Source organism: Lepus europaeus, chromosome 23 (assembly GCF_033115175.1).
Source record: "Lepus europaeus isolate LE1 chromosome 23, mLepTim1.pri, whole genome shotgun sequence".
In the NCBI taxonomy this organism is placed as follows: Eukaryota; Metazoa; Chordata; class Mammalia; order Lagomorpha; family Leporidae; genus Lepus; species Lepus europaeus.
Window position 1 is genome coordinate 18,472,941 of NC_084849.1, and position 232,461 is coordinate 18,705,401.

A 232,461-nucleotide genomic window follows, 5' to 3' on the forward strand; every position below is an offset into this window, starting at 1 on the left:
GCACTCTCGCTCTGTAACTCTGCCTTTCAAATAAATATATCTTTAAAAAAAAAAAGAAAATACTTGGGGGGGGGGTTGTGTCTGGATGGAGCATGAACACAGTAATTGACAAACACTATTTTTAATAGATTTTAGTAATTACTCAGAGTGGGAATGAGAGAGGGAGGAGGAAAGGGGTGGAAGTGTGGGTGGCAGGGAGGGGAAGAATCACCATGTTCCTAAAGTTGTAATTGTGAGATGTATGAAGTTTGTAACTGTAAAACTGTACAGTTCTGCATACATGCCTACGGACTTTCTTCTAAGGGTACAGTTTAAAAATTTGCAATGGGACCCCAAGTTCCCTTAAGCTGAGTAGTAAAAAATATCATTTTAAGTGTTAAAGTGATCATATATATAGGATTAAGAATTTGATAATAATAATAGAATTAAAAAGGAGTGAATACTCCAACATGAGAAGTAGTCCATGTAGCAGACTCATAGAATGACAATTGCTTTAAGTGGTACTCTGACTTCAGAATCAGCCTTTAAGACATTCTGGTCTGGCTGAGAGCATTTCAGGCATGGAAAGCCGAGATACTGTGGCAAAAATGTCCTACATGAAGGATCTCAGTGAGTGAGGCTCCAGTGGAAAGAAGGGGTCATCAAAGAAGGATGCACTCTTCTCTGAAGGCAATAGAAAACTTCTACTTTGTTTATGGCCTTGTCTGAATACTGACAAGAGTTTATGGACTCAAAAGGCTTCCCTAGCCTAGGCAGCTCATGTCAAGAGCCTCGGGTGGGTCACTGATGTCGTACATAAGAGTGTTAATTGTTAAATGAACAACAGGAGTCACTGTGCACTAACTTCCCATGCAGGACCTCTGTCCTCAAAGGGTTGTGTTATGAGAATTAACTGTAAAACTTGTTCTCAAAGGCCTACTTTGCTTTAGTGTATTAAGTGAAGGATATTCTTATGTCTCATAAGCTGTAGTTATGTCTAAGTGCTCCCAAAAGATGTATCATTCTTGAGTTCTTCTTCAAAGTTAATCAGATTTATCTAACAAAAAGAATGCTTAGAGTAAAAAAGAATAAAAATGAATTAATTAAACCTTAGAAAGGTTTACTTTTATTGAATTAAAAAGTAATTTTCCTTGTTATAAAAATAACCCTTCTGGTGCTCTTTTGCACAGTAGGGCAACAAGAGTTAACACTAACATATTGTATATTTCTAAATAGCTTAAGACTTTTGAATGTCCATAAAACAAAGAAATCTTAAATATATGAAGTGATGGATGCTAATTATCCTAATTTGATCATTATAGTGTATGTATATATTGAAATATCTACAGTTATTGTGTCAGAAAAAACAAATAATCCAAAAAAAGATATTTTTAAATTCCATTTTCCATGGATGTTTACATTTTTTTTAAAAAAAATTTATTACATGGGGTGGGATGTTATGTATGAGAGAGAGAGAGAGAGGATGAGAGAGAGAGGGCATTCCCATCTGCCGGTTCACTCCCCACACACCTTCAATAGCCAGGGCTGGGTTGGGGCTGAAGCTGGGATCTAGGAACTCAAGTCCAGGTCTCTCTTGTCAGCGGCAGAGACCCAGGTACTTGAACCATCACCAGGGTGAGCATCAACAGGAAACGGGAATCAGAAGCAGAGCCCAGAGAGGCTCCACAAAAATTAGAGCTGGAACTACCATGTGGGTGTCATCCCGCAATCCCAGGATTCTCAGGGGGAAATGCAGCCAGCTTGTCAGAGATCCGTGCACCGCCACTTTCAGCCAAGGTGTGGTCTGGCAATGGCTGCATGGACAAGAGAGATTGTATTATATATGTACATACAATGGTAGACTAGAAAGGAAATCCGGCCTTTTGCAGTCAATATTCATGAACCAAGAGGACATTACACTAAGTTAGACAGACAGGTAGGAAGTAGATGATCTTGTTTAGAGGTGGAACAGTTGTTTTAGGGGCTTGGGGTTTAAGGAAACGGGAAATGCTGGTCAGAGCGTGCAAAGCCTCAGTGTAGGCTGGCTGATTTGGTTCGGCTGATCTCACGCAGAGCAAGGTTACTAGAGTTCACAAGGCTGCACTGCATACTTGCAATTTGCTAAGGGACTTGGCCTTCATGTTCTCATCACACACATACAAGACGTAGTAAGCGTATGAGTGGTGTGTTAGTTATCTTGATTGTGGTCATCCGTTCACAGGGTGTGTGTATGTCAGAGCATCACTTGGTACTCCACAGACACATAGATGTGCTGGAAAATGGAATCTTTTAGAGTAACGGTTCCATAAGCGTCAGCAGCAGCAGGTACAATAAAATGCACATTTTGCAATAATTTCATGGAGAGCCGTCCACGGTGGTCGCAGTAAATTCTTAAAATTATTTGTATTCTTGCATTTGTCAAGAATCACGTTGCTTTCAAATACATCCATTAAAAATGACATTCAAAGTAATCTCATAATAAATGAATTTGCATAAACAGGAGCTAGAAAAATCTTGGCACTTATTAACATATGTTGAAGTGTGATTTTTATGCTGTACTAGATTGCTACACTAAAAATGTTTTGGATTATGTAAATGTATGTTGCTACTCATTTATTTTTCACTCCTATGATGATTTATATTTTTAATGTTTTTACAAGCTTAATTTTTTAAAAACATTTATTTGAAAGGCAGAGTGACAGAGAGGAAGAGACAGATCTTCCATCTGCTGGTTCACTCCCCAAATCGCTGCAACAGCAGGGGCTGAGCTAGGTCAAAGCCAGGAACCTGGAGCTCCGTCCAGGTCTACCACGTAGGTAGCAGGAGCCCAGGGACTTGGGCCATCTTCTGCTGCTTTCCCAGGTGCGTGAGCAGGGAGCTGGATCAGAAGCAGAGGAGCTGAGACTCAAACCGGTGCTCCAACATGGGAAGTTGGCATTGCAAGCAGCAGCTTAATTCAACTGCACCACTGCACAGGCCTCTGTAAATAATTTATTTATTTATTTATTTGACTGAGTTACAGACAGTGAGAGAGAGAGAGACAGAGAGAAAGGTTTTCCTTCCCTTGGTTTGCTTTCCAAATGCCCACAACAGCCGGAGCTGCGCCGATCCGAAGCCAGGAGCCAGGAGCTTCTTCTGGGTCTCCCATGCGGGTGCAGGGGCCCAAGCACTTTGGGCCATCCTCCACTGCTATCCCAGGCCACAGCAGAGAGCTGGCCTGGAAGAGGAGCTGCTGGGACTAGAACCGGCGCCCATGTGGGATGGATTAACCTAGTGCGCCACAGCGCTGGCTCCTGTAAATCATATTTCAAGGAAAAAGCTTCATAACTGAGCATCCGTAGCTGAACTTTTCTCTTGGCTTTTTGTATGACGGCTTCTGAGTTCATCCTTTTACACTGGGCCTCTGCCTTAGCCTATGGTGTGCTGCTACAACAGAACATCAGACACTATCAAAAAATTCATTTCTTGGTTCTGGAGGCTGGCAAGTCCAATATTATACCTCAAAAAAAAAAAAAATCTGTGAATGGGGCCATCACTGTGGCACAGTGGGTTAAGAAAAGGCCTGCAGTGCCAGCATCCCAGGTGGGCGCCAGTTCTAGTCCTGGCTGCTCCACTTCTGATCCAGCTCCCTGCTAACACACCTGGGAAAGCAGCAGAACATGGCTCAATTGCTTGGGCCTCTGCACCCACGTGGAAGACCCAGATGGAGTTCCAGGCACCTCTGCCTTCTGCCTGGCCCAGCCCTGGTTTTGCAACCACTTGGGGAGTGAACCAGTGAATGGAAGATTCTGTCTCTTCTCTCTCTGTAACTCTGCCTTTCAAATAAATACATTTTTTAAAAAAAATTGTGGAAAAGTAAAAAAAAGATAATTTCATTTTGGTGTGAAAAACAACTTTTGAAGTCCATGCAGTCTTTTTATAATGTGCACTTTTCATGAACTTTTTGAAGACTCTTTGTAGGCATAGACTTAAAATTTTTTTTTGCACTTCAACAAACATTTTTTAAGTTTATGTTTATTTGAGAGGCAGAGTTAGAGAGAGGGAAAGACACACAGAGAGAGGTTCTTCCATCCGCTGGTTCACTCTCCAAATGGCCACAACGGCAGGAGCTGGGTCAACCTGAAGCCAGAAGCCAGGAACTTCATCCAGGTCTCCCATGTGGGTGCAGGGGCCCAAGAATTTGGGCCATCTTCTGCTGCTTTCCCAGGTGCATTAATAGGGAGCGGGATCAGAAGTGGAGCAGCCAGGACTTGAACTGGCGCCCATATGGGATGCCAGCACTGCAGGCCAGGGCTTTAACCCACTGTGCCACAAGGCCTGCCTCCACGGCTTCCTGAATAAACCTGTTCCCTTGCCTCAGCTCTTGTCACTAAAGGTCTGGCTTTGGAGCGGTGAGCAGCCAGGCCTCATTTGGGCCAAAAACAGGATCTCCATCCAGGTCTGCCATGTGGGTATTGGGAACCCAGCCATCCAAGCCACCACCACGGCCTCCCAGGTCTGCACCGGCAGCAGCTGGGATCAGGAGCGGGAGCCGGGAACCAAACCCGGCACTCCGGTGCAGACAGGCATCTGGGCTAAATGCCTGCTCCTACTTTGATTTGTCAAAGCCTCACAGATTCGTGCAAATCCTCAGATTAGAGGATCAGCCAGGCTGTGTCTGGGGAGAAGACGCCTCCCAGGCCGACGGGGGCTATGCCTGGCCCTCTGGCGTTTCCGTCTTCATCCCTGCCCTAGCTCTCTGTGATCTCCATGGTGCGGGGCAGGGCAGTGGCCTCCACGTGGGAGAAGTGGGGCTTCATGGTAATCCGGGTCCTTGCCTTTTAAGTCCAGGCACATACACGGTGCACAGAGGGATAGAGTTTATATAGAAGGTAAGAAAGCAAACACGCAAACACACACACACGGGCCTAGTGTGGGCCAGAGAGAGAAGGGGTGGGGAAGTGGAGGGAGGGGGCACCCTCTGCACCTGCTCTCCTTCTGTCTCCCATGGAAGAGAGCGAGCACCTCCTTTTTATGGGCAGTGGGGTCTCCTGGGAAGTTGATGACACCTCCGTGAAATTCCACGTGGAGCCCAATTTCCCCCTCCCCAGGCCCCGGGGGGGAAGTCAGGCATCCTGGGAAAGGCCGTGTTCTGGGATGCTCAGGATAGAATGACTACGGGCCTTGTGGTTCGGGGCCACCAGCTCAGCCAGCTGTTGAATCCCACAGCAGCCTATCCAATGTGCTGCATATCAGAGATCCTCCCACCTCCCTCGGACCACCCCGTGGGCCCCAGGGGGATTGGAGCTAGAAGCCACCTGCTGCTGGCCAGGGTCTCCAGCTGTGGGTAGAGCCTCGTCTTCCCTCTCTGCCCCGGCACCTGCTGCCCAGCCCTCTCTCCCTCGAGGCCCTTCTCTTGGGTGCCCCGGGACCTGTATTCCCAGGCATGCTAAAGCCAAGCCCAGGCCCGCCGTCCAGTCCACCACCACTGCCAGCACCGGGCCCAGTGCCTGCTGCCAGCCGTGAGTCCCACCGTCTCGGACTCGATCCGCGGCGGCCCCCAGGTGAAGGTCCTCCCCCGGGACTTGTGCCCAGAGCCAGGCGCTGAGTGGTGGGGGCCCATCAGGAACAGAGCAGATCCATGAACTGGAAGGGCGAGTGTGAGCCCCTGAGCTTCAGAGCAGAGCGAGCGGGGCTGCACTACCAGAGATTCTCAGGAAGCCTGCGGGGCACCTGCTCCTTCCCAGACGTCCGAGCCTCAGGTGCCCTCCGGGAAGAAGGCAAACACGGGCTGACTCAGCAGCCCGCAGACCACAGCACCCACAGGTCAGCGGGCTGCTGCACACCCAAGCCACAGAACCCCGTCCACGACTTCAACCCAGGGCCGCCGCTCTCTGCAGCCTGCCTCTTGCCATGCACTGGCCCTGGGCACGGCAGGCGGATCACCCGATTCTCATTTCCTAAGAAAGGACAGGGTGTGTGGCGTGGGGTAGGGATCAGTGTGAATTTTGGGTAGAAGTTAGGGCACAAGGGAGCTATTTCTCTCCTTGTTGGGGGAACATTCATCAAACAGAACCACACTAAAGGACTGTGGCTGAAAAATCCAAATTACAACTCGTTACCTGCCATCGTTACATATTTATTTTTTTTTTAGCAAAAGTTTTGGCATTAAAAACTGAAAACAAAACCCCGTGTGGAGGAACACAGAGCAGTGACTGCAGACACAGGCCCCTGTCACAGGGACGCCATGGGAGAGCGAGGACTTCTAAAAAGCTGCTCCGGCCCGCTCCCCTTCATCCAGAGCCTCCAGGGCTGGCTGTGCTCCCCAGTTCCACGCCTGCGGCCTGGCTCCCGTCTTCCCCAACCCTGACACGTTTCTCCTCGGGAAGTGGATGCCTTGCGGCCCGCAAGTCTGCTCCAGGCTAACCAGCCAGAACAGCCCAGACCAACAGAGCTGCCTGGGTGACGTCCTAAGACTTCAGACTCCCTTGTGGTCTCATTTCCATGATAAGTGAACCTGCCACCAGCCCATGGTGTGCTCCCTCCACTCGGAAAATGAGTCCCTTCCTGCGATGCAAACTTGGGGCCTGGGAGCTGTGCCCTCAATGGCCAAGGAAGGACCAGGTCCTGGGAGCGCCGAGGTGGGGTACCGAGGAAAACACCCCCAGGGTGAGCAGGCCTAGGACGCCCCCATTCCAAGACCAGGCCCCTGTGCAGGGCTGCCCAGCCCGAGACCCTCCATCCCTTTGCGAGTACGGAGTCCCCAACCTTGAACTCGTGCAGAGGGTGAGAGGGGCCTCTGGCTCCTTCCAGAGCGGGAGTCTCACCCCGGGGCCCCCGAAGAGGAGCCAGGGAGCGGCACAGGGCTGCCATGGGGCTCCCAGAGACCCTGACAGGTGCGGGCCACGCCCACACCACCTGGCGCCCTCCCGCAGACACCAAGTGCATGAGCGAGGCTGCACGAGGCTCAGGAACCCCAGCCCAGCACGGAGCAGCAGGCGCTCCTGACGGTCTCCTGGCCCAGCACAGGAACTTCCCCGAGTTCTCGTGGTTTCCGTGTGAGATCCAAGGCCAGACTCCCGGTCCCTGCTTGGCTGCCATCTTGTGTTCATAGAGTGTGTCCCCCGCGAGCTTCCTGTTGGCATCCTGTGTGCACCGCGCGCCAGCATCCCCCCAGGAAGCCCGTATTTGAGGCAGTGGGTGAACAAGAGAGCAGAAGCCGGAGCTGGGAGCAGAGCGGTGACCGACACCTTGCCGTGGCCTGAGGCTGTCCCATGTCAGGGTGCTGTTTTCAATGTATTTTCCGGGATCACGGCTCAAGGTGTCCAATTATGGGATCCGAGACCTTTCCCAATTAACCCACAAGAGACAGTCACAGATGCAAGAGCAAGAGGACTTGTTGTTTTATTGCCAGCGAGCTGGGGCTCCCACCGACACACACAACACAGTGCAGTGCGGGGGTGAGAAGCCCCGCCTCTCTCCTTCTCAGCGTTTTTCTACACTTGAGTAAACAAGTCTATTCGTCATTATGCACGTGCGCTAGTTCTTTTATTTTTTCTATGTCAATTACCTAAATTTGAGCATTTTATTGGTGCATTCCAGAAGTCCGGGACTACGTGTCTCAGAAGCAAGTGGGCACACAAGGAAGTAGGAGACCATTAATTTCAGGAAGTATCTACTAAGTACTAAGTACTAAGTATCGTTTTCTGAGAATTGGGCCTTCCGGTCTTCCTGGAGTTTGTGAAGCCTGGCATGGCGGTACAGCTATCCCCCCCCCTTTACTACGCTGGACGTCTCACATTAAGTCATTGAGTAAGCTGCGCAGTACAGAAGCAAAAAGCAATTGATACTCAGCATCCGCTAGCTCTCTCTCTCTCTCTCTCTCTCTCTCTCTCTCTCTATATATATATATATATATATTTCATTTCAACAAAGGATGCACAAAAAAACCAAATTCAGGAGATGCGGGGAAAGTGATCTGGCCGAGGAAATCCAGTGCCCAGGACCTCGGCAGATGGACACGGCGTCCGGCTCCACACCAAGGGGGAGCCAAAAACGCCCTCCCTGCCCGCGACCCCTCTGCCGGCCCCTGGGGGCAGTGGAGCCTGGAAGTGGACTCCTGAGGGCAGCTATAGTTTGCACGCCAGGGACCGGGGTCCAGGAAAGGCGTGTGCTTGGGGCTGGTGCGGCCACTGCCCGTGCTCAGCGGGGCCCTCATCCGGCTGCTCAGCTCTTTGGTGAATGAGATGCTGGGGGCTCGGGGCTGGCCTGAGGCACTGAGTACCAGCCTGCAGGCCACACTTCGGCTGTGACTCCTGGCGGCGCACCCCCTCCCCCCGCCCCGGTCCGTTGAAGCCGCTGCCAGCTCTCAGTGCAACTGTCGTGGGGCAGTTGGTTTGGAATGTCCTGGCTTCTGACAGTTGGGAGTTGAGCACTCGGGGTGGTCACCTGACCCGGGGCAGCCTCAGCGCAGGGCTGAGTCGTGTGTTCTGGGGGAGGGGCACCAGTGTGGCCCCATGGGCCTTCGGCTGCCTCAGGGCCGGGGCTTGAAACGCAGAGAGGCAGGGCCCACAGTTGAGTCTGGCTGTGGGGCCGGGTGCCTCCTCCAGGATGTCTACCTCCTGGCTGCAGCCACCTTTGGGAGGGCGCGCCCTGGAAAGGGAGGAGAGCCCTTGGCCGTGGCCAGGGTACAACCCGGGGGTGTCAGGTGTCCAGGGGTCTCCATGCCCAGGGATCCAGCTGTGCTCCCTGGATTCGCCACTCATCGGTGATAGAACGCTAGGGAAGCCACTTCATGGCACTGGTGCCGGTGCCGTGAAACCACAAAGTAGAAGTCAGGGCCCCTGCTTTGCCCGTGCCACCTCTCAAACCGCAGCAGGCTTGGACAGTGCGCGGTAGAGCACCGGCCCCATGCCCGCGGGGAAGGGGAAGCCGCATCTCCCCTGATCCCTCCTTCCACGGACCCTCCCGGAGGCCACCAGTCCCTGAGGTCTCGCTGACTCGGCCAAACACTCCAGAACTGAACAGTCCTATAGATGGCGCTCACGACACGCCAGCCATTTGTCTTCAGGCTTTGTGTTGACTTATTTGATCCTCACAGCCCTCCTAATACGCAGGCCCTGTTGACATTTCCACAGTACAGGGCAGGGCACTGAGCAACAGAGGGACTGAGAACATCCCTGGGGACACGTGGCTTCAATGCCGGCCAGCGGACGGGGCACCCACGCTCACACTCAGTGCATGGCGCTGGCTTCTGCACCGTCTCCTCCACGGAAAGCCGTCACTCCCGCCCCACCAGGCTGTTGGGTGCCCCACGGGCACACCCGATTCGAGACCTCCTGGCTCAGGTGGCTCCTCTGGGTGGCCAGCGGGAGGGAGACCCAAAGTTTCACCTGAGGGTGAATGTCCATACTTTTCCCAGCACTCTTGGGAATGCGTCTCCCAGCATCTTGCTGCAGGAATGTAGCCAATAAAAGAAAGACAGCCTAGAGGTTGCTGGCTCCAGGACTGCCCTCCCCCTGCCCCGTCAGACACCAAAACCCACGCACGCTCAAGTCTCTTGTATAAAAAGGCAGCGTATTTGCCAAGAACCTATGAATCCTCCCACATACCTTAAGTCATGTCTACATTATTTTAATACCTAATTTAATGTTGTTTACCTGAAGCCAGCCATAGAGAAATGCCACACAACGAGAATTTGGAATGAGTTCTTTATTTTAGCCAGGGGTGGAGAGAGGGCTCATGCCCTAAAGAATGCTTGACCCCAAAGCTCAAAGCAACAGGGTTTATAAAGGCAAAAACCACAAGGAATGGAGGGGGAATACATGGTTACTAGGGTCAAGCTGACCTAAAGCATATGCAAAACTCAATCAAAATCTTGATAATATCAATTATAATTTTTAAGATTTATTTCAGAGGTAGAGTTACAGAGAGAAGGAGAGACAGAAAAGTCTTCCACCTGCTGTTTCACTCCCCAAATGACCACAATGGCTGGAGTTGGGCCCATCTGAAGCCAAGAGCCAGGAGCTTCCGCCGAGTCTCCCACACAGGTGCAGGGGCCCAAGCGCTTGGGCCATCTCCTACTGCTTTCCCAGGCCACAGCAGAGAGCCACGTTGGACTAGAACCAGTGTCCATATGTTATTGGTGCCACAGGCAGAGGCTTAGCCCACTATGCCACAGTGCCACCCCCCAATGACAGTCTTGACATTAGTCCAGGTCCCGACTTAAATTGTATGTAGGGCTTATACACATTATAACCTTGACATTAGTCCAGGTGCAGCCTATCTGTTTTAAGCTTGAGCAATCATGCTAGGAGATTTCTATGTTCTGCCAAGCAAGACGTAGTGGATTGTTATTGTCTTAGTTTCAGACCAGAGACTCACGGTGAGGGGTGCTTTCTCAAGATGGAGTCTCAGGTGCTCTAAAATGGAGTCCCCTACTCTTAGGGTGTTACTTCAATGTAAATGCAACAAAAAAAGTGGTTGCTATATCATATTGTTTAGGGAATAAAGACAAGAAACAAGTCTGTGTTCAATACAGATGCAAATTTTCTGAATGTTTTCCACAAACGGTTGTTTGGGTCTGCAGTTGGGGACCACGGATATGGAGTCATTGATTCCAAACAAATAGACACATGGTGTTTGACATTGGGGACAGGGAGGAATGGCCCGGCCCCACGGTCGCTCAGAGGCATCCCAACGGCTCTGCACAGACCAGGGGTAAACCTCCAGTATCGTCTCGTCTGCTGACATCACGGGGGCTGACGCAGTAGCTGACTCAGGAGCTAGGGGTGGGGGCATTCCCTGCGCCACGTGAAGACACAAACGACACCCCTGTTTTATTGAGGTCTAACTCACATTCCCTAAGTTCACCTTTATTCAAGCGTGTGATGCAGTGGTTTTGGTGTAGTCAGGCTTTGCAGTCACGTAAGTTCACTACATTCTCAGCTCATCAGCTCCTTGTCAGCCAGCCTCATTCTCTCCACCTGCCAGGCCCCGGCGACCCCTGACTCACTCGCTGTCTCGGTGGCCGACGCTCCTCTCCTGGGTGCTTTGTGAGAATGGAGTCGCCCCCTGCAGCGCCTCCTGTGGTTGATTCAGGAAGCTCAGTGCCTCCCAGGTGCACCCGTGTTGCAGCTCCCAGCAGTGCTGCTCCCTTCCAGGGCCAGCGTGGCCTAGGGTGCTTTTCTATTCTCAGTTGCTGGGAGACTGGGTCACTTCCACTTTGGGCTGTTAGCGATGGTGCCACTAGGGCTACTCATGCAGAGACTTTCGCATAAACGTAATTTTAGTTCTGCTGGGTATATCCCTAGGAGCAGAATTTCTGGACCATAGGGTACCTCTGTGTTTGACTTCCTAAGGAACTGTCAACTTCTTTTGTATTTGCACAAAGTTTCCAATTTCTTGACACCATTGGCAGATTTTTCTGTTAAAAAAAAATATAGCCCTCCAGGGTCCCTCGTGTGTGATGAGTCACTCTTGGTTGATCTCATGAGTCTCTCTTTGCCTTTGGCCTTCAACTGACTATAATGTGAACTTACACTACTTGGAGTGCACTGGACTTCTTGTACATTTCCCAATTATTGAAGAGAGAGACAGCAATCGTGCTTCATCTGCTGGTTCACTCCTGAAATGCGTGCTAGGGCCAAAGTTGGGAGCTTGAAAGTCAGTGCAGGTCTTCCTCGTGGGTGGCATGAAGCCGGCTACTTAAGCCGTCACTACGGCCTCCTAGGGTGCAAATTATTAGCAGGAAGATGAGACAGATCTAATCCAGGCATTCCCGTGTGGGACATGGACATAACTGGTGGCTTAATGGCCAAACACCCACCCTTCGCACATTTTGACAAAAGAGCTTCAAGAAATGTGAGAAGTTTTGAGCTCTCATTCACGTATCTTTGCTACCTCTTTTTCTCTGTCCTGATTGTGCCTTGGTTACCCGGGTTGATTGAGAGTGTCCCATCGGTCTCCAGGACTCTGTGGCGTTCTCACTATTCATCAGGGTGGGCAATCTCAAGGCCACTGGTTGTTGCTTCTGCCTGCCCAAATCCGCCATCCATCCCTGTTGTGGGAGTTGCTTTTTTTTTTTTTTGCCTCTTGTGCATCAGCCTGTGTTGGGCAATCCCCCCCCGCCCCCATCCCCACCTCTTAGTAGATGTCTCGAGTCCAGTATCTCAAGGATCAAAATGTTTGGCACACGAGCTGCTGTGTTGCTAACAGTCAAGACCCTTGGGAGCCCCTTTTATCTGACAACCATGCACCTGTGCATTTTCTAGACACTCGCGAATGTGTTGGGAGCTCCAATGTGTTGGGAGCCCAGCTCTCCCGCCCTCGCCAAGGCCACGTGGCCCAGCTCCCCTTTGATGCTTTTTGCTTCATCTATTGTTTGACTCTAGAGGAAACTGTCAACCATTTCGAGTGTGCACACCCCGTGGCCCATGGTGGTTACTGACAGTTGTGCCGGAGATCACATTGTACTTTTTTGCCTCGGACAAGTTTGAGGTCAGGTCTCAGACAGGCTAGGAAATGAAGTTTTGTGGAGCACCAGCATACACTTCACAAAGTAGCCATTCTCTGGGAACGAGGCTGGGAGGCTCTGGCCCGGTGCTGCTCCCTACAGTGGCTGCCCTGTGGCCCTCTTCGCCACGGCTGTGAGCTGTGCACCTGTAGAGGAGCAGGCTGGGCGGGGGGGGGGGGGGGGGGACTGCCACGAAGCTCACCGTTCTCCCTGAGATCCAGCTGTGATTCGGCTTTTTCCGGACTCAGGACTCCTTTGGTTACTGCAAGGGTTTGGTTCATTTCCAAGGTTCTGAAAAAATATTCGTGGTGACTTTTGTTTTTGTTGGGAGACAGGGCAAGGTTTCTCGCTTTGTGAGAGGAGAGGATTTTTGAGAGGATTTCTTTCACTGGCCATTTTCTCTAAGGTCATTTGCTAAAATCAGATTCGTGTGATTATCCTGGGAAGTTTGTGATGGTCACGACTCACTGCAAATTGTAATCTCAGACGGAAACGTCTCTCGCCGGGGCAGGGGAGTGTTCATCATGTTAGGTCACATGAGGCTCAAACCTCAAAATAGAAGAGATTTTCATTCTAAGTAGAAATTTCTTCAAATGTTATGCTGAATAATAGTACCTGATACCTCTGGCTTATGTTGACAATATCCTACAATTGAACAAGCTTTGGAAGCAAAATGTGAAAAACCCTTTGAACTAAAAAATTCTTATATGAAAAATTTCATGCATTTTATTGTGATTATACATTCATTTTTTAAAAAAATATATTTGAGAAGCAGAGAGAGAGAGAAGTATCTTCCATCCACTGGTTCACTCCCCAAATGGCTGCAACGGCCAAAGCTGGGCTGATCCAAAGCTAGGAGCCAGGAGCTTCTTCCGTGTGCAGGGGCCCAAGCTCTTGGGCCATATTACACTGCCTTCCCAGGCCATAGGCAGAGAGATGGATCAGAAGAGGAGCAGCTGGGACACGAACCAGTGCCCATATGGGATGCCGGCGCCTGAGGCAGAGGCTTCGCCTACTACACCACAGAGTCGGCTCTGCTTATACATTCATTTAATCCATCCTCTCAATGAAAGAAAAAGCCAATCTAAATCACAAACACTTATTATTAGCCATGTAGACCTCACCAAAGAACACGTTTGATAAAGACTACAGCTCATGGGAAAGTAGGAGGGAAATATTTGTAGATTCCAGTGGTTCCCGTCACGAGTCCAGCCACCGAGAAGCCATACTGGGCGTGTAAAATGCCTGTAAATCTGCCCAGAGCCCTGTGTGGAAGTCCAGAAGATACAGCTGCTGCTTGTCATGCTTTTTCCCCGGAGACAACTCGAAACATACGTCACACAGATGTGTGCCTGTCAGAGTGTCCGTACTGGGGCAGGAAAGAGGGGAGGGTCTCGATATTTGTCCCTTATGTCATGAGTGCAGGGCTGACCCTCAAGACTACTATGTTGTGGCTTTGGGTTAACTCTATTCCATGAGCTGTGTCCAAGGAGCAGGCAAATCCTGCAGCTCAGTTGGCTGATGGCACGTTGTTAGCTGATTGAGAAACACCTCTGTTGCTTTTCGGTCTGTGTACATTGGCCTTTTCCAGGCGTTTCCGTTACAGGAGTTGAGGACGGTGTAGGATCTGGAGTCCTCTCTCACCAAGCACAATGGTCTTGAAATCCACCCCTGGGCAGTTGGGCAGGGCTCCCCCGGGTGATGGCGCCACAGTGGGCCTCACTCACTAGCGGACGGATGCTTGCGTTCATTTTACACGTTAGCTCCTATGAGGAATGCCGCTGAGAACATTCCTGCCAAATTCTTCGGAGACAAATGTTTTCATTTTTCCATGAAAATTCCTGGGCGTGGAATTGCTGGGTCAAATGGCAGGCAAGTTTCTGTTTCGCTTTTTAAGAAATCTACTTCTTTTCTAGATGGGCCGGACCACCACAGTCCAGCAACAATGGACCTCACATTACAGGGAATGTGGAAGAATACAGATAGGAAGACGGGGATGAAAGAAATAAGATGATCATTCATGATCTGGTGATTATCTGAGTCACAAGCACTAGGCAATCTAAGACTGCATAACTGTAGACTTGTACCTGCTTGATAGGTAGCCGACACTACAGTGAGGACGTCATTTCATAGTCCCGTGCTTTTTATCATTGACAATCGGTTTGCAATTGTGTATGGAAAAGTAACATTGTCAGTAACATGATTAAAAAAAAAAAGATTTTATTTATTTGACCGGTAGAGTTACAGAGAGAGAGACAGAGAGGAAGACACAGAAACAAAGGTCTTCCATACACTGGCTCACTCCCCAAATGGCCATCGCAGAGATGATCTGAAGCCAGGAGCCAGGAGCTTCCTCTGGGTCCCCCAGGCAGGTGCAGGGGCCCAAGCACTTGGGCCATCCGCCACTGCTCTTCCAGGCCACAGCAGAGAGCTGGATCAGAAGTGGAGCAGCAGGGACACAAACCAGTGCCCATCTGGGATGCTGGCGCCGCAGGCCGAGGCTTAGCCTAGCACGCCACAGCACCAGCCCCCAGTAACACAATGGTAAGAATCCTAAGGGAGGATCCACAGCAGAAACTGGCAAGTCCCGCGTGGCTGCGAGGATGCCTCCTGCGGGGTTTCCCAGGGGAATGAGAGTGAGCAGAGCACGGTCAGCCGGAAGCAGCAGGACCCAACCTGAGGGGGAGAACGAGCTGTGGGCTGGGGGTGAAACTCCCTGGAGGGCCACAGGGCTCTCGTGAGGAAGGCGTTAGGTGCCTGTGCAGGTGCCGAAGGGGCAGGGCCTCCCTCCGGCGATGACAGTGGGCATGGAGCCCAGGTGAGGAAGTCGCGGTCCCAGCGTGACAAGGAAACGCACAGAGGCTAACGCCACTGCAGGTGAGAGCAGCCCTGGTGCCGTGGGCGAGGCACACGACCTAAGCAGCCCCATCTGTGCGGTGCCTTCAGGAGAGGGGGCAGTGGGAGGGGCGGGGAGGGGTGGGTGGCGGGAGGACGGGGTTCACGGCATCTCCCCACTCTGCCCTTTCTCCATTTCTCTCCCTGACCTCTGCAGTCCTCTTTGACCTTGGTTTTCATTGCCTTCCCCAGGGGTTAAGTCAGCCCTGGACCATGCACAAGGGTAAATGTGGGCAACTGGTAAATCTCCTGTACACTTTTGGCAGCCCCAGCTTTCCAGGACTCTTTCTTTGGGGATGGTTGTAGATCTCACATGGTCTGCAAGAACTAGCAGAGTGGCCCTGTAGAAAGGGACCCCATAAGAGCCTCAGTCTTGTTCAGATTTCCCCAGCTTTACCTGCACACGTGCGTGTCGTCTATGACACGCATGTCGTCTGTGACACACGTCACCAGGCGAACAGTACAATGCTAGTAAAAGGCGACGCCTGCAGGACGTGGCACACGAAGCAGATGAAGGAACAGAGGTTTATTCGTATTAACAATGAGGCACACACCAAGAATGTTCCTTACAAAGACAAATGGACAGCGTTGCGTCTGGTATGCACCATCTACGTAATGAAGTCATCATGGGACCCGCAAGTCCCACAAAAATTCATGGGAAGTGGAATTCAAAGAAAAACATGAACTAGATAAACTTTGTCAACATAAGCTGCGTCAAGTTCAAGATGCTGTTGTAAAAGATGACACCAGCCCTTAGGACCCTGGGAAGTTAACCATGTCCACGCAGTCTCTCCATTGTTAAGAAAAATGGGCTTTAAAGACATTTTAAGGGGCACGTGCTTGGCACAGCAGTAAGGATGCTGCGTGGGTCGTGTGCGTCCTTTCTCAGGTGCGTGGGCTCAGTCCTGGCTCCCCCACCCCCACCCCAGCTTTCTTCCACTGTGCGCTCCTGGAGTCAAGCAGGTGGCGGCTCAAGTACCTGGAATCCTGCCACCCATACTGGAGACCCAGGTAGAGTTCCGGCTCCTGGCCAAGCCCCCGTGGCACCTGTGGGGTGAACCAGCAGATGGAGATCTTCCATCTGCCTTTTCGAATAAAAACTACATGAATTTTATAATTTTAAAGATTTTTTTTAAAATTAGGAAATGCAAAGTCATACGGAGCCAGTGAGGTGGACGCCGGGCGATTTTCCGTTGAAACGCTTGTAGGTTGCCCTGGTCGGAGAGGTGCGAGCAGGCGCATTGCCGCGGCAGGGAAGGGCTCCGCAGTGAGGTTTTCCCGGGTGTCCGGGCTGAAGCTTCGCCCCTCTCTCTCAGGAAGCCCCCGCCCCGCTAAGGGCAGACGCGATGCTGCGCGGCCCTCCAGAAGGTGAGCAGTGGAACGCGCGCACCCAGGCCCCCGCCGCAGGCTTGCGCTCGCGCTGCGCCGGACCCCGACCTCCCGGCCGCCCGCCCGCCCGCGCGTTGGCCTCGTGCTCGGTCTTCAGGACCGCGGGGGAGCCACGCTCCGTCCTGGGAGGAGCGGCCGGGCGTGAGCCTCCTGGCTGAGTTTCCGCGGAGAACTCCCTCCTCGGCCGCGGCCGGGCCGGCGCCAGCAGGAAGCTTGCGCGCTGCAGTTTCTCCGGGGAATGGCGTAGGCGGAGTGGGCGGAGGGGTCCACGGCGCGGGCTCTTGTGTTGCTGCTCGTGGTCCGTCCCCCTCAGCGCGGGCGTGGACACGAGCAGCGCCCCCGTCCCGGGTGACACGGGGCTGTGCCTCCTCTACCCCGAGGCGTCCGTAGCTAAAGCGCCCTGCCCCACTCAGGCTCGGGCAGCACCAGTGACGTCACCGTTCTTCCACCCCAGCTTTGCCAGAAATTGGGTGTTTGTCCTAGGGGCTCTGATTGGGCCTCTCTCCAAACCAATGTCTTACCCTTCTTAGCGTCCCACACTGGATGCTGCTCGGGTGTGGTATCAAAAAGAATACCAGTTTGTTTTGGTGGAAAAAAAAAAAAAACACTAGAAATATATTCATTTTTTGTTTCACAATGACATTTCCCATGAACCTTTTGGAGATCTCTCATAAATCACAGTTATTTTTATTTCCCACGGTAACCTCTTCAGTTTGCTAGATGTCTTCAAACTGTTTTTGCTTTTAGTATGTATCCTGTTGTTTAAACTGAACCCTGGACATGAGGTGCTGGTTAGAAAGGAGCCGGGCGCACAGCCTCAGGTTGAGGTTTTGCGCTTATCCTTGGGGCGGCCAGGCTGGGCTTCCTACCTGTGGCAAAGGACAGGCAGCGGAAGCTGAAATGGAGCAGGCTATGTTGCAGGCTCCTGCCTTGGCCTGAGCCAGCCCCGGCTGTTGCGGACATTTGGGGAGTGGGCCAGAGGAAGGAAGATCTCTTATCTCCCTGTCTCTCAAATAAAATGAATCTAAAAGGTTTAACTGTTAGCTCTTATCTTTGGAAAAGGTTGCCCCTCTGTGGCGTCCTCTCCAGCGTGTCCACACGGAGCCCCAGGAATTCACCCACCACCGTCCGCCTTCTCCTGCCCGCCTTCCGGCCCCAGCAGAAGCCTGGGCTCCACAAGCCGCTGCTCTCTGGGTCTGTCGGCCGCGCCAGTGCTTGGAGGAGGGCTTTGCCCGTGACCTCAAGTCTCGGCTGGATCCAAGAAGAGAAGTCGATTTCCAGTTTGTTCAGCTTCTTCTCCTGCTGTGAGATCACCCCCACTTCACACAACACTGGCCCGCAGCCTGGAGATCCACACGTGCCCCTTTTAATTTTTTAAGATTTATTTATTTATTTATTGAAAAGCAGAGTTACAGAGAGGAAGAGAGGCAGAGGTCGAGAGAGATATCTTCCATCAGCTGGTCCACTCCGCAAATGGCTGCAAGTGTCAGGGTTGGGCCAGATGGAAGCCCAGAACTTCCTCCCAGTATCCCATGTGGGCGCAGGGCCCCAAGCACTGGAGCCATTCTCCTCTGCCCTCCCAGATCATTAGCAGAGAGCTGGATCAGAAGTGGATCAGCTGGAACTTGAACCGGCGCCCATAAGGGATGCCAGCATTGCAGGCGCGCCACAGTGCCAGCCTCTTTTTTTTTTTTTTTTTAATAATGGAACTCCCCCGCCTTGGCTTGTTGGCCTGGCATATAGTCTCTCCCCTGAGCAACCAGGCAAGGGGCACTCAACGAAGCTTCCTCCTCTTCAAAGCAGGACCCCGGAGGTGACGTCCTAGAATTAAAGCTGTCTTCGGTCACAGAGCAGCCGGCAGTTTTCTAACCCTGCTCTCCTTGGCCTGTGAGCCTCGGCGCCAGCTCCATCCTCCCTGGCTGAGCCGCACGCGCACGTGCGGAGGATTTGCTTGAGAAAACTAGCTGGAAAGCGCTGAGCAGAGACATCGGGTGCGCGCCAGGCACGATCCCGCGGCGGCTGCGGGCCCTGGAGGAAGGAGACGAGCCGTGGCGGCCTCCAAGGCCAGGACGAACAAACGCCCCTGTCCGTGCTTCCCCCGAGCGCCCTTGACCCTGGGCCTTGGCCCCTTCAATCAAACCACACCCTTAATGCCCAGGTATCTGCCCTTAGAGCCGCTATGTGTTCTGCCCACCTGCCCCGGCTCTGCACCCCCGCAAGTTTCTCCACCAGAACCCGCCCTCCCCTGAGCAGCACTCACACAGGCCCGGCGCTTGGACACGGGGTCAGCAGAGCGCGGACACTCGCACCTAACCACAAAGTGGAGGCAGCCCGAGGCCACACGCAAGAAGCTGGCAGGGGGAGGCGTGTCTGTGGGCGTGGCCCGGGAGGCCCTGCCTGGGGCATGACGCCCACTGAGGCCGGCAGCACCTGTCAGCGCCCACCTGCACTGGAATCCCGGAGTGGAGGGGGCTGGGAGAGGGGCGGACCGGAGGGTGGCCACACGTGTGGACTGGGGAAGCAGCTCTGGAGGGGATGGGGGAGGCAGGGAAGGCAGGCAGGGTAGGGGCGAGGTGTCCATCATTGCTAGGGGCTCACGGCCCGATGCTGCCCGGGGTAGGGGAGGAGCGGTGAGGGTGCACGCGCGTGGGAACTAGGGCATTGGGTCCAGAGGTGTGGGGCCAGGCGGCGAAGGGCGGCAAGGGGGCCGAGTGTCCGTGACAAGGACCCCACTGTGCGGCTGCCTGAGGAGCGCCGCCTGCTGACGGGTCCCGAGTCCGCCTCTGGCTCTCTGTGCTGGGCACGGGAGCGGGCGGGGCGGCTGCGGGCTGCTGGGCCTCGGCCTCACCGCCCCGGCCTCCCAGCACGCTTGTGCTTCTCCGGAGCCCCGCCACCCCCTCCCGGTCCAAGTCCTCCCAGGTGGCCCCGTGACCCGGCCCGGGGCTGATGGCAGCGCGACGCTCGGGGCCCCTGGCCGAGCTGCAGGATATCTTGGTCAGTTTCGTCTGACGGCGAAGCCTGCGGAGGGAGGTGAGGACCGCAAGGATGGAACCCGGGGTGTCCCCCACGGTACGCCCGCGCGGCAGAAACATCCCGGAGCACTCCCGAGAGGAGCTCTGGGACCAGGCCAGCTGGCTCTGGGTAGCTGAACGCTTCTGGGGTGTCATCACGCGCCCAGGGCGGGGGCCAGGCGTGCAGGGCAAAGTTTGCCCTGGGAACCGCCCCTAGGGGCAGTGAGGTCACGTGGGATGCATTGAGACCCTTCTTGCCCTCCATGTTCAGCCCAAAGTGCCGCAAACAGCTCTGGGACACGACGTGGGGACGGGCGTGCTGGTGGCCATGTGCAGCCCTGAGCGTTCCCAGGGCCCGTGCCAGGAACGGCGGGCACCAGGCGAGGCGCGCTCGAGGGCGACGCGGGAGAGCGGCGGATCCTCGCCCCGCCCCGCCCTTGCGTCTTCCCCATCACCAGCTGCGGGTGGGGGGCGTTTGGCTTCCGCGCCACGAGCTGCGGGCGGGCACGCGGCGGCCCCTTCTCCTCTCGGCCAGGCCCAGAGCCGGGAGGGCGCCGGGCAGGACCGGACCTGGCCCTGGCGCAGCGGCCCGGGACCTGCAGGGGCGGCAGCGCCCGCGCGTCCTCCTGCGCCTTCCCCGGGAGCACTAGAGGGGAAGCCCCCCGGGACAGAAGTAGGGGTGCCTCCAGAGCCTGCTGGGCTGGCAGCTGGCGGGGGGCAGGCTGGGAGGGGCGTCCCCACCGCGTGTCCCCAGGGGGACACCTGTTCGAGAGAGTCCCGGCTGCTCTTCTAGCTGGGGGGGGGGGGTGCGGGGGTCCGGTTCTTCTTGAGGTTGTCTGTTTTCCCGTTGTTCTGGGAGCGATCTCCTGCACCCTAGCGATTTCCCAGCCTCCTCAGCGTTGCTCTTTTGCCTGCTCAATGAACTGGAGAAGCCTCCCCTGGCGGAGGTAGCAGCCTGCTTCTGCACTTACCCGGCCGGACCGGGCCCGGGGCGGCCCAGGCTGAGCCGCGCACGCCCCGAGGCGCCGCGCCCTGGCGGCCCAGCCTCCTTCCTAACTCTGGTTCCGCGCCCTTCTACCGACCCACAGCTCCGAGTCTCTCCTCCTCGTCCTGCACTCCGCCCGCCCGAGTCCATCCCGCGATCTTTCCCTGCGAACACTGCCCGCTCAGTTCTGAAACGTCCACGCGTGTCCTTCCCACGGCTCTCTCTCGGCTGAGCCCTCGTCCCTGCCGGAAATCTCCGGGGCGCGGGGACGAGATGTTTTCTCTGAGCGCGCCGCTCCGTGGGCCATTCGGGGCGCGCTGTGGTCTTTCCCCTTGAGAACCGGTCGGGTTTGCGTAGTCCTCTGTGGCTCGGGTCGCTCGGGCGGTTGTGCTGTGAGGCCCCGCGGCAACCCGGGAGGATGTTCCTTTGCCGCTGGTGTGCTGAACAGTTTTAAATTTAAATCGCTAGGTAGTACAGAGTTCCCACAAACCCCATACCCGGCTTCCCCTATTTTTTTTTTTAAGGTTTTATTTGTTAATTTGAGAAGTAGAGTTACAGACAGAGGGAGGGAGAGACAGAGAGAAATATCTTCCATCCGCTGGTTCACTCCCCAAATGACCGCAATGGACAGGGCTGGGCCAATCTGAAGCCAGGAGCCAGAAGCTTCTTCCTGGTCTCCCATGTGGGTACAGGGGACCAAGCACTTGGGCCATCTTCTACTGCTTTCCCAGGCCATCAGCAGAGAGCTGGACTGGGAGAAGAGCAGCTGGGACACTCACCGGCCCCATGTGGGATGCCGGCACCGCAGGTGGGGCTTAGCCCACTATGCCACAGCGCGGGCCCTTCCCCCATTGCTAACCCTCACATTAGTGTGCGCATCACAGACGATGGAGTACACACAGCTGCGCTTGTTTTTTAATGCAAGCTCCCTCTGTCCTGTCCACTTCCTTCAACCTCTGGTCCTCACTGCTCCACACTGGGATTGAGACTTTAGCTCCCTGTATGAGGGAGGACATGCAGTATTTGTCGAGTCCGGCTTATTTGTACTTAACATGATGTCCTGCAGTTTCATCCATTTTGCTGCAAATGACAGGATTCATTCTTAGGACTGAACAGTATTCCATCGTACATATATACATTTCCTATTTTTCCTGTTAAGATATATTTGAAAAGGCAGAGGGACAGAGACACAGAGAGGGGAGAGAGAGAGAGATCTTCCATCTACTGGTTCATTCCTCAGATGGTTGCAATAGTCAGGGCTTGGCCAGACCAAAGCCAGGAGCCCAGAACCCCACCCTGGTCTCCCACGTGGGTGGCAGGGGCCCAAGCACTTGGACCAGTTTCTGCTGCTTACCCAGGAGAATAGCAGGGAGCTGGATTCAAAGTAGAACAGCTGGGACTCGAACCAGTGCTCTGATATTGGATACCAGCATTGTCAGCAGCAGCTTAACCCTGTGTGCTACAACGCTGGCTCCATAACTCACTTGCTTTACCCACTTGTCTGATGACAGACACCTCGGTGGATTCCGTATTTTGCGATGCGCATGGTGTAGCAGGGATCTCTGACACCCCGTGGTGAGATTGCTGGAGCCTGTGGCCGGTCTAGCTGGAGTGCTAGGGAACCTGCATGCCAGTCTCCACAGCGGCTGCTGTTCCCGCTGACCGAGCTTAGGGGCTTCCCTGTCTCTCCACACACACACCTGCATGTGTTACTTACAGGTTGTTGTTGTTGTTTTTGCTTTCTTAAATATTTATTTATTTGAAAGAGTTAGAGAGGTAGAGGGAGAGAGGGAGAGAGGGAGAGAGGGAGAGAGGGAGAGAGTCTTCCATCCACTGGTTCACGCCGCAGATAGCCACAATTGTCAGAGCTGAGCTGATCCAAAGCCAGGAGCTTCTTCCAGGTCTCCCACATGGGTGCAGGGACCCAAGGACTTGGGCCATCCTTTGCTGCTTTCCCAGGTGCATTAGCAGGGAGCTAGGTTGGAAGTGGAGCACCCAAGACTCAGGCGCTGTAGGCCAGGGCTTTAACCCGCTGTGCCATAGTGCTGGCCCTTAATTACATGATTTTGTGTGTGTGTGTAAGACTTATTTATTTTATTTGAAAGCAAAGTTGCAGAGAGAGAGAGAGAGAGAGAGAGAGAGAGAGAGAGAGAGTCTTTCATCTACTGGTTCCCAACCTAAGTGGCCACAATGTTTTTGACAACAGCCATTCTAATGGGCAAGCGCAGACAGCAAAAGCAGAAGGAGACGGATGGGACTGTGTCATGGTCAGGAGCTCCTGCTTGGCGCAGGAAGCCAGGGAGCGAAGAGGCAGTGCCAGGGGAGGGGCGGACGTTCGTGGAAGCAACTGGTCAGGGCACCTGCAGGCCACACAGCCCCGCTCCCCGCCAGACGAGCCTGGAAGGCGAGCGCTTGTTTCCACCGCAGCCCAGTGCTCACAGCCTCGCCTCGGCCTCCTGGCGTCTGCTCTATGCCTGTGTGGCTGTTGGTGGGGGGAGCAGGACACACGTGGGTCCCTACACAGCCCGAAGCCCCCCTCGCTCGCTCTCCCTCAGGGCTGCCCCCACACACTCAGGCTCGCGTGGGCCCAGAGGAGGCAGTGGCCGTCGCAAGTGTGCCGTGGTTTTCTTTCCTCGCGATGCCCTCGTCGTTGGTGTCGGGGTAACTCAGGTCTGGGACCACGAGTGAGGAAGTGTTTCCTCCTCGGTCCTCTTTCAGCAGAGCATGGACGTCGTCCGGGCCCGCGCTGTGCTTTACTCCCATCCCGGGAGCTCTCAGCGCATCCATGTCCTCCTGGGAGGCAGGCGGGGCGTTGGCCCCTGCCCTGCTGTGGGTGGGTGAAGTATTCTGTAGATGTCCATCACATGCCACAGACTGACAGCACTTGTCTTAGCTCTTGGGCTGCTGGTGCAACTTATGCACAAAAAGAACTGCAAAGCTCTGGTGAAAGATCTGCCTAAAGATCTAAATAAAACTGGCCGGCGCCGTGGCTTAACAGGCTAATCCTCCACCTTGCGGCGCCGGCACACCGGGTTCTAGTCCCGGTCGGGGCACCGGATTCTATCCCAGTTGCCCCTTTTCCAGGCCAGCTCTCTGCTGTGGCCAGGGAGTGCAGTGGAGGATGGCCCAAGTGCTTGGGCCCTGCACCCGCATGGGAGACCGGGAGAAGCGCCTGGCTCCTGGCTTCGGATCAGCACGATGTGCCGGCCGCAGCGGCCATTGGAGGGTGAGCCAATGGCAAAAGGAAGACCTTTCTCTCTCTCTCTCACTATCCACTCTGCCTGTCCAAAAAAAAAAAAAAAATCTAAATAAAGTCGCTAATTCCTATTCAGTACTGAAGGGCTCGATTTTGCGAAATGTCAGATTTTTTCCCGACCTGATCTACAGGGGCAACACAATGGCCGTCAAAACCCCAGTGCACGATCTTGTGCAGAACGAAGAGCAGTTTCTAAAATTTCCATGGGAAAGCAGGAATCTAGGGTCACCAAAGTGACACTGGAGAAGAACAAGGGCTGGGGACTGCCAGGACCTGATTCCCAGACTGGCTGTTGTGACGGAGACATGACCAGTACAGGTGAGAGAACGCACGCACCAGCCGCTGGGGCAGAGAGAGCCGAGTGCTAGCTACAGAGACCTTTGAGAGGAGCAGAGATAACTCAGTGGAGAAAGAATGTTCTTTTCAACCAACGGTGTTGGAGTAGCTGGACAGGCGCATACGGAAAAACGAACCTGGATCCACAGGCCCTGCCACCTTTGCACAAAGACGCGCCTGAAAACAGGTTGGAGACAGAACTACAAAATGCAAAACTGCAAGTCTTCCAGAGGAACCTCGGGAGGAACCCAGGTGAGTTTAGGCTTGATGGTGAAGCTTTGGATGCTTGGCATGTATTTCTAGATGCTTCTAAGGAGCAATCCGTAGGACAAAAGAAATGACGCACTGGAATTCATTGACATGAAAACCTTCTGCTCTGAGAGTGTGTTGGGGGGGGAAACCCCACAAGATGGGAAAAATATTTGCAAATATTATTCAGCCATAAGACAAAATGACACAAAAGTCATGGCTTAGTACTAAATGCATTAGCAAAGTGAAAGAAGCCGGTCTGGAAAGGCGCATGGACTTTTTATTCCAATTATTTGACATCTAGAGAGGCTGGAATCCATGGAGATGGTCAAACCACCCGTGGTTGCCGGGGGAATGAGTGGGGTGAGGTAGAGGGGAGCTGAATGGGAAAACACAGACCAGTGAGACCCTCCCCAGCGGTGGATCGATGATATTGCATGCTTTCCAAAGGCCGTACAACTCTCTGGTGCAAAGAGCAAATCTTCACGGACCCACGCTTAAATGACATAAATGCACATTTTGCAGGTTGGTTGATGCGGCAAAGAATGAAGGCTATGCGGAGAGGACCCAGTCTCTATGACAGACTCTGAAGCAGGTGGGGCGGTGAGGCTGCGGACGGAAGGAGTGCCGGAAAGCCTTGTGCTCTGGCTGGGGAGGTGGCTTCCCACAGGGCGAGGGCTAGCAGTGGGGACAGGGAGCACGTGGTGGGGGACCGAGCAGGTAGGCGAACGGGTGGGGAGTGGGAGAGTCCAGACTGCTCACTAATGTACCAACAAGCAGGGAGAGAACAGAACCATCCACGTGGTTAGAGTTGAGGTTGTCATTACAAGCTCAGATTCTGCTTCATGAAGACACAGGTGATGACATATAATACATATAATAAACATGTATGTATATATTTATTTATAATACATTTATATGTAATACAAATAAAACATATACATATAATAAACATGTATAGTTGTGTGCACACAGTTGTTTTCCTTCATGAAGACACAGGTGGCGACGTGTGAACAAGTATGATCTGTGTGTATACACAGCTGTTTCCTTCATGAAGACACTGGTGGCGACGTGTGAACATGTATGATCTGTGTGTATACACAGCTGTTTCCTTCATGAAGACAGAGACGTGTGAACATGTATGATCTGTGTGCTCACACAGGTACTTCCTCGCTCTGTCGGCTCACGGGACTGAGAAGCAGTAGCACCCTAGTAGCGATATCCATACTGACCGCGCAGACCTCGGTCTACAAAGCCATGTTGCATTCAAAGGAACATGGGCTCCTTGTAGAAAGTCTGCTTTGTATCTTTTTCTCCCATGTGGGTACAGGGGTCCAAGACCTTGGGCTATCTTCCCCCACTTTTCCAAGACATTAGCAGAGAGCTGGATCAGAAGTGGAACAGCCAGGACTCGAACCAGTGCCCAGATGGGATGCCGGTACAACAGGAGAAGGCTTTACCTACTAGGCCACAGTGCCAGCCCCAGAAAATCTGCTTTCTGACAGAGGCAGAGAGCATATGATGCAAGCCTGGAACATTCTCTAGTGCAAATAAGGAAGGAGGTGCTAAAACAGGTGCACACAGGCAGCCTACATTGATGAAGGTATACCAACGGGGCACAGGAAGTCGACAGAGCCCCCAGTGGTCCAGGCTGAAATAATTTGAGCAACAAATTAAAGCAGGACTATATTATAACCCAAAGCATAAAATATGAGTCCGCATCGATATAAATAAATGATTGATGGGGCAGACGTTTGGTGCACTGGTGAAGAAGCTACTTGGGACACCTACATCCCATATTGGAGTGTGTGGGTTTGAGTCCCATCTCCACTGCCGATTCTAGCTTTTTTTTTTTTTTTAAGATTTATTTTTATTTATTTGAAAGAGTTACACAGAGAGGTAGAGACAGAGAGAGAGGTCTTCCTTCCGCAGGTTCACTCCCCAGATGGACGCAACAGCTGGAGCTGAGTGATCCAGAGCCAGGAGCCTGGAGCTTCTTCTAGGTCTCCCACGTAGGTGCAGGGGCCCAAGGACTTGGGCCATCCTCTACTGCTTTCCCAGGCCATAGCAGAGAGCTGGATTGGAAGAGGAACAGCCAGGACTAGAACCGGTGCCCAAATGGGATGCTGGCGCTTCAGGCCAGGGGTTTAACCTGCTGCGCCACAGCGCCGGCCCCTGATTCTAACTTTCTACTAATGTAGACCCTGGGAGGCATCAGGTGATGGCCCATGTAGCTGGGTCTCTGCCACACACGTGAGTGACCTGCATTGGGTTTCCAATTCCTGGGCATTTGGGGACTGGCCTGAACCATCAGATGGGACCTCTATCTCTGTCTAAATAATTTCTAAGCTTTGAAACGTATTTCCATTTTATTTGAAAGGCAGAGAGACAGAGACAGATCTCTGGTTGGCTCCCCAAATGCCTACAACAGCCAGCCTGGACCAGGCTGAAGCCAGGAGCCTGGAACTCCATCTGGGTCTCCACATGGGTGGCAGGGACACAGGTACTTGAGCCATCACCTGCTGCCCCCCAGGATGAACATTAGCAGGAAGATGGGATTGGAAGTGGATCTGGAACTCGAACCCAGTCACTCCAATATGGGATATGCGCATCTCGAGCAGTATCTTTTTTTTTTTTTTTTGACAGGCAGAGTGGACAGTGAGAGAGAGAGACAGAGAGAAAGGTCTTCCTTTGCCGTTGGTTCACCCTCCAATGGCCAGCGCACTGCACTGATCCGATGGCAGGAGCCAGGTGCTTCTCCTGGTCTCCCATGGGGTGCAGGGACCAAGGACTTGGGCCATCCTCCATTACACTCCCAGGCCATAGCAGAGAGCTGGCCTGGAAGAGGGGCAACCGGGACAGAATCGGTGCCCTGACTGGGATTAGAACCCGGTGTGCTGGTGCTGCAAGGCGGAGGATTAGCCTATTGAGCTGCGGCGCCAGCCTCAAGCAGTATCTTAACCACTGTGCCAAACACCTGCCCCTGAAGTATTAAAATAAAAACAAATTTTTGAATAATTAAAAAGTAGGAGAGGGGCTGGTGCTGTGGTGTACTGTGTAAAGCCGCTGCCTGTGATGCATCCCATATGGGTACCGGTTTGAGTCCTGGCTGCTCTACTTCCAATCCAGCTCCCTGCTAATGCACCTAGGAAAATAACAGAGGATGGCCCAAGTGCTTGGGACTCTGCACCTGCGTGGAAGACCTGGAAGAAGCTCCTGGCTTCAGATCAGCCCAGCTCTGGCCATTGTGGCCATTTGGGGAGTGAACTAGCAAATGGAAGATTTCTGTCTCTGCCTCTGTAACTCTGCCTTTCAAATAAATCAATCTTGTTTTTTTTTTTTAAAGAGGAGGGAAGAGTCTTATCCACACAAAAAAATGCCCAAAAATGTCCATAGCGATTCCACACTCAGTTCAGTGCAGCATCACTCTGCACTCAGTGGCTTGCATAGGAGAGAAGGAGAAATTAACAGTGGAGAAATCCCATGTTGTAACCTTGAGACGACATGATAAAACTTGCCTTGGACCTCTGTGTTCTTCCTCCCCCAAAATTGTAACCTCAGACAACTTGTGAAAAACAAAATCAGACATCAACTATCGTGGCACAGCAGGTTACACTGCTGTCTGCGATGCTGGCATTGCATAACGGTTCCAGTCCCGGCTGCTCCACTTTCCATCCTGCTCCCTGCTAATGCACCCGGGAAGGCAGTGGAAGATGGCCCAAGTGCTTGGGCCCCTGCCACCCATGTGGGAGACCAGGATGAAGCTCCTGGCTTTGACCTGGCCTAGCCCTGGCTATTTCAGCCACGTGGGGGAGTGAACTAGCAGATGGAAGATTTCTGTCTCCCCGCTCCTTCCATCACTCTTTTTTTTTTTTTTTTTTAAGATTTGATTTATTTGCGAGGCAGAGTTATAAATAGATAGAGACAGAGACAAAGATCTTCCTTCCATTGGTTCACTCCCCAGATGGCTGCAACGGCTGGAGCTGAGCTGATCCGAAGCCAGGAGCCAGGAGCTTCTTCCTAGTCCCCCATTTGGGTGCAGAGGCCCAAGCCCTTGGGCCATCTTCCACTGCTTTCCCAGGCCATAGCAGAGAGCTGGATTGGAAGAGGAGTGGCCGGGACTAGAATCGGCGCCCATATGGGATGCCGCAGATGATTAACCTACCGTGCCATGGCGCTGGCCCTGTCACTCTCTCAAAATGAATCTTTAAAAATATATATGCCTGCCCAGTATTCCTCAAAAACTCTGTTATCAAAATAAGGAAGGTCTGGGAAAATGTCCTAGCCACGAGGAGCCCAGGCGATGTGACAAGTGTGTATGGTGTGATGTGCTGTCCCAGAAGGGGCCCCAGAGCAGGACACTGACGTTCAGGGCAAGTAAGAGAGCCTGGCTAAGGTGCAGGCTGAGTGTCCAACAGCACACCCGCACTGCTTTGGTGATTGGAGGAAAGCACAGGTCAGGCTCTGAGCTCCCCCTGGGAATTTCCTGAGTGACAGGAGCCCGTCCTGTGGCTCCCCGTGCGCCCTCTCTGACCACACCGAGTTTGTGTTCACGTGGTGACACGTGGCAGGTGCTGAGGTACAAGGCGGCGCTGGCCACTCGGAAAGCCCAGGGTCATGCTGAGGGACACGGGGCTGGGGCCTGAGCTTGATCACGTGACCATGAGCTCATGTGCCCTGATTACGGCGCGCACACCCTGAGGGGCTGAGGGGGATGTGCCTGGCACCTTGGAGAAGTCAGCGTGGGGGTCCCCTTGGGGCTGGGTGGTGTAAGGTCATAGATCAACTGGAACTCAAAGGGGAAACTGGGTGCTACATGTGGACAGCCTCCCTGGGGCAGGCGGTGACACGGGGCCTTGTCAGCAGTGGCCAGGGGTAGTGGTGTCATTGAGTCTGAGCAGGGGCCAGGTGTCCCTCCAGCATGGGCTCGCAAAGAATCAGGCTAGGTGGACCCCCAAATAGTCTAAAAAATCATTTATTTGATAGGGCTGGTGCCATGGTGTAGCAGGTAAAGCCACTGCCTGCAGCACTGGCTCCCATATGGGCACTGGTTTGAGTCCCGGCTGCTCCACTTTCTATCCAGCTCCCTGCTAATGTGCCTGGGAAAGCAGTAGAGGATGGCCCAAGCGTCTGGGCCCCTGCACCAGCATGGGAGACCCCAAATAAGCTCTTGGCTGCTGGCTTTGGTCTGGACCAGCCCTAGCCAGTTTAGGCCATTTGGGGAGGAGACAGCAGATGGAAGATTTCTCTCTCCCCCTCCTTCTCCCTGTAACTGTGCCTTTTCAATAAATAAAAATAAATCTTTAGAAAATAAAAGCACAATGAAATACCACTTCACACTCCTGAGGATGGCAAGAATCAAAGTCCGAGTAACCAGTGTGGGGAGGCAGCAGCTGGTCACAGTGGTTGAAATGCTGCTTGCAAAAACCACACCCTGGGGGGCTGGCGCTGTGGCATAGTGGGCCGAGTCTCCACCTGCAGTGCCAGCATCCTACATGGGTGCTGGTTCGTGTCCCAGCTGCTCCTCTTCTGATCCAGCTCTCTGCAAGATGGCACAAGTCCTTGGGCCCCTGCACCCATGTGGGAGACCTGGAAGAAGCTCCTGGCTTTAGATCGGCCCAGCTCTGGTTGTTGAGACCATTTGGGGAGTGAACCAGCGGATGGACAATCTCTGTCTTCTCCCTCTAACTCTGCCTTTCAAATACATTTTTTTAAGAATCCAAAAGATTATTTGAATTCGAGAGTGCTCCCATCCACTGATTCATTCCCCAAATGTGCACAGCAGCCAGGGCTGAGCCAGGCTGAGGCCAGTAGCTGGGAACTCCACCCAGGCTTCCCACATGGGTGGCAGGGGCCCAGCCACCTGAAGTCATCACCCACCACCTCCCAGGGTCTCCCCAGTGGGAAGCTGGAGTCAGGACGGGAGCTGAGACTCGAACCCAGGCCCTGCCACGTGGGTCACTGGCCTCCCAGGCAGCATTCCACTTGCTGGGTCAGATGCTCACACCCCCTCAACCCTAATGAGCACACTGTCTCCTTTGTGAGCCTGCTCCGCCCTCTTCTGTCCCCATGTTCTGAACGCCATATCCCCCCAGGGAACAGTGTGCAGCACCCAAACATGCAAGGCCCTTGTGGCCCTGGAGCCCTTCCTCACGTCCACGCCCCCTGGTCCCTGATGCTCCTCACAGGTAGGTGCCTGGACAGATTTCCCAGAGCAGTCCATCTGGGCTGGCACACGAGAGCAAACCTTGTAATGGTGCCTCCCGAGGCCATGGTAAGGGTCAGGGGACCAGCCTGAGAGCCACTGAGCACCGTGAAGCCCTGCGCCCACATTTACAAACTGTGAAGTCTGGTGCCTACATGAACAGACCATGGAGTCCTGTGCCGACGCGAGCTGGCATGTGTGGCACATGGTGAGTGACGCATGGAGGCCGAGACGGGGGTGGGGGTGGGGTTGCAAGACAGAAACAACTACGGTGTGCAACTGGTCGCCACAACTTCGCCCACGTAGAAAAGAATGAAAGGAGCAAAATTGCAATGAGGGCAGGAAGGGAAGCTACGCGGGCAGGCGATGTGTGTATGGGGTTAAATCCTCTGCGCTCCAGCCAGGGCAAAGAGCCTGTTTATTGTGCAGCCACCAGCAATTCTGCTAGGCCAGGTGGGACAAGTTCTGCACAACCCAGACAGATTCAGATCTTGCCTCTGCCACTGCGACGTTAAGACTCACTTCCCTCACCTGTGAAGTGGGCATCGTAATAGCACCAACCACAGAGCGGTTGCTGTGATGTTTAAACGCATTGAGCTGCTGTTATTCAGAAAGATCTCGTAACACAAATGTGAAATACATATGCATGAGGGCAGGGGTAGGTATTTGGCACAGTGGTTAAGTCGCTGCTTGGGCACCTGCATCCCATAATAGAGTGTCTAGTTCAAGTCCCAGCCACTCTGCTTCCAATCCAGCTTCCTGCTAATGCACACCCTGGGAGGCAGCTAATGATGGACCCAGTACTTGGGTCCCTGCCACCCATGTAGGAGATAGGGATGGAGTTCCAGGCGCCTGGCTTCCGCTGGGCCCAGTTCTGCCCGTTGTGGACATTTGAGGAAGGAACCGGAGAATGGAAAATCTCTCTCGATCTCTCTTCCTCTGTCTGTATGTCTTTCAAAAAGAAAATCAAAATATTTTGAAAAACATGCATGAGTTCATAGAGATGTCAATAAAAGAATAAACCAATACATAAACGGGAGAGAAAGGACAAATTTTCCTTAAAGAAGAATTCCAAAGAATAGATGCCCCTGACTTGAAGCAGAGCCCCACCAGTCTTTCCCTGAGGGTGGGCAGGTAGAGAACAGTGTGCAGAGGAATGCAGCCCAGCCTCGCGGGGGAGCCGCCCGGCACAGGTGACCCCCAGCCAGCAGTGAAGGCCAGGGTCACCAGTGATGCTGCGTGGACCTCAGGCACCCCCAGAGCGAGGCGAGGAGAGCTTCCCCTCCGAGCTGTTCTCTCCAACAATCTGTGACCCCAGTGTACTCTTGGCAATGACACCAAACACACCCCACTCCAAGGCTCAATCTATGCAACTTTAGCCCAGGACACTTTAACACTGGGCAAGGCCACAAAAAGTCCAAAGTCCATAGATGCCCAAGTCCCCATGTGAAACGGTGTAGTATTTGCTCAGAACCTGTGCATATTCTTCTTTAGATGACTTAGAGCATTTACTACCGTGTAAATGCTATGTAAATTGTTTCACTGTATTGTCTAGGGAATAATGACAAGAAAAAATATCTGAACATGTTAAATGCAGTACACTTCCCCCCAAAAAATACTTTAAAATATTTTTATTTGAAAGACAGTGACAGAGAGGGGGTAGAAGAGAAGGGAGGGAGGGAGGGAAAGAGAGAAGCAGAGAAACATATCTTCTATCCACTGATTCACTTCCCAAATGGCTACAACAGCCAGAAATGGGCCAGACCAAAGCCAGGAGCTCCATCTGGGTCTTCCACATGGGTGACAGGGGCCCAAGTACTTGGGTCGTCCTCCACAGCCTTCCCAGGTACAACAGGAAGCTAGATCAGAAGCAGAGTAGCTGGGACTTGAACCATTGGCTCCAAGTTGGGATGCTGGCATTGCAAGCAGTAGCTGAACTCGGTGTACCACAATGCTGGCCCCTGAACTATTTTCAATCTGTAGCTGACTAACCACAGATAAGAAGGGCCAAGTACATACTATTTATTCTCTTTTGCCAGTGTCAACAAGTTCCTTTTTCTTAAATTATTGTATTGCCATGTGGAGGCCAAATCAATCTCTGACAAACCTTAACTTAGCACCTCCCAGTCCCCACTCAGTCATGCAAAACCTAGAAATTTCTATAGTGATATCACAGCGCCTTCCAGACTTTCTCTCGGAAATACTAAATACCCAGCTTCCTTCATATAACTTATAAAGGACTAATATGCCAATGAAATTAAATGGAAATACTGTTGTAATATTTGAGAAAAGCAAGTTTTCTCTAGTTAGAAGATTGAGAGCTAAAGACATTTAAATTTTTTAAAAAAATTGTTACTTGAGGTACAGAGAGAGAAGAGAGATATCTTCCACCCCCGGTCCACTCCTCAAATGCCCACACAGCATTTGGAGCCAAAGCCAGGGTACCCCAACATGGGACACAGGCACCCACTGTCATGTCAACTTCCAGGTAAAAATCCTACACCAGAAGATCACTGTTTTAAAATAATGACACTCAACTCGATTTTTTTTCACATTAGTATCTTCATTGAATGACATCACTTTCAGTTCAGTAGTACAAGAATAGCTTATGGGAATGCATATCTCATTTATAGGAAAACATGCTGGAAGTTTTAATCAGCACTTTCATTTTATTCCTTCCAAATGATTCTTTTCAAGATCTCTAGAAATATGTTTTCATAAAACAAATTCGAAATTCAGAAAATAAGGTATTGCCTTGGATTTTAATTGTGTACCTATCTTGCATATTCTATTTATCTCTGTTGATAATACGGCTTTCAGTAGGATGTTACCAGGATTCTGTTTTACAAAATGATTTGTTTCACTTTAACTTTACATAGGAGTAGTTCAAATGGTAAACCTAATTTGATTGACATATCATCACAAATTACAGTGTTTTCCAAACTATCCTTCTGGTACGTATTTGAAGCTAATCTCTACCCTTCCCCTAAATACCACTCCATTTAGAAGATGAGAAAAACTTTCCCACGCTGTTTCCTGAGTCTATTTACAAAGTTTTAAGTAGAGGGAGAAGTACGTTTTCTGCAAAAGCATCAGTAGCTTCATTTCAACAACTGAAGACTCTTCCGATAACAGTACAGTTAACCCGACAGCATCCCACGGAAGAAGACACACGTAGAATGAACGAACAGAAATGCTAGGAGACCTCTCCATTTCCCTTCCCTGTGGGCAAAGCGGCAAAATGTATGCACTTTCCTGAACTGTCAGCCTGTAAGTCACAGGCTCTCCTTGGTACTCCCCCCCCCCCAAATTCCCATCCCAGAACAAAGCAGAGATGGTGTATCAGTCATGGTGACTTCTTTCAGGTACAAAAGAACAAGCAACACAAATAAGCCCCTGTCTAATGTTATTATTTTTATGTCCTTTTTTTTTTTAATGTCCTCTCCTGTCCTTTAAAAAAAAAAAAAACGATGTTTTGAAATAAAATAAAAAACAGTTTTCCGAGTAGAGAGGGCTTGTTCACGGCTGTGTTTCCCATGTGATTAAATGCCAAACCGTGTCAGTTAACCCAGTGGCCCTGCTTGGAGAGCAAAGTGTACAGCCACCTCTGGCTGTGAAATCTTTATAACATATTTGAAGGGCAAATTGTGAGACAACATCCACACGGTCAGTTCTCCCCCTGGATACTCGGGGGTCCTATCGACAGCAGAGTACACCTCTCTGAACCTCGCTCATGCCCAATCGGGAATGAACAGAATTTAGCTATGGAACTAGGAAAATCTTTGAGCTGTCTGAAAATATTCAGCTTCAGCAACCAAAAACAAAGCACCAAATACATGTACCGGCTGGGATTGTCACTATCACATCAAGTCTTCATTCAGAGTTCTGAGGGTCAGATGTAGTAGAGGAACTTTGATAACGAGATATGTGGTTTTTGGTGAATACTCTGGCCCACGAGGTAAGCCAGTTTATGGGCATAGTGGCAAGGAGCAGGAACTCGAATGATGCCCTTCATGGTAAGAAGAAAAATAAAGATTATTGTTTTATATCTGTTCCATTAGTTTTCATAGACATCAATTCAAAGGTTCAAAACCGCTCCATTTCTAACAACACATTGTAAAACTCTGAAGGAAAATCCACAACGGCAACAACAAAATACTCACTGGCAAATTGTAGTACATGTGGCAGAGCTGGTAAGTTAAACGCTGCACCTCATCCGGCTTCAAGCGAACCGTGTCATAGATGACGTTATAATGGGTTGGGGTGACAGTGCCATCCGTCACAGACTGACTCACAATAAAAAAGTCATACCTGGAATGACAGAAAACGTGGGCATCAGCTTCCTGCAGAAGAGAGAGAAGGCAGGAAAGCTGGCCTGTGTCGTGAAAGCACGTGGTGTCTTGTGTGTCACCGGTATATCTCACCCCATGCACAGCTCCTTTGAATTCAGAAGGCCAGTTAGGGAACGACAGTTTGGCAAGTCTGCAAAGGGCAGTTCAATCATTGGCTCGAGCAGTAATTCTCATGCGATGTGGACTTAAATCATTGCTCCAACCCCCCCAGTAAGAGAATTCACACTGGATATGGCCGTAGGCACACTCAGAAGTCCAGGGGTGGAAGCCTCCTGCTTCTCTCGCTGGCCATTGCAAACTCCCTATGTGATGCACCCGGTGGGTGAATCTGTTCACACCTACTGTAGATACTGCATGTGCATGTGTCCACTGGCTGACACTCTGCTTCACGTCCACCGCACTTTGCACCTGCTGTGTTCTTTGGCCCCGTCTGGCCTTCTGCTGGGTCAGTGCTCCTGCTTCCCTTTGGTTTTGCTCCATCGCTGCCCTGGTCAGGACGGATGTCCCGTTTTAGCTCCTGCTGTGGTTTCCCATGGACCCTCATTTACACAATAGACTTCACAAGTCACAAGCTCTTCCATTGCCCTCAGCCACCGAAGATTCTGGAACGGCTTTAGCTCCGGAACCTCTCTGAGGTAAATATTATTTTTCACCAGGAAGTGTTATTCAGAGCCCAGTGATTTCTACAAACCCTGTATGTTAGTTATTATTTATACAATTTTAAAAAATTTGACAGAGTTAGTGAGATAGAGAGACAGAGAGAAAGGTCTTCCTTCCGTTGGTTCACCCTCAAATGGCTGCTATGCCCGGAGTTATGCTGATCCAAAGCCAGGAGCCAGGTGCTTCTTCCTGGTCTCCCACATGGGTGCAGGTGCCCAAGCACTTCGGCCATCTTCCACTGCCCTCCTGGGCCACAGTAGAGAGCTGGATTGGGAGAGGAGCAGCCGGGACTAGAACCTGGTGCCCATATGGGATGCCAGTGCTGCAGGTGGAGGATTAACCAAGTGAGCACAGCGCTGGCCCCTATTTATACAATTTTTTAAAAAGATATTTATTTAAAAGGGAGAGTTACAGAGAAAAGAGAGAGAGGGAGTGAGAGGGAGGGAGAGATCTTCCATTTGCTAATTCACTCCCCAGATGGCTGCATTTCAACTGGGCCAGGCTGAAGCCAGGAGCTTCTTCCAGTTCTCCCACATGGGTGCAGCGTCCCAAGCACTTGAGCCATGTTCCTCTGCTTTCCCAGGCACATATGCAGGGAGGTGGATTGGAAGAGGAGAAGCCAGAGCACGAACTGTTGCCCATATAGGATGCTGGCACCGCAGGCAGAGGCTTAGCCTGCTACAACACAGCGCTGGCCCCATGCTTAAGACCTCCAATTTCTGGATCTGAAGATTCAGAACCTCAGACTTTCTCCGCTGGAATACGTCACATCTCATCTCCTGCAGGAGCGTCTAGCTGACACGCAGCAAAGTGTGTTTTGCCTTGCATGCTTTTCTTCAACTTTTCTTTTACACCTCACATATCTATGTGGCTTTCTATTGGATTATGGAACTTTTACAATTGCATTTTCTTTTTTTTTAATTAATTAAATTTTTTTTGACAGGCAGACTGGATAGTGAGAGAGAGAGAGACAGAGACAAAGGTCTTTCTTTTTGCCATTGGTTCACCCTCCAATGGCCGCTGTAGCCGGCGCACCATGCTGATCCGAAGCCAGGAGCCAGGTGCTTCTCCTGGTCTCCCATGCGGGTGCAGGGCCCAAGGACTTGGGCCATCCTCCACTGCACTCCCGGGCCACAGCAGAGAGCTGGTCTGGAAGAGGGGCAACCGGGATAGAATCCGGCGCCCCAACCAGGACTAGAACCCAGTGTGCCGGCGCCGCAAGGCGGAGGATTAGCCTGTTGAGCCACGGCGCCAGCCGCATTTTTTTTTTTAAAGATTTTTTATTTGAGAGTGGGAGAGGGAGAGAGGGAGAGAGAAATGTGCTCTCCCACCCTCTGCTTCACTCACCAAAAGGCTTCAATGGCCAGGGCTGGGCCAGGCAGAAGCCAGGAGCCTGGAGTTTCATCCAGGTCCCGCATATCGGTGTCAGGGGCCCAAACACCCAGGTCTCCCACATGGGTGGCAGGGGCCCAGGTACTTGGACTATCTTCTGCTGCTTTCCCAGGTGTATTAGCAGGGAGCTGGATCAGAAGTGGAGCAGCTGTGACTCCAACCAGTGCCCACTTGGGATGCCAGTGCTGCAGACGGTGCCTTTATCCACTTTGCCACAATGCTGACCCCTTAAAATGCATTTTCTATTGGGTCTCTTCTGCTGTTTAACCCTGATGCTAATTCCACACTCCCCCCCCCCCATCACTTTGCTATGATTATTAGATATTCAAATACAAGTTGGCCTTTTAATTCAACATTTCTTTGTTTTTTCTTACAACCTTTTTTTTTAAAAAAAAAAAGATTTTATTTATTTGAGAGGTAGAGTTATAGACAGTGAGAAGGAAAGACAGAAAGGTCTTCCGTCCATTAGTTCACTCCCCAGATGGCCACAACGGCTGGAGCTGCGCCAATCTGAATCCAGGAGCTAGGTGCTTCCTCCTGGTCTCCCCCATGCAGGTGCAGGGGCTCAAGCACGTGGGTCATCTGCTGCTGCTTTCCCAGGTCATAGTAGAGAGCTGGATTGGAAGAAGGGCAGCTGGGACTAGAACCAGCGCCTAAATGGGATGCCGGCACCACAGGCAGATGATTAACGTACTGCACCACGGCGTCGGTCCCTCTTACAGCCTTTATTACATTTCTGAACCTTCTCATTCAATATATTCATGTGAATATAGAAGGTCTGCAACCATTTCATTATTTCGGAGTCTGGAGGGTGCAATCCTTTGGTCATTTTGCCTGCTGGCTCTCACTCATAGTGGATTGCTTCCTCGCAACAAGAAACACCAACTCCCAGGTCACCATTCTGAAATACCGCATCATGTTCACTGACAGCAGGGCTAACATTACACGGCTCAAATGTATTTTGTAGTTTATCCATACGCACATGATTTCGGCAACATGCCACTCATCCAGGTTCTTAGAGGACAAGTGTCACAAGAGAAACTGGTCCCTACTGTTTCCTTGTTTCTCCTTTTAAAAGCAGCAAACCATTTTAAAAATAGAAGATGTCCCAAAGCTATTATGAATACAAACATTTTGATGGCTAGGGTATAATCAATATAATTTGATCTGTGATGACTCCCAATTGTCAATATAAACATAACTTCCTACCTTCTGTATTAAGAAAGCAGTTTTAGGGCTACAGGAAAATTAATGTTCATTTGGCCACAGATATTAACATTAACCTATGAAACACAAGACAATTCACAACTTCTAAACTCAAAGGATCTCTGACCCATTGTCAAAAAAAAAATTTGAATTGGCCGTAAAGAATCAGAAATGCTTTAAGATGAAGTTATTGGAAGGAGGCGATCCTGCTGAGCTGAGATGAACCAGCTTTATCAACCAGAGGCAAAAATACAAGCGACTTACCATTCATGCTTGGTCAATTCCACATCGATTACTGTTCCTGGAGACGGATTCCGAAGTCCTCCTTGTTGCTCGAGAAAAAATCTGGTGTTTATCCGTTTCTTCACCACAATGAAAGTGAGATTGATTCTTTAAAAATTAGGAGAAGCGGCGTGATAGCGACGTGGTCTCACTCAGCAACATTCGCGATGTAAGAACATCGCTCACTCAGAGCCTGTTTGAGCAACCCTGTGGATAGCAGCCCTAGCTCCATGGATGAGGCAGCACCTGTTCAAATTCACCTGCATCCTGGCAACCTCAGGAATGTGTCTGCTGACCCTGCCCGCCTGGCAGAGAGACGGGGCTGATGGGGCCACGACCCCGTAAGCAAGGATATATGCACAGCCATTGATAATAAGCTCTGTGCGTGGATGGCTATGAGTATCTGAGGTCACCACTCCCACTCACATCAGGACTGGTAAGGAAATGGGACAAAGAGAAAGGTTCACTGAGGGGGTGCCACAGGCTACAGCCATGTCCCCATTCTGCTTTGTACTCCTGCTTGCTCTTTGCAGCAAACCCAGAGTCAAAGGGGCAGGGGTTGAGCTCTCCCCTCCCATCTAAAGAAGCCACTGTTTCTATCAATTCCCTTCCCCTCTCATCTCATACCTTGTTTGCAAATACAAAATCACTCATATTTTAGAAAAAAAAAAAAAAACAAAAACAGAAACGTAGAGCTTCCAGAACTCTTGGACAACTTAGCACACCTACCGGACAGGAAAATTGCTTTCTAAGCAATTCACAAGCTGGGGTATCTCATGGTCCAGCAAGGCCTGGAGCTGACCGTCTCCCACTCCGTCCCGATACACGATAACGTTCATTGGTACCGATGGTATGTTTTCCAGCCAGACAGCGATGGCCCCTGAAAGGAAGCCAGAAATGTGTGTGTGAACTCTTCCTGGAGACAAGCGAGCCCCTGCTGTTTGTGACAAGCTCCAGGATCATTTTTTCAATGCTACAGTTTCCAGGACTGCTCTGTTGCTTTTCTCTTCAGTCTAGCTCAAGATTCGCAACCGCAGGACTATTCCAAGTTTGAGCAAGGTAATTCCGCCTGGTGGTGGTAATAGGGGTGGTGGTTCTAAGCATCCTGGCAAGTTAAGCAGCACCCCAGCCTCCATCCCCTAGACTACATGCCAGGAGCGTTTCTACTCATTGTGATAACAAAATGTTTTTACTCCTACGCGATGTCTGCTGGAGGCAGTACCTCCCCTAGTGGAGAATCGCTGGTGTGGGGTCCAGTGTAGCCACCTCTGCCAGACACTCACCTTTCAAGCAATCGCCCAACCCGCTCACAAGCTCCTGTCCCGCTTCCTGGATGACGCACTCAGAGTACCACCTATTTGCAGAAAAATCAATCATCAGTTTGGAAAAACGGGACTCTAAAAAATTCAATCATGTGGATTCTGACTTCATCTATGACCAAAAAAAAAAAAAAAAAAATCTGATCAGCATCTGAAGATTCAATCAAGGCTCAATTCTTTCACAGCCCTACAGAGTACTGATGCTTCTCCCGATAGCTTAGGCTCCTGCTAAGTGAATGCATTCACATAAGGAAGCATGAACTAACAGTACTGTAAGTTATTAACATTTTCAATACGCGTGACTACTGAAAAGTCACCTTCTGGGGAAGGCAACCAAATGACAACTCGGTGTTCCTGGAGTATCCCGATTATGGATCAAGGTCTCCAACAATGACTTCTCCATAGTAAGCTATGAGGGAGCACTTTGCCTTATCAAATGTTGCTTTTTATTGTCTCAAGTTTCTATCACCCTCACTGCATTTTTGTTTAGTTCAGAGTAACCTTATCTGACCACCTGGCATTATGTATTTGTTGGTCTGTCTGCCTTTTCCTCTGGATGGAAACTCCAAGAGACACGATCAGGACTCTGGGTCTCCATTTTAACTGCTACTTTCCCAGCACCTGCATATGGCAAGTGCTCAAAAATATCTATCCAATGAATGAAGACTTAATTTCTATCTGCTATCACAACAGTATAAGAGAGAACAGAGAAAAACAATGTTATCCTATTAAAATTGAGTATTATTTCAATAAAAAACTGCTATCACTTGTAGAAATAAAGACGGATCTTCCTCAATGAATATTCTGTAACTTTACTCTTGTGGGCCACCATCATCAGTAAACATAATAAGTATACAGCTTGTAACACACAGGTACTACACACTTAAGAGTCTGCAAACTCATTCAAGGTGTACTGTGGCTTCCACTCGAAAGGGAAGGGAAGGGAAAAGAGAGAAGGAAAAAGGAGAGGTAAAGGACTCCTGGAGAAATGGAGAGGTCCAGGATACAGAACTGTCTCCCTTGGCAGGTACATTGGTATTAAAGTACCAAGAAGACAAGACCCTTACTTAAAGCCCTTTGGCGATGTTTGTGTCTCTTCATCTACTAACATCTTCAGTACTTCCTGTGTGTTAATGGTTTCCATTAAGGGACTTATCAGAGTCTATGGTAGGTAGACTTCTACCTTTCCTAATCCATGGAACTTGCAACCCTATCAATAACATAATTCCTGTGATTATGTTCCATGGCTCAGTTGACTTCATGATAAGGACAGTTTCCAGATGGGTCCTATGCTATGAACTCCTGTAATAGTACAGAGCTTTCTCTGGCCAATGGGAGAAGAGGAACTCAGTGCTAGTCCAAGCAGGACAAGGACTCATCGCACCTTGGCTGATTGGGAGATGGAGAGGAAATGTGGATGACTCCTAGGAGCCAAGACTGGCTTGTAGTAAACAGCCAGCGAGGAGCCAGGGACCTCTGAGCTACTTGTGACACACAACTACATGAGATTAGAAGAGGACCCCAAGCAACCAGATGGGAACATGGCTTGGCTGATGCCTTAGTTTCTGTCTCTTAAGGCCTTGAGAGCCATAAAGTGCCAGATGTCCAAAGATCCAAAGGATTGTGTAGAAACAAATGGGTATCTTTGTAAGGGGCCAAATTTGTGGTACATTCATTAGGTAGCAAAGAAAATGACCTAGAGTCACTAATTTGTTCAAAATGTTTTGGGAGTATAGTTTAGCATATGTTCACTTGGACTTACCTCTAATGGTAGAGCTAGAAATGTGCCATGGGATTCCAAATCCCATTAAGGTGGCATGTACCAATGCCATCTTACTAGTCAAAGTGATCAGTTTAAGTTCATAATTGATCATAAAGATAGGATTAAGTGTCAAAGGGATCACATAAACAAGTCCAGTGTCTGCTAATAATAACTGATAGAATTAAAAGGAGAGAATGGGGGTCAGTGCTATGGCGCAGTGGGTTAATACCCTGGCCTGAAGTGCCAGCATTCCATATGGGCACCAGTTCGAGTCCTGGCTGCTCCACTTCCCATCCAGCTCTCTGCTATGGCCTGAGAAAGCAGTAGAAGATGGCCCAAGTCTTTGGGCCCCTGCACCCATGTGGAAGACCCAGAAGAAGCTCCTGGCTCCTGGCTTCGGATCGGCACAGTTCCGGTTGTTGCAGCCAATTGGGGAGAGAACCATCGGATGGAAGACTCTCTCTCTCTCTCTCTCTCTCTCTGCCTCTCCTCTCTGTGTAACTCTGACTTCCAAGTAAAATAAATAAATCTTTAAAATAAAAAAGAGAATGATCCAACATGGGAAGTGGGATACACAGCAGACTCATAGAATGGCAGATGCCCTAAACAGCACTCTGGCCTCAGAATCAGCCCTTAAGGCATTTGGATCTGGCTAAAAAACCCATGAGAATTTCTCAGGCATGGAAAGCCAAGACACTCTGGCAAAAAAAAAAAAAAAATGACCTACATGAAAGATCTCTGTGAGTGAGATCCCAGCAGAAAGAATGGGCCATCAAAGAAGGAGGAATCTTTCTCTGAGGGGAGGAGAGAACTTCCACTTTGTTTATGGCCTTGTCTAAATAAGGTCAGAGTTTGTGAACTCAAGAGGCTTCCATGGCCTTGGCAGCCCATGACAAGAGCCTTGGGTGATTGCTGACATCATAAATAAGTGTCAATTGTTAAATCAACAACAGGAGTCACTGTGCACTTTCTCCTTATGTAGGATATCTGTTCTTAATGTGTTATACTATGCAAATTAACAGTAAAACTAGTATTCAAACAGTACTTTATATTTGGTGTGTCTGTGTGGGTGCAAACTGTTGAAATCTTTACTTAGTATATACTAAGTTGATTTTGTGTATATAAAGATAATTAAAAATGAATCTTAATGAAGAATGGGATGGGAGAGGGAGTAAGAGATGGGATGTGGGAGGGAGCTTATGGGGGGAAAAACTGCAATGATCCAAAAGTTGTACTTTCGAAATTTATATTAAGTAAAGGGAAAAATGTTTTGGGAGTATAACTTTGTCAAAAAAGTAACTTGTCCATCCAACCTGCAAACTTCTTTAGTTGTCAACAAGCATTAGTCCTATCTCTCCTCTTTGGTCCACAGACAACTACTAATTAACCAACGTTTGCCAAACTTTCCCACTTTGGCCAGCACTGTGGCATAGTGGGTAAAGCTGCTGCCTGCCATGTTGGCATCCAGTTGCAGACCCAGCTACTCCACTTCTGATCCAGCTCCTTGCTAATGCACCTGGGAAAACAGCTGAGGATAGCCCAAATCCCTGCACCCACATGAAAGACCTAGAAGCAGCTCCTGGATCTTGGCTTCAGATCGGCCCAGCTGTGGCCATTGTAATCATTTGGGGAGGGAACCAGCGCATGGAAGATCTGCTCTGCCTCTGTCTTCCTCTCTCTATATATAACTGTCTTTCAAATAAAATAAATAAATCTTAAAAAAAAACTTTCTCACCTTGTTAATTCTTGATTGGTGCTTGCCACAAATCCTGCAATTGACTTATGTCGATGTGCAATATCGTGGAAACAATCGATACCAACGAACATTGTTCTCTGCATCTTTTTTTTTAATTAAAAAAAGTGGTACATTGAGTTAGAACAGCATGAGTGCAAGTGAACCATTAAGCTAAAAAAAAAATGTAAATTTAATCTTACAGTTCACAACACACAAACCTAAGAGAAGGCAACCAAATCCTACGTACACTTATTTCCACCGTCCAGAGGGCTCCTCCCAGTTTGCAGTTTATCTGCTGAACGATCTTTGCGACAATGGTCATCAGAGTCTGAGGTTTCTCCAAGGTTCGTGCCACCACACACTGGCTTGGAATTGGACAGTCGATACACAGGTATTTTTTAATGTCGTCATATCTGTCTTTCTTGTCATTGGGTAGTACACAAACCACCTTGAAAGCAAACACAAAAATTTCCTAGGAATTGGCTTGAGGAGGCAACTGAGGTAGAGCACTCACAAACCTGCGTTTCTTATTAAGCAGATATTTCCGTCTTGAGAATGTGCGGCTACAAGATAGGCGATTTGGCAACGCACATCAACTGCTTGAATCTGCTCAATCATTTATTCTGGTTATTCATTTTCAGGAATCATATAGCTAACAAGGATGGGTTAAAAACAGACTGGGGGTCGTTCATTGTGGCATAGTGGGTTAATCTGCCTCCCGCAGTGCCAGCATCCAATATTGGAGTGTCTGTTCCAATCCTGACTGCTCTGCTTCTGATCCAGCTTCCTGCTAATGGACCGGGGGAGGCAGGGGATGATGGTTTGTGTGCCTGAGAACGCAGCAGGTGATGGTTCAAATGGAGCTCCAGGCTTCTGGCTTCAGCCTGGCCCAGCCCTGGCTGTTGCAGCCAGTTGGGGAATGAACCAGTGGATGATACGTCTGTCTCTCCCTCTCTTGCTTTTCTTACAAATAAATCAATGAATAAATCTTCAAAAAATGTAGACTGAGCAATAACATCACCAGGATAGTCACCATGTATAGGATGATTATTATATATAGGGCACTTGCCCAGTACCTGACTCAACCCAGTTCTCTCAACAGCCTACCACAGTGAGTACTATCATCCCCATTGCACCTCTGAGCAAACAAGCCTGATGTACAAGGTTTCAAACATCAGACAGGACCTCCAGTTGGACACTAACCAGCTAGGAGGAGTGCGCTCTACTTGGCTTGTTCCTGACCTTAATGGGCAAATCATCATTGCATTTGTGGCCTATGAGACCTGTATAAAGTTTTGGGCAGACATCTGCTCAGGAGAAGGGCCTTTTCATTCTCTGTGAGGGTTTTCTTTCTTCCACTAGAAAGGCTGAGCAATTTTATCAGGTGCATTATCTAGAGTGGTTAAGGGCAACATTCTTCCTGTAATTCATTGTACTGAACAGTTAGTCATTTATACTTTTTCTAAAAATAGTGCATTTCAAATTTTTGAATTGCTGGCATACTCATGCTATATTAATATTTCTTTAAGATTTGTTTAAAAGTCAGAATTACACAGAGAGAGGGACAGAGAGACATTGAGTGAGCTTCCATCGGCTGGTTTATTCCCCAAGTGGCTGCAGTGGCCAGAGCTAAGCCAGGAGCCAGGAGTTTCATCTGGGTCTCCTACATGGGTGGCAGGGGCCCAAGTACTCAGACCATCTTCTGCTGCTTTTCTCAGGCCATTAGCAAGAAGCTGGATCAAAAGTGGAACATCTGGGACATGAACCAGTGCCTATATGGGATGCCAGCACTGCAGACAGCAGCATTACCCACTAGGCCACACCACCAGCCCAATCCCTCAATATACATTTTTTACTCTGTAGTGAATGTATACTAAGAAAGCCTATTTGTTCCTGATATTATTTAGCCTGAGACCACTTTTCATTCTTCTTCAGTCTTGACCACTTGGAATTCAGTATTTTCAAAGAATCAGCTTTAAAATTGTGAGTTGTTTCCTATTTATTTTCTGCTTTTAATTTATCACTTTCATTTTCATTCTGTTTTATTTTAGTTTACTCTGTTCTCAGTGCATTAAAATTCAGAGTTTTTATTGCATTTAGAAAATGTATTCGCTAAGGGCTGTGAGGCCTCTCCCTCCCACAAATGATTTTCTGCTTCCTACAGGTTTGATATAGAGCACTTGCATGGTCTTGCAGTCCCATAGATATTTTCTCCATCATATAGGTCTTAGTTAGAAGTCCTTGTGTGTACACAGCTTCATAGTTCCTGACTCTAACATACTGATGTGATACAGTTCACTACTTACTAATGGTTTCTCCATACTCAGTGGAATGAATTAAAGACAGGCAATCCCCTCACTCAAAATACTTACACAAGTGCTTGCAAAAAGTTCCTAGTCTTTTGGGCACAGATTGCATGTGTGTGTGTGTGTGTGTGTAAGTTAACAGGATTAGCTTTTAAAGTTTTCTAAATACTATCTTTATCTTTTGAGCCCTGAGTTTTCTTAGAGTGGTAAACCAACACTGTCTTCTAAGATTTTAGCGTCTGAGTGGTACAGCCTGCCTCTCCCTGAGAAGAGCTAGACAAGCTGGCAGAAGGCACAGGAACACCTTTCAGGCGCAGCAAACCCAACCAGGCCATTGAGTATTGCAAGGTTATGATGGGAGAGAAGTGGGACCCAGACAGAAAACCACAGTCACTGAAGCTGTATCCGCCTACCACAGGAAAGGTGGCTGGGAGATTTATCCAAGAGTCTGACAGCCCCACAGAGGAAGAGGCATAGGAGCGGAAGAGCCAGGTCCTACAGCAAGGTCAGAGTGTTCAACTTAAATTTTGATAGCCTACTACTCCAAAACTAAACAAATGAGGTTGATCACACTGAGTGTTGACAAAGACAATTGGCTACTGGAATAGTCAAGTTGGCAGTGAATTTAAACCTGTGGGAAACTGGTTTTGGAAGACTGAGTAGCAGTATTTAATGACATTGAACCTTCTGCTTTCAGGTATAGCCCCAACAGGAATGCGTACACACGTACCTAAAAGGTGCATGTGCAAGAATATTTACATGAGTTCTATAAAAGCCAATGTAGGAACACCCCAAATTGTTCAGTGATATATTAAATTTAAAACAATGGAATACTAAATAAAGAAAATGAATGAACCCTGACTATATCCAGAGATGAACCTCAAGACTGAGAAAGAGACTCCCCACACTATGCAAATATGATTCTACTAAGATCAAGTTCAAAAACAAAAGGTGTCACCAAGCTACAGAATTGGGAGTCAAGGTAAGAGTTGTATTTGCAGGGTCGTGAGTGTGAAGGAGACAAACTGAGCACTAAATATAAGGAAGTAAAACATTTTACTGTGTTAAGAACCCTTAAGGGGTAAATGAGTAAAGAAATGAAGAATGTAGGGCCGGCGCCATGGCTCAATAGGCTAATCCTCCACTTGCGGCGCCGGCACACCGGGTTCTAGTCCCGGAAGGGGCATCAGATTCTGTCCCAGTTGCCCCTCTTCCAGGCCAGCTCTCTGCTGTGGCCCGGGAAGGCAGTGGAGGATGGCCCAAGTGCTTGGGCCCTGCACCTCATGGGAGACCAGGAGAAGCACCTGGCTCCTGGCTTCGGATCAGCAAGGTGCGCCGGCCACAGTGGCCATTGGAGGGTGAACCAATGGCAAAAGGAAGACCTTCCTCTCTGTCTCTCTATCTGTCCACTCTGTCAAAAATAAAAAATAAATAAATAAAAAGAATGTAAGAATTCTTCCTTACAGAAGAATCAGTTAGTAAACAAAGATGGAGTATTAAAAGCAGATAAAATATTTGCTAAATACCATACTAATAATTGTTTCAGGCAAGAATTAGCGAAGGTTAAAATTTAGTGAGTGAAACATCAGTGAGGAACAAGAAATCTGCATAGTCTCAAGGATCTTCTCACAAGAAATACATCAGTTACAAAGGGGAAACATGACTTTCATACAATGAAATCTACTAGACTTTTCCATAAACAAATGGTCAGAATTAACACAATCAGTTAAATCAATGTCACATGCCTCCTGATAGGACAGATTGAAAGAACCCAGCATCACTTCTGTGAGAAGGCATGACTTGAATCTCATTACGAAGACAAGGGAAGTTCCAATGAAGGGATGCTCTATGAAGTAGCTGGCTAACACACTTCCAAATGACCTAGGCCACAAAATTCCAAGAAAGACCAAAGGTACTCTCCAGATTCAAAGGAGATGATGGTGGAACACAATAGCAGGAATGGGACTCTCTGGTGATCTTCTCTGGTCATGCACACAAATACCTTCACACGAGCTAAGGAATCCAGAGATCACAGTGTGCGGTTATAGAAGAGCCAGGAAAGGTCCATGGAAAAAGGCAGGAAGGACAGTTCTACGTTATTTATGTTACAGGACAACAGGTCATGATAAAGAAAGCAGTCATCATAGGACTTTGCTTGAATCCTAACAGCAGGCCTGCTACAAAAAAATATTCTGCACAGTGAAACAATCTACAGAAAAAAAAATATGGAATTCAAGAAAGCACTTCTAAATCAAACATCTGATAAGGAGCTAATACCTAAAATGTGTAAGGAATTCAGATCAACAGCAAGAAAACAAGTAACCTGATTAAAACATGGGCAAAGGCCGGTGCCGTGGCTCAATAGGCTAATCCTCCGCCTGCGGTGCCGGCACACCGGGTTCTAGTCCCGGTCAGGGCGCCGGATTCTGTCCTGGTTGCCCCTCTTCCAGGCCAGCTCTCTGCTGTGGCCCGGGAGTGCAGTGGAGGATGGCCCAAGTGCTTGGGACCCGCACCCCATGGGAGACCAGGAGAAGCACCTGGCTCCTGCCTTCGGATCAGTGTGGTGCACCGGCCACAGCGGCCATTGGAGGGTGAACCAACGGGAAAGGAAGACCTTTCTCTCTGTCTCTCTCACTGTCCACTCTGCCTGTCAAAAAACAAAAACAAAAAAATGGACAAAAATCCAAAAATGCATTTTGTAAAAGATGATATACAAATGGTCAACAGATCTATGAAAAAATATTCATTATAACCATCAGGGAAATGCAAATCAGAACCACTCTGAAATATCACCTCGCTCCAGTTAGAACAGCTGTTATTAAAAAAAAAAAAAGACCAAAGATAACAAGTATTGGAAGGATGTGGAGAAAAGGAAACACTTGTATATTGTTGGTAGGAATGTAAATTACTACAGCCATTATGGGAAATAGTAGAGAGTTTCCTCAAGAAATTACAAGTAGAACTACAGAACAATCTAGCAATCCCACCACTGGTTAGATGCCCAAGGAAATGAAATCAGCATATTGGAGAGGTAATATGGAAAGAGGTACCTTCCATGTTCATTGCAGCATTAATTGCAACAACCAAGATTCTAGGTATCTGTCAATGGATAAATGATAAGGAATGTGTGTGTGTGTGTATGAGTGCATGTGTGTGGGTTTGTTAAGAAAGGTGAAATCCTATCATTTGTGATGCCACGGATGAACCCAAAGGACATTATATTAAGTGAAATTAGATAAACAAAGAAAAACAAATACCACACGATATCATTCACATGTGGGGGTCTATGGGAGTTGATCTACAGAAGTAGAAAGTAGAGTGGTATTTCTTACAGGTCAGAGTGGTCAGAGGGAAGGGAGTGGGAGAATTGTTGGTCAGAGGATAGGTCACTACAGTTAAGCAGGAGAACCAGTTCAAGTGATCTAGTGTACATCATGGTGACAAAAGTTAATGAGGATAGAATGTATCCTTGAAAAATACTAAGAATGGATGTTTAGCATTCTCATCACAAAATGATAATGGAGTTATTTCGTATACTAGTTACTTAACCATTCCACAATGTATTGACTTCAAATCATGTTGTTCAAAATATAATGTTTTGTATGTCAATGTAAAAAAAATAAATCTGGGTCAAATACTATGACATTTAATTCGAGAAAGAGTGTGGCTTACACTAGGTGTTCTTCAGAGAAGTCAACAAGGGTCCCGTGGTGCTGACTAAAAGGGGACGATCTATGCTTTATGTAACAGACAATAAGAAAAACATCTTGGTTTTTGTGATTAAGAAACAAAGACTTCCCCTCAAGGTCATCCTGGAGGAAGAACGAAAAATGGAAGATGGGTTAGATGAAAAGAACCCAAGGAACGGAAGAAAAAATACAGTATAATGACCACTTGGTCTAAGATGTGGGATAGAAGAGAATAAAGATTCTAAGAAAAATAAAAACTAGGAGAGGCCATAGACTTAGCAAGTCACAACTAAGGGTCAAATAATGAATATGTTGGTTACTCTAACCCGCATTACCTGCATGGTGTGTCTTCAACCTTATTTTTTATACTTCCAAGTTCTCAAGCCTGAGACGACTGACCTAAGATGGCAACACTGAGGAATACCAAACCCTGGAAGTCTGCATTCAGCGATACTGCAGAGATACATTTGCATTCCTTGGGTAATTTAGAAACTAATGGCAATGAAATACATGAAATTTGTATATCTTAAATAATTTTTTTTAAAAGGAAACCAATGGAACCATTCTGAATTCTACAATGCACACAAATGAAGTTTTGGGACAATCACTAAAGACTATACACATCAGGTAGACACTTACCATCTGTTTCTGGTTCAGGTCAAGTTTCTTTAACCTGGTTATATACGTCTCAAATTCATCAGTTATTATCTCCCTAGAAAACAACCATCATCTGTGTTCAAAAGGTAATAAAACCGTGAAACACAATAATCATTTATATTATATTTCATCTATGGTATGAAACCACATGGTAATATCTCAAAATAACCACTTCAGTTCAAAGTCTGTTTCTTTAAAGATTATTTATTTGAAAGGCAAAATTACACAGAGAGAGAGAGAGAGAGAAATATGAGAATCTTTTATCTACTGGTTCACTACCCAAACAGCTGCTAGGTCTCCCACGTGGGTAGCAGGGGCCCAAGCATTGAAGCCATCACCCACTGCCCTCCCATGCACATCAGCATGGAGCTGGGTCAGCAGCTGAGCAGCTGGGACTTGAACCTGCACTCTTACGGGATGCTGGCATCACAGACAGTGTGATGCCACTGCACCAAAATGCTCGCCCCAAGGGTTTGTTTAAGACAATAAACATACTTCTGATTTCTGATTCCCTTTCCAGGAACACAGCAGTCAACCTCTCTGTCCTAACAAGACAGAAGTCTAAAAACTGCAAAACAACCGTTCCTGTAGGCTCCCTGAAAGAGGCGGGGACGCAGGGCAACTGCTGCCCTCAAGAATGAAGTACAGACAGGCAAACCCAACCAAATCCAAAATCTCCCAGAGGAACAGGGTTGGATATTTAAAAACAAAGTCAAAATGGTAATTGAAGACTCTATGGAGGCTCAGTGTAGACAACCGACAGTCCTGGGGTGCGGGCAGGGCCACCCTCAGGAGTTCCGTTGGGTTCTCTCACAGGTAGTGTCAGGTTAATTCTCCAGTGCTTCCAGCAGGGGGAGGAAGAGAACCTAGAGCACTGTGCTTGCCAACAAAGCCTGCCCTGAGGAGAACCAAGACACAAAGCCTAACCTTCTGGGCATCACCAGAAGGAAGGGAAAGTGGCTCCAGTCGACTCTAGCCTTCCACCAGGGAGACAGGAAGTACCCAGCTGCGCTCCAGTTTAGCCCTCATGTCGTGCCCCAGGGAGAGAAAAAACTTAAAAAACACTTGTGAAATTCACAGTCCAGAGGTATACACTCATCAGGAGAATAAGACCTCACAACAGAGCCCCGCAACACCCCCTTTTCTCAACAGCTTGCCCCCACATGGCTAAAAACCTGTTACAACAGATCCTTATGCCCAATACATCATATATGGCCATCAAGAAAAGACTCAAAAGGCACACCAAAGGCAAAAATCACCCTAACCAGACATGGTAGGGATGTAGGAATGATCCAACGAGACACTTAGCACAGCGCTGATGAATCGGCTCGGGCTGCTATGGATTTTTAAAAGAAAAACTTAAAGCACGTTTAACAGAATTTACTGGGGCAGAGAGTGGCTCGCACATCAGGAAAACAACTGGCAACAGAAGAGGTTCAGAAAACTTTGCTTTGCAATGGAGGCAGGTGACATTTATGGATGGAACGTGGACATGAGGCACAGAAACAGCACGATGGGTAACGGTTCATTTGAACACTGACCAGTCGGCAGTCTGTGACCGACTGAAGTTCAACTGCTCGTAATGAAACCATATGGCCAAGTTCATCTTTGGATGTGTTTCCACAGCAAGTTAGGTTGCAGTCTACTCCACAGGGATTCAAGTGCTGAGGTAGCTTTGGGTCAAATTTAGTTTAATGAAGTAAGATAAATCAGACAGCAAGAACAAAACAAGCAGAGAAACAGAGATCTTGAAAAATAAAAAAAATAATAAAAATCAAAAATATTGTAATAGAATGAAGAATGCATTTGATGGTTTAAGAACAAATCTGAGCTTAAGGATCTCTTGAGAAGTATCTGAGTATCAAGGAGAATAAAGACTGAAAATAAACCGAACCATGGAGACTATGGGACTATAACAGGTGTAACACGGACGTTGTGGAAATAGCAACAGGAGATGAGAAAGGAACAGGAGAATTATTTGAAACAATCATGACTGAGAATTCCCTTAAATTAACATCAGACACCAAATCACAGCCTAACAGGATGAGTGCCTAGGGAGCTACTCGTAAACACAGCATATTCAAACTACAGAAAACCCAAACATGGGGAAAATCCCAGAAGATGACAGAGGATTAAAACATCTCCCCTTTAGAGTAACAAGGGTAAGAGTAATGTCCAACTTCTCCTCGGACACCAGGCAAGTGAGAGTGACATCAAATGTTTTCAATTTGAGGAAAAACAAAACCCCATTGACCTAAAATCCTGTACTCTCAAAAGTTATCCTTCAAAAGTAAAGGCGAATTAAGGACTTTCTCAAACAAATAAAAATTGAGGGAACTTGATGCCAGAACCTTGTCTTGTAAGAAGTGTTACAACAACTTCTTTGGGGTCTGGTGTGTGGCCCATGGGGTTAAGCAATCACCTGATACACTGGCATCCCCTATGAGCACCGGTTCAAGTCCTGGCTGCTCCTCTCTCAATCCAGCTCCCTGCTAATGGCCTGGGAAAGCAGCAGATGATGGTCCAAGTACTTGACACACATTTGAGGGATGAAACAGTAATTAGAAGATCTCTTGCTATCTCTACCTCTCTGTCATTCTGTCTTTAGAGAGAAAGAAAATAATGCAGGTTAGAAACTCAGATCTAGGCCGGCGCAGTGGCTTAACAGGCTAATCCTCTGCCTTGCGGCGCTGGCACACCGGGTTCTAGTCCTGCTAGGGGCACCGGATTCTGTCCTGGTTGCCCCTCTTCCAGGCCAGCTCTCTGCTATGGCCTGGGAGTGCAGTGGAGGATGGCCCAAGTCTTTGGGCCCTACACCCGCAGGGAGACCAGGAGAAGCACCTGGCTCCTGGCTTCGGATCAGCACAACGCACTGGCCACAGTGCAGTGGCCATTGGAGGGTGAACCAATGGCAAAAAGGAAGACCTTTCTCTTTGTCTCTCTCTCACTGTCCACTCTGCCTGGCCAAAAAAAAAAAAATCCTGTAAAATACAAAGGCATACATAGATTCAAAATAAATGGAGGGAAAAATTATCATGTTAATACTACTCAAAGAAAGCAAGATAAGCTATATTAATTTCAGGCAAAGCAGACTCTAAAACAAGCAGAATTACCAGAAGGGTATTACATAGTACTAAAGGAGTTGATCCTCTAGGAAGACTCAAAAGTCCTTCATGTATATGGACCTACCAACAGAGCACCACACTACATAAGGCAAAAACCCAATAGAATTGAAAGGAGACCTAGATGAATACATTATCATACTTGAGTACTTAAACAGCCTTCTACCTTTTTTTTTTTTTTTTTTTTTGACAGGCAGGTTCACCCCCCAAATGGCCACCATGGCCGGCACGAAGCCAGGAAGGAGCCAGGTGTTTCCTCCTGGTCTCCCATGCGGGTGCAGGGCCCAAGGACCTGGGCCATCCTCCACTGCACTCCCAGGCCACAGCAGAGAGCTGGACTGGAAGAGGAGCAACCGGGACAGAACCGGTGCCCCAACTGGGACTAGAACCCAGGGTGCCATCACCACAGGCAGAGGATTAGCCTAGTGAGCTGCGACGCCGGCCTCTTAGCCTTCTATCAGAGATTGACAGATTCAGCAGGCAGAAAGCCAGTAAAGACAAAGCTGAATTCAACATGCCACCAACTGGACATGGTCAACATCAGTAGATGACCTCACCCAACAACAGAAGAGCACATAGTCTCAAGTTCACACGGAACACTCAGCAAGACAGTCCACATTCTGGGTCATAAAATACACCTGAACAAGTTCAAAACCATCAAAGTCGTGTACTGCCCCTCCTGGGATATTAAGGAATTAAACAAGAAATGAGTAACAGAAAGATAACTGAAAACTCCTACAATAAATTAACCAATACAGGAGTATTGGAAATTATACAGGAGTCAAAGAGGAAGCTTCCAGAGAATATTAAAAAATATTTTAAATAAAAATTAAAATACAACTTAGGAAAATTTGTGGGATACAGCAGTGTTTTGGAGGGTGTATAGTATTGAATACATGTTAAAAAAAGAAGAAAGATCTCAAAATCAACAATCTAAGTTTCCACCTTAGGAAACCAGAAGAACAAATGAATTCCAAGGCACAAAGAAAAGAAAGTAGAACAGAAGTCAATGAAATTAAGAACGCAAAGTCAATCAATGAGAAAAAATTGAACAAATTGAAATAGTTGTTTGAAAAGAGCAATTGAAAACTAGCCAAGCTAAGAAAAACATACACAAATTGCTCATTAGAAAAGAGAGGAGGCCGGCGCCGCGGCTCACTAGGCTAATCCTCCGCCTTGCGGCGCTGGCACACCGGGTTCTAGTCCCGGTCGGGGCACCGATCCTGTCCCGGTTGCCCCTCTTCCAGGCCAGCTCTCTGCTGTGGCCAGGGAGTGCAGTGGAGGATGGCCCAAGTGCTTGGGCTCTGCACCCCATGGGAGACCAGGAGAAGCACCTGGCTCCTGCCATCGGATCAGCGCGGTGCGCCGGCCGCAGCGCGCTACCACGGCGGCCATTGGAGGGTGAACCAACGGGAAAGGAAGACCTTTCTCTCTCTCTCTCTGTCCACTCTGCCTGTCAAAAAAAAAAAAAAAAGAGGAGTCATCACTACATATCCCATTGACATTAAAAGGATAAAAAGAAATATCAGGAAAAAAAAATCTATGTTCACCATCCAAGTGGGATTTATACTAAGTGTGTAATCCATACATCAAATAGGTTAAAAAAAAAAACAAAAAAACCCATAAACCCTATTATCATATCAATAGATGCAGAAAAATCATTTGACAAAAATCCAACACTTACTTATGACCAAAAAATACTCTCAGGAAGCTAGTAGAGAACTTCCTTACCTCAAAACCAGAATATCTACAAGAAATCTACAGTTCACATCATACTTAAGAGTGAAAAACTTAGATTTCCCACTAACAACAACATAATGTAAGATATCCCATCAATACTTTTTTTTTTCATGATTTTATTTATTTGACAGGTAGGGTTACAGACAGTGAGAGAGAGCGAGAGTGACAGAGAGAAAGGTCTTCCTTCCATTGGTTCACTCCCCAAATGGCCGCAACGGCCAGAGCCACGCTGATCTGAATCCATGAGGCAGGTGCCTCCTCCTGGGGAGGGGCCCATGGACTCGAGCCATCCTCCACTGCCTTCCTGGGCCACAGCAGAGAGCTGGACTGGAAGAGGAACAACTGGGACTGGAACCTGGTGCCCATATGGGATGCTGGTGCTGCAGGCAGAGGATTAGCCAGGTGAGCCACGGTGCTGGCTCCCCGCCACTACTCTTTATGGTACTAAAAGTCCTTATTAATGTTGCTGTACAAGAAAATGAAAGAATTAGATTAGGAAAGAATAAAATTCTTTGTTTACAGATGACATGATTATTTATGTAGAAAATCTGAAGTAATAAACAAAAAACTGGAATAAGTGAGGTTGCAAGTTTTAACATAAACATATGAAAATGTATTGCTTTCCCAAACAGTGAAAAAGTATGGAATTGAAACTACTAATTTACATTAGTACCTCCCTCCTAAATGAAGTGTTTCTTTATAAATCTAGTACTTTAGTGTAAATATAAGTCTAACAAAATGTGTAGGAAAGAAGTCAAAGAACCAAAGAAATGAAGAGGTATTCCATGTTCACAGACAGACACTCAATACCTACAAGATCCAAGTCCTTACTAACATAATCTACAGATTCAATTGTTTTGTGAGTTGTACATTGTTTCGTAAATGTTAAACTAATTCTAAGATTTTTAAAGGGATGGGTATGTGGCATGGTGGTTAAGACACCACTAGAGACGCCTGCATCCTGTATCAGAGTGCCTAGATTAAAGTTCATATCTGCTTCTAGTTCCAGCTTCCTGTTAATGTGCATTCTGGAGGGCAGTGGGTAATGGCTCAAGTACTTAGGTCTCTGTTACCCATAAGGAAGCCCTGGATTGAATTCTGGGCTCCTGATTTTGGCCTGGCCCAACTCCAACTATCGTGGGCATTTGGGGAATAAGCCAGGGGATGAAAGATCTGTCTCTGTCTTTAAATAAAAATGAATTTAAGGGTCAGGTGCTGTGGCATAGCAGGTAAAACAGCTGCCTGCAGTGCCGGCATCCCATATGGGTGCCTATTCAAGTCCTGGGTGCTCCACTTCCAATCCAGCTCTCTGCTATGGCCTGGGAAAGCAGTTGAAGATGGTCTAAGTCCTTGGGCCCCTGTACCCACATGGGAGATTGCAAGAAGCTCCTGGCTCCTGGCTTTGGATTGGCCCAGCTCCAGCTGTTGTGGTCATCTGGGGACTGAGCCAGTGGATGGAAGATTTCTCTCTCACTCTCTCTGCCTCTATGTAACTCTGCCTTTCAAATAAATCTTTAAAATAACAAATTTAAAAATTACAAAGAATCAAAAGACAGAGTGACCAACACAATACTGAAAGAGAAGAAAGGTGGAAGACTGGATTAGCTAGCCTCAAGATTTACTAGTGAACTACAGTTATCAGTGCTGGTGAAGGAACAAATAGATTGGTGAAGCAGAATAGAGAATCTAGAAATAGATCCACATAAATAGTCAACTGGTCCTTGACAGAAGAACAAAAGCAATCCAATGGAGTAAAGACAGTCTTGCAACAAATGATCCTAGAATAACTGGACATTCGTATTCACAAAAATTGCATAAGTTGTGGACCTTATACCCTTCACAAAATGTAATTCAAAAGGCTGCAATATGAAATGCAAATCTATACAACTTTTTTTTTTTTTGGACAGGTAGAGTTAGACAGTGAGAGAGAGACAGAGAGAAAGGCCTTCCTTCTGTTGGTTCACCCCTGAAATAGCCACTACAGCTGGCGCGCTGCACCAATCGGAAGCCAGGAGCCAGGTGCTTCCTCCTGGTCTCCCATGAGGGTGCAGGGCCCAAGCACTTGGGCCATCCTCCAGTGCTTTCCCGGGCCACAGCAGAGAGTTGGACTGGAAGAGGACAGAACTGGGACAGAATCCTGTGCCTCAATCGGGACTAGAACCTGGGGTGCCGGCACTGCAGGTGGAGGATTAGCCAAGTCTATACAACTCTTAAAAGGCAGCATAGAAGAAAACCTGGGTGATCTTGGGTATGGTGAAGATTTTTGGTAACACTGTGAAGGGTATGATTTTGAAGTAATGTATAAGCTGAATTTCCTTAAAATTAAAGAATTCTGCTCTGTGAAGGACACTGTCAAGAGGATAAGACTACAAGTAACAGAACTGAAGAAAATATTTGAAGATGACGCACTGGATAAAGAACCATTACCCAACATATACAAAGGATTCTTAAAACTCAACAAGAAGAAAACAACCCAATATAAAAATGATCCAAAGACCCTACCAAACACCTCACAAAGATTCATAAGGGTACTTCAAAAATTCATGGAAAAGTGGGATTTTAAAGAAAGTTTATTTTGTTGTGAAAACATTAGTTTTCATAATATACATTTCCACAAACTTTTTGAATATACCTCATATGCACAATCGTTCTAGAGTACTCTTGTACATTTGCAGGCAAGTACACAAAAAGACGGGGCCAGCATCTGGTGTGGCAGCTTATGCTGCTTGGATGCCCATATCCCCTGCTGAAGTGCCTGGTTTGAGTCCCGCCTACTCTGCTTCTGATCCAACTTCCTGCTAATACAGTGCTGGGAGACAGTAGGTGATGGCTCAAGTACTTGGTTTCCTGTCACTCACCTTGGAGGCCCAGATGGAGTTTCAGGTTCCTGATTTTGGCCTGGCCCACCCCTGTCTGCTGTGGCCATTTGCAGAGTGAATCAGCAGATGGAAGATGTCTTTGTCTCTATTTTTAAATTTTATTTTAATTGAAAAAGTTATTTTTTTAAAAGAGCACAATAAAAGATACTCTACATCATATTAGGAAAATGTAAATTAAAACAAATTACTATGGCATCCCTATTAGATTGGCCAAATTGCAGAACACAGACAACACCAACTGCAGGCGTGGATGTGGGGCAATAGGAACGCTCATTTGGTGCAGGTGGGAACGTAAAACTCTACAGCTATTTTGGAAGAGAGTTTGGGGATATTTCTTACAAAACTTAAAATTTTTAAAAAGATTTGTTTATGTTTATTTATGTGAAAGTCAGACTTACAGAGAGGCAGAAGCAGAGAGGGAGGTCTTCCATCCGTTGGTTCATTACCCAGATGGCTGCAACAGCTGGAGTTCCGCCAATCCAAAGCCAGGAGCTTCTTCTGGGTCTCCCGTGCAGATGCAGGGGGCCAAGGACTTGGGCCATCTTCCACTGCTTTCCCAGGCCATAGCAGAGAGCTGGATCGGAAGTGCAACAGCTGGAACTTGAACTGGCGCCCATATGGGATGCCGGCAATGCAGGCGGCAGCTTTACCCACTATGCCAAAGCTCTGGTCCCTTAATATACTCTTAACCATGTAATTCAGCAATCACATTCCTTGCTATTTATACAAATGAAATGAAAACTTGCATCTACAGAAAAATCTATGCACAGATACTTAAAGCTCCTTTATTCATAACTGCCAAAATTGAAGCAGCCAAGATATCCTTCAGAAAATGAATGGATTTGGGGCTGGAGCTGTAGTGCAGTAAGTTAAGCCTCTGCTTGTGATGCTGACATCCCATATGGGTGCTGGTTTGAGTCCTGGTTGCTTCATTTCCCACCTGGCTACCTGCTAATGGCTTGGGAAGATCTCCCAAGCGCTTGGGCCTCTGCACCTGCACGGGGACCTGGAAGAAGTTCCTGGCTCCTGGCTTTGGATCAGCACAGCTCTGACTGCTGCAGCCATTTGGGGGAGTGAACTAGCAGATGGAAGACCTCTTTCTCTCTCCTCTAATTCTCTCAAATAAATAAATCTTTTTTAAAAATAAAGTGAAGGCCGGCACCATGGCTCACTTTGCTAATCCTCCGCCTGTGGCGCCGGCACCCTGGGTTCTAGTCCCGGTTGCTCCTCTTCCAGTCCAGCTATTTGCTGTGGCCCAGGAGGGCAGTGGAGGATGGCCCAAGTGGAGGATGGTTCCTGCACTTGCATGGGAGACCGGGAGGAAGTACCCGGCTCCTGGCTTCGGATCAGCACAGTGCCGGCCGTACCGGCCATTTGGGGAGTGAATCAACGAAAGGAAGACCTTTCTCTCTGGCTGTCTAATTCTGCCTGGCAAAAAAAAAAGGGGGGGGGGGCAGCGCTGTGGCACAGTGGGATAACGCCCTGGCCTGAAATCCCATATGGACGCCAGTTCTAGTCCCAGCAGTTCCTCTTCCCATCTAGCTCTCTGCTGTGGCCTGGTATAGCAGTAGAAGATGGCCCAAGTCCTTGGGCCCCTGCACCTATGTGGGAGACCTAGAAGAAGCTCCTGGCTCCTGGCTTCGGATTGGTGCAGCTCCAGCTGTTGTGGCCAATTGGGGAGTGAACCGTCGGATGAAAGACCTCTCTCTCTCTGCCTCTCCTCTCTGTGTGTAATTCTGACTTTCAAATAAATAAATCTTTAAAAAAAAAAATGAAGTGAAAGGATAAATGAACTGTAGACTATCCAGATGGACTTTTTTTTAGTGCTAAATAGAAGTGAGCTCTCAAGCCATGAAGAGTCATGGAGCAACCTGAAATGCACATTAGTAAGTGAACACTGCCACTCTGGAAAGGCTACATACTGTATGATTCCAACTGCATGAGGTTCCTGAAAAGGCAAAACTGTGGGTTGGACTGGTGGTGGTGGGAAGGACTGGTGAGCTCAAACACAGATTTCTGGAGCAGTGACAATGTGCTGTGAGGTGCCATAAGGATGGGAAACACGCCGTGTGTATGCATCCCAATCTGAAGGATGGACAACAGCAATAGTGGACCCCAGTGTTGACCGTGGACCTCAGGTGATAACGTCAGTGCAGATTCATCAGTTGTAAATGAGTTCATCTGATCTGCAATGAACCTGGAGGTCATGCATGGGTGTGAAGGGAGTATATGGGAAATATCTTTGCATTTTTATTACTATTGCTTTGAACCTAAAACTTTTCAAAGTAAAAGAAATCTCTTTTAAAGGAAATCTGAGGCCAGCCTGGCGGCTCACTAGGCTAATCCTCCGCCTGCGGCGCCGGCATCCAGGGTTCTAGTCCCAGTCAGGGCGCCAGATTCTGTCCCGGTTGCTCCTCTTCCAGGCCAGCTCTCTGCTGTGGCCCAGGAGTGCAGTGGAGGATGGCCCAGATCCTTGGGCCCTGCACCCCATGGGAGACCAGGAGAAGCACCTGGCTCCTGGCTTCGGGTCAGCGTGGTGCACCAGCTGCAGCAGCAATTGGGGGGTGAACCAATGGAAAAGGAAGACCTTTCTCTCTCTCTCTCTCTCTCTCTCTCTCTCACTGTCCACTCTGCCTGTCAAAAATAAATGAATAAATAAATAAAATTAAAAAACAAAAAGGAAATCTGAATACCAGAAATGTGATTGGGAACCAGTTCTTGACATCCTGTCAAGTTGCTAACTCTGATGCCTGCTTCCATAGGTAGCCTGATAGCCACAAAGCATGTGTCACAGAAGCCTGCCTTGATTACACATTTTCAGGGTCTTGATAAAGACAATAACCAATACCTAAAACTGAGTATTTCCATTCCTCCATTTCCTTATTGTTGATTGATTCTCAAGTTGGAGTTAATTTCTGCTGTACTTACTTGTTTGGTTCTCTTATGGTCATGCCCATGTCAGGTGCAATTTTATTTAGAATACTTAGTAACTTATCAGCTGCTTCACTGCATCTTGTCGAATACATTAGTGTCCACTGATTCACTGTTTCCACACTAAGCATCCGGGTTCTTGTTGCTCTCATCCACTCTGCTTGGTTTCTTATGGCTTCAAACTGGCAAAGAATTACAAGATGCAGTCAAAATGTTATCCTTTAAAGGTCAACATTATCCAAGGTCCTCTTTATTGTAAATTTGCACTATTTCCTATTGAAATAGTACAATTTTAAGTAATAGCTGAATTGCATATTTTTGTTCATATATATGTATGGAGATATATATCATCTCATTTATATGTGGAGATTTATATATATATATCTCATAGAATATATATGAGACTGGAATTCTATTATAGGTTATAAAAAATTTTTAGTTGAGGGGTGGGCATTTGGCCTAGCAGTTAAGACGCCAGCTGGGATGCCCGAGCGAGTCCTGGCTCTGTCCCAGACTCCTTATTTGCTAATTCACATCTTGAGAGGCAGTGGTGATGCTCAAGTAGTTGGTTCCTTGCCACCCATAGGATATTTACATGGAGTTCCCAGACCCTGGCTTTAGCCTGGCCCAGCCCTAGCTGTTGTAGGCATTTGGGGAGTGAACCAGTGGATAGGAGTTCTGTTTCTTTGCCTCTTAGACAATAAAAAAATGTAGAATTTATGGAACTGGGATGGGTCTAGACCTTTAGGTTCTTAAAACTCAATGAAGGCACTGACCGAGTAGGTACTGGAGCCTCAGTTTGAGTCCTGGATGTTCTGCTTCCGATCCAGCTCCCTACTAATGTGCCTGGGAAAACAGAAGATGGTCCAACGCTTGGGCCCCTGCCACCATGTGGGAGAGCCAAATGGGGCTGCAGACTCCAGATTTCCACCTGGTCCTGTCCTGGCCTTTGTGGCCATTTGGGTAGTGGATCAGTGGATTGAAGATCTATCTCTGTAATTCTGCCTTTCAAATAAACTTTTTTAAATAAAAAAAAAAGGCCTAATGTAAACAATAAAGTGAAACTAGACATTTTTCCAGCAAGAAACACCAACTAACTTCCAGGTAGGGTCTCTTCACCCACCAGATTTTGTCTTGCTCTTGCATCATCTTACAAATGTCTGCTGCACTTACTGCTACCGCATTGCCTCTGGACCTCTTCTGCTCCTGGGGGCTGCCTGATTCATGACTCATTGTTTGCTCAAATGAACTCTTTGATTTTTAAACTTTTTAAAAAATATTTATTTTTATTTTATTTGAGAGGCGGAGTTAGAGAGAGAGACAGACAGAAAGAGAGAGAGAGAGAGAGAGAGAGAGAGAGGCAGGTAGAGACCAAGAAGGGGATCTTCCATCTGCTGGTTCACTCCCCAAATGGCTGCAATGGCCAGAGCTGGACCTGTCTGAAGCCAGGATCCAGGAGCTTCTTCCCTGTCTCCCACATGGGTGCAGAGGCCCAAGGACTTGGGCCATCTTCTGCTGCTTTCTCAGGCATATTAGTAGGGAGGTTGATTGGAAGTGGAACAGCCAGGATTGAACCAGTGCCCACATAGGATGCTGGTGCTATGGGCAGCGGCTTTATCCAATATGCCACCGTGCCGACCCCCAAATGAACTCTAAGATTTGCTTTGTCTCAAGTTTTTCTTTCAACCTTGGTTCCTCTGGATTATTTTGATTCTGAGATATCTCTTTGGAAGGTCCATCTTCCAAATCGACTCCTAATACCAGGAAGAAATGTCTGTGATATTAACTAGATAAAGACACAATCCAGAGCCCTTCATGTACATTTTCACTGAATGCTTGCTTCTTCTCTCATACAGAATAAAGTCGTAATCTGCTGAGAGGTGGTTTTGGTGTTATGCTTTCTTTGACCCCGCCAGGACATGACAATGTTGACACGGTCTTACCCATCCTCTGGGCTGGTGGACTTTGACTTCATTCATAACTCTTCCTTTGAATGTCAAGAAGTTGCTGTCAAACTGCAGATCCCAGAGTTGAAGCTCATTTTGTACAGTCTTATCACTGGAAAGGAAAATATTTCCAACAGGATCAAACCAAAGAAAATAGGCAAACGCCAGTTATTCATTTGTTGAACATAGGGCACTTAATTTTCCTCTAACCCAAAGTTCAGGATTGCTTTGTCCTCAATCATTATTGAGACACTGTCGAGAAGCTCCCTGGATCTCTGAAATTATCTTGTCTTGACTCTCATGTGTGTACAGGCAACTCACAGCCCTTTGTCTCAGTCTCCCCCAGCCCTCCCTTGGCCTCATAACATCACAGTGACCAAAAAATTAGAGTTACTCTTCCCAAAATCCTATTTTATTCTCAGATTTTTTTCTTTTAATTCTTGAAAGGTAGAGATAGGCAGAAACACAGAGGGACATCGCTCTCATCTACTAGTTCACTTCCCAAATGCCTACTGGACCTGGGGCTGGGCCATGCCATAGCTAGGAGCCAAGAAATCCATCCAGGCCTCCCATGGGGTAACAGGGACCCAAGTGCTTGAACCATCACCTGCTGCTTCCTAGGGTGTGCGTTAGAAGGAAGCTGGGATTGGGAATGGAGCCAAAACTTGAATGCAGGCACTCTGATATAGGATGCAGGCACCCCAAGTAGCATCTGAACTTCTGAGCCAAATACCAGTCCCTGCAACTGTCATTTTCTGATGGAAGAATCTGAGGTACCATAGGACATACAAGGGTCTCACTGTGTTCAATATTATACACATAGAGATAAACTAAAAAAAAAATCAGCACTCACTTTTGTACAGCATTCATGAATTTTCTCAGTTTTTCCTGTCTTCTTTGTGGATCCAAACGTGTATATGAGGCCAAGTCCCTCATGATTCTCGAGTTTTTACGCATTGGATCTGTTAGACCTTTAAAAAAATCCCAAAAGATACAGCTGCGCCAATAATAAGTCTGTATTAGAGAAGACTGAACTATGGTATCTAGTTGACCATCATCAACCCAGGGAATACAACTGTGGGTCATACAGAGTTCTTTACATAGCTCATTCTTCTCCATCATAATTACATCTGAATTTCAAGAGAAGTTGTCTTCTAGAGAGACCACATAAATTAGCAATACCTGTGAGGTAGCACAGCTCAGGGACCAGCAGTATAGGGTCACGTGGTATATCTTGCTGGCCCTTTTTCCATTTTCCTTGGCTGCTCAGCAGTGGCTGATTTAAGTCAGTGATACATTCTCTGTAACGCTGCCCAAGAGAAGGAAGACCACCAAGACTGTCAGCAAAACCATAGTAATGTCACATAAATAGGGACAAAAGCACCCATGCTGGCTCATATGGAGGCCCTGAGGCATGCTGATGGTATTGTCTCCCCTAGCCTAAGAATGCATTATAAATACTTTTAATTCTGATGTCCCAGAGAGATCTTCATTTTTTTTCTTATAAGCATGCATGATCAAAGAGCAGGACTTCCACGAAACATTGCACTGGAGCCATTGTGTTACTTAACAATAACAAAAACTTTTGTATATGTAGGAGTGAGAGACTCTCAAAGTAGTTCTTACCATTCTCGCCTTTAAAATTCTTGAATCATATTGAAAGACTTTAAGGTTTTCATTTATGTGAAAGGCAGAGAGAGATGATCCATTTTCTGTCTGATGGTTTACTCCCCAAATGGTTGCAACAGCCAGGGCTGCTTCAGGGCCAAGCCAGGAGCCTAGGATTCTATCCAGGTCTCCCAGGTGGATGACAGAGGCCTCAAGGAATTGGGCCATCTTCTGCTTTTCCAGGGAGCTAGAACTGCCAGGATGCAAACTGGTGCTCCTATAGGATGTCAGCATAGCAGGTGGTGGCTTAACAACGCTGGACACCTTATTGAAAACTTTTGACAGGATCCCCTTCCATAATGGAGGATGGCCAAGACCTCTTTTTAATATTGCCATTACAGGTCTCTCCCCAATATCCCTCCTATATTGTCTCCCCTCATCTTAGTGTTTGTTTCTAGTAGGAAAAGTCATTTTCAAAGACATCATGGAGAGAAATTTCTACACTTACAGTGTAATTCTTGAGCAACTCAGTGCCTTTTCTTCTCCAACATGAAGTGGTGACTCTTTATAGATCCTTCTATGCTGTTAGTTAAATGGTCCAGCCAGTGGTAACTTGGTCACATGAATTCTGGCATCATGTTGCCTTTTAAACATCAGAGAACTTCCGATCCATTGTCCATGGTTCTGTTACCTTGAGCTAGGCTACTATGTTCAGTTAGTGTTATATTGTTTCAGATTATGTGTATTTTCCCTTAAGGTGGTCTGTAGTTACTGAAGAGGTATCTGGGACTTAACCCCATATCCCCATCTTTCAGCCTTCTCATGGTAAGAGCTTGGAAAGATATTTCTCTATGTGGTAGAATCACAGCAACATTGCCCAGGACTCACCACCACTCCTACACCCTGTCTGTCAAAGCCTTGGGTTGTGCTGTTCTTCCTTTAGGGGTCTCTGTAAATCATACTTCTCATTTTTACAGTCTTCACACAATACCCTATAAAGCCCCTTACAACATCAACTTCCAAGAGGAAAAAAAAAAAATCAATTCTGTTGTTTCTATTTGATCATTAGACTTCTTTTGAAGTCCAGGTTCAAACTTCTCATGACCCATGGCATGAGTTCAGCGACTTTTCTAGATCTCATGACAACCCAACATGTGAACTGTTGCTTCTTATTAGACTGAATTCCCACTAGAGCAGCTCTGAATAATTATTTCAAGTCTTACAGCAGAATATTCATTTTATTCAAGTGTATTTGCAGAGACCATTTTCTTTTTCTTTTTTTTTTTTACACCCAAGACCCTTACCTGTGAACACACACCAGGAAAACAGTTTGCCTCATTATGCCAAATTCTTCCCAACTCCACTGCTCTGGGTTGCTAACATGCACAAATGAGCTATTACACCCTATATGTGAACAACTAATAAGCACCAGGCATGGCTTGAGGCATGAGAGATATTACAAAGAACAAAAACAATGCTGTTCTATCCCTCTTGAAACTCATTATCTATTGGGGAGAGGAGCAATAAAATAACCACCCCAACATGTGGCTACAAATTGGGATATCCGTGATGAAAAAGCAATTATATAACAAAGTAATATTAATTGATCTCAAGGATGTCTGGGATGGTTGATAGGTTGGAGTCTGTATGTGTGTGCTGAGGGTTGGGAATTGTTTGGATATCCACAATAGCTCTACTGATTCAATAATCCTTGAGACAGAATTTATGGAACACACAAATATCATCCCAGATATAAGAATCAGCACACATAAATTTAGGAGGTGGTGGTCCTTACCTTGTTTGCATCCCAAGCTTGTATTTCAAGGCAAGCCACAATCACTTGTCCAAAATATCATTAATTCCTATCTACTCTATGCCTTCAAACTATGTTGACAGATCTCTAACCCTGGTAAACCCAACTGTGTGTTTCATGCCTGAAACCGACCACTAAATCCTCCTAACCAGTTCCATGGTTAGTCTTTACCATAATTTAAAATGAGTATTAAAATTCTCTGGTATGTTTCCTCTCCCATTCAAAATAACCCACTATTTAAGATTTTTTAAAAATTTATTTGACAGAGTTACATACAGTGAGAGAGAGAGAGAGAGAGAGAGAGAGAGAGAGAAAGGTCTTCCTTCCGTTGGTTCACTCCCCAAATGGCTGCAGTGGCTGGAGCTGCACTGATCCAAAGCCAGGAGCCAGGTGCCTCCTCCTGGTCTTCCATGGGGGTGCAGGAGCCCAAGCACTTGGGCCATCCTCCACTGCCTTCCTGGGCCACAGCAGAGAGCTGGACTGGAAGAGGAGCAACTGGGACTAGAACCGGTGCCCATATGGGATGCTGGCACCACAGGCAGAGGATTAACCTATGTGCCATGGCGCCAGCCCCACAAACCCACTATCTTACACTTTCTCCTCTCAAATATCCTTTATGCTCCTGCCCTCCTCCCACCAAGTCAGCCTTGCTTCATACTGAGAAATAGGAGACTTCAGACAGGAGCTCCCTCATCTTGCACCTGCCATCGATCTGCCTCCCTGGAGGCACGCTCTTTATTAGCCCTCTCAATAATACAGGGTAGAGGACTTCTCCAGAGGAAGGATTTATAGTCTCCTAATTGAGCTGAATTTTAGCCTCTTCTCATTTTGGGATTATTGCTCCTGCCATTAACCCAATAGAATCTCTTTGCATTCTGTGTTACTAATTTCTCACTCTATTAGATGATTTTCTGCCAGGATACAGAGGCAGGTTAGAGTTTTCAGTAACCTTTAAAGGTCTTCTCAGAAGGAGGTGGCTTCTCAAAGTGGGAAGAAGCCATTTCCTGCTGGAGCCCCGTCTTGACTGCCCTTCCCAACAATGCCCCTTTTCAACATCAAGCAACCATAGAGATCATCGCTCAATCCCCCATAACAGATGTTAGGGTCCATACTTCTTGAGAGGGGCATTTGAGGAGTCAGATAGGTTAATAGGCAGTCAGGATGGTTCCAGTGAAATTTGGGGTATAGAGTACTTGCTTCCCCCCAAAAGGTTATCTTTAACAAGATCAAAATGTCTACACTCCTTCCTAAGGAATTTCCAAATTTGCCATGAGAATAGCAAAGGAATGTGACTTCTTCCTCCTGGGCTCACAGTTTATTGTGAAAACAAGTTACCGAACCCACCCTTCTGGATGGCTTTTTTCTTTTATTGTGAGCAAGCCAGACAGGATACAGGATTGTAAATCAGGTCTTTTGTTGGGTTTGTCCCCACCTTATACTGACAGTTTCTTCACCACGATTGTACTTAGAAACCTCACTACCACCAGCACGTTGGGTTTTGCCTTTCTAGGAACGCCCCCCCCCCCCCATGCCACTCTGGCTGGAGTTCACCGACTCTAATAAATCTTGCTTATTCCATCTTCTTCCATCTCCTACACCATACATATCTTTTCTTTTTGTAGAAAATCTTGCTTTGATTTTTCTTTAGTAATCCTCACCTGGACAATCCTCACTATGACCTGACAAACAAAGTGCACTTGCTTCTTTATCAGCCCTCGTATTAAGACTGAAGTGTCCACGAATTTGGAGATTTGGATATTAACACATAATTGTTATCATTTTAGATTGTATTGTGCATTTTTATTCTTTGAGGCCCAAGCTCTACGAGTTAAGACTTCTAGATAATATTTTCATATCTGAAGTGTTAGGAAACTGGCACAGTTTTAGCCAGGTGGCCACATGGCCCAACCTCTGTGGTCAAGCTCCACCCCCATCCTAATGGGTTTTGCTGCTCCTGCTTCCCTGCCCGCCCTCAGGCAAAGTTTTAAAAGGGCTGTTCCTGAACACATGCTCTCTTGGCCCTTCTCCCCTGCGCTCTCTTGGTTCCTCTCTCTAGCCTCCTCTCCTGCCCTCTTGGTTCTTCCTCTCTTGGCTTCTCTCTGCTCTCTTGGCTACTCTCCTCCTCTCACCCTCTTCTCTCTCTTCTCTTCTTGCTAGCTCCTCTCCTCTCTGTTTCTCTCTTATACTCTTTCTCTTTCCCTTCGCTGCCCCTTCACTCCGGTCTGTTGGGTGTTCCCCAATAAACCCTTTACCTTATTCCGGCGTTCGGTGTGTTTTGTGACCGCTAACATTAATTTCTACCTAAGCACTCTATATATTTAAAACTAGTATAAACACTTCCAAGACTGACAGAATAGACAGAAGAGGCTATGCTATTTATGTGACATTACCCTATATATAACATTTAAATACACAGACAATAGCATTATTTCCCTTTTGGGGATTTAGCTCTACTTTTGTTCCTCATTATGTGTGTTATATGTCCACACAGAACACAGACACACAGACACACACACACACACACACCCCTATTCAACTATTCAAATTCAACTTCAGAGAAACCTAAATAAATGACATGAAAGGGGCTGGCGCTGTGGGGTATTAGGTTAAGCACCTGCCTGTGACACCATCATCCCATATGGGTGCCATTGAGTCCTGGCTGCTCCACTTCCAATCCAGCTCCTTGCTAACATGCCTGAGAAAGCATCGGAAGATAGCCCAAGTTCTTGGGTCCCTGCACCCATGTGGGGGATCCAGAAGAAGCTCCTGGCTTTGAATTGGTCCTGCTCTGGCTTTTGCAGCCATTTGGGGAGTGAATCTGTGGATGGAAAACCTTTCTCTGTAACTCTGCCTCTCAAGCAAATAAATCCTTAAAGAAAAATGACATGAAAAATTTTACAGTTTATATGTAAGAAAAAATTTCATACCTCCATGTAGTAATCTACAAAGGTGACTACACTGCCATCTGCTCTCTTAAATGTATTTTTAGGATATTTATGCCAATTAATGTCATCAATTCTGTAGGTTCTGTTGTTGTATCTGTGGAATAATTGTAACACATGGCATTATTCCAGACTTAATCATTGTATGGAACCATGTAGAAAATAAGACATTGAAAACACTACAGGTAACTGCAAGATACATCAGATTTAGTAAGACAGAAATCATGTACCATATAACTCACTGATTTATCTGAACAATCCACTGAGTTTCAGTATATACAAAGTTGCACAAATATAAGTTTTAGAACGCTTGCATCACCCAAAGCAGAAATATTGCCATAAGCAGTCGCTCCCTATTTCTGCCCTAATTGTCCAGCCCTCAGGCAGCCACAATTCTGTCTCCATACATTTGTTTACTCTTGTACTTCATATAAATTGAGCTACACACCATGTGATCTTTCCCAACTGGCTTCTTCCACTTAGCATAGTATTTTCAAAGTTCTTCCATGCTGTACTGTGTGTCAGTATTTCATTCCTTTTTATTTCCAAGTAATATTCTGTTGTGTGGATATACTAAATTTTATATATTCACTTGCTAGTTGATAGGTATACCATTGTTATACTTAATAACATTAAGAGTACCCATATCCTAATTTTGGTGGACAAATGTTTTCATTTCCCTTGGGTATAAAACTAGTGTGGAACTTCTGGATCACTTGGTCATGCTATGTTCTTTGAAGCAACTATGTTATTTTTTACTTCCATCAGCAGTATAAGTAGGTTGGCTCTGATTTTTCCACATCCACACTGATACTTGTTAGCAAATGTTTGCTTTAGCTGTCCTAGTGAGTCTAAGGGGACATCTCATTGTAGTTGTTACTTGCCTCTTCCTTGGGGGTGGCCTAATGATGTTCAGTAGTTTTTTATTTGTCATTAGTACATTTTCTTTGGAGATTGTCTATTCCTTTGCTTTTCCCATTTTAAGAACTGAGTTGTCTTAAAAACTCAAATTTTCAACATTTTCACCATCAAAAAATGTTCAACACTTGCTAACCCATAGCAAAACATCACCTGGAACCCCATAGATAAGTATAATTTGTATGTGTCTTAAGAGCTTAAAAACAAAAATCAGGTTATTTGTTGCATTGTACATGTGTCATGTATTTTAGATGTAACCTGTGACAGAAGACAGTTGTAAACCACCTATTTGTCAGCTATGTTTATTTCCTTCAACATTGTACTTTGAACAAAAGTTTAATACATAAAAGTCCCATTTATCTTTTTATTTTGTTATTGTTTATACTTTTTATGTCCCATCTAAGAAGGTTTTGCCTAAAGTTAAGAAGATTTATTCCTGGGGATGGCATTTTGGCACAGTGTGTTAAGTCTCTACAGCGTTGGCATCCCATATGGGCACCGGTTTGAGTTCTGGCTACTCCACTTTTGATCCAGTTCCCTGCTAATGTGCCCAGGAAGGCAGTGGAAGGTGACCCAAGTGCTCCTGCACTCCTGTGGGAGACCTGGAAGAAGCTCCTGGCTCTTGGCTTCAGCTCCTGGAGAGTGAACTAGTGGATGGAAGCTATCTCTCTCCTTCAAATAAATAATTTTTAAAAGTCTGTATAAAATATTTACTCCTATTTTTCCCCCTAAGAAAATTATACTTTTAGCTCTTACACTTAGGTCTATTTTGAGTTCATTCTTGAGTTAAATTTGAGTTACCACTGTGTATTGTGTGTGAAGAAGGGGAACGTGGATATTCAGTTGTCCTAGCAATATCTTGAAATGATTCTTCTTCCCCCTATTAGAACTGTCTTGATACCCTTGTCAAAAGACTGTTGGGTGTGAGGGTTAACTGTGGGTCCTTAACTATATCCCATAGATCTAAAGGTAGCTTAAAGGTAGCTTAATGCCCGCAGCACCCTGTTTAATAATTATGGAATTGTCACAAGTTTTGAAGTTGGGCAATATAAGTTCTCCAACTTTGCTCTTTTAAGATTATTCCTACTAAGTCACTTGTTCTTAATGTTAATTCTCATATTGAGTTAATATCTTTAAGGTAGAAGGGAAGTTCAAAATAAAACTGCCTTTAAATGGAAAGTTGCTGATGGATCACAAAACAACTAGATATGTACAACAAGCAGAAAAAGGAAAGGAATTCCGTTATGTGCAAGCAAGGGTTCAGAGCAAAGGGGTTCTAAGGATAGCATCAGGCACTGTAAGGACAACATCATCTGTACATACTCTGCCAAGTTGCATGACCAGGCGAGGAACGTGTCCAGTGATCGTGCTGTGTTCATACTCTTTTTACTCCCAAACGTCAGCATTTAACTGTTAGAAAACCACAGGCCCATCTGTTGTGGGAAGGTCAAAGTGGTTGCTTTTTGAAAATCGGACTTACTTTGTGATTACAATTGATCCAATTAGTTCTTCCTCCACGCTCTTCTTCCAATCTCCATATTGGTTGTTTTCATAGATCCTTGCTATTATATCGTAAGCAGTCTCCATTCGGATCAGTTTGTGACTCACATCAGCACAGAGGGTAAGGCTGTTTTCGTATTGCAGAATAGACGTAATATAGCCAGGCCAGATTTCCATGCTGCAAACAGTAAGTGACATGATGATCTTCAAGTCCAAGTTTGCAACATGAAGCCAAGCTTTTCAGGGCCTGAGCTCGAAGACAAATACTTAGCAGTCATTTGCTCCCAATTCCTTATCTTTAGTAAGGACTGGCCTTTTTGAAGGACCTCCAAATAAAGATTGACCAGAAGTGCTACTTACAAGTTAATACATCATCTTTGTAAGACCATTTTTATTATCACTTACAGGCTTAGCTCTCCATCTGTATACATAAAATATAGAACTTTTACAGTTAGCTTCTTTATATGTCAATAAGGAATATAAACACATACAAATCAGTTTAATTGCTATGATTGAGGTATTTAAGGAAAAATTTGTCACCCAGGTTTTAGGGTTCCTGTGATGTTTGCAGAACCAAATACTTTATGGTTCATGATTTATGCTAAAATTTTATTTTTTATTTTATTTTTTGACAGGCAGAGTGGACAGTGAGAAATAGAGACAGAGAGAAAGGTCTTCCTTTGCCGTTGGTTCACCCTCCAATGGCAGCCACGGCTGGCGCACTATAGCCGGCGCACCGCGCTGATCCAATGGCAGGAGCCAGGTGCTTCTCCTGGTCTCCCATGGGGTGCAGGGCCCAAGGACCTGGGCCATCCTCCACTGCACTCCCTGGCCACAGCAGAGAGCTGGACTGGAAGAGGAGCAACCGGGACAGAATCCGGTGCCCCGACCGGGACTAGAACCCGGTGTGCCAGCACCGCAAGGCGGAGGATTAGCCTAGTGAGCCACGGTGCCAGCCTATGCTAAAATTTTAAACAGGAAACTTTTCACTGCATTTTAAATTTACATTAAACTGAAAACTTAATTGCTAATGATTGGTGGGTACCACTAAAAAGGCCATCCCTTATAAATCATACCACTTCCCACGAAAGTAACTTTCTCAAAAGAATTATATGGTCAAGTCTATAGAATACAAGATTTCTTCACTTTATACACACTTATGTTCGTGGAACTCCCTTGCTTCCTTGTTGTTGTAATAGTTGCGACCAATCTGCTTCAAATTCATCAACCTCAGAACTCTAGAAATTGAAAGAACAAGATTTGTTGGAAATATACTCATTATTAAGCAGTTGATAACACACATAAGAATTCATTAGGAAAAACAAGCTGTCTATGGGTTTGTTAATTTATCAATTAACACAAAATAACAGATAAGTAAATTACATTATGAGATAGTTTCATTTGACCTCAGTGCTTCTGTCTCCTCGTAACAAAAATATCATGTAGATGTCATCTAAATGCCCTTCATTCTGAGAGCTGACCACAACACCTTTCACACAGTGTATCCCAAGTTTTAATCTTCAGCATTTGTTCATCACAGCGAGTATGGAATAGAAAACAAATGTGGGCCTGTGTGGTGGCATAGTGGGTAGAGCTGCCACCTACAGTGTTGGCATCCCATATCTGTGCTAGTTCAAGTCCTGGCGGCTCCAATTCTGATCCAATGCTCTGCTATGGTCTGGGAAAGCAGTGGAAGATGGCCCAAGTTATTGGGCCCCTGCACCCACGTGGGAGACCCAGAAGAATCTCCTGGCTTCGGATCAGCACAGCTCTGGCCATTGTGGCCAACTGGGGAGTGAACCAGAGGACGGAAGACCTCTCTCTCTCTACCTCTCCCTTCTCTATGTAATTCTTTCAAATTGATTAATTAATTAATCTTAAAAAAGGAAAGAAATGTATTTGCACTAAAGAAGAAATATGCATAGACCTGTTAGTCCTTCTCAACGGGTACCAGACATGGGAAATAGGGACAGGCAGGGATCAAGTACAGATCAGGCATAAGCTACTGAACTTGCACATTCTGCTTGAGTCTCCAGTATCATTTCATCTCAAAAACCCTTCACTCTCTCAATACCTGGCATTGTCAACGACAAAAACCCTAGAAGTCAACAGCTGTTGACCTCAAAACTGAGACACAGGAATTCACAACTCAGTCCCACAGAAAAGAAATCCAATGAACACACCTTCGAAAGAGGATGTTGAAATAGCGTATGCAATCGGGGTGGCTGGGTCGGAGTTTCTTGGAAAATTGCAGTGTAATATCTACCTCTTTATCATCATCATTCAGGCCGGTAATCTCTTCTCTCTTGAGGTACACAACAGCAAACAAGTGTCCAGACGTTCCTCTCAAAGCTCATTTCTACATACTACATGGCACAACTGTCTTTCCCCGAGACACATGCATACAGAAAATGTGTTCCACAAACATGAAGCATCAGAGTTTAATATTGAAAACATCCTAAATTCCTATAAGTTGACTGTATAGAAAATTTATTGGAGAAAATAAGACCTATGAAAGTGATGGGAATTTGGGGGGCGGGGAGCTGAAGTTTTGAAGGAAATACAAAATTATTCAAAATTTTGTTACTCGCTTTTTTTTGTCATATGGTGCTTAAATTTCACTTAAATGCCATTGAAGTACTAAAAACGGAGGCATTATTGAATATCAATGAAGATGAAACATGCACATGGCCTTTGTCACAAGTGACATGGCCAAGAGGCCCTAGGGATATCTTTATGAACCAATGTAGACAGAGTTTTATTTTGAAAAACAGAAGTGGAAATGGGAAAGGAAGGCAAAGGTCCAATAGCAATACTTAACCAAGTTTTGTAGTTGTCTGGGTAATATTAACGAGTTTCCATCCAACAGAAAGTAACTCCCAAGTTTTGACTTGTTTTGAAGAAGTAAAGCCGTACGGAGGGCAGTATCTTCTACTTCTGGTTGGAAGTTCATGGTGTATACATAAGCATTCCACTGGGGCTGGGACGTCACTCGGAAATGGTTGGCCAAAAGCGTTACCTTTTGACCTTCTGAACCTGGAAGATTGAACCACATGGCAATAATCAAAGAAGATGACCCACTGGACCAAGGAATTCAGATGCTGCTCTTCTGACAGCGGCAGTTAGCTGCACCAAGGACATAAACAAAACAGTGAATATTTGTCTTTATCTGGTGTCCAGAATGTCACACCAGCAATTGTCAAAATGCAAGCCCACAAGGATAAAGTTTGAGTAAGATTAAAATATTTAACAATGGGGGTGGAGCCAAGATGGCGGATAGTGAGGACGTGTGCCGTAGTTCGGGAAAATAAAGTTTCATAAAAGTGGAATTACTGTAGCCTCAGGAAAAGATTCAAGAAAAAAACTGCAGAGGAAACGCTTCTGGATCTAGTGGATGTGATACAGAGGACCTACAGGGAGCCCACCGCGTGGAAACCCAACCGCGGGAGACCAGTCTCAGAATCTCCCCAGCGCGGGAACCAACGGGAGGTAAGACAAAGGCGTCAGAAACCCGAGACATTGGGGGGGAAAAGCAGAGGCCTCTGAGCAAAACAAAGAGCAGGCACCATTTTACATATGTAAAGGGCCGCCAAGGAGTTCACAAACTCAGTAACCTTGGAACTTGGGAGAAATGTGAGAACACATTGAGGGCTGCATAAACTCTTTGTGTGGTCCCAGGGGTAGATCAAACGAATACTCACAGAGGCCAGACTTTAACTACACTCAATTCCACTCACCTGTACCGAATAACTTCCCGAGTCAAAAAAAAAAAAAAAAAAAAAAAAGAGAGAGAGAGAGCGAGCAATCCAGCAAGGAGCAAGGGAGAGAACAATCTGGGTGAGTCACTTTTTGTTCAGCCTTAAACCCGAAGAATCAAGCGGAGCTCTCTGGCCACACCCATCACAGCCTCTAAGGATCCATCAAAGCAGACAGCCCACTTAGAGGCATAGTATAACGAGAAAAAAACACCACAGCCAAAAACAAAAAACACATAAATTATCTCCAACATGCCAAACAACAAACATAGAAACCGAGGTAACAAGAGCAAGGAAGCTACTATAATGCCCCCAAATGAACAAGACACCCCAATCCAAGATTATGAAGATGAAGAGATAGAGGAAATGCAAGAAGTGGATCTCAAAAAATTGATAAGAACATTAAGAAGTTCTCAAAAACAAATTCTTGAACTACAGAAATCCTTAATGGACAAGATAGAAAATCTCTCTCGTGAAAATGAAATATTAAGGAGGAATCAAAATGAAATGAAACAACTAGTAGAACATGAAACTGTGATAGTGACAAAAAACCACAATGAAATGAAGAACTCAATAGATCAAATGACAAACACATTAGAGAGCCTTAAAAACAGAATGGGTGAAGCAGAAGAGAGAATATCGGAATTAGAAGACAGAGAACAGGAAAGGAAACAGTCAAATCAAAGAAAAGAAGAAGAAATCAGAAATCTAAAAAATACTGTCAGGAATCTACAGGATACTATTAAAAAACCCAACATTCGGGTTCTAGGAGTTCCTGAAGGCATGGAGAGGGACAAAGGATTAGAAGGCCTTTTTAGTGAGATACTAGCAGAAAATTTCCTAGGTTTGGAGAAGGACAGAGACATCCTAGTACAGGAAGCTCATAGAACCCCTAATAAACATGACCAAAAGAGATCCTCACCACGACACGTCGTAATCAAACTCACCACAGTGAAACACAAAGAAAAGATCCTAAAATGTGCAAGAGAGAAACGCCAGATTACTCTCAGAGGATCTCCAATTAGACTCACAGCTGACTTCTCATCAGAAACCCTACAAGCTAGGAGAGAATGGCAAGATATAGCCCAGGTACTAAGAGAAAAACTGCCAGCCCAGAATATTATATCCTGCAAAGCTCTCATTTGTGAATGAAGGTGAAATAAAGACCTTTCACAGCAAACAGAAATTGAAAGAATTTGTCGCCACTCGTCCAGCCCTGCAAAAGATGCTTAAAGATGTGTTACATACAGAAACACAGAAACACGGTCACCAATATGAAAGAAGATAAAGGAAGGAAACCTCACAGCAAAAGATCACAGGAATCTCAAACCATATATTAGAAAAAGTCTTTGGCAAATGACAGGGCAAAGTTACTCCTTCTCAATAGTCACATTGAATGTTAATGGCTTGAACTGTCCAGTTAAAAGACACCGATTGGCTGATTGGGTTAAGGAACAAAACCCATCTTTTTGCTGCTTACAAGAAACTCATCTTTCCAACAATGATCCATACAGGCTGAAAGTGAAAGGCTGGAAAAATATATACCACGCCAACAGAAATGAAAAAAGAGTGGGCGTAGCCATCTTAATATTGGACAACATAAACTTTACCACAAAAACTGTTAGGAGAGACAAAGAGGGGCACTATTTAATGATTAAGGGATCCATTCAACAGGAAGATATAACAATTATCAATGTATATGCACCTAATTACAGGGCACCAGCTTATTTAAAAGACTTGTTAAGGGACTTAAAGGGAGACTTAGACCCCAATACAACAGTACTGGGGGACTTCAATACTCCACTCTCAGAGATAGACAGATCAACAGGACAGAAGATCAACAAGGAGACAGTAGATTTAAATGACACTATAGCCCAGATGGATCTAACAGATATCTACAGAACATTTCATCCTACATCTAAAGACTTTACATTCTTCTCAGCAGTACATGGAACCTTCTCTAGGATTGACCACATACTAGGCCATAAAGCAAGTCTCAGCAAATTCAAAAGAATTAGAATCATACCATGCAGCTTCTCAGACCACAAAGGAATGAAATTGGAAATTAGCAACTCGGGAATCCCTAGAGCACGTGCAAACACATGGAGATTGAACAACATGCTCCTGAATGAACAATGAGTCATAGAAGAAATTAAAAGAGAAATCAAAAATTTTCTGGAAGTAAATGAGGATAAAAGCACAACATACCAAAACCTATGGGATACAACAAAAGCAGTGTTAAGAGGAAAGTTTATATCAATAGGTGCCTACATCAAGAAATTAGAATGGCACCAAATAGATGAGCTTTCAAGTCATCTCAAGGATCTAGAAAATCTGCAGCAAACCAAACCCAAACCCAGTAGGAGAAGAGAAATAATTAAAATCAAAGAAGAAATCAACAGGATTGAATCCAAAAAAACATTACAAAAAATCAGCCAAACAAGGAGCTGGTTTTTTGAAAAAATAAACAAAATTGACACCCCATTGGCCCAACTAACTAAAAAAAGAAGAGAAAAGACCCAAATCAATAGGATCAGAGATGAAAATGGAAACGTAACAACAGACACCACAGAAATAAAAAGAATCATCAGAAATTACTACAAGGACTTGTATGCCAGCAAACAGGGAAATCTATCAGAAATGGACAGATTCTTGGACACATACAACCTACCTAAATTGAGCCAGGAAGACATAGAAAACCTAAACAGACCTATAACTGACACAGAAATTGAAACAGTAATAAAGGCCCTCCCAACAAAGAAAAGCCCAGGGCCAGATGGATTCACTGCTGAGTTCTACCAGACATTTAGAGAAGAACTAACTCCAATTCTTCTCAAACTACTCAAAACAATCGAAAAAGAGGGAATCCTCCCAAATTCTTTCTATGAAGCCAGCGTCACCTTAATTCCTAAGCCAGAAAAAGATGCAGCATTGAAAGAGAATTACAGACCAATATCCCTGATGAACATAGACGCAAAAATACTCAATAAAATTCTGGCCAATAGAATGCAACAACACATCAGAAAGATCATCCACCCAGACCAAGTGGGATTTATCCCTGGTATGCAGGGATGGTTCAACGTTCACAAAACAATCAACGTAATACACTACATTAACAGGCTGCAGAAGAAAAACCATATGATTCTCTCAATAGACGCAGAGAAAGCATTTGATAAAATACAACACCCTTTCATGATGAAAACTCTAAGCAAACTGGGTATGGAAGGAACATTCCTCAATACAATCAAAGCAATATATGAAAAACCCACGGCCAACATCCCATTGAATGGGGAAAAGTTGGAAACATTTCCGCTGAGATCTGGTACCAGACAGGGATGCCCACTCTCACCACTGCTCTTCAATATAGTTCTGGAAGTTTTAGCCAGAGCTATTAGGCAAGAAAAAGAAATTAAAGGGATACAAATTGGGAAGGAAGAACTCAAACTATCCCTCTTTGCAGATGATATGATTCTTTATTTAGGGGACCCAAAGAACTCAACTAAGAGACTACTGGAACTCATAGAAGAGTTTGGCAAAGTAGCAGGATATAAAATCAATGCACAAAAATCAACAGCCTTTGTATACACAGGCAATGCCATGGCTGAGGAAGAACTTCTAAGATCAATCCCATTCACAATAGCTACAAAAACAATCAAATACCTTGGAATAAACTTAACCAAGGATGTTAAAGATCTCTACGATGAAAACTACAAAACCTTAAAGAAAGAAATAGAAGAGGATACCAAAAAATGGAGAAATCTTCCATGCTCATGGATTGGAAGAATCAATATCATCAAAATGTCTATTCTCCCAAAAGCAATTTATACATTCAATGCAATACCAATCAAGATACCGAAGACTTTCTTCTCAGATCTGGAAAAAATGATGCTGAAATTCATATGGAGACACAGAAGACCTTGAATAGCCAAAGCAATCTTGTACAACAAAAACAAAGCCGGAGGCATCACAATACCAGATTTCAGGTCATACTACAGGGCAGTTGTTATCAAAACAGCATGGTACTGGTACAGAAACAGATGGATAGACCAATGGAACAGAATAGAAACACCAGAAATCAATCCAAACATCTATAGCCAACTTATATTTGATCAAAGATCCAAAACTAATCCCTGGAATAAGGACAGCCTATTCAATAAATGGTGCTGGGAAAATTGGATTTCCACGTGCAGAAGCTTGAAGCAAGACCCATACCTTTCACCTTACACAAAAATTCACTCAACATGGATTAAAGATTTAAATCTACGACCCGAAACCATCAAATTATTAGAGAGCATTGGAGAAACCCTGCAAGATATAGGCACAGGCAAAGACTTCTTGGAAAAGACCCCAGGAGCACAGGCAGTCAAAAACAAAATTAACATTTGGGATTGCATCAAATTGAGAAGTTTCTGTACTTCAAAAGAAACAGTCAGGAAAGTGAAGAGGCAACTGACAGAATGGGAAAAAATATTCGCAAACTATACTACAGATAAAGGGTTGATAACCAGAATCTACAAAGAAATCAAGAAAATCCACAACAACAGAACAAACAACCCACTTAAGAGATGGGCCAAGGACCTCAATAGACATTTTTCGAAAGAAGAAATCCAAATGGCCAACAGACACATGAAAAAATGTTCAAGATCACTAGCAATCAGAGAAATGCAAATCAAAACTACAATGAGGTTTCACCTCACCCCGGTGAGAATGGCTCACATTCAGAAATCTACCAACAATAGATGCTGGAGAGGATGTGGGGGAAAAGGGACACTAACCCACTGTTGGTGGGAATGCAAACTGGTTAAGCCACTATGGAAGTCAGTCTGGAGATTCCTCAGAAACCTGAACATAACGCTACCATACAACCCAGCCATCCCACTCCTTGGAATTTACCCAAAGGAAATTAATTTGGCTAATAAAAAAAGCCATCTGCACATTAATGTTTATTGCAGCTCAATTCACAATAGCTAAGACCTGGAACCAACCCAAATGCCCATCAACAGTAGACTGGATAAAGAAATTATGGGACATGCACTCCATAGAATACTATACAGCAGTAAGGAACAATGAAACCCAGTCATTTGCAACAAGATGGAGGAATCTGGAAAACATCATGCTGAGTGAATTAAGCCAGTCCCAAAGAGACAAATATCATTTGTTTTCCCTGATCGGCGACAACTGAGCACCAAAGGGGAAACCTGTTGAAGTGAAATGGACACTATAAGAAACAATGAACTGATCAGCTCTTGTCCTGACTCTAGATGTACAATGTAATACTTTATCCTTTTTAGTATTTGTTGTTGTTTTTGTTATTGTTGTTCTAGTACTAGTGGTTGAACTCTGTAATTAACACACAATTATTCTTAGGTGTTTAAATTTTAACTGAAAGGTGATCCCTGTTAAATTTAAGAGTGGAAAAAGAGAGGGAGGAGATGTACAATTTGGGACATGCACAATCAGACTTGCCCCAAATGATGGAGTTAGAAATGTGCCAGGGGATTCCAATACAATCCCATCAAGGTGGCATGTACCAATGCCATCTCACTAGTCCAAGTGATCAATTTCAGTTCACAATCGATGGCTCTGATAGGTCTAAGAATCAAAGGGATCACACAAACAAGACAAGTGTCTGCTAATACTAACTGATAGAATCAAAAAGGGAGAGAAAGATCCAACATGGGAAGTGGGATACACAGCAGACTCATAGAATGGCAGATGTCCTAAACAACACTCTGGCCTCAGAATCAGCCCTTAAGACATTCGGATCTGGCTGAAGAGCCCATGAGAGTATTGTAGGCATGGAAAGCCAAGATACCATGGAAAAGAAAAAAAGAAGAAGACCTAAATGAAAGATCTCTGCGAGTGAGATCCCAGTGGAAAGAACGGGGCCATCAAAGAAGGAGGTACCTTTCTCTGAAGGGAGGATAGAACTTCCACTTTGACTATGACCCTATCGGAATAAGATCAAAGTCAGCGAACTCTAAAGGCTTCCATAGCCCTGGCAACTCATGACTAGAGCCTAGGGAGATTACTGACGCCATGAACAGGAGTGTCAAATTGTTAAGTCAGCAACAGAAGTCACTGTGTACTTACATTCCATGTGGGATCTGTCCTTAATGTGTTGTCTAATGTGCAGTGATGCTATAACTAGTACTGAAACAGTATTTTACACTTTGTGTTTCTGCGTGGTACAAACTGATGAGATCTTTACTAATTATATACCTAATCGATCTTCTGTATATAAAGATAATTGGAAATGAAAAAAAAAAAACCTGGTGTTAAATTGGAAATGGCATAGAAAATTAATTAATTAAAAAATATTATGTAGGATCTTTGTCTTTAATGTGCTGTACACTCTTATTTAATGCTATAACTAGTACTCCAACAGTATTTTTTTTTCACTTTGTGTTGCTATATGGGGGCAAACTGTTGAAATCGTTACCTAATATATACTAAACTGATCTTCTGTATATAAAGAGAATAGAAAATGAATCATGATGTGATTGGAAGGGGAGAGGGAGCGGGGAAGGGGAGGGTTGTGGGTGGGAGGGAAGTTTTGGGAGGGGGAAGCCATTGTAACCCATAAGCTGTACTTTGGAAATTTATATTCATTAAATAAAAGTTTAATTAAAAAAAGTATTTAACAATGGCGCCGTGGCTCAGTAGGCTAATCCTTCGCCTTGCGGCGCCGGCACACTGGGTTCTAGTCCCGGTCGGGGCACCGATCCTGTCCCGGTTGCCCCTCTTCCAGACCAGCTCTCTGCTGTGGCCAGGGAGTGCAGTGGAGGATGGCCCAAGTGCTTGGGCCCTGCACCCCATGGGAGACCAGGAGAAGCACCTGGCTCCTGCCATCAGAACAGCGCGGTGCACCGGCCGCAGCGCGCCTACCGCGGCGGCCATAGGAGGGTGAACCAACGGCAAAAAGGAAGACCTTTCTCTCTGTCTCCCTCTACTGTCCACTCTGCCTGTCAAAAAAAAAAAAAAAAATTTAACAATGGGGCCAGCACTGTGGCGTAGTGGGTAAAGCTGCTGCCTATAATCCTGGCATCCCATATGTGTGCCACTTCAAGACCTGGCTGCTCTACTTCCAATCCAGCTCTCTGCTATGCCCTGGTGGAGCCGTGGAAGATGGCCCAAGTCCTTGGGACCCTACGCCTACGTGGGAAACCCAGAGGAAGTTCCTGGCTTCGGATTGGCGCAGCTCCGGCCATTATGGCCAACTGGGGAGTGAACCAGCAAATAGAAGGCGTCTCCCTCCTTCTCTCTTTCTGCCTCTCCTTCTCTCTGTGTAACTGACTTTCAAGTAAAATAAATCTTTTAAAAATATTTAACAATAAAAATAAGGCAAGAACAAAACTTCTGCTCCTTCCAGAAGGGAATACAGTGAGCTACCGTGTGTAACAATATTTAATTAAAAAAAAAAAATCTTGGGGCCGGCACTGTGGCGCAGCAGGTTAACACCTTGGCCTGAAGTGCTGGCATCCTATATGGGCACCAGTTCGAGATCTGTCTGTTCCAATTCTGATCCAGCTCTCTGCTATGGCCTGGGGAAGCAGTAGAAAATGGCCCAAGTCCTTGGACCCCTGTACCCGTGTGGGAGACCCAGAAAAAGCTCCTGGCTCCTGACTTTGGATGGGCACAGCTCCGGCTGTTGCAGCCAACTGGGGAGTGAACCATCAGATGGAAGACCTCTCTCTCTCTGCCTCTGTTCTCTGTGAAACTCTGACTTTCAAATAAACAAATTATTTTTAAAAATCAACACAACCAAAGAATCAGTCATTCTACTTAAGGGGTTATAAAAGGAAAAGAATACAGAATTCATTCAAGACTTTGCCAGAATTGTCATTTCTGCACAAGTAAATGCTATTACAAGTATGTGTGTGGTGAGGCGGTGCCTACACTTAACACTGATGATAGGAAAATTTATAGAGTCTGTTACACACAGAATGTCTGTTTCTAACCCAACACTTACAGCGAACAGCTCTATAAAACTAAATTGTTATAGGCCAGCTTACCTATTTTTGATGTTTTAACGTGTTCCATGTTCTGCCTGGTATTTACCACGTGGTCTTCAAAGAGTCCGCCAGTCCTCGGCTTCACTGATAATGTCTGCAATTTAGCTGAAAGCTCAGCTTCTCCTATGGATGAAGAAAGGTAAAAGCCAGAGATTCACTCAGTGAAAAGGGAAATGTAATTTAAAAAAGACAGTAGCAACCCCCAGTTACTCCAAGAGGTAAGGTTGAAAAGATGACATCAAAGGATCTGAGTGACATCATCTCAATGGGTTGCCATTGAAGCCTTTCTATCAAGTCCCCAGTCTATGGCTGTGGTTGCCTTGGCATTCCAAATATTTCTCTCTGTCTCTCTCTCTTTTTTAAAGAATTATTTATTTGAAAGAGTTACAGAGAGAGGGAGAGACAGGTCTTCCAGCTGTTAGTTCACTCTCCAAATGGCCACAACAGCTGGAGCTGTGCTGATCCAAAGCCGGGAGCCAGGAGCTTCTTTCTGGTCTCCCACATGGGTGCAGGGGCCCAAGCACTTGGGCCATCTTCTGCTGCTATCCCAGGCCACAGCCTGGATCGGAAGAAGAGCAGCAGGGGCTTGAACTGGAGCCCATATGGGATGCCAACACTGCAGGCTGGGGCTTTAACCCACTGCACCACAGTGCTGGCCCCCATTCCATCTATTTCTGTTAAGGCGCTTGCTCTGTTTCATCAGGTACTTGCTCACAGCCCAACATTCTAGAAATCTAGGTTCTGGCTCTCCATCTTCCAATCAGCCCACTCCTTGGCACTACACTGCCTTTAGTGGCCATCAGGAAGTGACCGGTGAAATTGGCTTTTGATACAGAATGACTGATCTATTTTTTCTATTAGTAGTAATTGCAATTTTACTAAATTTTAAGATTTAAATAGATTTAGGTGGTTCTACAAAGTCGGCATTTGAATAACACTGCAAAGCAGTTTTTCAGTGAGAAGTGGTATTGCAAAACCAAGACGATATACACGTTCTCTGCAAGTCCTATACCTGTGAATGGCCAAGAGAGGCCATGTCTTGGGTTACAATTTTTTTTTTTTTTAAACAGGCAGAGTGGACAGTGAGAGAGAGACAGAAAGGTCTTCCTTTACCGTTGGTTCACCCTCCAATGGCCGCTGCGGCCGGTGCACTGTGCTGATCCAAAGGCAGGAGCCAGGTGCTTCGCCTGGTCTCCCATGCAGGTGCAGGGCCCAAGCACTTGGGCCATCCTCCACTGCACTCCCGGGCTACAGCAGAGAGCTGGACAGGAAGAGGAGCAACTGGGACAGAATCTGGCACCCTAACCAGGACTAGAACATGGTGTGCCGGCACTGCAGGCGGAGGATTAGCCTATTGAGCCGCGGTACCAGCCCAAAAATTGTTTTCTTAAAAATAGTAATTCTGAAAACCATTATGCCTAGTTTATGATGCTTTTACAAGAGTCTCAATTTTTATAATTGAAAAATTATTTAACTATATTTTATTCATAGAAGTCAGTGATTTTTAACAAACTCTCAACTAAGTCCTGACACATGTAGCAAACAAACACATTAAAATTCATTTATTGACATTTGCAACATGACATGTACTATACATAGTTAATTCCAATGCCTCAGAGGTATCATCAGTTAACAAAAAAAGGAGTACTTCAAACAGTTTATGGATAAGTAGAATTAAGAGAGAACTTTAGGATGGGCCTGCGTTGTGGCATAGTGGGTAAAGCCACTGCCTGCGATACTGGCATCCCATATGGGTGCCTGTTTATATGTTAGTTGCTCCACTTCTGACCCAGCTCCCTGCTAACAGCCTGGGAAAAAGCAGTGGAAAATGGTCCAAGTGTTTGGGTCCTTGACTCCCAAGTGCTTCTGGCTTCAGCCTGGCCCAGCACTGGCTTTTTGCTGCTCTCGGGTTGGAGGGGTGAATCAAAGGATGGAAGATTTCCCCGCCTCTGTGGCGCCAGCATCCCATATGAGCGCCGGTTCATGTCTCGTCTGCTCTTGTTCTGATCCAGTTCTTTGCTGTGGCCTGGGAAAGCGGTAGACCCAGAAGAAGCTCCTGGTTTCGGATCTGCCCAGGTTCAGCTGTTGTGGCCATTGGAGAGTGAACCAGCAGAGGAAGATCTGTCTCTCCCTCTCTCATTCTACCTCTCAAATAAGTAAAATATTTTAAAAGGAATTTTTCAAGAAGATATTTTGGTGCAAAATATTTTTGAAATCCAGAGCAGACACTTATCCTACTGGTTAAGTTGCCTGCATACTACATGGGAGTACCTGGTATGATTCCCAGCTCCAACTTCTGACTCAAACGTCCTGCTAATGCAGACCCTGGGAGGCAGCAGGGGAGGGGCTCAAGTAGTTGTATTCCTGCTACATTCACAGGAGACCTGGACTAGGCATTTGGGGAGAAAACCAGCAGATGAGATCTCTGTCACCCTGTCAGTGCTTCTTATAAAATTCAATTTTTGAAATCTGCTCATTTTCTTAAGATTTGTTTATTTGAAAGTTAGAGTTACACAGAGAAAAGGAAAGAGAGAGAGAGAGAGGTCGGTCTTCCATCTACTGGTTCACTCCCCAGTTGGCCACACTGGCTGGAGCTGCGCCGATCCAAAGCCAGGAGCCAAGAGCTTCTTCCAGGTCTCCCACATGGGCACGGGGCCCAAGGCCTTCAGTCATCTTCTACTGCTTTCCCAGGCCATCGTAGAGAGCTGGATTGGAAGTGGAGCAGCTGGGATATGAACCCACGTCCATATGAGATGCCAGCACTGCAGGTGGAGGCTTTACCTGCTATGCCACGGTGCCAACCCCTGCATCGTTTTCATAACATACATCTCCGTGAACTGTAAGACCCTTGTATGTATGAATTTATTTTTGGCACCAAAGCAAACTTAAAATTCCCCTTTCTATGAACTTTTTGAATTACCCTCCTCTATGTTTTAAGTATCCAAGTGTATAGCTTCATGTTAAGGGTTCTGGGTTCTGTATTGTTCTAATATTTACCTGCATTTTTTTTTCCCATGTTTACAGTTTGACCCCTCAGAAGCTATTTTTGCTATAAGAAGTGGATAATCAGTTCTGGATATCTTATCACATTAGCTTTGGATATTTTAATCACAGGTTCTTGGCAAATGACAATTCACAAGCCTGTGTGCTCACCTGTACCAGCGTAATGCGGGTCACTTGTGACCTGTGAGGATGGTACATTGCGGGTGAAACACCCAGAAGGGCAAGGAGTTGTCTGAACTTGCAAATACAGCAATTTAAGAAGTCTGGTGCTGTGGCGTAGCGGGTTAAGCCGCCGCCTGCAGTGCCGGCATCCCATGTGGATGCTGGTTCGAGTCCTGGCTGCTCCACTTGTGAGCCAGTTCTCTGCTATGGCCTGGGAAAGCACTAGAAGATGGCCCAAGTCCTTGGACCCCTGCACCTGCGTGGGAGACCGGGAGGAAGCTCCTGGCTTCAGGTCATCCCAGCTCTGGCTGTTGCAGCCATCTGGGGAGTGAACCAGCGGATCGAAGACCTCTCTCTTTCTCTCTCTGCCTCTGCCTACTGTAACTCTGCCTTACAAATAAAAATAAATAAATCTTAAAAAAAAAAAAGCAGCAGCAGCCAAAGAAAAGGTGTCCCTAGAATTCCTAGCTAACTGAACTATTTTAGAGAAATATTTTGTAAAAATTTGAAAAGCAATTCTATTGAGTTGCCTTATGAAAAACCATCTTTGTCCTAAGCTTTTAGGTTTAAGGCCAAACACTGACAGCCTGATAATTCACTGAAGGACAGGACAAAGTCACAAGCTGTACATTCCCCATTCTGCCAAACCTCATGGGAATTTGAGGCTTTGTGTCCACAACTTTCTATCGTTAGAAGGCACCTGCTGCGTTAAGCATCCCCTAACCCTCATCTTACCCCCATTCCCCTCTCACCTGGAGATGCGACTCCTCCTTCTGCTCCTTTTTGTTGCTCATGTGCAGCCGGCAGGCCTCTCTCCCACGCAGCCCCTGGGCTTCTGCCACGCACAGCTGCTCTGCCTCTCGAGCGTGCAGCTGTAGGACCTCTAGCACGCGCATGGCCTGGGCCTCTGGCACGCGCACGGCCTGGGCCTCTCTCCCATGTAGCCCCTGGGTGTCTCTCAGGCGCAGGGCCTGGGCCTGTCTCCCATGCAGCCCCTGGGCCTCTCTCACGCGCAGGCCCTGGGCCTGTCTCCCATGCAGCCCCTGGGCCTCTCTCACGCACAGGCCCTGGGCCTCTCTCCCATGCAGCCCCTGGGCCTCTCTCACGTGCAGGCCCCGGGCCTGTCTCCCACGCAGTCCCTGGGCGTCTCTCAGGTGCAGGCCCCGGGCCTGTCTCCCATGCAGCCCCTGGGCGTCTCTCAGGCGCAGCCCCTGGGCGTCTCTCAGGTGCAGGCCCTCGGCCTCTCTCCCATGCAGCCCCTCTCTCTCGTGTGGCTGCTGGGCCTCCCTCTCGTTGTTGACGTCCAGGCTGGAATTGAACAGATAGTTGGGTCTGTACATTTTCAGAGATGAAACTAAAGATTAGTGCTTCCTATATGTTCATTCTTCATTCCAATGGCATTATCAGGACATAAAGCCAGAGACCTTCTTTAGAAGAGCTCACATTCCAGTGACAGGAAATAAATTTTATAAATAATTCATAGTACCTTGCGTGTTAACTGCTAGGGAAACGAAGAAAGCGTGACACACAACGAGGAGGATCAGGAGTTACCAGGAAGGTGGGGTATGAATGGGTGGGTTGCATTGATTAACAGGAACAAAGGAGAGCCTCAGCGCAAGGTGACGTTGGACCAAAGAGTCAAAGGCGGTGGATGGATTAGCAAAGTGACGCAAGCCGTACATGGGGGAAAGCAATGAGTTGCTCAGGTAGGGAATTCAAGGAAGAACGAGGAGGCCTGTAGTTGGAAGAAGGCAAGTGAGGGGAGACTTTGGAGGAGCAGCCAGCAAGAGGAAGGTGGCCTTCTGTCTGATCCCATGAGGGTGGGAGTCCTCCCGTGGGTTGGAAACAGGAGCTACTTGAACGGATTTATCTGGTACTGCTCTTATTAAAAAAAAAGAAAAAAGAAAAAAGAAAAGGTTTACTTGAAAGGCAGCGTTACAGAAAGAGGGGGAGAGGCAGAAGCAGAGAGACATCAATCTGCTGGTTCATTCCCCAAATAGTCACAATGGCCAGGGGCGGCATCAGGTCAAAGCCGCAAGCTCCAAACTCCATCCAGGTTGCCCACGTGTGTGGCAGGGGCCCAAGCACTTGGGTCCATCTTCTTTTTCCAGGTACATCAGAATGGAGTTGGATGGGAAGTGGAGCAGACTGGGTGGCATCCCCATTGGATGCTGGTGTTGCAGGCAGTGGCTTGACTGCTACACCTTAATGCCAGCCCACCTGGTTCTGCCTCAGGGCACATTCTTGGGTGGGTGGGGACAGGTAAGAGCAAAAACCAGGAAACCAGGAAGCCACTGCATGTCTGGCAAGGGTATGCATGGTCTGGACCAGAAGGTCCAGGTAAGAAATTGCCAGCCCCTGGGTAGTTTTTGATGGAAAAAGATAAAGCCGATAGTATTCCCTCGTTGTTTATACAAAAGTTACTGGTGAAGAGAGGAGTTTGAGACGAATCCAGAGACTGACCTAAGCAAGTAAAAGAAGGAAACTCCTTAGAAGGCAGTGGTGTTGGCATGCTGGGGAGGGGAACTGGGAGTGTGGGGTGTCTGTGGACATCTGCGGGATCTGTGCAGTACCTGATGGTGTCTGGCTGGATATTTAGGCAGGAGGACCTGCTCACATCCCAGACAGCATTTGAAACCATGGAACCAGGTAACGGCACTGAGGGAGGGTGTGTACATGGGAAACCTGCAGGCTGGAGCCAGGGCAGAGCAAGAGGGCCAGGAGGGGAATCCAGCAGGGGAAAGTGCAGGTGTGGCCAGCAATGAAGCAGGTGTGCAGCGCCACCATGTGGAGGCAGGTCATCAAGGAGGAGAGGGGGCTCCAAGAGGCTAAGCCCAAGGGACAGGGCAAGCTCAGAGAGATCAGAAACGACCTACAATTTGGGAAAGAGGAGCGAACAGGGAGCAGCTGCCGTAGAGTGGCGCCCAAGAGACTGCCTGGAGAGAAAGGAGGGGCCCAGAGCCAGTGCTCAGAGTGGACAGAAGACTCTGGCAGCCAGAAGCAAGCAATAACAGACAAGCCAGGAGGGGAATGCAGTAGCTGTGAGGGAAGTGGACTTGGGGATGGATTCCTGTTGAATGGGAGGAAACTCAGCGGGTGTGAATGCCGATGGGAATAATCTAGGTAAGCAGACTCCTGCTGCCCCGGGGAGAAGGAAGGGACACTTGCAGGAGAGATGTTCCAGGATAAAGGAGCTGTTAAGAGGCCTGGGTGTAAGTGAAGATATTTCCTCTAGGCGGGCACAGAGCTAGTGCCCCTGGAGTCTCAGGGGATGGCAGGCTGGGCAGGTGCTTTCCCTCTCCCAGTTAAAGTCTCAGGACTAGGAGCAGGGAGGAGGGGTTGAGGTTTGAGGGCAGAAGCAAAGGAGAGAGGAGCAACAATCAGTAGGGAGATTGGGCTTGGATGAGGACGTGTGACTGCCAGAAAGGACAGGGTCCCACTGGGGATTGGCAGGCAGGACCCCTTAGCATTGCTGGGGGTCTTCTATATGAATATGGATATTCAGCCACAGACAGCATTGACCCCAAGTTTTAAACACGCCTGGAAATTCTATCTGCCTTGGACCACGCAAGTACAAGAGTATGTCAACAATTGTGTGGAAAGTGGAATTAACAGACACGTTTATTTTGGCGTCAGCATTTTTGAAATCCATGCATACTAGGGGTTTTCAACAAGTTCATGAAAATTGCATAGCATTATTTTAAAAAAAAAAAAAACTATGCAGGGATTTTGAAAATATTTCACACACACACACACACACCTCTTTTAATTTCATTTTCTCCATGAACTTTGAGAACCCCATTTTACTTTCGTGAGGTAGATCATTTTGAAGTAAGTCAGTGTCAAAGAGGAGTCCCCAGCTGAAGGCAAGGAACATAAAAACCATTGCAACCCGTTTGGGTTGCAAGCAGGTCTGAGTTTGCACACGTGAAGCAAACAAGAGCAGGAAGCAGTTGAGAGTGTACCCAGGTGGGTAAGCGCTCCCCCTTGCCAGCACCCATGGAATCTGATTTTCTTAGGAATTTTTACAAGCTCTCATTATGCAGGAGACGATCCTGCACCTAGATGACACTGGCTCAACAATGGGCTCCATAGGCCTATCTTGTGTACAGGAAGCAGTGAAGATTACAGGACTCACTGCGGCAGGTGCTGTGGATGGGGGCCTTGTCTCAGAGGAGAGTCTGCGTTGGGCATTTCTCCTAGACCTGCCGGACATGGTGGTCCTGAAGATGGTGACCCTGAAGGCGGGAAGTCCTGAGAGAGCATGGTTAGATTAGACAAACTTCTTTTTATTTTTATTATTTTTTTTTTTTAGTTTTTTTTTTTTTTTTTTTTGACAGGCAGAGTGGACAGTGAGAGAGAGAGACAGAGAGAAAGGTCTTCCTTTTTGCCTTTGGTTCACCCTCCAATGGCTGCCGTGGCTGGCGCGCTGCGGCCGGCGCACCGTGCTGATCCGATGGCAGGAGCCAGGTGCTTCTCCTGGTCTCCCATGGGGTGCAGGGCCCAAGCACTTGGGCCATCCTCCACTGCACTCCCTGGCCACAGCAGAGAGCTGGCCTGGAAGAGGGGCAACCGGGACAGGATCCGGTGCCCCGACCAGGACTAGAACCCTGTGTGCCGGCGCCGCAAGGCGGAGGATTAGCCTAGTGAGCCACGGCGCCAGCTAGATTAGACAAACTTCTGAAGTTACATTCTCCCACCCCTCTTATTACTGCTTCAACGGAAGCATCAGATTACTAACTACATGCTGCTCCAATCACACCAATTGAATAAGATGCAATGAGTAGGCAGAGAAGTGGCCCTGTAGTGAAACACAGGGGACCTGGGCAAAACATCCCTAGGGAGTTTACAAGTTTGTTAGCTGCAATTTTTCTCCCCGGATACAGACCCACAAGACACTACAGTTTACTGCATTTGAAAGTCAGGGGAGTCACAGGTTCTCACCTACCAGGCAGCCCCTAGACCCCCAGCTCCACCCCGCCACTCAGCGGGTCCTTTACTCATCTCATCGTCTTGGTCCTTCAGGAACCCCTCTCGCAGCTCACCTGTCCTCCTCAGGGATCAGGCTGACCTCTGCACCGTGCACCCACACTCTGTGATGTCACCCAGCAACACCTGAGCACAGGTGTGCATGGAGCCAGAGATGCAGCGCTCCTTTCTAGGAGGCAGAAGATCAAGGCCGAGCTCAGCTCCGGACACTTGCCGGGATGCAGCACTCACGAACGGGCTGCAGCCCAGCTCTCCTTCGAGATGATGCCCCGCACACTCAGAACAGACGCAGGTGCCCGCCCACAGGCTCGGCCCAATTTGAATTCGACGCTGTGAGCCCGGCCTCCTCTGGCGCCGCCTCCATCTCTGCCCCAAGGAGGCTGGTGCTGAGCTGCACCTGGTAAGCTCAGAGATGCTCCCAAGTCTTAGTGGAGTGGGATTGGGGAGGTGGAGGGGGAAGGTGAGGGGGAGAGGGTGTTCAGACATTGATTTAGTTCCTCCGAGAGGCAGCATCCATGCTCCTGAACATTGTTTGAGTCTGAGGAAGAGGCTCATGGTGTCTGGGTAATTGTTAAAAGTGCGTCTTGGAAGGCAGCCTTGGATGGCTGTGGGTCATCGCTGTTGTCAGTGTGTGTACTGCTTTTAGATATCGAGAGGAGAGTAACCCAGGAAGGAGGGTGTGGGAGGAAGAGGGGAGGAAGAGGAGAAAGATCTGGGGCACTGGGTAGGTGAGATGCTCCCAGACCTCAGTGTCCGGCCTGGTCCTCAGGTGTAGCAGGTTCTCAGGGAAGGTTTCCTGAGCTTGCATTCATCACACCTGGACTGTTTGATTCCCGGCCTCCCTGGGCTACGTGGGGGCACTCTCCAGCACATCTTCTTGAATGCCTTTGAAGAAAGCTGTCCAATTTTGCTTCCTACTGGTATTATAGGTCATATGGCAGGTTCATCCCTGGATATCATGTACTTTACTAATCTGCTTATTGTCAGTTTCTCGTAGGTAGAATGCAATGGCCATGCGGGAAGGAACCTGGTCTGTTCTTTCACAGCTCTTAGATACAACAGCGCTTGGCAAAGAGTAAGTGTTCAATTAATACCTGAAGAGCGAGTAAGTAGACAGGAGTGGTTACATTCAATAATGAATCCAAAAGGAAGTCAGTCTATGCGATAACTCTTATAAATAACTGCATATGCCACGCAGGTCTCATCATGATTGGTTCTGAAGGGATAAAATGAAGAAAAATGCTAGTTTTCCTGGGTCAAAGAGGAAAGAGGAGCAGTGGGAGGGGCAAAAATGGCAATTACAGTGATAAATGACTAAATATAATCTGAGTGTTCATTCATTAGACATATATTGGAGATATATATTCACATTTATTTATTTACAACTGCAATGGGAAAACACACCAACATAAACCTGAAGAAAGCCAGCCAATGGAAAAAAAAATCATAAAATTGGGGATGAAAAACACAGCAAAGTACAGAAAAGGTGGTTCTTAAAAAACAAAAACAACGTTAGGCAGACCATCCAGCAGCATAATGAAGTAGAAAAGAGGGCTCAGAGTTGAAAAGAGAATGAAGATACCACAAAGAAGTAAAACAGAAACAATTATCAGGGAGCTATTAGCACACCTCTGCCAGCTAATAGAGAAACCTGGGTGAAATGAAATAGGCTACAAAAGGGCCTACTCTGAGCACCCAACATAAAACTGCACCTGTCACTCTCTCCCCTTTCTCACCAGGTGACCTGTCCATTAGTGGCAGGGGCCTATTCTGACTCATCAGAAGAGAGACTCCTTGTGCTGCACCCTCAGGACTCGGCAGAGTGACGGCCACCTCCTTGACTCTCAGGGATACTAGTAAATGAAAGAATAAAGGGCCAGGAAAGGAGCGTTGTACGGACAACTCCAGCCCCAGAAGTTGCTCCAGGGGCTTCCTCATCAAGGATTGGGTAATTCTCACTGAACACATTTGCTTTTAAGGAAAGGCAGCTGAGGGACCAGCACTGTGGCATAGCAGGTAAGGCCGCCACCTGCAGTGCCGGCATCCCATATGGGTACCAGTTTGAGTCCTGGGTGCTCCACTTCCAATCCACCTCTCTGCTGTGGCCTAGGAAAGCAGGAAATGTACCGCATGAGAGACCTGGAAGAAGCTCCTGGCTCCTGGCTTTGAATCCGTGCAGCTCTGGCCATTGTGGCCATTTAGCAGGTGGAAGACCTCTCTCTCCCTCTCTCTCCCTCTCTTTCCCTCTCTCTCCCCCTCTCCCCCTCTTTCCCTCTCTCTCTATTTTTCTCTCTGCCTCTCCTTCTCTCTGTGTGTAACTCTGCCTTTCAAATAAATAAATAAATCTTTTTTAAAAAAAAATGAGGGCTTCAAAAATAATGAGCACCATGGGTTCTTTATGCTGGCTATGCATTGGCATCACCTGGGAGCTTGTAAAGAGCTACCAATTCCCAGTGCCAGCTCTGCAGAGTTCTTGCTTTAGCTGGCCCAAAGTGGAGTCTAGCCTCCTGGATTCGTGAAACCTCACAGATGACTGATGCCAGATGAGTTAGAGCACTGACAACCCTGAGAAGCAGTGGTACTAACAGGATTCACACCTGCTGTTACGGCCCAGTCATAATACCTGTCTTGTTGCAAATTTCAACCCCAAATACATAATGTCTTCGTCGTATGCTTGGATCAACAGAAATTTATTATAGTATAGTCAAATTTATCATTTTCCTCTATGCTTTGTGCTTTTTTGACTGTCTTAAATTTTTTTTCCCAGGACCAGTGTTGCAGCAAAGTGGGTAAAAGCTGCCGCCTGTGATGCCGGCATCCCATATGGTTGCCAGGTCGAATCCCAGCTGCTCCACTTCTGATCCAGCTCCCTGCTAATTGCCTGGGAAAAGCAGCAGAAGTTGGCTCAAGTGCTTGGGCCCCTGCACCCATATAGGAGATCTGAATGAAGTTCCTGGCTCCTAGTTCCTGGCTTCTGGCTTTGGCCGGGTCCAGCCCTGGCCATTTCAGCCATTTGTGGAGTGAATCAACAGACTGAAGATTCTCTGTCTCCTTCTTCCCTCCCTCCCTCTCCCCCTGTCTCTTCTTTCTCTGTAACTCTGATGTTCAAAGAAATAAATCTTTAAAAAAAAAAAAAACCAGAAATGAAGATTCTCAGACTCTACTGAGTCCTGTTGAATTAGAATGTGATCGTTAATTTGATCCATAAGGAATTCAAGAACATGCTTGCACTGCTCTCTCTGTTTATCAGTTTTAGGCTTTTTCTATTCACACTGAAGTGCCCTGCCTTCCCATTACCGACATCAACTGTCAGAACTCCCACTTTTGCGGTTACATAAATGCAATTCACAGCTGAGCCATCAGAGAGCCTCTGAATGTTTTTCTCTGCTTCTGCAGTTTTTGGTTTTCCCTTGAATTAATAACCCTAATTGTTCAAACTCTAAAATTTTCTTGGTAATAATTTTTCATTAAATCTCAATCTCTTTCAATACTTGTAGACACAATAAATGTTCAGCCAATTCTTCTCTCTCTCCTGGAGCCTCTAATCTCCCACGTGGGAGGCAAATTTAGTATGAACTTGCATTTTTTTAAAAGATTTATTTGAAAGGCAGAGTTAGAGAGAGAGATTTTGCATTCATTGGTTAATTCCCCAAATGGGTACAAGGGTGGGGGCTGGGGCTGGCCTAATCCAGGAGCCAGGAGCCTCATCCACATGGGTGGCAGGGGCTCAAGCACTTGGGCCATCTTCGGCTGCTGTCCCAGGTGCATTAGCAGCTGGATTGGAAATAGAGCAGCCAGGACTTGAACTGGCACCCATATGGGATGCTGGCATCTCAGGTGGCAGCTTAACCCATTGCACCACGATGCTGGCCCCCCATGAACTTGCACATTTCCAAAATGTCTTCCCTCCAACCTCTGCTTACGTGACAGTTGGGCTGTGTACAACCTTCCAGGTTGGAAATAATTTTCCCAAGGACACAGATTGATTGTTTCCTGACTTATACTACTGCTGTGAAAAGAGCCTAGCAACGTGGGCTGGTGGTAGAATTATAAGCCACAAAGAAGCATGAAGTTGGGGCCGGCATTGTGGACTAGTGGGTTGAGCCCCTGCCTGAGATGTTGGCAACCCATACCAGTGCAGTGTTCAAGACCCGGCTGCTCCACTTCCGATCCAGCTCCTTGCTGGTGCACCTGGGAAAGCAGAGAAAGATGGTCCAGGTGTTTGGGCCTCTGCACCCAGGTGGGAGACCCAGGAGAAGCTACTGGCTCCTAACTTCAGCCTGGCCTGGCCCTAGCTGTTGAAGCCATTTGGGGAGTGAACCAGTGGATGGAAGATCTCTCTCTCTCTCTCTCTCTCTGTAATTCTACCTTTCAAATAAATAATAAATCATTTTAAAAAATAGAACACGAAGTAATTGGATGTAGTCTCTTTTTTATCTTCTCCATTCTGAAATTTCACCGTATTGTTCTATTTTCATTCATTGCCATGAATCATGATTTACTGTTTAATCTGGTAATTAGTGCCTTGGGTAATTAAAAATAATTTTGTCTTGGATTTATTACCTTTGGCGATTTTCTATGTTTGAGTATTGGCCTTCGTGAGGCAGTTCATTTCACCATTTCTCGATCTTTTGCTATATGTTCCCAGAGACTTCCTCATCTCTACCACCCAGTTTTTCTGCTTTTGTATTTTTAATATCCAAGATCTCCTTATCTTTTCTTTTCCTTTAATTTTAAAAATTCATCGATTTGTTGGAGAGACAGAGAGGGGGGAGAGACGGGCAGAAAGAGACAGACAGGGAGAGCTCCTCCCTGCCAGCTTATTCCTTGAAGGCTTGTAATGGCAGGGGCTGGGCCAGGCTGAAACCAAGAGGTGAGAACTCAACCCAGGCCTCCCACGTGGGTGGAAGGGACCCAACTACTTGGGCCATCACTGCTGCCTCCCAGGGAACACAGCAACAGGAAGCTGGAATTGGGAGTACAGCCAGGACTCAAGCCCAGGCACTCTGATATGGGAGGTGGGTATTCTCAGCAGCATCTTATCTGCTAGGTAAAGCACCTGCCACTTCCCACCCTCCTTTCCTTTCCTTTTATTTATTTTTTTTTTTTTATAACAGTTGACTTTTAGAAAGATTTCTCCTCTCTGAATGGTCTCTGACACTATTAAGCTTATAATTCTAGAACTTTTTTTTAAAAAAAGATTTATTTATTTATTTATTTGAAAGTCAGAGTTACACAGCGAGAAGGAGAGGCAGAGAGAGAGAGAGAGAGGTCTTCCATCCACTGGTTCACTCCCCAATTGGCCACAATGGCCAGAGCTGTGCCAATCTGAAGCCAGGAGCCAGGAGCTTCTTCTGGGTCTCCCACGCGGGTGCAGGGGTCCAAGGACTTGGGCCATCTTCTACTGCTTTCCCAGGCCACAGCAGAGAGCTGGATTGGAAGTGGAGCACCCAGGATTTGAACCTGCACCCATATGGAATGCCAGCACTGCAGGCGGTGGCTTTACCCGCTATGCCAAAGTGCTGGCCCCTAATTCAAGAAGTTTTAGCCCATCTTAAATCAAGGGTTGCATGATATTATTTTTCTCTATAAAATGAATGTTTTTTACAACTATGAAATAATGTATTAGTTTACTGTTGATTTGTATAGCCACGCTTATTGTATCTATTTCACCTCTGGACCCCTGGCTTGTCACCTGCACATGGGCTCACCTTCACCCTGAGCTCTGATACCCAACCCTGCTGGCCTGCTGACCAGGTGCCCCCCTCACAGTGACTTACGTCATCTCTCCAACTACCCATTTTCTAGCCTTCTGTCTAAAAGCTGCCATCATCCCCTCCTCTCTGAGTGACACAATTGCCATCCCTGGAAGTTTTATCTTTCCAAGGAGAATTAGAAAGAAAAAGATATCTGATTTTTTTCTCCCAGCAGTCCTTGAGAATAAAAGTATCTGGAAATCATGCCTTGTGGGTAGAAACCCCACTTTGCTAGAAAATTGAGTCAAGAAATTGTGTATCTTAAGGAGGCATATAATGTAATACGCAACCCTTCCCCCAGGACCATCGTATCTGATGACTAGACAAGATCCTCAGAATATCCTGCGGAAATCCAGCACCAAAGGCTTCAGGCTCCTGTCCTGTTCTGGTGCCTGCCTGACTATGGGGTTTCCATAATGACAGGTTTGAAGCCGCTGGGAGGCAAATGGCTCCCTACCAGCGGGGAGATGCTGATGACGTCTCTAATATGAAAGGCACAGCTCAAGCCCCCAACCTGTGATGGGGATCAGCAGTGACAGCTTTACGCCCGGAGGAGCCCACAGCCCACACTGTAGCCGGGGAGCTGTAACTGTTTTACTAGGAGCGGTTTATTGATTTCTCTGTACTCAGGGCCTTATGTGCATTGTGTCAAACATTCGGCACCGAGATGAGGGCCCCGGGACCCACAGAGGCCACTCACCATGCAAAAGGGGTAGGAATCCATACACACCTGCTACACTCCAAAGCCCTCTGTTTCCCATGAGTCATGACATCATTTCTTATTGTAACCTTCACCCTTAAAGAGAGACCCTCCCCTTGTTGGCAGTCACACTCAGGCTGTTTCGCGAGTGTGTCGTGTTTTCCTGGCAGATCATCCTACAGCCCTGCCTAGCGGGCAAGGTCACGTCTCAGGCGAAGACGTGTGTGTGGATACCTGAAGCTGTTGCCGTCTACCTCAGTGGCGGCGCAGGGAGGGAGCAAGTCCTGGATCCACACGGGCTCTCTCTTGTGGCGTCTGAGTTCCGACAGGTGTGCTGTAGGTATCTGAAAACCTGGACGAACTAGAGAGTTCACTGTGAACGGAACGGGAAGCGGCCCTCCAGGCAGACGGAGCAGCGTATGCAGAGGAGTAAAGGGAGCGAAGTCGCCACAACTGATGCTCCGTCTACCTGGCTCCGTGGTGCCACCTGCCTGTCTCCTGGAGGCACCTGGGACTCTACGTTCTGTCTTGGGGAAGGCGTGGGTTTGGATGCCGTTATTTTTATTTTTAGGAAATTCCACTTCGGGGCCAGCGCTGTGGCGTGGAAGGTTAACTTCTGCCCGTGGTGCCCGTGGCGCCAGCACCCCGGAAGGGCGGCTGCTCCTCCTGGATCCCGCTCCCTGCGGCGGCCTGGGAAAGCGGCGGAAGACGGCCCGCCCCTCACCTTCTGTCTCTGTGAGGCAGCCCCCTCGGGAGCCCCCGACACACGGCATCCCCCGGCCTGGCTTATTTCCCCAGCGCCTGGATGTTCTTCAGTCTGGGGCGGAGCGCGAGTCTGGGACAGGAGCGCGGTTTCTCCCCCACGGCGCGCGGTTCCCCGTCACGGGGCGCGGTCCACCGTCACGGCGCGCGGTTCCCCGTCACGGGGCGCGGTTCCCCCACGGCGCGCGGTCCCCCGTCACGGCGTGCGGTCCCCCGTCACGGCGCGCGGTTCCCCCACGGCGCGCGGTTCCCTCACAGCCCGCGGTCCCCCGTCACGGCCCGCGGTCCCCCGTCACGGCGCGCGGTTCCCCCACGGCGCGCGGTCCCCCATCACGGCGCGCGGTTCCCCCACGGCGCGCGGTTCCCCCACAGCCCGCGGTCCCCCGTCACGGCGCGCGGTTCCCCGTCACGGGGCTCGGTTCCCCCACGGCGCGCGGTTCCCCCACGGCGCGCGGTTCCCCCACGGCCCGCGGTCCCCCGTCACGGCGCGCGGTTCCCCGTCATGGGGCTCGGTTCCCCCACGGCGCGCGGTTCCCCCACAGCCCGCGGTTCCCCCATGGCGCGCGGTCCCCCGTCACGGGGCGCGGTTCCCCCCACGGTGCGCGGTCCCCCGTCACAGCCCGCGGTCCCCGTCACGGCCCGCAGGGGCCTCGGTCCGCCCCAGGGAGCAGCTCGGCTGTCGCCACGAGACGGCGCTGTTGTCTCCCGACTGCCAGCCGTGACCAGCTAGTCCAGTCCGCGCGGCCCGTGGGGCGGGCGCGGTTGGCGCTTCGCCAGATCCCGTCATTTCACCCCAAACCGCCTCATCCAGGGGACAGCGGGGCGCGGGGGCCAAGGTCGCCCGCCCGAGGTCGCTCAGCTCTGTAGACCAGGCCGGCACACGGACCAGAGTCAGAAGCTCTGTGGCAGAAATGTGGGCGAGTGGTGGTCACCGCCCCAGCCTGGGAAAGCCGCGGGGTCTGTCTGCCTTTCTCTGTCTAGAATCCTGTCCTGACTACTCTTTAACATGGCCTTGGGGGAGGGAGAGTGAGCGAGAGCAGGGGGTGGCGGACGGGGAGGGTGGGAGGCAGGAAGGGAAAATCCCCATACTCTTAGAACTGTGTCTGGGAACGATATTGAATCTTACAAACTCAAACTGAAAATGATTTTTTTAAAAAAAAAACGATGGTCTTTCTTTTATAAAGTAATGGAGACAGCAGTATTTTTTTCCCCTGTTTTTAATAACCAAAAATTGAAGATGAGCTCCGCAGTGCTCCGTGCTCCCCGGTGGTTACGAGGCCCCAAAGACTTAACACGGAAGAGCATCTCTCCCCACGGGCAAGCTGTCTTTGCTGGCTTAGAAGAAAATTCGAGTGACTTCGGGAACCTTCTGTAATATACTACTGCTATGCAGCCTGTATAATTACGAATACACTACACGAAAACCATCACCGCAGCAGTAATGAAAGAAGAGAAAGGGGAAAATTGTAAGTAGAATGAAAGGTTAGAGTCTTGGATGCCTTGATAATCATATTAGTAGAGAGAAGTAAACTCCATCAATACAAGGCAGACGCGCTAAGTAGTTGTAAGCTTTAAAATATGAGTAGATCTTACCCTTCCGGGAAGGAATAAAGTCCACGAGCCCCGCGCTCAATAAGTAGCAATTTCTACATCAATAGGACAACAGCGCATCTTTGGCGTTTGGACGTCAACAAAAGCCTTTGTCCACTGCAACCACAGCTGTGCAGGTATGGGCTGTGTGACTCAGGGCAGGTCATGGCCTCTCCCTCTGAGACCCAGCTTCCTTGTATGAGGCATGGGGACCTACATCACAGGTGCATGTCGGGTCACAGCAGCTAATTTGTGAGAAGAGCTTGGTGCATTGTAGGTATTCAACAGGGGGTGGCATTGGCATCAGTGTCAGAAAGCCCTGGTGGACATTGTGGCCTGCACTCCACCTTCTGGGAACTCTCCAGAACTGCTGGCCCCGGTTCCCAGGACTTCTTGCCCAGGTGTCTGTCTCTACCACACTAAGCTCCCAGCAATGAGAAATGGTGGTGCCATGGGTGGGTGCACAGCAGCATCTAGTGGAGGAGAAGGGAAATTGACAAGGTGACACAATTGAGGACAGAAAGTTTTAGGGCTGGGCCACAGGTTAGCACAGAAGCCAGGAAGGTGAGCTGCAGGTGCCGGGGGTCCCCAGCAAGGGCGTCAACAGAGATCCTTGAGCATTGGCAAGGACTCCTGTGTGTCCGAGCCCTGTGTGCTAATGGAGCTGCGGTCTTGCTTCCTCTCCCCAGGCTCCCTGGGCGCTGGGCCTCTGGGTCCCGTGGAGGCAGAAGCCCATTGTTCATGTTGTGCTCTATCTGCCTGGGTTCAGCTGAGAGCCCTGCCTCTGCTGCCTCCGGATCCCAGTGCCCAGGATGCCAGGGGGCCACCAAGATGTCCGGCTCCAGGCTGCCTCCCAACGTTTCTGCCTCTGCCTGCCTGTGCTCTGAGGCGTCCTCTACCCATGTGGCTTTGCAGGGACCCCTTGGAGTTCCTTCCCTCTACTCCGCACTCTTCTCCTCCCCCTGTACCCACAGCCCTCTTCTCTCCTCCTTCTACCAAAAGAACTCAGAAGAAACCAGTTTTTCTGCCATCTAGGACCCCCTCGTGGAGTTGTGAGGGGCCAGGGAAGAGGCTGTTGGGAGCCCGGAGCCCAGGCACAGGCACCCAGCGAGAGCTCAGGGGGTGGACGCCATGTTACCAGCTGCATCACCAGAGATGTGGCAGTGGGCCCACGCAGCTGTGACAAGGGCTTCAGATCGCCAGCCGTTTATCCCCACAGCCTGAAACAGAGAGGAAATGCCAGCCCAGCGAGTGCAGTTTCTGTTTCCAAACTTGGAGCAAGAAGGAGCTGGTGGGAGGGCTGGCTACTGAGCCTCCCCCAAGCGGAGGAAGGGAAAGTCCCTCGCTGTCCCACGCTGTCCCCTCGCCCCTCCCCTGCAGTCCGTCAGCCCCTGGAGAAGGCTGGAAGGCGCCCCTCCCTTCCTGTGCCACGTGGAGCAGGCAGCATCGGATCCAGGAGGCAGCCTGGTCCTGCAGAGATGGAGCTCTCGCAGGAGCTGTACGAGACCCCCGGCGACAGACTGGAAGCCTTCGTGAGGCGCAGCCTGCAGCCCCAGGGGGGCTGGAAGGACCAGGTGCAGGACGCCTGGCACAGAGTCCAGCAGTTCCCGCAGGATCAGTGCTTCGAGGACGAGCTGGTTCAGGACCGGGAAGTCAGGGTGCTGCAGGTGGTGAAGGTGAGAACTCAGGGACCCAGCTCTGCCCCTCTGGGCCTGGGGGACCCTGGGGGGTGGGTCACTGTGTCTCTCCGAGCCTCAGACTCCTCCTCTTTACCTGGGCTTGTTTTGGTAAAGCGTGGGAAAGTGCTCTTAAGCACTGAGCTATGCTACAGATGTGAAATGAGGTTGTGGTGAATCCTAGGACTCCCAGTGTGCTGTGTGTTAATAGAAGAAGTGCCGTTTGTGCTACCAGAAATACCAACGTCTTCAGGTCCCCAGCCCCACTTCTATTGGGGATATTGGTGTGTGTGCTTCGGATGGTGTCTCCTTGGAAATAATAAGAAAATAACTGCATTTTCCCTTGCTCTCTCAATAATCTTGTTCCCAGAAATAGAGATACCTCTCAAATAAATATCTCCAGTAATTTTCAGCAGAACAGGAAATGCGTAGGACAAAATACGGTTGGGGTGAGTGACGTTCTTCCACCAGGCAACAGCAAACGGGCGGTGGCAGTGGGGACGCCACTGTGTTAAAGCTCAATGTCTCTCCTGTGAGCAGGGAGGGGACGCGCCCAAGGTATAGGATCCAGCCTCCCTCGTCTTTCCGCCTTTCTGGACCTTGGAAGACACTGGTTTTTCTTCTGACCTCGTCTTCCTGGTTTGACCCACCTATAGCAGAATGAAAGTGCTGTGTTTGTGGAGAGTCAAATGTGCCGATTTCTTTTCCCTGTGTCGGCAGAGTCTCCTGGGAGTGGCAGTAATTCTTGCAAAGACAGCCGTTGCTGTACTTAATCTTGCCACTCTCTGACAGCCGCACTGCTCATTTCCTACTATTCTTTTTCCTCCAGTCAGGAAACCCAGTTCCTAAATTAGAGTTACATAGGAATTAGGGGGCAGATCTAAACTAAAAATGGTGTCATGATTTTTTAAAATTAAACAATACCTTTAGGTACAAATGATAGAAAATTACAGATTACAAATCAATTGCTATTCATCAAAAAAGCACTATCAAGGCAGGTGTTTGCCATAGTGGTTAAGCTGCTCCTTGGGATACTCATGTCAGGGTGCCTGGATCAAGTCCCCACTTTCCTGACAGTTCCAGGTTCGTGCTAACCTGAACCACAGGAGGCAACAGTGATGACTCAAGGACTTGGGTCCCTGCCATCCATGTGGGAGACCCAAATTAAGTCCAGGTTCCTGACTTTGGCCTGGTCCAGCCCCAGCTTTTGTGGACCTTTGAAGAGTGAACCAGCAGATGAGAGTTATGTCTATGTTTCTCTTCCTTTCAAATAAATAAAAAATTAAATAACTACTAGTGACATTTTATTGTCCTATGGTGATATTTAAAATATTTATAAATGACTGCAAAGTTCTTTCTTTCACACGCACTTATAAGCACAGTCATGCATCACATAGCAATGTCCAGTGACAGCTGCATACAAAATAGTGGTCCCAAAAGGCTACAACAGAGCTGAACAATCCTTACTTCCTGGGGATGTGGTGTACTTATAGTGACTGAGCTGAGAAAGAGTCATGCTAATTTTTTTTAAATGTTTAGTATCATTCACCAGTAGTATTGTTTGGAGGTTTTAATTGTAGAGTCAATGTGTTTACTTGTTATACTTCCTCTCCTATTTTCTTTTCTCTTTAAAACATTTATTTGAGAGGCAGAGAAACAAAGACAAGCAGACAGACAGAATTCCCAACTGCTGGCGCACTCCACAAATGCCCACAGCCACCAGGGCCAAAGGTGGGAGCCAGGAACTCAATCCAGGACTTCAACACAGGTAGCAGGACTCAATCGCTTGATCCATCACCACTGCCTCCCAGGCTGAATAGGCAGGAAGCTGGTGGAGCCAGTAGCCGAAGCCGGGAACCAAACCCAGGCATTCTGATATGGGACACAAACATCTCTTGAAAAATTATTTTATTTTCCAAGTTGAGTCCCTCCCTCCCTCCCTCCCTTCCCTCTCCCTGCCCTTCTCTTTCTTTCTTGGGCAGAGAGAGAAAGAGAAAGAGAGAGAGATCTTCCATCAGCTGGTTCACTCCCCAAATGACCACAACAGCCAGGGCTGGGTCAGGTCAAGACCAAGATTCAGGGAACACCACCCAGGTCTCACATGAGTGCAGGGGCTCAAGCACTTAGGCCATCTTCTCCTGCCTTCCCAGGCACATTAGTAGGGAGCTGAATTGGGAGCAGAGTAGCCAGGAGTTGGTAGTACTCACACTCTGATATGGGATGCTGGCCTCACAGGTGGCTGGTGACTCAAACTGCTGTGCCACAGTGCCAACCCCGAGACACACGCATCCTAACTGGGATCTTAACTGCTAGGCTAAACATCTGTTCTAACCCTATTTTCTATTTTTCTCTTTAGTCAGTTTTATTTGTTTGCTTTTAGCAGCTTTCCTGTTTCTTATCAATAGGTTGCTGATTGATGAAAAAAGCTTTTAACAAAAGACAACAGCCTTTCATGATAAAAACACTCAGCTAGGAATACAAGAGAACATCCAACCTGATAAAGGGGCTTACAGAAAACCCAGAGCTGGCACCATGCACAGTGGGAAAGGATGAATGCTTTTCCCCTAAGGTCAGGAATAGGACAAGGATGCTGGCTTTTGCCACATCAATTCCATATTGCACTACAAGTTCTAGCCAACTAAATTGAAAACCACACTCTGTTTATTGGTTGGAAGTCTTAGTTATGCTCAAGAGGGTGATAGTCCCCCAGACTACCTGCAGATTCAGTGAAGTCTCTATAAAAATCCAAAAAGGTATTTTTGCAGAGATGGCAAAGCTAAAATTCACATGCAATGTCAAGTCCCCACCCCCTGCCAGCCAAAACAATCTTGAAAAAAAAAAAAAAAAGATCAAATCTGGAATGCACAGCTTCCTATAGTAATCAGAGCAGCACGGTCCTGGTATGAGGATGGCTATATAGATGAGTAAATGGAACTTGGAGTCCAGAAATAAACCCAAACACCCGTGATCCATTGATTTTCAAGAGATTGCCAAGCCCATTCAATGGGGCAAACAATAGTCTTCAACAAATGGTACTGGGACACTGGATCACCATCTGCAAGTGAAGCCGGATCCTCACATCATACAAAAAGTAACTCAAGATGGATTGGATAAAAGCAATACCAAAAAGAAAATAGAAGGGCAAATATTCACAATCTTGGGTTTGGCAATGATTTCTTAGCAATGGCACCGAAAGCAAAAGCAACCAAAGAAAAATAAATAAATTTGATTTCATGAAAATTTAAAGAACTTGTGTACTTTTTTTTTTTTTTTGACAACTTTACCTGCTACACCACAGTGCTGGTCCCAAAGATTTATTTATTTATTTATTTGAAAAGCAGAGTTACAGAGAGAGGAAGAGAGACAGAGATAATCTATCTGCTGGTTTACTTCCCTAATGGCGGCAACGGCAAGGACTGGGCCAAGTGGAAGCCAGGAGCCAGGAGCTTCATCTGGGTCTCCCATGTGGGTGCAGAAGCCCAAGGACTTGGGCCATTTTGCACTGCTTTTCCAGGCACAATAGCAGGGAGCTAGATTGGAAGTAGAGCAGCCAGGAATTGAACTGTTGCCCATATGGGATGCCAGCGCTGCAGGTGGTGGCTTAACCCACTAAGCCACAGTGCCAGCCCCTTGTGTACTATCTTAACAGACCAGTATCAGGAGAGAGAAAAGACAATATGCAGAATGAGAGAGACTATTTGCAAATCACTTGTACCACAAAGGTCTAGTATCCAGAACACTTAAAGAATTGGTACAACACAACAACAAAAAGACAAACACTCCCATTTAAAAATGGGCAAAGGATTTGAATAGATATTGCTCCAAAAAGACATACAAATGACTCACATGCATATGAAAAGATGTTCAATATAATTAGTCACTAGGAAAATCCAAACCACAGTAAGATATGACTTCATACCAACTAGGATGACATGATTTTTAAAAATAAGGGTTTTTTTGGCCAAAAATACGGAGAAATAAAGCCAGGCTCAAAAGACAAATACCATATATTACCTCTTATTTGTAGTAGTTAATATAGAGGAAGTAGAGGCCATATCATTCAGTGTAAAGCCACAGATCATGCCTCACTCTATCATTTCATGCAAATGACAATGTATCTTACTTCACCCATTAAAAAAAGAGAAACAAGGGGAGGAAGAGTGAGGGCTCCTGGGGTACTAGTAATGCTTTGCTCTTAACTTGGGTGTTAGTTATGAGTATGAGAAGATGACAAAAAACCTTATTTATCCGTACACTTATGTGCATTTGTTGGTATGTATACTGTACTTCAATAAACTATTTAGGGGCTGGCACTGTGGCACAGCAGGATAAAGCTGCAGCCTGCAGCACCAGCATCCCATATGGGTACCGCTTCAGGTCCCAGCTACTCCACTTCCGATCCAGCTCTCTGCTTTGGCCTGGGAAAGCAGTAGAAAATTGCCCAAGTCCTTGGGCCCCTGCACCTGCGTGGGAGACCTGGAAGAAGCTCCTGGCTCCTGGCTTCAGATCAGCTCAGCTCTGGCCATTGCGGTCATTTGGGGAGTGAACCAGCAGGTGGAAGACCTCTCTCTCTCTCTCTCTCTCTCTTTCTCTCTCTCTCTCTCTGGCTCACTCTCTCTGTAATTCTGTCTTTCGAATAAAGAAAATAAATCTTTTAAAAAAATAAACTATTTAAAAAATAGGGCACATAAAACTACACACTCAAAAACAAGGGGAAACAGAAAGCCTTCTCCACTGTTGGTAGGGGACAAAATGGTGTAGTTAATGTGGGAAAGATGTTCAGATTCCTCAAAATGTTGAACATGAAATTACCATGCCACCCACCAACTACTCCTAGGTATGTACCCAGGTTCAATGAACAAGTATGTTTATTATGTCCACAAAAAATGTACACAGATGTTCATAACAACGATATTCACAGCAGTGAAAAAAGTGGAAACAATGAATATATCCATCAACAGAGAACAGGTCTAGCCATATGATGAGTATTATCTAGCCATCAAAGGGTATGAGGTGTGTGGGGTCTTCAAAAGGTTCACAGAAAATGCTATTATGAAAAAAAAATGTGTGGATTTCAAAACTGTTTTGCACCAAAACACACATGTTTTTGAGTTCTGCTTTTCACAAGCTCTTGGAGAACTCTTGTGCTGATACATGCCACAACATGGCTGACCCTCGAAAGCATCACGTTGAATAAGGAAACCAGACACAGAAGGCCAGGAGCTGCGAGTCTATAGAGATAGAAAGCAGATTTGGGATGGTTAGGGGTTGAGGGGAGGAGTCACAGGAATGACTGCACAGTGGGAGTATAGGATTTCCTTTGGGGGTGATGAGAACATTTCAGAACTATGTAGTGTGATGGTTTCACAACTTTATGAATATAATCAATGCCACTGAACAGTCCACTCTCAGATGGCTACACTGGAGGTGGGTGTTTGACCCAGCGGTTAAGATGGTGACCGGGGTTGAGGGGAGGGACTATTGTGGCTTGGTGGGTTAATGCCAGTGACACCAGCGTCCAATATGGATGCTCGTTCCAGTCCCTAGTGCTTCACTTCCAATCCAGCTCCCTGCTAATGCACCTGAGAAAAGAGGCCCCTGCACCTGTGTCAGAGACCCGGATGAAGCCCCTGGCCCCTGGCTTCAGACTGGCCTGGTGCTGGCCATTGTGGCCATTTGGGGAGTGAACCAGTGGATGGAAGATCTCTCTCTGTCTGTCTCTCTCTCTCTTTAACTCTGACTTTCAAAAATAAACCTTTTTAAAAAGATGTCCATTGGGAGTCCATGTCCCTTATTGGAGTGTCTGGGTTCAAGTCCCAACTCTGCTTCTGATTCCAGCTTCCTGCTAACGAGCACCCTGGGAGACAGCAGGTGATGTAGGAGACCTGGTTTGAGTTTCCAACTTTTGGCTTTGGCCTGGCATAGCTGCAGCTCTTGTGGCCATTTGGGGAGTGAACCAACAGACGGGAGCCCTCTGTTTCTTCCTCTCTGTCCGCTCTCAAATAAGTAAATAACAAAATGGTGCATTTATGCTATATGAATATTACTGTAATGAACAGAAAAGGGTGGTGATGGCTAGGACGTGTGATGAGAGTGGAGGAGGGAAATCACTGTGGGGATGTGGGCTGACGTGCCCCCTCTGCTTCCGTCAGTCCTAACTGAATCCCTTCTCTTCCCTGTCTAGGCTCACGCCCATCTCTACACCTGTCCCTCTATGTGCCTGGGTTGCTTTTCCTCCAACTCTTGGCCTGGCTGCCTCCCTCTCTGTCCGTGACTCAGTCCTCCTGCCCCCTCCTCAACACATCCACAGCCTGCCTGGCTCTTCTGCCTTTGTGGAGTCACCTTAGGGTCCCCTCCCCAGGCCACCCAGTTCTCATGGATCAAAGTGTTGAGCACAATCTGATGCTTTACTGGTTGATCATTTGTTTATTGCTCACATGTGAGCTCCATGAGAGAAAAAAAAAGCCACGTGACCCATCCACAGCCTCTTTCCCATGTTGGGAGCAGTACTGACTTACCGAACAAATGAATGAATGAATCAATGAATGAAATTTGTGTGGAGGAAACTGGGGAAAAGTAGTTTAGTTTAAGTGAAAATGAAGCACAGAAAAGTTGAGATGAACCATTCTTGTCTGTCTACAGGGAGGAAGCAAGATGTTTTCCCCTTCAATTTTAGACTTGGAACTGTCTGAAGTCATCGCATTCCATCCCAGGGAGCTGCCAATTTTAAAGTTCCTGTGGAGCTTTCCACTTCACCTCTTAGCTCCAGAATTCACATCCTTAGGGCTTGCACAGCCTGTTCTGTGAGCCGGATGCCTGCAGGCCTTGGCAACCTGTGTAATCACACACATCCCTAACCTCTCACTGTTCCCCTTCCCTTCACAAGCTCTCACTGTGTCGCCATTGCGCCCTGGGAAAAGCTCCCTGCTCCAGCACCTGGGAGGCTCTGAAGAGGGGACTCATAAGCCTACCTTTGGCCACAGTCACCTCTCACATCTACTGCACTGATTTATTTTTTTTCTTTTTTTCTTTCTTTCTTTTTTTTTTTTTTTTGACAGGCAGAGTGGACAGTGAGAGAGAGAGACAGAGAAAGGTCTTCCTTTTTGCCGTTGGTTCACCCTCCAATGGCGGCCGCGGCCAGTGTGCTGTGGCCGCCGCACCGCGCTGATCTGAAGGCAGGAGCCAGGTGCTTCTTCTGGTCTCCCATGGGGTGCAGGGCCCAAGCACTTGGGCCATCCTCCACTGCACTCCTGGGCCATAGCAGAGAGCTGGCCTGGAAGAGGGGCAACCGGGACAGAATCCGGTGCCCTGACTGGGACTAGAACCTGGTGTGCTGGTGCCGCTAGGCGGAGGATTAGCCTATTGAGCCGTGGCGCCAGCCATACTGCACTGATTTCTCTCTGCACTGGCACCTACTGGGGACCTGGGCAAGGCCTGATGCCCATTCATCAGTAACAGGAGCCCCATAAGAGCCAATGGATCCATGTGAGTGGATCACTGGGAGCTCCCCAGATGTCCATTTCTGTGTCCTGTGTAGAGGTGGCCCACCCTACCTGCTGACCCATGGTAATCTTGTTCCACTTCAACAGATATTCAATTGGTCAGCATCATTTCCAATAGAAGTAACCATGCACCCCAGTTCAGGCCAATGCTACAAAGGTAACAGATGAGAGTAGTGCTTCTGCCTTCTTTCTGCACCAATGTTGGGTATGAGGCCTGGGCTTGTGGCAGCCATACTGAGGGCATGAGGCATCAAGCCACACATGGAGGATGTTGATGTAAGACAAAGAGCCTTGGTCACTGATGTGCTTCACCAGCCAATGAATCAATGCACAACAGGCACAGTGCTGAGGGGCCAAGAGCCATGCAAATTTCTCATTTCCTTAGAAATAAGAAGGAGTAAAAGCCATCAACCATGTCGTCTCCCTTACCCCTCCCCTCCTTCAACCCCTCGCCACTCACCCTCTCTGTTTCCTCCCCACCCCCCCGCCATGTCCATGGGTGGTGGTGAGCATGGGGTCTGTATCCACATTCATGGTGCTTGGGCCTCAAAGGGATCAAATGCTTTGCTACATCACCGCTCACTCTAAACCTTGCTTGTTGCAGTGTTAGTCTGGCACCAGCCTTTGAGATAATATCCTATGGGAATGCTGGAGGGTACTCTCCAGTTGTGAAATTGTTCATGAGACCAGAAACTGAGTCGGTACAAATATTTAATCCTAGGATACAGCATAAATGATGCAGCAGCTACACTTGTGAAATGTTTTTTTTTTTTCAGGTGTGAAAATAAGTATTTAGATCTATATTTGTTGACATTAAGTGTTCATTTTTTCCTTTTGAAAATTATTCTTTATTTGAGTGGGTATAGAGAGAGATGGAGATAGAGATAGAATAGAGATAGAGAGAGAGAGAGAATGAATATCTATTGGCTCACTCCCCAAATGCCTGAAACATCCAGGGCTGGACCAGGTTGAAGCCAGGAGCCAGGAACTCCATCCGCATCTCCCATGAAGAGTGACAGGACTCCACTACTTGAAGCATCCCTGCTGCCTCCCAGGATCTACATTAGTAGGAAGCTGGAGTCAGGAGCCAGAGCTGGGGATTGAACCTAGGAACTCTGATGAGAAATGCTGGGGTCTCAGTCACTAAATGTCCACTCCTAAATGTTCATATTTAACTAAAAAAGTAGGTTGGGGGCCGGCACTATGGTGTAGTAGGTAAAGCCACAGCTTGCAGTGCTGGCATCCCATATGGGCACTGGTTTGCATCCCAGCTGCTCCACTTCTGATCCAGCTCTCTGCTATGGCCTGGGAAATCAGTAGAAGATGGCTCAAGCCCTTGGGCCCCTGCACCCACAAGGGAGATCTGGAAGAAACTCCTGGCTCCTGGCTTCGGATCAGCGCAGCTCTAGCCATTGCGGCCAATTAGGGAGTGAACCAGTGGATGAAGATTCTCTCTCTCTCTCTCTCTCTCTCTCTCTCTCTCTCTCTCTCTCTGCCTCTCTTTCTCTGCCTCTCTTTTTCTCTGTGTAACTCTGACTTTCAAATAAATAAATAAATAAATAAATCTTTTTTAAAAAAGCAGGTTTTTTTTCTATCTGTGTTCATGGAAAGAGAGGAGTATACTGCATAGCATTATTGTATCAATAAGATGATTTCAATGGCATGGAAGAGAAAAAAGCCTAACTCAAAGACTTCACAATGAGAAAAGGCACTTTCCAATATAACAAGAAATCCAGAAAATACAGATGACTCAATAGAATTGAGAGTGCTGAAATAAACCCAAACATCTGTGATCAATTAATTTTCAAGGGATTGCCAAGACCAGTAGGGTGCTCTGGCTCCAGTTCTCGGTGAAGCTCCTGGCTCTACTTACTTCCCTGTAGCAGCCACACCCTTGGGCTGATGGGTGACCACAGCACATAAAGTGTCAAAGCCCAGAAATGGGGCTCTGTGTGTTCTAAGAGTAGGAAGAATGTTCCCACAGGGTACCTAGTATGCTTCCCCTGCATCTCATTGGCCAGAAATGTACCACATGCTCATATCTAAACCAATCACTGACAAAGGAAGCAGGAACATCTTGATTGGCTTGGACCAATTAGGAACTATCCAGGATGAGATGGGGAGCACTTCCTCCAAGACATATGGCGAGAGGAAGAGGGTGGACGCCTGGACACATTCATTTTCACTAGGAAGGGGGGGAGCAGGACAGATATGGAGGTAACAACTCTATTGGGGTTCTCCAGAGAAACAAAGAACTGAGAGTGTGTGTACGTGTGTGCACACATATACAGTCGTCCCTTGCTGTCTGGGGGGATTTCTTCCAGGACCCCATGCAGACACCAAAATCCACAGATGCCCAAGTCCCTCATATCAAATGGTTTAGTATTTGCATAGATGCTATGTACATCCTCCTGTGTACTTTCAGTCTTCTCTAGTTGACTGATAATCCCTAATACAATGTAAATGCTATGCACATCATTGTTACACTGTATTGTTTAGGGAATACAATCAAGGAAAAGAGTCTGTACAAGCCCAGCACAGATGCCCTTCTTTATGAATACATTTGATCTGCAGTTGATTGAATTCGTGGATGCAGAACCAGAGGGCCAACTGTGCACACACACATGCACTAGTATATAGAGATTTACTGTAAAAATGGCTCACCCAATGATGCAGGCTGAGAAGTCCCAAGATTTGCAGTCGGCCAACTGGAGACCCAGAGGGGCTGATGTTGTGGCTCTCATCTGAGTCTGAAGACCTAACAAGAATCAAAGTTTCAAGTCAGATCCCCAAACAGGCAAAGAGCCATCACCCCACTCAAGCTGCCAGGTAGAAGGAGCTTCCTCTTAATCTGTTCAGGTCTTCAACTGCTTGGCTTAGACTCACTGATCTCAGGCAAGGCCACCTGCTTCACCAAGGTCAATCTCATCGATGAATACACAGCACATGCAGAATGCGTGGCCAAACATCTGGGCATCCCATGGCCCAGTCAAGTGAACACAAGGAGCCCCAGTGCACAGCACACAAAAAGCAACACTAACTGGGGTTCCTCCATAGGGGATGTTGGTTAAGAGTGCCTGTGTTTGAATGCAGCCTCTGTTACTTCCTGGCTACATGGCTTTGCTTATACTATTTCAATTCTCTGAGCCTCCATTCCAAAATGCAGATCATAGGCAGATCCTACGTTATGGGGTTGTTCGGTGAACTAAATAAGATAATATGTGGGATGTGCATAGCACAATTAAGTGCTCAGTAAATTGTAGCTATTATTATTATTAATTATTAATTGGGAGGCCATGTGCTGTACCAGTCATCCATGCCTCTCAGCTCCAAGGTAATTCTTCAGTGTTTGTGTCTGTACCACACTGGTCTTTCAAGACATTTCTCATTTCCGCTGCGTGCAAAGCTGGACTTCCTCAGTAGAGGGTGCTGAAGGGACACTGTAGGAAGAAGCAGCCTTTTGCTGGTGGCAGCTTTGACCATCCAGGAAGGCGTCACTTGTGGCCAGGGTAGCATGGCCCAGGTGATGGAATTCCTGGGCCCTGAGGAAGGCTTCAGGACCCGGTTGCATTTTCCTGCTTTGGCCTCAAGGAGGATCCAAATCTTCCGAAGCTGCTCTTAGGTAAAGCTGTCCTAGTGTTCAGTGTTCTAGCTGCAGTGGAGGGCACCAAGCTGTGGACTGAGAGCCCGGGCAGTCCCTGGTCCCATCCAGGCCCGCCTCCCTGCTGCTATTGAGCCAAACACCATCAGGTCCTTTATCTTGGAAGCAAAATTCCAGGTCTTCCAGAAAGCACAGCACAGGCAATTGCCTAGACTCAGGTCTAGACAGGGAAAGAAACAGCATTTTGAAGGAAACAGATTTTGAATGTCGATTTGCTAGAGTGAGACTTAGGCACCTCACTTTTCCAAAGGCCCCCAGCTAACTTGGGGTGCAGCCAAGGAGGAGAACTGCTGGATCAGTCGCCCGGGGCCTGGGGTCAGAACGTGGGCTGCGGCTCCCTTGCTTGAATAGAGCCCTCTCTGGACTTGGCTTTCTTCCTTGACCACAGATGGACCATGGGGAGGGGAGAGCCCAGAGCCCTTAGCACAGTGCCCGGCACGTAGTAGGTCCTCAGCATTCGTTATTCTATTGCTGCTGAGCAACCACTCCCCATTCTCCAGGATCCTGGGAGACTCACCGGAGTGAGTAAGGGGTGGGGGTGCGAGGGATGGATGGTGCTGCTCTCCCCATTGCTGGCCACCCAGAGCTGCCCTGCCCTCATCCCGTGTCCCAGTCCTCCCGGCTCCCGTAGACTCTGGGAACACTCCTGATCTTTCCAGAGTCAGCTTTCTGTGCCTCATGGCCAAAGACCCTTGACACTGACCAATGGCAAAGGCAGACCCTGGACACCCTGCTGCAGGGAGAAGGGGCACACTGAGCTGTCCTGAAGGAAGGACCAGACACCGGGGCCCCTAGGAGACCTGCGAGTCACCAAAGTGACCTTCAAGGCCCCACAGGATCTTGGCCGACCACCCTGCTGGCCCCATCTCACCATGGTTCCCCTTGGCTCCCTCGAGCTACTCCCAGCCGCTGGTCACTCGCAGGCCCTTTGCGCTTGCGGTGCCCTCGGCCTGAGCTGCTCTCCCTCTGCAATCCGCAGGGCCCCGCCTCCTCCTTTCTCGGTTTGCTCCCGTGTCACCTGCTCAGTGCTGCCTATTTCAGATACAGACCCCACCTGTCTGGGCCTCCTGGCTCCCTTGCCTACTTCATTTTTCTCCAGAACCTTCCAGAGTACTCCCTCATCTGCTTATGTATTTTATTGTCTGCCTCCTAAGCCGCACGCGGGCAGGCTTTTCGTCTGTCTGGTGCACTCCAGGATCCCCGGCAGAGTCACCTGGCCACAGCAGGTGCTCAGTCAATATTGACCTGAGTCGTGGATAGCCACAGCCAAGGACTTGGAGGCGGCTGGGGCGGGGGTGCTCTAGGTGGGACAAGCCCTCGGCCTGCAGAGGCTACTCCCTACCCAGCCCTACCCCTGGTCCTGGCTGGCAAGTGCATCCTGTTGGGGGCAAACTCCAGGGCGGACCCCACTCCCCCTGCGACCTGCATGTAGGGGAGGGGGTCATTAACTCTCAGTCTCTTCTGGATGGACAGCTGGCGTATCTCGAATGGCTGCCATGCGCAGTGTCGCGCCTTTTCCCCCAGTCTGCGTCAAGTGCTTTACCCCCACTATTTCTCTAAGGGCTCTGATAGTTTTCCACTACCTCGTACCCATCTTACATGGACAAAAACGGAGGCTCCGCGAGCACCGTGTCTCCGGTGTCTTGTTCGCGGCTGGCGCAAGGCAAGACGTTCGGGGACTAACGCGGGGCGCGCGCCGTGCGGGCTCGGAAGCGCTCGTGGGGCGGGGCGCTCGCGGCCGGGCCTGACGTCGGGCGCCCTCCGGCCGTCACTCGGCGCCCGGCCCCGCCTCGCCCCGCCGCGCCGAGCCCGGGAGCCGGAGCCGCCGTCGCCGCCGCCGTCGCCGTCGCGCCCGGGACCCGCCGTGCCGCACGCAGCCATGGCTCTGACCCCCGCAGGTGAGGGGCGCGGGCGCGGGGGCGGCGGGAGGGCAGCCCCGGGCCCGGCTCCTGCTCCTCGGCTCACCCCGCTCTCCCGTCTTCCCCCGCAGAGGCCGAGACCCGCCAGAGGCTTCTGCGCACCGTCAAGAAGGAGGTAGGGGCCGGGCCGGGGGCGCGGGCCGCCACCCCCAGGGAGGCCGCAGAGGCGGCCACAGCCACGCCGGGGAAAGAGTGGCCCGGGAGGGTGGCCCCTGGCGGCGGCAGGGTGGGGGAGTGGGGTGGCCGCCGCGAGTGTGGGGCTCACCTGGGTGGGCGTTTACCTGCCACGGGGCTGGAGGGGAGGCCGCTGACGTCTCAGAGCCGCGGCTGGGGAGGACCCCCTCTTGTGGGGCAGCAGGTGTGTGCATCTCGGAGGGGTACAGGCTGGGGGTGGGGGCGTCGGATGAGACTGTGCAAGAGGCAACAGGAAAGGGGCTGGGTTCGATTTGGGAAGATAAAGTCTCTCTCCCAGCCCCAAATTCCCAGGCCATGTCCAGGAGGCGGGGGTCCTCCTCCGTCGGTCAGCCTTGGCTCCCCAAAGACAGCGTCATCTCAGTACCCTCACCTCAGCCCTGCATACCTACAGGAAGGAGAGAGTCAAACGGGCTCCCTCTGCTCTCTGGCCCCCCTCTCTCTCCCTGGGGCCTTTGGGGTTAACAGCCAGCAGCTTCCCAGGCCCTCACTGCCCGGGAGTGCATAGCTGGGGTGGCCTTAGATGCTAGAATGTGTGTGTGTGTGCACGCCCACGCCTGTGTGGTGAGGATGTGGGGCTGGGAGCCTGTGTGTATGCCAGCCTCCGTGCAGCTGAATGGAGAAGTCAGAGTGCGTATCTCTGTGTATGTGTGTTTGCCTGTCTTGGGTGCGTCTGTGTAAGATGCATGAGTGAGGCTGTGTGTGTGTGTGTGTGTGCGCGTGCACGCCTGGTTGTGGATATGTTACCCTGTCCCTCCTCCCAGACTCCATCCCTAGCCTGGGAGCTCTCCACTGCCTCTGAGCCTTCTGAGTCCTTGCGTGGCTGAAGATCTTGGGGGCCAGCCAGACCCTGCTCCTGTCTTGTGTTGCGTGTATGTGCGCACGCATGTGAGCCTGTGTGTGTGTTGGGGGTGCCTGCGTGTGGTGGCAGCACCGAGCACCAGGGAGGAGCCCCTCCCTCTGCAGAGGCAGCCTGGAGGTGGGAACCTGTTGCTGCCCCACCCTCCTGGGCGGGTGGGTGTGTGCCTCCCTGTGTGGCCCTGTGTGGCAGGTCCCTTTGTGTTCAGTCAGCCCCAGGGCTGGGTGCACATTCTAATGTTTTCAAATAACATGCAGGGTATGTGGGGTCCCTCAGAAAGGCCTAGAAGTTTTTCATTTGCAGTCCTGGTGTTGAGACTACAGGGGGGACACACAGAAAGCAGTCCAGACCCTGTTTCCATCAGAACTCTGAGACCCTCAACATGCTTATGGCTACCACAGGGGGCAGGTGTATATGGACTCCACAAAAATCCTTAGGTTTAAAAAAAACAAAAACAAAAACGTGCTGCCTTCTTTGCTTCTGATGACGTGGTTAGCTGGCTTGGGGGGAGGAGTCTGTTAGCAGGCAGAATAGAGTGTTAGCCGGGGGGGGGGGGGGGGGGGGTGGTGGTGGTGCTGTGGCCTGGCTCTCTCCATCCCCTAGCACAGCCCTCTCCCCTACCCAAGACTGTGGAAGGATGCGTTAGCCCTGATGCCCTCTGAGGTCCAGTCTATGTCAGTCTAGTTTGGGTAACTGGGTGGGCTGTGGGCGACACGTTGACACCCGTGGCCTGCGGTCTGGACTGCACCATTTCTCCTGGGAACAGATGGCTTCGGGGCTTGGTTTTCTGCCCAGCTCAAAGCTGAGCCAGGTCCTGATGAAAGTGACCCCTTGTCACTCTGCTTGGTGCTTTGAACCCCAGGTCTGCAAACAGAAGGCGGGGTTCACAATGGCAGGTTCGCAGCTGCTTCTAAAATCCTGCATTTCTAGGACCTGGTCCTTCTAGAAATCACAGCTTCCGTTAATTGGGGGGTGGGGGGATTGGCGGCTGTGTGCAGTCCCCTTCTGCACAGTTGCTTGTGAAGTGGGTGGCGTTGTCCCCATTATATAGACAAGGAAACTGAGGCTGGGAGGGGTGAAGTGACTTGCCCCAGAGCACCCAGCCGGGAAAGGGCTTACCAAACCTCAGGATGGTCCAACATCAGAGCCAAACTTGTACCACCTCCAGTCTAAAAGCATGCCTGTTCATGTCTACCTTGGGGTGGGTGAGTATAGATGAGAAAACTGAGGCCTACAGAGGGTACTTTTTAATTTTTTTAAAGATTTATTTATTTGAGAGGCAGAGTTACAGAGATAGGGAGAGACAGAGAGAAAGGTCTTCTCTCCGCTGGTTCACTCCCCAAATGGCCTCAAAGGCTGGAGCTGGGTGGATCTGAAGCCAGGAACCAGGAGCTTCTTCTGGGTCTCCCACATGGATGCAGGAGCCCAAGCACTTGGGCCATCTTCCACTGCTTTCCCAGGCACATTAGCAGGGAGCTGGATTGGAAGTGAAGCAGCTGGGACTTGAACTGGTGCTCATATGGGATGCCAGCAGATGCCAGAGGCTCCATCTGCCAAGCTACAGTGCTAACCCCCAGAGAAGGTATGCAATATTTCAAGGGCACAGAACCAATGAAGGGGAACAAGTTCAAGTCTTCTTTGAGTCCCCTGTTCTGCATGGGAGCCCCTAAGGCATGGTGACAAGTCCCTGCGCCTCCAAGCAGGACCCCTGCCTTTTCCTTCCTTTCCCAACTCTGGGAGGGAAACTCCCCCACTGTGAGAGAGCCGATCTGCAGAGGAATGGAGGGAAGAGCTCTTTGTCTAGGACTCTGAGAGTCAGATCTTCCTTCTCCCCACCCTTTGGGTTCAGAAGTGTCACATCCCTGCCTCACGGCCCCAGAGGCACCTCCCACCCTTGTTTCTCAAAGGGCTGCCTTCACCATCAGCTGTCTCAGTGAGCCTGGCAACCACCATGGGGCTGGGAGCTCTGTCCAGTGCTGACCTGGAGGACCAGTAGGACCCGTACCCACGAGGCAGGTCAGGAAGGAGCTCTGAGCTGAGCCAGAGCTGGGTTCAAGTCCTAGGTGCTTATCTTTATAACGGTTGTACATGAGACACTGGGCTAGGATCTGTGGGTACAACAACGAACAAGACAGATTCTGTCCATGACCTGCAGCGTCTGGCCCTCAGTCTGGCAGATGCTTGGATGTCATTATAGGGATTAAGTGCAGGTGGTGCCCAGAGGCCTGAGGGGGGAGGTGCAAGACAGAGAGAACTGAGCAGGTACAGGGGGCCCGGGAAGGCGTGCCTGAGAACGAGATGTTTGAGACATGAGCAGGCCTTTAGGTGAAGGGTTGGGGTCCCGGCAGGGGAGGGGGACTGTTCCCTGGAGAGGGAACCTTGTGTGCAAAGGCTTTGTGTCTGGAGGGTGTGCACAGATGAGAAGGAATTGGAGCAGAGAGCAAGAAAGATGGCACCAGGTGCCGAGGGGACAGAGCACAGGGTCTTAGCCCAAGGTGAAGGGGACGTGTTGGGGAGGACATGGGGAGGGCCGCTGAACTCAGTTGCTGGCTAACTGCACCACCTTGGAGAAGATCTGTCCCTACCTGCACGAGGGTCTGAGTCCCAGACTGTTCTTAACAGGTGAAGATGACTCACCTGGCAGGATAAGCGGTGTGAAGACATGCACCCCCCTTAGCCTGAGCTTCTCCTGGCTGGGCATCTGTCCCAAGTGCCACCGAGGGCACGCTGGGGACATCAAGGCCACAGCGAAATTTCCTCCATTTAAGTCCAGCCAGCTCCATCCTGGCTCTCTCTGCCCTCCCTGCCACCTCTTAATTTTGTTTTGGTTTCCAGAGCGAGCAGGGACTGGCTTCCCGTTGCCATGGTGACTGCCATTAAAAGAGCCAGGCACGTGATGCCAGTGGATAACGGAAGCAAAGTGACTAACTGCCTTGTTTTCCTGCCTCTGGCTGTGCCTCGGAGGCCTCTTAATTGGAGGGGAGCAGGCAGGGGCCTGTAGGTGGCAGATGAGACCCCGGGAATGAGGCAGGAAGGTGGGGGCACATCCTGGAGGGGAACCTACATTTAGCTCTGCGCATGGGAGCTGGTGGGAGAAGGGATATGATCCTAGCGCTGATGTCACAGCTGTCGGGCACAGCCTGTCCGGGGAACTGGGCCTCGCAGCCTTCAAGCTGCAGGGCGCTGGGGAAGGAGGGAGGAAGGTGGGAGGGAAGTGATGGGAGCACCTGACGTTATTATGAAGTGATCGTAACCCAGGGTTCTTCCTGAGGGAGGGGGCCGGTTAGGTCCTACCCCCCAGGTTGAGTTAGAATTGGCTAGAAGTCACCCAGTTATATCTGAATTTCGGATAAACGGTGAATAAGTTTTTCACGTCAGTCTGCCTCTCTCAGTCTGGCAACCCCACCCCAGGAGGACATTTGGCAATGTGTGGAAACATTTTTGTTGTCACAGCTGGGGTTGCTGCTGGCATCCGTCAGGAAGAGGCCACGGTGAAGCTCAGCTTCCTACAATGCATGAGACATCCCCCCGGCACAGCCACCACTGTCGCCACAAAGGAGGGTCCAGCCCAGAATGACAGTACTACCCCTAATCCAAAATGCGTAGGCCCACAGGTGCTTGGGATATGGGATTTGGGAATATTTGCATCAACATAATGGGATATCTTGAGGCTGGGACCCAAGTGTAGACATGAAATTCATTTATGTTTCATAATCACCTTATACACATAGTCTGGAGGTTTTTAGTGCACTGTAGTTTTAAAAATCTTATTATTGGCCGGCGCCGCGGCTCACTAGGCTAATCTTCCGCCTTGCGGCGCCGGCACACTGGGTTCTAGTCCCGGTCGGGGCACCGATCCTGTCCCGGTTGCCCCTCTTCCAGGCCAGCTCTCTGCTGTGGCCAGGGAGTGCAGTGGAGGATGGCCCAAGTGCTTGGGCCCTGCACCCCATGGGAGACCAGGTTAAGCACCTGGCTCCTGCCATCGGATCAGCGCGGTGCGCCGGCTGCAGTGCACCTACCGCGGCGGCCATTGGAGGGTGAACCCACGGCAAAAAGGAAGACCTTTCTCTCTGTCTCTCTCTCTCACTGTCCACTCTGCCTGTCAAAAAAAAAAAATCTTATTATTTAGTTAGTTACAAGGCAGAGAGACAGGTCCAGAGAGCTTTTATCCACTGATTTACTCCACAGGTGTCTATAGCAGCCAAGGGTGGGCCTGAGCCAAAGCCAGGAGCCAGAAGCTCAATTTGGGTCTCCCACATGAGTGGCAACTACTTGAGCCATCACCGCTGCCTCCCAGGGTCTGCATTAGCAGGAAGCTGGAGGCAGGAGCCAGAGTCTGGTGCTGGACCCTGCTCGCCGTACTAGGTCACGGCATCTTAGCCGCCGAGCCAGACGCCCACTCCATGGACCTGTGTTTTGACTGCAGCCCATCACAGGAGGTCCACTGCTTGGAAAGTTCTGGGTTTGGGAGTATTTTGGATTTGAGATTGCACCAGCGATTTCTGGCTTCCTCTCTGTTTACCGAGGACGTCTGTCCTGGGCACCGTGCTGAGCGCTCCCTGAGTGTGACCCTCTGCACTCCTCATCTCCTTTGCTCAGTGGATGGGGATCTGCAGGCCCAGAGATGTTGTACAGTTCCCCTTCGGGTCACACAGCCAGTCAGTCCCTGGGGGAGCCAAGTCCATGCTTTGCCAGGACCCGGATGGTGGCCTTGTGATCCTGCCTGACAGTGGGCAGTGGTAGAGAGCTGTGACTTTCAGGCGAGTCTGTGGACAGCGCTTAGGGTCAGGTGCATACAGGGGGAGCATTGAGGCAGGTATGGTGCCTCCAGCCCAGCTTGTGCAGGCCAGGCCGTGGTGTTCAGACTGACCCCTATCAGAGGTCAGAGTGCTCTGGAAGATCTGTGAGCAGGAGAGGGTGCTTCGAGCTGTACTTGGGGAAGTCTCAGCTGAGAGCAAGCACCAGGATGGACAGTGTCTGGCTGCTCTCAGAAGAAAACTCCCTTCCTCGCTGCAGCCCTCCCTGCCTGCTTCCCTCCAGCGCCCGTACTGAGAGCCTGTGTGTTGAGAAGTGAAGCCGAGTTCTGACAGGTGCTCACTGAGTGGACCGGGCATCTGGACACAGGACGTCCGTGCAATCACAGGGAAGATGCTGGAGGGAAACAGAGGCTGGCTGGAGATGGGAAGGGCTTGTGGAGAGGGGGCAGGGATGGTCTCTTTGGTGAGATAATGTTGGGAGGGATGGAGGGAGGGAGTGGTAGAGACATCCACAGGTAGGGCATGCCCGGCAGAGGGAACAGCATAGGCCAAGGTCTTTTTTTTTTTTTTTTAAAGATTTATTTATTCGAAAGTCAGAGTTACACAGAAAGAGGAGAGGCAGAGAGGTCTTCCATCTGCTGGTTCATTCCCTAGTTGGCCACAACGGCCGGAGCTGTGCCGATCAGAAGCCAGAAGCCAGGAGCTTCTTCCAGGTTTCCCATGAGGGTGCAGGGGCCCAAGGACTTGGGCCATCTTCTACTGCTTTCTTAGGCCATAGCAGAGAGCTGGACAGGAAGTGGAGCAGCTGGGACTCGAGCCGGCAGCCATATGGGACACCGGCGCTTCAGGCCAAGGCATTAACCCACTGTGCCTGCAGCGCTGGCCCTGCGAAGGTCTTGAGTTGGACAAAGAATAGCGAGGAGGCCCATGAGGCCGGGGCAGAGCGAGCAAGAGTGGAGGAGGAGGAACAAGAGGCCCATTCTGCGGGTGACAGCTTTGACTTTAACTCCCTGGAAGATGAGTGCCCTGGGGGACTTCTGAGCAGGGGGGTGGGAAGCAAAGACAGACACCACCAGGTCATCAGACAAGGAAGGAAAGGCCGCATTGTTATTTGCTGAGCTTTCAATTCCTGGGCTGGAAATCACCTCCACTGCCACCCGCTCCCTGGCTCCCCCGCTGTGCCGGGCAGGGGCTCCAGAATCGCTTGCTGAACGGATGCCAGGTGGGGTATTTTGGGCTCTCTGACGCTTTGCAGGATTGGCTCTGATCAGCTGGTGTGCGTCGTGTTTGTGGGCCTCGGAGGGCAGAAAACCTGCTCATGAATAATGCAGCCCCGTGATGGGTGTTGTTGGCAGGCTTGGGCACCTGGGTTCCATGTGACAGGAGTGGCAGGAGGGCCCTAGCTGGGGGTCTCGCCTACAGCAGCCTTGGGAGGGGCTCTGGGAGCTGGAGTAGTGCTTGGTGCTGGTTGCTGGGTAGGAAAGGACATTTGTGCACCTGCAAAGGGCCTACAGGACAGGAAGTGAGGGTCCGAGTCCTTGTTCCAGCCCTGCCCCTAACAACCTGGGTGGCTCCTGGCCGTTCTTTCTTTCCTCTGACAGAGACAGAGCTCCCATCTTCTGGGTCTCCCTCCACGTGCCCACATCTGGGCAGTCAAGCTCGCTGCAGGCATCTATCACTTAGCAAGAGTGAGACTGGGCCAGGCCAAAGCCAAGAACTGGGAATTCAATCCAGGTCTCCCATGTGGGCGGCAGGGACTCAAGTGCTTGAGCCATCACCTGCTGCCTCCCACGTGTGCATTAGCAAGAAGCTGGAATTGGAAGTGGACCTGGGACTTGAACCCATGCACTCTGGTAGGGAATGTGGCATCTTTTTTTTTTTTTTTCCCCTAATAGGCAGAGTGGACAGTGAGAGACAGAGAGAAAGGTCTTCCTTTACCGTTGGTTCACCTTCCAATGGCCGCTGCAGCTGGCGTGCTGCGGCCAGCGCACCGTGCTGATCCGAAGCCAGGAACCAGGTGCTTCTCCTGGTCTCCCATGCGGGTGCAGGGCCCAAGCACTTGGGCCATCCTCCACTGCCCTTCCGGGCCACATCAGAGAGCTGGCCTGGAAGAGGAGCAACTGGGACAGAATCCGGTGCCCTGACCGGGACTAGAACCCAGTGTGCTGGCGCCGCAGGCAGAGGATTAGCCTATTGAGCCGTGGTGCCGGCTGGGAATGTGGCATCTTAATTGCTAGTCCCAATGCCTATGCCAGCTCCCTTCCTATGGTCACGTTTTCCTGCTTTCTGAGTGGACGGGTTTGGACAGCTCCAGGATTCTAAGAACCTTGGCTTATCTAATTTGGGCTGGCGCCGCTTTCCGAGAGCCAAGTCTCCCCTGTTTTCTCTACTCTGAATTTGCCAAGTCTATATTTAAGACTCATGAACACTCAGCAGCTGATAAGACGTTTTGGGAAAGCCGAGGCTCAGCGAAAGCCATCCTGATGAGATAAGGATTTATAAAAAAATGACATATAAAGAGCACCTTTATAGATGACCCCCATTTGATTATCCCAGTGCCCCCATGAAGTGGGTCAAAGACCTTCTCATGGATAAGGAAGGTGAGGCACAGAGATGCCTATGAACTTGGCTAAGGGCACGGAGATTATCATTGTACAGCCTGGGGTCTTGCCCCAGGGCTCGGCTGGACGCTAGTCTGCAGCTAAACCCAGCACCCTGTCCACAGTTCAGAGCTACACTGAGAAGGTGCAGTGAGGGGTGGAACCAAGCTGCGAGGTCACACGGCCCTGAGTTTGAACTGTGGCCCTGCCATTCAGTAGCTGAATGAACCTCTCTGATGTTAGTTTCCTCGTGTGTCCGACAGCGAGGGCAGGTCCACCCCACAGCAGGACTGCTATGCTGCTGCTTCTGTTTCTGGGGAGGCCTGGCACGGTGCACGGCGCACCCTGTTGGGAGCAGTGGGTCCCGTCACAGGACGACGCTTTGCTGCCCTGTCTGGTCACATGGGAACTTGCAGGTGCTCTCAGCACAGATATTGCTGTCCCTGGGTGAGCCCCGGGCTGGGGACATTGCAGCCCCTAGGGCAGTGCTGTAGAGTGATTGGGAAGAGACGTTCTGTTGAGACCCAAAGCCCTCAAGTGGGAGTGAGCAGGGCTGAGCCTCGGTTGGCTGCTTTGCCATCCTGGGGCGGGCAGCTAGATTACCCATCTGGGTCCCACTGCCTATCAGCCCCGTGGAGATGGTCCCCTGGGAGCCTCCTAGACCTGCTGCTTGGTGGCCACAAGCCACGGGCTGGGTAAGGAGGCTAAGAGTGCTAACCTCAAATGAGGACAACAGTTTTTTCCTTCTTTTAATGATCAGAGAGCTTGGGAAGTGAATAGATTTTTGTGCATTTTATGTTGCACAATTGTGCGGGACCCTCCGACTGTGGGTGTTTAGGAAGAGCAGCAAGCGTGCCTTCTGCAGGAATCCCCCCTTTAAAACTCAGCTAGCAGAGGTTGTGAGAGTTCACGTGACCTGGTGGTACTGGCGGCATTGAATGACATCCCCCTTCAATCTTTCTTATTTAGTAAGTTGTGCTTAATCAGTAAATTAGAATTGCAGCAACCACCATTTACCAAGCACTGCTCCCCGTGCATTGCTTTGCTTTGTCTGACCTAATGCACAGAGCCATCTTTCTGTAGAGCAGGTGCAGGTAGCCACTCCTGTTTACTGACAAGGAATTTGAACTCAGAGAGGGAAAGGAATTGAATCCGAGCTGAGCATCTCTGAGCAGGCGGCCGAGCAGGTCATTTTGGCCACCTCCATCTTCCGTCCATGTAAGTTGGATAAAGCCCTGTAGAAGCAGAGGAGGCAGAAAAAAAATTGGATTCCTTGGTTCAGAATTCGAGGTGCATCAGCTTCAGGTACAGCTGTATCTAGGGACTCCTGTGATGTCATCAGGACGCTGTGTCGCCATCTCTCTGCTGTCTTCCTCTGCGTTTGTGGGCTTCAAGCTCAGCCTGTCTCAGTGGCCCAGCAGCTCCAGGGACACAACCTGATGCTGGGCTTCGCAGCAACAAGGAGCGCTTCTCCCTTCGTGAGTGTCCAGTCTCTCCGATCCAGCTCCAGTCACACTGTGCCAATCCCAGTGGGATGGACTGCTCTGATGGGACAAGTCTGGAGGGGCAAAGGGCAGAGTCAAGCAGAGGGTAAGGAAGGGGCCCCAGAGGAGAGGCAGGGTGAAATGACCAGCCAGGACAGTGCAAACAGGCAGACAGACCGCGGCAGGGGAAGAGGACACCTGTGTTGGGAGCTCGATCTTGCACAGGATGAGTCCGCTCTTGTGCTGTGCCTCTGTGGTCTGGAGACTCACTGCGTGCCAGGTATCTGTCAGATCCGGCGTGAAGCCCTGTGTGGTTCAGAATCTTCCTGTGCACGTTAGGATGATAACAAAGTGTAATTGTCCAGGTGGCCTTTTTTATTTTATAAAAGCTTTACTTTTTTTACATTTTTAAAAAAATTTTTTTGAAAGATTTATTTATTTATTTGAAAGTCAGAGTTACACACACACACACACAGAGAGAGAGAGAGAGAGAGAGAGGTCTTCCACCCGACGGTTCACTCCTCAATTGGCCGCAACGGCCAGAACTGCACCAATCTGAAGCCAGGAGCCAGGAGCTTCCTCTGGGTCTCCCACGCGGGTGCAGGAGCCCAAGGACTTGGACCATCCTCTACTGCTTTCCCAGGCTGTAGCAGAGAGCTGGATCAGAAGTGGAGCAGCCAGGACTTGAACCGGCGCCCATATGAGATGCCGGTGCTTCAGGCCAGGGCGTTAACCTGCTGTGCCATAGTGCCATCCCCGCTCTTTTTTAATTTTAAGATTTATTTATTTATTTGAAAGGTGGAGTTACAGAGAGGGACAGAGGCAGAGAGAGGGGTCTTCTGTCCTTTGGTTCACTCCCCAAATGGCTGTAATGGCTTTGTCTGGACCATATAGAAGCCAGGAGCTTCATTTGGGTCTCCCACATGGGTCACAGGGACCCACACACTTGGGCCATCTTCTGCTGCTTTCCCAGGCACATTAGCAAGAAGCTGGGTCAGAAGTGGAGCAGCCAGGATTCGAACGGAGTCCGTATGGGATGCTGGCACTGCAGGTGGTAGCTTTACCCACTAAGCCACAGTGCCACCCCTCCTCCCCCAGGTGATTTTTAAAGAACAGAAATTTGTTTCTCCCAGTGCTGGAGGCTGGAAGTGCAAGGTCAGGATGCTAGCATGGGCAGGGGCTGGGGAGGGTCCTCTTCTGGGTTGCATACCACAAGCTTCTCACTCCAGTTTCACTTAGAATGTGCTCCCTCGGGGGCCAGCGCTGTGGCATAGTAGGTTAAGCCTCTGCCTGGAGTGCCAGCATCCCACATGGGCACTAGTTCATGTCCAGCAGCTCCTATTCCGATCCACCTCGCTGCTAATATGAGAAATCAGTGGAAGGTGGCCCAACTGCTTGGGCCCCTGCACCCACATGGGAGATATGGAAGAAGCTCCTGGCTTTGGATCGGCCCAGCTCCAGCTGTTGTGGCCATTTGGGGAGTGAACCAGCAGATAGAAGATTGCTCTGTCTCTCTTGTCTATAACTCTACCACTCAAATAAATAAGTAAAATCTTTTTTTAAAAATGCACTTCCTCACTCACACTAGCCATATCTCAGGGCTCAGTAGCTGGATAAGGCTAGTGACATCCTGTGTGACGGCACAGGTATAGAGAATTTCCAGAAAGTTCTGCCATGAACTTTCCAAATGTATTAACATAGTTCATGTAAAAGCAGAAGTCAGAAGGGTAAATGGTGCTTCTTGTCCCATCACAGAGTCAATCTAAGCACAGAGAAGTGAGGTGACTTGCGCAAAGTCACACAGCTGATAAGAGGAGGAGACAGGACTTGAAGCCAGCCCCTTAGTCACAGTCAGGGACCACTTTTCCTTCTAAGGTCAGGAAGAGGTGGTTACTGTATTTTATGGTTTGCCTGTGTGCATTTTAAAAAAGAGAGATTATTCATTTATTTGGAAAGCAGAGTGACACACAAAGAGAGAGAGATTGATTTTTTTTTTTTTTTTTTTTTGACAGGCAGAGTGGACAGTGAGAGAGAGAGACAGAGAGAAAGGTCTTCCTTTGCCGTTGGTTCACCCTCCAATGGCCACCGCGGCCGGCGCTGCGCTGATCCAAAGCCAGGAGCCAGGTGCTTCTCCTGGTCTCCCATGGGGTGCAGGGCCCAAGCACTTGGGCCATCCTCCACTGCACTCCCGGGCCACAGCAGAGAGCTGGCCTGGAAGAGGGGCAACCGGGTCAGAATCCGGCGCCCCGACCGGGACTAGAATCCAGTGTGCTGGTGCCACTAGGCGGAGGATTAGCCTGTTGAGCCACGGCAGCAGCCGAGAGATTGATCTTACATCTGCTGGTTCACTTTCCAAACGGCTGCAATGGCTGGGGCTGGGCCAAGCTGAAGCCAGGAGCCAGCATCTCCATGATGGTCTCCCACATGGATGGCAGGGGCTCAAGCACTTGGACTACTGTCTGCTGCCTCCCAGGTGCATGAGCAAGGAACTGGATGAGAAGTGGAACAGTCGGGCTGGAACTGGTGCTCTGATATGGGATGCTGGTGTCATAGGCAGTGGCTTAACCCACTGCACCACACTGCTGACCACCTAACTGCATGCATTTTCAATAACCTGAGAATTTCATTTCTTATTTTCCCTTAGCTGCCAGTCCCTCCAGGCTGTGGGCAGAGGGGTGGGGCTTGTGCTAGAGCCGGAGTGCACCTGTGGAGACGGGGCGTGTTGCCAAGGGGAGCCTATCCACATGCAGCAGGCAGGGCAGCCAGGAGGCACAGGCTGGTCTCCAGGGCGTGGCCTGGGAATGCAAACTTCGGTGGCCGGTTTTCTTGGGAACAGAAGGAGGTGGAGGGGTCATCCTCACTCCTCCATCTTCTCCATCAGTGGCCAAAGGATGCCAAGACTACCCTCAGTGGACGCTCAGGACTCGGGTACTGGGGGATTTTCTTGTGAAAGGCAGGCAGGAGGGTGTGACTACAGGAAGCCCAGGCCCCGTCCCAGGACACGCCTCCTTCCGGGTCAGAGCAGGTTGGCACTCCCCGCACCGCTGGGGGATGATACCTGGCACCTATTTATAGTGAGTCGGTGAACGATTAACTGGGGCCAGGCTGGCAGCCGCCGGGCAGACACGTTTACTTCTCCTTGAGGGCTGGCAGAACCCTGTTCCTAAGCTTGCAGAGCCGTATGCCATGGCCTTGTCATTTTTTGTCCTCTTGCCCTCCCTGGCTGCTCACACCCAATCCCTGGGCTGTGGGACCCACTCCTGATTCTTTGCTTTCCTTGTCTGTGCTGTGTGGAGGGTGGGGCGGGGCTGTCCTGGACCTGCAGGTGAGAGAGTCCACAAGAGGAAGTTTGGAGCCGCTCACTGGTGTTTGCTGAGCCCCTGCCATGTGCCAGGCGCTGCGGCAGGCACTGGGCTGACAGCAGTTAGCACCCCGGGGCGGAGAGGGCTCTGCTCTCCTAGGGCAGACAGTCCCGAGGGGAGGCACCGAACAGCCAAGCAAACAGATCAGAGCCATGAAGCATTCAGAAATGGATGAGAATGCAGCACTGGGGAGGAGAGGAGGGGGACAGAGGCCAGGGTGGGCCAGGGTGGTGGTCCGGGTGGGCTTCTTTGAGAAGGTGGCATTGGAGCTGGTACTTTAATGATGAAGGAGTAGCTGTGCAGAGGGCTTGACGCAGTCGGGGAAAGCTAGGAAGCAGGGAGTGAGGAGGAGGAGGAGGAGAGGGATGGGCAGGGAGTGGTGGGTCCTCTGTGCAGGTGGCAGGGAGGGCTTCTGATCTGACAGTGCCAGCCCCTTCTCTGCAGTGGCCCCGGAGTCCACTGCGCTGGGAGCAGAAGTGCCTGTCTGGAAGGAGGCCCTGAGCCTGTCTGCAGAAAGAGCGGGACGCCCGCCAACATCCGTCCTCGGTGGCAGAGCGGGGAGAGGCGCTTCTCCTTCCTTCCCTTCCTCTCCTCTCCTTTGCACCTGCACTGGCTCGTGGCTGTCACCCAGCCTTGAGACTGTAGCAGACTGCTCTGGCTGTTGTCAGGATGGATCCACCACTGTAGCATCTCCCAGGACGTTTCCACCGGCCTCTGAGTCACCCGTGCACTGTCGGCTCGGCCCTTCCTCCCGCGCAGTCCCCGGCAACCACCGCTCTTGTTATTGTTGCTGTAGTTTTGCCTCTTCTAGGATATCACAGAGGTGGAGTCATTCCAAGTCCAGCCTTTATGGATCGGCTTCTTTCACTTAATGATAGACATTTAAGCTTGGGCGTTCCTTTTTTTAGGGATTCTACTTTGGGGACTGAGATAAGGAGTCAGGGGGCCCTGGGGGTCCTGGGAGGGGTGGGCTGTGAAAACCAGGGACTAAGGATGGACATAGGGCTGCTGGGTGCTGCTGGACCCTGGCCCTGGGAGCACAGCAGTGGCTGTGACCGTGATGCCCAGCTGAGGAAGTAGGGGCATCGGCCGCCCAGCCGCCCTGCGGCCAGTCCTCTGCTGGGGGAACCTGGGCTGCAGAGCAGGAACCCGGATCCAAAGCCTCACCTCCGGTGGGCCTGGTGGGCTCCGCCTCTCCCAGATCAGCGGCCTCACGGGAAAATGGGAATAGTAACCACGGTATCTATATTGCATGGTTCTTGTGAATCTTTGGGCTCATGAGTGTAAAGCACTCTCTGTGGGAAGCACCTGTTGGTGTCTGTTGTATGAATAAACAAACCTACTGTGTGCCGAGCTCCTGGCAGGACAGTCTGGGGTTTGAATCCCCACCATGCCATTGCCAAGCTGTGTGTCATTGGGCAAGTCATTTCACCAGAGTAGGACTTGGTTTCCTTGTCTGTACAGTAGAGATGAGTTTATTAGTTTATTTTGTCTATTAGTTTATTTTGTCTATTAGTTTATTAGTTTATTTTGGTGCCAAAATGTTTGAAATCCGTGCATGGCTCTTCCCATCACCCATATTTTCCATGAACTCTTGGAAGAGCCCCTGTGAAGTGGTACTGTGCTTGCATGGAACCCACCCACCTCCTTCGGCAAAATCCTCATCCTCTCTGGACTACTGAGGGCCCCTAACACAGTGTAAGTATCACATCAATCGCTGGTATACTGTAGTGTTTAGGGAGTAATGACAAGACAAAGTCTGCAGTGTTCAGTAGAGATGCAATGTTCCCCCAAATGCTTGTTTTTTAATTTTTTTAAGATTTATTCATTTTTTTTTGAAAGGCAGAGAGTTATAGAGAGAGGGAAGGAGGGAAGGGGTGGGAGAGAGAATCTTCCATCAGCTGGTTCACTCCTCCCAGTGGCCAGGGCTGAACCAGGTTGAAGCCAGGAGCCTGGAACTCCATCTGGGTCTCCCATGTGGGTGGCATAGGCCCAAGCGCTTGGGCCGTCTTGCACTGCTGTCCCAGGTGCATTAACACTGAGCTGTATTGGAAGTGGATCAACTGGGACTCAAACCAGCACTCATATGGGGTGCTAGTGCTGCAGGTGGCATCTTAAACCTGCTGTGCCACGATGCTGGCCTCCGAATATTTCTGATCTGAGTGCTGTTGAATCTGCAGGTGGGAAACCTGCAGATAGAGAGGGCTGGCCAATGGTCTTACGTTGCTGAGGCAGATACTGCTCTTACCTGTTTCATTGATGGAAAAGTCAAGGCTCAAAGAAGAGACATGATGTGCCCAGATCATGCAGGCAAGAGCTAAGATTGGAATCCTGCAAGTCTTGCCCCAGAGCCCAGTGCTTCTAACTGGGCAGCAGGCATTTCCCCAGGAGCTTGCAAGAGGGGGTGGCCACCTCGCCTTGTCTTGGGAATGAGGAACAGGTGCATCACTTGGCCCTGGAGAATGGAGACAGATGAGGTGGGCAGGATGGCGAGTGGAGGGGGCTGCATGAGCCAAGGCCTGTGGTGGGAGTCCTAGGGCTTGCACAGGAGTGGCACGCATGACCCAGGCTCAGGGTGCAGGACTGGAAGTGACAGGATTCAGCAGGAAAGGAAGGTTGGACCACGCCAGGGTGGCAGTCACAGCCTGTGCGGTGGCACCGTCCGCCCTCCATCCCTCCTCAGGACTCTGTGTCTGTGCCTGGAAATGTCCCAAAATACTCCTGAACCCGCCCTCCCACTTCCCCCCACCCCACCCCCAGCCCTGTTCCAGCTCTCACCTCCTACGTGCCTCACCCCTAACAAATTAAAGAATGAAAAGCCGCCGGCTCTTTCCATGAAGTGGTCTTCCAGCCACAGTGTCCTTCCATCTGTTCCTTCCTTTGGGCTCCGAGATATCTCTGTGGGGGCAGTACAGGGGTGTGGGGGGGTCACCTCTGTTTTAGAGCTGAGAAACCAGAGACCCAGATCATTAATGTCTACTTGCTGCTCGGATCTTGATCCATCACAACCTCCAGGAAGCCCTCCTCGACCTCCTGTTCACCCAGTTGAGACTGGTTTCTCTGTGACTTATTCTCCTAAGATCTGTTTTCTTTGCCTGCAGAGAGGCGGTCTCACCTGGCCATCGTTTGCCCTTTTCTGTGATGTAGCTAGTGTCTTTCCATCTCACTGGACGGCAGGGACTCTGTGGGACGCCCCCGACACCTGACATGTAGGAGGCACTTGAGAAACACTGAATGAGGATGCTAAGTGCAGGGAAGGCGGTCCTGGGGGAACCTGGAAGAGGTGCATTTGTTCTTGCTTGGGGGATGGAGAGGTTCTAGAAGGAGGTAACAGTTTGGCATGGAGGTGGTGGTGGGGATACCTGGCAGAAGGCACCAAATGAGCAAAGGCACAGGGCTGACCTGGGTCAGTGGTGCAGGTGGGGCTGGGGCTGCCGGCACCTGCGCCTTGTCTTGGAGTCACTGCATGGTGCCTGCAGAGGAGGCACAGCAGCGCTGCCTGGCCTCGCTCATCACTTTGCCGTGTGGTTGCCGAGGGGCTTTGAGTCACCCCCTCTCCTCCCCACCTTCCCCCCACTCCTGGAGTTATTTTTAAAGTCCCCCACAGAGGCCCTGCAGGCATCTGCTATGACTGCCCTCTCCACCGTTTCTTACGCAGGTTCGAGTCAGCGTGCCTGGGGGATGTGTGTCATAGTAGGGCGCTGGCTCAGCACAGTGCATCTGCAACAGAATTCTGCTCTCGCTGGTGGGATGCCAACACCTGAGACCGCAGATGGGGAGGAGGCGCTCGGGGTCCTGCTGAGGCAGTACGCCTTGGAGGCCGAGGGGCTGCTTGAATGACGTTTTAAGAAATGTTTGCTTGTTTGAGAGGCAGAGAAGTACAAGCTTCCAAGTGCTTGATACAGCCCCCAGCCAAGACCAGCACATCCGGGTCTCCCATGTGGGTGGCAGGAGCCTGGTCATCCTCACTGACCCCCATGGTCTGTATTAGCAGGAAGCTGGAGTCGGGAGCCGGAGTGGGGCATCCAACCCGGCCCTCTGATGTGAGCCCTGGGTGTTTTAACTGCGACGCAGAATGCCTGCCCTGCGTCGACTGGTTTTTATTTAGGCCTACTGTGTGTCTCAGCCACTGTGCTGGGTGCTTTACCCTCGGGGCCCTGTGGGCCAAATCCAAGGTGGACAAATTTGTGCTCGCCCATGGACTGAGGATATGTTTTTTTAAAATAATTTTTATTTATTTTATAGTTGGTTCACCCTCCAATAGCCGCTGTGGCCGGTGCACTGTGGCCGGTGCATCGCGCTGATCCGAAGGCAGGAGCCAGGTGCTTCTCCTGGTCTCCCATGCAGGGGCAGAGCCCAAGGACTTGGGCCATCCTCCACTGCACTCCTGGGCCACAGCAGAGAGCTGGACTGGAAGAGGAGCAACTGGGACATAATCCGGTGCCCCAGCTGGGACTAGAACCCATTGTGCTGGCGCCACAGGCAGAGGATTAGCCTAGTGAGCCACGGCGCTGGCCGAGGATATGTTTTAAAAACAAGGTTCACGGGCTTTGAAAACTAAACAAGAGATTATGAAACCTAAACTGTATGGGCCTGAAAATAGGTTTTACAGATTTATCAAATAAAAGCGAGCAGATAATTGGCCGGGTTTAGCAAATGAAAATTCAGAATACCTGGTCACGTCTGATTTTCAGAGACGCAATCAAAGAGCCCACACGTGACTCCATGCAGTGTGTGGGGCACACTTGTCCTGGAAAAGCAGTCCCTGCATACCCACAGCTTAGGCACATCTGGGCACCCAGCATTTTCCCTGGCGGCCCTTCCCCAAGCCCTGAGCTACGGAAAGGAGTTAGCGGTCCTTGGTCTTGAACACAACAGGGTGATCAGGAGGATCTCGGTGAGCATTTGCTGCTGGATTCGCAGCATTAATATCAGAGTGGTCACCAGCATATATGGGGAACCTACTGTGTACCCAGGGGCTCTGGGTGTTCTTAGGGGAGAATGACACTAGATGGGTCTGCACACAGGTGTATACAGAGGGCCCAGGCCAGGGTGCATCCCAAGGAAGAGGACCAAGCAGAGTAGAGGGGTAGATGTGGCCTTTGTGGGGCCCTAATTAGATAGGACCATCTGGGGGGAGATGTTTGAGCTGACCCCTGAGTGGGGGCGGGGCTAGCGAGGGTGTATAGCACTCGTGGTGTGCCAATCCCCACTCTGAACCCTGTGTCTGTTTTGCTTGTGGAAGTCTCTCACACAGTAGCCCTGGGAGATGGTGCAAGAATTGTTCCCATCTCACAGATGAGAAACTGAGGCCTGAGGTCGCCCAGAGAATGGCTGAGCTGCAGTGGGCCAAGGGCCTGGTGGCTCCTGAGGTCATGTTCTCACTTGTATCACTAGGGTGCCTTCCTTGTCATGGTGCCTGGTGTGTGCTGGGTCCCCTTTGAGGCCTCTGAGACAGCTCTGTGTGCTAGGGCATGGCAGCTCCATCTGGGGCTCAGGGCCAGCGTGAACCCTGAGCTCAGCACGGTGTGAGGCCAGCTCAGCACGGCCAGGGGGTGTGCTGAGTCGATTGGGAACCTGGCCGGGTTCAAGGAGGGCAGCAGGAGGGTACCTGGGCCTGCACAGGTGGCAGGTGTGAGGCTGGGAGAAGACAGCACAGGCACAGGTGCTCCCCTGGGCTTCGGAGACTGGCCCAGGTTTCCCTGCTTGGAGTCAGCACTGCCTGTGCCGGCTCCCTCTGGGGATTAATCCTCCTTTTATGCTGTTTAAATATTTGCAGGTGGAGGGAGGGCGGCACTGGTTTCTAAGTGGCCGCAGGGTGGGGCTGGAGGTGGAGAGAGACAGGTGCTGTGGAGGGGCGGGCTCTGGGCCATAGCCCCGCCCCCTCACCTGACCAGCCAGGCCCCACCCAGCTCGTGGGCGGGAAGCTCAGGGAATGCAGAGTGGAGCTGAGAGCTCCTGGGCAGGTGGCCGTGCACCTGCTGCTCCCGGCACCTTGCTGCGGGCCGGTCCTTGTCATCTCAGCGCTTGCAGAGTCCCTGAGGCGTGTCGGGCACAGACGTGACTCCCAGGACACAGGGTGCTGTCACCATGTGCCTCATGTTACAGATGGTGCCGGAAACTTGTTCAGCTCACACGGAGGGACCGGACCTGGGGCAGTGACTCTGCATTCTGGGCTTGGAGCCAGGGCTCCCGTGCCTCCTGACACCTGACTTCCTGATTCCAGATAAGCTGATAAGTTGGTTCCAGAAGTGAGCTCCCTGTCCCTGGCGGGATGAAAGTGGATGTTGGAGGACCCCTGAGAACAGATGCTGGGGAGGGAGAAAAGCTTCCTGGCCCCTGTGGCCTCTTAGGTTCCCCCCACCAAGAACCCCTCACCCCGGGGTGTGGGTGGCAGAATCTTGTCCGGGCAACGCAGGGCTCCTGACCCCAGCTCAGGGTTTCTTTTGGCCCCCAAGCTGGGAGAAGCTGACGAATCCCTTCTCACAGATGTCCTGGCCTGTTTCCAGATGACTCAGGACTGAATGGGGCTGGAGGTGGAGCCCCGGATGAGGCCACCCTACAGACCCAGGTTCGAGTCCCCTTCCTTGGCTGTGTAATGCTGAGAAAATGGCATAAATTCTCTGGGCCTCCATTTATAGGTCTGTAAAATGGGAATAATAGTGTCCTGTGAGGCCTGAGGCCTGTATTCTCAACAGAGCGCCTGGCACGCAGTAGGTGCTGAGTGAACATCCTCTCTGACTTTCAGTGGGGGGGGGAGGGTTAACAAATGCCTTTGGTTGGAAATGGCCCCTGGCTTCTGCCTGTGAGACAAGGGCTCTGTTAGAACCAGGGCCCTGGGTCTGACTCCTGCCACCTCTGGGTGACCTTGGGCAGGCCTCCTGTGCCATCTGTGCCTTTGTGTTCCCACCTGTAAAATGGAATAATCTGGGAACTTGCCTTACTGGGACTGGGCTTACATAGCCCCTGGGACACAGCAGGTACTCCACAAAGTGAGTAGTGAGCGTTCTCACCATAAAGCTCCTACTGTGTGCAAGGCCCATCTGTCTGATCCCTTCCTGCAGTCCTGAAAGGTGGCAGGTTCCGCTGCTCAGAAGGGCACATGGAGGTGGCAGCAGGGGCGGGACTTGGCTGTGCTCACACAGCTGGAATGTGAGTGCACCCGGCTCCACGGTGTTCCAGCTCCAGTGACCACCTCAGTGCTCCCCAAACCAGGCATGGGTCCTGGGCTGAAGCTTAGAAAATCACACAGGGCACCATGAACTAAGATGCCTTGTAGCTACCACTGCCCCCCACAACCTCAGGGTCTGTCTCCTTCCATGGAAGACCTGGTCCATGTCCATGTCCACGTCGGGGAGGCAGGGAAAGTGGTTGAGCTGAATGGCAGGTCCTTCTCCCAAGGCTGCCCAGTCCTGTTCCCCTGCCCCTAGGTCTGCTCTGTCCCCAGGAGGCTTCCTCCTGTTCAGAGTGGGCAGGGTCCTGTCCTCTTTCTTCTAAATGATGTCCTTGTCCGAGGGAAGCCTCCAGCTTCTGTGCCTGGTGCTCATCACCAGCCGTTTTAATTTCCTCTCCTGGCCTTGGGCTGTTGGCCTGTTATTATCTCCTGAGAGGAGACTTCCCATCCGATAGCTAGGAGCCAGTAAAGCTGGGGAGGGGTCCCAGCACCCCAGCACCCACCGTTGGTGCTGCATTTGCACTTCCACCACCCACTGTTCCCAGGGGAAGAGGTTTGGAGCCAGAGAGTCATGGGCTCCTCCTGGCTGTGTGACATTGGGAGAGGGTCTTGCCCTCTCTGTTTCAGGAGCCACCGCTGTGAGCACACAGCCTTCTCCACTCCGAGGGTTTGCACATGAGACTGTGTGCAGACTGTCCCCTTTCCCTTCCCATGCACACTGCAGTCTCCCTCTGCCCTTTCGTTCCCCTGAAGCTCACTAATCAACTTGAGCTTGCTTGAGAACCCCCACAGAGGGCTTGAGAACACCTGCCAAATTCAGTCGCTTTAGGGAGGGGTCCAAAAACATGTAAGAGCTCCAGGTGGTGCTACTTCTGCTCCGTCATCCAGCCTTGGATGCAAAGCCCCTTGCAGACAGCACTGTAGCTCTTTGTGTGTGTGTGTGTTTTTTTTTTTTTTTTTTGACAGGCAGAGTGGATAGTGAGAGAGACAGAGAGAAAGGTCTTCCTTTTTCCATTGGTTCACCCTCCAATGGCCGCTGCGGCTGGCTCATCGCGCTGATCCGAAGCCAGGAGCCAGGTGCTTCTCCTGGTCTCCCATGCGGGTGCAGGGTCCAAGCACTTGGGCCATCCTCCACTGCACTCCCGGGCCATAGCAGAGAGCTGGCCTGGAAGAGGGGCAACCGGGATAGAATCCGGCACCCCAACCGGGACTAGAACCCAGTGTGCCGGCGCCGCAAGGCAGAGGATTAGCCTGTTAAGCCACGGCGCCGGCCGAGCACTGTAGCTCTTTGTAACAGCATGCAGCATCCCAGGACTGATGGCAGGGGCTGGCCTCTGCCTCCTGCCCAGCTAAATTCACCGGACGTTTGCATTGTCTGCATTGGGTCTGTCTTCACTGCCGCTGTGATGTGTCCACGCACAGCAGTCTGGGGCAGAGAGAGGACAGCAGGCAGGACGCTTGGGGTCAGCACCAGGGTAGAAGGGAAGGGAGCAGGAGAGGGCAGAAGGGGAGGGGTCCCAGGGGGCCTCAGCCAGCCCCTGGGGGAGTTCCAAGGGGAGCAGGGACAGCGTTGACCACCCTGGGAAGAAGTGAGACCTGGAAGGGAGCTGCCCCTGTGTCCAGGCATCCCTGTGCCCCAGGGGCTGGCAGCCGAGGGTCCACAGCTGCTCGCGAGCAGTGTCGATCGAATCTGGGTGGGACGTCGCAGCCAGGGCTGCATCAGCAGAACTTGGCCAAGGAGCCAGGAAGGGCTCAAGACCTTCTGCGCCTCCCCCACCCACCCTCGTTCCCCTTCTCTGGGTCCCCTGGCCCTTATTCCCCAAACTCGTCTCCCCTCAATCTGAAACTCCAAAGCCCTCCTGCTGTCTCCCCCAGTGGAGACACCTGCCTGTGGGGTTGCCAACAGCCAACTTCTGCCGCCCGGTAATGCAGTGGCACAGAAGCCCCCAGACCCCATCCTACTTGCATGGAGATGAGTCCTCAGGCCTTCTGGGGGGGGGGGCGGTTAGAGAGAGAGGGAGCAGGAGAGAGAGGTACAGACGGGCTCTGTGTACCATTCACATCACCCACAGACTTGGGGGCAGCATCTGGGCGCAGGAAAGCCCCCCAGAACTCTTATTCTGGCTCCACCTGCTGCTGTCTTTGGGCAGCCCCCCCACATGCCCCCGGCTATCCAACTGCATCCTGGGGTTTGGAGACTTGATGAGATAGCAGCTCTGACCCTGAGTCTGGGATGTGGTGATGGGCAGACGTTCCCCTTGGAGTCAGGTTGCCCTGGGTTTCAGCCTCCGCAGGGTGACCTTGAATTTGTTGGTGCGATTTAAAAATTCCAGGAAGTTCCAAAAAGCAAATCGTGGCTGCACACGGAGCACTCTGTTGGATCCGTGTGGATGCAGGGAGCCCTCCCACTGCGTCGCAGACTCTCAGACTCTCCAGCTCTCTGAGCCACGCTGTTCACCTCGTGTCTCACTCATGTAGCATGCGGTTGGGCTGCTGCTGGCGGCGTCAGTGCCAAACACCCACAGAGGCTGTTCCTGGTCACCACCCCGTAAACAGCACAGGTGACAACTGTTGACACAGCCCTGCTGGTGTCTCCGCTGTTGGAGGTCACCGGTACAAAGGAGGATTTGCGTAAATTCCATGTGAACACAACACCACGTGGCACATAGGGCTTGAGTGTCCTGGGATTTTGGTACCCATGGAGCGTCCTGGAGCCAATGCCCATGGACACTAGGGGGCACGTGTGTTGTTAGTATGCTCAGACACAGTCGGTGGTCAAAGCTTCTAGAGTGGGCATCAGGAGCTTGGGTTTAGAGTCCTCACCTGCCACCGATTCGCCCTGTGATCGTGGGCAGGTTTTTCCATCTCCGGTTCCTCGGCTCCATCATCGGAGAAGTAGGTATAACATGCAGCCTGTTCCTCACAGGGCCGAGCAGAGAGCAAGGAGTTAACGAAGCAGGGAAAACCTAGACTTTGTGCATCCAGGGGTGGCCCCTGAGCAGGGCTCATGGGAGGGCTGCAGGTGCCGAGGCTGATGGTGGCTCCACTGGTTCCCCAGGGGTGCTGGAACAAGGTGCCCCAGCCTGGGTGGCTTAACTAACACACATCGAGGTCTCATGGTTCAAGGTCAAGGTGTTGGTGCGGTTGGTTCCTTTTGAGGACCGAGAGGGAGGGGTCTGTTTCCGGCTCCCTCCTTGGCTGATGAGTGATGTCTATCCTGTGTCTTCAGAGGGTCCTCCCTCCGTCTGCACCTGCGTCCCAGCAGCTGTGTCAGCCTCGGGCCCTGCCTGGGATCCACTGGACCTTGTTTCAGCTTAATCACCTCTGCCAAGGTCGTCTCCAAATGCAGCCACAGGCAGAGAGGCAGGGAGTAAAGATTCCAACCTGTGAGTCTGGGGGTCGGGGAGAAGACAACTCAGCCTGTAATGGAGGGGAAGGGGGTGCTGCAGGACCTGCTTTCCAAGGGTGGGAGGGGAAAGACGAGGGAAAGCAGGCCAAGGAGGTGATGGCCTCCTTGGGGTGGGGCAGGTCTTAGAGGTAAACTGAGCCCCGAGGGGTGGTGGCAGCCTGAGGGCACCTGTTGGTTGGTGGCAGAGCTAGAGCTTCGCAAGCTGGCTTCCCCGCCCCCTTCCTGAGTTCTGGGAGAGAGAGAGTGCGCTCAGGATTTGCCACATGTCCGGAGGAAGCGCCTGGCTTCCTTTTGGGGACATGGAGCAGATGGGGCCCGGCAGTGTCCATGCTCACTGTGGGGAAGCAGGCAGGCAGGGGGCAGGGCCCCTGCGTCAGAGGGCGACAGGCAGATGGCCACCTCTGAAGAACTCCGGGACATTGGCAGGAGGGCCAGAGCCTATGTAAGACAGGCTGGCCCGGGAAGGGCCGGTGCCTACCCGTGTGGGGGGTTTTCAGTCATATCAGCATTGAACCTGATGGCTGTCCCATACTGTGGCCCATCAGACGGGCCGGGCCGTGGCTCAGAATGGAAGAACTGTTTCTCTTGGCTTCTGCCTGCAGACCAAATCTGGCCCTCCACTTGTTTTTGTAAATAAAGTTTTATTGGGGACACAGCTATATCCATTCATTTATGTGTTGTCTGTGGTTGCTTTTGCTACAGAATGATTTGGTCTGGCTCTGCCAAGGCATCTGCCATCGGGATTCAAAGTTCAATAAATCTATAGCAGGTTGCTTTTGACATTGACAATTTTGCATGGCCCACAAATGATGTTATAAATATCCAAAGACCCATAGCAGAAAAAGTTGGCCCACCCCTACCCATATCTTTACGGAAAAAAAAAAAAAAAAAAAAACTACTGACCCTTCTTCCTGTGCTGTGGAATCTGGAGTCCTGGTGGCAGGCCTGGCCCTAGAATTTCCTGGCGTGCCCTCTGCCCTCAGCCTCTCGGTGTGCTCCTCCATCAGTGCGGAGAGGATTAACCTGAAGTTGCTGTGTGATTGCACAGTGAGATAGGGAAGGGGAGGGAGCTTTTGCATTTGGTGTCCCTAGGGCATGGCTTCCAGGACTCCTGCACATACCAAAATCTACAGATGCCCAAGTCCTTCATATAAAATGGCGTTGCTTGTGCATATACCCCACACACATCCTCACTGATACTTTACTTTTAAAATTTTTATTTATTTGAGAAGTGGACAGACAACTCCCATCTTGCTAATTCACTCCCCAAGTGCCTGGGGCCCGGCCAGACCAAAGCCAGGAGCTGGGAACTCTGTCTGGGTGGCAGGGACCCAGGTACTTTAGCCAATGCCTGCTGCCTCTCAGAATCCATGTCTGCAGAAAGGTGGAGTCAGGAGTGGGGCTGGGACTTGAACCCAGGCATGGAATTCGGGTGTCACAAGCAGTATCTGAACCGTTCCTGCCTCCTGCTAGTACTTTGTCATCTCTAGGCGACTGGTAGTACCTAATCCAATGTAAACAGTTGTTACATTAGGGAAAAGTTTGTGCCTGTTCATTGCAGATGTAATTTTTTTCTCAAACGTTGTCTATCAAAGTTGCTTGAACCCAAGGGTGCAGGACCCCTGGGTACCGAGAGACAAATGTATTTGCTGTTGTCTGTATTCGATCTGTAACCCCCTACCCTCTTCAGTTTCAAGGCTGCACCCTCCAGACTGCCCCTGAGGGTGCTGTTTCCTCTCTAAGGCTACTTTGCTTGTTCTCCTTACCCTGACTTCTCCTGCGTCCTGGTGCCTGACGAGCAGCCAAGTGGGCCGCCTGGACCAGGGGTGACTCGTTCCAGGGCGGCAGCGGCGTCCTTAGTGTTGTGTTAGTCCATTCTCATCTCTCGGGTGAAATGCCTGAGGCAGGGGAGAGATGACCCAGATCAGAGTCTTGGAGGCTGCAAGTCCAAATGGCGTTGGTGCAGGCTCTGCTGAAGGTCCCTGCTGGGAGCATCACCTCCTGCAGGTGGCAGTGGTGGGAGATCAGGTCAGCAAACAGGAAGCCAGAGAGGCTGGGTGGGGCCAGGCTCAGGTCTTTATGACCACCCTCTGTGTTCCGGGAGAACTCCACTAATCCCTTCCAAAGACACACCCCCGCTTGACCTAAGAACCCCCTCTTAAAGGTTCCACACCACCTCCCAGGCTCACCACCGCAGCCTCCAACACACATGCCTCTGGGGGACACATTTACACTATAGCTGAACCACAGCATCATTGTCAATATTAAAAGGCCCTGTTTCTTGAGCACATATGACGTAGCAGGCACTATGCAAGTGCTTTACCCATGTTGCCTCATTCCAGCCTCAGCCTAGGAGGCACGCATTTGTGCAATATGTAGGAGGTGGGTGTCCACTTGGTTCATAGTTATGGAGTGCCTGCTGTGCACTGTGCCCACTTGTAGGTCTTGAGAATAGAATGCATGACATAGCTGTGAGTGGCATGGAGTTCCTGGCCTCACAGCATGCAGGCTCACTGAATTAGCCAGGGAATAAAGCCAAGTAAACAAAACATGTAGTGTGGTGGAGGAAATAAAGAGGAAAAGGGGAGGTTGAGTGTTGGGCAAGGGATGCAGTTTTTGAAGACCTATTTGAAAATCAGACTGGCAGGAAGGGAGAGGGAGGGAGGGCGGGAGGGAAGGAAGAGGAGGAGGAGGAGGGGAGAGAGAGAGAGATTGAGATTGAGATTGATTGTCCACCTGCTGGTTCATTCCCAAATGGTCACAATGGGCAGGACTGAGCCAGGCCAAAGCCAGGAGCCTGGAACTTCATCTAGGTCTCCCACGTGGGTGCAGGGGCCCAGGCACTTGGGCCGTTATCTGCTGCTTTCCGAGGCACGTTCGTAGAGAGCTAGATTGGAGACAGAGCAGCCAGCGCTCTGTTCCACTTAATGCAGAGCCAGTGCTCTGAACCAGCGCTCATACAGGATGCCAGCATCACAGCTGGTGGCCTGACCCTCTGTTCCACCACGCCAGCCCCAGGGGATTCAGTTTTCAATAGGATGATCAGGGAAGGTGACACCTGGGTGCAGAGTTGAGCCATGTGGAGGAGAGGGAGCGAGCATTCCAGGTAAGGGTAGCTGTCTGTGCAAAGGACATGACATGGGGCTGTGCCTGCTGAGTTGGGCAAGCAGGCGGAAGGCTGGTGTGTGCGCACTGAGTGACAGGAGCAGTAGGGGAGGGGGCTCAGGAGATCAGGGGAGCGTCCAAGTCAATCAGGCCCAGATGAGAAGCTTCTGAATAGAGGAGAGATCTTTTTTTCCTTGCTGAAAAATATTTATTGATATGAACACTAATCTGTGTACATTTTTAGCTAGAAAATAGAGAAATTCATAGGATATTTTTTCCTGCTTAGCCATTTTTAAATGTACAGTTTAGGAGTATTGAGTACATTCACACTGTTAGCCAATGTCCAGAAATTTCTTTAGCTTGCAAAGTGGAGCTTTATGCCCGTGGAGCAATAGCTGTCGATTTCTGTATCACTCTAGCCCCTGACAAGCACCCCTCTGTGTCCTGTGTCTGTGATGGTGGCTGCCCTGGTCGCCCGGTGTGAGTGGGAAATGGCTGGTTTCACTTTGCGTCATTCCTCAAGGTTCGTCCATGGGGTAGCAGCTGCCAGAATTCCCTTCCTTGTTAAGGCTGCATCACATCCCATTGTGTGGATTGAGCACATTTTTCACATCTTTCCCTAGTGCACACCTGAGTTACCCCTATACTTTTGACCACTGTGATTAACGCTGTCATGAACATGAGAGCCCAGGTGTCCTTTGGAGACCCTGCCTTTAATTCTTTTGGCTTTATACCCATAGATGGAGTTGCTGGGTCCCACGCTAATCCTGTTGAATTTCTTGTTCACCATAGCAGTTGTGCCATCTTAGATTCTCACCAGTGCTGTGCAAGACACCCAGCTTCTCCACATTCCTACCCTCACCTGCTGTTTGCTACTTTTCAGCAGTAACCATCCTAATAGGTGTGAGGTGGTTTTGATTTGCACCATCCTCATGTTCGTGTTGAAGTCTTGTCGTGTGTTTGTGGGCCATTTGTATATTCCTTCAGACAAATGTCTATTCCAGTCCTTTGCCCATTTTGGAATCGGAGTTTTGTTGTAGGGTAGGAGTTCTTCATCGATCCTGGACCCCTTGATAGATGTATGACCTGCAAGTATCTTCTTCCGTTGCCTTTTTCATTCTGTGTCTTGTTACACTTAATGCATAATTTAAAACAATTTTTTATGTCGTCCAACTTCCCTATGTTATCTTTGTTGCCTCTGTTTTTGATGTTATGTCCAAGAGGTCGTTTTTTTAAAGATTCATTTATTTGAAAGAGTTACTCAGAGAGAGAAGGAGAGGCGGCGGGCGGGGTGGGTGTCTTCCATCCTCTGGTTTACTCCCCAATTGGCTGCAACGGCTGGAGCTGTGCCAGTCCGAAGCCAGGAGCCTCTTCCGGGTCTCCCATGTGGGTGCAGGGGCCCAAGGACATGGCCATCTTCTTCTGCTTTCCCAGGCCACAGCAGAGAGCTGGATCAAAAGTGGAGCAGCCGAGACTTGAACCGGCACCCATATGGAATGCCAGCACAGCAGGAGGAGGCTTTACCTGCTATGCCACAGTGCTGGCCCCAAGGTCATTATTAAATCTAAGGTCATGAAGCTTCCCTCATATATTTTCTGCTAGTGTTTTTATGGTTGGAGCGCACATGGTGAGGCCTTTGATCCATTTTGAGTTGATTTTCACATCCGGTAGGAGATAGGGGTCCACCTTCATTTTTTGACATATAGAGATCCAGTTTCCTCAACACTGTTGAAAAACTTGTCTTTTCTTCAAGGAATGGTCTTGGCACCCCCTTCTTAGAAACCACTTTATCATACAAGTGAGGTGTGTGTGTGTGTGTGTCTCTATATCTCAGAACTGCCCTGTTTTGATGACTGTTTACTGTAATTTTGAAATCAGGAAGCGTGCATCCTCCAACTTGTTCTTTATCAATACTGTCTTGGTCATTCAGGGTTCCTCGAGATTCCGTATGAATTTTAGGATAGATTTCAATGGATTTCAATGAATCTGTAAATTGCTTTGATGCTGTTAATATTGTAACAATATTGAGTCTTCGAGTTCATGAACATGGGGATGCCTTTCCATTTATTTGTATCTCATACAGTGTTTTGGAGTTTATAGTCTCTGGCTTCCTTGGCTATGTTTACTACTAGATTTTCTTTAACATTCTATTTTATTTATTTGAAAAGGAGAGAGAGAGAGAGGGAGATCATCCATCCAATGGTTTATTCCCCTAATGATTGCAATGGCCAGGGCTGAGCCAGGCCAAAGCTAGGAACTTCATTCTTGTCTCCCACTGGGTGCAGGCACCCAAGCAGTTGGGCCATCGTCCACTGCTTTCCCAGGTACATTAGCAGTGAGCTGGATCAGAAGTGGAGCAGCTGGGACTCAAATTGGTGCCCATATTGGATGCCAGCATTGCAGGCAGCAGCTTAACCAGCTATGTCACAATGCTAGCCCAGATGTTTTTTTTTGCTTTGTTTTGTTTTGTTTTTGATAGGCAGAGTGGATAGTGAGAGAGAGAGAAAGGTCTTCCTTTTTGCCGTTGGTTCACCCTCCAATGGCCGCTGCGGCCGGCGCATCGCGCTGATCCGAAGCCAGGAGCCAGGTGCTTTTCCTGGTCTCCCATGGGGTGCAGGGCCCAAGCACTTGGGCCATCCTCCACTGCCTTCCCGGGCCATAGCAGAGAGCTGGCCTGGAAGAGGGGCAACTGGGATAGAATCCGGCGCCCCAACTGGGACTAGAACCCGGTGTGCCGGCACCGCAAGGTGGAGGATTAGCCTGTTGAGCCACGGCGCCAGCCGCCCAGATGTTTTTTAAAAATGTATTGTAATTATTTTTAATTTGAGAGAAGGGGGGTGCAGGTAGAGACAGATAAGCCGAGACAGACAACTCCTGTCTGCTGCTTTACTTCTCAAGTGCCCCAGCTAGGGTTAGGGAACTCCATCCAGGTCTCTCACAAAGGTGGTAGGAACCCAAGTATTTGGGCAATAATCTGTCGCCTCCCAGGCACATTCGCAGGGAGCCAGATCAGAAGTGGAGGTGGGATTCAGCCCCAGGAACTGCCATATGGGATGTGGACATCCCAAGTGGCATAAAAACCCACCCCGGCAGGAGAATGTAGTGCCCTGAACAGGTGCTGTTCCAGCCAGGGCCGGAGACCGGTGGTAAGAGGAGGCAGATGTGGATCCAGGCGTGTGGCTGGTATTTATCACAGCCACACAGTGCGCCAGGCTCTGTGCTCAGCACGTGTTCATTACCCTATCAGTCCTTTAACCAATGAGAAAACTTAAGGTTCCAAGAGGTGATGTAACCTGCCTGAGGCAGCACAGCCAGCAGCGACAGGGCCAGGATAGGGCAGCCAGAGCCACAGTGAGAACAGTGTTTGCAGTTTGAATTCCAGCTCTGTTCCTTTCCAGCTGAATGACCTGGGATGGGCCACTTTCAAACCTCAGTTTCCACATCTGTAAAATTGGACCAATTGCCTGGGCCTCCCTGTAGCACTAGAGAGGCTGCCAGCCAAGCCCAGCTTGGAGCGCGCCAAGCCCGGAGGTTGGGAGCTGTTCACAGGGATGGTGCTGACTTAGCTGTGTGCGGCGAGGGCAGTGTGCCAGCTCTGCCATGTGCTTTTCCAGAGAAGGTGGCCAGGGCTGCTCTGAGTCCTGTCTTCAGGAGGGAGAGACTGGGCCCACTTGCAGACAGGTGTGTTCATTTGCTGTGGAGGTGCCTGGGGTGGGAGCAGCTCAGGGCTTTGCTCCCTCACCCCCATGCTGGAGCCCTGGGGCTGGAGGCCGGGATCCTGGGACAGACATTGAGGATCAGCTCTTTCCACTTGCTCAGTGTCACGGTAGGAGAACTGAGATCCAGAGAGGAGAAGGGCTTTGCCCAAATCTCAGGAAGAGTGTGGGCCGATTGAGACCCGAGATCCAGCAAGGCAGGAGGGTGTTCAGGCTGCCCCAGTGTCCACTGCACAAGCAGGGGCGTGGCTGCCCAGTGCGCTCTGTCCCCCATGCCTTGCATGTTGGAAGCTCTCGGGAAGTATTGGTCGAGCGAATGAGTCTGGTGAGAGAATGCACACAGCCCACGGGTGTGCAGCCCCAGCTGGAATCTGCCTGTGCTCCCGGCCAACTCCCTGGGCAAGTCACTTGCTCCTGTTGAGCCCCTCCTTCCCTAAATACAATCACAAACCCACTTGGTAGGTGCCCGGGCAGGGGTCTGAGCCTGGTCTACTGCATTTCAGGGCTGAATTTTTTTTTTGAAAGATTTATTTGAAAGGCAGAGTTACAGAGCGGCAGAGGCAGAGAGAGAGAGAGAAAGAGAGAGAGCGGTCTTCCATCCACTGAGTCACTCCCCAGATTGCCACAACAGCCAGTGCTGCGCCGATCCAAAGCCAGGAGCCAGGAGCTTCTTCCAGGTCTTCCACGTGGATGCAGGGGCCCAAGGACTTGGGCCATCTTCTACTGCTTTCCCAGGCCATAGCAGAGACCTGGATCAGAAGTGGAGCAGCTGGCACTCAAACAGGCGCCCATATGGGATGCCAGCACTGCAGGCGGCGGCTTTACCCACTACGCCACAGCTCCGGCCCCAGGGCTGATTTTTAACAGGACACTCCCGGGATTCCCTTTTCTACCTGGTTCATTCATTCATCCGCTCATTGGGAAGAGTTTCTTGAGCACCTGCTGTGTGGCAGGCGCTGTTTCTGGCTCTGTGTGGTCCAGCCACGAATAAGGCAGATGAAGTTTCAGCCCTCGTGGAACTTCTAGAGGGAGAGACAGACAGTAAACTGGTCACAGGACAAGGGGGTGGCGGGTGCTCTGAGGAGCTGAATGGGAATGGGGGGGGGGGGGCAGGGCTGCCTCCGGGGATGCGATCGGGGAAGGAGACGACGTTCTCTGTGGCATCTGAAGAAAGCATCGTTCCGCGGTGCAGAAAGCCTGAGCGGATAAACGCGTGGGAGCCCAAGACCTGTCGTGGAGGGGCGAGGACAGTGGGGAGGGAAGCGATTAGCAGGTTGCCCCAGGCCACCGGAAGAGGCTCACGGGGAGGGCACAGCCCTCCGGGCCCCTCCCCCTCCGGCCGCCTCTGCCTTCCAGGTGAAGCAGATCATGGAGGAGGCCGTCACACGCAAGTTTGTGCACGAGGACAGCAGCCACATCGTCTCCTTCTGCGGTGAGTCCGCGGCCAGGGAACCTGGCTTCTTTCTCAGGGTGGGGGTGGGGGGGCCGCTGGCTCGGGGAGGAGATGTCTTTGAATCAGGGCTCTCCCATCAGCCTGGTTGGCTTTGGAGCGGCAGAGCCATTTTCTGATGGCACAGGGGCTCTGGGCAGGCAGGGGAGGGGAGCTTTGGAACCAGGGAGGAGCGGGGAGGAGCTGTGAGTGGGGGCAGCAGAGATCACAGCGGTGGGGATGGCTGTCCACTCCCCAGGGCTCTGTTCACACCCGAAGCCAGGAGCAGCCTCACCTCTTGGGCATGGGATCCGTGTCCCTTCCTGGCCCTGCCCACGGCTATTGCCAAGTAAAGAGAGAGTGAGCATGTAGATGGAGACTTTTAAAAATAGATAAGTGAATTAAGAGACACTGACCTTCTGTGGGATCATGTGTGGCTGGCTCAGCGAAGGAGCAGGCCTGGGGCTCAGCATGTGGGGTCTCGTTGGGCCGGGACCCAGACTTCTCTTCTTGACCCATCTCTGCTCTGAAGGTTTCAGAAATAACCGTGCTGCCAGCTCCTTTCTGTGCTGTGACAGTGGCTACACACACATGTGGTGTGTGCCTGCAGTTAGGACCCAGCCCAGAGCCCGTGAGCGTGCAGAAGTGGGCCATTCGTTCCATTCTCCCTGCAGCATGCTTGTATCCTAACTGTCCGTCCACAGGGAGGGGCAGGACCGAATCCCCCACTGTGATCTTGGCCTTGAAGGAAAGGCCTGAGCCAGGAGATCTAGCTGGCCCTGTCGGCTCCCACGCGGATGGCTGGATGCCACCCCACCAGGACCCACAATGTGCTGAGCTCGCTCTGTGAGCTGGGGCGGGGGAACGCTGACCTGCCAAGCAGACCTGGGTTCAAATCCCACCTCTGCCACTTCCTTGTTGTGGGATTTTTCAAAAGTGAGATGTGTTTATTCAAACCTTTAAAAAGTTCTTGGGGAATGGACTTAAAAAAATAAGTTACTTGTGGTGCAAGAAACACTGAGATCCATGCATAGGAGGGGTCTTCAAAAAGTAGATGAAAAGTGTGTCCTGGGAAAAAACTCTGCATGGATTTCAGCGTTTCTTAAATCCAAAATAAACTTGTCTTTTAATTCCATTTTTCCACGAAGTTGTTCCAAGTGTCTTGTATATAACATCTGCATATACCAGTGTGTAAGTGCATACACACACACAGATGTTTAGGCATGACCTATGTATGTGGAATTACATGTTTCCAACATTTAAATGTTTTTCTAGACATTTTTATTTGCAAATAAAATAATACATGTGTGCAGTCAGGACTTGCTAGCATACCTGCCCACTGAAGCCTGAGGCGAATAGACAGTGATAAGAGGCGATAGTAATTGTGTCACTCTGATGATGGCTTTGGGCTGGGAGAAATCTGGCCGCAGTGCATGAAGCCTGGAGAATCCCCTGCAGCTCTCTCTTACCCGTTGCTCCTTGCAAGCCATTGACGAAAAGCATTGAACCTGAAGAACCACAAACCTGAAGAACAGAGTCGCTCATTTCCATATAAACAAATGAGAAGCACTGGGTATTAAATGTAAGAGAGCCCCACCCAGAATATTGTAAACCCATGGGCAGATCTGGCAAGATCCGGACATCGGCTCAAAACCAAACCGTTGCTAACTCAGAGAAGACAAGCGGTTGACTCCAGACTTTTCAGGCTTCCTCCCTACCTGAGGCATGACCTTGGCCGAGCTCTTGGCCCCAGGAGCTCGCTGTTCCGTGAAGGGCCACTGACTGAGAGCTAGATCTGTCACTCTCTGGCTTTGGTCAGGGGCATTAGACCAGGCGGATGGTAGCAGTTACGTGACACCAGCAGGTGCCCAAGACAGAGTGGCTCTTGGTAAACGCTCACTGCTCCCGAAGCATTGATTCTGTGCACGGCTGTATGAGTGTGAGCTCCGGGTCTGCTGCGCACGACCACAGCCAAGAAGAGACAGGGCTGTTGAAAGTGCCGGAAGTAAGAAATGGCTCCCTCGGGGCCAGACGTCTCAGGAGAGCGCACTGGCGCCCAGCGAGGGAAAGTCATTGGTGACTTAGGGAGAGAGCCCAGGTCTCTCTCTGAAAAGTGCTGGGCAGAACCTCCAGAGGGAGACCAGGAATGGGAAAATTAGGACAAAGTGTTCCCTTTAAAAGCCCATTTTGGAAGCACAGATGTTGTGGTACAATGTGGGCGCAGCACTGAGTTTGAATCCTGGCTCCATCACTCACTGGTTGGGTGGCCCTGGGAAATGCAGTTTTGCTTTCTGAGCCTCAGTCTCCACGTCTGATAAATGGGAATAACTTTCCTCTGTTCCCTGCCAGGGCAGAGAGTGAGTGGGATCCCTAAGTGTCAGCCCACCCCGTAGGGAGCAGCTTTAGTGACGATGTGATTCTTTGGCCCACATGAAGCCCAGCAGTCACGCGGCCCTGTCTCCCCTCGCTCTCCGACAGAAATGACAGCCATTGTCTGTGCTTTTCCCTACCATGCTGTCCTGAGTCCTGTGACTCTAGGGGTCCCCACTCTCCAGGGTGCTTCCCGTCTGACACGGTGCAGGGGCTCCTGGGGGTGGGGCGGAGCCCGCTGACCGCCTGGTCCCTCGTCCCCGCAGCGGCCGTGGAGGCCTGCGTGCTGCACGGGCTGCGGCGGCGGGCGGCCGGCTTCCTGCGCAGCAACAAGATCGCGGCGCTGTTCATGAAGGTGGGCAGGAGCTTCCCGCCGGCTGAGGAGCTGAGCCGCAAGGTGCAGGACCTGGAGCAGCTGATCGAGAACGCGTGAGTGTGGCGTGAGGGGTGCAGGCTGGGGAGGTCCCCCGGCGACAGTGCAGGCTCCACAAGAGCTCGAGCCTCCCGGCGTTCTCCTTTCTGCTCCTGAAACCCAGCGGACTCTCTCCTACCACAGGGCCTTTGCACGTGCTGTGGCCACCTCCAGGCCATCCTGGTCACCCATTCCTGGTTCCTCGTCACCATTCAGACCTCCCACAGCCAGCGAATTCCAATTCTCACTCCAACTTCTCTCCTTTTTAAAAAAGATTTAATTTTTTTTGAGAATAGAGTGACAGAAGGAGATATACACACATACAATCTCTCTCTCTCTCTCACACCCACACCCACACCCACACCCACACCCACACACACACACACACAGAGATCTTACATCCACCTGTCGAAACCATGAGCCAAGAACTCCATCCTGGTCTCCCATGTAGGTAGCAATGGCCCAAGTGCTTGAGCCGTCACCTGCTGCACCCTAGGGACACTGGCAGAAAGCTGGGTCAGAAGTGGAATAGCGGGACCACCATCATGGTTAAGCTGCCACCGGTGACACTGGCATCCCATATGGGTGCTGGTTCATGTCTCGGCTGCTCCACTTCTGATCCAGCTCCCTGCTAATGCACCTGGGAAAGCAGTGGAGGATGGCCCAAGTGCTTGGACTCCTACACCCACATAGGAGACCCAGATGAAACTCCTGGCTCCTGGATTTGGCGTGGTACACCCCCAGCACCAGCCATTGCAGCTATTTAGGGAGTAAACCAGTGGATGGAAAAGACCTCTCTCTCTCTCTCTCTCTCTCTCCCCCTCTTCCCCCCTTCCCCTCTTCCCCCTCTCCCTCTCCCTCTCTCCCTCCCTCTCTAACTCTTTCAAATAAATAAAATCAATCATTAAAATAGAAGCAGAACAGCCAGGACTGTAAGTGGCACTTCAGTATGCAGTGCAGTGTTGCACATGGTAGCTTCACCAGCTGTGCCACCACTCCTGCCCCCTCTCCCCTGGGGTGCCACCAGCTGTGCCACCACACCTGCCCCATCTCCCCTGGGATGCCACACTGTTTGTTTTCCCTCCAGGGACTGTCACCGTCCGTAATCAGCCACTCACTCTGTTGTTTACTTGGCCGAGGCCCCACTGCCCCGTTGGCCATGAACTCCACATGAGCTGGCAGCCACATCACAGTATTCCCCCATTAGGTGCCCAGCACCTGGACAGTGTCAAGCACCTGGTAGAGGCCCAAGAAGTAGTGGCCACGGCCTGTTGTACATACAAGATGGTCTCTTCTGCATGGACCAGAAGCTGGGGCCTCTGGCTCAGTCTCACTCTGGGGCACCCACTGAGGGGCAGGGGTGATTTCGCTTGCTCGCCTTGGCGGCTGGTTGGGGAGGCTCATGGACTGAGTGGACGACCACACGTCTACAACCAGAGCCAGCCCCAGGGTCCTGACTGGACAGCCAAACCCCCAACCCGGGGCCAGGGTGGGGATGGCAGCTTGCTTTCCACTTCAGCTGGTGCAAGAGGCTGCCCAGAGACTGTGCCTGTGCATCCTGAGGAACCGCATGGATCGATTGGTCATGTCTGTCACGGGCAGGGGAAGGAAAGAGACAGGCAAGCCCCGTGTTTGCCATGTCTGTAATGGGTGATGTTTCTACTTCGCTGTGTGAGAAACAGCCCTTTCCCTGCTCGCAGGCCTGCCTGCCCCAAGGCTGCTGGCCAGAACTATAGAGCTTGGGATTTGGCTCTGCCAGCTCCCGTGGGGAACAACTTCTCAGCCGCCTGGTCTTCAGATGTCTTCCAGTGCATTGGCTAAATTCCCAGAGATTCACAGGTATCTTTTTTTTTTTTAAGATTTTATTTATTTATTAGAGAAATAGAGTTACAGACAGTGAGAGGGACAGACAGAGAGAAAGGTCTTCCCTCCACTGGTTCACTCCCCAAATGACTGCAATGGCTCAAGCTGTGTCAATCCGAAGCCAGGAGCCAGGAGCTTCCTCTGAGTCTCCCACGTGGTGCAGGGGCCCAAGCACTTGGGCCATCTCCCACTGCTTTCCCAGGCCATAGCAGAGAGCTGGAGTGGAAGAGGATCAGCCAGGACTATAACCAGGGCCCATATGGGATGCTGGTGTCACAGGCAGAGGATTAACCCACTGCGCCACAGCGCCGGCCCCTGCAGGTGTCTTCTTAAAGCATGGACTTCCATAATACGGGGGAAGAGTCTTCCTGATGGAGGAATTAGAGCTGCCCATGCCATGTGTTGAGGGAGAACCACTCACACACTTGCACCAGCACTTGTGCATGAACATACACACTGAGCCTTGTCCGTACGGCAGGCCCTGTGCAGACCCTGGAGACGCAGACGGGAGGAGGGTTCATGCTCGCCACCTGGTAGACACTCAGCAAGAGTTTCACTTGGTCTCCACAGGTGGAGGGAGCAGGAACCAGCTTTGGCTGGTCTGGGAGGGCTGTCCACAGGGCTGGCACACCCACGCTGAGCAAGGGGTCAGCCCAGGGATGGGATGGGAAGGAGGAAGAAACAGCAGCCGTGGGAAGGCTGCAGGTGAGAGCCTCAGGGCTCCTTAGACGTCTCTGGGCGGGTCATGGGCTGCGTGGGGCTAGGGGTCAGGAAATGCTGGGGAGGTGAGTGGGGCGTGGTCACGGAGCTCCAGCAGGGGAGGGTGTGGAGCTATGGGGGAAGGCGAGGGGGAGATATCCGTGTGCAAATCTGGCTGGGCCACCCGCAGTATATGAGTGTCTGTTCAACCACGTCTTCACACCCACGTAACCCATTTGCTAGCAGCAGTGTGGGCCCCTGTTTTTCGTTGCCAGCCCCTCGCTTCCCGAGAGACTGGACGTTTCTTATCTGCCCACTGACCCTGTGGGCTTCTTTTTTGAGTGTCTCTTCTCCTTTGTTGATCTTGAAGACGAAACCAGATCCAGGGCCTCCAGGAGAACGTGCGGAAGCTGCCGAAGCTGCCCAACCTGTCCCCGCTGGCCATCAAGCACCTGTGGATCCGCACGGCCCTGTTTGAGAAGGTCCTGGACAAAATTGTGCATTACCTTGTGGAAAACAGCAGGTGAGAGGGGCAGGCCAGACCTGGGTGTGCTCTGCTGCCACCTGCTGGCCTCCTGGGAATTGCACCCTCCTGCACAAAACTGCCTGTTCTTTTTCTCCTTGACACACACTTAAGTTTGACCATTTTTTAAAAGATATATTTATTTATTTGAAAGAGTTACACAGAGAGAAAAGGAGAGGCAGAGAGAGAGAGAGGTCTTCCATCTGCTGGTTCACTCCCTATTTGGCTGCAACGGCTGGAGCCGTGCTGATCTGAAGCCAGGAGCCTGGAGTTTCTTCCAGGTCTCCCACACGGGTACAGGGGCCCAAGGACTTGGGCCATCTTCTCCTGCTTTTCCAGGCCATAGCAGAGAGCTGGATCAGAAGTGGAGCAGCCGGGACTTGAACCAACGCCCATATGGGATGCTGGCTCTGCAGGTGGAGGCTTAGCCACTAGCCACAACACCGGCCCCTGACCATGATTTTTAAAATGCCTCCTGGATGTTTGACCCCAAGCCAGTCTTCTGTAGAAGTTTGGGGAGATTCAGGTGTTTCATAGCAGTGTAGGGTCTTCACTCTTAGGGAGGGATATACACATCTTTAATTTCTTCCTTCTCCCCATGGATTAAACTACGCGATAATTCTGTGGTCCTCGGAGAATCACTAAGTCTCTCTATGTCTCTTTTGGCAAATGAGACAGGAATCAATGCCATTCAAGAGAAGAAATGAGAAGGGAATTTTGTGAGAATGGAGCATGTTAAAAGCTCAGAGAAGTTTTTTCCTTTTGCTCAGCTTAATCTGATGTGAGGGTTTAAGAGTTTGACTCTTCTCGGATAAGCATCTATTCATGCAGTCACCCATCCAAAAAATACTTCATGACAACCTGCTGTGTTCCCCAACTAACCTGGGCGTTGAGGACACAGTGGTGATGGCTGTCACACTAAGGAGCTTCAGCAGTGTAACCATGAGAGCAGTGGGGAGCCACAGAAGAATCTGTAATCTGAGACTCCTCGAGAAGGAGAGACAGAGAAAGAACTACCTGAGAATCCCCCCATCTTTCAGTATAAAAAGTGCCTGTTTATCTTCACACACAGGTGGGAGAATTATTGAACACATTGCCCTGTGGTTGGCAACTATGTGTGAAGGCACAAAGTCCCTCTCCCACCAAGCTCATGTTCCAGGAAGAAAGCTGACAAATACTGATTGTGATAATGGGCGTCGTATGCGATGGTGCCGCAAGGGCCATGTGGTAGTGTCTGGACTCCTCCAGGCGGCCAGGGGCAGTACCTGGAAGGTGGCACAGTTACTCTTCCCTTTGAAGGTCAGGAGGGATCAGGCAGGTGAACGGGATGGGGACAGGAGAGTTCCCAGTGGAGGGGACAGCAGGTGCAAAGGCTTGGAGGTAGAAGAGAAAAGAAATCCAAGTTTTGTTAACTAGCTCTCCAGTGAGCCTTGTCTCTTCTAGTACATTGTGTGTTGGTAGCTTATTTATTACTACAATGAGACACCTGAGGCTACTAACTTTGTAAAGAGAAAAAAAGTTTATTTAGCTCAAAGTTTTGGAGGGTCAAGTCCAAGGTCAGCCCAACCCCATTGGTTAGGTATCTGGTGGGGGAGGTGGACAGCGATGGCAGAGTGTATGCTGGGGAGGGACCAGGTGGTGAGCCAGGAAGGAGAGAGAGGCTGGACCCGAAGCCAGGCTTTTAGAATAGCCCCCTGCAAGCACACACCCACCAAGGAACTTAGGGGCTCCTCCCACTGAGCCCACCTCCTAAACAACATAGCTGAGTTAAGTTTCCACACTCTTAGTGACATTAGCTTATGGCTCTGGGGTTTAAGGTCCTGCGTAAGGTCAGGGGGCCAAATCCAAGCGGTGAGAAATTGTCGTGGCCTCTGCCTCCTGCCCTGTGCGTGGGCCTGCGCCTTTGGTTTTGCCTTTGATGTGTGGCTTCAGTTGCCTGCTGAATAACGTGGTGGGAAGGAATTAGTGATTTACTTGAGCAGCAATATCAGCCTGCTTTTTTTCTCATCACACTTTTAATTTTGAAGTTTAGTTTTGCTAAAATTGAAGCTGCCAAATCAGTGCCGAGTATGAGTCACCTACACTGCGTAGTCTCAGTGCAATGATTGAAACCAGGAAGCTGATATTAGTAACGCTTCCAGTAGTCAACCGCTAACTGAACTTCACACTCTGTGTGGAGTTCAGCGCTTCTTACACGCACCCATTTTCCCCTTGGGATTTGGCTGTGTAAGATTTAATATAAATCCTTTCCTGTGGCCAGCACCGCAATTAGAATACAGAAAGGTTCCCTTCTAAGACACTTCCTTGAACTCCCTTTTAGAGTCGCATCTTGTCCCCAGCCCTGCCTGCTATTTTTTGAAAAGTTTTATTTATTTGAGAGGCAAAGAGACTGAGACAGGCAGGCACAGGACTCCCATGTGCTTGTTTGCTCCCCAAATGCTTGCAATAAACAGGAGTCAAAGCTTGGTGTCAGGAACTCAATCCAGGCCTCCCACGTGGGTGGCAGGGACCCAACTGCTTGAGCCATCACCACTGCCTCCTAGGATGTCCAGGAGCTGGAGCTGGGTCTTGAACCCAGGACGCAGGTGTCTTAATGAGCATCTTCAGCGCTAGGCTAAATGCCCATCCCCTGGCTGTCTTTGAAGGTAGCATCCCTAAGGCTAACGCTGGCATAACTGTGTTGAGTGTTGGCATAGAAACTGGGTAGCAGTGAAGTGGGGAGTGACTTGAGTACCAGCTTTAGGTCTGACACCAAAACGTGCAACGTTGATGAGCCAGTCTTGGGCTTGTCAAATCTGGATCATCTAATACCCTGGGTGACAGATTTCTCTGGGGTAAGAGCACAATGATGGTGCCACCATTTAGTGAGGATTTCCTGGCTGGGAGCTCTGTGCTGTTGTTAACAGACAGGACATCGTTGATTTCTTTCAGCAACCTGGGCAGGTGAATTCTGTTGTTCTTCCTGTTTTACTACCAAGGACACTAAAGCCCAGAGAAGTCAAATGACTAGCCGGCGACCACACAGCAAGCCGGGCGGTAGCTGAGCTGGGCTCCCACCCATTCGGACTCCAGATCCTGCTCTTTGAGGGCAAGAGCCATGCCAACTCGATGTAGCACAGTCCATCTGCCTGCTGTGTGGTCTCGAGCAAGTCACTTTTCCTTGCTAGGCCTGACATCTCTGGGAGGTCAGAATGACCTTGAAATTCTTGTAGGTTCTAGAGTGCATGGATTTTAATGACTTAGGAACCCCCACACTATAACAGAGAATCCTCAAGTCATTCGTTGGTGGGTTCAGCAGTCTTCTCATTGCTTGTCTCATTACTCTCACAATGGCAATGTCACGACGGCCTGTTAAGCAGGTGCACGCCGACCGCTGTGCCAAATGCCATTCGTCTCTTGTTTCTCTCAGAAGTCCTTCAAATAGCCCCATAAAACTCCTATTATTATTATCCCATCTGTGAAAAGGGATTGCTAAGCATAATAATAATCATTATTAATTATACAAGAATTATAGTAGCAGCGGAGGCTTTGAGTTGTCCCTGGGGATTGAACTCAGTCTGTCAGCGTGTGCACTCTGCTGGTCCCCCCCACACCTGCGTGTTCTTTCCTGTGTTGCTAGTAAATACTATGAGAAGGAAGCTCTCCTGATGGACCCCGTGGACGGCCCCATCCTCGCGTCCCTGTTGGGTGAGTGGGCTGGTGCTCAGGGGCAGCTCCTGAGGGCCCCTCCGCCCTCAGTCCAGCCTCACCCAGCAACTCCTACCTGTCGCTCGCTGTCCCTGGCTCCTTTGTTCTGGCCTCTTCTCTGGGGGACTCTGGAGTGTCCTCCCTGCCTGGTGGGGAGGGGTAGTGAGACGAAGGCGTGGCCCATCTGGTGGTCAGACGGGAGGGTGGACTTTTGGGAGCTCCAATTCCCAGCCCCATGTGCTCTGCAGTGGGGCCTTGCGCCCTGGAGTACACCAAGATGAAGACTGCTGACCACTTCTGGACGGACCCCTCGGCCGACGAGCTGGTCCAGCGGCACCGCATCCACAGCTCGCACCTCCGGCAGGACTCACCCACCAAGCGCCCGGCGCTCTGTGTGAGTCGGTGGGCAGTGGGGCCGTGGGACGGACTTGCGTCAAGGCTTGGACTTGGCCTGGGCGGGGGTGGAGAATGGGACAGGGGCCCTAAAAGTCACTTCGGGACTTGTCCCTGCTCCCTCTTGGTACCCAGATCCAGAAAAGGCATTCAAGTGGCAGCATGGACGACCGGCCGTCCCTGTCTGCCCGCGACTACGTGGAGTCCCTGCACCAGAACTCCCGGGCCACCCTGCTCTATGGCAAGAACAACGTCTTGGTTCAGCCGGTGAGAGTTCATGCTGGGCCTGGACCTTGTCCCGAGGGTCTGACTCCAGGTTATGTAACCCAGGTTCCCTCTGGCTCCAGACTGCAATCCATTTATCTGTCCCCCCAGCCACCTGCTCACTCATCTATCCATTCCTCCGTCTGCCAGCACCCACCTACCCATCATCCCTTCACCCGTCTGCCCACATCCACACATTCATTCATCCATTGATACGTCTGTTGGTGTCTCCTTCTGTTCCTGCATTCATCCACCCATCTATCCACCAATTGGCTGTCTTGTTCTCTATATCCCCCATCCCTCTATTTATACGTCCACCCATCATTCATTCATCCACCTGTCTATACTTATATCCATCCGTTCATCTGTTGGCCATTGTCTCCATCCATCCATCCACCCATCCATCCATTCGTCAACTCCTTCCTTCCTTCCTTCTCCCATCCACTTGCCCACCCATCCACCCACCCATTCATTTTAGTGTGCTTATTTTCCAGTTTATCTACTCACCCACTTGTCTATCCAGCCTTTTGTCCATCTATTCACTTTTTTAAAAAAAGATTTATTTAGTTATTTGAAAGAGCTACACAGAGAGAGTGGAGCTGTGCCGACCTGAAGCCAGGAGCCAGGTGCTTCCTCCAGGTCTTCCCACATGGGTGCAGTGGCCCAAGGACTTGGGCCATCTTCTTCTGCCTTCCCAGGCCACAGCAGAGAGCTGGATCAGAAGTGGAGTAGCCGGGACTTGAACCGGCACTTATACGGGATTCCAGCACTGTAGGCAGTGGCTTTACCCACTATGCCACAGCACTGGCCCCCATCTATTCACTCTTACTCTCTGATTTGGGTGTTAGGTGCTCAGGATCTAAGGATTATCATCTTCTTGACATACTTAACAAGCACTTTCACTGTAGCCTGCACTGCGTGGAGTGCTTTGGACTGTAGTACCTCGTTTAAACCTCCTAACACCTTTTGGAGGCAGGTGCCATCATTGTTGATGATGCTACGGAGGCCTATACCAGTGAAGTAGGAGGCAGGTTAGGCGTGGAATTTGGGCCAGCCAGTGCCAGAGTCTGTGCCACTCATCAGTTGCCCTCTGTTCCCCAGCAGTCAGCCAGGTGCCAGGGATGAGTGGCAAGCGAGGCACCCGCAGCCCCCACTCGTGCAGTGTCCTCTTTGTCCCTTCCCGTGGGCCCTTTGGTCGCAGGGTCAGTGTGGTGTTTGGCCTCAGCTGGGAGGAAGCAGAGGGAGGCAGCTACTCCAGCTCTGCTCTCTGGGTTTCAGCCACTGGCTCACCCTCGGCCACTCTCTCGTCCCTCTGGGCCTCAGTGGTACCAGACCCTATTTCCATAGATCTTAGGAGCCAAGAATGGGAGGTGCACCATTTTTAATGTGACCATCAAGAAATTAAAAAGTCTATTTAGATCATGTAGCTTTTCACTACTTAGGAATTTTAGCTCAAGCTTTTTTGAAAGAGCTCTCGGAGACTTTGTTGGACATAGGAAGAATCTTCCAGAAGTCCATGGACACGTATGTTACGAGAAACCTGTGCATGGGCTCAATATTTTTTGCCCCCAAATGAACTTACTTTGTAATTTATTTTCTCCTTGAACTTTTTAAAGTACCCTTGGTTTTATTATTGTTTTTGTTTATTTATTTGAAAGAGAGAGAATGAGATCTTCCATTTACCGGTTCATTCCTCAAGTGGCTGCAATAGCCAGGGCTGAGCCAGGCTGAAGCCAGGAGCTTCATCCTGGTCTCCCATGTGGGTGGGTGCAGAGGCCCAAGCACTTGGGCCATCCTCAGCTGCTTTCCCAGGCACATTAGCAGGGAACTGGATCGGAAGTGGAGCAGCCAGGACTCGAACTGGTGCCCATATGGGATTCCAGTGCTACAGGCGGCAGGTCTCCATGTGTCATTTTCTGTTCCATCAACAGAAGGGATCAACACACCATAGTCCATGGGCTAAATGTGGCCCTCCAGCCATGTTTGTAAATAAAGCTTTATTGAGACACAGCCACACCATTAGTGTGAAGGTGCGTTCAGGCTACCATGGCAGAGCTGAGTGGTGTGGCTCACAAAGCTGAAAACAATTCCCTCTGTGTCCCTTTCCGCAACAAGGAAGGTGACCTGTGAACCAAGTGCACCAGAAGTGCAGCGTGTCTCGCGAGAGTGCCCACTCCCGTCTCTGGGCTGGGCCTCTATCCCATAAAGTACTTAGTTGCTGGTTTTATGAGGAAACCTGAAACTGTGGGCGTCCCCGCGGGGAGGAACGAGTGCCTGTTTTGCCAATATCACACATCAGCACTCGGCTGCTCGGTCGCCAGCCTCTCTGCGTTCCAAGTGGCTTCCCCCAGTGCAAAGCTGAATCCCAGTCTGAGCTCTCTGAAGACGCTTAAAATAGCAGCCGTGCTCCGCGGGCGAAGGCTAAAGCACACAGCAAACGTGACTGCGGTGACGGTGCGAGCAGCTCTGATTTGTGGGGCTCGGACGAGCACAGCGCGTCACAGCTGTGTGTGGCCGCTGATGAGACACACGCCCATTTCAGGGACAGTAAGATGGGAGCAAACGAAATGGGTGTCTTGGGACCAGTGCAGTGCTGCCGTGTTCCCCTGTGGCGGGTCCAGCACGGGTGGCCGCGTGGAGACGGTGCGTGGGAAGACTGAGCCCTGCACAGTGCACGCCTGGTGCTCAGTACATGTCCGTCGTGCTTGCTGTGGGGAATTGGCGGAGAGGCAGCCTCCTCGGTGCGTGAGGGGTGGGCACGTTGCCTGTCCCCCTGGGGCTGGAACAGAGCAGGAAGGAAATCCTGTAGGTAAATTCTGGGATGGCAAGAGGTCTGGCTTGGGGGCAGGGTTGGGGAGTGTGGGGGGTGTTTGGCAAAGAGGGTGGTGGGTAGTATCTGTGGGGTAGGTCACAGAGCTGCCATGTCTTTCTGCTTGAAGGCTTCTGCTTTGCACGGGGTGATGGGTAGAGGCACAGAGCCCCTGTCTCGGCTCTTAAAAAAAAAAAAAAAAAAGAAAAGAAAAAAAACCCACTTTGGAGCAGGTCCGTGTAACCTCAGGAGGGAGGCGCGAGCGGGACTGTGCTGGGGCACCATCGCAGGTGCACTCTGCACAGCCCATCCTGGAAGGCTGGCTGCAAGCAGCCCTGCTGTGTACGGCCACCTGGGAGGAGGTTTAGGGACCTGCACTTGGCTGGGAAAGGGGCAGCCCCGCCTCTCCGATCCAGTTATGCGACCTTGACTTAAAGAGACCAGGGCCCGCGCCTGCCAAGACTCCAGCCCTGCAGCCAGGCCTGAGTCTCCCCTTCTCTCTGCAGAGGGATGACATGGAGGCTGTGCCGGGGTACCTGTCCCTCCACCAGACGGCTGACGTCATGACCTTGAAATGGACGCCCAACCAGCTGATGAATGGGTCTGTGGGGGACCTGGACTATGAGAAGAGGTAGGCCCTGAGTCCGTCACGTGTCTCCTGCTCTCTCCTGGCCTCTGCTTGCTTGTGTGCCCACCTTGCTTGTGTGCCTCAGGGTTCACTCAGACATGCAGGAGGACCCAGAAACCAACTGGAAGCATCTTAGCATTTAGGAATTAGGTGGTACCCAGGTCAAAACCCCAGCCAGGCCGGCGCCATGGCTCAACAGGCTAATCCTCCGCCTAGTGGTGCCTGCACACTGGGTTCTAGTCCCGGTCAGGGCGCCGGATTTTGTCCCGGTTGCCCCTCTTCCAGGCCAGCTCTCTGCTGTGGCCCAGGAGTGCAGTGGAGGATGGCCCAAGCCCTTGGGCCCTGCACCCCATGGGAGACCAGGATAAGCACCTGGCTCCTGCCTTTGGATCAGCATAGTGCACCGGCTGCAGCGGCCATTGGAGGGTGAACCAACGGCAAAGGAAGACCTTTCTGTCTGTCTGTCTTTCTCTTACTGTCCACTCTGCCGGTCAAGAAACAAAAAACAAAAAACCCCAGCCAAAGAGAGAAATCTTCACAAAGATCTAAGGCTACAGATGGCAAATTACTCCCCAGTGTTCTGTCACCCTCTCCTTCACTTGGTAGAAACAGGAGCTGCAGTGGTTAGCAGGACCTAGCCTGGGGCTGCAGCGTCTGGGAACCCAGCCACAGCTACAGAGTCCCGCCTGCCCGAAGGAAATGTGGGGGCGGGGTTCCCTGCTGCACGCCTGTGTCCTAGCGCCACACCGGGAGCCTTTAGGAAGAACCAAGTGCAGTCACAGGCCAAGGTGAGGCCGGCCCAGCTGCTGCCCTGGAGGAGCTCAGCCGCCTGGTGGGGAGGGAGAGCCGTGGTTTGAGCTGCTCCAAGTCCGCATTTAGTCCTAGTTTTCTTTGCTCTTTAAAAAAACAAACAAAAACAAAAAACAAAACAAACAAAAAAAAAATGTCATCATGAAGAATTGTTAACGTAAAAACAGAACTGAGGTTCCCAACACTCCACCCCCTTCCCTTGCAGATGTCATATGACTTAACAGTAAATAAGTATTTGAGCACATAGGCACGTGTCTGTCATAAAGAAATGACTCTTTGCAAGGAACACAACCAGAACGTCCTTGTGTTCTCTTTCCTGTTAGCCTCGGGGGAGGGCGTCCGTCTTGGAGTGAGTGAGGGTGCTCGCTAAGCTGCTCACTTCCTGTTGGGCCGCGTCGTTGGTCCCCACTCCTGCCAAACTCTGGGATTTCCAATCAGGAGACCCTCCTAGAGAGACAGCATAGGGACCGAGGAGGTGCTGTCAGCCTGGAGAGACAGACAGAGAGAGAGGGGCTCCCATTTGCTGGTTCACTCCCCCAAATGCCTGCATTTGGCTGGGCCAAGGCCATAGGTGGGAACCAGTAATTCAATATGAGTCTCCCACATGGGTGGCAGGAACCTGATCGCTAGAGCCCTCACCACCACCTGCCGAGATTTGTGTTAGCAGGAAGCTGGGGTCGGGAGCTGCAGCTGGCATTCCAGTGTGGGACACAGACATCCTAGTGGGTATCTTTTTAAAAAAAAAAAAAAAGATTTATTTATTTATTTGAAAGTCAGAGTTACACAGAAAGAGAAGAGGCAGAGGCAGAGAGAGAGAGAGGTCTTCCATCTGCTGGTTCACTCCCCAAATGGCTGCAATGGACGGAGCTGCGCCGACCAGAAGGCAGGAGCCAGGAGCTTCTGGGTCTCCCATGTGGGTGCAGGGGCCCAAGGACTTGGGCCATCTTCTGCTGCTTTCCCAGGCCATAGCAGAGAGCTGGATTGGAAGTGGAGCAGCCGGGTCTTGAACTGGCACCCATATGGGATTCCAGCGCTTCAGGCCAGGACTTTAACCCACAGCACCGGCCCCCTAATGGGTCTCAACATCCAGGCTGAGTGCCCACGCCAGAAAAGGCTGTGTATCCGCCGTGTTGGACCCTTGAAATGCTGCGATTCTATTGCACCTCACACCACCGTGAGGCAGGTGTTGGAATAATATCTGTTTTGTAGAGGAGGAAACTGAGGCTCAGAGAAACCCGCACTGCTGGGACCTCTGAGGTCAAGCCTGTTGAGTGCCTCTTCTGCTTCCTGCCCAGGGACGGTGGTGTGGCATTAGAGCTGGGTTCTTCAAGTTTTTTCTTAGAGGAGGAAACTGAGGCTCAGGAGCCCGTGGGTGTGGCCCTTTGCCTCCTGAGCCCTCCCCACAGTGACGTAAGCAAGCGTCCTGCAAACTTGAGCTTCCCTCCCCTTCCAGCGTCTACTGGGACTATGCCATGACCATCCGCTTGGAGGAGATTGTCTACCTGCACTGCCACCAGCAAGGTAGGGACTGTGGGGGCAGCCCGGGGCTGGCTAGGGGTCCTCTTGGATCTTCTGTCGGCCTCCATCCCTACCCACTGGCATCCTGGGCTGCCCATGTTACCTGTGCTGTCCCAGGCTGGTGTCTTCACCACTCTGAGCCTTTGCATCCCCATCTGTAAAATGGGTATCCTAACAGCACCTTCTCATGGGGTTGCCGTGAAGATCACATGATGTATCAGAATGTTCACAGAAAACCCGAATTCAAAGATGAGTTTCTCTTGCTGCCAACATGTTGAATCCGTGCAGTTTATTTCATAACATGCGTCTTCCTTGAACTCTGCAAGGACTCCAATGTGCCTGGATTTCAACATGTTGGCAGTGAAATAAACTTATCTTTAATTCAATTTTCTATGAGCATTTGAAGTCCTCTTTGTATGTTACAGGCTCAGTGTCAAAGCCGCGTTTGATGTTAGTGGCTGGCGTTTATTGAACATTTATAATGTGCCGAGCACGGCTCTAAGTGGTCGCTTGCCTGTCACTTAATTGTCATAGCACCCCACTGAAGGGGGGTGACATCACTCATGTTTTAGAGGTGAGGAGCAGCGTAGTGCAAAGCCGCATAGCCTGCAACTTCCAGAGCCCGGACTTGAACCCTGGTCTTTGCGACCCTAAACTTAGTACTCTGAAGATCTGAGACCAGTAGTGTGTGCTCCTACATCAGAGGAAGGGATGGCCAGCACGGCAGAGGGCAGTCCTGCTTGAGGCAAGGCAGGCTTGAAACACAATGGGTGAAGCCTTTGTAGGGAGACAGACCTGGGGTCAGACCCAGGCTCTGCCCCCTCGTCGGCTGTGTGATCTCCAAGAACTTCCTCAATCTCTCTGAGCCTCCGTTTAATCGGGGGATGTTGTGTTGCAATGAGACGGTGCCTTTAATGTGCTGTGCTTATATACAGTGAGTGCTTAGCACCTGCTAGCCAGAGTCAACTACCGCCCTGAGCAGGGAAAAATCTGGAAGCCTCCAAACATAAGGGGGGGGGGTATTTGTAGAAGATTCTTGGGAGCGTCTGGTGCCTTTGGTGGCTGACTGTGGGGAGACCACGCATGCCCTTGTCGACCCTGCCCTGTAGTCGACTCCCTGGCCCGACCTCTCAGACCTTTCCCAGAGCCTTGGAGTGGGACCCCGGGTCTGGCTTGGCACCCCAGGGGCGTGTGCTTGCAGGGAGGGCCCCGTCACTGTGTCTCCTAGTGACTTGCCACTGGGTCTCCTCTGGCCGGTCGCCGCGGCAGTGGACAGCGGCGGGACGGTGGTGTTGGTCAGCCAGGATGGCATCCAGAGGCCGCCCTTCCGCTTCCCCAAGGGCGGGCACCTCCTGCAGTTCCTCTCGTGCCTGGAGAACGGGCTGCTCCCCCACGGGCAGCTGGACCCCCCGCTCTGGTCCCAGCGGGGGAAGGTGAGTGACCTCGGGGAGGCCCGGGGAGGCTGGGGCTGGGGCCGCTGGAGGTTCTTCTCACCTCTGTGCCCGGGCGTGGCTTTGTGGGCCCACACACACCCTGCTCAGCCCCCGGGCTGTGTGCAGCGTGTGGGGCAGGCGGGGCAGGTGCGTTCCCGGGGCCGGGGGAGGGAACCCTGCGTGGAACCTGTGCTTTCAGGGCAAGGTGTTCCCCAAACTGCGCAAGCGAAGCCCTCAGGGCTCTGCTGAGTCCACGTCTTCGGACAAGGAGGACGACGAGGCCACAGACTACGTGTTCAGGATCATCTACCCTGGCATGCAGTCGGAATTCGGTGAGCCGCCCTGTCCCCAGGTCCCAGCATCCCGGGATCCACCTGCACCTGCCCCTGAACCCACCTCCAGTGGTTGGAAGTAGAAGACAAGAGATCTGGATCCTGAGGCCAGAGTAGGGGCTGGGTAGCTGGAATCACGAGGTTTGTATCTGGACAGCTTTGGTTTCCCCCAGAGGAGAGCAAATGACCACTGTGTACTTGGCTACCACAGAAGCCACTGGACAAGGGGTGCCAGGGAGTAGTGGCCTGGGCCTGGGTTCTGGGTCCTGAGTGGACTTGAGTGAACTCTTCCCAGGCAGTGCCTCAGTTTCCTCATCTGAAGAGTGGGGGTGTCTGCAGCCCTGATCTTGCAGAGTTATTGAGGACTAAGAGAGAGAAGACATGGAGAACTCTGATGTTAGCTGCCATCAGAGTCCTGTTGTTAGTCTTCACTAGGGCTCACTGTGGCAAGGATGCAATGAGAGGACGAGGTGATCAGTGTCAGGCGCACGGACTAAGGCTTGCACACAGTAGGCCCTCAGGAAGTGGTAGGGGAGCTAGCAGAGGGGAAGCAAAGCACTAGGCACCCGCACCCAAGATGCCCGAGGTGCTGGGCGGTTTGCATGTGATTGCATGAGACAGACAGATGCTTGGCTGGTGGAAGCAGCCCGAGGTCATCCTTGTCATGGGACTGCCGCGAGGACTCTGAATATGTGAAAAGGACTCAGAAGTGGGTGTGGCATTTAGTAAGCACCACTGGGCTGTCTGTTGAGTTAGCGTCGAGTTCTAGGCCTTTCTGTGACCCTCATTTGATTTCGCCCTCTGCGCCCTGTTGGTCCCCCTCAATGCCCAGGAGCTCTGAGCCTCCCTTTGCTTACATGGCCACGTGCAGGGCAGCGAGAGGCTCTTCGGGGAGCAGACGTCCTGTGTGGTTCCGGGCTGCTCACTGTGGCTGAGTGGGATCTGGGGCGTGGGGGCGGGCTTGGGGTAAGGTCTCAGTGTTTCCAGGTTACCTGTACCTTCCCCCGTGGTGCTTCTTCGAGGCCGGTCACCAGCAGAGCCTCGTGTTCCTTTATCATTTCCGTGCTCCAGGGTGTCGTGAGCATTCATTGCCTTGTCTATGCCGTTCCCCTGTGTGGTGTCCCCCCGACCGGTCCCTCCATAGTACTTGGGCTCACACGGCCCTGGCCCTTACAGCAAGGCTGTTCTGGCCCCAAACATCAAAAAGGCTCCGTTGGTGTGGGTGAAATCCCCCCTGGTGCTGAGCCGACTTCTGTTCCCGGAGAACTTGAGCCTCCCACCCCACACAGACTAGCTGGAGAGCTGGCTCATCAGAGTGGGCTGGAACCCCTGGAACGGCCTTCCCAGCAGGGCCTCCTGCAGGCCCTCTGTGTGCCCGTGCTGGGAGCCAGGCTGGCACTGCAGGCTTTCCCTGTGTGGGGAAAACCCCTGCTATCCCGTGGTGGCTTCGTGGGGCTTGGCATTAGCCAGCAGGACACGCACCTGCTGTGCCCACCCACACCTCTTGGCACTTCCTGTCTCATGCATGCCATTCAACTGCCAGCTCCCAGAGAAACCCAGAGGTGTTTCTCTGGCCACCAGGGTCCCTGCTGCCCCCAGGCAGCACGTACTGGAAGTGTCAGGGAGTCGCTGCGTGCCTGGAGCAGCCCTCGGCCCATGATGGACAGGGTGGGTGTAAGAACACCTCCCTCGCCTCTGCGTGAGCCAACTCTGAGATGTGAGTGCTGCACAGTCTCCAGGAGACAAAGCCCTGTTGCCGGCCACTGCCCCTTTATGCTCTACCTTTTCTTCCCTGTCTTCTCTCACCTCCCCGCTTCTGGTGCCTTTGGGAATACCTCCCAAATAACCTACTTGCCCTTGGATCCGGTCTGCCTTTGGGGAAACCCCAGCTAAGTCGGTGTCTTTAGAACAGGGCTTCTCAGCCCTAGCACTGCTGATGCGTTGGATGGAAGAACTCTCGAGTGGTGGGGGCTGGGCCTTGGAGGGTTGAGCAGCATCTCTGGTCTCTGCCCGTGAGCGGCCATGTAGCAAACCCAACCCTCTGCAAGTTGAAATGGTGAGAAGTGTCTCCAGGCATTATCCAGAGTCCTCTGGGTGCCCCTGCTTGGGGCATCATGGAGTCCAGCCCTACCGCAGCACTGGACCGGAGGACTTGTCCTCTTGTGTGCAGAGTGAGCATTGATGATGCCCCATCCAGGGTCATACTCTGAGGGCTCGGTGTATTATGATATATATATATACAGGCAGAGTGGACAGTGAGAGAGAGACAGAGAGAAAGGTCTTCCTTTGCTGTTGGTTCACCCTCCAATGGCCGCCGCGGCCGTTGCACTGCACTAATCCGAAGTCAGGAGCCAGGTGCTTCTCCTGGTCTCCCATGCAGGTGCAGGGCCCAAAGACCTGGGCCATCCTCCACTGCCTTCCCGGGCCATAGCAGAGAGCTGGCCTGGAAGAGGAGCAACCGGGACAGAATCCGGCGCCCCGACCGGGACTAGAACCCGGGGTGCCGGCACCGCAGGCGGAGGATTAGCCTATTGAGCCGCGGCACCGGCTATAATATATTTTTGATAATATATTTTTCCGAGGAAGAAACTGGGACACAGAAAGGAGAAGCAACTGGCCAATTCTTGTCATGGCTAGGATTCGAATGCCTGGGCCTTTAACACACACCCCCACCCCCACCCCGCCCCACCGTGAGCATAACGCGCTCACCAGATTTTGAAAACTTTGTGCAGAAAATATTGTAAAATATTTATAATTGTACATTGAGATGTTGAAGGAATAACTTTTATATATATATTGAGTTAGACCCAATATATTGTTGGGATTGATTTCACCTGTTTGTGTTTATCTTTTGAGTGTGGTTGCTGGAAGATTTTGAATGGCACATGTGGCCCGGTCTTGTTTCTGTTGGACAGTGTTGATCTGGTGCCGTGTTTCTCGGCCTCAGCTCTGTTGACAGCCTGAGCCAAATTGTTCTTTGGGTGTGTGAGGTTGTCTTGAATGGCGTAGGATGTTGGGCAGTATCTCTGGCTTCCGGCCACTGGATGCCAATGACATCTTGATAGTCCCCGGGTTGTAACAATGAAGAAGGTCTCCAGACAGCGACAAAATTGCCCCTGTGGAGCACCAAGGGTGTGGGGGAGATAGCAGCTGATGGGAAAACTGCTGAGGGAGTGAGAATGGCTCTCAGGGACAAAGCCCCTGGGCCAGATTCTCAGCTCCACTGAATAGCTTGGTGGTCTTGGGCTTGCTTAAATCCCCTATGCCTCAGTTTTCTAATGTGTGAGAGGGGATAATGATAGTAACTGTGATTAGTAAGTGGGTGCAAGATGTTATTAGTGGAAGGAGAAGGGGGACTTCTATCAAAAAGACCACACGGGCCGGCGCCATGGCTCACTTGGCTAATCCTCTGCCTGTGGCGCCGGCACCCTGGGTTGTAGTCTTGATTGGGGTGCCAGGTCCTGTCCCGGTTGCTCCTCTTCCAGTCCAGCTCTCTGCTGTGGCCCGGGAAGGCAGTGGAGGATGGCCCAAGTGCTTGGGCCCTGCACCCGCATGGGAGACCAGGAGGAAGCACCTGGCTCCTGGCTTCGGATCGTCGCAGCACCGGCCGTGGCGGCCATTTGGGGGGTGAACCAACGGAAGGAAGAGCTTTCTCTCTCTGTCTCTTTCTCACTGTCTAACTCTGCCTGTCAAAAAAAAAAAGTAAATAAAAAAATAAAAAAAGACCACGTGAGCCAGTTACTACCTGGTGGGGCTTTGGGTGATTCTAAACCTCAGTTTCTCCTTCTACAAAATACGAAATGCGTCCCTTGCAGGTCGCATAGGTAAACCCCTGCCTAGCCCAGCACTCAGCACGTGATAGGCACTGTCTAATATCAGCATTTTAACTCTACTCAAACACAGTTTGCATGGGAGCTGCGTGAAGCAGTACAGAGGAAGGGTTTGAGTCCCGGGAATTGGTTCCTGTCGCCGTGCCAGTGTTCCATCCGCCTCACTCCCACCTCACCAGTTCTCTTTGTTTTGTGTCTCAAGTTGCTCCCGGCCTCTCGGGCAGCTCTTCCTCCATCTCCGTGGGTCCTGCCTGGATGATGGTTCCTGCAGGTCACTCCATGCTGGTGGTGGCCAGGGGGAGTACGTGGGCACGTACCAGACGGGATGCCATCCTCCCAACACCAGGCCCGAAGGAGCAGCCCCCCAGTAATGTCTGGGCTCCCCCCTTCCCCTGGGGCTGAGTGCCAGCCACCTCTGCCATGTTGTCATTTGAATCTTGGGAGATGGAAGCAGGAGACAGATGGATGTCCTCACACTGACCAGCCCTCACTCTGTAGTGGAGTGTTGTGTTGTGGGTTCGGTAATGAAGAAATCCATTGGTGATGTCTGCATGGGTAGGAGGAATTGGGATGGCGACATGGTTGCCATACCTGGGCTTCCATACATGGTTGCTTCCCTGAGATTGGCTTAGAACTAGGGGTATATTTCTAGAATATTTTATAGAGGCTCGCTGCTCTTCCGTGGTCAGCTCACTGGTGAGTCTGCACAGGGGACTGTAACAAGCCACACGTGGTAACTGTGAGAACCACTTTCTGCGGGCAGCTTCCTACTCTGTCGATGGGTAGGGGTTGACCTGGTCAGCCGCTGAGCTCTGATGAGAGTGGGGCGGGGCCACAGCTCCCTCTTCCTTTACACACAAGAGAAGAGGCAGGGTATCGCCAGCTATCCTGGTGGGGCCAGGGAGTGTCAGAAAACGTGCCTCCCTGAACTAGAGCAGGAATCAGAAAACCATGGCCCCTGGCCAAACCCGGCCTCACTCTGTACCGCCCCAGAGCGGAAAATGATTTTTATATTCTTAAATAATGGAATAAAGGAAGGATGATATTTTTGTGACACGTGAAAATGACAAGCTCATATTTCAGTGCCTATAAATAAAGTTTTATTGGAACATGCTCATTTGCTTACCTCTTGTACACATGCATCTACTTTTTCACCATGACAAGTGCTGAGTGGTTATGGTGGAGACCAAATGGCTCACAGGCTGTAAAATATTTACTACCTGGCCTTTTATACGAAAAGTTTATCCTGAGCCCTGTCCTAGAGAAAATAAACACTCACACCTGTCTAGAACTGCCAACAGGCCAGGAAGTTGACTGTAGACATGATAAAGTATATGTCAACAGTATTCTGTTCTGTGCTTATGCAAAGACTGAGGTTTTCATGAAAGTGAGAAAGAAAAAAGGAAGGGAAATTTAGTGCTAAATATTGGGAGCAGCTGGCCAGGAATCACCAATGTCTAGGATTTAGATTAGGGGACCCTTAGATATTACTACTCTATCACAGTTGTTTTAAAAATACAACTTTGGGGGTGTGTCTCCAGGACACATCCAGGAAGTGTTGATTTTGTAGGCCAGTGATACAGGATGGGCATGTGGCTTTTTTTAACGAGCCCCCACATGATTCTGGGGAGTTGCCAATCTGTTCGAGACCCACTTTGTGGAACAGTTTTATGAGTCAGGACCAAGGACAGCACCAATGCCCACCACCAGAACCCACTGGGTCTCTGGCCTATGGGTGCCCTGCCTCATTGATTGAGATGGGTCTCCCCACCAGGAGCTCTCCAGGGACAGACCATGTGCCTTCTCCAGAAGCACCCTGCAGGCCCCCTCCTCCCTGTAACCGCTCTGTAAGCAGAGCTAAATGACAACATGGCGAGTCTTGGCCGCCTGCTCAGGGATTGGACCTGTTTCCTTGGCTCTGCTCTCTCTCTCACTCTTGTCTTCCTCTTTTGTCAGCTGTAGTTCTCTCTGCCCATCTTCTGGGCACCCCAAATTTGGGTAATGGCTTTCCTTGAATCACCTGGGCTCAAGGCTTGGATCAACACTGGGGTCACTGTTTCCTGCTCTCAGGTCCAGGGTCTTTCCCTAGCTCTGCTGGCCTGACAAGGGAGCTGCTTGCTTTGGGGTGAGGACCCTGTGATCTACATAAACCTCACCAGAGCTCTTCTGTCCCCCTCCTCCATACTACAGTGCCCCAGGATCTGATGGATGTCTCCGTGAACAACCTCCCATCCCTATGGCAACCCAGCCCTCGGAAATCTTCCTGCTCATCCTGTTCACAGAGTGGCTCTGCTGATGGTAGCTCAACCAATGGCTGCAACCATGAGAGGTAGGAGAACTGGAACTGTAAATGGAGGGGATGAAGGGTTTGCTACAAGTTCGTGCGTGTCCATTTCTTGCCCGGCAATGGAATCAACCAGATCTAGATGGGATCCTTGCTTGGCAAAGTCCTAGCTGTTGGAGATTACCTACCATGTATCCCTCAGGATAAACATGGCTAGGCTGCACACAGTCCTAAAACCTCAGAGGCTTTCTGCAGCTCAGGTTTTGTCATGTATGCTCTGCGTCTTATCATGGGTCAGCCGAGGGCTCTATTTTCCCCACACTGATGCATTCAGCTGAAGGAGCAGCTACTATCTCAATCGTTGACAGCCACAGAGACCAAGGGAAAACGTTCCATCCAACAAGGGCCAGCAAGTGAGTCCCACCAGGTGCCTGGAAGAAGCCAGAAATATTATTTAATGACAGATGCATAGATCTTAGTTGACTCCTTACAAGATGGAAATACTAATGTTTACTTTGTGTGATCATTGTAAGAGTTAAATCACTTAATGATCAAAAGTGGCCAGCATGGGGCCGGCACTGTGGCACAGTAGGTTAAGCATCTGCCTGTGGCTCTGGCATCCCATATAGGCACTGGTTTGAGTCCCAGCTGTTCCACTTCCCATCCAGCTCCCTGCTGATGGTCTGGGAAAGCAGTGGAAGATGGCCCAAGCCCTTAGGCCCCTGCACCCATGTGGGTGAAGAAGGACCTGCTGTTGTGGCCATTTGGGAGTGAACCAGCTTGTGGAAGACCTTTCTTTCTGTGTCTCTCTCTGTCTGTAACTCTGCCTCTCAAATAAATAAATAAATCTTTTTTTTTTTTTAGAAAAAGTGGCTAGCATGTGATACCTGGTGCTTGGTGATGCTCAGTCAACAATGCTATTTTATTGAATGAAGTGAGATTCCAGTCTCATCTCTTCCTTGCTCATAGGGATTTTGTCTGTTTGGAATGTCTTAGCTAATTCTTTCTTTTTTTTTAATTAATGCATTTTCTGATTCAGTACATGGGGACTGATATGCTGCATTCTTTATATATATATTTATCATTTTAAAGATATATTTTTTATTTATTTGAAAGGCAGAGTTAGAGAGAGAGGGAGAGATAGATCTTCCATCCACTGGTTCACTCCCTAAATGGCCACAAGAGCTGAGGCTGGACCAGGCCAAAGCCAGGAGCTTGGAGCTTCCTCTGAATCTCCAATGTGTGTGCAGGGCCCCCAAACACTTGGGCCGGCTTCTGCTGCTTTCCCAGGTGCATTAGCAGAGAGCTGGATTGGAAGTGGAGCAGCTGGGACTTGAACTGGTGCCCATATAGGATGCCAGCGTCGCAGGTGGCGGCTTAACCCAATACACCACAACACTGGCCCCTGCCTCAGCCAATTCATGAAATGTTTCCTCTTGGCCCAGCCTGGCCTGGTCTCAGAAAATGGAATCCTTTAGTCCAGGGAAGACAGGAAGGCACCTGTCCCAGTGGGTGGTCCAGCCCTCAGTCCAGGGAGAGTAGTAGGGATCCATCATCAAAGGTGTGAAGCATGCAACCCCTCGCTCCTCTGTACCAGCATCAGAATCACCCAGGCAGATTCTCAGCCCCTCATCCTCAGCCTGCTGACCCAGGGTCCGCATTTATCGTGATCCCAAGGTCCTAGGTCAAGGTCTCTTGGGCTGGTGTTTCATGGACCACTGAGAGATGCTGTTGTAGCCCAGTACCCACTCTCAGCATCTCTGCACACCTGTCCTGAGGGGGAGTTTGCAGAGGGCCGAGTCCCCTGTGGCACAGTTGTCCGTGAGATGCTGTTCTTGGGAAACCCCAGCAGGTGTGAGCCTTACCGACCTGGGGGCTCGAGTGGGGACCCTGAACGTTCCTGCTCCTGTGTGTGTAGCTGGCAGGTGAACGCCATGCTCCCTGCCCGGTCTTCCCTGGGGCGTCCTGGGAGTACGTGTCCAGATGTCCTTCCACTCTGTCCTCTTCTTGACTGTACAGCGGTCCCTCCAGCAGCCCTTGTTCTCTCCAACAACGCTGGAGCCTCACTTCCTCTTGCAGACAAAAGTACCCCCCAGGCCCCCAAATTCCCACGTAAGGAGAAGCTGAGACATCAGCTTTGTACTCAGCCGAAGAAGCTGAATCCCAGTTTGGTTTGTTTGGGTTCCACTGGGTCATTTTAGAAGTCACATTTGTCTTTCCAAGTGGTAGAAACCTGCTTCAGACTGGCTCAAGGAAGAAAGAACATGCGTTGGCATAAATGGGAAATCCAGAGGCACAGTGGCTTCAGGCATGGCCAGACCCAGCTGCTCTCTCTGTTCTTCAGCTTGGCGGCTCTGCTGGCTCTAGGATGTCGTTGTTAGGCAGGCCCTCCATGTGCAGGGACAAGGATGGCTCCCTGCAGCCACCGCCCAGCATCCCCTCTGGCTGAGCGACTGACTCGAGGACAGGAGAGTGCATATTTCCTAGTAGTTCTGACAAAAGTCCCAGGACTGATTCTCATTGGCCCAGGTTAGGTCACATGACCGTCTCTGACCCAGTCATTATGAATCCAATCTGAACTATTACTGGGTGGAGTCATCCATCCCCATCCAAACCACAGAGAAGAGTTAGGGAGGGGGTGATTCCTCGAAGGAAAATTGGGGCACCGAGGACACTGGTAGCCTAAGAGGGGGCAGTGATGCTCTGTGGGTAGAAATAATAGTGGCCCTCCTTGTAGTCCCCGTGGCTGGCTGACTTCAACCTGCCCTCTACAGATAACAAGCTGGGCTCCTCTCCAGCAAACCAGGGCTGTGTGTCAATCTGTTCTAAGCATCTTCTCTCTCTCCACCTGCAGGGCACCCCTGAAACTTCTCTGTGACAATATGAAGTACCAGATCCTTTCTAGAGCCTTCTACGGATGTGCGTATTGGTCCTCATTGCCAGGAGGGTCTCTGAGGAGCACTTATTGAGTACCTACTGTATGCCAGCAGTCTCAGGGGAGGGATCCTGGTCTGGAATTTGAACTTCTGCTCCTCTATTTCCCGCATGTCTGCCTTTGGCTCCCCGAGCCTCGATTTTTCTCAGCAGCCAACTGGGGGTAAATTGTATCCCTGGGTCTTCAGGGAGGACAGTGAGCGGTGGGGCCCCTTTGCAATCACCACTGCATCCCCAGGGCCCACCTTGGGGTGAATTTTCAGGGCTGAACGAGGTGCGTGCTTAAAGCCCCGCCCCCTGGTGCTGTATGTCCCAGGAATTCTGTGAATGTCGGTCCCCTTCTCTGGTAGGCAGAAATGCAAGAAGATCCCTTCTCCAAAACTTAAAAAATTAAACTCATGACGTAGGTATTCTGATGATTCCAGTCAGCAGATGGGGAAACTAAGGCGTGGAAAGGCAAAGTGACTTCCTGAGGACACGCAGCTCCCAGGTGGCAGAGCTGCTCCGTCTCACTGCGGGGGCTTTGTGTTGCCCTCTCTGACCTGTTGACCCTTAGCGGGTTTTACTGTCCAGCCTCACAGGGAAATAAAAACCGGGGTATTTTCAGGAATTTTAGAGACGTCCTCACATCACTGGTGTGGGCCCGGGAAGCAGCAGTGCAGCCGGTATGTTGAATGCCTGTGGAGGCAGGGAGAGCATGAGCCCCACTCGGCCGAGGTGTCTGCCTGTCCTGTTACTGCCCGGGCTGCTGTCTAAGGTTACTGGCTCGCAGCAGACACTGGGCAAGTATTGATCGGATCCCAGTGGAAGCCCTTCTAGAAAGAGGAGTGGGGTTCAAGATGCATCTAGAATGCTCTCCCCAGCGGATAATGTGGCTCATTCCTTGGAGTAGTTGAGAGCCTAGATTCTGGAGTCAGGTAGCTTAGGGTTCAAATCCCAGCTCCACATTTCCTAATGCCGTCACTTGGGTGAGTGATAGAACTGGCGTGCCTCAGTTTACCCCATGGAGAAGATGGAGATAATAGCAATGCCTGCTTCACAGGTTGTGGTAATAGTTACAGGAGTTCAGTTAGGCAAACTCTGGGAGCAGCTTCCTGGAACAGGACGTATACTATGTAAATGCTAGCTATTCTGCCATCGTCATCATCATCATCATATCCCCGTTTTTGGTAGGGGTGAGTGCTCAGAAGGTTCGGGATTCTCTAGGAATTGTGGGAGGGAGGAGGGGGCCTGGTCAGAGTGAAAAGCACAGACCCCAAGTGCTTCGGCTGTGCCCAGTGCCCTCCAGGCACGCTGGGTGGCACTTTGGGGGCATTTCTTCTTTTTTAGGGGGCAGGACTATTTTTTAAAAGATTTATTTATGTATTATTTGGAAGGGGGAGAATGAAAAAGGTAGGGGGAAGGGAGAAAGAAAAACAAGGGAGAGAGAGGATGAATCCTAGCTTCTGATTGATTCCACAAGTGCCCACAGCACCCAGGGCTGAGCCAGGCCAAATGTGGGAGCTGGGCTCTCTCTCTGGGGTATCTCAAACAGCTGGCAGGGACTCAAGTCCTTGAGCCATCACCTGCTGCCTCCTAGAGTGTACACTGGCAGGAAGCTGGAAGCAGAAGTGAAACAGACTTGGAGCCAGGCACTCAGTGTGGGATGCGGGTTTCTTAGCCAGCATCTCACTCACTACACCAGAAGCCTACCCAGTATCTCTGGAAGCAAACTGGGTGCTCTCAGCATCTCCCTGCTACCGACTTGCCAGGCCTTCATTATGCGGCTGCAATCTGAACGGGAGCCATCCGTGTCGTTTTGTCCTTGTGTGGGTTGGAGGAACAGAGGGCACAAGGAGTCCCTGCCTCCTTCCTTCCTGCCCCTCTTGGCCTCCAGGCTCTGTGTCAATGCCTTGACTGCAAAGGAGAGGGTGGTGTCACCTTGTCCCAGACTCCCCCAGGGTCACAGAATCTTCAGACAGTCAAGTCAGCAAGAGCTTCACTCTTCCAAAATTCATACTCACTGCCTGGAAAAGGGGGCTGATGAGAGTTCTCTGGGTTGTGGGGGTTCAGTGAGGTGGGGGGCGGGGGTGGGACAGCACTTCCGAAACTCTGGGAGTCAAGGTCTGAGACATCAGATGGCGGGCAGTGACACTTTCCTTCCCTCCCCTGCCAGGGCTGGCCTACTGCAGACACCTGTCCACCGTGAGGACGCACCTATCGGCCTTGGTCAATCACATGATCGTGTCTCCAGACTTGCCCTGCGATGCTGGACAGGGGCTGACGGTCGGGATCTGGGAGCAGTACCTGCAGGATAGCACAGTAAGGCTTGGCTCCACGTGCTCTGCATGGGAACCGAGACTTCGGGGGAGGCTGTGTTGCCATCTGAGAATTGAGTGCACCTGCTCGGGGCTCACATTGATGTGCTTGGCTTCTGCACGTGGAAGTTGAAGGTCCCTTCCTCCTCTGGAGCATTTTGAGCTGGTGTGGGTGGAGATTGCAGGAAATGGAAAACATATACAGGAACATCCCTAATACAAAAATCCGAATGCTCCAAAATGCTCCAGAATCCAAAATGTGTTGAGCACCAACCTGAAACCACACCTGACCTCAGGTGACAGGTTGCAACCAAAATGCAGGTGCACTAAAAATGTTGTGTAAAATCACTTCCAGGTTGTGTGTGTAAGGTATATATGAAACATAAATGAATTTCATGATAGACTTGGATCCCAACCCCAAAATATCTATATCTATATCTATACCTATATATATATATATACACACACACACATATATATACACACACACACACACATATATATATACACACATTATATACACATATATGCAGATATGCCAAAACACACCAAAAAAAGCCCAAATCAGGAATACTGCTCGTCCCAAGCATGTTGGATAAGGGATACCCATCTGTTCGCTTGTCTGGAAGGGGTGCAGAGTAAAACAGTTGATAAGCATTTATTAAGCACCAGTTGTATACTTGATCCTGCATGAAATACCGCGACACGACCCTGCCAGGAGGAACGCACAGACCACTTAAAATCACCGAGAATGATGAGAATGGCTAGGTTTGGGAGGCAGCTAGACCAAGAAAGCCTTCTCTACCACTGTTAGAAACTTCCTTCTGTCTCCAGCTTGGGGCCCAGGGTTCTGCCATTGCATAGTGCACCTGGAGAGTGTCAGTTCTTGAATGCTTTCTAAGATTTTCTTATTTCAATACTGATGTCCCTGAAAGGAAAATATTTATGTTTGAAAAATGTTTCCTGGTCAGGTAGTTTGGGAAATTTCCAGTTAAATGATTTCTGTATTCTGCAGGACTTCTCAGAGCCTTGGCTATGCTCATATCCTGTCACTCTCAAGAAATTGGGGGCACGTGGGCCCTCCCCCTCAATGTACTTGGCCACAGAAACCTTTGTTGGAAAGCGCCTCGCTCTGCTAATGGAAGGTGGAGCCCGTGTTGAGAAGCACTGGTTGATCCCAGCCTAGAACAGGATGTAGGAGGGGTACCTGTTTCCTCCATGCAGGGGGTATCTGGTGGCCCCATTCCACTGTGCACCTGCCCACCTAGGGGCTGGGGACGGCCGAGCTGGTGAGCGCCTGGCCTGGGCTGCCTTCTAACTTTGAGGGGAGGCACTGCTCTCAGGATGCCGTGGGAATCAGTGGGAAGCACAAATTGATTCCCCAACTTGGACATGGAGAAGGGTTACTGTTCTTCTTACCCACAAATTGTTGTTGCTTATTTTACAAAAGTAATGCCTGCTCAGCCACATCCCACATTGGAGTGCTGGTTCGAGTCCCAGCTACTTCACTGCAGATCCATCTCCCTGCCAATGCAGCCTGGGAAGCAGTAGATGATGGCTCAAGGACTGGGGCTGCTGTCACCCACATGGGAGACCCAGACAGAACTCCAGGCTCCTGGTGTTGGCCTGGTCCAGCCCTGCTGCTCTGGCCATTTGGAAAGTGAACCAGCAGATGGAAGATATCTCTTTCTCTCTTTCTCTTTCTCTTTCTCTTTCTCTCTCTCTCTCTCCATATCCCTGCCCCGTAACTCTGCCTTTCAAATAAATAAATCTTTTTTAAAGATATATATATATAGCAAATATACTATGACATATATATGTTATCTTTATTCTGTATATCTATAGCTCTATAGAGAAATATGTAGATACAGATTTCTATCTAGATATTATAGATCTATTTCTATATCCATTATGTCTATACAGATTATGTCTAGAAATATTATACCTTTTATCTATATAGATGAAATTATATCCTATATATTATATAGGGATATATATCAATATATATTAAAATACACAAATAGATTAAAATTTATGTCTCTAAAATATATCTACCTTTATTTTATTTAAGAGGCAGAGAGACACAGAGAGAGAGAGAGAGACAGACACAGAGAGAAACAGCCAATGGCTTCCTCCCTAAATGCTTGCAGAGTCCCGGGCTGAGCCAGGCCAAAGAGCTGGGAACTCAGTCTGGGTCTCCCATGTGGGTGGCAGGGACCAATGACTTGAACCCCCCACCTCACCTGCGGCCGCTCAGGGTATGCATTAACAGGAAGCCGGAACTGGGCGAGAGCTGGGACTGGAACCCGGGTGCTCTGATAAGGGGTGCAGGTGTCCTAACCAGCATCTTTTTTTAGAAAAAGATTTATTTATTTGACAGAGTTACAGAGAGAGGTGGACACACACACACACACACACACAGATGTCTTCCACCTGCTGGTTCACTCCCAAATGGCTGCAACGTCCAAAGTTGAGCCTATTCAAAGCCAGGAGCCAGGAGCTTCTTCCAGGCCTCCCACACAGGTGCAGGGGCCCAAGGACTTGGACCATCTTCCACTGCTTTCCCAGGCCATGGCAGAGAGCTAGATCAGAAGTGGAGCAGCTGGGACTCAAGCCGGCATCCATATAGGATGCCAGTGCTGCAGGCTGGGGATTTAACCTACTGCGCCACAGCACCGGCCCCCTAACCACATCTTAACCATTGGGCTAAGACCTGCTCTATTGCTCTTATATTTTTTTAAATGAAGTAATTGTGTATTTGTATTTTAAGTAACCAACTTAAATTTTTTTTAAAAAATGTATTTAAGAGACAAAGAGAGACAGAGTTCCTACTGCTGACTCACTCCCCAGATGCCCACAATGGCCACAGCTGGACCAGGCTGACGCTGGGAGCTGGGAGCTGGGATCTGAATTCAGGTCTCCCTGGATTCTGGCCACGTAGGTGGCCGGAACCCAATCGCTGGAGTTGTGCCCTCTGCCTCCAAGGGTCTACAGTGGTAGGAAGCTGGAGTCAGGAACCAGAGCTGTGAATCAAACTTTTATAACATTTTATGTATTTACATAAAAACTGTGACTAATTTTTATATTAAGGATGGTTTTCAAATCTTTAGGTGAAATATTGAATGTTAGCGCCTTAACGTCTCATATGTTGATAGCCCATACTTTTCCAGATTTTCCAGATCTTCCTCTTAACTACAGGCAAGTGAGTTCTTCCTTTTTTTTTTTTTTTTTTTTTTTTTTTTTTTTTTTTTTTTTTTTTGACAGGCAGAGTGGACAGTGAGAGAGAGACAGAGAGAAAGGTCTTCCTTTGCCGTTGGTTCACCCTCCAATGGCCGCTGCGGTTGGCGCACCACGCTGATCCGATGGCAGGAGCCAGGTGCTTCTCCTGGTCTCCCATGGGGTGCAGGGCCCAAGCACTTGGGCCATCCTCCACTGCACTCCCTGGCCATAGCAGAGAGCTGGTCTGGAAAAGGGGCAACTGGGACAGAATCCGGCGCCCCGACTGGGACTAGAACCCAGTGTGCCGGCGCCGCAAGGCAGAGGATTAGCCTAGTGAGCCGCGGCGCCGGCCCTTTCTCTTCTTTTAGAACATTATCTCAAACAGTGTTGCAATCATTGGCTTTATAAGAAGATATCTTTCTCTACTAATTCTTTTATTTCCAGAGTGGATTCCTAGAAGTAAAATTGATTAATGTGAATTTACAATTTAAGCCGATACGCTGACCTACTTTCTCATAAGGTCATGGTGTTCATAATCACCAGCGGTCTGTAAGCATGCATATTTCCCGAGCACTTTAAAAGATTTATCGATTTCTGGGCTTGGTGCCAGCCCATCTGAATTGTGTCTGGGAATGGAGCCCAAGACTTGATGTTATTTGAAAGCTCCCCATATATTTCTGATAATCCTCCCAATTTGGGAAGCAGCCGGCTAAGAACACATTTGTTGAAACAGTAAATTTGTCGAGAAATATTGTCATCGATGCCTTTCTCAAGCTGTGTAGCCATGTCCCTATCCTTTTCACCTGCATGGTTGCATTTCAGTAGACTGAGCCCCAGTACCAAATAATCCCCACTATTTCAGTTGCCAGAGGACTTCATCTCCCACTCACTGAGCAGTCCCAAGTGGGTCATTTGAGGCAAGTGGGCATCTTCCCTACCCCCTGGAGGTTCAGAATCCCCCAGTCCTATGGTTCTGCCGTCTTGCACAGTTGTCTGTTTCCAGCTAGGGAAAGGGGAGATTGAGAATGCAGAAGAAACAGACCTACTCCTTTCCGTCCCAGGCCTGGAAAGGCATCACATCACTTCCTCTCACATCCAGAACGCATCACATGGCCAGACAGAGAGGAGAGACAGAGAGAGAGAGGTCTTCTATCTGCTGGCTCACCCCCTAAATGGCCGTGACGGCTGGAGCTAGGAGCTTTATCTGGGTCTCCCACGTGGATGCAGGGGCTCAAGCAGTTGAGCCATCTTCCGCTGCTTTCCCACGCACAGCAGCAGGGACCTGGGTTAGAAATGGAGCAGCTGGGACTCAAACTGGCTCCCATGTGGGATGCCGGCACTGCAGGTGGCTGCTTAAACCGCTGTGCCTAGGGCCGATGCTATGGTGCAGTAGGTTAATCCTCTGCGGCACCGGCATCCCATATGGGTACCGATTCTAGTCCCGGCTGCTCCTCTTCTGATCCAACTCCCTGCTATGGCCTGGGAAAGCACTAGAAGATGGCTCAAGTCCTTGGGCCCCTGCACCCACAGTGGGAGACTGGGAAGAAGCACCTGGCTCCTGGCTTCGGATTGGCAAAACTCCGGCCGTTGCAACCATTTTGGGAGTGAACCAGTGGACGAAAGACCTTTCTCTGTCTCTCCTTCTCCCTGTCTGTAACTCTACCTCTCAAATAAATAAATAAAATTTTAAATAAATAAATCACTGTGCCACAGCGCTGGCCCCGAGGATAACATATTTTTGACAAAAAATTCACAGCCTCTGTTACAAATAGTTCTCTAATATTAAACAATGTTTTGAAAGCTGTAAAATATCCCCAGTGGGGACAAATGAAGTGCTGGTGTTGCTATGGGGTCAGGGTGTGAAATGCAGAGGTAAGGGGTCTCCCAGGGCCCCCCTGAGCAGCCTTCCAGCAGCCATTGGTGTTTGCCATAAGTACAGTCATCTGCCAGTTAATCACAGGGATGCACTCTGAGAAGTGTGTCACTGGGTGATGTCGCCCCTAGCAAACATCCTAGCATACGTTTCAACAAATTGCCACGGCTACGCTGTCACTGGGTGCTAAGAGCATTTACTTAGTGAGAAAAATACGCAGGAAAGTGAGGGCTTTATTAAGGGGAAAGAGAAGTCTAGAAGCTAAGTTGGGTCCAGACCAGGCAGAGAGCAGGCCGGGAGCCACGTGGAGCAAGCATGCAGTTGGGAGCAGCCACAGGTAGCGTAGTGTGGGCAGGAAGGCAGAGAGCGGGCAGCCAGAAGGCCACACGCCCGCCCAGAGGCCCAGGACAAGAAGGGGCCTTTTATTCATTCCCAAAGGGGCGTGGTTACCTAGTCTGATTGGCAGGTGGGCTTACAGATGAGGTCAGATGGGGCCGGTCGAAGGTGTGGTCTCCAGCTCAGGCATCTAGCATCTAATCAATTTAATCCTATCTGCCTGCCTATATCACTTAAGACCTGCCTGCCTACTTGCAACTGCAAAGCCGTTGCCTGGAAATGAATAATTTTTTCATTTTTATTTTTGAAATCTACTTATTTTTATATAAAGAGAGCAGATTTTATGTATTTCATACACACAGTTTTAAGAACATAACACTACTTCCCACCTTGCCTCTCTCCCTCCCAGCCTCTCTCCTCTTTCCTTTCTTCTTTTAATCTCTGGGATAACGTACTTTCAGGTTACTTTTTAATCACGAGCTTCATCCTCCACTCAATAAAGAATTCAGCAAATAGGAAGTAGAAAGACCACTGCTCCTCAGGAGTACAGACAAGGGCTATAAACCATAATCACATCTCAAATGGCAATTTCACCCAGATACATTACGTTTTTTTTTTTTTTTTTTTTTGGTGCTCTGTATACAAAAGCAACCGTGCAATACAGCAAGCAGGTGTTAAAGTCATCCTAGGGTCAGCAGAAGGTCTCAGCCTGCAAAGTCACAGCTGGAAACCTTCATTTTGGAGTGATTTGCTTTCAAGAATTTTTCTCAGAGTCAAGGCTATTCATAACTCCAAGATCACTGGTACCACAGCTCACTTGGCTAATCCTCCGCCTGCAGCGCCAGCACCCTGGGTTCAAGTCCTGGTTGGGGCGCTGGATTCTGTCCTGGTTGCTCCTCTTCCAGTCCAGCTCTCTGCTGTGGCCCGGGAAGGCAGTGGAGGATGGCCCAGGTCCTTGGGCCCTGCACCCGCATGGGAGACTAGGAGGAAGCACCTGGCTCCTGGCTTCAGATCAGCGCAGTGCGCCGGCCATAGCGGCCATTTGGGGGGTGAACCAACAGAAGGAAGACCTTTCTCTCTGTCTCTCTCTCTCACTGTCTAACACTGACTGTCTAAAAACAAAACAAAACAAAAACCTCCAAGATCAATATTTCCCAATGACCACAACATAGAAAATTGAAAATTAAACAGAAATGTTAACCATTTGCAGGCCTTCCCTTCTTTTCACCCCAGGGGGTTCACCCTAGGCACGTTCTGCATCTTGCTCTTGTCACTGCCCCTCCACATTGCACATCTGGTCACGTGGGCCCTCGCAGAGGTGCCTTGTGCCCGTTACGTCTCGGTGGGGTTGGTCCTGGTGCAGGTGCACACTCCCCATTGCTGGGGTCCTGCTCTTCCGTATCAGGACATGCCGAATGCCTGGGTGCACGTGGCTTTGCCGGTTCACCGCAGGGCCCCTGAGGCCTGAGTGCAGGAAGCGGGACTGTTGGCCACAGAGTCCCCTCCTGGTGTGTCGCTGACCTATCCTTGTGCTTTCCCTGTGGCCTCCACAGAGTTACCAGGAGCAGGAGCTGCTGCGCCTCATCTACTACGGGGGCATCCAGCCAGCCATCCGCAAGGCCGTGTGGCCCTTTCTCCTGGGCCACTACCAGTTCGGGATGACGGAGACAGAAAGGAAGGAGGTGGGTAACCCGCTGCGGGCAGTGGCGTCCTTGGCAGCACAAGGAGCTGGGCACTGTGGGGCTGGGGGAGCTCTGGTCCCACGTTGGATGGAGGTGGGGTAGGGGGATAGGGAGGGCTTGGGAGTCTCAAGGGCAGTACTGTCCAGTGCAAACATAAGACAGTGCGTATGTGAGCTCTTAAATGACTGTTTTATCTTGAGATCACAATAGATTCACGTGCAGTTGTAAAATACAGTGGAGAGGTTTTGTATGTCCTTGACCCCGTTTGCCCCAGTGGTAGCACCTTGCAGAACTATAGTGTGATATCACAGCCAGTGAGTAACAGTGGCACACGACAATACTCTTAGACTTCCCTGGAGTTCTGCTTGTGTGTGTGTGTGTGTGTATGCGTGTCCAGATCTCAGCAGTGTTCTCACTTGAACTAATGTATGTCCATCACCACCGTCAGGGTGCACACAACACACAGCAGCCTCTCCAGGGCTGTAAGGACTCTTGTTTTCCTCCTATAGACACTCTGCCTTTCTCCCAGCCCAACCCTAACCCCTGACAGCCACTGCTCCGTTCTCTCATCCCCGGAGCAATGTGTAAATGGAATCCTACAGTATAGAACTTCTTTTCTCTCAGCAGAATCTCAAGTTTCATCCACGCTGTTGCATATAACAGTGGTTGATTCCTTTTATAGTTGGGTAATACTCCATGATACGGTTATAGCACAGTCTCAGTATTCACCTTACTGTTGATGGATTGCTTGGTTGTTTCCAGGTGTTTGTTTGTTTGTTTTTTTGGCTGTTATAAATAAAGCCACAGTGGATATTCCTGTACAGGTTTTTGTGTGCACCAAAGTTCTCATTTCTCTGGGGTAAATGGCCAACGATGCCATGGACAGGTCGCGTGGTAGTGGCATGTTTAGTTTTTTTGTTTTTGTTTTGTTTGTTTGTTTTTGACAGGCAGAGTGGACAGTGAGAGAGAGACAGAGAGAAAGGTCTTCCTTTGCCATTGGTTCACCCTCCAATGGCCGCTGTGGCTGGCGCACCACGCTGATCCGAAGCCAGGAGCCAGGTGCTTCTCCTGGTCTCCCATGGGGTGCAGGGCCCAAGCACTTGGGCCATCCTCCGCTGCACTCCCGGGCCACAGCAGAGAGCTGGACAGGAAGAGGAGCAACTGGGACAGAATCTGGCACCCCGACCGGGACTAGAACTTGGTGTGCCAGTGCCGCAGGCGGAGGATTAGCCTATTGAGCTGCAGCACTGGCCGCATATTTAGTTTTATAAGAAACTGGAAGCTTGGGCAATGCCTGGATAGTGTCATGTTTCCACCAGCAGCGTATGAGCCGGCAGCACCTACGTCTTCACCAGAGGTCGGCATTGTTATTATTTTTCATTTTAGCCCCTCGGGCAGGCAAAGGATATTTCATTATGGCTTTAGCACGCACTATGGGTGGCGTGGGAGGTTGGTCTTTCCACGCGCTTGCTTGCCGGTGGATATCTGCTCTGGTGAAGCGTTGGTCTGTTTGCTAATTGAATAGTTTGGGTTTATGCTGTTGAGTGTGAGAGTTCTTCACAGATCCCAGATCAGAGATGGGCAGCCTTTTTTCTTCCAAGAGCCATTTGGATATTTAATGGACTACAAAAATGATCAACTTAAAAATTAGTCCACTTTAGATTTATTTTATTTATTTGAAAGGCAGAGTTATAGATAGAGAGAGGCAGAGACAGAGAGAAAACTCTTACATCTGCTGGTTCACTCCCCAGATGGCCGCAATGGCCGGAGCTGCGCGGATCCAAAGCCAGGAGCCAGGAACTTCTTCCGGGTCTCCCACACAGGTGCAGGAGCCCAAGAACTTGGGCCATCTTCTGCTACTTTCCAAAGCCATAGCAGAAAGTTGGATCAGAAGTTGAGCAGCCAGGACTTGAACCAGCGCCCTTATGGAAGCCGACATTGCAGGTGGTGGCTCCACCCACTAGGCCACAGCAGTGGCCCCTATCAGTTTTTCTCTTTATGTAGTTTTGGTGTCAACACCAAGACATGTTCACCTAGCCCTAGGTCCCAAAGATCTCTGTTTTTTCCAAAGTTTCATAATTTCCCGTTTAAGTCTGTGGGCGATTTGGGGTTCATTTCTGCACACAGTGCATCATGTAAGTGGAGATGCATTCCTGACTGTGTCCAGCTGATCCTGGCCCGCGTGCTGGGGCTGTCCTTCCTGGGGCCGCACCCTTGTTGAGGATCAGCTGGGTGCATCTGTGAGTCTTTCCTAGGTCCTCTAGTCTGTGTCACTGACCCGTGTGTCAGTCCTGCCAATTCCGTGCCATCTTGATTACTATAGCAAGTTTTTCATCTTTTTCAGTTTTTCATCACTTATTTGAAAGAGAGAGAAGGAAATGGAAAGAGCTTCCGTCCAGTCGTCCAGTGGTTCACTTCCTAAATGCCCACAGTGGCCTCTGGTTGGGGCCAAGGCCAGGAACCAGGGATGCAGTTCCGCAGTGGATGACGGGGACCCAGTCGCTTGAGCCATCACTGCTACCCCCCGGTGTCTGCATTGGCAGGAAGCTGGAGTCAGAAGCAGAGCCAAGTATTGAACCCAACTCTACCGGTTTAGGATGTGGACATCAACCACCAGGCTAAATGCCTGCCCTAATAGTACATGTTTAGGCAGTCACGTTTTCAAAAGTTCAAGGAAACGAATGCAGTTCATATTTTAAAACGTTTGTGAAAGAAGTAAAGGTTCCTAAGAAGTTGCAGAAAGGATCCAGAGGTCCTGTGTCCCCACCAGCCAGCCTTCCCCGTGGTGGCATCTTATCTCACGAGAGTGAACCGGGACACCCAGGGCGCTCGCACCTGCCACCGCACAGCTGGCCGGCCTACAGAGCTCCCTGGGCTTTCCCTCTCCCTCTCTCTGTGTAGTTCTGTGATATTTCATCAAGGTGAAATTCATTTTAATCATATAATTTATTTAACCTGGTATATCCAATACATTAGCACTTCAATATGCCATCAGTATAAAAATTACTGAGATAATTGACACCTTTTACTAATGCTGCTATCGAAATCTGTTGGTATTTCACCCTATCCGTGTACTGTCACTTTCCTAACATCTGTCTGTAAATTGACTCCCAATTTATATGACTTATTTTAAGTGACATATTTATAGCCCTGCCATCCGCGGGAAACCACTATGACTTGCCAGAAATAGAAGGAGACTACAAAAATAAACAGAAGAGGATAACTCGATGGGGCTCGGTTCTAGATGTCGCCACACCCTGCTTGTGGGTCGCTCTCTGTTACTGGGGAAATGGTCACGTGTGGAAGCGACGGCAGCACCAGACTGGCCCATTCTCCCCGTGTAGCCAGAGGAGTTGGAGCAGAGTTGACGACGGCAACTTGCGTGGTTCCGTATGATGAGGGCTGGTGCCTGTGAACCGAGTGTCTGGCCCGCAGGTGGTGCAAGACCAGCCAAGTCGTTTGGTCTGGTCCTGCCATGGCAACTGCAGGCCGAACTGAAAATTCAGTCTCCAGCAGGTGAATGTTTCAGCTGATGATTTTGGGTGGCTTATGAGTGATGTTCTAAATATCCAGCAGCCCTTGGCAGGATCAAGGGTCCCCACCCCTGGATCTCAGTGCTAGCAGGAGGCCCAGCCACTCTGCATCTGGTACCTGGCAGATTCCCAGGCAGACAGTAGCCCAGGATGCTGGGGGCCTAGGCCCTGTACTTGGAGAGGTCCTTCCCGGTTTATGGGGGATTATGGAAGTCAGATGAGAGAGGCAAACCTGAGGGCTGTGAGAGCCAAGCAGGAGGGGGAGGAAGAGCTGAGCAGAGAAGCCCCGGGGGGGTGGAGGGGAGCTGGTTGTACCTGCAGCTCTCTGAAGGAGAAGAGGGTGAGAAGGGGCTTCCTGGAGGAGTGGGCAGCAGGAGCCAAGGCCTGAAGGGGAGGCAGCGATGCTGCTGGAAGCCACGTGGGAGGGCATGGCGTGCACAGGTTGCCAGAGCGTAGAGGGTTAGGGTGGGTGGGCACGGCAGGGAGAAATGAGGCTGCCTAGTAGTGCGTGGGGAGGAGGGAATGGCCTGGCACAGGCTGTTGGGAGCTGGGAGCAAGCAGGATCTGAAGGAATGTTAGGGAGGTGGAGGGAAGGGTGCCCCTCGGGCCCCTCCCTGGCTGCCTGCTCGCCCCTCTCGCTCCTGCCTCGCCACGCCTTGGATTGGCTGGGCTGCCCCCGTATGTGTCCAGAGGCCTGGTAGAGTCAGAGCCTCAGTTCCCTGGGCTGTGCAGCCCAGGCCCCAGGCAAACACACTCCACCTGCGTTGGAGAAATCGCACAAGGAGAAGGCTGGAAATCTGTGGCCTTGTGTCGCGCTGTGGCTTAAGGAAGGAAGTGGAGCGATTGTATTCATGTTTGTGTCCTCGGTACCCGGTGCCCATGCTGGGCACATGGGAGGCCCTCAGGGAATGTGTGGAGTGAGGGGACGGACAGGTGGCTGTCAGTCCGGCTCATTGGATGTTCCGTCTGCCTCACTTGGGTCCTGGCCTTGCTCCCTCGTGCATGTCTCCAGGACCTATGCAGTGCTCGGGGATGCACCAGGTGCTCAGTTAGAATCTGTTGGCTGGCACCTGCACGGATGTTGGACGGGTCAGGGCCACTGTCGTCCAGGTGGGGCTGGCTCTCCCCAGGGGCCCCCGCACCTCAGGTGACCTTGGCATCTGTTCCTGCAGGTGGACGAGCAGATTCACGCCTGCTACGCGCAGACCATGTCCGAGTGGCTGGGCTGCGAGGCCATCGTGCGGCAGAGGGAGCGGGAGTCCCACGCGGCTGCCCTGGCCAAGTGCTCATCAGGGGCCAGCCTGGACAGCCACCTGCACCGGATGATGCACCGGGACTCCACCATCAGCAACGAGGTGACGGGCAGCAGCCCAGGGGAGCTCAGGGGGCTCCACCGGGCTGGGCGTGGTGAGGGCTGGGTATCAGCACCCTTGGGTATCACCTGGGTATCACCCCTAGCGCTGGCTGGCTTCTTGAAGAAGGGGTGGCTTTGGAATCAGACCTACTTCCAAACTTGAGTCCCATCGTTTCTAGCCCTGGGATTCCCTGAAGGGCCTTTGCTTGTGAGCCTGTTTCCCTACCAATAAAATCGGTATTATGGTGTGTCTAGAGGAGGTTGGATAGAGGATAGATAAGATAGTGCATCTGAAGTACCTACCACAGTGCCTCATTTTCATAGATTCAACAAATGGGTATTGAGTACCTGCTATGGGCCAGGTACTATCAAGAATGTTCCGGAATGTCCAAAATGCTCCACTTTTTTTTTTTTTTTTACAGGCAGAGTGGATAGTGAGAGAGAGAGACAGAGAGAAAGGTCTTCCTTTTTGCCGTTGGTTCACCCTCCAATGGCCACTGTGGCCGGCGCATTGCGCTGATCCGAAGCCAGGAGCCAGGTGCTTCTCCTGGTCTCCCATGCGGGTGCAGGGCCCAAGCACTTGGGCCATCCTCCACTGCCTTCCCGGGCCATAGCAGAGAGCTGGCCTGGAAGGGGGGCAACCGGGATAGAATCCGGTGCCCCAACCGGGACTAGAACCCAGTATGCCGGCGCCTCAAGGCGGAGGATTAGCCTGTTAAGCCACGGCGCCGGCCCAAAATGCTCCACTTTCTGAGGCAGACATGCCTGCTGTCCCAACACCTCTGGCTGAACAGCCCAGAGTGGGAGCTCAGATAAAAGATCAATCTCGTCACTAGTGATGTTTCTGCCATCACTTAGCCATGAACACACCAGATAACAAACAACCCCCATAAGTCAACAGCTTCTGACAGCCCTCGGTCAGTTTTTCTCGCCTGCCTGTGGGTTAGCTGGCCAGTTCTGCTGGGTGGGGCTCACTCTGATGCCAGCTGTCAGCAACTCACCAACGAAAACTCCCCAACCCCAACTCCAACCCTAACCTAACCCTAACCCTAACCCTAACCAACGAAAAGGTCCGTGGCTTCCCGTTGGGCTCCCTCCCCTGTTTGCAGTGACTTAACCTCTACTCCACGTGCTACCTCTGCCAGCAGGCTAGTCTGGGCCAGTGCACTCCTGCTGAGAGCAGACGCTAGGAGAGAGAGCAGAAATACCCAAGCATCAAACATCTGCTGTGTCAAGTGTGCTAAAAGTCCTTGGCCCAAGGGAGCCACATGGCCAAGCCTAGTGTCAGAGCCAGCAGGGACTGCAAGGTGACAGGGAGGAGGGAGTGGGTGAAGAACTGAGCCACAGATATAGTCGGGTGAATTAAACTAAAGTCTCAAATATGGAGCAGTTAAAAAGGGGGCGCTCTAGCTATGGCTAGAGGAGCTGGGGGCCCAAAGGGCACCATGGCTGCCAAGGAGACTCCCAGTGCAGCGGAGAAGCTGGGACCTTGAGAGGAGCCAGAGCCCTGGCATCAGACTTCTAGGCCCAGAGCCCCCCAGCTCCTCCCAAGCCAGACAGGCTGCAGCCTCTAACCCTAACCCTAACCCTAACCCCAACCCCAATCCTAATCCTAACCATAACCATAACCCCAACCCCAACCCAACCCTAACCCTAATCCTAACCCCAACCCTAATCCTAACCCCAACCCCAACCCCAACACAACCCTAACCATAATCCTAATCCTAACCCTAACCCTAACCCTAATCCTAACCCTAACCCTAACCCTAACAAACCCGAACCTAACCCTAACCCTAATCTCAACCCAAACCCCAACTCCAACACTAATCCTAACCCTAAACCCAACCCTAACCCTAACACTAACCAAAACCCTAACCCTAATCCTAACCCTAACCCTAACCCTAACCCTAACCCTAACCCTAACCTAACACTAACCCCAACCTCAATCCTAATCCTAACCATAACCATAACCCCAACCCCAACCCCAACCCAACCCTAACCCTAATCCTAACCCCAACCCTAATCCTAACCCCAACCCCAACCCCAACACAACCCTAACCATAACCCTAATCCTAACCATAACCCTAACAAACCTGAACCTAACCCTAACCCTAATCTCAACGAAAACCCCAACTCCAACCCTAATTCCAACCCTAAACCCAACACTAACCCTAACACTAACCAAAACCCTAACCCTAATCCTAACCCTAACCCTAACCCTAACCTAACACTAACCCCAACCCCAACCGCAACCCTAACACTAATCCTAACCCTAACCCCAACCCAACCCTAACCCTAACCTAACCTTAACCCTAACCCCAACCCCAACCCTAACACTAACCCTAACCCCAAACCCAACCCAACCCTAACCATAACCCTAATCCCAACCCCAACCCCAACTCCAACCCTAATCCTAACCCTAACCCTAATCCTAACCCTAACCCCAACCCTAACCCTAACCCCAACCCTAACCCTAATCCCAACCCTAACCCTAATCCTAATCCTAACCCTAACCCTAACCACCCCAACGCCGTCCTCCTGCTCCTCTCTCCCGCAGTCCTCCCAGAGCTGCAGCTCTGGCCGCCAGAACGCCCGCCTGCAGAGCGACTCCAGCAGCAGCACCCAGGTGAGCTTGCCCAGGCCCCGCCCCTCCCGCCCACCTGCCGTCCTGGAGGTTGGATGTCCGTCATCCACCAGTCGCTTTTTGGTTTGTGTGTTCCAGCTTTTTCTATGAACCTTAAAAATGGATTTTTTTAAAGCAACACAAGTAATACAAAACCATCCCTCGGTATCCATGGAGGGATTGGTTCCAAGACCCCCCAAGGATACCAAAACTTGAGAATGCTCATGTCTGTTGTATGAAGTGGGGCAGTATTTGTATGCATGCAACCTCCTATAGACTTTAATTCATGTCTCTAATATGAGGTAAAGGCCACGTAAATAGTTGCCGGGCTATACTGCTTAGGGAAGAATAACGGCGAAAAAAAAAAAAGAAAGAAAAAAAAAAAAAAAAAAACTCTGGACATGTTCAGTGCAGACGCGTTTTTTTTCTGGATATTTCTTATCTGCAGTTGGATGTGGAAACAGTGACTGGGCATGCCAACTGTACAGGAACCTATTCTCCCCATAAGAAATTCAGACACTGCAGAGAAAGCTAAATTCTGCTTTGGTCGTCTCTCATCCCCCTCCCCTCCCTTGAAATAACGTGAGCGACCATCTTCAGACTGCTGTGTCCTGTGAGGACCTTACAGATGCCTTTACAGGCGCAGGAATGTGTAGATAATGTGTACCCATGGTTGGTGGCTTTTAGAATTCCTCCATAAATGCCATCGTAGGTGTTATTCAGCAACTTCCTGTTTCATGTGATAAACTCAACCTCATTTAATATAACAAAATGTAAAGAATGAGCATGGAATCCTTTTATGTAAAAAGGGAACATTTGGGCAGGTGTGTCTTTTCGTATCTAAAGAAACAGTGAAAAGATAGACGAAGTTAATCAAAATGACCACCAAGGCGGGAGGTGGGTGGAAAGAAGCTACTTTGTTCTGAATATGTCTTATTTTCTCATTTTGACTTTGGAGTCAAAAAATCTCTAGTTTCAACCCTGGATCTGGGTTTTTAAATATATATAGTTTTTTAAATAGAAACTCATGACACTAACCGTATATCAAGTTGGTAATATAACCACACCGAGGAGGACACAGACTTCTACTGTCTGTCCTTGACAGGATGTGGCTTAAGGATTCGGCAATCTACAAATAAATCTTTAAAATATACCCCGGGGGAAATTTTTTTATCATATTTTATATATATCTACCTACTTTTGAAAATTGAACTGTAATCATCAAAAGCCTGGATAGAATGAGCCTTTTTTAGTCCATTCCTTATGTTAACTCTTTTTTTTTTTTACTTGAAGGAATTACGTTCCCACTGGAAAAGTCTCCTCCCCGCCCCACCCCCATCTCAGTTCCCTAGCACATCTTCCTCCGTGGCCACTGCCGTACTTGCTGGGTTCATTCTGATCATTCTACGTGCACACAAGCCGTACATGACTTCTGTGTTTGCTGCACTGTGCTGCCTCCCACTTCCCTGGCTGTACTGTGTCCCGTGCGGGTTCCATAGTTAAGCGGATCCCCGGTTGTTGGGTACCTGGGTTGCTGCTCTAAGCAGTGCACCTCCTAGCGCATCTGTCTTTGTGCACCTTGTCTGTAGGTGTTCGAGTCTGTGGACGAGGTGGAGCAGGTGGAGGTGGAAGGCAGGTTGGAGGAGAAACAGCCCAAGATCCCCAATGGGAGCCTGGCGAATGGCACTTGTTCCCCGGACTCTGGTCACCCGTCGTCCCACAACTTCTCCTCTGGCCTCTCGGAGCACTCGGAGCCCAGTCTGAGCACGGAAGACAGCGTCTTGGATGCCCAGCGGAACATCCCCCCGGTGCTCCGACCCGGGGACGGCAGCGTGGATGATGGGCAGAGCAGCGAAGCCACCACTTCCCGGGACGAGGTCCCTCGAGAGGAGCTGGCTGTGCAGGACAGCCTGGAGAGCGACCTCCTGGCCAATGAGAGCATGGACGAGTTCATGTCCATCTCTGGCAGCATGGACGTGACCCTGCCCGAGAAGGACGGCGCCGGGTTGGAGAGCTGGCGGGGCAGCGAGGCCGAGAAGCGCAGCCAGATGGACAGTGAGGACAACCTCTCCGAAGAGCCTGAGATGGAAAGTCTCTTCCCCGCCCTGGCCTCTCTGGCCGTGGCCACTTCCGCCAACAGTGAGGCGTCCCCTGTGTCGTCCAGCGGCGTCACCTACTCTGTAAGTCACCTGCTCTCCTCTGCCCTACATTCTTACCTTCACAGGCGGGGGTGGGGGTGGGGAGGGGGTGGGAGATGGACCACAAAGCCCAGTTACACTAGCAATCCCTAGAATGAGACCTCTAGGTGGTAGCATTTTCCCTGTGAGCAAGGATGCACTGTAGAAACCCACTTGGGATAGAGGATGGCACCAGGTGAGCATCCTTAATCCAGAAGTCTGAAATCAGAAAAACTCCAGAATCTGAAACATTCCACAAGCGGAAAATCCCACGCCTGACCTCAGGGGCTGGGTCCCGGCCAAGGGGCAGGTGCTCTAGAGATACCGTGTGAAGTCACCTTCAGGCTTTGTGTATAGACGTACATGAGGCATAGGTGAATTTCATGTTCACAGGGGTCCTGTCGCCAAGCTATGTCATATAGAGGTACCCCTCGAAAAATCCCAGACACCCCGCATCTGTCTGCTCCCAAGCTTTTGGGATAAGGGACACTCAACTGGTGTCTGACGGCTTTGACGTGAACAACCCCCCGGGGGGAATCCCAGCTTCAGCAAATCACTTTTTACTCCCGTGCCTCAGTTTCCCTCTTGAGTTGCCTGCAGAATTAGCGAACCAAACTCCTACATGTCTGGCACGTGTAGGTGAGCCCTCGGCCGACAGCAGCCTTGGTGATGTCGACTCAGATCCAGTATCTTTTAAGTGCTCAAGGTTGCACGCTTGCTGGAAAGTTGAGTCCATGGACACCACGGGAAGGAAGGGTTCTCTGAGCCAGGCACCCTGTGGCCATTTTCCCGATAAGAACTTGGTATTTTCTGTCGGAGACGTCCAAGCCTGTGGTTTGAGGCGTCAGACTCTCTGACAAGGTCCCTTCTCTGTCTCTTCCCCTCTTGCCCTCCGCAGAGGTGGTCAGACTCGGGTTTGCTTATTCTTCCCCAAGGGATGCAACGTTGACCACCATGTTTCTGATGATCCCTTTACTGCCATTCAGTCTCATCCATTTGTGTGTTTTCAGTTTGAGTCATTATCTATGAACTCCCTAGCATAGAAGAGGAGGGTTCAACTCCCGGTTCCTCCTCTACTGCAGACCCCCACCGCGCACGTGACATCGCCCTGTTCCGCTCCTTCCAGTAGTCACGCAATGATTGAGTCACGTGACTGCTCAGTACACACGTGATTATAATGGCATAATGTGTGAGCCATGTCCTGGGCTGTGTTTATTGTTTCCCACCAGAAAGCTATTTTTCCTAGATGTATTTTCACTTTTGTCTGTTTTCTTTTTTATATAATTTTAAAGTTTATTTATTTTTATTCGAAAGGCACAGCCACACACACACACACACAAATCTTCCATCCATTGGTTCATACGCCAAATGCCTACAACAGCCAGATCTGGGCCAATCTGAAGCCAGGAACTCAATCCAGGTCTCCCACAAGGGTGGCAGGGACCCAACTACTTGAGCTGTCGTCTGCTGCTTCCTAGGGTGTGCGTCAGCAGGCAGTTGTATCAGAAGCAGAGGAACTGGGACTCGAACCAGGCCCTCTGAGATGGGACACAGGCATCCTGAGTAGCAGCTTAACTGCTGCACCCAACCCTTGCCCCCGTTTCCTTGTTCTTGGTTTGCTGCATATTTATCATCCATTTACCCCCTCCCCAAAGTTCTCTGCCAGTTTTCTTTGGTTAATAGATTTAGATTATTTTTATTTATTTGAGAGGGTGAGTCCTTCCGTCCTCTGGTTCATTCTCCAAATGCCTGCAGCAACCAGAACTGAGAGCCAGGCCAAAATCCAGAGCCTAGAACTCCTCTGGGTCTCCCAAGAGGGTGACAGGGACCTAACTGCTCGAGCAGAGGAAGATGGGCCCCTGCCACCCACGTGGGAGACCTGGATGGAGTTCCTGCACCTGCTTCGGCCTGACCCAGCCCTAGTTGTTGTGGCCACTGGGGGGAGTGAGTCAGCAAATGGAAGACTCTCTCTATGTCTTTGTCTGTCTCTGTCTCTGTCTCTCCCTCCCTCTCTCTGCTTTTCAAATAAATTAATTTTTAATTTTTTTAAGGATTTATTTATTTTACTGGAAAGTCACACACAGAGAAGGAGAGGCAGAGAGAGGGAGAGAGAGAGAGAGAGGGAGACAGAGAGAGGTCTTTTATCTGCTGGTTCACTCCCCAATTGGCCACAATGGCTGGGGCTGTGCCGATCCAAAGCCAGGGGCCAGGAGCCTCCTCTGGGTCTCCCATGCAGGTGCAGGGGCCCAAGGACTTGGGCCATCCTCCACTGCCCTCCCAGGCCACAGCAGAGAGCTAGATCGGAAGTGGAGCAGCCAGGACTCGAACCAGCGCCCACATGGAATGCCAGCACTGCAGCGCCAGAACTTGCCTTCTTGGGGATGACAGGAACACAGAACAATTAACTCTAAGCTTGTGTTTTCCCAGTTTGGTGGCTTCTCCCCAGTCAAAAGCAGCTTTTGCTGTTTTCTCACCTTCTTAGGTTAGTATCTGACCCTTAAATATCCCTTACATTTTTTGCTGTATTATTGACCCATTTTGTCAAGGTTGTTGGCTAAGGTGTCCGTGTCATACAGGACCAGGTTCAGATTTCCAGTCTTTCATCCTCCTCGTTCAGTGTTCAAGAGGGAGAGGGAGCTATGGTTGTAGCTCCGAGTCTCGGTTTGCTGATCTATAAAATGGGGATGATAATTGTGTGCGTATCACAGGATTGTTTTATTTTATAGAGGAATACGGGCTCTGCTAGGAAGCGTAGAAATGAATGAGCAGCAGAACCCAGGCTGCTCCGGGTGGGAGGTGTTGCTGCCCGTGGGGGCAGGAGGGGCCGGGAGGAGGAGACGGGAGTGCAGTCTCCCAGCGGGGCGCTCAGTGGGATCTTTCTCTTCCTGCCCCCTGCCCGGGGCTGCAGCCCGAGCTGCTGGACCTGTACACGGTGAACCTGCACCGCATCGAGAAGGACGTGCAGAGGTGCGACCGCAACTACTGGTACTTCACGCCCGCCAACCTGGAGAAGCTGCGCAACGTCATGTGCAGGTGCCTGGGGGCCGCGGGGAGCCCGGCTGGGACAGATTGCAGCCTCCCGAGCTGGCACCCTGCCCGCCTGGAGGCTCTTTCAGCCCACCCTGACAGTTGACAACAGCAGCCGCAAACGTTTATTAGGCACTTACTGTATACCAGACTCCGTCCTGAGCATTTGCTATTGTCGGCTCACATAGTCCCCAAACAACCCTGGGAGGTGAACAGTACCCCCTTTCATGGGGAGGCTGTGGAGGCTCAGAGAGGAACCACCCTGCTCCAAACTGCCCAGCCGAGCAGGAAGGAGCTCACAGCCATGTCCCGTTGGCTGTAGAATCTGTCCTCTTCTGGTTTTTTTTGTTTTTTGTTTTTTTTTGTTTTGTTTTTTTGACAGGCAGAGTGGATAGTGAGAAAAAGAGAGAGAGAGAGACAGAGAAAGGTCTTCCTTTTTGCCGTCAGTTCACCCTCCAATGGCCACTGCGGCTGGCGCATCTCGCTGATCCGAAGGCAGGAACCAGGTGCTTCTCCTGGTCTCCCATGGGGTGCAGGGCCCAAGCACTTGGGCCATCCTCCACTGCACTCCCGGGCCACAGCAGAGAGCTGGCCTGGAAGAGGGGCAACCGGGACAGGATCGGTGCCCCAACCGGGACTAGAACCCGGTGTGCCGGCGCCGCAGGCGGGGGATTAGCCTATTGAGCCGCGGCGCCAGCCCTCTTCTGTTTTCTTCCTAAAAAGATCTATGTATTTGTTTGAAAGGCGAGAGGGAGAGAGGGAGAAATGTTACATCTTCTGGTTCATTCCCCAAATGGCCACAGTGACCAGGACTAGGAGGCTGGAACGCCATGCAGTCTCCCACGTGGGTGCAGGGCCCAATGCTTGGGCCATTACCTGCTGTCTTTCCAGGTGCATTAGCAAGAAGCTGGATTGGAAGCAGAGCAACCAGAACTCAAACTAGCATTCTTTTTTTAAGTTTTATTTTTATTTTTTTTAAAGATTTTTTTATTTATTTGAAAGAGTTACAGAAAGGCAGAGGCAGAGAGAAAGAGAAAGAGAGAGAGAGAGGTCTTCCATCCACTGGTTCCCTCCTTAGTTGGCCGCAATGGCTGGAGCTGGACTGATCCAAAGCCAGGAGCCAGGAGCTTCTTCTGGGTCTCCCATGCAGGTGCAGGGGCCCAAGGACTTGGGCCATCCTCCACTGCTTCCCCAGGCCATAACAGAGAGCTGGATCAGAAGTGGAGCAGCCGGGACTCGAACCGGCCCCCATAAGGGATGCCAGCACTGCAGCTGGTGGCTTTGCAACTATGCCACAGTGGTGGCCCCCAAACTAGCATCCTGATATGGAGTACAAACTGCGGCTTAACCAGCTGCATCACCATGCTGGCTCCAAGCTTTTTTTTTCTTTAATCCAAGATCTAAGACTACTTAATACTGTTCATTAAAAAATCACTGGCATTTCTGAAAATATGAAAGTAACCCCTGCTTATTAAGAATCTAAACCAGTCTAAGACATCAGAAATTCATAGCATACAGGAGAAACTTCTCTTTCTGACTCCACACATCAGAGCCACTGACACAGAACTGGGGCTACTCAGTTTAGTCAGTATCTTCCAGAGCCATATGGAGATTGTATTTAATCTGACAGCCGATTGTGTGATATAGAATATGTTGCATAATGCAATATGAATATGTGGGTTTTTTTTTTTTTGAGATTTATTCATTTGAAAGAGTTGTATAGAGGTGGAGAGACACAGAGAGAGAGAGAGAGAGAGAGAGAGAGAGAGAGAGATCGTTCATCCACTGGTTCACTCCCTAAATGGCTATAACAGCAAGGGTTGGGCCAGGCCAAAGCCAGGAGCCAGGAGCTTCTTCTAAGTCTCTCACATGGGTGGCAGGGGCCCAAGTACTTGGGCCATCTTCCTCTGCTTTTCCCAGGCATTGGCAGGGAGCTGGATTGGACGTGGAGCAGCCAGGACACAAACTGGTGCCCCTATGGGATGCCAGGATTGCAGGTGGCGGCTTTACTTGCTACAACCACAATGCCAGCCCCAGTGTATTTTTAAAAAATGAGTCTGAACTGTAGCAAACTGTGATAAATGTACTGAAATATGTCCCAGGGGAGAAGGAAAGGTTGAATTGACGTTTGCCTGGTTATAGCATGTGGAAAATCATGGAAGGAAGAGGTGGTGACCACCAAGATGGACTGTGACAAAATTAAGAAAAACTAAAGACACCATTTGACATAGAGATTAAGATCGCCCTTGAGTAAGGCCTCCTGGGTCCCAGTATGCTCTGTCCTTACTATCAGGTATATGCCTTTGGACATGTGGTCTCTCTCTCGGCCTCAGTCTCCTCATCTATGAAATGGGATAATAATGGAACTTAATTCATATGATTACTTTGAAACCTGAATGATGCAGTGCATGTATCGTGGGCCGAGTATATAGCGAATTTAAGTCATTATTAGTAAGGGACAGATCAGAATTCCAGAGGGAACTGCTAGGCAGAGGCACAGAGACGTCACCCGTGATGTATTTGTGCCAAGTGAACCCCTCAGTGTGAAGAGAAGACATCCTAAACAGGGACGAGTGAGCCTGTGAAGGGGAGGTGGGGGCGTGTGCACACCTTCCACCCTAGGAAGGGGCTTGGGCCGCATCCCATCAGGCGGCTGGGGCCTTGGGAAGCTTTCGGAGCCTGGGTAGCGCCTGTGAACTGTGCGTTTGGAAGAGCAGCCTGGTGGCCGCACCTCAGATGCCCGAAGAGATGAGACAGGGGCTGGGGATGCAGGCAGGAGGCTGAGGGAGCCGTCTGGTGAGGAGTGGGGGAGCAGATGTGAGGGGGGGAGGGGAGGAGGGGGAGCAGATGTGAGAGGAGGAGGGGAGGAGGGAGAGGGGGAGCAGATGTGAGAGGAGGGAAGGAGGGGGAGGGGGAGCAGATGTGAGAGGAAGGAAGGAGGGGGAGGGGGTAGAGGAGGGGAGGAGGGGGAGGGGGAGCAGATGTGAGAGGAGGAGGGGGAGGAGGAGGGGAGGAGGGGGAGCAGGTGTGAGAGGAGGGAAGGACGGGGAGGGGGTGGGGGAGGGGGAGGCGGAGGGGGAGGAAGGGGAGCAGATGTGAGAGGAGGAGGGGGGAGGGGGAGGAGGAGGGGAGGGGGGGGAGCAGATGTGAAAGGAGGAGGGGGATGGGGAGGGGGTAGAGGAGGGGAAGGGGGAGGAGGAGGGGGAGCAGATATGAGAGGGGGAGGGGGAGGGGGAGAGGAGGGAAAGGGGAGGGGGAGGAGGGGGAGCAGATATGAGGGTGAGGGGGTAGAGGAGGGGGAGAGGGAGGAGGGGGAGCAGATGTTAGAGGAGGAGGGGGGAGGGGGAGGGGGAGGGGAGGGGGAGCAGATGTGAGAGGAGGAGGGGGATGGGGAGGAGGGGGGAGCAGATGTGAGAGGAGGAGAGGGATGAGGAGGAGGGGGAGGAGGGGAGCAGATGTGAGAGGAGGAGGGGGAGGGGGTAGAGGAGGGGGAGGGGTAGAGGAGGGGGAGCAAATGTGAGAGGAGGAGGGGGAGGGGGAGGAGAGGGACGAGGAGGAGGGGAGGAGGGGGAGCAGATGTGAGAGGAGGGGGAGGAGAGGGACGAGGAGGAGGGGAGGAGGGGGAGCAGATGTGAGAGGAGGAGGGGGAGGGGGAGGGGAGGGGGAGCAGATGTGAGAGGAGGAGGGGGATGAGGAGGAGGGGAGGAGGGGGAGCAGATGTGAGAGGAGGAGGGGGAGGGGGAGGAGAGGGATGAGGAGGAGGGGAGGAGGGGGAGGGGGAGGGGAGGGGGAGCAGATGTGAGAGGAGGAGGGGGATGAGGAGGAGGGGAGGAGGGGGAGGAGAGAGACGAGGAGGGGAGGAGGGGGAGCAGATGTGAGAGGAGGAGGAGCAGGAGGAGGAGGGGAGGAGGGGGGAGCAGTGTGAGAGGAGGAGGGGAGGAGGGACGAGGAGGAGGGGAGGAGGGGGAGCAGATGTGAGAGGAGGGGGAGGAGGGGGATGAGGAGGAGGGGAGGAGTGGGGAGCAGATGTGAGAGGAGGGGGAGGAGGAGGCGGCGGCGGCATCGCTGGGTCCCTGTTCTCTCCTAGCTACATCTGGCAGCACATTGAGATCGGCTACGTCCAGGGCATGTGTGACCTTCTGGCCCCACTGCTGGTCGTTCTGGATGACGGTGAGTGTACAGCCTCCCTTGCACTGCGGGCAGACGAGTTAACGGGCAGGGCAGGTGCTCAGAACACCTGTCTGTGAACACCCGCGGTCCTAGTGAGGTCCAAGTCCTCGTGTTCCGTAGCGCCCAACACTAGCACCCAGCCAGGCCTTTCTTAGCCACAAACCTCAGACAAAGCGGGAATCCTTCCGACCTGTTCTGGAAGCCCAGTCCTCAGATGAGGATGGTTGCCCGCTTGGTGCCCTGGCCCCAGTCTCAGACAAAGACATTGCGAGAGAACCACAGACCAGTATCCACCGTGAATGGACCAGCTCGCTGAAGCCAGCCAGCTATGAAAAGGCCCATGACCACGCGGCGCGGTATCTGTCCCGAGAGGGCAAAGGTGATTTGATACACCAAAAAATCAATCAGGGCAGTTTGCCACATGAAAACCACAAGGAGCAAAACCCCACAGCCATCTTGGTTCACGCTGAAAACCACGCCAAAGTCCAGCATTTTTACAATAAACTCAACAGACTTGGGGCAGAAGGGGACTTAATGTGAAAAACCCACTAAGAGCATCGTGCTCAATGGTGACGCGCTGAAAGCGCTTCCCCAGGGGTCAGGAGCAGGAAAGGACGCCTCCTTTTGCCACTGCAGGTTCCAGGCAGGACAAAAAAGAAATTAAACTCATGCATATTACAAAGGAAGTAAAACGCTATTCCTGAAAGATGTGGTTTTTCTTTTTTAAAAAAGATTTATTTATTTGAAAGACACAGTTTTGGAGAGAGGGAGAGACACAGAAAGAGAGAGAGAGCTTCCATCTACTGGTTCTCTCCCCAAATGGCCACAACAGCCAGGTCTAGGCCAGGCTGAAGCCAAGGAGCCCGGAACTCCATCGGGGTCTCCCACATGGATGGCAGGGGCCCAAGGACTTGGATGATCTTCTGCCGATTTCCCAGGTGCATTAGTAGGGAGCTGAATCAGAAGTGGAGCAGCCAGGCACTCATATGGGATGCCTTTGTCACAAGTGGCGAAAGCTTAACCCGTCACACCACAGTGCTGGCCCCAAATGTGTTTTTTTTTTTTTTTCCCCCATACAGGAAATCCTAAGGGATAAAAAATAATTACAACTAATAAACAAGCCTAGCAAAGTTACAGTATACAAGATCAATAAACCAAAGTCTATTATTATATTTCTATATACTTGAATGAGCAATCCTAAAATTAAAACTTTTTCATTTTGAATAGCATCAAGAAGAATACTATACTTACAAATACATTTAAATGTGGGGCCAGCGCTGTGGCGCAGTGGGTTAATGCCCTGGCCTGAAACACCGGCATCCTATATGGGCGCCGGTTCCAGTCTCGGCTGCTCTACTTCCTGTCCAGCTCTCTGCTATGGCCTGGGAAAACAGTAGAAGATGGCCCAAGTCCTTGGGCCCCTGCACCCATGTGGGAGACCTGAAAGAAGTTCCTGGCTCCTGGCTTCTGATCAGCGCAGCTCCGGCCGTCGCGGCCAACTGGGGGATAAACCATCGAATGGAAGACCTTTCTCTCTGCCTCTCCTCTCTCTGTGTAACTATGACTTTCAAGTAAAATAAATAAATCTTTTAAAAAATAAATTTAAATTTAATATTTCTACATGAAAACTATAAACCACTATTGAAAGAAATGCAAGAAAACTTTTAGACAGAAAGACATCTCATGCTTATGACCTATAAGGCTCAATATGGCTAAGGTCGTGATATTGTCAAACGGGTCGTGGTGTCAGTTTTGATCAGGAATCTCTGCTGCCCCTTTTGCAAAAACCTGACAACTTGACCCTAAAATTGGCATGGAAATTCAGGGGATTGAGAACCAAGAGAATTTTGAAAAAGAAGAAAATTGTTGGAAGAGTCACACTTCCTTATTTCAAAACCTACTTCAAAGCTACAGTAATCAAAGCTGAGCAGTACTTCCGTAGAGATTGACATGTTGTAGATCCATGGGTAGACTTGAGGGTCCAGAACATTACTGGTCAATTAATTTTTAAACTTGTTAAAAAGATTTATTTATTTATTTGAAAAGCAGAATTACAGAGAAAGGGGGAGAGAGAGAGAGAGAGAGATCTTCCTTCCTCTGGTTCACTCCTCAAATGGCCACAATGGCCAGGTCTGATCCAGGCTAAAACTAAGAGCCTGTTGCTCCATCCAGGTCTCCCACATGGGTGCAGGGGCCCAAGCACATGGGCCATCTTCTGCTACCTTCCCAGGTGCATTAGCAGGGAGCTGGACTGGAAGTAGAGCAGCTGGGACTTGAACCAATGTGTGTTATAAGTGGTGGCTTACCCCAGTGTCCCATAGTGCAGCCCCTATTTAGATTTTTATTTATTATTTTCATTTTATTTGAGAGAGAGATGGAGATGGAGATCTTGCTCTTTTAATGCACTGGTTCACTCCTCACATGCCCACACAATTAGGGCTTGGCCGGGCCAAAGCCAGGAACCCAGAACTCAATCTGGGTCTCCCACGTGGTGTCAGGGACTTAACGTACTTGAGCTATCACCCCTGCCTGCCAGGGTGCATGTTAGTAGGAAGCTGCATCAGAAGTGGAGGAGCCGGGACTTGAACCGGGCACTTTGACATGGGATGCAGGCCTCCCAAGCGGCATCCTAACTGCTGCTCTGCAAAGGGGAGTCTTTAGAAAGGAGCCACTGGTATCCCCAGGCTTCCCGAGGTCAGCACCTCCAGAGTCAGACATGAGATGAAGATTGGGGAGCACCCTGCCTCCGCAGTACACTGAGCCCCGCTGTCCTGTCCTTCCCCGAGCCTCGCCCGTCACCTGGGCAGCTCTGGTCCTTGGGCACTGGCCCCGCTCAGGTCCCTGCTGCTTCCACAGAGGCCCTGGCCTTCAGCTGCTTCACGGAGCTGATGAAGAGGATGAACCAGAACTTCCCGCACGGAGGCGCCATGGACACGCACTTCGCCAACATGAGGTCACTGATCCAGGTAGGACCTGCCTCTAGTCCTGCTTTGGGTATTTTTGGGAGACAGTAAGTACAGCTGAGTAGTTTAAGAATGAGCAGTTTGAAGCCAGCCTGGGTTTGCATCCTGATTCTTCTGTTTGCTGCCTGTGTCACTACAGGCATATGCTTTTATTTATTTATTTTGAAAAGCAGAGAGAGAAAGAGAGATGGATAGATTGATCTTCTATCTGCTGGTTCAGTCCCCAGATGGCTGAGGCTGGGCCAGGCTGAAACCAGGAGCCAGGAGCTTCATCCCAGTCTCCCATGTGGGTGGCAGGGTCCCAAAGACTTGGGCCATCTTCCATTGCATTCACAGGTTTATTAGCAGGGAGCTGGACCAGAAGTGCAGCAGCCAGGACTTGAACCCCAGCGCCCATATAGGATGCCAGTGTTCTAGGCATTGGCTTACCCCACTGTGCCACAACGCCGGCCCTGCTTGAACCTTAGAAATCCTCCTGGATAATGGTTCCAGCACACTCCGTTCTCACTTCGTTAATATCACGCTTCATTCTTGCCAGTGTCTTAGATCTGACTCATTGTGATTTTATTTGTCCTTAATTAACGATGTGATTGAATAGCTTCTTTTTTTCTTTTCTTTCACCTCATTTGAGTTACTTGTCCCCTGAATTGCCTGTTCATCTGTTTTGCCCATTGCATATGTACATTTGCCGTAATCAGAGTCATGCACTATGCGCTTTCTCCTTCTTTTTGTAAATCCTGTTTAAGATCTGCTTTTTTCCCACTTAACAGTGTAACAGTGTTGTAGGTAATCTTTTGCCTATTTTTTAATAATAGTTTTATTGAGATAGAATTCAGATTATATAACATTGACTCTGAAAGGGTACACATTCAGTGATTTGTGAGTTGTGCGGCCATGACCAATTTCAGAACCTGTTTATTGCCCCCCACAGAAGAAACTCTGCACCCCTTAACAGGCACTCCCCCCGCCCCTCCCTACTCCCCAGCACCTGGACACCCACTTGTGTCTCTGTGGATTTGGCTTCCTTCACTCACAATGTTTCTGAGGCTCATCTGCATCACGGCCTGTATCAAAGCCTGGGTAATTTTTATTCATGAACAACATTCCATTCTATGGCTGTCCCAGTTGTGCTTGCACTCATGTCCAGTTAGGCATTTGGGTTGTTTCCAGTTGTTGGCTGTTATGAACAGCACCACCGGCTGCATGTGTGTAGACTTTTTTTTAGAAGATTTATTCATTTATGTGAAAGGCAGAGTTACAGAGAGGCAGAGAAGAGAGAGAGGTCTTCCATCTGCTGGTTCACTCCCCAAATGGCCACAATGGCCAGAGCTGAGCCAATCTGAAGCCAGGAGCCAGGAGCTTCTTCCGGGTCTCCCACATGGGTGCAGGGGGCCAAGCACTTGGGCCATCTTCTACTGCTTTCCCAGGCCATAGCAGGGAGCTGCATCAGAAATGGAGCAGCTGGGACTCAAACCGGCCCCCATATGGGATGCCAGCACTGCATTAACCCTCCACACCACAGCACCAGCCCCAGTGTACAGACGTCTCATGTTTTTATTTCTCTTGGGAGGATTCTTAGGAGTAGAACCGCTCTATCATGTGACAACTGTGTGTTTAATGCTTTGAGGAACTGCACGACTGTTTTTCCATAGCAGGTGCACCGCTTTGCATCCTCAGGAGCAGTGAATGAGGGTTCCAGCTACTGCACATTCCCACCAACACTTGCTACTGTCCGTCATTTTGCTCTTAACCTTCCCAGGGTGTGCAAAGAGGTCTCGTGGCTCTGATTTGCCCCTCCCTAATGAGTAATGCTCATTGACCCCTGTAGCTCTTCTTTGGAGACTTGTCCGCTCCCGTCCTCTGCCCAGCTTTTGTAACTCGCCCTGGAGCTAAGGGCTCGTGCCTCCTGGCCATTTACTCAGCTGTCCTCCCTGGCGCTGCTTTCTCCCGAGAGGTTGATGATGGGCCCTCTCCTTCCCCGACAGATCCTGGACTCAGAGCTGTTCGAGCTGATGCACCAGAACGGCGACTACACTCACTTCTACTTCTGCTACCGCTGGTTCCTGCTGGACTTCAAGAGAGGTATGGACTTCAACTGGAGCCTCGTCCCCCAGCTCCGTGTAGCAGAGCCTCAGGGGAGAGGATACCCCGGGGGTGAGGCTGAGGGAGTGTTGGATCAAAGGCAAAAAAGAATGTAACACACCAAGTACCAAGTTGGGGCACCTGCCTCATCTATGCAGTATGTACTGTTAAGGTGCCCAATTTTTTTAAAAAAAAGATTTATTTATTTAAAAGGCAGAGCTACAGAGAGAGAGAAAGAGAAAGAGAGAGACAGAGAAACAGAGAGACAGAGAGAGAGAGAGGGAAAAACAGAGAGAGAGAGAGAGAGAGAATCTTCCATCTGCTCATTCACTTCCTAGATGGCTGCAACAGCTAGGGCTGGGCCAAGCTGAAGCCAGAAGCCAGGAGCTTCTTCTAGGTCTCCCATGTGGATAGCAGGGGCCCAAGCACTGGGACCATCACCTGCTGCTTTCCCAGGCACATTAGCAGGAAGCTGGTTTGGAAGTGGAGTAGCTGGGACTTGAACTGGCGACCTCATGGGATGCTGGTGTCTCAGACAGCGGCTTTTCCCACTACCCTGCACCACAAGCCCCTAAGATACCCATTTTAAAGATGAAGAAACTAAGGCTGAGAAGAACTGGACTCAGAGCTAGGAACGACAGAGCCAGGAGTGAGCTGCCTTCCCCACCGCCAACGCCCAGTCCCCTCCCATTCTGTGAAGCTGCTTGTTAGAGACCAGGAGTTCTAATGCTCGTGGGGAAGGGATTATTTCGTGTGTTTCACACGTGACTTAGAAGCGATGTGTACCAGCACATTGCTGTTGTGTGAATGTGAGATACCCAGCGTGGCTGCAGGTGGTGGCTCAGTGCCGAGCACCAGGCTGAGCCATTTCTATGTCCGAGCTCCTTCACTGCTGTCAGCCTCACCCCACGTACAGGTGGGGAAAGACAGAGGATCCTAGAGGAGAAATAACCAGCCCCAGACCCCTGCTGTTCAGCGATGGAGCTAGGATTCAGACCCAGTGTATTGGACAAAGGAGGATTTGCTTGTAGGTCTCTGTTAGAGACAGCACTCAGCTCTGCCTGTTACGTGGCCCAGGGGGAGAGCCCCATGTGTGCTAGTGGGGGTGGAGGGAGTGCAAGAATGGAAGCAGGAAAAGGCAGGTGTAGGTCCACACATGCTCAGTTCCTGCACCCACAGGTGTCACACCTGGGAGGACATTAAACTCACCGAGGGGGTAAACCAAGGCTTTTGAGGTCAAATGAGAGTCTGGGTCTCCTGCCCTCCTGGCTTGAGCTCCAGCCGCTGCACCCGGCAGGGGCACAAAGCACAGGTGGCCTGGAGTTCTCCCGGAGGCATGGTCGCAAGGGAGGGCAGCAGCGCCAGTCTCGGCCCTGGCTCTCTCCCCACGGGTGTGCGTGGCCGTGTCTCTGTAGAACTGGTCTACGATGACGTCTTCTCAGTCTGGGAGACCATCTGGGCAGCCAAGCACGTGTCGTCCGCCCACTATGTGCTGTTCATCGCGCTGGCCCTGGTGGAAGTCTACCGTGACATCATCCTGGAGAACAACATGGACTTCACAGACATCATCAAATTCTTCAACGGTACCCATGCGACCAGGGCTCCATCTTGGGGCAGGGGGCAGGGCGGCTGCTGGGGAGGTCCCTTCCTGGGGGATGGATGGAGGATGCTGGTACTGCAGGTAGAGGCTTAACCTGCTGCACCACAATGCCAGCCCCGTAGCTTTCCTTCCTTCCTAAAACAAGATGTATTTATTTGAAAGGAAGAATTACAGAGAGGAAGAGATAGAGAGAGAGACCTTCCATCTGCTGGTTCACTCCCCAAATGGCTGCAAATGACTAGCTCCTGGGGCTGGGCCAGGAGCTCTAGCCTGGTCTCCCATGTGGGTGGCAGGGGCCCAAGTTGAATCTTCTTCCACTGCTTCCCCAGGCACCTGAGCTGGATCAAAAGTGGAGCAGTAGGGACTTGAACCCGTGCCCCTCTGGGATGCTAGCGTTGCAGGCTGCAGCTTAACTTGCCGTGCCACAGTGCTAGCCTGGCTTTGCTTTCTTAAAAAGCTTCGCAGTCACGCTGGGTTTTAGGTGAAGGGTGGAAGGAGCTGATGGTTTGTCAGCGCTTCCTGGCTGGCATCATCTCAGTTGGTCTCCATAGTAACCTGTGCAGTGGCCGCTGCTCCCATCCTGCCGTGCAGAGGGGGGCGCTGAGGAAGTACAAGCCTGCTCCACAGTCTCTCCCTCCAGAGCCATTCTTCAGTGGGGGCAGCCGGGGGCCCCCTCTGGGGGAGGGACACCGTGGGAGGCTCACGGGGCTTTGCCGTCTGCTCTTTCAGAAATGGCCGAGCGGCACAACACCAAGCAAGTGCTCAAGCTGGCCCGGGACCTCGTGTACAAGGTGCAGACGCTGATCGAGAACAAGTGAGGGGCACCTGGCCAGGTGGCGTCCGCCGAGCCACCTCCCACCTGCCTGTCCTTCCGTCACTTTCCCTCCCAGCTGAAGGCCGCTCTGGGAGCAGGAGCGGGGCCCTGGTGTGCGTCCGCCAGCAAGGACTCCTGTGCAGAGAGAAACCACCTGGTTGTGGCTGCCGGGTGGGGCCGGGGGTGGCCCCTTCAAGTTCAGCCTTACGTTTTCCTGTTTGACCAAAGATGGCCGAGTCTGAGGTCTCTCCCAGGTGGGAGTTGGGGGTTCTCGGTGGATGGGGGAAAACCACTTCGCCCCTGCTCCCCAGAACGGGCTCCTCGTCCCCACCCCCTCCGCCTTTCCCTCCCAGCCCCCGACTTGGCAGATGACACTTGGGGAGGGAGTCTGTTGGGGACCTGGTCCAGGGGCGACATCCGGGTCTCCCCATCTGCTCAGGGGCCTCTGCCACCCCTGCCGATGTTCTCAAAGGTAGCTGAACCCTTCTTAGGGCAGGGTCTTTGCACCCTGGCGTTATTGGTGTTTGGGGTCCAGGAATTTTTTTTGAGGGGGTCTGCTCTCTGCATTGTGGGATGTTGAGCAGCACCCCTGGCCTGGCACCCACTGATGCGATGCCACTGGCACCCCCAGACATTGCCACTTGTCCCCACTTGAGAGCCATGGGCGTAGAGAAGGAGCCACAAGTGGAAGCCCCTCCCCACCTTGTCACCACCACCCGGGGTCCTGAGACCCCGCCCCCTCCCTGAAGACTGCCAGCTTTACTTAGAGTCCTGTTCTCCCATGTTTCTCTGTCCCCCCAGGCAGGGCAGGGTCCATATCGGGCTCCCCTCCCCCGAGGGAGGACCCCACCTCTCCGTCTGCAGACGCCCGCTGGTGAAAGCCAGTGGGAGGGACTTCCTCTAAGTGCCATTGTTCGCTCAGGACCCAAGGGGGGTGGGCAGGTGGGCCACAAGAGAAGGTGGCGTGCATTTCCTTCAGGAGATATCTGTGGCTGAGCTGGGGCCAGGGCTGTCTTCATGCACAAGGTCCTCAATCCACACATAGACCCCAGATGAGCTAGGGCACCTGACCACCTGTCTACCCCATAGAGCCATCTACCAGCTCTTCCCTTCTGAGGGTGCCCCCGGAATGGGGGGCCCGGGGAGGATGGCTGTGCACAGCGGTGCCACCTCCAGGTGGCCCGAGAACAGCAGCTGGGATTTATGGAGTGGGGGAGGAGGGTGTGGAAACGCTGGGGAGAGGGGCCCCGTTAGCCCTGCCAGGACAGCGAGTAGTCCTTCCCCTGTGGCTGCACCTGAGGGAGGAGGGTGCTGACCCCAGCTGCGACCCCTCCCCCAGCAGGAGGCGAGGATGGCGACAAGGCAGCTGCTGTCACAGCCCCATCCCAGCACCCGCTCCCCCAGTGTCCCCAGGTGGGAGAGGACGTGCACAAGGCCCCCCAGAGAAGAGTTTATTTTGCCGCTCAGCTGTTCCCCGCTCCAGAGAATGTTATTTTTAGCAAACCCCGGGGCCCAGCCCGCCCGGCTGGTGTTTATTTTTCTAACAGATTGGTGGCCAGGTCCAGCAGGCCGTCCCCTCTCTGCCTCCTCTCGGGGTGTTCCCGAGGGCGCCCGTGGTCGTGACTGCCGTGAGCCGTGTCGATGCCGCTGGCTGTGTCACTCAGACCCCTGTCCGTCCCGTGTGTCTCCGTGTCCCGGATTCGAGTGTGTGGGAGTCTGTCTGTGGAGTGCTCTCTCGTGGTCCGTGTTGCCCACGTGGCTTGTGTTTCTGAAGAGTTGTGTCTAAATACAGAGAAAATATATATGAACAGAGAACTACACGGATCGGCTGCATTTTTTATTCAGGGATTTTTTTTTTTTCCTTTTGTAATTTGAAAGAAAGAGATGTTTGCTTCTAAGACTGGGTCTCCCCCCACCCGTCACTCCTGCACCAGGGGGATCAGAGTCTCATAGCTGCCTGGCTTTGTTCCAGAATGTTCCAGGCCAGTGTCACCTCCCCACCCTGTCGGTCAGCTTTATAACAAACCACCCAAAATATGGTGCTGTAAAAATAGCCATTGGTACTGTGGGCCAACAGTCTGGGTGTTGTTTTTTTTTTTTTTTTAATTAATTATTTATTTATTTAAAAGAATGACATGGAGACAGGGGACAGAGAGAGAACTTCAATCTGCTGCTTCACTCCCTAAATGGCCACAGCAGCTGGAGCTGGGGACAGGCCAAAACCAGGTGCCTGGAACTCCATCCAGGTCTCCCACATGGATGGCAGGGCCCCAAGCACCTGGGCCATTCTCCACTGCTTTTCCCAGGTGCATTAGCAGGGAGCTGGATCAGAAGTGGAGCAGCCAGGACCCGACCTGGCGCTTCAGTATGGGATGCCGGTGTCAAAGGTGTTGGCTTAACCGGCTGCACCAGGATGCCAGGCCTGAGAGTCTGGAGTGTATGAGGAAGGGCTGGAGCTGATGGCCAAGGCCATGGGCACTTGAGGAACCCCTCTGCTGGCGAGGAGCTTGGGAGGCCTTACCCTGCCCATTCCATGGTGGTCAACAGCCAGTGAACTCCTGTCTTTCTTCCTTTCTTCCCCTTCTCTTCTCTCCCAGGCCTGGGGTCCCAGTAGCCCAGGGGCAGAGGGAGGTGAGGGTGTAGTTTGGTGGTGGTGGTGGGGGGAGGCAGTGATTTCGATTTCTTTCCTTCTCAGCAGGTGCTCACAGATGTGACACTGTGGGCCCATCAGCCAGGAAGTCCTGTCCTCTTGTTGGATGAGGGCGTCTCCCAGATTTAAGGCGCTTGTCACCCACTTTTGACCATATCTGTGGACTACCCACACTGTTGTATCTTTAACAGTTTTCTTCAAATCAGTTCACTTTGTCAGCTTCAGACATGGAAAGCCAGAGTCATTTGCATAAACAGAGCAAAATGGGATTATTTTACCAAGATACTATTTCTTACCCCAGGCCTAAACCCGGTGCTCGCTCTCTCTGGGTTTGTGAGGAAGAGATACAGAGTGGGCATCTGGCCTGGTGGTCAGGACACCACCCAGGACACCCACATCCTGTGTCGGAGCACCTGGGTTCGAGCCCCAGCTCAGCGCCTGGTTCTGGCTTCCTGCTCATGTGCACCTTGGCAAGCAGCAGCCAGTGCTGGCCCAGGTAGTTAGGTTCCTGCCACACACGTGGGAGACTGGGGTGCAGCTCCCGGCTGCTGGCTTTGGCCTGGCCCAGCCTCAGCTGTTGCCGGCATCCGGGGGAATAAATCAGCAGCTGGAGGCTCTCTCTGCCTGCCTTTTCTCTTTCTGTCTCTGCCCCAGCGAGGGAAACATCCACACTGACTCTGCAGTTTGCACCAGATTCTGCTGAGTCATGACAGGGCTGGCAGATCGCTGTGGTTTTGGCTTGCAAGCTGCCGAACACGGTGAGGACGGGACAGGCACAGGCTCCGGAAAGGTGCAGTTTCGAATCTGCTGAGATGCCATCGCGCCCATCAGCTGCTCAGTCCACCGGCAGAGTTCCAAGGGGCCACCGGACCACGCACCTCCCGGGGCACTTCCCATGGTGTTAGGATGCAATGCAGGAATACACCAGGCCCCTCCTGGCTGGCTTTTCTCCGTGTCTGGGCACAGTGATGTCCAGGGCTCCTTGTGCATGAGGGACACCTGCTTTTTTTTTTTTTTTTTTTAAAGATTTATTTATTTGAAAGGCAGAGTTTGGGGCCGGCGCTGTAGTGCAGCAGGTTAAAGCCCTGGCCTGAAGTGCCAGCATCCCATATGGGCGCCGGTTCTAGACCCGGCTGCTCCTCTTCTGATCCAGCTCTCTGCTATGGCCTGGGAAAGCAGTAGAAAATGGCCCAGGTCCTTGGGCCCCTGCACCTGTGTGGGAGACCCAGAAGAAGCTCCTGGCTCCTGGCTTCGGACTGGCGCAGCTGTGGCCATTGCAGCCCTCTGGGGAGTGAACCAGCGGATGGAAGACTTCTGCTGCTTTCCCAGGCCACAGCAGAGAGCTGGATCAGAAGTGGAGCAGCCGGGACTAGAACCGGCGCCCATATGGGATGCCAGTGCCGCAGGTGGAGGCTTAACCTAGTACACCACAGCGCCGGCCCCCACCTGCTGTTTTGACTTGGAGCGGCTGGTCCAGAGCTGCCCCTCTCCTCTCTCTGTCACCAAATAAACACAGCACCTCTCTGTGAGTGGTCTTGAGTTCTGGGCTAGAGAACTGCTCCCTTGGGTCTTGGTGGGAGGGGCTCTGAGAGACAGTTAAGGAACTTGGGAGCCATCGTGAGGTTAGGGTAGAGAGCAGGGGCAGGTCCCGAGCACAGGGGGTGACGCAGGGCCTGAGTGTGGGCTGCTCCGTGGTGGCATCCTCCTCCTGCTTCATGTCCTGGCGTCTGCCTGGGGGACCCTCCGCCCCACACTGACGGACCTGCATCGCAAGGCTTCTGATTGAGGCTGTGTGAACACCAGCAGTGGTTCCTTGGGCTTTCGACGGCTCCATTCTATTACTTAGAAAAAAAAAAATGCTCTTAGGTTGTCCCTGTTGTTCTTTCTGCCTTCTTGGCGATCGGTATATTTTCAGGACAATGGAGTCACTCCTAGGGCATTTATGAATATTCTTGGGTGAGCATTGGAAGCCAAATGAGTTTAAGGTGAGCTGTGAGGATGGGGACAGAGAGCAAATCGAAGTGTTTATTTGCCTCTGCTGTCGTCTGCAAGACCTGGGTTCAAATCTCACTGTGGCTAACTGGCTGTGCAGCCTTTGGTGAATGACTTTATCCCTCTGAGCCTCAATTTTCACTCCTGTGAAATGGGGATAGTAAAACCTCCTTGAAAGAGAGAGCTGGTTAAGATGCGCGCCTTCCACGTCGGAGTGCCTGGGTTTGAGTCCCGGCTCCGCTCCCGATTCCAGCTTCCTGCTACGGCAGACCCTGGCAGGCAGCAGGTGATGGCTCTAGTGTCTGGGTCCCTGCCACCGGCATGGGACTCACCTCCCAGCTCCCAGCTCGGTCCTGCACACTGTAGGCACGTGGGGAGTGAACCCACAGATGGGCACTCCCTATCATTGTCTCTCGGCCTCTCAGGTAAATTTTTAAAAGAGAGAGAGTGAGCTGGCCATCAAATGTTTTGTCTGATAAGCATGGTTTCCCTGTTCTAGTACCAGCACCTGCATCATTTGCAAGGAGCCATGAGACAGGTCCTTAACACCTCCGCCCTCCACTCCAACCCTGGCACAAAATCTCATACATAGTAGGCACTCAGTACTCAACATCTGATGTAACAATGAATAAATGTAAAACTTCTCTTAGAGGAGGAATTGTAAAAGGAAGGGGGGAGAGAGGATACCCACGCGTGCACAACAAGATTTAGCATTTGAGTGACAGCCGTGGACTCAGAGTTGCCCCAGGCACATCAGTGCATCGCATTCAGACCCCGGTCCTGTGAGGCGGGGATTATACCATCGGGAGCTGGTGCTTACTAAGTGTTACATGTCAGACATGCTTCCACGTGCTTTATTTACATGGAGTATCTCAGGTGAACTCTCACGACAACCCTATGAGGTAGGCATCATTTCAACCTCCAGGTTATGGAAGGGAAAAACAAAATGTGTCCCGAGAAGCGAGTCCACGCGCCCGGGATCACACAGCAAGGAAGCGGTGACGATGGGGTGCGAATCTGGGGACGTGGCGACGTCGTGGAGAGTGGGCTCGTTCGGCTCTTCCCTGGGGATTCTCATTTGCTCGCTTCTGGCACGAGGATGACTCTCTCGGAGTCACTGGAGAACACGATGACCCTTCCCCGGGCCTTGGTCTCACGGGGCCACCAGATGACGGGCAGCAGGCTGGACAGGACGGCGTTGAAGATGGCCGTCACGTAGCCCCAGCCCAGCTGGCACTTCCCACCGTGGTAGAGGGAGGAGGTTTCGCAGGCTTCCTTGGCGAATGGGGAGGCCAGGCTGATTGGGAAGATCAGCAGGCCCCCGATGGTTGCGGCAGCTGGAAACAGCCAGAGACCAACAATTTGTCAGTTTATGAACACTGGGCTAATGCTCTGTCTAAGGACACATCTGCCTGCTGCACACCCATCCATCCATTCTTCCCTCTCACTCTCTCCCTCTACCCATCATGCATCCACCCACCCAGGCATCAATCCACTCATCCATCTATCCAATTGTGAATCTATCCATCTGTTCATTCATCCATCTATACACCTATCTTTGCCTGTCCATCCGTCCATCCACCCACGTACCCGTTCATTCATGGGTAAGCTCATTTTAATCCACTTACGCAACTAGATTTCTGCCCATCCACTAGTCCACCCATTTGACCTTATTCTAATCCACTCAATATCTTAATTATGCCACCCACCCATGTTTTCACTCACCCAACCATCTGTCCATCTCCACACTTGGCCAGCTGCCCCACCCACTCCTCCAACCATCCAGCTGTTCTCCGGCCCACCCACTTTCCCTAAGTCCGTCCACTGATAGACCTCCCCCCACTCCCTCCATCAGCTCATGCACCTGCGTAGCCACTCCCTCGCCCATCCTGGAACCCATTCATCAAAGCTGTCGGCCGCACGTCACTAATTGTTAGCAGAATGGAAATCAAAACAATGAGATACCACCTCACCCCCATTAGGGTGACTGTTGTGGAAAAAAAAATGCGGAAAGTGAGTGTTGGCAAGGATGTGGAGAAACTGGAGCCCTCGGCGCCACTGGGCTGGGGAGACGGAAAAAGGTTCAACTTTGGTAGGAAGACACTGGCGGCTCCTCGCACACGAAGCGGCATCGCCAGATGAGACGGTGCGCTTCCGGGTGTGTACTGAAAGCCAGGCCGTCAGAGCCAGCCGTGTCTTAGCAGCACTGCTCACAAGAGCTAAGCCACGGGGAGACCTGCACGAATGTGGCACGCGCACACGTGGCATGGTTTCGACTGACGGACGTTGTATGTACTGGGCGCGGACAACAAGCCACTGTGAGGTTTGTGGGCCTCGTGGGCAGTGGCCTTCATAGGAAAGGCAGCTGTGACACCTGCTGTGACCTGGATGAGCCTCGAAGGCATGCTCCTCAGTGATGTCAGCAGTCACAAGAGGCCACGTTGCTGAATGATCCCCCTCCTGTGAGCGGCTGGACTCAGAGAGACAGGGAGAGGGGGCGGGACTGCCAGGGACCCGGGGAGGCGGGAGTCAGTGTTCAGTGCGCACAGGGTTTCGTGTTCAGAAATGAGAGTTCCCGAGATGGATGGCGGTGCTGGTTGCACAGCATTCTGGGTGCATTTAAAGCCACTGAACCGTACTCCTTAAGAGGGTACAGGTTGTGTTAATCTGGATTAGAAGAGTTAAAAACAGCCTGCAAGAGGTGCTGTGGTGACCACTAAGGACTGACACGACCTGGACACTTCCTGGGTCTCGGAGTCACTCCCTGGGCAGAGGAATCACTGACCGGACCTCCCTTCTGTCTCCAGGCGGCCACACTGGTCTGCTTCCGGTTCCCTGCACATGCCCCGCCCTCCTGGCCCCCATGCCCCCAGTGTTCCCCTAACCCAGCTGACTCTGACTCCTCTCTGTAGACTCAGCTCCAGGGATGCCTCCTCCAGGGAGCTTGCCTTGATGCGCTCCACATCAGGCCAGGCACCTCCTGGGGGTTTGGCTGGCATTCTGTGCTCATCCTCACCAATGGTGTGGAGTGGGCTATCGTGGGGGTGTGGCCTCAGTGCACTCCAAGGGTTCATGTGTTCAAATCAAATGTCTGGGCCTGGCACTGTGACGTAGTGGGCTAAGCCTCCGCCTGTATCAACGACATCCCATATGGGCGCCAGTTCAAGTCCCTGCTGCTCCGCTTCCGATCTAGCTCTCTGCTATGGCCTGGGAAAGCAGCAGAAGATGGCCCAAGTGCTTGGGCCCCTGCACCCACGTGGGAGACTGGAAGAAGTTCCTGGCTCCTGGCTTCGGATCAGCCCAGCTCCAGGGATATGGGGAGTAAACCAGCAGATGGAAGACCTCTCTTTCTCTCCCTCTCTCTGTCTGTAACTCTGCCTCTCAAATAAATAAATAAATCTTTAAAAAAAATCGAATGCCCGTTGTGAGGAACTGAGATTATGGAACCTAATCCAGCGATGGTGTTTGGAGGGGATTACGACTGGATGAGGGCTGTTGAGATTGGATCCTGGTGGCTACAGAAGAGAGTGAAGAGGAAGGAGGAGGAAGAAGAGGGGGGAAGAGGAGTAGGAGAAGCAGGGGGAGGAGACACACACACACACACACGTGCTTCCCGTCTCTGGCACGGGACGCCCTGCACTGCCCCGGGACTGCGCCAGCAAGAAGAGCCGGCACTCGGTGCAGGCCCTTGACCTTGGACCTCCAGCACTGTGTTCTAAATAAAACTCTCCTCTTTGTAAATTACCCAGTCTCGGATCTTTCACTGTACTGACACGGCCTGGGCTAAGACGCGACGTACTGACGCGATGCGTGCGAGCCAGCCTCAAGCCTGGGCTCTGTCTTCAGCCACAGATCCTGCAAATCTTTGGGACAGCGATCACGTGTGGAGCGCCACGCCGCGTGTGGGCACCACCGAGTACACAGCCATGGCCTTGTGCTCGGGGACCTGAGTTCTAGCAGAGAAAGAGGGAGACAGCAATCCCGTGGGACGATGGGAAATTGCAGGTGTGTGAGACTGTGCTATGGAATACACAAACCAAGGTAAGAGAGGGAGAGCAGGTGTGACCCGTGTGAGCCACAGAAGGCAAGCCGGTGGGGCTCAGCAGCCCGAGCCTGGTGCGGGAACAGGGCTGGGTCGGGGGAGCCTCAGAGGCCACGGTAAGGAGTTTGGATTTCACTCGGAGGGTGGCAGGATGCCACTGGAGGCTGGACAGGCCAGTGCAAGTGGCATGATCTGATTTCAGTTCCACAGCACCTGTCTGTCCAGTGTCTGGCTGGGAGAGGTGGCAGCAGAGGGACCAGAGAGGACCTTAGTGCCATAATCCAGGAGAGAGGTGAAGTTAATTGGATGAGGCTCGCAATCAAGGGCTGGGCTAAGCACATCCAGAGGCTGTGTGTGCTTTGGAGGTGAGCAGCCTTGCGGGGCAAGGGCTAAAAGTTGGCATCTTCTCAGCTCTCACCTGGGCACCACTGTGCAGTGCACAACCTGCCCAACTGTGTGTGATGTTCCCAGTAAAGGTGACACAAAGTGAATGGATGAGAGAGAAGCGAAGAGGGACCGATTATTAGGACTGGGCTGGCTAAGGGCAGAGGTGGGTGCCTCTGGTCTCTGGCTGGCTGAAGGACCAGGAATAGTCTGATTTAGTGTTTATCTCTGGGTTCTGACCGAGGAAGCCAGACTCTACTCACAGGCTCATTCATTCATTCATTCATTACCTGCCGCTGCCTGCACCCCAGGCATTGGGCCACTGCCCCTCCTGGGGCACAGCCCTTTGGGAGCCAGGGCCCAGGACAGGAGGAGAATGGCATTGAAGGCCAGCAGGAGCCAGCCTCCGAGGAGCATCACGGCTGACACCTGAAGGAAGCAGAGAGGAAAAGGAGTCGGGCGGGGGGGCAGGTGCATGCCCCCTCCACCTGCTTAACCCCCAGCTACTGAGTCCTCACAACACCCCCATGAGGCCCCAGCTGTTACTACCTCCATCCTAAACAGAGGGCCAGGGAATTAGAGCCATTTGCTGTAGGACACACAGTTCCATTGAGTGGTAGAGCCAGAATTAAGATCTGGATCAACTGGCCACTGTGTCCCACCTTTATAAAGAACTTGTCACCTGGGGCCAGTGCTGTGGCATAGCAGGTAAAAGCTCTGACATCCCATATGGGCACTGGTTCGAGTTCCCACTGCTCCACTTCTGATCCAGCTCTCTGCTGTGGCCTGGGAAAGTAGCAGAGGATGGCCCAAGTCCTTGGGCCCCTGCACCCATGTGGGAGACCTGGAAGAAGCTCCTGGCTCCTGGCTTCGGATTGGCCTCTCTCTGGCACGTGCTCTCTCTCTGTAACTCTGCATCTCAAATAAATAAATCTTAAAAAAAATAAGAACTTAGGAAACCACTACTCCAAAAGAACTTACTTCTAATTCTTTGAAAACATGCTTGATCTCATCTAATTAAAAAAAAATGGACTTGCCACCACCTGTCAGGGTCACCTGTCAGGCACCTGCTGATGCTGGGATGGCACATTGGTGAAGATTGGGCTTCTCTGTGGGCTTTTTGTTCTTGGCTACGGTGTGAACAGCCAGCACTTAAAAATATTTTATTTTTTGGGATAGCTAGATAAATAGGTAGATATATAGAACTCCCAATGCTGGTTCACTCCCCAAATTCCCACAGCAGCTGGGGCTGGGCCAGGCAGAAGCCTGGAGCTGGGAACTCCATCCAGGTTTCCCATGGGAGAGGCAGGGACCCTGAGCCATTACCTGCTGTGTACATCAGCAGGAAGCCAGAACTAGAACTGGGATTTGAGACAACTCGAAGCAAGATCCTCTGACATAAGATGAGGGTGTCCCAGGCAGTGTGCACCCAGCGCTTGGGAGATCAGTCCTAGAGGTCACATCTTCTTCCTGAGAGGTGCTGGAACCCGAGTCCTTATTCTCTCCATTGTTGATTTTGATAACATGCAATACTATGGGGACTTGAACATCTCAGCTCTCAGTTTCACCCCTAGAATGCTCAGAGGCTGGCCAGATAGGAATGTGCAGGTTGTTCACTGCACAGCTCTAGGCGATGCCCTTGGAGGGGGTCATTGGAATTGCACAACAATTATAATGATGATCCAGCAGAGGGCAGTGTTGTGTCCTGAACAAGGGGTGCATTTTTCTAACCGCACAAAGGTGCTAGCTGAGCTGGCAGCTACTGTTGGCATCCCAGGTATTTGCAAAAAATATAGGGGAGCCAGACCCCACCCCTCCCCTGGAGAGTCAGTCTCTGGGGGCAAAGCCCGGACCTCCACAGGTGTAACAGCCTTGGAGTTCAACATGTAGGGGAGCCCAGTGGGGGGCTCACAGGCCCTGGGACTCCCAGGCAGCGAGGAGAGGCCCCTCGAAGCCCACTCTGCAGAGCCAGCTGCCCTGCCCCGATGGGCTTTGCCCCTGTCTCACCTTCCAGGCAAAGTCGGGAATCTCCTGCAGGGACCGGAAGGTCTCGCAGCTCTGGTTCCAGCTGTCGCCCGGAGGCCACGAGCAGTAGGCGAGGATGCCAAAGGAGAAGGTGGGGGTCTCGAGCCAGGCCGGGGAGATGAGGCTGAGGGCCGAGACGCAGGTGAGGGCGAGCCCCAGAGCTGCCCACACGCTGCCCACCATGAGGAGGTGCCGGTGACCTAGGAGGGGTCAAGGGCAGGATGAGTGGCGGGGGCTGCCAGAAGAGAGGCAGAGGCAGGCACAGGTGCTCCCTGGTCTGGGCTCTGCTCCTGCAGCCCGAGTCCTGGGTATCCGCTCCTTCCTTCTGCCCGCTCAGGCACTAGGAGGTGCGGGGCACTTTATGCTCACAAGTTCTCGAAGCAGAACCCCAAATCCTAGAAGAAACATCAGTGCTTAAACAGACCCCGGCACGCTGCCCACACCACCGTCTGCCCTGGTCCACGCCGGAGCCCTCTCACATTTCATTCATTCACTCATTCATTCATTCTCTCAGCCTGTCAAGCCTTCTCTGTCCCAAAGAGGCTGCCGCTACCCAGAGGGAGTGCCTTAAGAAATCCGCACACCAACGGTGTGCCTCCGGCAGCCACCCTGCCTGTGCACTGGCTCTCCCTGGGCAGGGAGCATTGTCACTGTCTGATGCCCGTTGTTTGGAGGCACTTAAGCAAAATGAGGATTGTGTTGTGTGCAGGGTGTGTGTGTGCACTTCCCGTGTATGTCAACGGCATTATTGTAGGTAGTGCATCCTCCACTAAGCGTGACGTATGAGGGATTGATTGACGTTCCTGCGTGCACACCCACTCTGCTGCTCTTGGGATCTCCCAGGGGCAGCCCCCCCCCCAAGGACCCCACATCTGAATATCACCACATGGGGGAGGGCGAGATTTCTTTTTTTTTTTTTTTGACAGAGTGGATAGTGAGAGAGAGAGAGAGAGAGAGAGAGAGGAAGGTCTTCCTTTGCCGTTGGTTCACCCTCCAATGGCCACTGCAGACGGTGCACCACACTGATCCGAAGCCAGGAGCCAAGTGCTTCTCCTGGTCTCCCATGGGGTGCAGGGCCCAAGCACTTGCGCCATCCTCCACTGCACTCCTGGGCCACAGCAGAGAGCTGGCCTGGAAGAGGGGCAACTGGGACAGAATCTGGCGCCCCGACTAGGACTAGAACCCAGTGTGCCGGCGCCGCAAGGCGGAGGATTAGCCTATTGAGCCGCGGCGCCGGCCAAGGGCAAGATTTCAAAATATGAATTTCGCAAAGGCACACATATTCCACCCAGGGGTTGGCACTGGACTCAGTGGCTCAGATGCCAGGGGAGACACCCTAACCCCACACTGGAGTACCCAGGTTCAAGTCCCAGCTCCAGCTCTGGACTCCAGCTTCCTGCTAGTCCAGACCCTGGGAGGCAGCAGGCGATGGCTTAAGTAGCTAGGTCCCGTGTGGAAGACTGTAGGGGACCAAACCCGAGGAACCGCAGCGCTAAGATGGCGCTGATTTCCTGCTTCCGGGTTCTTCTTCCCCGGCAAAGTTTCCCGCGCTACCCCTGAGCTGTCCTATCCTGACACAGCCTTGTAATCATATGATTCGTGACGTGTACTGCGTATATATGCCCCGACCACCGGATGTGCGAGTAGTTCCTGCCCGCCAGAGATCGAGGTCTGATCTCCCGCGCCCTGAGTAATAAAGAGCTCTTCTACGAGACGCCCGGTGTCGGTTTCTTGCTGGACGAGAGCGGCGCCGAGCAGCTGGTGGCCCATACGGGGAAACGAAAGAGCTTGACTCTCGGCGTGGAAGGTAAGCGAGGTAAGTCTTACCGGCGTGGCCCCGTGAGCGAGGTAGGTCTCACGGGTAAGGGGTGGACGCACCCTATTTTCGAGGAAGTGTTTTCCCTCTTTGTTGAGGAAGTGTTTTCCCTCTTTTATTCATGATGGGCAATGCCCCGAGCCAGTCAAATTTGATTGCCCCGTTAAAGGCGCTACTGCGCAACAAGGGAATTAAAGTCTCTCGATCCACGATTGCTGAATTCCTCGGGAGCATTGACTTCTTTGCTCCGTGGTTCGCTCATACAGGCCAGATCACTCTTAGCTGTTGGGAGAAACTTGGACAGGACCTCCGGCGCACGGCCGAGGACCCTAAAGAACCTGATCTCAATCCCATGGTAATTCCCCTGTGGGACTTGGTTCGAGCATGCCTTCGGGAGGAGGGGTCGACTCGGACGAGCGACCCGGCGCTCGCAGCCGCTCGTGATACCTTTGAGGAAGTCCGTTCTCAGAAGTCCGAGAGCGCTCAGGACCTGATAGAGTTTAAGGAAATTGGGTGTCAGACTTCCCTGGCGGCCCCGGACTCTGAGTCCGGCGCCTCCTCCTCTGACGCGGAGGGGGAGGGCGACAGCCCGCATAAATCACCCCCCCCTTTATATTCGCGGTTGCGTCGAAGGTTGAGAGCCGCTGATGCCGCCCCCGCGGCTCCCCCTGGTGGCTACCCACTTGATTATCAGTCTGAAATCATAGCGCCCCCAGGCGGCAGCACTTTTGATGTTAGGCAGCCAACCCAAGCTCCACCCGCACCGCCGTGGCCGCCTGCCGCCCCGCTTGTCGCTACTGCCCCACCCGTAACAGGGAGGCAATTTCATCGGCAAGCCTGGAAACAACTAAAAGCTGACGCCCCGGCTCAGCCCATGCTTACCCGGTCTTGGGCCTGGGCACCCGAGAGGTCAGATACGCACCGTTGGACATGGCGGTCCTAAAAAGCCTCAAGCAGGCAGTTTCTGACTACGGTGCCACCGCCCCATTTACTATCTCCCTGCTTGAGTCAGTCGGTCAAGAGGTCTTAACACCCAGTGACTGGACTCAGTTGGCTCGCGCCTGCTTAAGTCCCGGCACATTTCTTCTATGGCAGTCTATGAATGCCGAGTGTTGCCACGATCAGGCGGACGAAAACGCTGAGGACGGCAACCCCGCGTGGAACGCCGACATGCTATTAGGGCGAGGACCCCATCAGGCCGATCAAACACAATACCCAAGACAAGTGTACAGACAAATCTCCGAGTGCGCCCGACGGGCGTGGAGACAGGCGGCCACTTCGGGTGGATCCTCTAGCCACCTTACCAAGATTGTCCAAGGCCTGACCGAACCGTTTGCTGACTTTGTAGCTCGGATACTCGAGGCCGCGTCACGGATATTTCCGTCGGACGCAGACGTAAAACCATTGATCAAACAAATCATATATGAGCAGGCTAATAGTGAGTGTAAAGGCATCCTCCGGCAACATAGAAACAAATCTGTGGATTCTTGGCTGAAGTATTGTAGGGACGCCGGCGGCCCGCTTACTAACGCAGGCCTTGCCGCCATGTTGGCCACCTATAACTCCACACAAAAACAGGGAGGAGGTCAGAGCCAGGGGCGCCCGCGGCCCACGATCTCTTCTGGCCTTTGCTTCCAGTGCCACCAACCTGGTCACAGAAAGCGTGACTGCCCTGCGTTTGCATCTGGGCATTCCCCAGCGCACTCCACAAGTGCAGAGCTCTGCCGCAGGTGCCGCAAGGGCCCTCACAAAGCGGAAGACTGCCGTTCCGCCTTTGATGCCGATGGCAATCCCCTCACCGGTAACAGACAGGGGACAAAAAACGGCCAGAGGGGGCTCCCCGCTCCGGCGAGGGGCCCCCAGGTGAACGCCTACACCTCAGTGCCCCCCCCTCCGCTGTTGCCATACCCTCAACCCCCTCAGGCCGCGCCACCAGTGGCTCCGCAGGCCTGGACCTCTGTGCCGCCTCCCCACTCCTCCTAACACCGGAGATGGGAGTTCAGCTGGTAGAAAGTGATTACTCAGGCCCCTTGCCACCGAATTCGGTTGGGCTTTTGCTAGGCCGATCTTCTGTTGCCCTTCGGGGCCTGACGGTAATTCCCGGTGTGATAGACTCTGATTTTACCGGTAAGATAAAAATCATGGTACAAACATTTCAAGGAACCGTTTTAATTAATACTGGAGATTGCATAGCTCAACTTTTGTTGTTACCCAGTCTTCACTCCCTATTCCCTGCAAGAGGCCCCGCCCGCGGCACGAGTGGTTTCGGGTTCTCCGGAACCAATTTCACTGGCCTGCACATGCTTTTGAACGAACGCCCCATGCTTACCCTGTGGATTAATGGTAAAAGTGTTAAAGGTCTCTTAGATACGGGGGCCGATAAGTCAATTATAGCTGAAAAGGACTGGCCCAAAACATGGCCCACTGACGTCGCTGAACAGACCCTACAGGGGCTTGGCTTCGCCAGCTTTCCAAAGAAAAGCGCGGCCCTTCTACCCTGGCAGGACGACGAGGGTCACTCAGGACATTTTGCCCCTTTCGTTTTGCCCCTTCCGGTTTCACTTTGGGGACGGGACGTGTTAACGGAAATGGACGTTGCCCTAACCACCACTTCCCCCGCGGTGCGTTCCATGCTTCAAAAGATGGGGTATGTCCCGGGAAGAGGCCTCGGCATTCAGTTACAGGGCACGCCCTCTCCTGTCCAGCCCGAACATAAACACAATAGAAATGGTTTGGGTTTTTCTTAGGGGCCACTGCGCTGCCTCCTGCATCTATAAAGCCCCTATCAATATCCTGGTTGGTAGACACACCAGTTTGGATTCCGCAGTGGCCCCTGTCACAGGAAAAATTGGAGGCAGTCAAAAAGCTCGTTCACGAGCAGGCTCAGGCGGGACATCTGATCCCATCTACCTCCCCATGGAACACGCCTATTTTCGCAATTCGAAAAAGAACAGGAAAATGGAGACTTTTACACGATCTTAGAGCAGTCAATGCGCAAATGCAGCCCATGGGCCCGGTGCAGAGAGGCCTTCCGCTACTTTCTGCACTCCCAAAAAATTGGCCCGTGATTGTCATCGACCTCAAGGACTGCTTTTTTTCCATTCCTTTATGTAAAGAGGACACTCCCCGTTTTGCCTTTACTGTCCCTACTACTAACCAACAGGAACCAGATAAACGCTGGGAATGGGTGGTCCTACCTCAAGGAATGACAAACAGTCCTACCATGTGCCAAATCTATGTTGCTCGTGTGCTTGACCCAATTAGAGACCTGTTTCCTGACTGCAAGTGTCTCCATTACATGGACGACCTGTTATGCGCTGCTCCTACAAAGGACAGGCTTCGGGCCCTGTACGGCGGGTTGCAACGAGCGCTGCAAGACTCAGGATTGTCTATCTCCCCTGAAAAGGTGCAGGTGTCCTCCGTGGTCACATACCTTGGAACCACGGTCACACCCACCCACACCAAACCTGTAAAGTTGCATATTAAATATCCGAATGTTTCCACGCTCAACGATTTACAAAAACTTCTGGGGGATATCAATTGGATTAGGCCTTTCCTTCGCATCCCCAACGCCACCCTGCAGCCTCTTTTTGACGTCCTAAAGGGGGATCCTAGTCTCACTTCTCCACGAGAACTTACTTCTGAAGCAAAACAAGCATTGCTGGCCGTTAACGAAGCGCTCAGCGAGGCCGCACTTAAGCGGTGGGACCCGTCTGGAGACCTCACCCTGTGGGTCCTCTCCACGCCCAAACAGCCCACGGGCGTTCTCTGGCAAGACGGCCCCCTTCTTTGGATCCACCCCTCGGTGTCACCCACTAGATCCCTCGCCCATTATCCCTCCATGGTGGCGGACGTTGCGCTTATGGCAAACCAGAAGGCTATCCAGCATTTTGGTCGCGAGCCATCTACTATTGTTGTGCCATATTCTGCAGAGCAGGTGCGTGTTCTCACTGCTTGCACTGATTCTTGGTCAATCCTGGCCTGCTCAGTTTCCGCTACAATTACCAACAGAACCCCTCGCGACCCTCTGTTAACCTTCATACAGTCTCACCCCGTAATTTTCCCCAAAATTACATCCTCCAAACCGCTCCCCGAAGCCGTAGTGGTGTACACCGACGGTTCCAATACCGGAGTCGGTGCTTATGTTGCTACCGGAAGCAAGCCGAAAGCCTTTCAGTTTGCGACTGACTCTCCCCAAATAACTGAGCTCCTCATAGTTAATCAGGTACTTTTAGATTTCCCGGAGCCTGTAAACATTGTTTCCGATTCCCACTATGTGGTGAATGCGGTTTCCATATTAGAAACCGTGGGCAGTGTTAGTACATCATCCCCTGTGAGTAATGTTTTCCTCACCCTCCAGCAAGCCATTTGGAATCGGCCCGCTGCCTTTCACATTACCCACATAAGGGCCCATTCTTCCCTGCCGGGGCCTATGGCATTGGGCAATTCCATGGCAGATCTGGCCACACGCCCGGTGTGGATATTCCACTTAGCCTCCCCTGAACAACAAGCCACCTACTTTCATTCGGAATTTCATGTCAATGCCAAAACACTTGCCGCCAAATTTAACCTCCCCCGTGCAATCGCTCGTGATATTGTTCGTCGTTGCGCAGCTTGTCCTACCTTAACCGCTGTCCCATCTTTAGGAGTTAACCCCCGAGGACTCCTGCCAGGACATGTGTGGCAAATGGACGTCACTCATATTCCAGAGTTTGGAAAGATAAAATATGTCCACGTGTCTGTCGACACGTGCTCCCAAATTATTTATGCCTCTCTGGAGACCGGCGAGCGTGTCTCCCATGTCATCGGCCATTGTCTTGCGGCTTGGGCGGCATGGGGCAAACCCAAAATTATAAAGACCGACAACGGACCTGCCTATACTTCCACTTCATTCCAACAATTTTGCTCACGCATGCAAGTCCAACATAAGACCGGAATCCCCTACAACCCCCAAGGTCAGGGTATTATCGAAAGAGAGCACAGAACGCTCAAGGCTTTCCTTTCTAAGCAGAAGGAGGGAATTGCAGCGGGCAAGACACCCCGCATGCGCCTCTCCCTCGCATTATTTACCTTAAATTTTTTAAATTTGACGGATCAGTCTATGCCCCCCGCTGAAAGACACATGATAAAGGAACCCCCTGCACGAGGATTTGTCCGCTGGAAAGATATCCTTACGGGATTATGGCACGGCCCGGACCCAGTACTATGCTGGAACCGAGGCGCAGTTTGTGTTTTCCCACAGGAGACGGGAAGAGAACCCCTTTGGGTCCCGGAGCGATTGGTGAGGAAAGCGGATCCACCGACAGAAGAACCAACACCCTCGCCACAAGACCGACCGCCGGAGGAGCCACCCTCGTCATCAACGGGTGATACCTCCCCCGAGGCTAATAAACCTCAACCCACCTCCTGAGGATGTTGGGCCGTAAACCGGCCGTCGCCCTTCTCTTTCTGGGTCTTATCCTCCTCCCTAGCTCTCATGCAGGCTTAGATGCCCCTGCCCACCGACAACAGGCCTACTTGCAGTACCGCAATAATCCCTGTAGCTGCCCAGTCTCTGCAGACAGCCTACGAGGCATACACCCCTTGAGCTCGACTGACTGTGGGGACAAAACCGTTTATAAGGTATCCTGGGGTTGCGTGGCCATTCCCAAGCCTCGCCCCCATCCCTCGAGTGGTCCCCCACCGCCATGCCCATGCTCCTCCTCCTTTCTCGCGTCCGTACGTAGTTCTTGTTACAAGTCATTCTCTACATGCACCTATCAAAACCGCACTTATTTTACTGCGTCGCTGTTGCCTTCACCGGCATTGCGGCCTGTCTTTCTCGATTCGGGACCTTTTGTTCAGGCCCCTTGCCCCGCCCACTCCAGCCCTTCTGTCGTCTGTTGGGGAGTGGGGGCACCCATATATGTCTCTGATGGTGGAGGTCCTCAGGACCAAGCTCGCCAGAATGACCTATGACCGTGCCCCCACCGAAGACTAGCCCGCCCCTCCTGACGCATTGTACTCCCGCCTTCCTCGTATTGTTTGGTCCCTAGTCTTCTCCCCAATTGGGCATAACCCCGTCCTCCGACCGGGAGTAAAAGACCGAGGCATGCGAGATCAAGGATACCGCAGCGAGCGTTCACCCGGAGGTTCCGGGGGCCTCGGGAGAGTATATGCATGTGCATACGGGGGTGGTCCCAACCCGTCCCAGAAAAAGGGAAACTAAGGGCAAAAGTGAGGCCAAGGGTTGCGGCCGAACCTTTGGTGTATCACAATATGCCCACCGGCACACTGGGCATGCACCTCTGCTCTCTGTCCGGTCGCTGATATCCCGGCCGCCACGGCCGTCGGAGGCTGATTTGCGGAAAATAAAAAGGAGGGAGATGTAGGGGACCAAACCCGAGGAACCGCAGCGCTAAGATGGCGCTGATTTCCTGCTTCCGGGTTCTTCTTCCCCGGCAAAGTTTCCCGCGCTACCCCTGAGCTGTCCTATCCTGACACAGCCTTGTAATCATATGATTCGTGACGTGTACTGCGTATATATGCCCCGACCACCGGATGTGCGAGTAGTTCCTGCCCGCCAGAGATCGAGGTCTGATCTCCCGCGCCCTGAGTAATAAAGAGCTCTTCTACGAGACGCCCGGTGTCGGTTTCTTGCTGGACGAGAGCGGCGCCGAGCAGCTGGTGGCTCCTGACTGCCACCCAGTCCTGTCCTGGCTCTAGTGGGCATTTGGGGAGTGAACTAGTGGATGGGAGCCCCGTCTTTGTGTGTGTATGTGTGTACATGTGTGCATGTGTCCATCTCTCTCTGTCTCTCTGTTTCTCAAAAAACAAAACAAAAACCCCCAAACCCAAATGGTCCATAGCGAGAGTCTGGTGAGAATCTGTGGATGTGCTTGTGTTTGGAGCTGTTCCTGCCTGGGTCACGTGTGCAAAGAACGGCTCACGGTTCTGGGGGCTCAAAGACCCAGATCGACTGGCGCTGACATCCGCTCGGGCCTTCTCAGACATGGCTTGGGAATCCTCTAAGGCCAGCCCAGGAGCCCCGCCTTCGTGACCTCATCCGGTCCTAATTACCTCCGCAGGCTCCGCCTCCCAACACCATTCCCGGAGAGATTTGAGGATTAAGTTTCCCACGCTACCCTTGCGGTGCTGGCATTCTAACGCCAGGTAGAATGTATCTAAATAAAAAAAGCAAGGCAATTTAAAGCAAATCTTGCCCAAATGAGAACAGGTAGCTGGATGATCGGCTTAGGCCTGAAGATGGTGTGCTAAGAACCAACCCTGCCAGAGGAGGGAAGGTGACCCTGACCAAGGACACCTGGGGTCAACAGCTGCTGAGCTGCCAATCAAGCCAGGGCACCTCCAAGGACTTCCTGGGGCCATTGTTCTATGACCTTGGTTCTCACCTTGGCATTGGAAGCACGGCCAGAGTCCTGGACTTGGTGGCTACCTGGCCACTTTCAGATCTCCCAGCTCTGGGACCTGCAGCAAGCTACCCCATGGCTCAGGCCTCAGTTTATCCACCTGGACCTGAATGTGATAACCCTTAGGGGCTGAGTTGAGTCACTGAGTCAGGTGAGGTGGTGGGAAGAGACCCCGGGGGCCTGGATCCTCCCCTTCCCAACCGTCTGAGCTAGGAGAGAGGCCCCACCTCTCTGGGAAATGGCAGTGGGGGTGTCCCGAAGTTCCGTGTGTGTGTGTGTGTGTGTGTGTGCTGGAGTGGGAGGGGCAGGCAGGTGAGGGTCAAATTGCACAGGCTTTTCACTCCCGGATTAGACAACCCTCCCAGCTGCTCGCCAACAAGCGAGATGTTCATATTCCCTTGCGGGTTTCTCCCTCTCCCCCACCCCCGCCCACTACACCCACATCACCTCTCTGCCAGGCTGGCAGGGTCCCAGGGCTGTAATTGCAGCCAGGAAGCTGGGCAGAGCTCACTGCACCCAGGCCCGGGATTCTCTGCCTCCCTGGCTGCGCTCGTGGCTCCCCGGGGTGTTTCTGACCTTGAAAGGAGTTTTGTTCTCCAGATAATGCTCAATGTCACCTGGGAAAATCACGCCGACCGTCTGGGGGCCCAGAAAGCTAAATGAGGGATTATAACCTGAAACCACATCCGCCCGGGGCTGCACTCCACCCACAGGCACTGAGCTGCTCCTCGGGCTCCGCTCTGAACTTGCTAACGGCAGCCAACAGCTCCCAGGCACTCACCAAGCCCCATGCATGACACGGCCGTGCCTCATTTCATGTAAAAACCACAGCCACTTAACGAGGCGGGGACTGTTATCCCATTTTACAGGCGATAAAACTGAGGCTCAGGCAGCAAGTGGCAAAACTGGGACTCCAACGAAGTGCACTGGACTCTCGATTCTGTGCCCTTACCCCAAAGTGATAGTAAGGGTTTACTTAGAAAGCCACATACCTGGGGGGGGGGGGGTGCCCAGGGTTGGAGGCTGGGTCGATGCTTTGACAGCTCTGGCCAGGGAGCGTGGAGGGCCCCAGGAGAGCCCTGGCAGGATAGAAGCTCAGCAGGAGAACTGGGCTCTGGGTTGAGCTGATCCCCTCCCCACCCACCCTGCTTCTCACGTCCTCATCTGTAAGCTGAGGAGGCTGTTCACTCATTCGTTCAGGTTCCAAGGGCCTGGCCCAGTGTGCCTTCCTAAGCCCTCACCCTGGGATATGGCGGTGAGCAGAAGGCAGTCCTTGCCTTCCAAGAGTTGAAAGTTCTAGGCCGGCGCTGTGGCTCAACAGGCTAATCCTCCACCTTGTGGCACCAGCACACCAGGTTCTAGTCCCGGTTGGGGCGCCGGATTCTGTCCCGGTTGCCCCTCTTCCAGGCCAGCTCTCTGCTATGGCCCAGGAGTGCAGTGGAGGATGGCCCAAGTGCTTGGGCCCCGCACCTGGCTCCTGGCTTCGGATCAGTGCGATGCGCCGGCCGCAGTGGCCATTGGAGGGTGAACAAACGGCAAAAAGGAAGACCTTTCTCTCTGTCTCTCTCACTATCCACTCTGCCTGTTTAAAAAAAAAAAAAAAGTTCTGTGGGAAGACAGGATGTAACAATACCGGGTGCTGGGAAGAGACCATCCATCCATCCACCCAATGCGTATTTACTGAGTGTCTACTGTGTTCCAGGAACTGTCCTAGGTGCTGGGGCTTCAGCAGCAAGGAAAAACAAAGCCCCTAGGGCAAGAGAGTATAGAAAGAAACTAGTCACAATGTAGCTTTCCACGTGTTAAGAAGTGCAGGAGAGAGACCTGAGAGAGTGGGGGATGGTCACAGGGAACCTCTTGAGAACCTGACCTTGAACAAGGACTTGAGGAGGTGGCAGAGGGAGCCCTGTGGATAAGCAGGAGAGGGATGGTCCAGGCAGAGGGAGGAGCAGGTGCAAGGGTCCCGGGGTGAGCCAGTGCTTGGTGCATTTGAGGAAGCAAAGAGGCCATGTGACCAGGAGGAATGTGGAAGGGGGAGTGTGTAGGCACTGATGGGGCTTTGACTTTTAACTTCTCAGTGGGATTGGGGAGGGGTCTCTCTGGGTGGTCCTGAGCAGGGGTGTGGTAGGACTGGATCTGGCTCAAGTTCTCAAAAGGGTTGAGGCGGGTGGAGGGAAGGGAAGAGAGAGGCAGTGGCAAGGACGGGTGGGGAGGGGGCAGGGATGAGGGCAAGGACTGGGGTCAGGCTCTGGGCTCCGTCCAAGGTGAAAGGTGAGAGGTCAAGCTGACCGATGGCCAGGGGCCAAGCAGCGAGCAGCGGCCCTGATCCAGCCTGGCTCAGGGTCACGTCCAGGCTGAGGCTGGGAGACGGGGCCAGCTGGTCCGGGGAGGACTGCTCCTGGTCTCCCTCCCCTCTTCTCCCAGCAGCACGGCCTGGTCAGTGCGGTTTCTGGCTCTGTCACAACTCGGCTGCATCACCTGGGACAAGGGGTGGCCTCAGCTTCCCCATCTACACAACCGAGGCCGGGTCCCAGAGCAGGGCCGGAGCGAACCTTCTGGGGGTGCCGGCTTCCTTTTAGAACACGATTTGAAACCGGAGACTCTCCTTGTGCACCAGGCAGGCTCGGACACACACACATACGTGCACACACGGTAACCCAGGCGCTCCTGGGCCCCCAAGTCCCATTACAGCCCCTGGACAGTGCCCGGGGCCACCCCAGCCTCCTCCTCCCCCTCCCCCTCCACCGTGCGCGTGCCCACCTGGGCTGACTTCAGGCTGAGATGCCCCAGGGTGGCCTCCTCGGCTGGCTGCAGGCGCATGACCTCTGGACTGCTAGCAGGGGTGTGTGTGTGTTTCTCCTCTCTCCTCCCAGTCTGTCAATGCCAGAGGGCTGCCCCAGGGCGGGCGGGGCTGGGAGGGAAAAGGCAGCCGCAGGTGGGGCTGGGAGAGGGTGTGGCGCTCCCAGGCAAGGAAAGCACAAGTATGGACTAATCAGGGTGCAATTAAATGCCAGCTGCGGGAATTCCCTCCCCACCTGGGGAATTCGAAGCCACAGGAGCATTTTGTCTCCTGCACCCAGCACAAGACGCGGAACACAGTAGGTGCTTGTATTGCCTTTTGCTGAAAGCGACCAAAGTGTAACTCAAACCGGCTCAAGGAGAAATGAGACGTTTGGCTCAGGTAACTGAAAATTCTATGGGGCAGCTTCAGGTACAGTTAGATCCAGGCAGCCCAGCAATGTCTTCAGGCCCCAACCCCCACCCCCACCCCCATCCCTCCTCTGCATCTCTGAGCCCCAGGAACCTCCTAGGAGAGAAAGGTCCTCCTCCCAGTTAGTGTTGTGATGAACTCTCATTGGACAAACGCAGGTCACATGGCCACCCACCAACCAATCACTGCGGCCAGGGAAATGGGGGTGCTTTGATCGGCCCGACCTGGGTCCCATGGCTGGGGGGTGCAGTTTGGAACCTGGAGACAGGGCATGAGAATCACCCCTGGAGCTCTGCAGGTGGAGGCTGGGACGTGAAGTGCTCTCAGCAAAGAAGGGGGGACGGATGCTTAGGGTACGGGGGCAGGGGTGGCCCCACAGGGCCCAGGGAACACAAGTGAGCTCGGGGCCGCTGGGGCTGCGCTAGGCAGGGGGTTCCTTGCAGAAGACCTAGTGGGAAGCCGGAGACACGGCTCAGTCCCTGCTCCGCCCCCTGCAGGAGGTGCAGCCTCCCCTGCCTCTCTCGGCCTCAGTTTCCCCATGTGCCATACACGGACGCGTGGAGCCGCTGACTGCCAGGGCTTTGTCCTGCTCACCCGGTCACTGATTTCTTTATTTGCTTCTTCCGGTCAGGACTGGCTGAAGGACTTTGGGCTCTGGGTCCCAGGCCTGGTGCTGCGCGTCAGGCATGGCTGGGGCGTCTTCCCGGGTTTGCTTGCCTGGGCCCCATGCAGCCCCCACTCGCCTCCCCCTCAAGGCAGCCGCAGCCACGTGGCTGGCGAGGCCCGGGGTGACCTGGCCTGCATCGCGGCCCAGGCTCCCAACACCCTCAGTGGCCATCCAAGCCGACCTGCGGGACCCCTCTTCTTCCAGGCGAGGCTCTGTGCATGGAGCCAGCTTCCCTGGTGGCGTTGGGCCCCCGTGGTCACTAATGAGGGACAGGAGAGGGGAGGGGCCGGCAGGTGCAGGCCCCGCCCATCACCCCCCCCACCTGCTCTGATTCCTGATGGGAGTCAAGGGGAGCCAGGTCTTCCCTTTGCTTTCGCTCGCAGGCCTGCCTGGCTGTCCCCTGCCCTTCACCCTCGCTGGCTGGGCTCTCACCGCCGTGGTTAGCCTTTCCCCCAGGCCCTGTTTCCCAGGGAAGCCAGGCCGAGAGGCTGGCTGGGTGCGCCTGGGCAGCTGACTTAGCTTCTCCGAGCTCAGCAGAGCTTCCTGTAGATGGGCGCGACAGCTCCCGAGCCTGCTTCGCCCGTGACGGCCG

At 50.9% G+C, this 232,461-nt stretch overlaps 3 protein-coding genes across 3 annotated transcripts; 1 reads left to right on the forward strand and 2 right to left on the reverse strand.

Moving 5' to 3' along the window:
* Positions 1-34,690: 34,690 nt before the first annotated feature.
* PIWIL3 (piwi like RNA-mediated gene silencing 3) lies at positions 34,691-87,388 on the reverse strand. Its single transcript, XM_062182314.1, has 20 exons — positions 87,245-87,388; positions 86,481-86,511; positions 83,328-83,450; positions 74,379-74,593; positions 73,741-73,862; positions 72,715-72,795; positions 71,538-71,735; positions 69,125-69,236; positions 63,959-64,085; positions 63,630-63,747; positions 62,774-62,888; positions 59,836-59,915; positions 50,141-50,213; positions 43,754-43,954; positions 43,507-43,610; positions 39,974-40,044; positions 39,420-39,570; positions 38,673-38,798; positions 34,962-35,109; positions 34,691-34,807 (listed from the first exon to the last, which is right to left on the reverse strand). Exons 1-20 carry the CDS (start codon positions 87,386-87,388, stop codon positions 34,691-34,693), a joined length of 2,457 nt encoding a protein of 818 aa, XP_062038298.1.
* Positions 87,389-101,767: 14,379 nt separating this feature from the next.
* SGSM1 (small G protein signaling modulator 1) lies at positions 101,768-209,480 on the forward strand. Its single transcript, XM_062182315.1, has 26 exons — positions 101,768-101,965; positions 114,792-115,026; positions 115,119-115,273; positions 147,062-147,137; positions 149,771-149,933; positions 152,849-153,001; positions 156,621-156,688; positions 156,937-157,082; positions 157,217-157,348; positions 160,661-160,785; positions 163,046-163,113; positions 164,380-164,543; positions 164,743-164,875; positions 170,896-171,034; positions 173,844-173,908; positions 176,079-176,224; positions 183,202-183,330; positions 188,036-188,218; positions 190,775-190,843; positions 192,430-193,020; positions 195,926-196,050; positions 200,132-200,214; positions 203,071-203,180; positions 205,163-205,259; positions 206,675-206,842; positions 207,589-209,480. The coding sequence occupies exons 1-26, from the start codon at positions 101,768-101,770 to the stop codon at positions 207,675-207,677; spliced, it is 3,810 nt and encodes a 1,269-aa protein (XP_062038299.1). The 3' UTR covers positions 207,678-209,480.
* Positions 209,481-213,389: 3,909 nt separating this feature from the next.
* Positions 213,390-230,792, reverse strand: LHFPL7 (LHFPL tetraspan subfamily member 7). Its single transcript, XM_062182802.1, has 4 exons — positions 230,752-230,792; positions 218,749-218,966; positions 217,032-217,170; positions 213,390-213,652 (listed from the first exon to the last, which is right to left on the reverse strand). The coding sequence occupies exons 2-4, from the start codon at positions 218,947-218,949 to the stop codon at positions 213,390-213,392; spliced, it is 603 nt and encodes a 200-aa protein (XP_062038786.1). The 5' UTR covers positions 218,950-218,966; positions 230,752-230,792.
* Between the last annotated feature and the right edge of the window lie 1,669 nt (positions 230,793-232,461).

Bases quoted from the DNA above. Each gene is read 5' to 3' on its own strand.
- PIWIL3 (XM_062182314.1), bottom strand. From the start codon at position 87,388: ATGCGCGTGCTAGAGGTCCTACAGCTGCACGCTCGAGAGGCAGAGCAG. The intron at 50,214-59,835 runs GTTGGAATCATA...GTTGTTTTCTAG, and splicing joins CTTTTCAGGAACCTCATGCA to GGAGATAATAACTGATGAAT. The intron at 43,955-50,140 runs GTAAGTGTCTAC...TTTGCTTTCAAG, and splicing joins ACCTGAACCAGAAACAGATG to GTGGTTTGTGTACTACCCAA.
- SGSM1 (XM_062182315.1), top strand. From the start codon at position 101,768: ATGGAGCTCTCGCAGGAGCTGTACGAGACCCCCGGCGACAGACTGGAA. The intron at 157,349-160,660 runs GTGAGAGTTCAT...TTCTCTCTGCAG, and splicing joins ACAACGTCTTGGTTCAGCCG to AGGGATGACATGGAGGCTGT. The intron at 193,021-195,925 runs GTAAGTCACCTG...CCGGGGCTGCAG, and splicing joins CCAGCGGCGTCACCTACTCT to CCCGAGCTGCTGGACCTGTA.
- LHFPL7 (XM_062182802.1), bottom strand. From the start codon at position 218,949: ATGGTGGGCAGCGTGTGGGCAGCTCTGGGGCTCGCCCTCACCTGCGTC. The intron at 217,171-218,748 runs GTGAGACAGGGG...TGCTTCCTTCAG, and splicing joins TTCCCGACTTTGCCTGGAAG to GTGTCAGCCGTGATGCTCCT. The intron at 213,653-217,031 runs GTAATGAATGAA...GGCTGTTTCCAG, and splicing joins TGGGGTGCAGGCAGCGGCAG to CTGCCGCAACCATCGGGGGC.